General features: G+C 44.9%; 5 protein-coding genes and 3 long non-coding RNA genes across 18 annotated transcripts; 5 read left to right on the top strand and 3 right to left on the bottom strand.

Moving 5' to 3' along the window:
- Positions 1-28,941: 28,941 nt before the first annotated feature.
- On the bottom strand, positions 28,942-34,064 carry LOC129381032 (uncharacterized). Its single transcript, XM_055063485.1, has 2 exons — positions 32,949-34,064; positions 28,942-29,149 (listed from the first exon to the last, which is right to left on the bottom strand). Exons 1-2 carry the CDS (start codon positions 34,062-34,064, stop codon positions 29,018-29,020), a joined length of 1,248 nt encoding a protein of 415 aa, XP_054919460.1. The 3' UTR covers positions 28,942-29,017.
- A 21,083-nt stretch (positions 34,065-55,147) lies between these two features.
- LOC126547839 (uncharacterized) lies at positions 55,148-146,669 on the bottom strand. Of its 3 annotated transcripts, none has more exons than XM_050195852.2 (12): positions 146,472-146,662; positions 136,940-138,402; positions 133,744-133,808; positions 132,117-132,181; positions 131,947-132,017; positions 131,809-131,872; positions 116,329-116,452; positions 97,848-97,941; positions 80,425-80,491; positions 80,210-80,341; positions 60,841-60,945; positions 55,148-58,147 (listed from the first exon to the last, which is right to left on the bottom strand). In XM_050195852.2, exons 2-12 carry the CDS (start codon positions 138,391-138,393, stop codon positions 57,923-57,925), a joined length of 2,466 nt encoding a protein of 821 aa, XP_050051809.1. In that variant the 5' UTR covers positions 138,394-138,402; positions 146,472-146,662; the 3' UTR covers positions 55,148-57,922. The 3 variants fall into 3 exon arrangements, with proteins under 3 accessions (XP_050051809.1, XP_050051810.1, XP_054919657.1); XM_050195853.2 differs by having other exon boundaries at positions 136,958-138,402; XM_055063682.2 differs by lacking the exons at positions 55,148-58,147; positions 60,841-60,945; positions 80,210-80,341; positions 80,425-80,491; positions 97,848-97,941 and adding an exon at positions 112,523-112,846 and having other exon boundaries at positions 146,472-146,669.
- Positions 143,949-144,356, top strand: LOC126548286 (protein GVQW3-like). The gene has a single exon (XM_050196435.1). The coding sequence runs from the start codon at positions 143,949-143,951 to the stop codon at positions 144,354-144,356; it is 408 nt and encodes a 135-aa protein (XP_050052392.1).
- A 172-nt stretch (positions 146,670-146,841) lies between the features above and the next one.
- On the top strand, positions 146,842-184,075 carry LOC126547851 (vesicle-associated membrane protein-associated protein B-like). 2 transcript variants are annotated; one of them, XM_050195878.3, is made up of 7 exons: positions 146,842-147,080; positions 156,268-156,420; positions 157,803-157,906; positions 164,812-164,892; positions 165,959-166,039; positions 180,434-180,532; positions 182,449-184,075. In XM_050195878.3, exons 1-7 carry the CDS (start codon positions 147,029-147,031, stop codon positions 182,656-182,658), a joined length of 780 nt encoding a protein of 259 aa, XP_050051835.1. In that variant the 5' UTR covers positions 146,842-147,028; the 3' UTR covers positions 182,659-184,075. The 2 variants fall into 2 exon arrangements, with proteins under 2 accessions (XP_050051835.1, XP_050051836.1); XM_050195879.2 differs by lacking the exon at positions 165,959-166,039.
- On the top strand, positions 172,629-175,897 carry LOC140213200 (uncharacterized). The gene is made up of 2 exons (XR_011890144.1): positions 172,629-173,957; positions 174,044-175,897. It is a non-coding gene; the product is annotated as an uncharacterized lncRNA (long non-coding RNA).
- A 6,718-nt stretch (positions 184,076-190,793) lies between the features above and the next one.
- LOC140213194 (uncharacterized) lies at positions 190,794-214,496 on the top strand. 2 transcript variants are annotated; one of them, XR_011890140.1, is made up of 3 exons: positions 190,794-190,986; positions 193,487-193,559; positions 214,422-214,496. It is a non-coding gene; the product is annotated as an uncharacterized lncRNA (long non-coding RNA). The 2 variants fall into 2 exon arrangements; XR_011890142.1 differs by lacking the exon at positions 214,422-214,496 and adding an exon at positions 196,563-197,230.
- Positions 193,373-232,129, bottom strand: LOC126547844 (uncharacterized). 7 transcript variants are annotated; one of them, XM_055063659.2, is made up of 19 exons: positions 232,035-232,129; positions 231,486-231,578; positions 231,273-231,416; positions 230,655-230,753; positions 226,573-226,620; positions 226,426-226,512; positions 226,261-226,344; positions 215,903-215,998; positions 211,195-211,311; positions 211,005-211,124; positions 210,824-210,928; positions 210,650-210,718; positions 210,471-210,569; positions 210,320-210,382; positions 197,549-197,672; positions 195,978-196,087; positions 195,803-195,904; positions 195,651-195,731; positions 193,373-193,617 (listed from the first exon to the last, which is right to left on the bottom strand). In XM_055063659.2, exons 1-19 carry the CDS (start codon positions 232,035-232,037, stop codon positions 193,402-193,404), a joined length of 1,860 nt encoding a protein of 619 aa, XP_054919634.1. In that variant the 5' UTR covers positions 232,038-232,129; the 3' UTR covers positions 193,373-193,401. The 7 variants fall into 7 exon arrangements, with proteins under 7 accessions (XP_054919634.1, XP_054919632.1, XP_050051821.1 ...); XM_055063657.2 differs by lacking the exon at positions 232,035-232,129 and adding an exon at positions 231,710-231,935 and having other exon boundaries at positions 197,549-197,666; XM_050195864.3 differs by lacking the exon at positions 232,035-232,129 and adding an exon at positions 231,710-231,934.
- A 351-nt stretch (positions 232,130-232,480) lies between these two features.
- LOC129381118 (uncharacterized) lies at positions 232,481-235,542 on the top strand. The gene is made up of 2 exons (XR_008609350.1): positions 232,481-233,716; positions 235,376-235,542. It is a non-coding gene; the product is annotated as an uncharacterized lncRNA (long non-coding RNA).
- Positions 235,543-242,333: the final 6,791 nt, after the last annotated feature.

The following is a 242,333-nucleotide window of genomic DNA, read 5'->3' as shown; positions in this document are numbered from 1 at the left end:
CTGCATAAGGTGGCAGTGTGGGAGAATACTCGCTCACACTCGCTCACCGTAATTTTTCCAGGCCCCGCGCTCGCTCACATTCACACTCACCTCCACTCAGACCCTCAAGCGCCCACTCACGCTCGCACTCACTCTCACTGGCACTCACTGGCACTCAATCGCACTCACTCACTCGCACTCAATTGCACTCACACTTTTTAAATGAGTGTAAGTGAATGTGAGCGAGTGCACTCATGAGTGAGTGTGCTGCCCTCTGCCGCTCACAATTTGTGTATATTCGACTGAAGCTTCCAGTTTAGCACCTATTACATCTGGAATGCGAGAAGGCTGTGTTTTGAGCCCAGTTTTATTTTTAATATACATGAACAATTTGTCTTCCGATTACATGGTAACATCCGTCTATTCGCTGACGATTGTTTTTCATACCACGAAATTAATTGCAATGATGATCATCATGTACAAAATTCTACCTCTTCTTGGTGTCAGGAGTGGCAGATGACTTTAAATGCCCAAAGGTAAGTAATGCTAATAGGAAGTAGAAAGAAACAGATATCTGATTTTACTTACATTATTAATGACACACCTCTCACTTGTGTATTTCAGGGTAAATATTTAAGTGCCCTTTTAACACGCACTCTCTGACAGGAAACCCATGTTAACAACATAACCTCAAGTGGAAATCAATGTATGTGCTGAGCACCGAAGCGACTCATCTTTCTTAGAAAACGTCTTCGACTTGTGCCAGCAGATACAAATCTGCTAGCCTACAAAATGCTTGTCTAGACCAGTGCTGGAGTGCGCATGTATTGTTTGATTTACGTAAACAAAAGAACTCATAAGAGGGGGTGCAGAGGAAGGCAATAAGGGTTATTTATAATAAATGCAAGTTAATGGATTCATCGACTGAATTATTAAAAAGAGCCGGTTTATTAACACTTACAAAGTAGGGCAAAACTAGCACGACTAAAGTTGTTTCAATTTATTCATGGTGACAAAACCATTGACACATTCGTACGAAGTTTTTTTTAGTCGTTCTAGGTCAACACTCCACAAGCACTCTAGAACACCTAATAATAATAATAATAATAATAATAATAATAATAATGCCTTTATTTGTGTCACATGTAGGGTACATGACACTGGAGACCAGCAGTAAAAGCTGTCGTAAATAACAGCTTGACAAAGCCGCAGGCCCCCATGCACTTGACAGCAGTATAGCGGCATTGCTTACATCAGAAAACAAAAACAAAAAACAGACACAGTACAGGACACAATACACCCTGATAAATGAATTCCATTTTCCGGAAATAGAAACAGAAATGATCGTGATACTATAAGGTAAAAAGTAATGACAGAGCAAATACCTTGAAGCAATTAAAATAAGAAAAATATTCATACAAAGGTATAGCCTACTAAGGTAAGAAAAAACAATTCACTACAATTCGAATTACAATTCAAAATACAATTAAAAAATACGTCATAAATACAATTCACTCATCAGGTGGAAATAACATCCACATGCATACAATAAAAGTGGGTAATGAAAACATGGTCACTTAGAATAAGGAGAAAGGACTTAATTAAAACATAAGTAGGTTGAGAACAAGGATAATGGACTAAGGATGAAAAGAGAGCAGCGTAATTACAGATTGTCAGTGACAGTCAAAGACATGATCATTCGGACATATAATATTTCCGGAGTTCTTTAAATATACATATTTCCGGCTGTATATTTTCTCTATTCAGTTTCATAATCTCGGCAACTTATTTTCCAGTGTTTGAAGGCCATATGCCGTGCGGTATGTTTTTACATTCCAGTATTAGTTGTAATGGGTGACATGGCTAGGGGCGTCGCTATGTAGGTTCGCTAACTGTTTTAAGAATGTGCCGCCATTTTTTATTTCCTGTTTATAAAGCTTGCTTAGTCGGTAATCGTATATCATCGTAGTAGGCATAACGTTGTATTTTGAAAATATTTCGTGTGTGTGAAAATGACTGTGCACATTTTCTGCTGTATGAAGAAACCTTTTTGAAGTATGTGGAGCTTTCGTATATTTCCCTTCATTTTAGACACCCACACTAATTGACAGTAGTTTAACCATGAGGAAAACAGGGTGTTATAGATGACTGGCATAATCTTCCGTGACAGAATACTACGGTTGCGGTATGTGAGGTATAACTTGAGATAGTTTTGTTGCTAGATGGTTAATATGATGATCCTATGATAAAGTTTGATGAAAAATTACTCCTAATGTTTTAAATGTAGACACAATTTCGATCGGAATAGAGTGCAAGGTTATATTTCTATTTACAGTTATATTTCTTCCTTTTGACCTGAATAATATGCATTTCGTCTTGGACACATTGATCGTCAGGCGGTTTCTTTCAGTCCATTCTTCTAAAGCAAGCAGTGTGGATTCTGCGGAGTTAAATAATTCTTCACTATCTTTTCCTGTTGGGAAAATACTCATGTCGTCGGCGTATATAATAAATTGTGCTATAGGAGAAATGTTTGTAATATTATTTATATACATATTGAACAGAAATGCGCCTAAAATACTGCCCTGAGGTGCGCTGCTAAAAAACCGTAGTGGTTCGGAGATAGTCAGCTATTTTAATCATTTGTTTTCGATGTTCCAAGTAAGACTGGATTAAACTTAAGGCTTTGCCACGATAATCATACCGCTCAAATTTTCGAAATAATATTTTATGACTAATGAGGTCAAACGCTTTGGAAAAGTCCAGAAATAATCTAAGTACAAAATTGCCTTGCTCGAAATGCGTTAAAATATGTTCCTTTAGTGTTAGAAGGGCAAATTCTGTACTTAGCTTTCACCGAAATCCATACTGAGAGTTAGTTATTATCTTGTGTGTCGCTTCAAATTTGTTAAATCGGCTTTATGTAACTTTCTCGAATTCTTTAGATAGAATAGGTAGAATAGAGATAGGTCTGTAACTGTTCTTGTCATTCTTGTTTCCCTTTTTATAAACAACAGTTATACCCGTGCAAGCTGCATGTTATGCGGAAAGACACCTTGACTGAGACAAAGATTAAAAATATGTTTTATAACTGGTGCAAGGAGATCAGCGATATACTTAAGAGGTTTAGTTTTAAAACCATTGACATCTTTGCTATCACTGTTATTTAGGCTAGCTATTGTTGTAAATACTTCAGCCTCGCTTGTCGGGTTGAGAAACATTTTTTCTCCATTCCATCGAAGGTTTTCCCGATTGTTTTCAACGGTATCTTGTACCTTAAGATTAACAAAATATTTATTAAACACATCTGCAAGTGGTTTTCCCGTTAGTTCGGTACCATTTATAATCTGTTTCTGTATCACATTTGGTGAGGCCTTATAATACAGTAATAAAGCTAATCTCTTCCATGTGACATCTGTGGATCCTGTTTTAAAATCTAGATTTGCAAAATATTCATGTCGCGCTTTTGCTAAGTCCTTGTTCAAACAATTTCGGTAAACTTTAAAATCTTTATATTTATTCTGATCTTTAGCTTTGTTAAGTAGATTGTAAAGGTCATTTTTATTATTTATTTATGATTTATGAATTTATGATTGATAAATTGTGCTATAGGAGAAATGTTTGTAATATTATTTATATACATATTGAACAGAAATGCGTCTAAAATACTGCCCTGAAGTGCGCTGCTAAAAACCCGTAGTGGTTCGGAGATAGTCAGCTATTTTAATCATTTGTTTTTGATGTTCCAAGTAAGACTGTATTAAACTTTAAGGCTTTACCACGTCAGTTCAGCTGTAACCCAAGGTTTCCTTGTCTTTCTCTTTTGTTTAACAGATATTTCAGGAAAGCTGGTTGCATATATAGGCTGCAGTATTTAAAGAAACATATCATAAGCTACATTGGCATCGTCAGTTTCTAAGACGTTCTTCCAGGATACTTCCTCTATTTTTTTTATTATGTTTTTGAATATCAGAAGGTTCTGTTCTGTAATATGTTGGACTGTCAACGTCTGTCTTGACAACTTACTGCATACGTATCCTTTAGTGCAAAGAAATATCGGTAAGTGGTCACTCACGTCGAAAGAAAATACCCCCGACCTAAATTTATCCTGGCTTATATTTGTAAGAAACATGTCAATAAGCGATTGTGAATTCACAGTTACTCTTGTCGAGAGATTAATTACATTTCTAAGCCCATTGGTATTTAACAGGATCTCAAAATTGGTTTTTGTGCTATCATTTTTCATCATATCAATATTCATGTCCCCACCGCAGATGAGGCTCAAGTTATTATTAGTGATACAGGTAAATAGTTTGTCTAAGTAGTTAAAAAAATGCAATGGTGAACCGTTTGGTGGGCGGTAGCACACAACAAGTGCTGTGTTTTGTAGTTTAACTGTCGGAATTTCATAATCGCTTGTTATTACTGAACATTCTGAAATAATTTCGCAGTCATAGTCCTTTCTAACCAAAATATATATCCCGCCACTGCGACCAGAGGGACGATTTTCGTGTGCCGGAAGTCTGTAGACATTGTTTCATCAGTGCTCCATGTGTCGGTTAACATAACACCAAAAGGTTGTCCTACTTGGTCAAAAAACAAGCTTAAATCCGATTCCTTTCTGTTAATTGATTGCACATTAAGGTGAAAGCATTTAAAGGACTTGAGGAATTGTTTTTCAATGTAGTTCTCGAAGGATTCTGGGAGTAGGTAGGTGTCAGTATCGGAACTTGCCATACTGTATAACTTTAATCGAGTTTCTCAAGATCAAAAGGACTTGAGATGACAATTGCCATTTCCCCTACATCCTTCCTGACTAGGATTCGACCATTTGAGTGCCAAGCGTACTTAAAGTTGTTCAGTTTGGCCCAGCTCTTTGGAAAAGTAGGTCGCGGGCCTGTTTTGTCATTTTTCTGCACGTAGACCTTATCGTCGTTTTTCCTCAGTTCCTTTCTGCTCTGCCACCACTTGTCTCGGTCAGCTTGTTTCGTAAACTGGCAAATTGCACCCGGTGTTTTGCCTTTCTTAGCTGGCAGGCGATGAACAGTAACTACATTCTGTTCCGATAACTGTGGCAGCTCAGTCTGCGCAGCCAGCTTACTTATTTTAGTCAGTAGATTATCGTTCTGCATTACTGGAATTCCGTGGAACTCAAGGTTCAACTTTCGGCTTCGCCATTCAAGAGCATCAACATCGGCTTTTAGCTTGGTTATCTCAGCATCCTGTTTTTCCACTTTCTCTAGCCTCTGTTTGACATCTTTTATGTTTTTTTCTTGTTGTTCTGTACGCAATAAGAGGGTGTCATATTTTTCACTCATGAACTGCAACGCCTCAATGCTGTGGACAGATTCCGTCAAGGGCAGCAACTTGTCAAGTTTGGCACTGATTTCCTGCATCCACAAGTGTACATTTTCACGAGTCAGATTCTGTGCTCAGTTGTTCGGTTGCTTCTACATTAGTTTTTCTACGTCGGCAAGCTGTGCAGCGCCACACTTTGCGATAGACTTCACCCTTTGCTTTCAGCGTGGCTTCTGAGACGCCCGCACATTTTTCTGTGTAATATTTACCAGCACACTCGCTGCAGTCAACGACAGCCTCTTCTTCACAAATCTGCTCATCACATCCTAGGCACTTCATAACTGAAGTTAAGTACACCTTGGCAGCAGCAGCAGCACCAGGAAGTGCGAGAAAAAAAAGATTTTTTTTTTTCAGTGGAAAGAAATAAGCACTAACCTGCAATTAACTACAAGTACGGTGTCTTTCGGTGCCAATGTGTTGGTCGCCTCCTTCCGTGCTTCTTTTATAGGGTTGATCCGTTGACGGCAGCGCCCCCTCGTTGCAACGACGATGTGACGTGTCTTCAGGCAGGCTTCTTGCGCCTGTCTTCAAATCGGCGATATCACCCCGGCTCGGCAGGATCACATCGGCTTTTTTGCTTCCTGCAATGATACAGGGCAGATTCTTAAGTACAGTGTCTTTCGTTGCCACTGCCGCTGCCAATGTCACCTTTAACTCAAATTGCTTTAAATGTTCATATTTCCTTAAAACAATTGGGGAACGGAATGAACTTAGTCCTTCCATTACTAACGCTTTATATTTAAATAACTTCATGACTTCGAGCAGCCGCCAACTTCAACAGCATTCGCTCGAAGCTTGCCCCTCATTGATCATCGAGGAGGGAACGGCGGCACGTAGACGAGGCGACGTAAAACAATCTGGTTTAATACATCGCTACGGGCGAGCGAACATTCAGCAACAGGTTCTTGAGTAGTGTATGCCAGCAACTACAAAAGTTAGAAGCAATTATCTACAAAGCAGCGTACTCTTAATTTCTTCATATCCCTCATGGGGTTCTGTCTTCACAGCACTGGAGTCTGGTAGAAACAATTCCAATGCGTCTTTATGCTTTGAAGGATGCATTGGCACTATTTCGGTACTCGCGCGTGATGTGCCGTTCATTCGGTGTGTGTTTGAACGAAAAAAAGCTATTGCGCAGCATAGCGCGCATGCATAAGGAACGCGCCCTGGGCACAGGCAAAAGTAACAACAAAAAAAAAACTGCACATGCGACATCGGGGGGGGGGGGGGGGGGGGAGCGGGTAGCGACCCGGACAAGTCACTATAATAATTTTTAAAAAGCTGCTTTCGAGAGAAGGTGCCGCGCGGCTGTTGTTCCTGTTGCCATGACGATGTAAACAACCATGTGCGCCGCCACTTTCCTGAAGTATTGCCCGCCCGAAAGGGCCGTAATTGAAGGGCGCCTTGGCGCTAGCGTCGAAAAGAGCGGCTGCATTAAAGGGCCCCTCACCAGGCCCCATAGCAAATTTTGGTTATACGCCGTAAGTTGTTACGTATCCTCTAGAAAGCGTTCTGCCACAAAAAAATTTTCGTATCGGCTCATCAATAGCCAAGATAGAAATATTTCAGTGCCGAGAACCCATGATTTCAGGAGGCGAGGTCCACTGCATAGCAAGACCCTCTTCACTCACCCTGTCTAGCCTCCGCAAGCGAAATTCCTTTCCTTCGTTGTCCCATACCGGACCTCAAGGATCGCGTGACTATAGTGCCTAGAACTATATCGTGACGCATATGTCACGGGTCCCGCCTTCATTTTTTTCTCCGGCTTTTTTTTTTTCTTTTTGTGTCGGTGCTGCGCACGAGCTGTTCTGACTGTCTGGTTTCGCGCTGCGCAGGATTTTGCGCGCTGTGCACAAGGACACATATGACACGGTATAATTCGTGCTACACGAATACTGAGGCAGAACAAGCAGATCGCAGAGCATGATCACGTGCTGCATGGAACATGGTAAGAAAATGGCAGTTTCGGTACCTGCGCACTTGACTGCACGACCGTGCGAACAAGTAGACGAAGCGGAAGTACATCTCGCTTGCTTCGGTGTGTGTGTGTGAAAACATTTATTGGAATGAGGCCCGGAGGCTCGACTTCTTAAATCGAGGCGGGCCGCTCCCACGTTGGCACTGTCGGGCCAAGCCTTTCAGCGACATCATGGGCCCTCTGGATGGCCCTTAGTTGGTCCTGAAACAATGGGCTTTGAATCCTTTTCTCCCACTGTGTCCATTCTTCAACGATGTTGGGGAGAATCGCGGGGCACCCCGCCAGCATATGTCTGATTCCAATGATGCCATTACAATCGTTGCAGTCCATCTTAATCTCCCTCTCTGGATATACTTTATTAATGGTGTACGGTGTGGGATATGTACCTGTTTGCAATAAGCGCAGTGAGACTGCCTGAGCCCTGTTCAGTTTTTAATGTGGCAATGGGAATTGCCTGCGTCCTAAATAGTAGTAGTGTTTGGTAATGTCAGTGTATGTTATTAAATGATCTCTAGATTCCCTGGCTTGATGGTGAACGGCTCGGTTGTGACTGTCACGGTTAGCAAGTCCTCGTGCCAAGTCGTGAGCAACCTCATTGAGGTTTATCAGAGTCTCGTCCACTTTTCCCATATGCACAGGAAACCACCGAATTTCAGTTCTCATAATCCCAATGTTTTCAAAAAGTTTAGCTGCAACACCACCTACGTAGCCTTTATCAAAACACTTTATAGCGGATTTCGAATCACTGTAAATGCAGGCCCACTTATTACTCCTGATGGCTAGAGCAATTGCCACTTGTTCCGCCACCATGGGGTCCTTGGTAAAAATAGTGATAGCATATTCGGTGCCAAGTAAAACAAAAAACACGCAGACATTCAGCTTGTGGTTTATTATTTCTCTAAACTTCAATTAGTCAATTCAAGCTACAGATCACACAAATAACAGTTGGTGCCTTGAATAATTCTCGAAGTCACGTTCCCCACGAGCGACGTCACACTGCGGGTCTGAGTACGTAGGCGCAGGGACGCGAGTACGTCACCGTCCGGCTTGGAGCGCAGCGGCCGCGAGGGGAAGGGAAAACGGCGTTCGAATTGAAGTTTCATACCTTTCCGTGGCGCGTAGCGATGTAATTACTTGCAAACACGATCGTTGGCGCGCATTGTATGCTCTGCGCTTGTCGGCTCAAGATGGCCAGACCTGGTGAAGCGCCCTTTAACTCGACCAATGGGAGCCATACGGAGATCGATTCACACGGCGGTCTGGAACACGAGCACGGTTTCCTAGAATACTGGGAGAATGTCCAAAGCGCCAGCTCCCGCGTCAGGCTTTTGCGAGGAATTGCCGCGCCCCAAACCCGTTATATAGGACCCGTGGGCTTTGTGCGCTCGGGAAGCAAGTGGAAAGCCAGGAAAGTCTGCTACGCGCTGTGGTTTTCTTGCGTTCAGTTTCTACGGAAGACACTTAGAAGCTATTTAATTTCAATGGTGCGGTACTGTATGGAACTTGGCCATCTTTAAGCGTTGTCTTAGTGCTGGAGCAGCAAGATAATAGAAAAGTCATGTGTCGAACGGCATCAGCGCGGCCTAGTTGCGGTGCTTGAGTTCGGAAACGTAATGCGGGAGCTGTACGTGCGTAGGAACGCGCAAAATGAAGTCGCACGCACAAGGAGGGAACGAAAACAAAGTTATTCGCATGGGTAAATGGGCAAAAAGGTGACGCATGCAATAATTAAGAGTAACGAAAAAAAAAAAAACTAAATTGCCCGCTCAGTCAACTGCAATACATAGGTGTAGTTACAGCATCGCGCTCACCACTATGAGCTTTCCAGTCACGGTTGCCAGTGGTTTACAGCCATATCCAAATTCTTCGTTCTACAATTTATTAGCTTCGACTAGTACTTTATTATCCAAAGAGCACCGAAAGAGAGCTTAAGGGAAACGAAATAAAGAGTAGAGACTGCCGTAGCTAGCGCTGTAATCATGTTAGCTAATTTCGCTTCAGAGATATAGCGTGCAGCAACGAGCTTCGCCGTGCTTAGACTAAGCTTGTATTAAATGCACGCATTGAAAACAAAAGCAATGCCAGGTAAACTTTTTTCTATAAGGTTTTACAAGTTGTTTTTTCGTCCACTTTAATTTCCGTTAATTTATCGTTTCCTTATTTTCATTTATTAAGCACAAGTAATTTCCCCTATGTTGTCCTTGGTGATACCTATTCTGAAGCCATTCTGGAGTTCTCCCAAAATTCCATTATTATCTGCCCAAGCTTGAAGCTTTAATTTGATTGCCTGCATTGCTAACCTGTATATTACCGATGTAATGGTCAACTGTCTATACGAGTGAATTCTGTCTTTCTCCCCCTTGCCTTTATAAATTAAATTAATTCTACTTTGTCGCCAACTGTCTGGTATTCGTCTAGCTTTTAAAGTTTTTTCCACTGCTTTCACCAGAGTTTCCTTACTTTTTGGTCGTAGTTCATTAATCAGCCTAACGGGAACCTCGTCTAGCCCTGTGCCTGTGCGCTTAGGAATTTTCTCTTCCGCTTTCTTCCAGTTGAAATTTGTCGCACGAGCTCCTTTTCCACTTGGGTCTCTTTCATGCTATTTTTTTCTTCGAATACAACCTCGTCATTGCCTTGAAAAGATTCGGCTGTTATTTTTCGGATGTAATTTATTGCCGCTTCTCCTTCCAGTCTGTTTTCATTTTCGTCTAGGATATGTTGTTGTATTGTTGTTGACTTCCTGCCTAATAATTTTATGTGGTTCCAAAATATTCTAGGTGCGGCCTTCTTTTTCTCACGTATTTCTGACAACCAACGTTCACTTTCACCTTTTAATTTTGCTTGCACCAGTATTTGAACCATATACTTTTTCTCCCGGTATATTTCCCATTTACTGGTTACTTCATCCTGTGGCAACTGCGCCTTCTTTGCCTGCCTGTGCTCTCGAGATGCTTTCTGTCGTTCGGCGATGGCTTCTCGTATCTCCTTGTTCCACCAGCTTTTCGGTTTCTTTTTTCCTTTCCAATGAACATGTTGTTTCTCTTTCCGTATTTCTGTCGTTACTACACTTAGAAGCTCACCATATTCCCACCCCTTACTTGGCGACTTGCCAATTTCTTCCTCCACTCTAGTGACTATATTTGCTATTTGTTTAGCGTTCAAATTTGGACTGGCCATTTTGCTTTCGTTGCTCTCTTTCCCAACTACATATCCCATTTTCAAAATGATGCGTTTATGGTCACTCCCTATGCTGCTAAACCCTTCCTCATCGATGACCATTTCTCTCAACTTATCATGAATTCCTTCTGTCATCAGACAGTAATCAATGGTCGATTGCCGGTTTCCCACTTCCCATGTGATCTGTCCTTCACACTTAGGCCCCGTATTCACGATAACAAGGTTATGTTGCTCACAAAGGTCTAGCATTGACTTCCCGTTGTTGTCAGTATAGCCTTCTAAATCCTGTATGTGGGCGTTCGTGTCACCTAATGGGACAATTTCAGCACCATTCCCGAAACCCTTAATATCAGCGCTTATGCATTCCACTAACTCTTTATTCTTCTCTGTGCAATTATTTCCGGTCCACAAATACGTAATGCCCAGCCAAGTTTTTTTCCCACTCATTGTACCTGATAACCAAAGATGCTCTTGACATTTTGAATGTACTCTTTTCCATTTGGCTCCCTGATGGATGGGCATTCCGACTCCCCCTCCCTTTCTTTCCGACTTATTTCTGTTGCACCCTTCCCAAACATAATTCTCAATAACTGGCGGCTCTTCTGAGGCTCTAAGGTTCGTTTCTGTAACCGCATACACCCCTATTTGTTCTCTATTTAACTGCTCCTCAATCTCTGCCCACTTTTCCTTTCTCGTGCCGCCCTGCATGTTTATATGTAGCCGATTGCAACGTTACTAGACTTGCTTTATAGTCTAGCAACGTTGGCCTATTGCATGGCGAGCTCTCTTTCTTGCTTTCCTCCTTTTCTTGCTATCGACGGCGATGCTCTTCTGAGGTTCCTCTAGGGGACTATCATTACTATCTACTCTGGCCTCCTGAGTGCCCACGGGCCCCCTAAAGAAGCAACAGCGCGACAACCGATTCGCCAGCCCACTTCTTGTGCCAGCCTGTAGTGGATCCCCTCTCGTTTAAAACCACCACACCTTCTCACTTCCCTGTTTACTTCGACCACCTCGAAGCTTTTCTCTCGGATCATTTTCCACATTGCCTCATTAGCAGCCATTACGGCTCTTTGTACGTGACTGTCACATACAGGCACCTCCGGCACCGTGCACACCACGATCTGCACCTGAGGGGATAGCTCGCGCAAGTCGTCCACCCCCTTCGCCAAGCGCTGGGCTAGTCCTGGCCCTTTCCTGTTTAGGACGTCATTTAGCCCACCTGCTACTATGACGAGGTTGCGCACGTGGGCATTTTCCGCGAGCTTTTCTTTTGCTCGCTCCATGATAGAACCAAGTGTGCGCCCTGGAAATGTCCCTACCGCCACTCTTCTGCCGCCTTTCACCCTCTCCACAATTGCTTTTGAGCACCCAGCCAGGTTTGAATCGCCAGCGATAATGACCATTTCACTTTCTCCTACCTCTCCCTGCTTCCCTTTGTCCTTTTCCGCGTGGTTCGAACTCGACAAGGGGCATTGTCCCCTGGGCTCCTGCTTTTTCCGTGCGGCGGCCTCGAGGTAGCTGCCGCTCTTTCCAGCTAACCCGACATCACGCTGCACGAATTCCACGTACCCTGGTGACACTCCCCGGCCTGTCGCATCAGAGGTCGGCATTCCATTGTCACGCACATTCTCGTTCACAATGGCGGCCATGTTCAGCTTTTCCTCGGCTGCTTCAAGTCTCTTTTCAACTACCTTCCGTGCATCACGCTCCCTGTTTAGCTCATTTTTGAGTTCTTGCACCTGTTTGACAAGCTCTTCCTGGAAAGCCTCCATTTTCTGCAGCCTAGTATAGACATCACATTGTGTGCCGGTTGGTTCGATGCCCTCTCCATTCTCATCCGTATCCTCATCTGCCTTGAGGGACCCCCGCGCACTGCCTACTTTCCCGGCTTTCTCGCCATGTATTGTACGGCTTTTTGCAAATGATATAATACTATAATAATGCTACTACTGATGCAAATACTACAATGCTGTACCACTATATCAATTCAAAGCACGTGCCTTCTAGCAAGAACCAATACGCACAAGATCCAAATCCTCAAAATGTCGCAAAGCAACTCTCAGCACTGTTTCAAAAGCAATCAATGCCGCGGAGACCGAAGGTATGACACGCTCTCGCACGCGCTCAACCACGCGGCCACGCTCTCACTTTCCTACGAAAAACATGCACAGTAAAACCACCTAATAGCTATTAATCTTGCCACCTCCAAGCTACCACTTAATGACTAATAACACTCAACGTCCCAACCGGCTGCACGTGTTGAAGCACGTGGCGCGAAAGGACGCTCTAACAATCCTGCAAAACCAAATGTGCACAAAACACACCAGCGCACCCGAAATACGAGAGACAAAAAAAAAGAAAGAAAAAGAAAAACCACCCAATTACTATTTAAAGGCAAAGAATCAGCAAATCAAAAACAGAAGCAAGCTCAAAGCATGCACAAAAACTTATGATTTCGTCGCCGCCAAGGAGCCCCGAAAAGCACGTCCATTCACCACAATATCCTATCCTAAAAAGCGTCCTCTGTCCTGAACTGGGTGGTACCAAGCTCAGTCGTCTGCTTCGGAAGGCACGTTTACAATATGGACCCGCCACTTTCGGTTTTGTTGTACGACGGCTTGCAGCTAATATCGGGCGCCGAAGATTTTTTTCAGGGGTGGCACGCTGCGTAAAGGCAATAAATTATGCAACGCCGAATACGTGTACGCTGTTCAAGAAATAAGCGGCGAAGTTTTAGCGCGGTGTCAATCGCAAGTGAAGCGAGTCGCATACGAAGTTGAACTTCAGGTAAGGTTTGCACGCTGCTAGATTCAGGCGCACAAACGCGAGGAAATGCTTGCTATAAATGAATTCACAGCAGCGATAAGCAGACATCATGTGTACGGAACTGCTCGAGCGCACGACGGTACGCGCCGCTACGGCAGCGGTCTTTCAGCATGCCGCGATGTACGAACTGCTCGAGCGCACGATCGTACGCGCCGCAACGGCAGCGGTCTTTCGACAAGCCGCGAAATGACGGGCTTCCTGCAATCTTTGTTGACTGCATGCCGCTAGACAAGCCTGCACTGTAGTAACGGCCATCTGTCCCTTTAGCAACTGATAAATAACTGATGCAATCCATATGAGCTCGCAGTAACGTAGTACGTGCGAATCGCGCTGCTCGCTTGATGTAGCTTTTAATGACAGCGCTCGAACATCGACGTGCTGCAATCAATACTACCTTGCTGTGCTGCTCGAAGTGGGGTAGTGAATTGACACCGAATCAGCCCGACCATTTGTGGTCATTTGCACACACCTGGTCACTTCACCACTTCGCACCGGTCGAATCGTTAATTGCCGCTGTGGCCGGGTCTCGAACCGTGAATCACCAGCTATGCCTGCTGCTATGTCGGTCTGCGGTCGGGACTGTAGGTGCAAAAGGCCGAATTTTAGAACGCAGATAATCAAGCAAGCTTCACGACATGCGAAACAGTCAGCATGGCGCGAAGTTTCGCTTACCCAGCGCGACGAACTGCAGCTATCCAGCGCGCCCCACGCTCGATCCGCTTCGTGAGGTCTTGAAGGAAAACGGTAGAATCTGATGTTGGGATTCAGGCCTTCATGGCAGCCCACGACGCAGAAGTAACGACGGTGACGCTTTTTCGAGGCTGAGCTAGGTCTCTCCGGATCAGCGTCGCCGATTCCTTCTGCTTCCAGCATTACGTCTCACACTATATCACATCACATGGGAATGCGAGAGAAACAAGACATTCCACAAACATACAACCCCAAGTGCGGCGCAATGGGAGAGCCGGCTCACCAGCTGCGAGCTAGGGGTCCAAAGGGCCCTCATAGCACACGCAAGCGAGGTGGCCCGACTCAGTGGGGCCCTGGACTATACCGGCCCACCCAAGGCTGAAGAGGACCCAAAGTTTTCAAGAATGAAGGCTTAGTCCTCAACCCGCTAATATCTTAAAGAACCAATAAAGTTTTCCATTCCATTCCATTTACTGGAATGGAAAGGAAACGGCACAAAGCGCATTAAAAAAAAGGCATGGTACATGTTGATGCTTGCGTAGCACCAGACAAACTGGATTAAGAAAAAGAAGCAGAGGGTAATTGCTCGCTTAGAAGACCTATAAGCATCCAGTGTGATGCTAATTGAGAAATAATGATATTGAAGCTTCGAAGACTTTAGAAGAAAAGAAAAAGAAAACACTGAATCATCGCGACGGCACAGCACAAGTCGCCGTATAGACGTCGGAAGTCCCTAGCTATAACGAAATTATTTTTGAATAGCTCTGATAGTGTACATGCAACAATGGTTGCTTGCGTACGGTCAAATGCTCGTATACTGTGGCACAAAGCTCACGGCACGGTGCGAAAACGCTCTCGCAGCGAAAGCGAAACATTGTGCGCGGACATGCATGTAGACGCGCCGTCGGTCACAGCGAACCCGTGCGATCGCTGCATTGAAGCTTCATTCTGTGATGCTCCATTTGGTTATACACAGGCGGCCCACTATAAGAACATATTTCACATAGTTTTCTCTCAGCGATTGCTACCTTTAACGCAAGAAACCGGTTCGGGGGAGTCGATCGCGGCGGCCGCGCGCAGTGTCCCAGCTATATACCGTACGTAGTAGGTAAATAGATAGCGTCTGTAAACCATTCTGTGCCTTCTGTTTGTCCAAGATTATTATTTTAAAGGTAAGGTGCTTCTGTCATTTCGAGAGTACTTGCAAAAATGTCCAGGAGAGCTCCCGCGTAGTATGTTTATTTAGCGCCGATAGCCAAACCTATGCGGAGCGCGCCGCGTTATCCCTCAGACTACGCAAGTGAGGCGCTTCCGACAGATGGCGCTCCGTAAGTCCTTGCCCAAGCACAGAGCGCTATGGGGATACAATAGGTACGAGGTCCTACGAGGTATGTGGAAAGGGGTAATGGTTCCAGGACTTACTTTTGGAAATGCGGTTGTTTGCTTTAAATCAGGGGTACAATCAGGGCTCTACGGGAACCAAAGGTCTGTGGGTCGCCTCGCATTGGGTGCTCACGGGAAGACTACAAATGAAGCTGTGCAGGGGGATATGGGCTGGACTAGTTTTGAAGTGAGGGAAGCTCGCAGTAAAATTGAGTATGAAGAACGGCTGAGGAATATGGAAGAAAGTGAATGGGCTGGGAGAGTGTTCAGGTATCTGTACAGGCAAAACATTGATTCACAGTGGAGGAAAAGAACTAGGAAGCTTACCAGCAAGTATGCGACCTGTGGGGTGGGCAACACAGCAACAAAGAAGGTCAAGCGGAAAGTTAGAGAGGCTGAATTAATCTCATGGGTGGCGGCAATGGAAAAGAAACCTGCCATGAGTAACTACTTAAGAGGAAAAAACGAAATCAGGAAAGAAACCATTTATAATAACTCAAAGGGAAGCTCATTACTTTTCGAAGCGAGATCGGGATGCCTTAGAACACGCACCTATAAAGCGAGATATAAGAAGGAAGAAGAAGCATGTGCTTGCTGCGGTAAAGCTAGGGAAACGACGGAGCATATTTTATTAGAATGTGAAGACGTCTACCCAGCGGTCGATTTAGGCACCACTGGCCTCCTTGAAGCCCTTGGGTTCAGCGGGAGCAGTGATAAAGCAAACAGGTCCGCAATAGACATTAGTAAGAGGCGATTGGAGGATTGGTGAAAGAAAAGTATGGAAACGACAAAAGACGGAGACGTACAAAAACACAATTCGCAATAGGGGATCAGAAAATTTGGACGTGTTAGTTAGTGTTTTTTTCTTTTCTTTTTTCTTTGGTTAACCTAGGTAGGATATCAGGCAGCATAGTAGCAAGAGCTTGGTGGCGCAACCCACCGCCCCGTTCCAAAGGGGACGCTCATAACATCCATCCATCCATCCCCAGAGTTACTGTATATGCTACCAAATACCTTTGGTAGCATATACAGTAACTCTGGTAGCACCTTTGGTAGCATATACATCTCAGTAAGGTGCCTGGTGGTGGTCTCGTGCCGACGATGCCCTCTCGGTGAGCGCATATTTCCCCCCTCATCTTTTAAGAGGTTCAGTACATACAAGCATTTGTCTCGCAAACCATATTTATTTCAAGGAAATTTTCCACGTCTCAATAATTTCTCTCGTCGTATTCGAGTGCTGATTGCCGTGTTATAGTTTGTTAACGAAGCTTTCCCTCAAGTCTAAATATTTTAAGGCAGTTTGTCGTGTGCGTATCATGGCCACGCACGCTTATATCGCCTTCCGTTTCTCTACCACGGTTGCGCTTTAAAACCACGGCGCTGCAAGTTTGCTTCAGAGACTTTCGCCCTTAAACTGGCTCTCTTAACTACTACACGCAGAGACAAAGCAACAGCGCGCGCATTAGATACTATAGATGAGATGAATATTTACAGTTATTATTAGGGTTATAATCATATTCGAGTGCTGATTGCCGTGTTATAGTTTGTTAACGAAGCTTTCCCTCAAGTCTAAATATTTTAAGGCAGTTTGTCGTGTGCGTATCATGGCCACGCATGCTTATATCGCCTTCCGTTTCCCTACCACGGTTGCGCTTTAAAACCACGGCGCTGCAATATTGCTTTCCTTTCCTTCCTTCTTCTCCGCCCTTAAACTGGCTCTCTTAACTACTACACGCAGAGACAAAGCAACAGCGCGCGCATGCGATCCCATAGATGAGATGAATACATATATATAGAAAAGTATCAGTCATAGCTCTCGTAGTATAGCCTTCTGGGCCGTTTCCTTTTTTTTTTCTTTGAAAGTAGTCCTATTAGGGTTATTATAATTACACGAAGGTATTTCGCCCTCGTCAGCAGCAGTCCTTGAGATAGCTATTATGGCGGCTAGCTTCCCACGCTATGCGTGCCGCCCTCGCACCTGCTTAAGCTTTTCCTAGACGCTAGAGTTAGTATACTTTGTCCGCGCAACCTTGAGCGATCGGAAAGCGCGTTTTCCCCTCTTGGCCGGCGGAGAGGGGAGGCTTCGATCCGGCCGCGAAGCTCTCCACATCTCAGTAAGGTGCCTGGTGGTGGTCTCGTGCCGACGATGCCCTCTCGGTGAGCGCATATTTCCCCCCTCATCTTTTAAGAGGTTCAATACATACAAGCATTTGTCTCGCAAACCATATTTATTTCAAGGGAATTTTCCACGTCTCAATAATTTCTCTCGTCGTATTCGAGTGCTGATTGCCGTGTTATAGTTTGTTAACGAAGCTTTCCCTCAAGTCTAAATATTTTAAGGCAGTTTGTCGTGTGCGTATCATGGCCACGCACGCTTATATCGCCTTCCGTTTCTCTACCACGGTTGCGCTTTAAAACCACGGCGCTGCAAGTTTGCTTCAGAGACTTTCCTTTCCTTCCTTCTTCTCCGCCCTTAAACTGGCTCTCTTAACTACTACACGCAGAGACAAAGCAACAGCGCGCGCATTAGATCCTATAGATGAGATGAATATTTACAATTATTATTAGGGTTATAATCATACTCGAGTGCTGATTGCCGTGTTATAGTTTGTTAACGAAGCTTTCCCTCAAGTCTAAATATTTTAAGGCAGTTTGTCGTGTGCGTATCATGGCCACGCATGCTTATATCGCCTTCCGTTTCCCTACCACGGTTGCGCTTTAAAACCACGGCGCTGCAATATTGCTTTCCTTTCCTTCCTTCTCCGCCCTTAAACTGGCTCTCTTAACTACTACACGCAGAGACAAAGCAACAGCGCGCGCATTAGATCCTATAGATGAGATGAATATTTACAATTATTATTAGGGTTATAATCATATTCGAGTGCTGATTGCCGTGTTATAGTTTGTTAACGAAGCTTTCCCTCAAGTCTAAATATTTTAAGGCAGTTTTCCTAGTCTCTAAAGCCGCTCGAGTTCACTCTTCTCCTCTGCCGGCCATTTTTCCAAGAAATTATGCCTTCCAACCACTCGGAACCAGCAAAAATCGACTTTCGCGGACAACATCAGTCCCTTTCCACGTAAGTATAAGGCTCGGAGCAGGAGCTTTGGCGCTTGAAAGTAACCTGTGGCTTTACGAACCAACCAACTGAGCTATCTTTCCGGGCAACATTCAAGGGTCACGAGTTCAAATCACATGTTATGTTCCTTTTTTTAATGTCTTTTCCTTCATTTTATCACTGTACGGAAACCCTCTTAAAAAAAAATTATATATATCCTCAATTATGTATGGCCACACATGTGCAGGTCATAAATACCAGGTTCTCTAGCCGAGTGCCATCCGTGCGGTATAACCGAGCTCAGAGTGTTCCACCTTGACTGATCAAATAGGGCACCACTGCAGGTTAAATGTGGCGTACAACTCCTGCGGGACCCGCCGTGGTTGCTCAGTGGCTATGGTGTTAGGCTGCTGAGCACAAGGTCGCGAGATCGAATCCCGGCCACGGCGGCCGCATTTCGATGGGGGCGAAATGCGAAAACACCCGTGTACTTAGAATTAGGTGCACGTTAAAGAACCCCAGGTGGTCGAAATTTTCGGAGTCCTCCACTACGGCGTGCCTCATAATCAGAAAGTGGTTTTGTCACGTAAAACCCCATAATTTAATTTTTAATTTAACTCCTGCGGGGACGTTAGAGTATCCGTCTCCCGTGCAAGAGGACCGTGATTCAAATCCCGGTGCCGCGCAATTCTCCACCGGAAAATACAAAAAAAAACCGTGTGTTGAGAAAATTGCACAAACAGGCCTGGAGTGCGGCCTGATCCCGGTGACCAGAACCGGTAACGCACTCTCTCACCAGAGCAGGATTGGCCACCCTGGTGCAGTACTTGGCCACAACCTCCTATATGAATACAACAATCAAACCCCGGCCCTCAGTCCCCAGCAGCCGCGAAGCAACTGACCACGGCGGCGGTCAGATCTGTGACGCTGCAGAGGGTGCTAAGAATACCTGGCTCCGGACAGGCCGCCATTGGAATCTGAACCTGGCAACGTTTAACGTTAGAACGCTATCTAGTGAGGCGAGTCTAGCAGTGTTATTGGAGGAATTAGAGGGTAGTAAATGGGATATAATAGGGCTCAGTGAAGTTAGGAGGACGAAAGAAGCATATACAGTGCTAAAAAGCGGGCATGTACTGTGTTACCGGGGCTTAGCGGAGAGACGAGAACTAGGAGTCGGATTCCTGATTAATAAAGAAATAGCTGGTAACATACAGGAATTCTATAGCATTAACGAGAGGGTGGCAGGTCTTGTTGTGAAACTTAATAAGAGGTACAAATTGAAGGTGGTACAAGTCTATGCCCCTACATGCAGTCATGATGACCAGGAAGTCGAAAGCTTTTATGAAGACGTGGAATCGGCGATGGGTAAAGTCAAAACAAAATACACTATACTGATGGGCGACTTCAATGCCAGGGTAGGCAAGAAGCAGGCTGGAGACAAGTCAGTGGGGGAATATGGCATAGGCTCTAGGAATAGCAGAGGAGAGTTATTAGTAGAGTTTGCAGAACAGAATAATATGCGGATAATGAATACTTTCTTCCGCAAGCGGGATAGCCGAAAGTGGACGTGGAGGAGCCCGAATGGTGAGACTAGAAATGAAATCGACTTCATACTCTGCGCGAACCCTGGCATCATACAAGATGTAGACGTGCTCGGCAAGGTACGCTGCAGTGACCATAGGATGGTAACAACTCGAATTAGCCTAGACTTGAGGAGGGAACGGAAGAAACTGGTACACAAGAAGCCAATCAATGAGTTAGCGGTAAGAGGGAAACTAGAGGAATTCCGGATCAAGCTACAGAACAGGTATTCGGCTTTAACTCAGGAAGAAGACCTTAGTGTTGAAGCAATGAACGACAATCTCATGGGCATCATTAAGGAGTGCGCAATAGAAGTCGGTGGTAACGCCGTTAGACAGGAAACCAGTAAGCTATCGCAGGAGACGAAAGATCTGATCAAGAAACGCCAATGTATGAAAGCCTCTAACCCTACAGCTAGAATAGAACTGGCAGAACTTTCTAAGTTAATCAACAAGCGTAAGACAGCGGACATCAGGAACTATAATATGGATAGAATTGAACAGGCTCTCAGGAACGGAGGAAGCCCAAAAACAGTGAAGAAGAAACTAGGAATAGGCAAGAATCAGATGTGTGCGTTAAGAGACAAAGCCGGCAATATCGTTACTAATATGGATGAGATAGTTCAAGTGGCTGAGGAGTTCTATAGAGATTTATACAGTACCAGTGGCACCCACGACGATAGTGGAAGAGAGAATAGCCTAGAGGAATTCGAAATCCCAAAGGTAACGCCAGAAGAAGTAAAGAAAGCCTTAGGAGCTATGCAAAGGGGGAAGGCAGCTGGGGAGGATCAGGTAACAGCAGATTTGTTGAAGGATGGTGGACAGATTGTTCTAGAGAAACTGGCCACCCTGTATACGCAATGCCTCATAACCTCGAGCGTACCGGAATCTTGGAAGAACGCTAACATAATCCTAATCCATAAGAAAGGTGACGCCAAAGACTTGAAAAATTATAGACCGATCAGCTTACTGTCCGTTGCCTACAAAGTATTTACTAAGGTCATCGCAAATAGAATCAGGAACACCTTAGACTTCTGTCAACCAAAGGACCAGGCAGGATTCCGTAAAGGCTACTCAACAATAGACCATATTCACACTATAAATCAAGCGATAGAGAAATGTGCAGAATATAACCAACCCTTATATATAGCTTTCATTGATTACGAGAAAGCGTTTGATTCAGTCGAAACCTCAGCAGTCATGGAGGCATTACGGAATCAGGGTGTAGATGAGCCATATGTAAAAATACTGGAAGATATCTATAGCGGCTCCACAGCCACCGTAGTCCTCCACAAAGAAAGCAACAAAATCCCTATAAAGAAAGGTGTCAGACAGGGAGATACGATCTCTCCAATGCTATTCACAGCATGTTTACAGGAAGTATTCAGAGGCCTGGAGTGGGAAGAATTGGGGATAAAAGTTGATGGAGAATACCTTAGCAACTTGCGATTCGCTGATGATATTGCCTTGCTTAGTAACTCAGGAGACCAACTGCAATGCATGCTCACTGACCTGAAGAGGCAAAGCAGAAGGGTGGGTCTGAATATTAATCTGCAGAAAACTAAAGTAATGTTTAACAGTCTCGGAAGAGAACAGCAGTTTACGATAGGTAGCGAAGCACTGGAAGTGGTAAGGGAATACATCTACTTAGGGCAGGTAGTGACCACGGATCCGGATCATGAGACTGAAATAACCAGAAGAATAAGAATCGGCTGGGGTGCGTTTGGCAGGCATTCTCAAATCATGAACAGCAGGTTGCCACTATCCCTAAAAAGGAAAGTGTATAACAGCTGTGTGTTACCAGTACTCACATATGGGGCAGAAACCTGGAGGCTTACGAAAAGGGTTCTGCTGAAATTGAGGACGACGCAACGAGCTATGGAAAGAAGAATGATGGGTGTAACGTTAAGGGATAAGAAAAGAGCAGATTGGGTGAGGCAACAAACGCAGGTAAACGACATCTTAGTTGAAATCAAGAAAAAGAAATGGGTATGGGCCGGACATGTAATGAGGAGGGAAGATAACCGATGGTCACTAAGGGTTACGGACTGGATTCCAAGGGAAGGGAAGCGTAGCAGGGGGCGGCAGAAAATTAGGTGGGCGGATGACATTAAGACGTTTGCAGGGACAACATGGCCACAATTAGTACATGACCGGGGTAGTTGGAGAAGTATGGGAGAGGCCTTTGCCCTGCAGTGGGCGTAACTAGGCTGATGATGATGATGACAGTAACTCTACCTTGCCACCAATACCGACATCGTTATAGTGACGTCCCCGTCGCTACAGTGTCGTTGTTAAAGTGACGGGCCCCGTCATTGTAGTGCTGATGTTAAAGTACCGGGCCCCGTCACTGTAGTCACTACCTTTCGTTAAACTATATAGGGTGCGGCGCGCTCGCAGCGCGGTCGGCGTGTTCTGTGAGAATTAAGTGACGAGCTTTTTGGCACTCGTGACACGGCAGAAAAAAGCGCGAATCGACGCAAAACTCGGGCTTAGAAACGTGCTTCGCTACGGCCAGGGCTCAATACTACCCAAGCTGGTACTACCCAGATAACGTTTCGCGCGCCGCCACCAGGCGCCGCTACTATACCTCAAACTCCAGCGCAAGACGCCCATTGCCTTCAATAGCAGTAAAACGTGTCAAGTTTACGTCCTTATAAGTTGTCTCTTTTCATTATGTAATCACAACTACATATTAATTGATCAGCAAGTATAATTGCTACGCACGAACCGGCGAGCATACAGAATAAATTGCTAAATTTGCTTTCATGTTAAGAAGGAAAGAGCAGAGCGCGGGAGGCGGTCTTGTAGAGCAAATCCAACGCATGAAATAAAAGAAAGTAGAGTTTTAGAATAGGGGATAGGGGCTCCAAACGTTTTGGGGCCCCAAAGAAATAGCGTCGAAATCACTGCGCATGCGCGAGACGCAAACTGCGTTTGGGTTTTGCGTTGGGAACGCCATTTCACCGATTTAGCAGGAGCCCAAATAGCGGCCCCAAAAGCTTACGAGACGTTCATTTGAGGGATCGCCTGACGTTTGTGCGCTGGCGCGAGTAAGAAAATGTAGGGACTTTTGCTCTAGAATAAAGACTAACTGATATGACTCTGCCTAGCCACTACACAGAGAGGGTTTCTAGTGCGTGTTGTAGGCGTTTCGGAAGGGAACAGTCTCGGAAGGGAACAGCAGTTTACAATAGGTAGTGAGGCACTGGAAGTGGTAAGGGAATACATCTACTTAGGACAGGTAGTGACTGCGGATCCGGATCATGAGACTGAAATAATGAGAAGAATAAGAATGGGCTGGGGTGCGTTTGGCAGGCATTCTCAGATCATGAACAGCAGGTTGCCATTATCTCTCAAGAGAAAAGTTTATAATAGCTGTGTCTTACCAGTACTCACGTACGGGGCAGAAACCTGGAGGCTTACGAAAAGGGTTCTACTTAAATTGAGGACGACGCAACGAGCTATGGAAAGAAGAATGATAGGTGTAACGTTAAGGGATAAGAAAAGAGCAGATTGGGTGAGGGAACAAACGCGAGTTAATGATATCTTAGTTGAAATCAAGAAAAAGAAATGGGCATGGGCAGGACACGTAATGAGGAGGGAAGATAACCGATGGTCATTAAGAGTTACGGAATGGATTCCAAGGGAAGGAAAGCGTAGTAGAGGGCGGCAGAAAATTAGGTGGGCGGATGAGATTAAGAAGTTTGCAGGGACAACATGGCCACAATTAGTACATGACCGGGGTAGTTGGAGAAGTATGGGAGAGGCCTTTGCCCTGCAGTGGGCATAACCAGTCTGATGATGATGATGATGTAGGCGTTTGTCCCTAGGCGAGCCGGCGGAGTGGGGTCGAGTTTTCGCTCGGACGCTGGCTGCCGGCGCGGTAAATTAGGTGAAGCGGCAGGCACGGACCGCTGTGTCGGTCAGACTGTCTCGCACCTGCGGTGCACGTGCTAAGTCAGTCGCGGCGGATCATAGCTTGCGACCGTAGTAGAGCCCGGGCCGCATATATTGAAAATATAGAAGGCAGCAACCTAGGCAGCGTCTTAGCAACCGCGGTTGAACGTAAGTGGGTGAAAGGCCGCCGGTGACGATGACTGACTCAGCACCAGCGCCGCAGGCACGAGAAAGTCTGTCCGAAGTAGGCAAAGTTCTGACTGGTGTTACAGAAGTCGCGGGGCGCGGTAGTGCTGAATTAACTTATCGTCACAACGGCTGGACGTAATTATATTTATTCAAACGTCTTTTTTACTAATTGTAACAACGCGTCATTATTTCGCATTATTGGCATCGCCTCCAGGACACCAAAGCTAGAACCCGGACCGGTCTATGGATTGGGGCTCGCCGAGATTAGCTGTCTGCCGGACAGCCAATTTTTTATGCGAACACCCCTGGCACGCTTCGGCCACCGCGACCCTGCCCACGGGCCGCCCTGCTTCCAGCTTTGATCCCCCCGCTAGCCCTTGGGTGCCCCAGAGATCTTGCGCCGCCTGCTTTATTATAACCTCAGGTGCTCTCGTAAGGCCTCCGTTTGGCGGTTACATATGTGCATTCCTGAAGCAGCTTGCAAAAAAGCCAATCTATCGTCACGACGAAAAAAGCGACCCGCGACTTATACAACACCAGTCAGAACCTTGCCCCTTCAGACACAGCGACAGGTCGCCAATGGAAACTGACCCTATTAAGAACGGCCAGCTGCAGTGCAAGATTGCCACCCACTTACGACTATGGCGGCAACATCCCGGCGCTGTTAAGAACGGCGAGCTGCAGTGCAAGATTGCCACCCACTTACGAGTATGACGTACGGCAACATTCCGGGAGCGTCGCCGCCAACTTCTAGCCACAGCGTGACTAAATCGACTTTGTGACGCAATGAGTTCGGCGGGCTAACTATTGTTCCCAAACTCCCCAACGCGCTACCCGGAACGGCTTCGAGTTCTACGGGGCCCCTCTGACGTCGGTTCTGGACCTTCGAACGTGTGTGCTTTTGAGCGTGTAGACCGTCCTGCCGAGAGGCGGCTAGTTTGCGATCACCAAACGAACGTTCGCGTCGCCTTGTATCGCGGGAGGACCGAGTGTTTAAAAACTGCTGTTGTGCGGATGCTCGACACACTTTTCTTAAGCAGTCATGTTGGACCTGCAGACACTTCTCTCAAGCAGTCATGTTAGACTGATGTACTTTCTCAAACATGTCACGTTAGACTGATATAAATACTGTAAATAAACCCATATTCCTCGTTCTCGATGAGAAGCAGTCCTCAGCGTGGATAAGTTGGACGACGGCATGGGCCAGCTACCTTCTAATTCATGCCCGACTCCAATCTTGACAACGGATCACGAGCGATGGGATTGAGCCCCCAATCCTGACAACCCATGCACCGTTTAACACCCGAACCCTCTCGAGTGAGGCTAGCTTAGCAGGACTCTACGAAGAACTATCAGACATTGCTTGGGATATTATCGGCCTTAGTGAGATATTATCGGCCTTAGTGAGTGAGTGAGATGCTACAACTGCCAGAGATTTGGACACCTATCGAAGAACTGCCGCAGTCAGCGTCGCTGCAAGATATGCTCAGAAGACCACAACCATTCACAGTGCAAGTCTGTGTGTCAGCCAAAGTGTGCCAAGTGTGGCGGAAACCATACAGCTTCCTACTCCGGGTGTCCTCAGAGCAGAGCTGCCTCAAGGTACGCAGACATGAGTTAAAATACGGAAGGCTGCCTCCTCGTAATGCGCCCCCACCCAACCTTGATGCTGTAAGATGCACGCCTCCAACTCCTAACAAAGAAAAAGAGCAAGGGGTCCATGTGAGCTATTCTGCAGCTCTAAAGCACTCAGGTCAACAACGTTCTGACAGCGAGCGGCATGATCCACCTTCAGAGAATGCTACTCATCTTGCCCAGGCTTCGAATAAAATTCGCCGACCTTCTCAGCAACTCCCTCAGCCATTGACACAGCAACCTCATCTAACAACAACAACATTCGCCTCAACCAAACCAGTCATCCCAGCGACCATCTCAGTCAACTCTTCAGCGACCTGCTTCGAGCACGCATGGAGCTTCAGCGTCGTTTGGTGATTACGCGTCTTTACCCGTAGCACAGATGATCCTGCCCATGCTATTCACAGCTCTACGTGCAATTCTAAGTGCCATTCCACAAACAAACAACCTACCAGAGGTAAAAGCACTGCTTTCTATGGAATCGCTGGTGCTTCCACAACCACCAACAGCTCCACGGCAGGCTTACAATGAATATAATCGTTACAACAATGTTTTCGTATTTCAGTGGAATGCTAATAGCCTTTGAAATAAGTCAGCTGATTTTCGCAAACTACTAGCTCAACATAACTTTCCTGTTTTGTGTATACAGATGGCAGGCGTAAGAGATGACTTTCGTCTTTCATAAATCATCGCGCATTGCTGGAAGTAGCAGAGCGATGTTATGCGTGAGAAAAGACCTGCCGTCCTATTTAATACAGTCGAGCGATTTAAATATACCGGAGTTTGTAGCATGCAAGATATCTTTTAGAAACAAGCGTCGCAGTGATCAGTCTTTATCTACAATGTGCTAGCAAAATATCAGTAGACAGCTTGGTAAATGTGTTTGGTATCGCAAACTCACATGTGCTGGTTTGTGGGGACTTCAACGCACATAACGTCATCTGGGGCAGTGAATATAACGATTCCCGTGGAAGCATCATAGAGTGTGCTGCAGAAAAAATTAATCTGATCGTGATAAATGACAGCTCTCCAACGTTCTTGTGGGGGTTTCGTTACTTAAGCTGTATAGATGTTACGCTCTGCTCACAAGACCTTCTAGATGGTGTTGAATGGTCAACAGACATAGAAACGCACGGTAGTGATCATTTTCCGATCCTGGTAAAACAAGGCCTCATACGGAGTGAGGGGACCCGGCGCTACTCAAAATATACTAATTGGCAAAGTTTTCGTCACCATTTAAGTAATCCATTGGGCGAAAATCCGAGCTTTCAAAGTTTTGCAAATATATTGTGTGAGTATTACGAGATTTGCACAAAGCAAGTCATTGTTCCAAATGAATACGCTGCAGTCGACGGGGAATATGAATGTCCAAGAGCAATTAGAAGACGCGCAGAACAGGCTTGCCGCCACAGTGGAAAGCTGGATGACTACAATATGGCACAGAAAGTTCAGTCAACTTCGAGCAGACGCTTACAAAAATTAGGTACGCGAAGGTGGCGAGAATACTGCGCGTCGTTGTCTCCGTTTACTCCAGTTCTCAGAATATGGTCAGTTGTCCGATCTTTTAGTGGTCCAGTTACCCAGAGCCATCCCTTTCGAGCCCTTGCCGTAGCTCGAAGCACTCCGGGAACATCTGTCTGACGAATTCTGTCAACTTATATCCAGACCAGGAATTCTGTTTACTTGCCTACAATTTACAAGTTCGACAACACTAGCAGAACATAAAGTTCGCGCGTGCTTTATGTCACATCCTCAACTTGACTGTGAGTTTAGTCTAAATGAATTGAAATGTGCTTTCGTCATGCCGTACAAAGACAACCGCAGGCCCAGATGGTGTCACGTATATGATGTTAAAGAACCTAGGTCCAGTAGGAAAGATGGCTCTTTTGGAGATATTTAATATCTGGATAAGAGAGACTCTTCCATATTCATGGAAATTAGCCCGGGTAATTCCAGTACTAAAACCAGGAAAGACTCCCCTTTGTCTTGACTCCTACTGACCCGTCAGTCTCACAAGCCGTTTTTCCAGACTAATGGATAAGATGATAGACCACCGAATGCAGTGGTGGTGTGAACATACAAATGTGTTTTCCAATTACATGACCGGTTTTCGACAAAATAGGTGTACAATGGATTCAGTATTAGACATTGCCACATGCGTCGAACATGAACGTAGTTGCGGAAATGTGACAGTAGTAGTATCTTTAGACATGCATTCGACACTGTAAGTCACATACACATCCTTGCTGGCATGTTAGAGCTTGGCCTACACGGTCGAGCACTGCGATGGGTATCAAATATCTTGAAAGACAGAAAAGTATTTATGGAAACTATCGAAGAGGAGAGTAATTATCACAGCATCACGCAGGGCGTTCCGCAGGGCAGTGTTCTCAGTACGTTTTTATTCAACTGAGCCATGGCAGCCTTGCCACTAAAACTCCCGTCTGGTCTTCAGTATTCGCTGTACGCAGATGACATATCTGCATATGGGCCTCTGGATCACATATACAAGACATTCAAAGAACGCTGCAAGAGGGTCTTGATAGTATCGACACATTTTTAAAAGACAGAGGCATGAGTCTTTCATACGCAAAGACAGCCGTACTTCCTTTCACTAGACGACGGCTGAATAATTTCCAATTTACGCTTAATGGGTGTGGGGACCCCTTTTGGGACCCCTGTCTCCTGTGCACGCGCGACTTGGGCCATTCGGCCGCGCGATCGCTGGGGACACGCAGTTCCAAGCCTCATTTTGGATAGCGTACATTCCCCGCGGCCGCGGGCGCCGGCGCGACGCGGAGCCTGCTGCTTGCGCGCGCGGCTCACGTTACGCCGTGCGCCGCGCGTAAGAACAGTGCCTGAGGAGCGGGCCCCTCTCGCCCTCTCTTCGGTTTCTCTCTCCTTCAGCATCGGAGGTGCGCGGGCGCTTTCGCCCGGACAGATTGACTTTCGGTGCTCATGGCTGTCGGACGTGCGGACCCCCTTGGTCCCGCGCCCCTCTGATACAAGGCGGCCCCCTTTTGTGTGGCGAACCTGCTCGGAAGAGCCAGCGTGGCGGAGCAGACTTCCCGGGAGCTTTCACCCGTAGTCTGCGACTGCCACCCCAGTGCCGTATTCCTGTATTGTACTCGCATTTTGTACATAGCAGGAAATAAACCCCCATTCGTTGGTGCCACGGCTGGACACAGACAGACAGAAAAACTTTATTCATAGCAAGTGAGTTTGGACTCCTCTGGGTCCCTGGACCACCGCACGGTCCCGCACTACGTCGAAACGTTCATGCTCCTTTTGTTCATGACGTCGGCAGCCCGAGCCACCGCAGTAACCTGCGATGTCGGGTCCGTCGACGAGAGCAGGACCTCCCAGTCCTCCCAGCTTGAGATGGCGGGCTGTCCCTGCGGGGGAGGATCGGCAGGGCAGCCAAAAAGGATGTGGGAGAGTGTGGCGTGAGGGTCTCCGCATAGGGAGCATGTAGGGGAGATGCCACAGTAGTGGGATAGCAGCTGAGGGGATGGGAGAGAGCGGGTCTGGAGGCGTCTCCAGAGGATCTGTTGGGAGTGCGTCAGGGAGGGGTGGGGAGGAGGGTAAGTCCGACGGTCCAAACGGGGTATTTGCGTGAGCTCCGCAAAGCTGTGTAGCCGCTCCCTCGAGAAACCCGGATCGAGGCTGTCCTGAGCCCGGCAAATTAAACCTCGGGCCAATTTATCGGCAGCCTCGTTTCCGGGGTTCCCAGAGTGAGCCGGCACCCACCGGAGCTCAACCCTGCGTGGTAAATTCTGGGTGGGGATGTTCAACAAATTCCAGGCAGGGCTGTGAATTCTGCCTCTGGCAAAGTTGGACAAAGCAGTCTTTGAATCGCTAAAGATGTATTCAGCATCCAAAAGGGCAAGGGCTAAGGCGATGGCGGTCTCCTCTGCTTCCTCAGGTGTAGAGCCCGAGGGAAGATGGTGAGTTAGGGGTCGGGGTAAGGTTGGGTTGTAAGCAACTGCTACAGCTTCATGCGTTGTACATGCGGCCTCCACCCAGATGGCTTTCTCGACTTGTCCGTAATACTTGTGGAGGGCATTTGCGCGAGCTACGCGGCGAGAGATGTGATATTGGGGATGGACGTTTCGAGGAAGGGGTTTCACTACAAGGGGTGTATGAATGTGTCGAGGAATGGCTATAAGGGTTGACTGATTAGCGGGTATGTTGATGCGAAGGGAGGCGAGGATATGGCGGCCAGTGGCGCTCGCGGCAAGTCTTAAATACTGCGTCTGAAGGTGCGCCTCAACTAGTTCAGGAAGCGTGTTATGCATGCCTAGTGCAAGGAGTTTGGCTGTGCTAGTGCTGCGAGGCAGGTTGAGGGCTGCCTTAGTTGCAAGGCGGATCATGGCGTTCACGCGCTCGGTTTCGGTGCAGTTCAGCTTGAGATATGGAGTGGCGTACAGAATGCGGCTAAGCGTAAAAGCATGTACAACTTTCATGTTGTCTGCTTCGTCTAAACCCTTGTGCAGGGAAGATACGCGGCGTAGAAGCTGCAACACTGATTGCGTGGAGGCCTTCAGTGTTTTAAGGGTATGGTCATTGCGTCCTGAATCCTGCAGATAGAGGCCAAGGATGCGCAGGGTGGGAGTGATGGGGATAGGGGATCCTTGTAAAGTGATTTGGATGGGTGAGTTAGCGGCAGATTTTGGTCTAATTAGGAGGAGCGCGGACTTAGAGGGGGAACATTCGAGTCCGATAGATGATACGTGAGCGGAGATCGTGTCGACTGCTAATTGTAGAGTTTCCTCAATTTCCCCGTCTGAGCCATGAGTGGTCCATGCGGTAATATCATCAGCGTACAGAGTATGTTTTAGGTGTGGGATGAGATTGAGCTTCTGGGCTAAGGGGATGAGAGCAATGTTAAATAAAAGGGGGGAGAGGACCGCGCCTTGCGGGGTTCCAAATTCACCGAGTGTATAAGAGGGTGTGCTGAGCTGATCAATGTGCAAGGAGGCAGTGCGGCCAGAGAGGAAGGCGCGAACGTAGTTGTAGGTCTTAGGGCCTACCTGTAGTTCCTGCAGTTCCCGTAAGATGGCAGCGTGTCGAATTCTGTCAAATGCCTTAATGAGGTCAACCGCCAGGATGGCTTTTGTAAGATGGGGGATGGTATCATCAAGCACATCGTGCGTAATTTGAAGTAGGGCATCCTGCGCAGATAGATGCGCACGAAAGCCGACCATACTGTGGGGGAAAAGGTGATTTTCTTCCATGTACGTTGTCAGTCGGGCAAGGATTATGTGCTCAAAGGTCTTGCCGAGGCAAGATGTAAGAGAAATGGGGCGGATGTTCTCGAGGGTGATGGGCCTGTGAGGTTTTGGGATAAATATAATTTTTCCATGCTTCCAGGAGGCAGGGAAGGTACCTGCCTCCCAGCACTCGTTAAAGTAGGTAACGAGGTGAGATATGGAGACATCATCAAGATTTCGGATGGCAGCATTCGTAATTTGATCTTCCCCAGGTGTGGTATTGCGCAATTTCAATAGGGCTGCGCGAAATTCAGATTCTGTAATAGGAGCGTCAAGCTGTGGTTGGGGTGAGCCCGTGTACTCGGGATGTTTGCAAGGAGGACCTGGGGTGGTATAGGTGCATTTCACCTGCGCGAGGAAGGCGTCGGTGTCCTGCCGATGATTATGAGTGAGGCGGCGAATGCTAAGACGCGTCTGAGTTTTAGATTGCGTGGGATCGAGCATATGGCGTAACAGGTGCCAAGCACGGGTTGTGGAGAGATTGCCTCGGAGGCCGTCACAAACCTGAGCCCAGTTAGCTTTGCAAAGAGTGGCACTATGTTGTTCTATTTGGGATTGAAGCTGGGTGAGTTTGAGTTTTAGTTTCCTGTTATGCTTTTGAGTTCTCCACCTTCGCGTTATGTTCTCTTGAGCTTCAAGAAGGTGGGCGAGCTTACTGTCGATAACGGGGGTGTCTGGGGTAGTATCGAGCGTTTGGGTATGTTGGCGAATGTCTTTCTGTAACTGAGTAGTCCAGGTGTCTAGGTCGAAGGGTCAAGCGCAGCCAGCACAGCCAGCCTGTGCTGGCTGCGCTTGCCTAAATTTACGGAGCTGATCCCAATTAGTGTGCCTAGCGGTAAATTTGCGCTGAGGTCGGCGATAGTTCACCGCTATGCGAATCAGGTGGTGGTCGCTGCCTAGTGTGGCTTGCGTTCTTTCCCACTGTAGGTGAGCCAAGTTTCTACCAAGCGTGAGGTCTGGGCTAGTATCGGCAGTAACACTGTTACCAACCCGCGTAGGTAGGCTAAAATCATTAAAGATGGTCAGGTGAAGTAATAGCGTATTATTGTATAAAACTGTGCCTCTGTGGTTGGTGCGTCGATAGCCCCAGTCCACGTGAGCGCAGTTAAAGTCACCGGCAACCAGTAGGGGGTTTGATCCGGCCATTTGGGTTACGGATTTGAGGAGTGGAGTAAGTAGGTGGATCGGCTGTCGTGGGAGAAGATAGCAGTTAAGCATGAACAGGGGAGATTGTGCAGGGGTGTGGGGTAAAATTTCGATGAAGGTGTGAGCAATAGGAGAGGTAACATCGTGCTCCGCGTAATGCAAGGTGTTACAGACGTATGTAACCTCCCGAGGATGATCAGTGGAGTCAGAGGGGATAACAGCGTATCCTGGCAGTTGCCTGCAAACATTGGCATCCTGGATAGCGATAATGTCTGGTGGGGACAAAGAATTGGCGATAATCTGCTGCAGAGGGTCGCGCTTTCGCCGAAAGCCCCTGCAATTCCATTGAATAATTTGTAAGGAATTATGGTGCCTCGGAGGACCCATTTGAAGGGTGGCGGGGCGAAGGAGGAGTGCAGCAGGCGGGACTGCGGGAGGAGAGGCCGCTGAGAGCCCAGATATAAGGTTAGCTAAACGCTCCTCAACCTTGGCCATGATGCTAGATATGACCCTATCTATTATACCGGCAATGGCAGCTTCAATCATAGTCTGGCACTGTGCAGTGACCTGCGCAGTAATGCGCTCTGTGAACTTGGATTCTAGGTTTTGGGCGAGGTCCTGAAATTTGGCTTCCAGGTCTATAGGTTGGACTGGGCTCTCATCAGGCCTCCTCTTTTTCTGAGGAGGTTGGTCGGACGGGTTGGATGAGGAAGATGGGGATGGTGGAGTGGGGGGTAGAGCAGGGGTGGAGGTAGAGAGGGCTGCCTTGAGCTACCTCATCCCGCAGAGCCTTCACGTCCGAGTCCTGGGAAGTCATGATGTTCGTCTTGGCAACCTTGGAAGCCCATGTAGAGGTAGACGGGAGGGTCGTGCTAAGCGGGGGAAAGTCCTTCTTGGTAGGGAACTTTGACTTCTGGGGCGGTGGGCTAAGTCGTTTGGTGGCGGTATTTCTTGCCTTGCACGAGCCGGTGCCCGTGAGGTGCTGCCCCCCACAGAGAATGCAGATCGGGATGCAGGAGGGAACATCTTGCAGCTCATGCTTGTCCCCGCACCGCGGGCAGAGACCACTCTTGGGGTGGGGGCACACGTCGTGTCTGTGGCCCGGTCGACGACAGTTTGTGCACGCGTCTGGACTTCCCTTGTACGCCGTGCATCTATGCACTACACTCATGTAGCGTATGGTGTGAGGGACTGGGCCATGCGCAAATGTAATCAATATGGAAAGGGTCCTACCCATTCTGCGGGCTGCGATGATATCAGCTTCCGGGTTGCGAGTCTGGAGGTCTTGTAGCATCTCTTCCGGTGTTTCCGCCCAGTAAGCTTGCGAGATGACTCCGCGCGCAGCAGCGGGCGGCGGTGCGATGTAGGCGGCGACGGGGTAACTGGTTTCTTGAAGGATCACTTCCTTGATTTGGACGAGGTGAAGGGCCGTTGACTCGTGAAGTGTAGCGACCGTGAAGGTGTTATTCGCCGGGTGAATCCGGAGGTGAAACTCTCCTAGGTCTCGGTCAGCGGCGGTGACTCGCAGAGCTTTCATGAGTGGCTGCGCCATGGCTCCGTTCAAAGCGAGGCCTCCTCTTGGTCGGAAGACTACCCTTATAGTGCCGGGAGGGAGTGAAGCAAGTTGCTTACTTCGCAATGCGATTGCGTGCGTCACGCGCAGCTGTTGTTGTTGAGCACGGTATGTCGGCTTGAAGGTCGCAGGGGCAATGTCGGCTGGAGCACCGACGGCGGGCGCGGCAGGCTTATCTCGAACAGGGGCTGCATGAGGAGGCACAACCAGCGTTTCCGGGCTTGGTTTGCCTCCCTTGTACGCGCGGAGTATCGTGGTCCACTCACTGGGTCTGAACGTTGTCGGGTCGAGGTCTTCGCCCTGCGATTGCACCTCCATGGCTGTTGGGGGTGGGTGCGCTACCAGTGATTGGCCTAGCCTCTAGCGAGGCAAGACCCAGTGTGGCGGCTGGCCAGGAGCAGACTTTCCGACATCGATACGGTCCAAAAAAGTGCGGATGTAGGTTTAGCGGTCGGCAGCGGCGCAAACGGAACGGATTCGTGCGTATTCCGTGGTGACTGGCACACACAGCGCACGGCACCTCGGGAGGCCCGGGCGGGGGGCGACGGGCAAAGCTCGCGCCTCGGGAGGCCCGGGCAGGGGGCGACGGCCAAAGCTCACGTCGGATCGGTTCGGAGTGCGCGCCGACGGCACGTACGTTCTCTTCGGGCAGATTTCGGGGTCCGGAGAGCGCCGACGGCACGTCCGCTCACTTCGGGTGGCTGTGGTCGAGTCCCACGGCTGGAGTCGTCTCTACGCCTTGCCGGTGAGTCAGCGAACCCGCCGCGGCGCCCCTTGGCGTGCGCTGCGGAGTGGGGACGAGCTACGTGTCTCCTTAGACCTTAGCTAGCCGGGTCCGGGCACGTTAGCCCGAAGCCCCACATATCTGGGTTTTTTTTTTGGCACCAACGTGGTGGCCGACGCCTTGTCGCGCGCCCCCGTTTCAGACCCGGACACCTTTGACCGGCACCCCTCCACGACAACGCTTCTGAACGAAGCCGGAGCCCTTGTCTCCAATGGCACGGAAGGAGCGAGTTCAGGCGGCTGTGCGGCCTATAAGCCGCCGTCGCCGGGCGAAAGTGCGTACCTGCTGGACCCTGTAACGTCCATGGGTATCACATTCAGCAGACGGGAGCTGCTGGAAGCTCAGCAGAAAGAACCATTTTGTCAGCAAATCGCTGACGAGCTCGAAAAAGAGCACAGCTCCGAAAGGGAGCGAGGCGGCAACGCCGATGGGGCAAATTGACAGCTGGTATTGCTGTTGGCGCCGGGTGCGACGCAACTGGTATTGCTGCAGGCACGTTGGATTCGTATCTGCTGGATGCTGATGGAGTGCTCCTGCGCTATATCCCATCCGAAGAGGCTCCTAACGAGTCCTTTAAGGTGGTGATCCCCCGCAGTCTACGGAGGGCCACGTTGAGCTATTTCCATGACTCGCGGTTGGCCGGACACGCGAGTGGCCGTAAGACTTATCTTAAGTTGAGCCGCTCCGCAACCTGGCCAGGCATGAAGCGTGATGTACTTCATTATTCTCGCTCGTGCCGCGTGTTTCAGACTGTGAAGCCCCGTGGTGGCAAACCCCCCCGGCCTCATGCAGCCGATCGACAGCCAACTACCTTGGCAAATCGCGGCCTGTGACGTTATGGGACCTTTCCCAAGAAGCCGGCAAGGTCACACATTCCTGCTGGCCGTCACAGATCATTTCACGAAGTGGGTGGAACTATTTCCCCTTCGGAAGCTAACGGCACGCGTCATATGGGACAAGTTGCTCGAGGTATTCACCCGCTTTGGCTTTCCGGCGGAGTTGATCACTGACAACGCGTCCTATTTCACGGCCAAGGTGTTCGTCGATGTCTGTGCAGCCTTTGGCATAAAGCACCGCAAAACAACGACTTATCACCTTCAGGCCAATCCCACCGAGCGGATGAACCGAAATGTGAAGCCCTTGCTCGCGGCCTTTGCCCGGCAACACAGGGACTGGGACGCCTGTCTCCGCGAGATAGGTTTCTCTTTGCGCACATCGGTGAACCGTTCGACTGGGTACACGCCCGCTTTCCTCAATTTCGGGAGAGAGCTGCCAAACCCTATGGATCGCGTTCTGCGAACCGGCAGCGGGGCGAGCACCGTTGCGTCGGGTCTCTCCGACTACGCGGTGCAAGTGGGCGCTAGAATGAGCGAGGCCCTAGCTTTCTCATGCCCGCACCAACCTGGCGAAAGCACGCGCTGGACAAAAAGCACAGTACGACCGGTCGCATAGAGAGGTACATTATCAAGTAGGTGACCTAGTCCTCAGGCGCAATCATGTGCTGAGTGACGCAACAAAGGGCATCTCAGCCTCTCTGTCGGCCAAGTGGTCGGGCCCATACCGAGTGGAGACCAAAATGTCGCCTCTTGTGTATAAGCTGGTGGACTCAAACGGTAGACCATCCGGCGGTCCAGTGAACGTTTCTGACCTCAAGCCTTTCGTTGCCAGAAGCAGCAACTGGGAAGAGGAAGAGACACAGGAAGCGCAACCGAGCAAGACGGCGGATCTCAATCCGCGCACTCGCCGGTATAACTTGCGAAAACGCTCTTAGTCGCCGCTTCTCGCTGGTAGGCAGAGGGACCTTATTCCCCGCCGAGCTGGCAAGCGGAGAGGTGTGACTATAGCGTGAATGCACGCGTTAAAGCTGAAAAAAGGCACTCATTAGCCGAATAAGACGCTTTTTCGTAGTGCGCAGCTTCTGCTGAGGGCCGTGGTGAACCAAAGTGATCCGTGAGCCCACCGGCGTGAGCTGTGAAAGCCGACCTAGCCGTTTCCTTACTGCTCGCGCCCGGTGAACTTTATACTCCAGTGGCGCTCGAGTGCCATGAAAGGCACGGTTAGTGTTTCAGCGCTGGCCGGAGGGATGCATGAGGCTACCATAAGCCCCATATGCCCCTTTCCGTGAGCCTCCTCCTTCCTTCTGGCAGCCGCCTGCAAAGGTGAATGCGCCAGAACGATGCGTGATTGGCAAGCTGACGGATGCAGTGTGAGCTTCGTGTTCTGCGTGTTCTGTGTGTGAACATTGTCAGCGGAAGGTGAGATTTGCTTGTAGTGTTGTTATTATAATCGGGGTGCGATTAGTGGTGTGAAGTGTTGATTGTCAGTGTGGTGCCAGACGGACGCCAACAATGAAGCCGTCGCAACACGCCTCGAGGACGACGACCGACTCGCCCAGGTCTCACGGGAGCCGTCGCCGCCGCCGCGGGCACCTCCAGTCGCAAGCCGTTCGAGAGGCCACTGCGGTCGCACTCGCTCCTGAGACCACAGCACGACCCGTGGTGCAAGCTGGCGCTGTTACCACCTCCGCATCCTTCCAGCTGCGGTCGTTGCCGGTGTCTCCACAGCCAGCTGCCCGTTTGCCTCCACGCCGCCATGTCGCTACCTGGGCCTTCCAATCCGGTTCCGAAGCACCACTTTGCTTCGTGTCGACGAAACGGTGGAAGGAGCAAAGAAAGGTGGAGAACCACATGAGCGGGCGAGAGATACCACGCATTTTCCGCGGCCGCACGCTATCAGCCATGGTCGAGGCCTCGGGTGGAGCCGTCATGGCCTCGGACCCTTCGGCAGTGTACTGCGGCGTGTGCGGTGTGCTGCGGCTGTGTGCTGCTCATGACTCCAGCGCGGTGCACAAGCTTCACGTGAAGGGGACGGAGCCAGCTGCCGAGGAGCCCGGGACGGATCCAGCCCCACAGGTGCGGCAGAACACGGACCCGGACGTCAACCCGGCCCTGCTGCGTTCCGTTGTCGGCGCTCTCGCTTCGGACCCTGTGTTCGCGGCGACCATCGCGGCAGCTGTGCAGCAGGCGACGGCGCTGGCGCCCCTCCACAACTCCGTCCTTTCTCCGGAAGCCGGAGGCACCGACCCCGCGAGCGAGAGTCTCGACTTCGACATTCTCGCTTGAGAAAATAAAACAGGTCAGACGTCAGCTTTGCCTTTGATTCCGGTCGGCTCCCTCATGGGCCGGCCCGAGTCTTCAGGAGGGGGGGGGGGGGGGGGGATGTGGGGACCCCTTTTGGGACCCGTCTCCTGTGCACGCGCGACTTGGGCCATTCGGCCGCGCGATCGCTGGGGACACGCAGTTCCAAGCCTCATTTTGGATAGCGTACATTCCCCGCGGCCGCGGGCGCCGGCGCGACGCGGAGCCTGCTGCTTGCGCGCGCGGCTCACGTTACGCCGTGCGCCGCGCGTAAGAACAGTGCCTGAGGAGCGGGCCCCTCTCGCCCTCTCTTCGGTTTCTCTCTCCTTCAGCATCGGAGGTGCGCGGGCGCTTTCGCCCGGACAGATTGACTTTCGGTGCTCATGGCTGTCGGACGTGCGGACCCCCTTGGTCCCGCGCCCCTCTGATACAAGGCGGCCCCCTTTTGTGTGGCGAACCTGCTCGGAAGAGCCAGCGTGGCGGAGCAGACTTCCCGGGGGCTTTCACCCGTAGTCTGCGACTGCCACCCTAGTGCCGTATTCCTGTATTGTACTCGCATTTTGTACATAGCAGGAAATAAACCCCCATTCGTTGGTGCCACGGCTGGAGTCGTCTCTACGCCTTGCCGGTGAGTCAGCGAACCCGCCGCGGCGCCCCTTGGCGTGCGCTGCGGAGTGGAGACGAGCTACGTGTCTCCTTAGACCTTAGCTAGCCGGGTCCGGGCACGTTAGCCCGAAGCCCCACATGGGCAAACCTTGATGTTTGTGAAAGAGCATAAATTTCTTGGAGTTATTCTTGACTGCCAGCTAACATGGGCTTCACACATCCGTGCAATTGAAAAGCAGACCAATGCAGTAATAAACGTACTTCGGCGACTAGCTGGCACAACGTGGGGGGGGTCAGTCTCTTCACTACTACAGGTTCATAACGCACTCACAAAACAAAGAATTGCTTACTCGGCACCTATTCTCCATGGTTTATCGCAAACTTCTGAGGAACGTCTTCAACATTTACTGGCAAGAGGGCTGCGAGTGTGTCTTGGGGTTTCGCAGGCTACCTCGAGTTCTTTAGTAATCGTAGAAGCTCGTCACCCACCATTTCTAGTCATACGAACGGTTGAAACATGCCGACATATTTATCGCATCTTAACCCAACACGAGAAGCATCCATTAAACCTTGCGCTTACCGAAAGGAACAAAAGCAAAATTCACGATGTTGTTCGAGAACATAAAGCATTATTACCAAGATTTGAATTATGCAAAGTGGATGTTTGTTACCCTCCCTGGATGTTAACATGTCCTAAAATAGAAATATCGGTTGACGGGATTATATCTAAGAGAGACATGTTCATAGTAGCCACACAACAACTGGCACTCTTCCAAATTTACTCCTTATATCCCCAGTAAATCCACGTTTATACAGATGGTTCGTGTCATAAAAATTCCTTGACTTCAGCATTCGTCATTCCACATTTAACACTAGAGCAAACATTCAAATTATCCCGAGAGACATCTTCCACCGTGGCAGAACTGTTTGCAATCCTGTGTGCTTTGCGTTTCATAACATCAGAAAAACATTCGCAAAAATGGGTTATCTTTAACGATTCGCAAGCCGCTCTCACATTACTACAGAGCAATAAGAAAAATTCTTTGAACACTTTGCTATTGTATGAGATACTCAAAGAACTTACAAAAGCAAGCGCAATGAACCACGTAATTGCATTCCACTGGATACCTGGGCACTGCAATATTCCTGGTAATACTGCAGCAGACACAGCTGTGAATCGGGCGCACAATAACGTGGAGACAACCAATCTTCCTCTATTGCGTAGTCAAGTCCGTCTGCTCCTGAGACAGCTTCCTTGTCGCCTCAGCAAAACTACCTGGTTTGATCAGCAAACTAAAAACTCGGAGTTATACTTTATAGACCCATGTATAAACTTATCAATGCCGGAAAATCTAAGAGACAACAGAAAATTTTAAACATTGGTACACCGCCTGCGTCTTGGTACTGCATTTACGAAACACTTCTTGTACAGGATAAAACGTGTCTCTAGTCCGCAGTGTTCTTGTGGCCATCCAGACGAAGATGTGCATCCAGACGAAGATGTGCATCCAGACGAAGATGTGCATCTTCTTCTCGAGTGCACGAAATACGATACACAAAGAACGGTACTGCAAGCTAATTTGTTGATATTAGACAGAAGACCATTCACTCTAAATAAGATACTTGGCCCATGGCCAACTGCAGGCCTTTAAAAAAAGAGCATTTCTTGCTCTGAAAAATTTTTTAGAGGACACCAACATTTTGGGAAAATATTAGGTATCAGATGATCCGAATACGCTAAATGAGTAACACACGTTGTTCGCGGTTCATAATTGGTTTATGTGGTGATCGCAACTTTTACGCAATATGTATAATTCTGTTCTGTACTTGCAGTGCATTACATGTGTTGTGTGTTTTGCCTGTTCGAAACATCTGACTTTATATAAGCGTATGTGGACTGAACTAATGCACAGAACTTTGCGACTCATGTACTGTTGGACTGTATATTTTTTATTCATCCAGTGTTCTACCGAGTGCCATATTTCGTGTCGCTATTCTCCCTTTTTACGCAAGTTTGGTTCCTTTGCCAAGTGACAAGGAGTAGCCGGTGCCACCATAAAGGCGCCAACCTCTCCTAATATTCATTTCAATAATAAAAAAAGAGGTATAGATTAAAGGTAGTACAAGCCTACGCTCCAACATCCAGTCACGATGATGAGGGAGTAGATCACTTTTATGAAGAGGTTGAATTAGCGATGAGAGTGAGTGAGTAAGTGAGTGAAGTAACTTTATTTCGGTCCAGAGAAGACGCAGGGGAGACCCCGCGCCACCCGGCTAGTCCCACGTAGCGACCGCCAAGCTCGGCTTGGCGGCCCGATCGCGGGCACTCTGGACGGCCAGGGTTTGGTCGTTGAGTTCGGGGCTGCCCAAGAGCGCAGCCCACCTATCCTCGATGAAGGAGGAGCCGATGGCTTCACACTCCCACAACACATGGTCCAATGTTGCCCTTAGTCCACAGGCAGGGCAGTCCGCGCTGGGATATCTTTCAGGGTATATGGCATGTAGGACCGCGAGGTTAGGGTACGCACGGGATTGTAAAAGTCGAAGGGTAACCGCCCGCGCCCTGCATAAGGCGGGGTGCGGGAGGGGGAATACCAGTCTTGACAGATAGTAGTGTGTGGTGATTTCATTAAACGTGAGCAAGGGTTCCCCGCGGGGCAGGGGGACTGCTGAGGCGGCGCGGTTAGAGGCGCGGCCTCGTTAGGGTTAGAACCCTCAATCGACCCCAGGTGAGCGGGAAACCAAATGAGAGAATGCGGAGAGATACTTTTGGCGTTTTGGAGAATGCGGAAGGCCTGGGGGGAGACCATACCGGTTTGGTAGGCCTTAATGGCTGCCTTGGAATCACTATATATTGCCTCTCTATGACCATCGAGCACAGCCAGCGTGATTTCAACCTGTTCGGCTACCACGGGCCTCGAAGTGCGTACCGTAACGCAGCAAGTGAGCGTTGAATTGGAGTCGACGATGGAGACGGCTAATGCCTCTTGTTGGACATATGCCGCGGCATCCACGAAGCTTGCCACAATGTGGTTATTGCGGACATGCTTGAGTAGAGTTGTACCCCTGGCCCGATGTCTGCCGACATTGTTTGCGGGGTGCATATTGCGGGGAAGGGGCGCGATGTGCAGTTGAGACCTGATGTCGCTGGGAATCTGCAAGGCGTCGGGGCACTGGTCGACAGGATTGAGGCCCATCTCGTCGAGTATCTTGCGGCCCGTCGGGGTGCCGGATAGCCTGAGCAGCTGTGAATGCTCTTGTGCCTCGATAATTTCTTCGAGCGTGTTGTGGACTCCGAGCTTCAACAGGTTTTCGGTGTGGGTGCTTGCAAGTAAGCCGAAAGCAAGCTTGAGAAAAGTGCAAACTCAATATACAGTAGTAATGGGTGACTTCAATGCAAAAGTGGGGAAAAAGGAGGCTGGTGAACAAGCAATTGGCAACTACGGCGTCGATTCTAGGAACGCTAGAGGAAAGATGCTGGTAGAATTCGCAGAAAGGAATAAGCTTTGAATAATGAACACCTTTTTCAGAAAGCATAGCAACAGGAAGTGGACCTGGAAAAGCCCTAATGGTGAAACAAGAAAGGAAATTGATTTGATATTTTCTGCTGATCCCAGCATAATGCAGGATGTAGAAGTGATAGGCAGGGTAAAGTGCAGTGATCATAGGTTAGTGAGGGCTAGGATTCACTTCAATTTGAAGAGAGAAAGAGCTAAACTGGTCAAGAAGAAACAGGTCAACCTAGAAGCAGTAAGGGTAAAAGCAGCGGAAGAATTCTATACTGGCCTGTACAGTACCCAGAGGAGTCAGGATACCTCAATTAGAAACAGTAATGAACAGGATACAGAAACTCCTATAACTAGCGATGAGGTCAGAAGGGCCTTGCAAGACATGAAACGAGGGAGAGCGGCTGGAGAAGATGGAATAACAGTGGATTTAATCAAATATGGAGGAGACATAATGCTTGGAAAACTGGCGGCTCTGTATACGAAATGTCTATCGACTGCAAGGGTTCCAGAAAACTGGAAGAATGCAAACATTACAGTAATCCACAAATAGGGAGATGCCAAAGAATTGAAAAATTATAGGCCATTAGCTTACTCCCAGTATTATATAAAATATTCATAAAAAGTTTGCAATAAAATAAGGGCAACACTGAACTTTAGTCAACCAAGGGAAGGGACTGGCTTCAGGAAGGGATACTCTATACATTGTATCACATCCATGTCATCGAGAAATCCGCAGAGTACAATAAGCCTCTCTACATGGCTATCATAGATTACGAAAAGGCATTTGACTCAGTAGAGACACCAGCAGTCATAGAGGCATTACGTAATCAAGGAGTACACAACGCTTACATAAATACCTTGGAAAATATCTACAGAGTATCTACAGCTATCTTAATTCTATACAAGAAAAGTAGGAAGATACCTATGAAGAAAGGGGTCAGACAGCGAGACAATCTCTGCAGTGCTAAATCACTGCATGCTTAGAAGTATTCAAGCTATTAAACTGGGAAGGCTTAGGAGTAAAGGTCGACGGCGAATATCTCAACAACCTTCGGTTTGCCGACAACATTGTTCTATTCAGCAACAATGCAGACAAGTTACAACAAATGATTGAGGACCTTAACAGAGAGAGTGTAAGAATGGGGTTGAAGATTAATTTGCAGAAGACAAAGATGATGATCAATAACCGGGCAAGGGAACAAGAGTTCCGGATCGTCATTCGGCCTCTAGAGTATGTAAAGGAGTACGTTTACCTAGGTCAATTAATCACAGGGAACCCTGATCATGAGACGGAAATTCACAGAATAAAAATGGGTTGGATCGCATACGGCAGACATTGCCAGCTCCTGACTCTTAAGATTACCGTTATCATTGAAAAGGAAGGTATACAATCGGTGAATTTTACCAGTGCTGACATATGGGGCAGAGACTTAGAGACTGACAAAGAAGCTTGAGAACAAGTTAATGTAATCTCATTCAATGTAATCTCATTGAATGTACCGAGCGAGTCCTTGTGGAGACCTGCGTCCGCATCCACGCCGGCATGCGGCGTTACCCCGGCGCGGTGGGTGAGTTCGCGCGCACGGGCGTGGGCCAGCTTGGCGTTGGGAACGACGGAGGTGACCCGAGGCCCTATGTGGGCCGGGAACCAAGTGATGAGGTTGGGGCGACGCGCCTGCCGCAAAGCAGGGTGGCCGCCTCCCTTGAGACTAAACCCGTGGCCAAGGCCCTGACCGCCGACCGAAAATCCGTGTAGACCTGCAGTCTGCTCCCGTCCCAGGAGGAGTCCACTCGGAGCTACCATCGTGTACGGACGTGAAGTTTGGAGCTCCTGCGTCAGCAGCAGACGCTACAGCACCTCACGCGCTCTTCCTCGCCCTATTCCGAGCACGACAACAGACGCTTCCTGCGACCTTCCACGGTGACGTCAAGATCAACACCGATGCAGCAGGGACGCTCGCGGCGTCTCTGAGCCGTAGTGCTTGAGCTAAGCCTCGGCGTGTTCAGGATCGGCGTCCAGGGACTGCCGACCTTGTCCAACACCACAAAAACCCGTTGACCACGATCATGGATGTGGAAGCTACCAACGCCGACGATCCAGCAACAGAAGGATATCCAGAAGACCCGGCGGATGGATCATGGCTCACTGCTCGCGGCCGGCGGGGACGCCACGCCGACGCTAATTCTGACTCAGCAGCCCGCCGCCAAGAGACGCAGCATTCGAACCAAACTGTACTACGACGACCCCAGAGGCCCCCCACCTCTGCCCATTGACGATTTTAAAGTCGTCCTGCGCCCGAGAAACGGTCTCACATTCGGTGAGTGGCCTCGCCACTCTCTGACTCGCGCCGTCGGCATCGAGGCGCGTCTCAAGGAACAAGAGGTCGACGAACTTCAACTACGTGTTCAACGTGCCCAAAACATTGCCCTCATCAGCACGCCAAGCGAAAGAATTAATAGCGACCAGCCTTAACAAGATGACATCGCTTGTACTTGGCCCGCATCGCTACCCCATCTCAACATACATCGCCTCCCCCGATAATTCCTGAAAAGGAGTCATCGCAGGTCCCGACACAGGGACTACATCAACCGAACTTTTAGACCACCTGTTGGCACCTGGGGTGGAAATCCTCCTTGCTCGCATGATGGGACGAACAACCACGGCCATCATAACATTTGCTGGCCTCAAGGTACCGCGCTACGTTAGGTATTATGGGGCCGAGTACCGATGCTACATACACACCCCGAGGGCCCAGGTGTGCAGCATATGCCTCACAGTGGGTTACCGTGCAGACGTCTGCCCCACGCCAAGCATCAAGCGTTGCACCACACGTGGGACTGAAAACCCATCCACCACCGAACCTCACCAGTGCCAGCCCCGGTGCCTGACGTGCAAAGGGGGTCATCCGACAACCGATCCCAGCTGTCCGGGCCAGGCACGAAAGCCACCCAACAAGCAACAAGTGCGCCAGGAACTCGAGAAACAAAAACGGCAACAGCATCGTCCTCTGGCCGAATCTAGAGAGCGACGAAGCCGATCGCGGTCCCGTTCCCGATCCCGGTCACGATCTCGGAGCCGAGGCCCCGGCAAGTGCTCTAAGAACCGCAAGCGGGTACCATCATCATCATCACCACCGTCGTCACCACCACCAGCCAAGAAGAAGCCGCCACCACTACCGCAACAGCTACCATTAGCAGCGCCCGAAGGGCCAGCCGGACCTAAAGGGGTAAGTTGGGCGGAGGGCCTGCCACCTTCACTGCGCAAATCTCCCTCACACTCATCCGAACCTCAGTCCCTACCACAAATCCAATCCCAATCCCAGGCGCCTCGCGCGAAGATCCCTCCCCAGTCCACAACTGCATTGTGCCGCGACCTCCAGCAGGAGCTTCGACGAGAATTGCACCGAGCTATACAGGAGATGCGAGAAAGCATTCTCACGGAGGTCAAGGAAATGATTCGAGCCGCCTTTGTAGACTTCCAAACCACCGTGCTGAAACCAATGCTACATGAAATTACTAACGAACTCAAGCAGAGCGTGAGAGAGCTCACGGCACAACCCCTTCCCCCTAAATCATCATCCTCCTCGTCCTCACTAGTCGCACGCGCTACACCAACCTCAGCGCCGTCACTAGCAACAAGCGAGCGCGCTCACCTGTACGTCCGCCCAGCCCAGCTACAGAATGATGGCTCCTGCAATGCAAATGCAAAATAGAATGGCGGGACTGACGATGTGGCAGTGGAACTGCAGGGGGTACCGATCTAAACGGGGCTCGCTGCAACAGTACGCTGCCGCATCGTCAGAACCGCCGGACATCATACTTCTCCAAGAGCCGGGCGGCACCGTTGTAACTACCGGTGGCTACGAGGCCATTAGGGGCTCGGACAAGGCGAAAGTGTGCGCACTTGTGTCCAGGAAACTCACCTATACCCATACTACTCTCACGTCAGATATCCCTCATCAAATCATTGAGGTTGTCCCCGCGGACACGAGACAAAATAGCCTGTACATCTTAAATGTATACAGTGCACCTCGCGCTCGGTGGGACAATTTTCAGTATCTACTCTTGGAACTCATCAAGTTGGGCCCGGTGTCCGTAGTGTGCGGTAACTTCAATGCCGCGCACGTGACCTTGGGCTATCGCAGTAACACACCAAAGGGCACCTGGCTTCGGGACCTCACACATAATCACCGATTCACCCTCATAACAGATCATGCCCAGCCTAGTCGCCAGGGAAATAGTGTCGAGACAGACACTTGCCCGGATCTCACTTTCACGAGGGGGGTCCAGGGCGAGTGGCTGAACACTGGCGAGACGCTGGGTAGCGATCACCACATTCTCATCATCCGCATCAATCACACAAGTTACAAACGCCCTGAAAAGAAAAGTTGCATTACAAATTGTACCAAACTTCGCGAAATCCGTAAGGATCGAGCCACAGGAGATGAAAGCCCCCAAAACTATGCCAGTTGGCTCAGTGATTTACGCAATGATCTAAACAAAACGACTAGCCGTCTAACCACGACGACAGAGACCCCCCAGGTTGACCCGCATCTCCTACATCTGTGGGACGCACGCTGAGGTCTCACGAAGCGATGGAAGCGGCAAAAGTTCAATCGAAAATTGCGCTACAGAATATCCCAAATTACGAGAGCAGCCCAGGAATATGCAGACTAGCTAACCAGTGCTAACTGGCAAACGTTTTGTGGTAAGCTAAGTGGTACGCTGGGCACCGCGAGAACATGGGCAATCCTTCGGTCGCTAATAAATCCGAGAAACATGAAATCCCATAAAAACCGGCAGCTTCAAATTTTCCTCCACCAGTATGGAGGAGACGGAGACCAGCTCCTGAAGGAACTTGAACAAAGGTATCTCTCCCGTGGCTCTAAGCCAAGCTATCCGGACTACCCGTATAGAGAAGAAAGTGACCCGCTAGGCACGGACATAACTGTCCAAGAAATCAAAGCCGCACTCGCAGACATTCATAGGAACACCGCACCCGGAGAGGACGGGATACGTTATACTCTACTGCGAAATCTCCCGGATGAGGACCTGGAAACGCTCTGTGCTACGTACAATCAGCACTGGCACGCCGGCACTCTCCCTCTAGAATGGCGACGTGCTGAGATCACTTTCATGCTTAAGCCCGGAAAACCTCAGACGAGAGCTCTTTTGGCACTTGATGCCAAAGGAGCTTTCGATAACGTTTCCCATGGTCTCATCCTTGAGAACCTGGCCCACTCCCACTGGGGCTCCCGTATGTACAATTACGTGCGAACCTTTCTCAAGGACCGTGTAGCCACAGTGGGAATGGGCCCATATCGGTCAACAGACATTAAAGTTATCGGAGCGGGGACACCTCAGGGGTCGGTGCTCTCGCAGACGCTTTTCAACATAGCTATGGCGAGACTACCCCAGTTACTGGAGAAGGTTGAGGGGCTATACCACGCAATATATGCTGACAATTTGACTCTCTGGACGTGCACCGGCTCGGATGGAGACATTCAGACAGCCTACAGACAGTGGTGGATATAGTGCAGGTGTACCTCGCGACTGGAGACCTTGAATGTGCGCCAAATAAATCAGAACTATTACTAATCTGACCTCGAAGCAGCTATGAAACGCCAATTCCAGTGATTGAAGTGAAAATACAAGGCATACCAATTCCCACTGCACAAAGGGTCCGAATCCTTGGTTATCACCTACAATCCAATGCCAAAGCTCACTTCACGGTTGATCTCCTTGGTCGACAGTGCGAGCAAATCATCGGTATGATGAGGCGTGTTAGTAACCGCCGCTCAGGACTCAAGGAAGCCGATATGCTGCGGTTGGTCAAGGCATGCATTATCAGCCGGCTAACCTATCACCTCCCATACCACAACCTGATGCTCTCTCAGACCAACCGTATAAACACAATTATTAGAAGAGCCGTTAAACAAGCACTCAGAATTCCTGTATATGCTTCCACGGAACAACTACTTGCTCTCGGGGTACACAATACCATCGAGGAACACATCGAAGCACACAAAATGGCACAACTCGAGCGATTGAGACTGACCCCTACAGGCAGGCATTTCCTCTCACGGCTGGGCTACCCACAGCATTCACCCTCTACGCGAGTGCATGTCCCAGTCCCATCAAACATCCGAACCTTACTCACCATAGCGTCCATACCGCGCAATATGCATCCAGAGCATCATAATGGTCGCCGGGATGCACGTGTTAGATACCTTCGGAAACTCCTCAACGCCCAGCCGGAGGGCACCGTTTATTATACCGACACTGCCCACTATGCTCTTGCGATCAGAAACAAAGAAAGACAAGTGTCGGTGGTGGCGGACGATCAGGGTAATATCGTCACCTCGTGTAGCGTCCAAACCAAGGCTACGCTCACAGGGGAGACATTGGCCATAGCACTCGCCTTCAACCACATCGTCGGTCACATGAAAAGATCACCAAAACACGACCATATCATCATTACAGACTCACAAGACGCATGTCGAGCCTACCTCAGGGGTCATATACCTCAGGAAGCCAATCGCGCTCTCACCAGCACACGTAAGCTCCCCACCATGCCAGATCCCTCAATACCATGCATCAGGCTGATTTGGACACCTGCTCATGCCTCACTGTCGGGCAATGACCACGCTCATGCGGCTCCCCGAGAGCTAACCTGCCGGGCACCTGGCAGTGAGGCGAGCAACCCATATCAAGCCTCACAGAATTTGCCCAACACATACCGGGACACTCTAGACTTTTACAGGCTAGGGCGCTTGCAATATCAGCCTCCTCCCAAGTCCTTCTCCCGGAATGAAGCCGTATCCCTGAGACGGCTTCAAACCAACTCATATCCTAACCTCCTTCTCAACAAGCTCTCCCCAACCTTATATCCCACCACCTGCCCAGGCTGCGGTGCACCACCGACGACGTTCCACGTCACAATTGAGTGCCAAAAACTACCTAAGGATATCCCTCTTCTACAATCCCCCACCCAACATATGCGCAGTGGGAGGCGATCCTCCGTCGCTCCGAGCCTCAGGTCTGGCTGGCCCTGATACGACGAGCACGAGCCGTAGCGACAGCGATTGGGGCCCTGGACTGAGGGCCCCAACCACATAAATCCTTTCACTTTATAATAAAGTTTCTCTCTCTCTCTCCCGTCCCAGAGGGCCACTCCGACCTGTTCCGCCAGTGCCGGGGATGAGCCCCGCACCGATGCGGCGTTAAGGAGGTTGCCCCTGTGATCTACCATGGCAGCACGAACCGGTCGGATGAACCGTATTGGGCAGATTCGACGAACTCGACCGACCGTGGACCACCAGCGACAGATCTGAAGTGCGGCCGCCCTGGCCTGGCGTCTGCCTACGTTGTGTGGCGGGTGCACATTGCGCGGAAATGGCGAGACCGTGACGCCCTCCTGCGTCGCGCACCGCCTTTCCCTGACAGCAGTGAGGTTACAATTCAGCACCTCCAGGATCCGCCTCCCCGCAAGCGAGGAAGAGAGCCTGACAACCTGGGCCTTCTGCTGTGTCTCGACAACCTCGTCGAGGGTGTTGTGGACTCCCAGCTGCATGAGCTTATCCGTGCTGGCGCCCATGGAGATGCCGAGCACCTTTTTGATGCTCTTGTGCATGAGCGCTTCAAGCTTTGCACTTTCGTATCCGTGCCAGCGATGCGCGGCGGCCACGTACGTGATGCAACTCATTAGGAAGGCATGGTACAACCTATAAGGAGGTTGTCCTCCCCCAGCCCTCCGCAACTCTTGTAGTGATAAGCCTGACCATGCTGTCCGTTTTGGTGGTGATATGAGCGATCATTTGTCCATTACTACCGTTTGCCTTTATCAGCATACCGAGTATGCGGTGGAGCTCTACCCTGGGAATGACTTGCCCGATGGCCGTGCGAATGGAGATGACTTTCCCGAGAGGGACGTGCCCTTTGCAGATGCGCCCTCTCCTTTCCTTGTCGGTCGATACAAAAGTTCGGACTTGGACGGGGAGAGCCGGAGCCCCGTGCCCACCAAGAATTCCTCCGTGCAGCTCAGGGCCGCCTGTTGCGATGCCTCGACTCTGCCTTCACTGCCACCGTCGCACCACACCGTGATGTCGTTGGCGTAAAGAGCGTGATTAACGCCGTCCACCTCGGAGAGACGCGCATGGCGACGTTGAAGAGAAGCGGCGAGATGACCGACCCCCAAGGGGTGCTCCTCACCCCTAGCTTGTAGGGATCAGACTATACCTTGCCCACCATGGGAATGGCGCACCTGCCCCGAAGGAACGAACTGACGAACCCGTGCAACTTAAACCCAAGGCCCATGTCCAAAACTGAATGGAGGCCATGCCAATGCAAAATGTTACCGAAGGACTTTTCGAGATACAGCGCTAGGGTACCCCTGACGTCTTGGGTGTCCCTGTCAATGATGTGGTGTTCAAGTTTCGTGACATCCGAAAGCAAATGAAAATAAAACAGGTGTGTGACACACAACCAGTACGAGTTGAATTGAACTGGCTGCCATAACAGCATACGTGCGAATTAGCGCGAGAACGAAGGGAAAACAGACTCGAGGCAGGAATATTTTTTGAACAGCGCTACCTTGCGGCCCAGATATTGAAGAATAAGCATGCCAAATAAATTATTTCGGCTGCGTGAGTTTGTGTGATCGCATTCGTGATCACAATCAATGCGCATGGCAGGCCAGTAGAAGGCCAAGCAACGCAGTTCTATGTCACCAAATGAGCGACACTGACTGAAAGTCCTAAAGTTTTGGCATGAGCACAGCACCCGCTGTGATAAGCCTGTCAGGAGTAATTTCCTATATGTTCCTATATACACAGGGACACTAATTGCCCTGAATTCATGTTATGGACCATGGATTGGCAACTCGGAATTAAAGTTTGTCTGTGTAGCATATCTCGCACGCATGTCAGGATGACAGAGAACATGAAAATGAAATAGTTGCTCACAATGCGGAAAAAGCATTCATTTATCTGTGCGATTACATACGTCTCAACGTTTAATTTGACACTGTCGCAAGCTCACAGTCGCAAGCCCTTTCAAGCGAGTCACGCAAATGTGACATGCCCATGGAAAGGACCTTTCGGTGTAACAATTGTCAGAAATAAGGCACTTTCATGCGGTAATCGCTTTTTTTGTGTAGGCGAAACGTAGGCATCCACGAGGCTGGATCCGCTTTCGAGTCAAAGAAGCACCGCCGCGAACTCCAAGCGTCAACAAAGGTCGCTGGTTAATGCATTAAAACCACAAAACGGAGAGCATGCTCTCCGAGTGTCTTAAATTAAAAACAAAGGCACCAACCGATTTCTCCGAGCAACCGGCGTCGCTTCCAGTTATGAAAGACGTGAAAGGGCGAAAGATTGGAAGTGCAAATCGGGAGAGAAAACTTATTAAACAATCACATGATAGTTCAAGGTGTCAAGATGCAGCCAGTGGCGTCGGGCATGGAGCACGGTAGAAAATTCCAACCTCATCATCCTTGCACGTCAGCCAGTCGCAGTGTTCGTTCATAGCACGCAGAAAGTAAAACTCCAGAAAAGTGCTAGCATAACGCAGCCGGCCTGAAATGCACATTTGCTACATTAGCACGGGAGCTCCCGGATAGGTAAATGTGAAAATGGCGAATTCGAGTTTCTCGCAATCGCTGCACCGATTTCGATTTATTAAGTTCGTTGCATTAAATAAAATGTAAAATCTAGTAAGTGCTGGAAGTAGATGTTCATTTTATGCCGTCAGTATCTTTAGAAAAGGTATCAAAAATTTTGAAGTATCAAGTTTACAACTCTGCGACATAGCAATAAGGAACAATATAACAATCTTGTAAACTGCACTTAATAACACATCTAAAGCGGACAAAATAGATTCAGTATATGTTCCTCTGAAAGATACCGCTAATTAGCGAATGTGATTTTTATAAAACCCTTGCAAACGTGACAAGTTCAAGTGGACTGCAAACTTATTCCTATAGCAAATTTGTCCGCTTTAAGTGCTCCAATATAGGTAGACACTTGTAGAATACCCCCCCCCCCCCCCCCCCTTCCATCGGCTGTGTACAACGGTGCTGAGCTGCTGACCAACCGAGTTCAGTTCTGGTAACTGCAAGATTGGTTTTAGTGCAGAGTTATGAACTTCTTGCTTCTATTTATTGTGAAAAGTATTCCAAGTAAATACACAAAGAAAGTTCAATCAAAACAAATTTCAAATACATTGCAAATAAACTTTGCAGCGTTAAAATTCCTTGAAATGCTTACTATATATGTGGCACACTTCTAAAATTGCCTGCTGTTGTTGCAAATAATAGGGAAGAAACGCGTCTAGATGAAATGTATGATATGCTACTCTATCCCCAAAGCGCACATGAATATGTATAGCACCCATGTTAGCTATAGCGTTTGAATGTATATATATATATAGGCATTTATTTTAAAGAGCAATAGAATGAATGATTCAGTTTTATAACATTGGAGTGCACAACGGTGAAAAGGGTAAGGAATTAACTTGCGATACTTGTTTTTTACTAGTTGACTGAGCACCTGACAGCGCAATTGTAATGCAGCTAAATGTGCAGATTTAGTTAGAAGCGAGAAACTTTCAAAAAAGGCACTGGTGTAGAGGTTGAACCGGCACCATGACAAAAAGCCGATTGTGACAACTTGAGAAAAACTGGCCAGGCGGAAACCTGAGTCACTGCGCACAATCTTCTGCAACTAAAATATATAATTCGACTCGCCTATCCATCTACCTGAAACTAGCGCTCAAACTAATATTGTGCAGATGCTCAGCGTAGGTGCACGTTTTCTGTTACCCGCCGTGGTAGCTTAAGTGTAGTGGCTATATATTGTCATGTGGTAGTGACACTGAAGAACACAGTAGCAAAACTGTGAATGGTGAAACTATTTATGGGCCGAACCTCTGCCCAGAGAAACAAGCTACACCCAAAGCATAATGATAGCGGCGATGGTCGAAAATCTGGTCTGCGGGTCAAGCATTGGCTTTCATTTCATACACAAGTCATCGAATGTTCCAGAGTAATTGCTGGTGCCCGGCGTATCTTCCAGAAAGTACAACACAATTCGTGTCATGCACAGAATCAGATTACACAAGCTTCGATGATGACAGCGGATAGAATCATTGATAACATTCAAGAAACTTCTAACACATGCTGGCATGTCCTGCGCTGAGTGATAACATTTGTTAAACGGTGAAAAGGGGTAAGCTGAGAAAGATAAACAAAAGCACATGTCAATATCATTACGCTGCGGAGCTCAAGGTCGCGGGTACGACAGAAGCGAAATGCAACAACGCTCGTGTACTTAGATTGAGGCGGACGTTACGAATTCCAGGTGGTCAAAATTATTCCGGAGTCTCCACCTACAGTCTGAATCATAATTAGATTGTGCTTTTGGCACGTAAAACAATTTATTTTGTAAAGTTTTTTTTTCTGCATTCACAATTAACGTGGTGAAATGCCTTGGGTCTTGTATGTATGCTCGCTTCAGTCAAGCGCTATTTCTTGTTTGTTTCATGTTCTTTTTTTGTGAAATATGTATATATGCTACGATTTGAAATATAGTGCAACGACACATGTGCGGCTAACGGAAATGTGTACCTTTCAGGATGGTAAAATGACAGCCAGAAAGAAAGGCAGTGCATGTACATGTTATTTAAGTGTAAGCTGTATGGCCACTTTGGGCACTATATAGCTAACCGTATAAAGCAGAGGAATGCACCGAAATGTCTATTTTACATCTATATCTAGATAAAGATCACCACAGATACCTTCTAGACATTTTTATGAAATGTTTTTACCCTCTTAGCAAGAGGTAAACTAAAAACAGGCTAACAAGACGTCTTCTAGATTTCTTTCACATGATGTCCTCTGGACGTACATGAAAATACATTTTGTAGCCATCTTGAATAGTTGTAGACGTTTCAGTTCATTTTGGCCGATCCAAGACGGCTACAAAACGTCTTGTCCTCAGTGAGTTTATGGCTTATGTACCGCAAAAATAATCATCATATATTTTGCACGCCTTTTGTTTCTTTACCGCTGCGTGATCGGTACTTCCCGGCCATGAATGGCATACATGTCATCAGCAAACTAGATTTAGCATGCGGATGCTGCGCATGTCTAAACATGAGGTACAGGTGTGCGATTTGGCATAATAGAGGGTGAAAAAATCAAACACAAACTCACTCAAAACCTATAAAAGACAAAAAGAAAGCACTTCCAGTTAAGGGTGAGCAAAAACAAATATCAACACATATGAGATCAAATTGCAGATGGCAAAAGTAAACAAAACGAAAAAAGATATCGCTTGCAAAGCATGCGCCGATGTGGTGCAAGGAAATGACGCGACATGTGAAGTTGATATTGTGCGTGGTCAAGGCGAGCACCCGAATATGTTTCGACATTAAATAAAATTGTGGAAGTACGTTCCACTCTGTGATAATCCCGCGCAAGTAATCAAGCACATTCAAAACATATTATAAAGAATGAAGAACCTTCAGAAAACAGTGTAAACAAATTACAGCACACATCTGATGAAATGGGAAGAGGTTCGTGAATATGAAAAATTAAAGGAAAAAAAGACAAATACAAGGCCACTAAGCGTGCATCCCTGATGTGATGCAATTGGCGAAATTGCATTTTCTCATTTTAAGATGTTCTACTTTTTCTTTCTCTGCTAGTCCTTTTATTATTGAGAGACTTCGTGAAAAACCGGAGACGTAGAAGAGGTGGTAAACCCACCCGCGCCAAGCAGACGACAGCAAAGAGCACAGAAGTAGGATAGTCATTAGGACTGCTCGCAGCTCCCGCTGTGCTTTTACTCAGGAAGTGCCCGGCCTGCTGCTCCATACAGCGCAGTGCGCGGGCGGCAGACTAGACAATATTCTAGGGACCATAGTATGAGTTTTCACTATTGTCGGTGTCTGTACAAAGCAAGAAGAGATTTTTCTGATAGCAAAATTACGTTTTAAGAATTTCCAGACGTTTCCTGAATGAACTGCTGCCAAGAAAATGGGAGTGCTTAAATACGTCCCTGGCAAGTCTTGAGGCAAAGAACTCCAGGCTTTATTTAAGCTAGTCACACGGGAAGTGCCATCTAGTTTTGAGTAAGCAAACAAGTCCGTGAAAAGTGGCTGTAAGCTTTTCTGGCCCCATCCCTAGCCACAGGACAGTTCAGGTGTCCGTGCAAATGTGAGACAGTTATGATGCTCACAGCCTTCCCGCCCACTAAACAGCAAATAAATGACCACTTCAAAAAATTTGAGGCTTCACGAATCCAGAACATCAGTGTTGCTTCGTGCAAACCAATATGACTGATGCATATGTAAAAAAAGATCATGTTGATGGAAGAGCAAATTTTTAATCAAGCACCACTCGAATACCTTTTACAAGAAGCAACAGAATACCTAATTCATTTCTCAGACAGCACAGTGTTTATGTTGAGACAAAAAAAAAAAACCTACATGAACTGCAGTAGAGCTGGCCATTTGCTGCTGTTTACTGCACATTTCAGGTTTTGGGTGAAAAAAAAAAACAGTAGCTGATAGCAGAACTTTGCTTAGAATGAAAACGTGCTAGTCCAAGTGAAATGAACATAATTTTTTGCATTTATGTTTGATTTTATTTGTTGTTCCAATAAGAAAATTAAGAAGATATATACCAGTAATATGCTAAGCTGCCAGAGATAGTCCAAATCTAGCACTATGGACAAAAATATATTAATGAGATGAAAATAATGGTGTCTAGTGCATTCATTTGAACCGCCTGTACAAACCAATTCAGGTAATCAAATGGCACAACAACAAAGCACCAGCCATACTTTACATGATGTAACCATTACATGTATTGATGAAATATGCAATTTAAAAGGTACATAAGCAATCAAGCATTGCCTAGCTGGCCACACTAGCCTTACACAATGTAAATTTCAGAGGAATCAATGTAATGATGAGATAAATGAATAAACATGCTTAACTCTGCATTCATCTGTAGAAACATAAGCCAATGCAGGCAGGCCCAGCAACTGGGACACCCACTAACATTAGCCACATACACTTGTGATGTGTTGATGTTCTCGGCCCATTTGCACGAAGCAATTTACCCGTGGATATAATTATACCCACAGTAAAAAAACTTTGCAAAAGTGGCAGTTGCAGCACAGCAAGTTGTTGAATTAAAAATATCAGAAGTTTCATGCCAGTATCACTGGTTGGTCATTTGACAACTTATTGTGCAGAAACTTGCAGCCACTTGCTTGAAGCTTTACAACTGCCATGGCAAATTTACCCAAAGGTAAAGTGCTTGAAGCAACTGGCCCCAGATCAAAATATGAAACAGTCTGTTAGGGAGCCATTAACATTTCTGACATCAACTAAGACAAGCATTACTGCTTACCACTAGCCCACATGCCAGCGAACTGAAAACTATATTATGAACAAAAGCTGGAAATCAGGAAAAATTCATCGAGCAGACATAAAGGACTTGAGGAACGGCAGCAAGAAATACATTTCTGGTAAAGACAATTCACGCAACCCCACACCACACAGAGATAAAGAAGAATGCACAAGGATGGAACCAGTACTACCAGAAATAACATTGGTGAGTCATGCTTACAAAATTGTTTCCCCTTAGCTGGTTACTGAAATTGCAATGGCTCTTCTATATGAAATGATGTAATTGCGCCAGAAGAAAGAAACAGTTCATTTAACCCTACACTAACTACTGGCAGAAATAAATATTTAGGACTTTGCCAAATGCACAAATTAACCTAAAGACATCTTGTACCTACTCGCCATGAATTATAAAAACCAACTGTTGAGAAAAATGTGCACAAATGACCGAGGAAAATCACATGTAAATTCTCAGAAGTAACAAGTGAGGACAAAATAATTTTAGGTGATGAATAGGCTTGCACAAATTGTTCAGCAAGTAGACATGCGAATACACAGAAAGGTTTCAAGGTAAAGAAAACACTACACATACCAGGAAAAGCACAAAGAATGAAAATCCACTCACTCGAATCATGCATAAACAATAATTAATGTTTAGAAAATTTATGAACTGCAGAAATGAACATTCAAATAAAACAAACATCTTATACTAGAAATTTCAAAATTAAGAATAAAAGTAAAAAATACTGTGCCGACTTAGCCCAATAAACAAATACTTCAGAACAAAGTGGTAAGATTGAATGATATTTTCACACAATATGCGCATTAGAATTATGGTGGTAGGAAACAAAAGAATGCACACAAATGTTTCTGCAACCACACACAATTAGTGGTCCTGGAAAGCAGTCTCACAAGTGTGGATATACACAAAGAATAAAAATTTAATATTAAAGGAATACTGACACAACATTCCTTTTCTGCTTATTTAGTTAACTAGAAACTAATTCTGTAACGGCAGTACAAAGCTTTAATTCCTCAAACATGCAACAAACTATATTTATACAATCTTTTGATGCAATGAATTCAAAACATAGCCCAAATAGAACGATGCTGTGTGTTTTGACCAGAACATCCAACAGGTCATGGAAATTGGGGGTTGTGGTTGCACGGTATCACCCAAGTGCGGGTCGACCCAGTGCAATGGTCAAAGATGCACTGTGATCATGTTGCCGAAAGGTCAGCACAATAAGTGAGAAAAATTCTGCTTGTTCTAAGAGAAGCCACAGCAGAGAAGCAGTGTAGAATGCCAAGTGCAGAATAAAAGAGGCATGAATGGCCGAAGTGGCAAGCCAAGCGTTAAGTGACAAGGCAATTGTGTGGCTTGTGGCCACTGCACCTGGCCCACCAGGCTGCCTGATCTGAGTACCAGTCATTTGTAATATGACCTGAACACTACCTCTAATTTTCGTGATGTATAAAAGGTGCTTGCTAACACACCTTATGCCATGAAGCCACATTGCTTTTGGCGTGTTTTAAACGAACGCATTAAGATATAATAATTGATTTGTTCAATGTTCATAGAATTCACGCACTACACTGCCACTATGGTGTCGGTAGCTATCTCACTAAGCAAAAAAGCAAAATGCAAATTTTTTGTGTCAGTACCCCTTTAAGCAAACGCAATCTGTGCAAAGGAACTGCTGTCAAAAATGGTTGTGCAGCCTTTTAGAGGAGCGCAGCAATAATGTCATCAGCAATGCCACTGTCCCGAATTTCAGTATGCATGCGCTCAGAACGTTCCCGCTCTGCTTCAGGATCTAAAGGAGTGGAGGAAAACTCTTGTCGGTGTGCCTCAAACTCGGCCCTGGTATGAATCACCGCTCGCAGCAGGACTTCTTCTGCTTTGTCCATGTTAATGCCACGTGTTATGCTCAGAGCCTTCATCACTGCCTGTGTCGCAAATGTAAGAAAAACATCAGCACTTAACACACACATCAATAATAAAGCATTCAGCAAATACAATGTGCACCGTTAAGAAGGAAGCCTAAACTACTGGCTTCATTTGACTCGCATTTTTTCACACACGTCTATTTCACACAGCAACAACATATGGTGGTGGAATGTCTCCAGAAAATACCAGTGTGAACATTATGCATTGAAGGTAAAAACTGCCTCTTGAAAGGTGGTAGGTGGCACATCCTTTCAAAAAAGGCCAAGCACTTGGAGAACATTATTCTGTATGAACCAGGTCATGCTAGCGCCATCACCAAAAGTGGCATTAAATAGATCGTAGTGTCCCTTGATCCCCATGAGGGCCACGAGTTGTGCAAAGCTGGACTATCTTGAGCCCCTAGATTATGCTGGATAGCCACTCCCTGTGCACCCAGCAGCCACACTCATGTTAACTACTGTCAGCAGCATACTAGGTTTATAAATGTTCTTTTTTCTTTCTTGACTTTGAGCAGCACTCAATCTCTCACTTCCGAATATATATCCCCAATTTGTATGCTTGCATCTAATTGGAATTGCTCAAAATGCGGTGCGAGCTGAGCACACGTTAGTGCATGGTGACAGCATCTGTGAGCCTTTCATATTTACATGCGAAGGGCTGATCATAATGCCAAGCTCTCATAACATAGCTACAATTTTCATTATGCGTGCAGATTATGATGTTTCAATATGAAAGCTCAACCTCATCTGGATGAATTCCTTGAGAAATACTACATGAAGCTGGTACCAATGATTCAAAGAAAGTTACTGTGTGTGCTTAAGAGGAAGCTTTAGCTCGGGCCCAACTCAGACACGGCCTATTCAAATAAATGTAAAACGCAAGAACGTTTTTCTGAGATAACCCCTCGACCGATTTTAATGAAATTTGTTGCATTTGAGAGAGAAAGTTAAATTATAGTGACTGTTGGAAGCGGAATTTCGATTTAGGGCTTGAATTTTGTTAAAAATACTTTCAAGTATTCGACCGTTAGAAAAAAAAATAGAAGCATGACGTTTACAAATTCATAGCTCTGCATCAAGAACAGATATCGCGGTTCTGAAAACGGCATCCATTAGATCATTCAAAGCGGACAAATTTGATACGTCATTTTACATCTTACATGAATTTGTTATGTTGGTTACAAGGGTTCTGCAAAAGCTGTATTTCCATATTACTAAATTTTTTTTATATTCATGTGTAACGTATCAATTTTGTCCGCTTTAGATGTACTATGAGATGCAATTCACAGAATTGTATTATCATCTTTCGTTGTTGAGTTACAGAGTTGTAAACTATATAGTTTCGTTTTTTGAAAATTTTTTGATTTTTGACAATTTTTAATAAAAAATTGACGACCTAACTCAAAAATTCGAAACGAACAGTCACTAAATTTTAAGTTTTTGTTTTAAATGCAACAAACCTCGTCAAATTTGGTGCAGTGGTTGCCAAGAAAAACGAATTCTCCATTTACATGTATGTATTTAGATAGGAGCACCCGAGCTAAAGCTTTCTCTTAATAAACAAAACTGCCTCAAGAATTTACGTTACGAGAGTATGCACTAAAGAACAAAGTACTCATGCAGACTGAAGCTGCCTGCCTTATTCATTCACTTCACAAAAAAAATAAGTTCTGGTGGGCACAGTCTTATGCAACTGCCCTGCTTAGATTAAAAGACAGAAATACTTTTTTGCAGCCAGTGCAGCTGAGGATGCATGATAAAGTTCCTGCGCAGCACTGTAAAAAAATGAACCTCTTTCCCAGCGGTTATGATAATTCAGAATGCTACACTAGTCCCAGAGTAGTGAGTGCACCATACAACAGTAAGGAAGCACTTGCAACCACTGGCACTGAGGCAGAAGCTGAAGATGTCAATTGGGCATGACTGGCTGCATTATGTGGAGTGTTGGTGGTGCTTCCAATGAGCCTACTTCTCTGCAGCGCAGTACAGCCCATTTTGACTGTGCGATGGAACTCGGCAAATGGCAGGGCAAGTGGCACATGGAACACAGTTGCACAACTCTGGCTCCCTACAGGAGCCATGTACAACACTAATAGCATCTTTGATAACCCGCACTGGTGTGCAGTGGGTGTGCCTCCTCATCCTTGACAAACAGCACCAGTGCACGCCAGCAGTCCTTGATTCAAGAGCTGCACTCTCATGGGACAACTTTTGCGTGCCCCTTCACACACCAAGATAATCGACGGTGCACCAGCACGCAACCTCACAAGGTATTGCAGTTTAATTGTGAAAGTGCATGAACTGTGAATAGCAGGCAGCCAAGACCTGTGGAGATGGTGATGGCCAAAAGGTGTGCGCTGCTTGCCGTAACCGTAGATGAATTTCTTGTGTGTGAAATTGTAGTGGTGCTAGGTGTCGACACTTACATGGAGCGATTTCTCCTTGGCGTTGCCCCCACTTTGTGCGGGTTTCGGGGCACTTCCAAGGCACTTTGATCAAGGACACTATAACAAATCTTACCACTGAATGCCACATGGTGAAAAAATTTGGTCTCCAGGAGGCCAATCATTCAGGCTAGAAAAGTATGGCAACTTGCAGACAATACTGGCTGCACATTTTAAAATTTAAAAGGCTCATATACTTGGAAAAAGCTAGGAAGCATTGCAAGAAATATCAAAGTTCCATACACCTACCTCAGGGCACCACACCTCGATGACATAAGATGCAATGTCAAAAGTAGGGCCTAAGTCTGAATTTGCCTTCAGGAGCTCAAAGCAGAACTCGTAAATCTCTTCTTGCTGAAAATAAAAAGCGTGACATACCGCACATCAGCCTCTCATACTGTGCATTTTAAGCAACTTGAACGAAACGCAAAACTGGTAATTCACATATGCTTAAGACCAGTGGCATATGTTCACTGTTGTCTTGAGCAAAAGTAGTTTTTGCAGTGCACTTAGTGAATTACTATAAAACGTGCAAATAATGAAGCATTGACCTGATGGCACAATTGTTATCTGAGAGTGAAAGTGAAAGTTTATTCCTTTTCGACAAAAGGAAGGCACCAAGCAAAAGGCAAGAAGCCTGACAAGGTCCTAGTCACCCATAGCATAGCTGGCATTGTGCACAAGCACTTTACAACAATTTCACCAGGAAGATTACAAGCACTGTAAAATGCATGACGCAGTAAGTCAACATGCATTAAATTTGTACCAGATAAGAATAACTAAACAAGCATACAAAACTAATTGCATGAATGATACAAAGATACATAGCAATTTTTGACAAATATATTAAAAATGTCAGTCATAGAACACAGAACAATATTACAAAGCTGGCAGCATGAGCGTAAGAGAAAATCATATTAAAGGTAGTGAAATAAAATATAGTATAGTGACCAAATATCTCATTCAAGCTGTTACAATAGGCATTTTTTTATTATACATTTAAAACATTTTTGTGGAATGTAATATTCAGTTTAAAAAGGAAATTGATTTATTACTGTGGCAACTTGGTAGCTTAGTGTTTGCTTGCCACAATTGGTGCACATGGTTAGAAAAAGTTTACATTTCGTGCGCAAAGCATATTGGCTGCTAGAATTATCTAGGCATGTACAAATGATGATGGAATTTAAGTAGACAGAAATTATATACTTGTTTTGTAATGGATGCCACGTTTCTGAAATAGCGGTAATTACTGGACATAGTAGTTCCCCAATACAAGAATACAGTATGATAACCTTGAGTACAGGAGTCCTTAATACAAGGATATCTTTAACTAGGGGGGCAACAAATGAGATTTTATACAACCAACTGTTTTACTTAGATCAGACAATAATTTTGCGGTATGAAAATTCCAAGAAAGATTCTCATTGAACCAAACACAAAGTTACATTATACCATCAAAAATAATTGTTGCCATTAAGATAGAGTAAAAGCTCATTAATTTGACACCTGTTAATTCGGAAATTCGGATAATTCGGACGGCTCTGTTGGTCCCTGCCAAAGTGCATGTTAGTCTATGAGACCAAACCTTCGTTAATTCATGATAATTCGGCCCTGCACTGCTTAATTCGGACAAATGCTAACGGCTGCCGTTACACGAAAGTGTGGTAAAGCAGTGCTGGCACCACTGGAGTGAAACCGAAACCTGAGAGGCATCGCCATTGTCATCAATTAGTGGGGGCGATCGCAGCGTCAGCGAACGTCGGTGTCTTCTTTCTTCGCTTCACTGCGCTTTCGACACCATATTCCCGTGTTGTCGAGTCGGCATGATATCTTCTTGCGAAGTTTTCTCTTTTCATTGTGACCATGTTTTGCATGCCACCACCATCGTGCGCTACAGTGATGGCAACGCCGGCACAACGGCAGGAGTACGAAGCCAAGAACTTGGCGACCAAAGTGGAAGTTTTGCAGGCTCTTCAAGCCTTCGAAAGTGAGAAGTTTCATGCATCAAGAAAGCGGTTGCGAACCGCAGCTCATCCCCAGCTCGAAGAAGCTTTGCTCCAGTAGGTTACTGACTGTCGCAACGCGCACCTGCCTTTGAGCGGACCTCTCATCATGGCACAAGGTGACAAGTACGCTGCAATGATGAGCACTGAATCGTTCAGAGCTTCAGAAGGGTGGTTCTCAAGGTTTCGGGAGAGATACAAACTCGTCTCCAGAAGCGTGTGTGAGGTTAAAAGGCCAGCGTTGACGAAAGCGTGACCACCCAGTGGAAAAATGTGCAGCTGCTTGAGCACATCGCCGCATATGAACCAAGTGACATGTTCAATGCATACGAAACTACTCCATTTTTCAGAGCTCTCGCCCACAAGACGTTGACTTTCAAATGGGACCCGTGCATTGGTGGCAAGAAGTGCAAGCAAAGGATAACTGTGCTTCTTGCTGCCAACATGACTGGCACGGAGCACTTGCCGCTTATTGTGATCGGGAAGGTGCATCAGCCACGTTGTTTTAAAAACATCAATAGCCTTCCTGTCAAGTACAGGGTGAACAGGAAAGCTTGGAAGACCTCGGACATCGGAAGTACCAAAAGCACCTGCTACAGCGAATGATCTTACGCTCAGAAGTTGGAAAGCTGTATGAAGTGGACTTACTCGGCGCAGTGCACATCATCGTCCACGTGTAGAAAAATACACCTCCGCAAGTCATCGCCAACTGTTTTCGGCACAGTGGTATTTGAGAGGCCCGAGCATGCGGCAGTAGCCGATGAGGTGTTAGCCGAGTCCACCGATGATGACTGCTCGACCTTCGATGCTGTCCTTCCCACAGATGTGACCCTTCAGGACTACATCGCAATTGATGATTGTGTTGCCACGACTGATCTCCTGACCAATGAAGAAACTATTAATGATGTCATGGGCGCTCGAAAAGACCATGATTAAGACGAAGAGTCCTGCGAGGAGGTGCAACCGCAACTTCATCGTGCCTCACGAGAAGTCACGGAGGTGCTTTTGATAATGGAGGACGTTTGCCTGAGCACTTCCAACAGTTTGCGGGCTGTTAGCTACTTGGAAGAGTTTAGAAAAATTGTGATGTCAGCTGGAATATGCACGAAAAAGCAGACGACTATTGCAAAATACTTCAGTAAATAAAGGTATGCTTCTCCAACTTGATTTTAATGCTGTTTTTCCTGTTCATTCGTTAACTTGGCATTCAGACAGTTCAAACATTTTTCCTGGTCCCGTGAGATACGAATTAACAAGCTTTTACTATACAGTACATACATACGTACATACATACATACATACATACATACATACATACATACATACAGTCAAACCTTGATATAATGAAATTGTACTTGCAGCTAAAAACTTCGTCATATCACAAATTTCATCAATTCAAGGTTTTAAAGTTTCATCAGTAAAAACAACTTTAAATTCCCAGAGCATTCCAGGTGGATAGTACCTTGTCAGTAAACACTTCTAAACAAATCGGAAGGTCAGGCCACAATATCATGTTTATGAGCGCCAGTGCGTGCAGTGTAGATCGCACTGAGAGCAATGCACTGACGTGACGGTGTCTGAAATTTGCGTATGTTGTGTCACGTGGCGCTGTAAATCCTGGGCATCATGGCTACTGTAGTCATGGCTGTCTGTGCCTAGTGCCCACAGCTGTGGTCAGATGATGCTCCCAAATTCAAAATAAGTGTAAAAGGAAACAAATAAAATATTCGTCCTGAGCAGCAACAAAAACAGTCACGGTTTTGCTAGAAAGGCTGAGCCTTGATGGTTATAGCAAAGAGACAACTACACGAAGTAAAGCTAGCAGTCTTATCGGTGTCACGCGCTCAGCAAGAGATCTTGCTTGATGATCACGAACTTGCTGTCACAATGTGAGTGAAGGCTTCACACTGTCTCTCAGAAACTTGATATTACGTGACCGTCAACAGTAGACACACGGGAAAACAATGCGCATCAAAGCACCAACCAGCTCAGCTCAAGCTTTAAAGCTCCAAAATACGGCACGTGGCCAGTGTGAGAGGAGGAGACCCGCGGGCTGGTGGGAGAAGGAGATAGGCATGCCTTCCTCCCCCCCCCCCCCCCTCCCCGTGCTTGATCACATTACCACACGTTCACTCCCTCCTCATCACCTTTGCGCAGAAGGAATGGTCGGCCCTTGTATTCCTCCAAGTGCTGGGAGCTGCTGCACGTCCAACACCCTGTGGCCCCCGCAAGTTATTTCCCAACATGACGAATGGCGCACGCTCTTTGAAGGCTTTTTTGCCACTCAAACTTTTCGTGCGAAAGGAGGCTTGGAATAAATTTTGCCTTGGCTGATATTCTTTTAGTTCTTTGCTAGATTTACTAGCCATTGAGGCTCAAAGTACATGCTTGAAATGGGTGAAAATTTCGTTAAATCCAAACTGTCACGAAATTAGTTAAATTGCAAAAAAGAGTACACGGTTTTCAGTGGAACTAAGATCGGAAAATTAAAATAGTTTGCTGACTGTATTACTTTAGAGGCTACTGGGGTGCTTGATGTCTGTTTTTTCCGACTTCATCACGTTGGCTTACTAGCTAATGTGATCTAGTCCAACACTACTAAAATGTAGGTGGACAAGGTGGCTCAACGTGAAACTCTTGACGCATGTCTCTTTCCTTGAGCCAAGTCTCTCCTCAATCTCCCGAGGAAGCTGGCTTTGGAGATCGTGTGTTGTTCGTGTGTGTTAAAGATGCCTACCCAAAAACTAGTTCATTCTAATATACAAATGCAAGCTCCTGCGCGCTTTTTCTCCCGGGCATGTTATACGGTGTTCTATTTGCTTCCAGACAGATTAATAATGTATGCATGGATGGATCACCATTGCTGCTTGCCCTAAATTTTCGTGCAAGTATGTTGCACATGATATTAAAGGGGCCCTGAACCAGTTTTTATCAAAGTGAAAAAAGGCATTTGAAGTGAAAATAGGCCATTTCAGACATACTTTGCTGCAAAAAGTACACAAACAAACAATCAATAGCAGAGCAGTGGGAGGTACAGCTCGCCAGCTTGGACCTGGGGGGTGCAAAGGCACTCCTCCATTAAGTCCAGCGGGTGGCCAAGGCCAGTGGAGCCCTGGACTAAGGGAGCCACCCATCGCTCTTTGATCCCTTTTCACCCACTCCCTTTCTTAATAAAGTTTTTAGTGCTACTACTACTTCAATGCGTTCAGCAGAAGCGGAGTTATTGGCAATCAAATACGGCCTCCATAATGCTCCCGTGGTTCAGGGCGCCTTTAAAAAAATGCGCCTAGGACAGATATGCTGTTGCACCTTTTGAGGCGGATTTCTGGAAGAGGTGGAAATTGCTTTCATCGGAAATTGCAGTGTCTCAGATAGCCTGTATAAAGATTAACTTTTTCATTATTGATGCAAAAGCATCAAATGGCTCATTGGGTGAGCAGGGTGCCCATTTAGTGAACAGGGTGTGTGGAACAGGAAAACTGGGAATTCTACAGGATTCTGAATAGTCTGGAAATACTCAATGAATTCGTGCTTCTATCAGGGAAAACTCGCTGGAATTTTATTGAATGGGAATGAAAGTCGTGCTAATGCTGGCTCGAGTAACAGAGAGGAAGTGTAACGAATAATTTTTCACTCCATGTGGTCAGCTAGAGGAGTTGTCAGTGTACAGCCAACAACCGATTTTCCGGACGCCGGATTTTCGGGACATGCCCAATAATTTGGACAGCTTCATGGCACCACCACATGCCCCAGAGAGTCAATGGATGGATGGATGGATGCAAAACTTTAATAAAGGTCCTGAGGTACGCGACTCAGCGCGCTGCGGGCCGCTCCCACATTGGGACAGTCAGGCCATGCCCGACCGCCGCATCGTGGGCCCTCTGGACAGCCCATAGTTGCACCCCGGCATCGGGGCTCTTGATAGCGGAGAGCCACTTGTCCTCATTGATTTGTTCTGTGCCTCGTAACGAGGGGCAACACCAGAGCATATGGTCTAGGCTAGCGATGTCAGAGAGTCAATGCATCAGAACATATAAAATTTCGGATGCAAGAACCCACCGTTGTCTGATTTTCCAGACTTTGCGCCAGGACCCCAGGTCCAAAACGGCATTCATCAAAGCCACCACCACTGCCATTTTGATTATCTCGCCGCCTCGAACTGGCGCTCTTGCACCAGTTCGAAGCGGCGTCGATTACGTCGATTCGCCACCACCGCCACAACGCTAGGCCGAGCTGCTTTGACGTTCGCTATTAAGTTTCTTGTCGTTCAGTGCCGTGTTTTTCATTGAAAAAATTCGCTGCTGTCAGCAATGGCACCGACTCCCCCTTTGCAATCCTCGCGGTTGACTTCAAAACTAGGGAACGCATGGGGCGTTGCATAATGCCGGTTCCCGAAAGTCCGCTTCTCCTAAATACAGCAATGGTACGTGGTGAAGCATATGCGGAGTATTGCGGTGATGCTTAGCAAACGCGGGAAGGGGGCAACTCGTACGGGACATGTATGTATTCCTTAATTATACACAAATGCACCCATAGTGTCCTGTCGCAGTACGAGCACTGATATGCCTAGTAAGTGTACTGGCAAGCCTTCAGAGCTTTTTAGAATGTGCCTGTCGCGATTTGAGCCCTTAAGGGCAGTAAAAGACATGCATTGATTTTTTCGGAAATCTTTGCGGCCCCTAGGGAGTCCGAAAAATCGGTCGACTGTACAACTGACCAAGGATGCTTCAAATGGCCTATGGGGCAAACGCGTGGTGGAAGGAGGATGAGAACATAAAGAATAGACGCATTGAGGAATGAGCGGGAAAGGAAGTGTACTGCCGCTTCTTTGAAGGAGCTTGAGCTCAAAAAGGAAAGTGTTGGCTGACGCCGTGATGCAGGTGACCCTCATCCAAACCAAATTAAAGTCTCTAAAGCATTGAAACACAACACTGAGGCGTTGTGCATGGGCTCAGAGTATGTCAGGACAGTTGAGGTTGACTTTCCAGCGGCTGAGTGAGAATCTAATTTGTGACAAAGTACGAGCCTCCAACCGATGAGCTTGCTATCAGTTGATAGAAATAACTCATATTCAAAAATATTTGCTTCACTATGCATCTATTTTTATTCGTATTTGAAAATGTTTGACTCAATTTGCAACGGGTTTTACCATTCTTTTTATTTTTCGAAGATATTTTAGTCACTGTGCATTTTACTAATGCTTCCCTTCTGTTTTCTTTTTTAATAAAATAAACACTACTCATTATTCAAACTGGATGGAGTGTTTTTTTTTTTTTAAATGCTTACTAGAAAGTGACAGCATCGGCCGACATGGTGTCAGTCCATCTTGACATATAACAGAGTTCTGTGTCACTTAGGGAAAACCGGGAAAACTCAAGGAATTTGGAAGTGTCAGCTTGGTAGACACCCTAGCGAAAAATCCGGCATGTGGCACCAAAATGGCACCTAAATTATCATGAGCTGGGACGCTATGTCACATGCGTGCCGCGACAGAGCAGAGCGGGCGAAAGGGGAAACCTGCTGCTGCGCTGGCACACCAGGTGTTGCTTGAGGGCATCGCTGTGACACCATGTCACCCTTGCTCTCTCTCGGAAGCCTGTGTTATCTGCTCGTTCCTTGTCCGCGCAAGCTCCCGCCTGCATTCTAATTTCGCCTCTGTAATCACTATAAAGAAATTAATGTACAGAGAAACAGTATATTCGAAAGGGAAAACGTTGACAGTAGTGAGTTTCGTATGACGCCATGTTTAGAAGCTAACCCCCGAATGCAGAGATCTAACTTGGCTCGAACTTGACTTCTGGCAGTCTCAAGACAGCTTCGCCGCGCGTCGTAAATCGTGCTTGATCTTGCCGACGACTTGCGAACGACTTGGCTGCGTCGAAGTCCGCTCAAGTTTGAAGTCTGCTCCCGGGCTAGCTTGAAACTGACTTCGTGTGTTATTCCAACATGGCAGCCTCCTGAACGGACGTCGCGCGGAGGTTAGCTGCTTTCGAGTTTGCTTGCTACGCCATGGATACAGCATTTTCAGAGACGCAGCCCTTGCCGAAAATTCCGCGACCCACCCTACGTGACCGAGGGAATCCGATGGAGCTGTACGATGACGAACAATTCCTTGGTCGCTACAGATTCAAGAAGAACGCCGTGCGACTTCTCGCTATGTTGCCTATCCAGGTAAGCGGGGACAACAGAGGACCGACTGTGTGCCTCCCATGCTGCAGTTGCTGATGGCTGTGATGTTTTACGGCGCTGGCACGTTTCAAACAGTCACCGGAGGTCCGGTCCGCATTCCTCAGTCAACAGTGTGCCGCGCAGTTGGAAAGGTGACTCTGCTCATCGCGAAGCACCCGCGCCCGATGCTGGTGCGCTTCCCGCAGTCGCGGAAAGATTGATTGCGAGCGTATTTTCTCATCTCCTGTGACTACACATAATAAAAGGTAGCCCAAATAAGTCAGTCATGCAGAACATGTGCGCTTACTAGTTTTATGGCGCTTCCCCTTTTCTTCCGCAGCTTCCTCTTTCCGCTTTCGCTTCAGGTTGGTCCAGCATTTTTTCATTTGAAGGTGATCGCGCCGCGTAATCCCGTGGTTGGCATTCTAATGTTTTGCTATTTCTTTCCATGTCTGATTCTTCTTGGTCAACGACGCGACATCAGTTTTCTTGCATTCCACAATATGCTTGTAGTCGTTCACGAGTGTCGTCAGCAGGCTCTTTTCGTCTTCTGTAAAACGGGGTGCCGTCTTGCGTTGCGGTGCATTCTCTTGGGAGCAGACCGTACGTGAGTGCAACATTTCAGCGTCAAAGCCTGTTGACAGAACAGCAATTTCGTACCAAATGCGGCGCGCGGCCGTCGCGCGAGCCCCAAAACTTGTTTTCCTAACAGACGACACTTCCTAGCAGACGACACGCACTGCCAATTTGCAATGTTTGCGACTGTGCCACACTCTCCCTCTCGTTGTTCTCGACAAACCCTCCATGCGAAGTAGACAAATCGTTTGCACGTGTCATTTTATTTATTTATTTTGTTTTTTTATCGGGTTTTGTCACCCATATGGGTCCGGGTAGGGGGACTCTACGGCGCTCGGTACTCTTCATTCGCAGCACATGTTGCAGTTTTTCTCTTGCTTGTGCCTCCGGCCTAGTGCATTCTAATAGGTTGGTCTTTTCTTCAAAGGGTCACGTAGCCCGAGCAGAACAAGGGCCGTCGCCTTCCTTCTGGAATGCCTATAGGCGAGAAGGGACGCGCGAGCTCCCTCAGAAACCGACCGTGTGCCTCGTCTCGGCCTCTTGTATCCGGTTGCCGGCCCAGACGGCGCATGAACGTCTTGCAGCAATCGAGAACAAAAGCTGTTTAAAGACCACCATACGAACCAACCATTTCGTTCGCTTCTCTACGGCCAGTTATACAAACACGCAACAATACCTCAGAGTTAAAGATAAGCTAAAACCAAAATAAGTGTGACGATAAAATTGATTTGCACTCAAATACACTGTCGCCTAAAGTGTAGCGGCGACTTGAAAAAATGGTGAAACCTGCAACTCAAAAAGCGCGCCAAAACACCGAAATTTGAAGACCACCTAAACCCGCCGGGAACGCGCGCTTTCCGCAAGCAACACTGCCCATCGCAGCGGCGGACGTAGCCAGATGGAATAAGTTTACGCAAACTATACTTCAGCACTTATGCCCTGGTGGAAATTTGGAAAGATACATACTTTTTTGCTGTAAAACATGCCTTACGCTAATAAATGTATTGTTAACCTCGAACACAGACGAGCAACCTGCTTTTGCGTTGAAGCACAGTCTTGACTTGACGAAGCAAGTCAGCTTGAGCGTCTATGAAACGCGAAAGCCGACTTGGGCGTTTTGAAGTCCGCCTCTTGCTTCGGGCCGACTTCATCAAGTCAAGTCCAAGCCCGATCCAAGTTAGATCTCTGCATTCGGGGGTAAGTGTCTTACCCACTGGGCTAAACCAGTGCTTTCTAGATAGCAGACCTGTGCACTCTGCTTAATGACATCATGCTACTGGACCGAAATTTCCATCGCCAAGCTCGGCGTGACAAAAGCAGCTTACTTGGGAGCGTCCCCATTAGAATACATGGCAATTGGGCAAGGTAGCATGACGTCAAAGACAAAGTGCACCAGCTTTGTGCTATCTAGGCAGCACTGGCCAAGCGTGAACATGCTCGCTTGCCCGTAAGGAGTACATAACTGGAAGGACCACTCAGCGGCGTGCTTAGGTGCCGTCAGATTTTTTCGTTTAAGGAACATGTTTCAATTGTGAAATTGAACTTGACCAGTAGCAAGGTCATGTCTGCTTAGCATACATTCTAAGGCTACCAACACTTTCTCACAAGCAAGTGAAAAACAGAAAGAAGACAAAAAGAGGGAGAACCAATGTGAGGATTACTGTGCACTGTGAATGTCACCACCTTTTGATTTATGATTGCTTCGGAAGAATTCTACCTCCTTATCAATCAGTGTCACACATGCCTGGCCGACATACTTTTCTTTCGTTTTTACTATGTGGGGGGGGCACTTTCTTATATTCTTAATGTTGATGTGCGTATGTGTGGTAAAAATGGGTAAGCAGTCTGCAGCAATGTTTGTGCAGCATGTGTAGCTTGAGCCCTGGAAGTTTTTGACATTGTGAACATTGCGGACATTGTGAATGCGTGTTTCATACTAAATGGTAATATTTGCTCTCTCTGCAGAAAACTGTAGGGCTTAATGTGTGTCCTTCCAAGCATGCACTTGATACTTTAAAGGTTTGCTCAAAAAAGGAACCTCTCTGCAGGCAAATTTATTGCAGTTATGAAATTTATGCACTGAACCTAAATAGTATTGAGTAGGTTGTGCAGCTATACAGTCGAACCTTGATATAAAAAACAGAGATGAATATAACAATGCGATTCTGCATTTTTCCACTGAAATCAAGCATGCAATGAGAATATGCTTATTATGAATATTGGATATAATGAAGATACATTTGTGTCAGATGCAACGTTGTAAGACTGAGATTCAACTATATCAAAAATTTCAGGTTTAATTCTTAGTGGCCCCTGTTACTGAAGCTATGTTCAGTGCAAGATTGGATATTCCAAGTGTTTTTTATCATTCATTAAGGTCAAATGATGGTGGATAACTATAGTTAAATACTATGATTAGGGCAAAACAACTATGAGGGGTGGGTGCATAGTGGACACTTGTACTGACTGTGAAGCTGACTCAGCCAGAAATACCTAGCCATTCCTGCAACGTTTGTTTCAAATGATTGCATGCATGCTCCTGTGCCAGTGGTGCTGATTACTGAGCAAGGCATGTAGAACACTTAATTGTTTACATGATAACTTGCACTGATGTATGTAATGGTGCCTTGTTTTTCCACTGCCTCTGCATTTAGGTATTTAGTCTGTTTATGTAAAATGAGATTTGGTTATTTGGTGTTTCCCCACGCTGGCATCACGTAAGTGCATCGTTGAACAACCAGAAAAAATCAGTTTCGAAGCCTTGCCACTCTTGTACTGGGGTAGGCAGAGCTATAAGGTTCCTCTTATTGGATTTCTTTAACCATACAGAAATCATTGATGCCCTATTCAGTGAAAGCTGAGGAACTGATATTTATTGCAAATTGTTCTTCGAATATAATTAGAAACTCATAAAATTAGAGTATGATGAAAAACAAATAGTCCTCATATTCAAATAAGTACATCAAGTTACATGTATCGTCGGTCCTGAATATATTAAACCCAGATAAATATATATTAATATTGGCTATATCAAACAGTCATCCCCTTCAAAATCCTATACAAAAGTATAGTGCTGTACAGTCAACGACTAAATTTTCAGACTCCCTAGGGGGTGCAAACATCCAAGAAATTGGGTGGAAATCTGGAAAATATTAATGCGTGCCTTTTACTGCCCTTAAGGGCTCAAATCACCACAGGCCCATTCAAAATAGCTCTAAAGGCCTGCCAGTGCTATTATCAGGTGGATTGGAGCTCGTACTGTGACAAGAGACAGAAGGTGCACGTGTGTGTAACTAAGGGATACATACTGTGTCCCGTGACAGTGGGCCCTTTCTACTCATGGTATGCTTCACCTTAGTACACTGCCGATGCTTGTCGCCCAAAACTGCTGCACTGCAGCAAAGCTCACTTTTGGGAACAGGCATTATTCAACGCTTGACCTTTGCCGTGCTTTCCCCGCTTCTAAGTCATTGGCAAGGAGGACAAAGGTGCAGCCAGCGCCATTACTGACAGCAGCAAATGCTTTCAATGAAAAACACGGCACTGAACAGTAGAAAAGTTGGCAGTGAATGTTGAAGCAGCTAGGCCTAGCATTGCCGTGGTGCCCATGGCTGCCAGCGCCTCAGCATGCAAGTGCACTGGTTCGAGGTTTTGAGATTATCAAAATGGCCATGGTAGCGGCTTAGATTAAACTTGTTTCAGACCTGTGGTCATGGCAAAATGTCTGGAAAATTGCACGGCGAAGGCTTTCAACGTCCAAAATTTCGGACGTCCTTATACATTGGCTCAGTAGGGTACGTGGCAGCACCATAAAGGCATCCAAATTATTGGACATGTACGAAAAATGTCACTCACTGTGGTATGCATGAACTACCGTTCACTTCCGCATTTAACATATTGAACGCTGTGCTGCACTGCTCTTCTCCTAATGGGGATGCAATCACTTCTTGCACCATCTGAAATATTCACTGCCAACAAACCTCTTTTGGCAGCTGCTGTCAAACAAAGCATTGAATCTGAAGGCTAGCACATGCCATAGTAGAAAAATGAGCAATTTGTGTTTCCCAGCTTTGCTTGCTTAAAATATGAATGGCTCGTACAAGCTGCAGCCATTGGTTATAGGCAAGAGAAGATCCCCACGCTGCTTCAAGAACACGAAGGGCCTCTCGGTGCAATACACATTCCACTAGAAAGCTGGGTTGACATTCAATCTTCTCACTAAACTACTCTGGCCATGGGATGCCAAACTGAAGATGCCTGAGCACCAGCCTGATTGACTCACTGTCGGGTAATGACGATTAGCTGTTTAGGTGACGTATCATAATGGAAATGCGGCCAGGCTCATTCACAGTGAATTCACAATACAAGTGTGCTGATGGCATGGCACATATCCATGCAGGCTCATTTGCTTCTGCGCTGCATCTATGTGTACCTTATCTTGAAAAATAAAAAATAGTAACAAGCACTTCGAGGCGTACCATGGTCTTGCACCATAGGGACGCTGGCTTTTAGGGTTAGCATTGCAATCACTATATCAGACCATTCTGCAGAAAGAGTGACTTTCAACATTGTTCTGCAACAAATTATTAAACTTTGTGCATTTGACACCGCCTTGGAGAAACAAATCGGTAAATTCCCCCTATTCAGTCTCAGGAAACTGTCTGAAATAGATATTATTATTTTATATTATCAATATATTGAACCATCCTCGATTCGCTTTGAATTCAATAAATCCGGGATTGACTGTATCTACAGGTTTCCGGCGCCATAAAATGGCAGAACAATGAAAAAAATTTTGGGTGTCAGACCCAACTTCTCTGTAGTTGTATTGGAAATTTAATTAAATCAAGGTTTGAATGTACTGGGCACCATCACATGTCCCAGGATGTCTACCAACTGTGAAAGCGGGAATTCTCAGGGATCTTGAACAGGCTGGAAAAACGCAGGGAAACTCGGGGAACTTGTGCTTCTATCAGGGAAACTGACCATAATTTTGTTGAAAGGAAACGAAAGTCACGGTAATGCTGGCTCGAGTAACAGAGAGGAATCGTAAAGAATCCTTTTTGACAGCGTGTGATCTGCTGGAGGAGTTGCCAGTGTACTGTCAATGACTGATTCTCCAGATGACTGATAATTCGGACGGCTTCGCGGCACCACTACGTGTATAAGAACGTCTGAAATTTCGGATGCGAGAACCCTTCGCCGTCCGAGTTTTCGGACTTTTTGCCGTGACCGCCGCTCCGAAACAGCATTAATCAAAGCCACCACCATCGCGGCCATTTTGATTACCTTGCCGCCTCGAACCGGCGCTCTTGCACGCAGCTCTGCTGGCACCCGTAGCCACCACAGTGGCAACGCCAGGCCTAGCTCCTTCGACGTTTGCTATTAGGCTGCTTGCCATTCTATGCCGTGTTTGTCATTGAAAGAATTTGCCGCTGTCAGCAATGGCACCCACTCCGCCTTTGAGGTCCTCGCTATTTGTTTCGAAGCTCGGAAAGCACAGCTTGTTGCATAATGCCGGTTCCCGAAAGTCAGCTTCGCCTCAGTACAGCAATGTTAAGTGGTGAAGCCTAACAACCCATAGTCCTGAATGCACACAACCAAGGCAGTATAATGTGTGGCGCCAAAATATGGTTTCTGCTGATGTCTATGGCAATGAGGACTCGGACACCTTATTGCTTCATGTAGTCCAAATTAACCAGTGCATTGCTAAATACCCCCAACTTAACAAAAGCTTTATGCCAAAAAAGCGTAGGATTCCCGGAACCACAAGGCGAGCCCAAATTATCTTTCTTAATTCATCATTATCATCATCAGCCCTTTTTATGTCCACTGCAAGACGAGGGCCGTTCCCTGCGATCTCCAAATGCCCCTATCCTGCACCCACAGATTCCAACTAGCACCCTGACGTCCTCCACTGCACTTCCCTTCTCAGGGCACCCATTTTGTAACCCTAATAGACCACCGGTTATCTAACCTGTGCATTACATGATCTATACAGCTCAATTTTTATTCTCTTTATGTCAATTAGAATATCAGCTATCCCTGTTTCCTCTCTGATCCACACCGCTCTCTTCCTGTCTCATAAAAATTACACCTAGCGTTCTCCGTTCCATCACTCTTTGCACGGTCCTCAACTTGTTTACGAACATCTTTGTCAGTCTCCAAGTTTCTGCCCCATATGTCAGCACCGGTAGAATGCATTGATTGTACACCTTTCTTTTTAATGATAATGGTAAGCTTCCAGTCAGGATCTGACAATGTCTGCTGTATGCGCTCCAATGCATTTTTGTTCTTCTGTAAATTTCCTTCTCATAATCGGGGTTCCCTGTGAGTAATTGACCAAGGTAAACATACTCCTTCACAGACTCTAGAGGTTGGCTGGCGATCCTGAACTCTTGTCCCCTTGCCCAGTTATTGATCATTATCATTGTCTTCTGCAAATTAATCTTCAACCCCACTCTTACGCTCTCTCTGTTAAGGTCCTCAATCATTTGTTGTAACTTGTCTGCATTGTTGCTGAATAGAACAATGTCGTCGGCAAACCAAAGGTTGCCGAGATATTCGCCGTCGATCTTTACTCCTAAGCCTTCCCAGTTTAATAGCTTGAATACTTCTTCTAAACAAGCAGTGAATAGCACTGTAGAGATTCTGTCTCCCTGTCTGACCCCTTTCTTCATAGGTATCTTCCTACTTTCCTTGTATAGAATTAAGGTAGCTGTAGAACCTATGTAGATATTTTCCAAGGTATTTATGAACTCATTCTGTACTCCTTGACTATGTAATGCCTCTATGACTGCTGGTGTCTCCACTAAATCAAATGCCTTTTCGTAATCTATGAAAGCCATATAGAGAGGCTTATCGTACTCTGCAGATTTCTCGATAACCTGATTGATGACATGGATGTGATTCATTGTAGAGTATCCCTTCCTGAAGCCAGCCTCTTCCCTTGGTTGACTAAAGTCCAGTGTTGCCCTTATATTATTGCACATTTTCTTGGTGAATATTTTATATAATACTAGAAGTAAGCTAACGTGCCATTCTTTAATGGTTCCCTTTTTGTGGGTTAGTATTATGTTGACATTCTTCCAGTTCTCTGGGACCTTTATAGTCGCTTTGAAGACACATTTGTATAAAGGGCCGCCAGTTTTTCAAGTATTATGTCTCCTCCATCTTTGATTATATCAACTGTTATTCCATCTTCTGCTGCCATTTTTCCCCGTTTCATGTCTTGCAAGGCCCTTTTAACTTCATCGCTAGTTACAGAAGGAGCCTCTGTAACCTGTCAATTACTACATCGAATGGAGGTACCGTGGCTGCTCTAGGTACTGTACAGGTGAGTACAGAATTCTTCAGCTGCTTTTACTATATCTTCAATATTGCTGATGATATTACCTTGCTTATCTTTAAGTGCATACATCTTGGTTTGTCCTATGCAAAGTTTCCTTCTCACTGATTTCATGCTGCATCCATTTTTTGTGGCTTCCTCAGACTTTCTCACGTTTTCAAATTTCGAACATCCCTTATTTTCTCCTTGTTGATCAGTTTTGATAGTTGCATGAATTCTACCTCTTGAGTTGGACACCTTTATTCATTGTCGTTTCTTTATTAAGTCCTTCATCACATGGGAGAGCTTACCTACTGGTTGCCTTCGTGCCTTACCTACCACTTCCATTGCTGTTCCTGAAGCCAGCCTAGTTACGGTTTCATTCATTACCTCTATGTCCTAAGGCTGCATATTTGTTTGGAAGTACCAGCCTGAATTGGTCTGCTTCTACCCTAACTGCGTCTATGTTGGCCTCTTTCTTCTTGACCAATTTTACTCTTTCTCTCTTCAAATTGAGGTGAATCCTAGACCTCACTAACCTATGATCACTGAGTTCAGTAGAGTTGAGTTGAGTGGTTGTAGGCTACTGCTGGGATTAGCCTTGCAGTAGCTGCCGGCAATTGCTCCACCGTAGCGACACTTAAAGTACATAAATCATATTGCTACGTGTGGAAAGACACAGACGAGAGATGCTATTTACACGCTATTTACACTGGAGCCAGCCAGCCAGGCTGACACTCGCTCGTGCCGAGGGCACCGACCAACTTCTTCGTCGTTCTCGCGGCTGCTCATCTCTCGCGGAATCATATTGTAATATTACCCCCCGGCGGCAAAAGCACCGTCACGGTGCTGTTAAATATCCAAGGGGCATGGAGAGTTGTAGGGCTTGAGTCGGGCAACGTGGACAACGTCACTGGTTGTCACAGCGGAGGACGTCGTGGGCGTGGCTAGAACGATTTCATAGGTGACATCGGTCACTTTGCGTATCACGCGATATGGGCCTGTGTAACAGAAAAGCAGTTTTTCAAAAAGGCCAACTTTACGCGATGGTGACCAAAGCAACACGAGGGCTCCAGGCACAAAATGGACATCACGGTGACGGAGGTCGTAGCGTTGTTTCTGCTTGTCTTGAGACACTTGTAGACGAGCGCGCGCAAGTTGGCGAGCATGGTCAGCATGGGCGATTGCATCACGGGCATAATCGCTAGTTGAAGCTGTGGCGGACGGAAGCACAGTGTCCAGTGGTAGCGTCGGTTCGCGGCCATACAAGAGGTAAAACGGGGAAAAGCCAGCAGTTTCGAGACGGGAAGAGTTATATGCAAAGGTAATGTAAGGTAGAGCCAGGTCCCAGTCACGGTGGTCGTCTGAAACATATTTGGATAGCATGTCTGTAAGGGTGCGGTTCAAACGCTCAGTGAGGCCGTTCGTTTGGGGGTGGTAGGAGGTGGTAAACTTATGCTGTATTGAGCAGGCACGCATGATGTCGTCATTGACTTTGGCCAAAAAGGTGCGGCCGCGATCTGTAAGCAATTGACGCGGAGCACCATGCATCAATATAATATCATGTAGCAGGAAGTCCGCAACATCAGTTGCACAACTGGTCGGAAGAGCACAGGTTACGGCGTAGCGGGTCGCGTAGTCCACCACGACTGCAACCCACTTGTTTCCTGATGTAGATTCCGGAAATGGGCCTAGAAGGTCCAAGCCGACACGATGGAAGGGCTCGGCAGGGATGTCGAGCGGCTGCAGGTAACCAGCGGGGAGCTGGGAAGGCTTCTTGCGTCGTTGGCAAAGTTCACAAGCGGCGACGTAACGTCGTACGGAACGGGCAAGGACCGGCCAGAAAAAACGGCGACGTACACGGTCATAGGTTCGAGATACGCCGAGGTGTCCTGCCGTTGGTGCGTCGCCGTTCCCACAACCTTAGCATTTCGCGTTTTTTCATCCACTTTAATTTCCATTAATTTATCGTTTCTTTATTTCATTTATTAAGCACAAGTAATTTCCCCTACGTTGTCCTTGGTGTCAGTGTTTGTTGGCTTCTTATAATATATGACTAATAAAAATCTAGCCCCTTGGTTAAACCCCCTTCCTTCTCGTTTATTACATGACGAGGGTCTGAAATCCGGCAACATTGATGCCTTCAGGTAGCATATGTGGGTTTATTGACCAGTTGCCTTCACCCAAAAAGATCACGTTCTCATGATGCCTGCGGCAAAAAGGACGTTCCACGTCCGCCGCCAAGGTCTGCGAGCGGTGGCGCTGGCTAACACTCCCAGGGCTCTACTAGGGCACATAAATACCGGAGATAGTGGGTGGGAAAATGGCGCCGCGGTAGCTCAATCATTGCATTGCACGCGAAATGCGAAGGTTGTGGGTTCGGTTCCCGCCTGCGGCAGGTTGTTTTTTCGTCCACTTTAATTTCCATTTTTTATCGTTTCTTTATTTCATTTATTAAGCACAAGTAATTTCCCTTATGTTGTCCTTGGTGTCAGTGTGTTGGTTTCTTATAATATGATAAATCATATAAATCAGACACAGACCTCACAACTACACATAGCCACTCCTAAGGTCACCATGTGGAGGCCAAATCCGTGTCCTGCAGGTAACTTAAAAGAAGGCGAGAAACCTCCTTCCTATCTAACTGGTTCCCGCGCGGGAAAACAATGTCCTGAAGAGAACTGTGGGGAATTCCTGTCTTCTTGAGGGACCTGAATAACACACTCCTTTCTGCGTTATACAGAGTACAGCACATAAGGTTATGTTCTATGTCACCGCACACACCACACGTTGAACATAATGGAGACAACGCCAGGCTTGTCTTATACATCCAGGCAGGGGTACGAGCAGAGCCCGTGCGAATGCGGAGCAATAAAGTGGCTTGGTTTCTTTTAAGACCCTTGGTCACACATGGCTTGTGAGGTGAGCTCCACAAAGAGCTGAAGTGGCACAACACTAGTGCAGTGGCACATCTAGTGCAGCTGCTTTTCACATTTCCTCTTTGAAGTATGATTGGTCGGTTCGCTTCACTGCAGCCGTGTCCTCCACAACGGCCGAAAGCGTTGCCATTGAGGCAGCTCTAAAGAAGCTACGGTTTTGTACGCTTCAACCTGTTGTCATTCTTACAGATTCGAAATCCACCCTTCAAAGGTTAGAGCACGGGCTCCCTAGTGATGCCTTATGTCTAAGCTCCCTATTCTCGGTGCACAATCTCCATATCAAAGGTTTCTCTATATGATTCCAATGGGTGCCCTCGCACATAGGTATCATAGGCAACGAGATGGTGGACAGCCTCGCCCATAGAGCGCTGTCCGGGAATCCTTTGAGAAAAGTGCCTCAAGAGGACAAGAGACTCTTCAGAGAAAGGGTGTATGATCACTGCACTTTACCCTATCTAACACTTCTACATTCTGCACTATGCTGGGATCGGCAGAATGTTTGAAATCTATTTCATTTATTGTTACCAAGATTCAAATTAATGAGATTTTACTGAAGTTGTAAAACGTAAGCAGCAAAGACCATTTCACAAACAAGATTACCTCACCTGTGAGACATCCTCAATAGGCCCAAACCATGACCAATCCTTGAGTTGTAGGTTTTCATTTCGACTGGTGCTATAAAATAACTTGTTGCGTTCACTTGGCACCGTGCCATTCAGCACACCCAGTAAATGATCCTGCAAGTTCATTGGCAATTTTTGACAATATTTCTGAACTTGAAAATTCAAGCAAAAGATTAGTAGGTGGTAGTTATGCTTACATTTACTTTTCCTTCTTTAATGCACTGGACAAGCTTCTCATTGCGTTGCTTTCGCTTTTCCTTGATGCTGTTGAGAAAAAACATTACGTCAGTCTAATGTACACATAAAGATAGCATAAGTACCAACATTGACAAATTTTTCAAGGTTAATTTGCAATCATTCACAGCAATTCTACTAAACAGCTATGTGCCATGCTGAAAGTGTGTAGTCGTCACTGTGATGAATTCACTGCATAGACAAAATCCGTGATTTGATCCCCCATGTGAATCTACCTTAGCTGCTACAAAGACGTGCTGGTGTAAAGCTTCACGGCTTGTCACCACTTGCTTGTACGCTACCGACTACAGCTCCTTGTGTCATAACAGCAGTGTGCATGTTTAGACACATTTGCAGTGTTAAAGGAGAGAGTAAAGACAAATTTATATTTTGTTAATTTGCTTCTAAACATGAGTTAAGACTCTTTACACAGCATTTGATGGGTTTTATGAAACATATTTAAGTGCACGTTTCTGTAAAAATGCAAGTTAAGAAAAGCCTGTTTGTACTTTCTGGGTTCCTGATGGCACAATGGTACAAGCCACCTGTCAATGAGGTGCTGGTTATCTAAAGAGTAGACATAACTTGAACTCCACAATGGTTTTAGCTTGGCTTGGCATCATAATTTGGCTTATGATAGCTAATGATATACGAAGTGGAGGTGGATGGGGAGATGTTCGCATGCAAATCACTCAATACACGGCTCTGGTTCGAGCAAACTCTCTCCAGAATGCACACGGGAGGTTGGCAATTGAATTGTTCTGCATGCCAAGGAAGTCTCCAGCTAGGAGACTACTTTGTTCTTGTGAATATGAACGTGGGGCTGCGATTTTGTAGCGATGCCTTTTCTCGATGCTAATGCCTTTCGGCGCTTTTTGCATTCATGAGTGGCCGCGTTTGACGCTCCACCCAGGGCAGAGCATCTCTTGACCACTCACACACGTGAGAAGTGTGAAAGGCTTTAGCATCGGGAAAAGCCATCACTACAAAATCATAGGCCAGATTTCCCCACCTGTCGTTTTGTGTTGAGGGTTATCACGATTACAAATTCAGTTCTATGTGCAGAGTCTAGCCACTATCTAGTGTCCAGATTGTACACCACAGACAACCATACTGAAAGCAGCCCAAGTCAAGTTTGGCATGATGCCTTTGGGAGCAGGCCATTTGAGAGCACTGGTACCATAGCTTGTTTATTTTTGGTATTCTTTTAAAGCTTTACAGAGAAACATGTCACAAGTATGCTTTGCTAAAAAATCAAATAAAGATTGTCGAATTTTAGCGCAGTTACTATAAATGAAATTACCGCTTGACCAAATGCATGCTATTGAATCATGACTCACAGCAGTCCAGGCCACAGCCATGTGATCTTTCTGTACTTTAAAAAATTTGAGCTCTGAATGCTGGCCGAAGAGTGTGTTGGCAACGTGTATATGATGTGGTCAACAACATCCACTCAAATTTGAAATTCACACTAATGTACCATTAAGGGGGGAGATGGCCCATGAAAGTGAACTGTTGAATCGCTGGGTCAATTCAAACAAAAAATAGGAAGCATGCTTAGATATATATCCTAGGTATGAATGCAAAATTTTACTATAGAATACTAAGGCGAAAGCCTTTCTAGGCTCATGGTGAAGTTTGTGTCAGCAGACCAGACCGCCGGAGTGTCCGTGAAAGCATCATCACGCCATATGCAGCCAGATTAAAGACAGATTAAAGAGTGAAAAATGGTTGATAGTGAGAGTTAGTGAATGATAATGTTATAATAGAGATTGATAGAAGTTAATAATGACTAGTAATGACTACGAATGACTTGTAATGACTATCAATGACTCTGAAATGACCAATATGTCTAACGACGGCTTGTAATGACCCCAATTGATTAGAAATGACTAAAAACACTTACTAGTGAGCAGTAACGACTAACGACTGAAATGACTTGTAATGACTATGAAATGACCAATATGTCTAACGACAACTTGTAACAACTACAATTGATTAGAAATGACTAAAAATGCTCAGTAATGACCAGTAATGACCAATAATGACTGAAATGACTTGTGATGACTACTAACAACTATGATGGCTTGTAATGACCACAATTGATTACAAATGACTAAAAATGCTTAGTAGTGAGCAGTAATGACTAATGACTGAAATTATTTGTAAAGACTATTAGACAACGAAATGACCAATATGCCCAACGTCAACTTGTAACGACTACAATTCATTAGAAATGACTAAAGAGGCTTAGTAATGGCCAGCAGTGACTAATAATGACTGAAATTACTTGTAACAACTAATAATGACTATGATATGACCAACATGTCTAACGATGACTTGTAATGACCACAATTGATTACAAATGACTAAAAATGCTTAGCAGTGAGCAATAATTACTAAAGGAAAGAAGAGAAAGAGAAGAGGCAAAGAGAAAGAGGCGAATGTAGGAGGAAGAGTAGGCTTTCGCCGTTCACTTCTTAAGAGAGATCTTAAGAGACCCTGCAATTTTTGTTCAAAAAGACATGGTTCTTCAAAAGTTCAAGTGACTATGTTTAGCCGCAAAAACTACCGCTCTAAAATGACAAGAAAGTTAATATTTTGTGGCTTTCATAAAATAAGGTTCAAACTATTGCTAGCGTGGAGCCCTTTTTTTTTACATTTCAGTAATTTTTGTAAAAAAGAATAAAGTCATAATTTGCATTATACAATTGCACTTGCACCTTGCATTAGAAATTTTCTTAGAAGGAAGCAAAACTTGAATGAGTACAGATGCTTTCTGTACAAAATTTTACTCCAGAAAATGCCTTATAAACAAGCCTGCCTTGTCTACATAGAAACAATATTTTTCAATAACGCACACTCGGAAAAATGGCTTCTAAGGTTGACATGTGTGCCGTTTTATTCTGATTGCATGTATGGTCACTAGAATTCCCCTGGAGCATACATGGGGCCTTCTAGAATACTGCATTCTTCTGTGAAAATGGGCTTCAACTTCCACTTCTTTCTGGTCACTTTTGAACAATGCTGCATTTACTCTCACTGTGGATGGGCACTCTTTGAAGTTCTTTTCCAAATGGATGGCTGTGTGCATGCTATAAACAGTGGTGAACTCCTCAGTCGCTGAATCCTGTTCGGGTCAATATTCTAAGACTGCCAAGGATGCAGCTATTCGAAACACCAGAGCCTGCCAAACAAATGCATCCAGCATCAGGGAAGAAGATGCTACAACAATCTCATGGTGGCCTGGAAAGCCACCTCAGGCTGTGTTTCTCAGCTTTGTGAAATTATGACACTTGCCAAAGCTTCAGCAGGTGCCAAACTTTGGGGCCATTTAACAGGTGTAAGTTTGTGTACTAGATATGGCAAAGGGACCTTAGGCCACAAAATTCACTAAAAGTGGCAGTCGAAAATGGTCTGAGGACGTGAAGCCACATGTCCCATGAAAATGTTGCGATGGCGCAAGCCTCATGTGGTGGCATGTCGCAGTCAAGTGACACCATCTGCTACAAAACTGCCTTGAGTTATGCATTCTTTGCAGCCACTGCCAAAATTTGTAGCTTCTGACTTCATTCATCAGCCTTTGCACACATCATCAGCATCATCATCATTTATTTACCCTTATGGGCCCCTGATGGGGCATTACATAAGGGAGGGGGGTAACGAATGGTAACCACGGGTCACAAAGATAAAACACATTAATACAGATTGCAAGAACTGGTAAACACAGTAAACATTTGAAAATGAAAAAGCCGATAAAAGGGCTTACTACTGGGGCTATGGACAGCAATGGTATAATAACATTTTAAATTCTACAAAATTTGTTTCATTGACGATACTGTCCGGAAGTACATTCCAATCCGATATGGCAGTCAGCAGAAATGATTTATTGAATGTGTTAGTTGAACCATGAATGCGTTGAACACTGTGACAATTAAACAGACGTCATGATGATCTCATGGGCGGCAGAATTAGGCTCTCACGTAAATGAGAAAAATGATAATATAGCTTACGAAAAAGGCAGAGACTTGCTATTTTACGACGGGATGCCAGGTTTTTTTTTTTTTTTTTTTCACAATAGTGCAGGCCAACGTGGCCCAAGCAGCAGTGGAAGCAGGAGTTGATCGGTTAGACGAATCGAAGCTGATGTTAGTAACGCTCAATTGAGTATCATTTTGGATGTTATAAAACGAGCAGCTCGATTTTGTATTGCCTCTAACGCTTGGATTAGGTACTCTTGATGGGGGTTCCAGATAGGGGATGCATATTCAAGTTTGGTACGGATGAAGGTTTTGTATGCGATTAGTCTAACCGTGGGCGAAGCAAACGTGAGTGATCATCTGATGAAACCTAGTGATTTGGAAACGCTTGCGGAAAGCGACGTGATGTGCTTTGACCAGCTTAAATTACTTGTTATTTCTATGCCTAGATACCTATAAGATTCCACTTGTGATAGCGCGGTATTGCTTAGCATGTACAAAAAGTGTAGGCTAGATCTTTCACGAGACACGTGCACAAGTTACGTTTCGATACATTTAACTGCATGAGCCAGGTCGAACATCAATTTTGGATTAAGGTTAAATCATCCTGCAGCAATGACTGATCATTAATAGTAGAGATACGTCGGTAGAGAATGCAATCATCCACAAACAGACGAATGGATGATGAAATTTCAGCAGGAAGGTCATTGATAAAGATTAGAAACAGAAGCTGGCCAAGAACAGAGCCCTGAGGGACTCCGGAGATAATGTTAGTAGGGGCAGAAGGATGACTTTTGATGACAGTGTACTGTGAACGATTAGTTAAAAAGCAGTGAATCCATGTAAGTATCAGCGGGTCGAATGAAAGGCAAGAAAGTTTAGTCATGAGATGCTGGTAAGGAACACGGTCAGAAGCCTTAGAAAAATCAAGGTAAATGACGTCAGTTTGAAAGGATGAGTCTAGGTTGAAGTGCAGGTCAGTTATAACTTCAAAAAGTTGAGATTCGCACGAAAAGCCAGACCGAAATCCGTGTTGGTTTGAGAAGAAAAAGGAATTATCCAGGTGCTTTGCCACGTGGGGGTAAATTATATGGTTAATAAGTTTGCATGCAATGCATGTTAACGAGATAGGATGATAATTTGATGGATCGGAATGGCTTCCTGTCTTAAAAACTGGTACTACTCTGCTTACCTTCCACTCGGTCGGAATTTCGCCACTGGAAATAGACTGCGTGAAAATGATTTGTAGCACGCGACTGGATATTACTTTTGTGCCTTTAAGGATTTTAGGAGATATATTGTTAGGCCCAGGGGCACTGGATATCTTTAATTAATCAACTATTTTACAGATTCCTTCTGCCGAAATACTAACTGGTGGCACTTGAGCGAAATTTGAGCTGAATGATATATGAATATTAGCAGCTGGTTCCTGGGTGAAAACGGACGTGAAGTACGCATTCAAAACGTCAGGACGAAGCTCCTTCGGAAGAGCAGAACCATCCAGATATAATAAAGAGATATTATGCGAGCCTCTACGGTTGGGAGTTCATCATCATCATCATCAGCCTGGTTACACCCACTGCAGGGCAAAGGCCTCTCTCATACTTCTCCAACTACCTCAGTCACGTACTAATTGTGGCCATGTTGTACCTGCCAACTTCTTAATCTAATCCGTCCACATAACTTTCTGCCACCCCCTGCTACGCTTCCCTTCCCTTGGAATCCATTCCGTAACCCTTAATGACCATCGGTTATCTTCCCTCCTCATTACATGTCCTGCCCACACGCATTTCTTTTTCTTGATTTCAACTAAGAAGTCATTAACTCGTGTTTGTTCCCAAACCCAATCTGCTCTTATCCCTTAACGTTGCACCCATCATTCTTCTTTCCATAGCTCGTTGCGTCGTCCTCAAGTTAAGTAGAACCCTTTTCGTAAGCCTCCAGGTTTCTGCCCCGTACTTGAGTAATGGTAAGACACAGCTGTTATACACTTTTCTTTTGAGGGATAATGGTAACCTGCTGTTCATGATCTGAGAATGCCTGCCAAGCGCACCCCAGCCCATTCTTATTCTTCTTAATATTTCACTCTCATGATCCGGATCTGCAGCCACTACCTGTCCTAAGTAGATGTATTCCCTTACCACTTCCAGTGCCTCGCTACCTATTGTAAACTGCTGTTCTCTTCCGAGACTGTTAAACATTGCTTTAGTTTTCTGCAGATTAATTTTAGACCCACCCTTCTGCTTTGCCTCTCCAGGTCAGTGAGCATGCATTGCAGTTGGTCCCCTCAGTTACTAAGCAAGGCAATATCATCAGCGAATCGCAAGTTACTAAGGTATTCTCCATTAACTCTTATCCCCAATTCTTCCCAATCCAGGTCTCTGAATACCTCCTGTAAACACGCTGTGAATAGCATTGGAGAGATCGTATCTCCCTCTCTGATGCCTTTCTTTATTGGGATTTTGTTGCTTTCTTTCTGGAGGACTACAGTGGCTATGGAGCCGCTATAGATATCTTTCAGTATTTTTACATACGGCTCGTCTACACCCTGATTTCGTAAGGCCTCCATGACTGCTGAGGTTTTGACTGAATCAAACGCTTTCTCGTGATCAATGAAAGCTATATATAAAGGTTGGTTATATTCTGCACATTTCTCTATCACTTGATTGATAGTGTGAATATGGTCTATCGTTGAGTAGCCTTTACGGAATCCTGCCTGATCCTTTGGTTGACGGAAGTCTAAGGTGTTCCTGATTCTTAAGGTGCTTATTAGGCGTTTATTTGTAAACCACGTTTTCCCGGCATCACCGCAACTGCAAAGGAGGGGTACATAGGATTATATTAGAGAGATAATTTTTCTTTAAAGGAAGACCAGTTTTCATCATTTTCATCAATGGACCTATTAGAAGCTGATTGTTCAATGTGTTGGACAAATTTGACCATTTCCTCATTGATTTTGTAAAAATCTGCTTTGCTGTAGTCGCGAATGTACTTTACTGAATGTTGGCAGAAAGGAATTGAAATAGCGAGGTTGAAAAACACTAACTTATGATCGCTAAGACCGTCGGTGGACGACAATGACTGAATTATAGCTCAGGATTTGACACAAGGACAAGATCGAGGGCATTACTACCATACCACGAGTTGGTATTCCAACAGCTTGAGTGAGGTTGAAAAAATAAGATCCAAAAATCTCTGGAATGACTTGAAGATGCAGTTAGGTTGTCCCAATCAATGCCTGGAAAGTTAAAATCACCGCAAATCATGAGGTTAGTGCTGGGAAACTGGTTTTTGATATCAAGTAGAATGGTACTTAGGTCGTCAATGAAGGAGTGATCAGAATCAGGTGGCCAGTAGAAGGCAATGATAACAGTGGCGCGATTAGCCAATGAAATGTTCACACAAAGGATTTCGCTTTTACTACCGATTTCAACAGGAGAAGAAACCAGGGTGCCCTTAACAAGAACCATCACGCCGCCTCCCCGGCGACCACATCTGTCACACCGGAAAAAAGCGAAAGGCTGCTGATTGTGCAAAAATTCACAATTCTGTATATCAGGTGTGAGCCAAGTTTCAGTAAAGATGGCGATATTGGTGCTGTTGTCATCCAATATAGCTTCGACAGTGTCTTTCTTTGGGAAATAACTTTGAATATCGGTTATCAAAACTGATACATTTATTTCTTGGGGCATGGTTTGCGCGCTTGGTAGTTCCCAAAGGGTGGTGCACCAAAGACTTAGGTGCATGCGGTGAGCGCTATGAACTTAGCTCGACCACAGAATCAGTTCCAGCGTTGTACACAAACTGTTTGTCGTTCATAATAAGTTTATCGAAACGAATTTTGAAAGAAACAGTACTTTGCTGAATATACAAAAAAAAGTTTCTTCCTTGCCAAGCGCACATGCGCAGAATAATCTTCACGGACTGAAAATGACGAGTTCTTTAGCTTTGAAATGGCCGACTGAATTTGCCCTTTGTCTTTGAATCTCACGAAACTGACAATTATCGGGCGGTTCTTTCCTGGCTGGAAGCGGCCAAGTCTGGGCACGTTCAATATCACGACTATTAATGGTGATATCGAGCTCCTGGGAGCAGAATGAAATGGTACGCGATTCAGACTGTGACCACGTTTCATCTTGCTTATCGGTGATCACAAAAAACAGTAAGTTCGAGCGTTCGAGACGATTCTTGTCGTCGTCGCATTTGTTCGAAAGTAATTTAATATCAGAGGAAAATTTGGCCATATCAGCATCAGCTACAGAGCTTGCGGAACCTATCCTGTCGTACCCTTGTTGCCACTGCTTGAGCTTATAAAATAGAGAGAAAAATGAGCTCAACCATGATGATAGCCATTTCATATTACTAAGCCTTTTCCCTGCGCTGCTAATGCACTTCCAAAACAGTAGTCACGGGCATATTTCTTTTATCTGAGGCACCACCAGCACATCAAACAATACAAATTTTCAATTTATTACAGCACAGACATGGTCAAAATTTTGCAGTCTCATTCCCGAAAAGTTCAAGAACCCAAAACTGTAGGAAACTCTAAACACATTCCTTTTTTGCCAGCTATTGCTATTTTTTGCAATGCATTCCCTTTAACCCTTTGAGGCTCGATTTTTCTGCCCATATAAGACCGCCCACGGTCAATTTTTTATATTGCAGATTCCAATTAATCTCAGTTTGAAAAAAAATTACCGTAATTTTCCTAGGGTGACCGTAACGTGAGAAAAAAATATTTTGTGTCGGTATTTATGTACTCTTCATTCATAAAAACAACAATAAAAAAGGGAAATAAACTTATAAGAATTACAAATTTGATGCATTGCTATATACACAGAGTTCAAGGCTTTCAAAATGCGCACACAAGAATATTTCGCAAGACTCAAATGTTCCTGCTCTTACACTAATATGTACATCCTTAGCATAATCGAACTGCGTAGGTATGCACACTCAAGAAAACTGTGTGGTTGTATGCTCGTCAAGAAAGCAAAACGTGTGACAAACTTCCGCTAATCTTCACCTTATAGCCAAATCAGTTTTCGCGAGTGTCCCCCAAAAAATGCAATGGAAACGCATGCATGGCGGCATTCTTCCTATGCGCACTGTTAGGAATGGCCGGACTGCGAATAACTGGCAGCCACGTGGCGCGGGGTCAGCTCAGGAATGTGCTACCCGCCAGCGCCACCCTTGACGGAGCAGAGTTCTACGATGCCCCCCCGGACGTCAGCTCCGGACCTTTACACCTATGTGTGTGTGCAACACGAGTATGTGAGCCCGCCTCCTCCAAAAGGGCGGGTCATCTTCGGTGACGTCGAACGATGACTGGACGAACGTTTCCGTTCGCTTGGAATTAAGGGGGAGACGAAAGCTTATAAGCAGCGATTGTCGGCTGCTAGAGGGTGCTCGTTGTGTGCTCGTCATAGTGAGCTGTGTGCTCATTGTCGTGCGAGAAATGTACTCGTGAGCTGTGTGCTCGTAAGCTGTTTGCTGTATGCGTCGTCTTGCGTGCTCCATATGGGAGTCACGCTAGACTGTCGATGTATGTCTTGTTTTAAATGTATATCCTGCAAATAAACCCTGCTCGCCTAGCCCTGTCGTCCCAAGGTCCTCCCTACAACTATGACCGCTCCAAATCTTACAACTGAATGGCAGCGGTGAGATCGGCCTACAGCTTCTAGATCGGCCTACGACTCAGACAGCAACGGCAGCTGACGGACGTTGGCACATGGTGACCGACCGGTATCCTGATCAAGTTGTAGGTGACTTGAGATTGACCACCTCTTGCAACTGACTGGATACGGCAGGGAAGGACTGGTGATATGGTGCTGCTTCAGTGGGTGAGCGTTTGGTTTTGGCTGTAAGACTTACCAGGCTTCAATTTCTCTGTGTTTTTGATTTGATTCGCTGGGGATCTTTTACTTGTATTTTGATTTGCGTGGGTATCGCAGCAAGTATTGTGTGACAGCAGAGCCAAAGCTTAAAGTAGCGACCATGGTCCTAATGTGTTTGACGGGAGCTGACCTGTTGTGGTTGTGTGAGGAGCTCGAGGTAGACGTAGAGAATGACTTGAAGGAATCAGAGATTCGTAAAACCATTCTGGAAAGTGACAATGATTTAAAATTCATAGAACAAATTGGCAAACGAATTCTAAGCAAAAGACAGGAACAGGAATCAATTAGACAAGAACGCTAAGAGCGCGAGCGAAAACGCCAAGAGCGTGAGCAAAAATGGCAACTGGTTGAAAAAGAAATGGCAGCAGTGAACAAAGAGATAACGGATTTGCAGCAGCTAAACGCAGGAAGTCAACAGCGGTTTGAGAAATCTGTAGGCTGGACGCAGCGAAAGTGTGAGGAAGTAGATTGCAGATTTTCGTCGAAAACCGAGAAAAGTAGTAGTACCTGTGAGAGTAGCAGCACGTTCACAGGTGAACTCGAAGTGCTAGCAGCTAATGATGCCTTAGTGGCAACAGAGGCCGTTAAAGGCTAGAGTGAGAGCGACGAGGTGCTGTGCCAACAGAGGACTGTAGAGACAGCTAGGCCAGCTGCGAACAAATTGGCACAGTTACCGCGTGTGTGCGTCGCATCTCATGGTAGCGAGGTCGTTAGCGAGGTACAGAATACTGCGGACTTGACAGACGCGAGCACCCATGTCGAGTCAGATCTCCGTGCCGAAGAGAAGTGCCAGCTGGACGATGCAGTTGAGAGTAGTTCTCGGGATGGCGAGCTCCGTAGCTCAAGAGAGAACAACTGCATTGTTCAGGGATCGGTGCGGCTCTCCGCCAGTCTAGTTAGCAAAGAGAGGGGTGATTTAGTTATTAATCACTCAGACTGTGCGGGTAAGAGACCTATCCGGGCCGACGAAATGTGTAACGGCCAGCACGAGGCGCGAGAAGATGGCATGAAAGGAAATGCAAAGAGAAAGCGCTGTAAAAAGCGTGGTAAAGACCGAAAGACGGTGACTAATGTAGCGCCGCCAAAGACGGCGAGAGACCCAAAAGGGCAGGGCGCGAGAAAAAGAAAAGTGCGGTCGTCGGTGACAACGTGGGCGCATCAAAAACGTTCGGGCCACCGGTCAAAAAGTGACCGAGAAGCATGTTCTGCACGGACACGGACACAGGGCACGGGGCAGCTACGTTCCTTGTCGGTCCGTTGTTCTTTCCGAAGTTCAGCGTGTAGTACAAAGAAGCGCAAGGTGGCAGGACGAGACGAAGGGATAGGGAGTAGCGACGCGGTTAATCGAGTTCGTGTTGAAAGCAGGGCGCCAGGACGCAAATTGGCAGGAGACTAACGTCTTGGGGGAGCTGATAGTGAGTCAGACTTTTGTTTTTCCTCGGTAGCCAGAATAGCTTTCGAACCGCGACCACCGCGGGTACGGCTCAAAGTATGAGTCAGTCGTAAACATTTGGAACCGGAGGCCAAGAGAGCTTCCGTGGAAGTAAAACATGTTGTTTTGTTTTATTTGTGAACATTGGCAAATTTTCGCGATTTGAGACTAGGATTTCTTTCAATAAGTAAAAGTATGAGCTTTGTTTGTGTTTTGTTTGGGAAGCTCAGAGATTTGAAAGACGCGTTTTAAGTAAACATGTATCGCGAGGTGTTCATTAATAAGTATATAGGCTACTTTTTTTGTGTGTGTGTGTGAGTAACCTGAGTGTCAAGGTTATCGGGGAGAGGCCTATCAAAACGCGCGTGTTATTTAACCTTCCTTTTTTTAAAGTGTTTTTTTTATTTTCTAAGGTTAAGCGCGTAGATCAGTAAGTGCGTGATTTGCACTGAGTTCGTAGTTCCATTAGCGCATGTCCTGTGTGGACGGAGGGAAGCAGAAGATTTATGACTGGGTTGCTCGTGTGTGTTAAGGGCAGCCGTATTCTGACTTCTTTAGTAAGCGTGCATAGAACGAGTTATTGGCAGAAGCATTTTTTTAAGGGTTCTGGGGTGTGCGTGAGTTACGCAAGGTAGTTGTTCGTTTAAGGAACGTGTCCTGTGTGGATTAAAGGAACAAATGTGAGTAAGCGTGGCAAGTACGCGTTTGGAATAGAGACCACAAAGCTAGCGCGATTGTATTTACGTACCTGTGGAGTTAGCCAGACAGTTCAGTGGCAGCAGTACATGAGATAAGTACACCACTGTGATAGGATAAGAAAAGGCTGTTCGCGAAGTTAGGCTGCTTAAGTTATGTTTGGGTATTGGTGTTTGAGAGCCTTCGGTTTAATTCTGCGTAAACCTTTACTCTTGTGCAGCGCGATGGTCGGGTTTGGTCGAACTCAAGTGAAACGAGAATGCTCGCTTTGGCGGCGAAAAATTTTGGGGCAAAATTTGGGGTTTCCCAGTTGAGTGACTTGCATTGAAATTTTGATAGGAGGCCTGGTGGATTACCAGCTCATTCCAGGCGTTTGCAAGCTGAGTGGTATTGTGTTGCCGGGATCGACTCTTCTGTGCCAGTTGTTGTGAGATGGTTGAAGGCATTCCAAGTACGCAGGGGTTGCAGAGAGCAAAGCCATCGTCTTGCTCGCCAGCCATTCTCTTCCTGCAAAGCGGTTGCCAGCACTGGCCAGGCGAGATTTTCCGGGTCATGGAGGAGCTGTTAGGAATGGCCGGACGGGGTGGCAACGTGCCAGCTATTTCAGCCCGCTGCACGTGTTCCAAACCAACCGGACGGGGCGCACTTCAGAGAACTGCGAATAACCGGCAGCCACGTGGCGCGGGGTCAGCTCAGGAATGTGCTACCCGCCAGCGCCACCCTTGACGGAGCAGAGTTCTACGAAGCCCCCCTGATGTCAGCTCCGGACCTTTACACCTGTGTGTGTGTGCAGCACGAGTATGTGAGCCCGCCTCCTCCAAAAGGGCGGGTCATCTTCGGTGACGTCGAACAATGACTGGACGAACGTTTCCGTTCGCTTGGAATTAAGGGGGGGACGAGAGCTTATAAGCAGCGATTGTCGGCTGCTAGAGGGTGCTCGTTGTGTGCTCGTCATAGTGAGCTGTGTGCTCATTGTCGTGCAAGAAATGTACTCGTGAGCTGTGTGCTCGTAAGCTGTTTGCTGTATGCGTCGTCTTGCGTGCTCCATATGGGAGTCACGCTAGACTGTCGATGTATGTCTTGTTTTAAATGTTATTATGTAAATAAATCCTGTTCACCGAGTTCCTCTCTACGACATTCATCTCCTTCAAATAGTGGCGGCGGCGAGATCGTCCGACGGCTCCTACACCTGGTTGACAAAGGTGGGATCGTCCGATGAATCTAACAGCACCCTCTTGAGCACTAAATGAGCGAGAAACATGCTGTCACTCTTTGAGCGATTAGTAACGAGAAAGCCATCAGTTGTGCAAGCGAAAGAAGCCGAAACTGCCCGCAGAACAAAACCCAAACCGCTGCCCGCGTGCGCGCATGCCAATGCGCGAGCGGTAGTATATAGACGTGCAGGAGCGAACGAGCTCTAAAACGAACAATGCAACAAAAACCGAGAGGGGGCGGTGCGCGAAAAAAATTCCCTGTATTCCTACATAGTGGCAGCACATGATAGAAAAGAAAAAGTTAAAAAATTGGTGCGCTTTTTAAACATACAGACTGTGCCGTAAATATACAGCATCGACCATTTTTAGACTTGTTCGCGGCGCCGTATAATTTACGTTATTGACCCTCAAAGGGTTAAGCCCCAATCCCAAGCTGTAGTCATCATGGGAGGTTGTACCAATATCGCCAATGACGAGCCACACTCGTTCAACCTGACGTTGTGCTGCTCCCACTGCCAAAAACGAGTTATGGTTGGCAGTGAGTGAAAGCTGCCCTCAAGAGCAAATTCTTTTTCTTAATTTTGTGTTAATTATAACCAGAAACCAATCAGGTAACACATTTCCGAATCAGAATGAAATAGAAAAATTTATTGCTACATTAAAAAATTTCGGAAATTTACTATGTGTTTCTGGAATTAATTTGGGAGTTTAAAGGGTTAAGCTACACAAACAGTGCTTTTGGCTATGGTCAGTATTTGGAACTTGCCCTAACAGTGTCGACAGCAGTCTGGAGTTTGTCAAGTGTGACGACTTTCCTAATCAGTGGAATTCAGGTACATTCAAACCTTGATATAACGAACTTCAATATAACGAAATTCTCTATATAATGAAGTACTTTACTTTTCATAACCTCTTGTCCATAGAACACCATATATTTAGAACCTCAATATAACGAAGTGTGTTTGTATGCAATTTCCAATATAAAAAAATTTCACTGCCGCAACAAAGGAATGTAGAGAGAATCAATTAAAACTTCCGCAGACGGTCAAATGATTGATTTACAAGCCGCTGCTTACAAACACACCTCTCAAATCACACGCTGTGTATAAGAGCTGCGTGACAAGAGCAACGGACCACCGAGGTGGAGCCGCATCACGTTCCGTATTAAGTCCAAGTGTGGTAAGATCCTACCATGCCCTGCGCATTGTGTGCTCGCTTTAGGTGTGAGTGAAAGTGTGCGAGGGTGAAACAAGAAAGATGGTGGTTTCCCAAGTACTGCCTTCTCGTGTGAGCAAAGGGAAAGAAGGGAAGAGGGGAGGGGAGTGAGCTTGCAGTAACACCAAGCGCACATGAGGGGGCGATGGTGGTGGTGGGGGAGGAAGGAGGGGGTAAGTTTGCACACGTCTCAATTTCTGGTGCGCCTATCGGCTGTGGCTAGGCTACGCATGGCTGTAAGCGCATTTCTGTAAGCGCGGCTGAGCACATTTGCATCCATGCACTCTGCTTTAGAGGTAATCTGCCGCATGTGCAAAGAGTGAGCGGGCCGAGATGGCATGGCATCATGTAAGCCGTCTTCTCGTGCGTTTAGTATTCGAGATTGGGTAATCTTGAGTTTCAGTGACCTGTTGGAGCGAAAGGCAGAGGAGGCATTCACTCCCCGCTGCTGGCACTTTTCATGATGGCGTTGTCCCAGTGTGGAGGATGCTATAAGCCGCGGGGGAAGAGTGCACGAAAAAGCGTGGCTGGCTTCGCTTAATTTGTACCGCCGAGGTGAAGATATCGTCGACGCGACATGAAATTGTACCATTCGTCGCCGACTCCCAAATTTATCCTCATTTGTTTCCTCATTCAAGTTTTCTTTTTTTCAATGGCCCGATAATTAAGAAAATTCTGCAGTCTCTTCCCTTGTAAGGAAAATCGCTCGGCGACTGTACTTATTTGCATAAAAGGTTGAATTGCAATAAAACAGAATTTCGATATAACGAAGCAAATTGCCGACTTTACCTACTTCATTACATTCAGGTTTAAATGTATTTTCCAGTTCACACAAGCTATATAAAGGACCTGCATATTTCCATCCTCTTGCTAAATGCAGACAAATGGAAACTACGGAGGAGATCATTCTATACATTATGAGCAGGGCCAATAGTAACAAAACTAAAAGCTGATCATTCAAATGCTGTCTACAAACCTTCTTAAGGCCTTGCACAGACAGACCTTATGGAGGCCATATTGCTAATGAACAGTAATTTCCAAGCACTCCGTACATGCCCTAATTAATTTTGAGTAGGGCTGGGTGATTAACTGATTAATCAACAGACTTGATTCATGAGTTTCACTGAGCCACCGCTGCCGCTAAGCATACCAGTAGTAGTACAGGCCTTGGTAGGCTGAAGGGCAGCAATGGCAAGAGACATCTGTTTGTATTGTGTCAAACCCATTAGCCCTAAAAAGGCAGGGAGATGAGAATACAAAAGTTTTTACAATAGGAGTTGAGCTGAAACACACCCTGCAACTTCCCCCTAAAATCCAAAAGAAAAATGCGCAATGGCACCCTCCTCTGCATTGCCCTCAATGTTACCTTGCACCCAAGAGAAGCAACAAACCAGCAAGTACTACTGTCCTCATGGCACTGGCAGGCCCACTGAGCGTGCACTCTGAATTGATGAAATATATTTAGTGTAGCTTTAATCATGATTAATCAGCTGAAGTGACATGGCCAAAAACAGGCAAGAGTTGGCACTGATGCAGCCGCTTTGCTTACTCAACAGCAAGAAAGGGCCCAAGCTACAATTTTACGACTAATGCAGTGCCTGTCTGCATGTCTCAGTAGTTGGAGCAAATAACTTCGAACCAGAGAGACAAGTGCTCAAGTGAATACCCTCACTGCAGCTAGATTTAGTCTGTGCAAGTTTGATATGCTTAATATACTACTTTCACTGAACGAGAAGAAGGGGGGTTAACCGAAGGGCCTGATCTTTATTAATCATATCATAAGAAGCCAACAAACAAAGACACTATGAACAACACAGGGGAAATTACTTGTACTTACTAAATGAAATAAAGAAATTATAAATTAATGGAACTGAAAGTGGATGAAAAAACAACTTGCCACAGGTGGAAAACGATCCCACGTTTTCGCATTACGCATGCGATGCTCTACCAATTGAGCTACCGCGGCGGCGCCGTCTTCCCATCCACTTTCTGGGGTATTTATGTGTTATTTCTGGAACTAACCCTGGGAGTGTTAGCCCCACCTGTGGTAGGTTGTTTTTTCATCCACTTTCAGTTCCATTAAATTATAATTTCTTTATTTCAATTAGTAAGTACAAGTAATTTACCCTGTGTTGTTCATGGTGTCTTTGTTTGTTGGCTTCTTATGATACTTCACTGAAGTTGCCATAATAAAGGCAAGTTAAATGTCAAATTAAATAGCATGGCTAGAATTTTTCTTTGCCGTCTATGTGCAAAAATAATAAATTTTTAGCCTACGTATGTAAATACATGAACTATATTGTTATGTGAAGCTGAAGCCGAATACTATTTACAATTTATTTACAGGGAAGCTCACGGAGGCCAAAATGGTGACGCTATATCAAGCCGGCACACACGCACGTCATCTTCATCCTCCTCAGTGCAGCCACACTGTGGTGGCTGTTCTGTAGCAATATTGATGAATTATTGGATTAAATGTTTCCACTTGATTAGGGGTACAATGTTTTTAGGGACACTCATCCCTAATTTAGAGTAATGAAATAAAAAGAGCCTATAAACACATCAGCCAGAAGAACAAACATCTAGTCAAATAGAGCAAAACATGCACACCACGAAAGGTTTGACACAAATGTACCATAGTTTTTTCTGCTCATGAATGTACAAGAATACACGTAAATTAGCTATCACTCATTATCCATTTTGTTATGCCAGTAATGCTGCACATCAACAAATACATGGTTCTGCGTTTGGCATCAGAGTTCACAAGTAACACCAATAAGGCTCAGACAGATTACAGTCCATCTTGGAATTATAGTTCATTGTTTATTTGAACTGCTAACGGTCAAAACTCAACCAACATATTTGTGTTAAAATTATGGCGCAAACTAAATGGTGCATGTATACATATTTAAGAACATAGAGTCCATATGCACATAAAACATTATATTTCTTTACCGTGCAGCAGCTGTATCCAACCCATCATCTTCGCCTTCTGGGCAAAAAGGGTCCAAGTCAAAATCATCGCTGTCTGTACTACATGTGTCTCCTTCTGTAAAAGGTATTAAGTGAGACAAAGGTATGTCAAAATCCTGTATCTTCATCAAACAAACTATTCAGTGACTCAAGTGGGTCACTCTATGCCGACTGTCTATGCAACTGTCAGGACACTTGATCACCAAATATTTCTTTTTTTTTCAAAAGTTAGGCACTTCACTTTTACAAAAATGTTTCATGAAACATCCCTTGCAAAAAACAGTATCACTTTTTCACCACCTCAACAATTACTTGAAATTCCTCATAAATATGCGTAAAATCTCCTTTCTTTATTGCTGTGTACCGCTTTTCATACACCTCCTATTTTGTAGCATAATACAAAGCCTACCAATCGAAGTGTCTAAATGTACAGTAATTTCTTTGCAAAAGAGAACATTTCTAAAAATGAATTTTTCAATAATGTTGCTGTGTTGTCTATTCTTAAAACTGTATGGATGCCTGCAACACTGATTACTGAATGTGATGGCAATACAATGCCAATGGAAGTGAAAAACTGGAATCACATAGAATTTCTGGTAAGTTGTCCGCATGAATGGTTAGTAGTTAGTATTTAACACTGAAATTATGACTTCATATATGTAGCACACAAAAATACATGGAAAAAAAAAAGAGAGTTACATGTAGTGCTGAATCACAAACGATTGTTTACTGACAAGGAATATTGCACACATATCTCTAATTTTCATCCCCGTCTTTTTGTGTGTGCATCCGTATACACGGTCAAGATGTACCAACTTGCCCAAATTGCCACACTTTTGAAATTATGATCTAAATAGCCATCCTCGGCATGTAAACAGTTACATAAGTCATTAGTTGTTTTTCTTAGGCATCTACAATCTGATGTCTTTCCTATAGATGCAGTCTTTGTAACAAACCGCGTCTTTCAGTTGGCACTGCTTCCAAAATCCGAGCCTTTTCTGTGACGGTCTAGCAGGTACATTGTGGTAAGGCATTCCTAAACTGGTGTTGGGACGCTGCCGGCATGCCTTAAAAGCACAAGAAATTTTCGACATCCTGAAAAGGACAACAACCATCGCACCACTCCTCGAATGCTACTCGCACTGCTGTGCGTCACCATATCAAAAGGGCACATTTGAGGACCCATGATGCATCACTCCCTTTGTCTACATCAAGGCAGTGCCACATTTCAACATGTGCTAACTGAAAATAAGAAAGAAATTGCTACTCTCTGATGCAACCAAAAGTTATCAGAAGTCTATAAAGTACAGTTTTAAACAATGCATCAACGTATCTAAGGAAAATACCTCTTCCTGCACATGTTTTATGTCATGCGAGTCTACAGTGTTTGAATTAATCTGTTTCACCGTCAAGCAATGCTACATCATTTATGCACAACTTTCACAGTCAAAATAAAAATATAATTTCTTGTTAATGTAAAGCATGCTTGCCTTAGTCTACATGATACACAATTTTCTCATTCGCACTGCCATTAAGATTTGTTCCAAGTGGTAGACAGTCCCTTTAAAAAAGCAAGACTTATTTTTCTAAGGAGTATGAAGAGGTGCCTTACACCTAAAATTGCAATATTTGATTATTAGCCATTCCTCCATATTTTTATGACCTTAGAAATGGGCAACAGTCTATATTTGGGAAAGAAAAAAAAAAGTTTTACAAAGTCTCAAACTTCAATTTTATACCAGCTGAATTCTCAGGAGCTGCACTTTGCATTAAAAACGTTTTCAGACGGATACATTGAGCAGCACTGTGTACAGGCAATGATAAATATGCAAGGAACTCATTTTTGGTGTATGTTTAGCCACCAAATGAGCACTGAGCTGGTCTCCATAAAAATATGCCAAGAAGCACATCTGGTGCGACATTGCAAAGTTTCTAAAATTAGAAAGCTTTCTCAAAATATTTTTTTTTTTTTCAAGCATGAAAAAAGTTTTTGAGGTTGTTTCCCACCAGTCTTGAAATTTGCATCATGTCTCATCTCCACCGCCAAGCTTTGGCAGCACCAAATATAAGATGCATCAATGCAAGCATTCTTGCAATGATTAAGGGGATCTATTGGGAACCCACACTGCTTTTAAGTTGTTTTCTTCAGCACTGGGGTAGCTATGAGCAGCCTCTGTCAAGCAAGTCAAACCACATGTTGCCGTCTGTTGCCGACCTGCTTGGCATCTTCACGCGTCACCAGGAAGCACTTGACACCGATGGGCTTCCTATATGACTGTCACCTGCGCTTACATAGTAAGTTCAACGTTCTAAAAGGTGCAATAATTAAAAATATTCATAACATTAAGATAACTAATTTTATGTATAAACACAATCTTGTTTGAAAATACTGAATGAGTGACGTTACGCTTTCTCAGAATGAATTTCGGAAGTACCTAATGCAAAATCACACTAACTTATAATACACAGACTGACATGAGAAAATGTTTCTTTGCAACACTTGGCAAAGTGTTGCTCATATTGAAAAATAGTTTATTATTTTACTATTATAGCTAGGGTTCAGTGCTTTCAGTCTAAGCCGAAAACAAAAAGAAACATAATATGCCAACTTTTTATAAATTTTTAAGCGTGCAATAAATCATGCAAAAAAAAAACAGTGACATTTTACCTCAAAATATATGTTTTCTGAATTAAAAACCAATTTCTGGGTGGAAACGAATACCAAAACAAACAGCAAATATTCAGAAAGTAGAAAGCAAGGACACTAAAACCTATCACAGCACTACAACCGAACACAAGAGCTGCCCACACATAAAGAAAAAGTATTTGCTCTTGTGTCCAATAAAGTACAATGGCTTCATATTCTAGCCCAAAACTTCATATGTGATACTTCCCAAAAACACAGCGGCACTCGTGCCCTCTCACCGTAGCCTCAATGTTGCAGCTCATCCTCAAAATAAATCAAATGCAGCAATAGCACTTAATTTTGTCCGATTCCTTCTCAAGCACAATGACAGAACAATAAATCATCTTTCCCTTCCTTACTTTTTCTTTTTGGATAGCAGCTCCATGTTAAGCATACCTAAGCCTGACAGACACAACACCATGGAAGTGCAATTATTGTCACTCAGCAGAGACGTTAGAACAAGAATGTGTTGACTCATAAAATTAGTTATCTTAATGTGATGAACATAATTCTTAGTTAATGCACTTTTCAGAACATTAACTTTTTAGCACAGTTCCAGTTAGTCCCATAGTAAATCCACAGGTGTCAAGTGCTTCACAATACCACGTGCTTCCCGATACCACATGAAGACGCCAAGCGGGTTGACAACAGACATAGTGCATGTTATACAGAGTGTCCCAGGTAACTTTGGCCAGAGTTAAAAAATATGCAAATGCCACGTAGCCGCACAGAGCCAAGGTAATGTTGTTTGCAGTCACTTGGAGATACTCAAACTATATTTCTTTCAACCTGATTAGATAATTAGTCTTAATTAATCAACTTCTCAAATATAGTTAGATGAAACGCGTCAATAAGAAAATTGTAGAGCGACATGAAAAACCCCTGATAAAGCTTTCTGTTGCTCAATACACGCTACATAAAAGTGTGCTTCCGAGCGTGAAAGAAGCCCACAAATGCACGCAAAACTGTCGCGTGACTGGCAGCTCAAGGCACTTTGCATGTATTCACGGGCTTCTTTCATGCTCGGAAAAACACTTTTATGTGGCATGTAATGAGCAATAGAAAGCTGTATGGTTAGTTTTAATGCGATAGCGTTAAGGAGCCCGTGTCACAGAAAATCTGGCATCGGCATTGGCGTCCGTGGCCCGCGTCCGGAGTCATTTCAGCAAAAAGGTTTTCGAGCCACGCATAACGAGGCCTTCCATGTGACGCAAAGAATTGACTGAATTGAATTTCTCAAGCTAAAATACGTACAAAAATCAAACTACGTCTTACACACAACCTACAGACATGATAGCTCTCGGATTGTAATTTGAATATACGAGAAAACATAATTCTGTTATGTGAAAACTCAAACAAACCCCTTTTCCAGTGTTTCTGCAATGCATAGTACAGAGACGGCTTTTGCCATTTGTGCACACCGGCACGTAAATATCTTGGGAGTCCACAAAGCAGCACACCCGCTTCCCTGAAACACTTCCAGATGGCGCTTGCCTCCGCCGCATCACGACCCATGCAAGAGGCCACATTTCTACCAGAAATGCCCGCCTTCCGTGCATAGCGTTCGCCGCAAGAGCTTCCCAGAAAACATTACGGTCACATATGCTGCAGCTGCCGTGAAGCGCGAGAAGCAGTCGGGGATCTTTGAATGCTATCACATTCCACTCTTAAAGGCAAAGCTTAAGCGTCCTCCAAATTTTTCGTGTCACTCTACAATTTTCTCATTTGACACTTTTTATCTAATTATAATATTTGAGAAGCTGATTAATTAATTAAGACTAATGACCTAATTCAGCAGAATTTAAAAAATAGTTTGAGTGTCTCCAAGCAGCAGCAAACAACATTACCTTTGTTCTGTCCAGCTACATGGCATTTTCATATATTTAAACTCTGGCTGAAGTTAGCTGAGACACCCTGTTTAAGCATCTAGACGCAAGTAGCCATTATTCGGTTTACCGGCTATTAGCCACATTTGTTGCTGTCCTCGCCACTGAGCTATATCATAGCTTAGAGGACACAGGTTTGCCAAATAAACTGTTTACAGTTCTACCTGCCAGTGTGCCATACAGCAAGTGCAGCCAAATTGAAGAGACCTTGATTCGATGACCAATGAATGGCTGTGATTTGAGTATTGCTTGTTGTTGTGGGAACAAGTTTCACCTTCAGTACATGCAATGCGACACCATCAATGTTCAAGTCATCCGTAAACAATGCCAAACACAAAGTGGCAGAGGTGATAACAGTGGTGGGCCAGCAGCAGCGCCAGTTGGACTTTCCACTCACAACAGACAGCGAGGCCAGCACCAAGATGGCCTTTTTATGCTGCCACGATGGTATGGTTGCCTGTGTGCTTATAGCCATCGCACAGCCACAAGGACTAAGCCCAGCCAAGCGGTGCTTGGCTGGGCTTTGTCCATAAAAGCAACAAGCAGGCTAGCATTGAGATACATGGGGCCCACACTGAACGTTATGCGATGACGTGACGAAAGAACAGATAAGAAGCAAATGTAAAGGAGCAAGCAACACTGTCACAACTTTTTTAGCTGTGCGCAATACCATCCAGTGGCCTTAAAAACAAGAGAGAGAAAAAAAAGAAACAAACAAACATATTAAACTGTTTTACCTTTCACAACACAGATCACACAGGTATATGTTGCTACACTAAAAAAAAAAAATTCACCCCCTTTAGGGTGCATGTTGTCCCCAAACAAGAATCGTCACCTGTTTTGTTTGCATTTCCTTTCTTGAAAACTCTGTGCTTGCCACTTTCTACTAATTACGCTGATAACATGCATGCCACTGGTTACTTGGAAGTACCAGGCGCGCAGTGTTAAAGAAAGGAAAGTCGCACAGGATACACCACAGTTATTGTTTGAGGGCAAGATAAGCCCCAAAGGTGCAAACTTTTGTTGGAGTGTAGAGTAGAAGAAAGTTTTTGAGCAGCTATGTGTTGTCCCCAAGCAAACTAAAAATCGATGACGCAATTCTCCAGGGCTGCACCCCCTGGTCTAATGGCCTGTGGCTTCCCTCGCGTTCTCCCTATATCTGCAAGCCAACTCGGTGACATAGGAGGCAAAGCGAACACTCAGAAAGTGAGCTGCTAGCACAATTGTGCCCCTGGTCTCTTATTCGGATTTTGAAAAATAGCTAACAGTTTTTATTTCCTGAACTGTAAAGTATATAAATACTGTGTTAGTACTGGTTTCATACACATATTTTAGCAGTTTGGGGAAAATAGAAGCAAGGGAACATGCATGTGACCAGTAACCACTTGTGGAAATAGCTTGCGATTAAAGTTTTCTGAAATCGGAGCATAAAATTTTCATATCTTACATGTAAACTGCCTTCCAGGAAAACCCTTGCACTCAAGTAAGAGCAGCACTACATTTCAGATCTTGCAGCATCAAAAGAGTGCACCTGTTCTATACTTGCACTTGTGCCTAGGTGCCCTAATGCCTGTGTGCAATTATAGAGCAATGTTGAAGGAACCATTTAGTGAAAGTTGAACTGAACAAAAGTCAAATTCAGTGTTTAAAAACTGCATGTTCAGTATTAAGCAGGCTGAAAAATTTACTTCGTTTGGTTGCAGGCACAACTTGAAAATGTTGTTGAACCTGTCACATCAGGTTTAATTCACAGCAGTGGTTTGTTTGTAAAATGAAGCAGTAATATTCTTGACAAGGCTACACATTTCCGATTATGAAATACCTTTGAGATTTTGAGTTCGGCAACTACGTCGGCAGCTGTGCAGCAGCGATAACTTCACTGATTTGATAGACTACCTGTATGGGGGCCATGTACATGTGACATAGGCCACAGGTATCAGTCACCATTGGCGCAGCCAGGGCACAGGTCGACGCCCCCCCCCCCCCCCTCCTGGACTTTCCTGATGAACCCCCCGCCCTCTCCCTCAAAACAGCAAGTTTCCGGAGGTGGGTTTAGACAGAGCGACATGGATGAAGGGAAAGCTTGAATGTGAAAGCAAGGCAAGATCTAGTGCTGATCCGAAGGGAAAAGGCGGGGGGGGGGGTCCTGCTACCGAACCTAGAATTAAAGTTTATCTAGTTTCCCCACAACTGCTGTCGTGTCTATAGTAGTAGCATTTCCTTGCCTTCTCACGTCACCTTTTCCCTATCCCCCCCCTCCCCTTGTATGGGAACTCTGAGTGAAGAGTGGCAAGACTTTTCATTATTCACTTGTTTCGTGACTGGGTCGATTCTACCCATCCTCTGCCTCCTCCTTCCCCCCTCCATTCTCTCTACCATTTTATCTCGCTTCCCTCTGGACTTGGGTATAGTATAAAAGTAAGCACTGCAATTTCTGCTTTGCCTTTGCAGGGGGGTCAAGGATAATTACAGCTGTGAAGAGGCTAATCAGGCCATAGACGGAAAGTTTATAAATTTTTCTGGGGGAGGGGGGCGACGAGCTTTCCATACCCCTTAAATATATCACACACACACACACACACACACACACACACACACACACACACACACACACGGCTTTCATTCTGCCGAAGGCTGCCTGTGCCACAGCCAAAGCGTTAAGCCATTAAACATGCAATTTTCGTAACTGCGCCCCTTCATTTCTTCAACTACCTATACACCAGACCTACAGAACTTCTTATTGAGATATATATATATATATATATATATATATATATAAAACCTTTATTAACAGTTGCATTTGAAGAAACATTGTGTGACGTCAAACAAATGGTTCAATGAAGTGACAGCCTTATATGAGTATACTGACATGTGGACTTGTTTATCTTTTTCGGGTGAGCACTTTTCACCATCTAACAAATGTTATCGCTTAGCGGAGAACGCGCCTGCATGTATCGGAAGTTTCTGGAATGTTATCGATGGTTCTATCCACTGTCGTCACCGAACCTTCTGTAAGCTGATTGCATGTATGTGCGACGCGAATGGTGTAGAACTTTCTGGAAGACACGCAGGCACCAGCGATTACTCTGGAAAGTTCGATGGCTCGAGTATAAACGCTGACGCACTTGACCGGCAGATCAGATTTCGACGATCACTAAGCATGTTTGCCGCTATCACTGTACTTTGAGTGCAACTTGCTTTTGTGGCCACAAGTTCGCCCAACAAAAGGTAGTTTCGTCATTCACAGATTTGCCACTGTATTACTCACCGTCACTACTGCGTGACAGTATACAAGACTTCATAGTAGGAGACAGTTCCATTTCACAGCCTATCTTCTCGCAGCACCAAGAATCTGGTGTCTCGCGGTGGTGTAATCTTCCTTCGTGAAATTGTTTTATACTTCACTATCACTAATACTGCTTCGCCTTTCCAGAGAAACTGCAGCATCTCTCTTTTTTTCTTTGAGTCCGAGTATAAGCGCTGCTACGCATGACTGCCGTTGATTCTGATTTCGAGTGAATCTGGCTTGGCTTCATTTCGGTTACTGAGTGAATTATACGGAGTGTCCCAACTATCACGCACCAAGACTTAAACAAAGAGCAATTGTGTTACTTCAAGAAAACCTAGTGTATATTGTTTCCTGTGCAGTGGAGCAGGCGCCAGTAATTTTTTAGTTACAGAGATATAATTAGGTAATTAAAATTCATTAGCTAACTCGAGCAGTCATAATTAAGTGTCTATGACATGATTAGAGAGACATACTAATTGCATACCATTTTTTCCGACTGCTAAAGAAACCCCACGATAAATGAAAAATACCACGTGACTGCGCTCCCACCCTCATCATAAAGCAAGCGCCCTCAAATAAGCTGATTCAAAGCAACTGCTTTGCCTGTCGCAAACCCACAGAGACAGCGCATTACCTTGATAATGGTACAGAAGAAGTGCCAACAGCAGGCTTCACGGCTTTGTAGCTATTCCTTCCTCTAATTTCTACATCACATTTATTATAAGTCTCTCGAGGCCGACTGATCTCACTGACAATGAACGCCCCTTGATAGCATGGCTGAAGCTCCGCTCTGGTCGTGCACTAAACACGAAAAGCAATGGAATAGGCATAGAATGTTTCAAGATCCCGGCTCTGCTCGCACCGCATCGAAAGAGCGCATGCATGCAGCTATATTTCGCGCCAGAAACTTGCTTCAGACAAAAGCCAAACTGAAGTGCTGTTTTATTTTTCATTAGAGTGTATACGTACTGCAAGAACAGGTTCGTGGCAAAAAATAAAAGCGAAATAAACAGACCAGGAAGTGACTCATGTGTACAGAAAACGAAAAACCGACGCGTTCAAGAAAGTAAATGTACCACTTCTAAATGAGCCGAAATGTCTGCAAATAAAAAGAAAACACGCTTGAACGCAGAATCTTTGACCACGAACTGGGTTTTGGGTGGCTCCGTATATACGCGCCAATGGGATTTATCTGAATGATGTGAAAGCATTTCGTATTACTGGCGTGGTGTTTTGTATAATTCCTAGAGTGACCACGACAGAACCACGAAATCGAGAAGCGCGGTTACAACACCGAACTGTTAAGCAAGGCCTGCACAAGAAGACGGAGAAGAGGCAAGTAGAAGCAATGCTCACTGGTGTTATCGATAGCCCGCAGCGGATGTGGACGTGGGATGAAATGGCAAGGGAGATCCAGCAAATGGAGTAAATATGTGCAGCATTGATTAGGTACAGTGAACCATTATGAACAGTGATCAACCGTGCTCCCGCAATGGCTACGTCTGGCGTGGTGGCGCGGCCCGTATCTTGAAAGCTATTTGCAATAGCGGCAGAATGCGGCATGTGCTGAGAGCTCAATGAGTGCTGTGTTCTTGCCACTTCGTTCGTTTGTTTAAGCAAGAGGCAGCGCATAGATGAATTCGCTCAGTGCTGCGAGCGCTCTGCTGAAAACGATCGTCTTATGGGACGGATGGAGGGTTGGTTTTTCTGCTGCATAAGGATAGAAATGCTTACGCATATAAAACCATCAGATTTCATTGTGCCCTTATTATCTACGAAATTGTAAGTGCCGTTGAACACCATCTGCTGCCTAGACGATGTGTTCAAATAGGTTTCCTCCTGCAGCTATGATGCAGCACAGTGGAACCCACTTATAACAATACCGCTTTTAACAATATATTGGTTATAACAATGAAAAGCTGTTGCATGATCAACATTTGTATGTTTTCTATGGTGGAATAATGCACTTACTACAATGTACCCATGCCGCATTATCAGTTATAACGATGAAGTTTGGCTGCTGGGTGTCCGAGCCGAACGGTAGTGACATGCGAAATCCTTGGGAAAAAAACAACAACAAGAAATTTGAGTTACTGCACGATCGGCCGCTGCTCCAACAGCCACCGCGCACTCATTTTCTAGCCTTCTCCGCGCGCCTCTGTCCCGTCGCCCTTCCCCCCTCCGAACACGAACTATGCGCACAGATCGGCTGCGTGCACAGCTCTATGCCGCCCCACCCCCCGAAACACGAATGGACAGCGCCAACTGCGCTGCTTGCAGGTTGCTTGCATGTTGCTCGCTTGCTCCTCATTAAGCGCAGTTCTGCAAACAGCTTAATCACTCGCGTTGGTCATCATTGTTTGCATCAAAATAGTTCCTGGCCACGCGGTTTCTCCTGCCGAAACGGAAGATGGCCAATCCGCCCACTGATCATCGGCAATGCAGTTGCCGGTGAAAAGAAAGCGCACGGCTGTAGATTTTGAAACTAAGTGCTTCTATCTGATGAGGCGATCATCGCGACCATGCTTGCATCAGATAGCGACGGCAGCAATTACGCAGTAGGGCAGGCTGTCCGATGAGGCAACCGTCGCGAACGTGCTTGCATCAGATAGCGACGAAGACAACGGCAGCAATGATGCGGTAGGGCAGGCTGCCTCAACGTTGTCCTCACAGGAAGCCAGGCAGATGATTCAGTCGCTCCGGGGCTTCGTTCTTGCGAGACCTTCCGCTGCACTATGTGGAGCACCTGGATGATTTGGAGAAGGATGTCAGCAAGCTTCGCGTAAAGCATGTAAGGCTGAGGGACGTAGGGATTTCTCGTGCAAGCCAGTAAGAAGTACGTGTCGACATGATTGCAGCGATCCCACCTCAGCATTTCTTCCGGATTTCTCAAGCCGACAGGTTGGAACGGCAGCGTTCTCGCAATTTTTAAAAGACCCCTTTTGGGGCCACAGAAGTGATGCCTCGGTGGTACTCGCATATCGCTTGCCACACGTGACACCTCTTTGCAGTTGTTATAGCAGCGTCATTTTTAACGCCGAGAGCCTCGGCTTGTTACACACGATCGAAGTGCCCAGGAAGCAGTTAAATGAGTGAACACTATCAGCAGCCGGATGGAGGAAGGTGGTGGGGAGGGGCACTGGCTTCCCTGCCATTATAGTTTTCCCACAACAGCTCTTCCATCCCCCTATTTTGATTTTTTCATGCAACCCGGATATAACAATTATCGGTTATAACAATGGAATTTTCGTGGCACCTGAATATTGTTATAAGTGGGTTCGACTGTACCAAGTCCGCTTGATCACATCTTCTGTGGCTTTCTCGATGACCGATGATGGAATTCTATGGCAGACATCCGGTATCCTTGCCTTTAGCTCATCTGATGTCCCTCTTCACTATGTAAACATTTACAGGCCCATCCGTGCCTTCCAGTCAATTGTGCATGAAAAGTTGCTTCCAGCCAGTTTCATGCTTGGCTCCTGCTGTCTGCGAGCGCCCCATCTTGCTGATACCACAGAAGTGACAGCGGGACTTTGCTGAGGAACTCAGCCACCGCTCCTTCAAGGATTTCGTTCACGTAACACTGTCCAGTCAGTGTTTGATCGAAGAAGATGGGACTGATTATAGCACCGGCGTAAATTCTGAACCACACATTGAACGACCACTGGTACTGGTGCCAAGTGCGCCCTACCCAGTATGAATTGGAGCCACTCGAATAGTGTGCACTACGCAAACTAACCTGGCCGTTTCTGCAAAAATTGGCTTCATCTGTGCACATGATGTTGCTCAAAAAGTCCGGTGACTCATCGGCTTTTGTGAGGACCCAATTCGAGAAATCTAGATGATTCTGCAGGTCCATATTTTTCAAGCATTGGTGCAGGTTAAGGTGGTACGGGTGAAAGGCTGAGTTCTTTGGAAATTGGTACTTGGAAATTGGTAGCTGGGCGGCCACATACTACACGATAGCATGATGGTTTGAAGTTATAAATGCTAGAACATATGTGCGTAGGCTAGGACTCAAAGATGGAGTCCTCCACCGCTGTTTCTGAAAGCTGCTCGTTTGTCTCAGGTTTTCATAATTTCTGACGATAGTCTGTGTTTAGTCTACCACCACACTTCCGTGACATATATATTTGTGGCCTTCCTCTTGTTGCCATTTGCAGCTCCCAAAGCAAGAATCATGTTTTCCTTCTGCTCATCAGAGAAAGACATGGCAACTGGGACGAAACAAAACGCACCTCTAAACCTTCGCACTGACGTTGCCAATTCACTTTCGTGGTGATTGGTTTTGTGGCAAAAAAAAAGAAAAAAGAAAAGCCATTCGTGCACTTTATCTACGCTAAGACAACAGCTATCAGAGCTTGTTTCCGACTAACACCAAACACGACGTGTTACTTGAGCCGGGGCGCGGGAGATAAGGAACTAGCTTGATCATTATTTTTTTCATTATTTCCTTTATTTCATTCTGGCTAACTCGGAGGGAACTTGTTTGAGGGCACTGCTTTATGATGCGGGTTAGAGTTAATGTATATGCTACCAAAGGTAACATTGTATTTTTCATATTTCGCGGGGTTTATTTATCAATTGACAAAAATTTGTACCCAGTTAGTACATCGCTGAAAATACTGCAATTAGATGTCCCTTGGCTGTGACCACAAATGCCTCATTGACACTTTGATAATTAGGATAGTACATCTGAAGTTAGATACTGTATCTACTCACATAATGAGCGCACTTTTTTGTAAAAAAAAATTGACGCAAATCTAGGGGTGCGATCATTACGTGGGTTAAATTTTCCACGAAAAGAAAAATGTTTTTTTTTCAGCCTGCATTTGCTGCGGGATGACAACAGGTCAACAAACATGCGGCTGCCGCTGTAACAGTGCGGGACCTCAAAAAATTAATGGCAGCCGGCGGAGCACGCCGAACGCAATTTTTTTTCTTTTCGCGAGTACATTATGCGCATTGAAACAGTTTCTTCCATATCAGTAAACAATATTGTTAATATAAGCAAGTCTGCGGCAATAACGCAGCCATGTCCACTTTGAGGGGACAGAAACAGAGATGGGCATGCTTAGCTGCCAGTTACATAGAAACACATGGCGGGTAGGCTGCGGAAACTGCGGCATTTGTCTTCACTACTATCCTAATATGGCACATTTCCGCTAAGGGTGGGCAAATATCTTAGCTGTGTTACAAGCGTCGGCATATGAATAGGGTACACTTCTAACATATGAGTGTAAATGTGGCTACTATCGTTGCCGCTCGCAATTTGCTGCATGCCCACGAGAGCAGACGAAAGGCGTCGTTTTTGTTGTTGTTGTTGACCACAACCATTATAAAGCCTACAAATAATAAAGCCAATGCAAGTTTGGTTGTAGCTTTTTTTTTCCCTGTAAGTGTGGAAAGTGATGAAAGGAATAAAATTGGGCATCTGCTTAAGAATGTTTGGTGCATGGAGACCGCTAGGTATGTCTTGAAGAGTCATTCACGTAGCATTTGACAGCATTCGACAAATGGTAAGTGCGATCATTATTAGCTAGACTTGGTACACAACATATCGCTGTGGCAAGTTCGGGGTGCGATCATTACACGGGAAAGAAAAAAAAATCGAATTTTGACGACAAAATTCAGGGATGCAACCATTACGCGAGTGCGATCATTATGCAAGTAAATACGATAATTACAATGACCTAATTAAATGAGAGTCATGAAAAAATTACTGGCAGCTGCTCCACTCTACCGAAAACAATATGTACTAGGTATTCTTCGAGTAACACAATTGCTCATATTTTTTTTTTTTTCAAATATGGGTGTATGATAGTTCATTATTAACCCTGTATATATTTATGACCTCTGCGGGTAAGTTACGATGTTTTCATCCCTAATAAATGTTGTAAATTAGTAGAAGAGCTTTTTTTTTTTCAAGAGTCGTTAGCATTGCTTACTGGAAAGAGAAGCAATACTGAGACATATATCATTCACATGCATTTCACACGCCGTTAATAAAATACCCTGCCGATGGGGTCACTGAAGTCAGCAGTTTTTTTTTTCATGGTCAGAAAAGCACGCAAAGCAATTTGAAGCAAAGTGAACATACAGCACCATTCATTCTCTAGGCACAGGCTATCCCTACCTTTAGAAAAAAATTTTAATTCGCTACCTCCTTCTCTTTCAAACATTTAATAAACTTTGTCCTGTGTGTATATCTACATATACTGTGTATGTGCATGGCGTTTACAGTGGAAATATAAAACAATGTTGAAGTGAGAAAATACAGATGAGGCAGCCGCCGATAGTGCTTCTAATGTGCTTGTCCACCTATTGTCAGGATTACAAGAAATAATGTAAAAGTATGAATTAAAAGCTGTGCACGTCCAAAACAGCAATGATACAGTAAGCTATTAGCCACATTAAAATTTCAAGTGAAAAGGTCGAGCAAGTCGAAAGAAACTGCAAATGATGTGGATGACAAAACTCTGGTAATGACATTTTAAGTGTGTCTGTGTGTGGGGAGGGGACAGGAGGGTAGGCTGCGGCATCAGCAAGGGGGGGAGGGGAGGGCTCTGCGCCCTCTGGAAAACTTTAGAGGGGGCTCAGGCCCTGGTAGTAAGTGCCTATGAATGTGGCGATTGATGCCCAGCGAGCTGCAGAGGTGCAAAGGTCCAAACAAGTTTCTCGCATCTCCTTTCCTCTCTGCCACGCTCCTTCCATGTATATACAGTCGCGGACCGTTTATTCGGACCTCACGGGGACTGCGGAAATGTCCAAATAAACAGGTGTCCGAAAAAGCAGATTAAGAAAAAAAAAGAAAGAAACCCTTTATTTCCACGCACTCATTCGGGCTCGGCAGTAGGCTTGAAAAAATCAGGAATGCGTCATTGCATGCTGTTCTGTTTATGTGCAATCAGATAAGCCTGACTCTCGGAAAGGGTCGTACGTTCACTATAGGCGGCTGAAAGCACAGTTACTGCTTGTACACACTCCGCGTGTGACGGCAGTGTAGCACATGGTGCGTCATCTTCCGACTCGGAGTCATCGTCCAGTGGTGCAGCAGAAACCTGACGAATGATCTCGCCGTCGTCGAGTTCTGCGCATGTCAGTACAGCAGTGTCAGCACCTGTGAAAGTGTCAAATGAGACGGTGTCCGGAATAGCAATGCAACTGCTGCGCAGGTCTCTGCAGAACATTTTCGGCATCAGTAGGGAGCACATCGCAAGGCAACAAATCCTAGGCCTACCGGTACCCGCTTGCCGGCATGCCCCAGCGCAGTCTGTGCGGGCACTGTTGGCGCCATTAGACACTTGACGCGATGTTTTCGTATGCCGCGTTCAATCACCGCAACCTCGACACAGCACACAAAGCAAACACCACCATGCCGTCACACCAACACCAGTCGCACAAACGAAAAACGTGGCCTACTCGCAGCGTCGTGCACAAAGAAACAAACAAATAAGCTGCTGGATTGTCTTGACATTACTTACTAAGCTGAGACCAGAACTGCTGTAGCAACTCTATCAAACCAGGCAGAAACGATGATGATGAGCGGGGATTTCCAGTACCACCACTTCGTGGGGCAGCAAGGAGGCTCCGTCCAAAACAAAAATGTCGTTCAGCAAGTCGAACCATGCACCGGTCAGAGTCGGTGCATGGTGCTCTCGATCGAGTTGGCTCGAGGAGCGTCCGAAAAATCAGACGAGAGGTTGCAAGGTGTCCGAACTTTCAGCAGTTGTTATACATTATGGTCTATGGGGAGAATGGCGGTTCCATGAAGCAGACCGAATAATCAAGCATGTCGGAATTTTTGGAGTCCGAAAAATCAATCGGCGACTGCACACGCTCTAAAATACTTCTGTGGCGTGCAAGACAGCCACAGCAGTCTTGCAGCAGGATCAGCAGTGGGAAAGTCGAATTAAGAGGCAAAGAAAACTTCACTTTAAAAAGCTTCGCTTTAAAACAGGACAAGAAAGACTTACAGAACAATGATTTGCGCACGGCAAAATATATCAAGGACGGGGATGCTGGGCTAGGGAAGCTAAGAAGCTGCCACAAGAAACAGGTGGGAGGGCAGGTAGGAGAATGGCCTCAAGTCCACGTAGAAACAGAAATAAAGGAATTCCACAGCCACTGCACCGTTCAACAAACCGGTGATTGTTGAGTGTGAAAGTGGCTAATGGAAAAGAATGTTAGGAAGGGGGAGTGGAGTGATGGATACGAGGAGGGGGGACGCGCATAAAAGGCATCAAGAACGAAGTTGGCGGATAATTATGGACATAGGGAGAGCATCTCATCACTGCCCGATCGCTCAACACCAGACAGCCCAATAGACAGCCAAATAGACAGGTGTCAGGAGAGACGGCGCTTTTAAATCTCTCGGAGCTACTGGCCCTTATTTTACTGCGAATAACAGATGTAATTTTCATAAAGGCGTCTAAACAGGAAGCAGCCCTGCTTCGGACTGTTTGCCTCATCAGTTCGAGAGTGGGATCAAATAACAATATGCGTCGCGTGATGACTACAACACCATGATCACAAGTTACTTCCAAATATCTCTTCAAACAAGTCGGAGAGCAAGTCACCAAAAGTGAGTAAAGCTTGCATCATATGATACTATCGAAGTTATAGCGCAAAGCTTCATTCCTTTATTTTTAAATCTAGAATAAAAATTATGCAGATCCCACGCACTGTGGGAATCGATGTAAGCGAAGCTTTCCGTGCTGGATGCTTTGATTGACGATAATTAGCATTGATGATGACGGCTAAAGCTTAATTTCTTTAACGTTCAGGCTACCACGAGAGTGGTGAGTTGATGTTAAACATTACTTAGTGTGCACCATTGCTGTTTTGTCTGTGTAGTACACAGACACACAGGGAGAGGCGTTTGCTTGAGGTGTTGTGCGCCATATTTTATAACCTCTGAGAGTGTTGAGCATTGTCGTTGCCTCGTATGGCACATCGCATTGTGGCAGAAATATTAAAATTGAATTGAATTATGGGGATGTATGTGCCAAAACCACTCAGATTATGAGGCACACCATAGTGGCGGACTCGGGATTAATTTTGACACCGTGATGTTCTTTAACGTGTCCCAAAATCTAAGTGCACGTGTGTTTTCTCTTTCGCCCCCGTCGAAATGTGCCTGCCGCGATTAGGAGTAAATCCACGACCTCTAGCAACGCCATAGCCACACAGCTAATGCGGTGAGCACAGAAGTGTTGATTTGATGGTCGACCGCTTCTGTAGTGTCTCGAGGACCCTGCGGTGCGCTTTAATTAATGCGGCTCTGCTTCTGCATGCCCTGCGTAAGTTGCCTGCTTGACAAATTTGCATAGCGTTTATTCTTCAGAAATAGCAGCAGCGTACTGTACCGTACATTGAACTTAAGCTTATCCTGTGTCCCCCCAACCACTGTCGTATAGCAGTGGGGTTTCCTTGCCTTCTCATGTCACCTCCCCCTCTCTTCTGTGGGAACTGCTTCTTCTCTTCTTCTACTCCTCTCTACAGTTCTAGTAGAAAGGGAAGTGCTGCAGTTTCTGCAATGCTTCTGAGGGGAGTCACGGATAATTACAGCTGTCAAGATAGTGCACAGTCTTGTTTTTGCCTGGCCCCGTTTAATAAACGCTGTTCGGTTTTCCAAGTCATGTACCAGGTAGGTCATCAACATACATTATATATATATATGTATCAATTCGTAAATGAAATTGTAGTTTTTTTCTTTAATACCATCATTTTTAAAAATAGCGTAACGATGATAGCATAATTTGATGCGAGTGGCTGCAAAATGTGCATCCTCGTTGTTTAAGCATTCTTGTCCTGGGAGTGCTTGGAGTTTGTCTTTGCATGGTGTGCAACCCACCCACCCACCCACCCACCCACACACACACACACACCCACCTACCCACACCCACCCACACACACACACACACAGAGAGAGAGAGAGAGGGGGGGGGTCAAGGAGGGGAGGAGGGGTAGTTGTCCGCGGAGAACTGCTCCCCCAAAATAAATAAACGCCACTGTCTGCCACAACTATTGAAGTATGCTGAATGTTCAAATTATTTTTACTGTCTTTGCTGCCCCAGCCATGGCCACATTGCTCTCTTACTGTACATCTATATCCACAAGTCTACTGTGATGGGAACATAAACATATGTGCAAATGTGTCCATCAAGTACTGTTACTGTCTGCTGCAGTGGCAGACAGCAACTTTCTTGGTTCTGATCTAGAGCTAGATCTCCGGAAGAATGAACAGAAATAAGTTTGCTCATTTGTGTAATTAATCACTAGAATAAGCTTAAATATTAAATCTTTACCTAAACTTAAAGGTCACATGAAAAAAGGCCTAATTTGTTTTTAAGGAGTGCATTATTGGTAATACATGTACGTTACAACAAAACAAGTCTACATTTGTATTACTTTCAATTGACATGGGCAAAAATGCTTCAGAGATAAACAAGTACATATCCTGAGCAAAATGGTATTCTATTCAAAATAAAACTTATTGTTGGGCGAGTTGGTTCATGATGCTTCAGAAAAGATGCTGTGCCAAATACAGACAAGGACAAGAGGTTACTGACACAGTCAGTATGCCCAGGGTTATCTTACCTTCATTCCAGAAAAATCTCTTGGCATCAATACTGCTACCAAGGCATCGTTTACGAAGAAATTCTTCAGCCTTTTGTGCTGCTTTCACCAAGGCACCGCTGTTGTGCCCTACACGGCCTTCATTCTGGAATGCAAAACAAGGTAATATCACCATTCTGCATCAAACCCGAAAATATGAACTGTCCTCAGAAGTGTAACAGGAAGGTTAAAGAAAGTGGGCATGACAATGCATTGATTGATTTGTAGCGTTTATTGGCGCAAGGGCCAGATGTGGCCTAAGAGCGCCAAGCCGATGATTTGTGCTTCTCAATGATATATGAGTTTTAGTTGCGGGGAGTACATTAAACACGGCTGTATAGAGGCGTAAAAATATTCGCTAGAAAGTGCGAAATATACATGTGGTGCAATGTGGCTGTAAAAGGGCCTCAAGTTTATTCGCTCTAAAGTACGTAAAATACAAGTATATACATATTAAAAAATGACCGTGATTGATCGTGTCTGCGATGACAATAGATGTTTCACGAGATATGGATGATCAGTAAAATATTGTGACACGCTGATGAAGAAGATGTCAGCTTGGTCGGAAGAAAACGACGCTCTGGACTTCGCGCGCTGTCTACCATCTTGTCAGCCGCTACGATTATTGTAAATATCCTGTAAATATACGTCTGACTGTTTTTAAACCCGTAACAATATGTAATGGCTATAGCACTAGTGCCTCAGCAAGGCCTTGAAAGCACGGGCTGGGAGGCACGTGCTCTAGAAAATGGTTTCATTGCAGCTACGACCTCCAGGTGGAAGCCATGCTACAAGTAGCCTGGCCAAATTACATTTAAGGTGTCAGTTGCAGTTAAAAAGTTTAACATTGTTTGAAAAGTAAAAAGGGGTTCATTGCTCAGAAAGAATGCTGGGTGTAACGGTATGTGTTGGAGATAAGCGGAGGGGAAGTACTTTTTCCTTTCTGCCTCTATTTCAGTGCATTGGATAAGAACATGAATAACTGTAAGCCTGTTGCCACATTTGGTACATGTCGGAGGTTCGCTTCCCGTCAAAAGGTAGGAGTGGGTGGCGTACGTATGTCCTATTAATCTACAAAGAAGCACTTCGTTATGTCTTGGTGTTCCTTCAGATACCCAGTTCCCTAATTTTGGTTTGATAATGTGTAGCTTATTCACTACTGCATTATCCCATTGGTCCTGCCTGTACTTCCTCAGTTTTATCGTAAGAAGGGCTTAAATTCTGTTGCTGGTATGGGTTTATTCATATCCGTTTCATTAAAGGCGACTGACGTTGCAGTTTCGTCAGCAGCTACATTACCTTTTATGCCCCTATGGCCAGGTACCCAACATAGGATGATGTTTTGGTTGTACATTAGGCTAAGCATAGTTGTGTGTATAGTTCATTAAAAACAGGGTTCTTATGTTTTCGAAAACTCACTAAGGCCCTTACTACGCTTAATGAATCTGTGAAGATGATGGCCTCATTGAGATTTGTTTGTCTGATGTGCTTTACAGCTGAGAGTATCGCGTACGCTTCAGCCATAAAAATATTTGTGTCGGGATTTAGAATACCGGAGGTGGAAAAATATGGCCCAAGAGCTGCATACGCAACACCAGCAGATGATTTGGAAGCATCTGTATAAAACTCGGCACAGCAGTACTTCGCTTGGAGTTCGACAAAGTGTGACCGTATGTGTGCCTCAGGTGCACGTTTTGTTATTTTGACAAAAGAGATATTGCATTCCATGGTTTGCCATTCCCAAGGCGGTGGAAGGCAATTGGGAGGCATTAGAATATTTTCTGGGAGATGGATGTCTGTTTCTTCTGCCATTGCTTCCAAGCGTAGGCTCAAAGGAGTTCTAATATGTGAGCAGTTACTGTAAAGTCTGGCAACGGACAGGTCGCTAACGATGTAATGACATGGATGTTCGGTGTCTGATTTTACCTTAGTGTAGTATGAAAAACTTAAGAATGTTCTGCGTAAGTGCAAGGACCATTCGTTGGACTCCACGTACAGACTTTCAACAGGGCTCGTTCTAAAGGTGCCTGTTCAGTCATATACCGAGGTTGTGGACTGGGTCGAGAATCTTTAGCGCACTCTCAGTTGCGGAGTGGTACACCACGGCTCCGTAGTCGAGGCGTGATGGTACGAGACTCTTATACAAGCTAAGCAGACACTTCCTGTCACTGCCCCAGGTTGTTCGAGAGAGCAGCTTGAGGAGGTTCATGGTCTTCAGGCACTTTTCTTTAGGATATTTTAAGTGGGGAATGAAGTTAAGTTTTGTGTCCAAGATAACACCTAAGAATTTGTGTTCAAGGCTGGCAGTTAGTCTTTCTCCATTAAGGTCAATATCTGGTTGTGGTAGTACACCTGTCTTGTTTGAGAACAGGACACATGTGCTTTTTTGAGGGTTCGATCTAAAACCATTCTCCTCCGCCCACTTTGAGAATCTATTCAAGCCAAGCTGTAGCTGCCTCCCGCAAATGCTAAGGTTACACGATCTGAACCCTATCTATACATTGTCCACATAGACGGAGTAGAAGAGTGTGCGAGGTAATATGGTGTGTAGGTAAAACTCTTGCTTTGGCTAGTTGGTTCATGCTTGAATTAATAAAGGCAAGGCGCAGAAGACCAGGACTCAAGAAGAACACAAACGACAGGACCAGCGCCTTCACAACTAACTGCGTTCTTCACACAACTGTGTTCTTCTTCTTGTGGACTGCCTTTATTAATTCAATGGTGTGTAGGGAGTTCATTTTAACAATAAATAGCATACAGCTCAGTACTCCACCCTGCGGTACACCTGTCTCCTGTATGAATGGTCAAGATTGCACATTGCCAACTCTAACACGAAATGTCCTGTCACAGCGATAACTTTCAGTTATTCTCAGCAAGTTGCCGCGAATGCCCATTGCAGAAAGATCCCGAAGGATCCTGAAGCGCCACGTAGTATCATACGCCCTCTCCATGTCAAGAAACACTGATAATACAAGCTGTTTGTGGACAAATGCACCTCTGATGTACATTTCCATTCGTACAAGCTGATCTGTCGTTGATCTGCCTTCTCTGAAACCACATTGATATGGGTCTAATTTCTTGTTTATTTCTAGATAGTGGACCAGGCGACTGTTTACCATCTTCTCAAAAACTTTGCATAAGCAGCTCGTCAATGCTACAGGCCTAGAACTATTTGCCAAAGAAGGGTTCTAACCCTGTTTCAAAATGGGAATTATGATGGCCTCTTTCAAGCAGAGGGAATGTGGCCGGACGACCATATAGAATTGTAGAGACAAACAAGGTTTTTTTTTTTTGTGTTTCAGACGGCAAGTGTTTTAGCATTTCATATAGGATGTGGTCAGAACCGGGGGCAGATTTGTTGCAGCTGTTTAGGGCTGCCTGAAGCTCTGCCATGCAAAAAGGTCTATTGTATGCCTCGCATTTTGTGCTTTTCCGTTCTAATGGTTGCCCTTTTATTTGCCTTTTGTACCTTTGGAATGTTTCAGAGTAGTGCAATGAGCTGGATATCTGCTCGAAATGTGCGCCAAGAAAGTTCGCCTGATCTTCCATGCTGTCGCCTTGAGTATTCACCAAAGGCAGCGAGTAAGGCTGTCGACCCTTTATTCTATTCACTCTATTCCAAACTTTTGTTTCATCAGTGTAAGAGTTAATGTCCAATACATACTTTCTCCAACTCTCTCTTCTAGCTTGTCGCCACGTTCTCCGTCCCTGGGATTTAACCTGCTTTTCGGAGAATCCCGAAGTAAACCCCATGCCTTGTTCTGCTTCTTACGCGCTATTCGACACTTATCGTTCCACCATGGAAGACAGCATTCTGTGGACAATCCACTTGTTACAGGGATACATTTGGAGGAGGTGTCAAGGAGAAAAACCGTAAAATATTTAACCGCAGCATCTATGCTTAAAGGACACATGTCGTCCCAGGATAAAGAAGAAAGATTTTTGAACTTTTCCTAGTCAGCTGAGTCAGTTTTTCAGCGAGGTAATTGTGGAGGACATTCATTAGACATTGGTGTGCATAGAACTACAGGGAAACAGTCACTCCCGCAAGGGTTTTTAATAACTTGGTTTGAACTTGGTTAACTTGGTTTGAACTTGGAATGAACTTGGTTTAGCTTACAGTGCCTATTTGGAATCCTGTAATTGGAGTTTTGTCTTTCCTGGAGTGGTCGACAAAATCGCGCCGCTCCTTAGGCGTCAACTGCGCCTTCTGACTGGGTGTTGTGTCCATGGCCTCTTGCGAGGAACTGGACACGTGCTCTTGCTAGCGGTATGTTTTCCGTGAAGGCCTTGTCTCGGAAGACAAGGCCTTGGAGCCCACCGTCCTGGTGGTTGATGGGCTTGTCTTGACCTCTGAGCTGCGCTGACTGGTGCCAGCACTAGCAGAGGCCTCCGTTGTGGTCAAGTTCAGGAGAGGTAGGGCAGCCTTCGCTGCTCCCACCATGGGGGCGGGTGGCATTGCCGCGCGCTCGCTACGCGTGGCACTAGCGTCCGCCAAGTGCCATTGTGGTACTGCCCCCCAACATACCACTTCAGCAAAAGATGCGCTCTATGCGAATGTTGGTGAGATGCGTTGCCTTGCTTCTCTGAAAGTTATGTTTTCCTTTACCTTTATCGCAATTATTTCTTTTTCTTTCTTCCAGACTGCGCATGATCGAGAATATGCAGGGTGGCCACCATTACAATTGCTACAACGGGGCTCAGCCTTAGTCATCTGCAGAGTGATCATTGATGCCACATTTTGCACATGTTAGCCGCCCTCGGCAGCTCTGGAAAGTGTGACCAAACCTCTGGCATTTAAAACAACGTCGTGGGTTTGGGATGTACGGTCGTACTCTGATTTTGGTATATCCAGTTTCTAATGTCTCTGGTAACGTGCTAGAGCCAAAGGTAACTATCAGGTGCTTAGTTGGCAGCTCCTTGTTGTCACGTCTGATCTTTATTCTTTGTACACTTATTACGTTTTCACCCTTCCATCCTTCCAGGAGTTCTTCGGTCAAGTCCATCAAGTCAATGTCAGAAATTACACCGTTGGCCGTATTCATGGTTCGGTGTGCTGTTGCACTGACAGGAATGTCTCCAAGTTGTACAAGGTTTGTTAGCTTGTCATGTTGTGCTTTGTCTTTCAGTTCGAGTAATAGGTCCCCAATGGCCAGCTTGGTGATTTTATAGCAGCCTCCAATGGTCTCTGTGAGATACTTCGCCACAACGAATGGTGAAACCGTTCTTGCTTTCTTGTCAGGTTTATCACTGTGGACAACGTGAAATTTCGGGAAAGTCTGAGCGTCTTTTAGAAAAAACTGAAATGTAGCATCGGTGCGCCCCCTTTTAGAGGGACGATCGGTTGAGAAGGAGTTGGAAGTTCCCATGAAATATGTTGAGCATACAGCGACGATGTCAGTCACCCACCACCGAGCCCAACAAGGGGACAAGGCAGGGCATGTGGTGAAACAAGGCCTACCATGCCAACTGTACGTCGTCGCTATAACCACATATGTTATAACCAAGGTAGGTCATAGCACACCAGGTTAACCCTCGGCGCCAGGAATGTTGGAAGTTATCACAAGAAAAAGAAGAAAGGAAAGACTAAAAGAGAGAGGGAAAGACGAAGGTGTGCGAAGAGAGAGACGGGAAAAGGCGACTGCCGATTTCCTCTGGGTGGGTCAATCCAGAGGTGCCGTCTACGTGAAGCAGAGGCTAAAGAGGTGTGTTGCTTCCGCCGAGGGGCCTTAAAGGTCCAAACACTCGGCATCTGCTCAACCCCCAGGACCCTCTTTTCCCCGGACACGGCTAAGCCGTGCACAGCTACACGCGGGAGGGTCCAACCCTCATGTGCTCGGGTACGTGGTGTCGCAACACACCAAACGCCTGCTGACGCAGACGTCCCTGCAAGGCGGCATCACAATGCAATAGATGCATTTTGGCGTGCCACAATTCCGCAGGTAATCCCATTTTTCTAGAACCAAAAGTTGATATGGCTTGTACGGAGAGCTTGCTTCAATTTTAGTTACGATAAGCCCGCTGAAAGAAGAAGTTTAAATGTTCTTAGCTTTTTTTTTAAAGGAACACTAAAGGCAAATACTAAGTCGACGTGGACTGTTTAAATACCATTCCAGAAACCTTGCAACGCTTGTTTCACGCCAAGAAAAGACTTAGTTTACGAGAAAAGTGCACCTGAAGGATCTCAATGCCTTTCAAGTCTCCAGCCACCTAACCGGGTAAGTGGTGACGTTGCATACGGCATCACCACCCTTTGCTGCCGTCTGTGAGTAAAACGGCGCCCGACAGACATCGGTACCTTCTTTTTGCCCAAAACGCAAACGCAGAGCCTTGAAGGAACCGAGCCAAGACAGAGCGATGGAGTGCGGCTGCAGCTGCTTTTTGGTCCAGTGGCATAGACCGTTCGGGCATCCCACGACATCACATGGAAGTTAAATTGTCTGCTACATGCAGTTTGTATGAGTTTCGCGAGCCAGCAAAATCAGCGCAGCACTACGCGATAATGAAACTAGTGAAACACGAAAGCGTCGGTGTGACAAGCATGTGACGCCCTCTCAGGCATAATCTTCGTTGGCCCGTCAGGCAACATTGGTCACCGCACCAAATAAACACCGACACGCACGGCTGCTCGGCGGTCAGTCAATGTTCACCATCACCAACACGCTACAGAGAGTCACTATAACAGTGGGTGCCTCGAGCCACCCCTCGTTCACAAAGCCGGGCGGATTGTTACAGTGGCGATCAATGCCCACTTATCAACCCACGCCACCATGAGCGGCGAAGCACCGCCCCCCCATTCCAGCAGCCATGCCGCTGCACGGGAGGCTGGAGCCGTTCGAGGGAGATAGGTCCACCTGGGTAGTCTACGAGGAGCAAGTCCGTGTGTTCCTCCAGGCAAACGACACACCCGAAGCCAAACAGCGGGACATTTTCCTGGGCAGCTGCAGGACCCGCGTCTTCAGTCTCCTGCTCTTCAGTCTCCTGCTCAATTTCCTCAAGCCAGCCACACTGCATGTTAAGAAGTTGATTGAGTTGTTCATCATACTGAATTTGCATTTCAGCCCGGGACCGCCCATGCTAATGGAGCGTTTCCACTTCAACAACCGGAGTCGCCAGGAAGGAGAGACTTCGTTGCTGTGCTATGCGGGTTAGCGAGTGCTTGCGCCTTTGGGGACCAGCTGGACTCGTTGCTCCGGAACCGTTTCGTCTGTGGCATAAACAACCCCGCCATGCAGACGCGACTCCTGAAGCTACCCGACCCCTCGCTGGACAACGCCGTGAAGGCAGCGCTGGCGATTTAAGCTACAACCAAGGTTACCGGCGAGATTGCACGTGCGACGGGCTCACCGTCTGCGGTTAACATCATCATCATCATCATCATCATCATCAGCCTGGTTACGCCCACTGCAGGGCAAAGGCCTCTCCCATACTTCTCCAACAACCCCGGTCATGTACTAATTGCGGCCATGCCGTCCCTGCAAACTTCTTAATCTCATCCGCCCACCTAACCTTCTGCCGCCCCCTGCTACGCTTCCCTTCCCTTGGGATCCAGTCCGTAACCCTTAATGACCATCGGTTATCTTCCCTCCTCATTACATGTCCTGCCCATGCCCATTTCTTTTTCTTGATTTCAACTAAGATGTCATTAACTCGCGTTTGTTCCCTCACCCAATCTGCTCTTTTCTTATCCCTTAACGTTACACCTATCATTCTTCTTTCCATAGCTCGTTGCGTCGTCCTCAATTTGAGTAGAACCCTTTTCGTAAGCCTCCAGGTTTCTGCCCCGTACGTGAGTACTGGTAAGACACAGCTATTATACACTTTTCTCTTGAGGGATAATGGCAACCTGCTGTTCATGATCTGCGAATGCCTGCCAAACGCACCCCAGCCCATTCTTATTCTTCTGATTATTTCACTCTCATGATCTGGATCAGCAGTCACTACCTGTCCTAAGTAGATGTATTCTCTTACCACTTCCAGTGCCTCGCTACCTATCGTAAACTGCTGTTCCCTTCCGAGACTGTTAAACATTACTTTAGTTTTCTGCAGATTAATTTTTAGACCCACTCTTCTGCTTTGCCTCTCCAGGTCAGTGAGCATGCATTGCAATTGGTCCCCTGAGTTACTAAGCAAGGCAATATCATCAGCGAATCGCAAGTTACTAAGGTATTCTCCATTAATTTTTATCCCCAATTCTTCCCAATCCAGGTCTCTGAATACCTCCTGTAAACACGCTGTGAATAGCATTGGAGAGATCGTATCTCCCTGCCTGACGCCTTTCTTTATTGGGATTTTGTTGCTTTCTTTATGGAGGACTACGGTGGCTGTGGAGCCGCTATAGATATTTTTCAGTATTTTTACATACGGCTCGTCTACACCCTGATTCCTTAATGCCTCCATGACTGCTGAGGTTTCGACAGAATCAAACGCTTTCTCATAATCAATGAAAGCTATATATAAGGGTTCGTTATATTCCGCACATTTCTCTATCACCTGATTGATAGTGTGAATATGATCTATTGTTGAGTAGCCTTTACGGAATCCTGCCTGGTCCTTTGCTTGACAGAAGTCTAAGGTGTTCCTGATTCTATTTGCGATTACCTTAGTAAATATTTTGTAGGCAACGGACAGTAAGCTGATCGGTCTATAATTTTTCAAGTCTTTCGCGTCCCCTTTCTTATGGATTAGGATTATGTTAGCGTTCTTCCAAGATTCCGGTACGCTCGACGTCATGAGGCATTGCGTATACAGGGTGGCCAGTTTCTCTAGAACAATCTGCCCACCATCCTTCAACAAATCTGCTGTTACCTGATCCTCCCCAGCTGCCTTCCCCCTTTGCATTTCTCCCAAGGCTTTCTTTACTTCTTCCGGCGTTACCTTTGGGACTTCGAATTCCTCTACACTATTTTCTCTTCCATTATCGTCGTGGGTGCCACTGGTACTGTATAAATCTCTATAGAACTCCTCAGCCACTTGAACTATCTCATCCATATTAGTAATGATATTGCCGGCTTTGTCTCTTAACGCATACATCTGATTCTTGCCAATTCCTAGTTTCTTCTTCACTGTTTTTAGGCTTCCGCCATTCCTGAGAGCATGTTCAATTCTATCCATATTATACTTCCTTATGTCAGCTGTCTTACGCTTGTTGATTAACTTCGAAAGTTCTGCCAGTTCTATTCTAGCTGTAGGGTTAGAGGCTTTCATACATTGGCGTTTCTTGATCAGATCTTTCGTCGCCTGCGATAGTTTACTGGTATCCTGCCTAATCGAGTTACCACCGACTTCCATTGCACACTTCTTAATGATGCCCACAAGATTGTCATTCATTGCTTCAACACTAAGGTCCTCTTCCTGAGTTAAAGCCGAATACCTGTTCTGTAGCTTGATCTGGAATTCCTCTATTTTCCCTCTTACCGCTAACTCATTGATCGGCTTCTTATGTACCAGTTTCTTCCGTTCCCTCCTCAGGTCTAGGCTAATTCGAGTTCTTACCATCCTGTGGTCACTGCAGCGCACCTTGCCGAGCACGTCCACATCTTGTATGATGCCAGGGTTAGCGCAGAGTATGAAGTCTATTTCATTTCTAGTCTCGCCGTTCGGGCTCCTCCACGTCCACTTTCGGCTATCCCGCTTGCGGAAGAAAGTATTCATTATCCTCATATTATTCTGTTCCGCAAACTCGACTAATAACTCCCCCCTGCTATTCCTAGTGCCTATGCCATATTCCCCTACTGCCTTGTCTCCAGCCTGCTTCTTGCCTACCTTGGCATTAAAGTCGCCCATTAGTATAGTGTATTTGGTTTTCACTCTACCCATCGCCGATTCCACGTCTTCATAGAAGCATTCGACTTCCTGGTCATCATGACTGGATGTAGGGGCGTAGACCTGTACAATCTTCATTTTGTACCTCTTATTAAGTTTAACAACAAGACCTGCCACCCTCTCGTTAATGCTATAGAATTCCTGTATGTTACCAGCTATATTCTTATTAATCAGGAATCCGACTCCTAGTTGTCTTCTTTCCTCTAGGCCGCGGTAGCACAGGACGTGCCCGCTTTTTAGCACTGTATATGCTTCTTTTGGCCTCCTAACTTCACTGAGCCCTATTATATCCCATTTACTGCCCTCTAATTCCTCCAATAGCACTGCTAGACTCGCCTCACTAGATAACGTTCTAGCGTTAAACGTTGCCAGGTTCATATTCCAATGGCGGCCTGTCCGGACAGGCTGCGGTTAACAAGTTGGCGACAAAGGGCAGCGCCTGCAGTCGCTGTGGTGGTGCCCACTCCACCTCACAGTGCCAGTGCTCTCAAGCACAATGCTTCACATGTGGAAAAACTGGGCACCTGGCATGGGTATGCCAAAGGGGGAGGAAAAACGGCAGACTGCAGCAGCAGCCTGGATCCCGCCCAGGTTCAACATAAGCTCGCGGCCAGGGTAGCCATCGCAAGGGCACGTGGCGGGGATATGCGGTAGGAGGCTCAAGTTCTTCCGCGGCCAGGCTCCAAGTCGTGGCGAAGGAGCCACCAATCTTCAACATGTGACCCACAGGCCTTGTTCTGTCGTCTGTGCCCCCGTACATGCTGACTGTCGAAGTCTGCAGGCACCCCATTTCCATGGAGTTGGACACAGGGGCCAGCGTGTGAGTCATGGCCGGGAAACTGTTCAAGCATATCTTCCCTGGCGTGTCCATCGATGCTTCGGGCATGATGCTGTGCAGCCCCAGCCATTTTTCAGAGGGAGATGGACAACCTTTTCAGGGGCATGAGGTGGTGTACTTGGTCAACAACCTGGTTACCGGTACCGACGACTGGGACCACCAGCAGAACCTTCACAACGTCCTGGCCCGATTGCAGGATGCCAATCTCAAGCTGGAAAAGTGTGTTTTCCTAGACCCCAGTGTTCAGTACCTGGGACATTTCATTTCCCAGGCTGGCCTGGCTCCAGCCCCCCGGAAAGGTTGATGCTGTGCTCAAGGTGCCTAAACCCCAGAAGGAGCTTCAATGCCACCTCGGCCTCAGCAACTTCTATAGGAGTTTCCTGCCGAACCAGTCGGCGCATCTACAGCCACTCCACCTTTGGCTTCGCAATGGTCAGCAGTGAGTCTGGGAGGAGGAGCAGGATGTGGCCTTCCAGAGCAGCAAGGAGCTAATGACAAAGGTTCCAGTGCTGGTACACTTCAATGCGGCCAAGCCTGTCGTCGTGACCATGGGTGCGTCGCCGTACGGCGTGGGAGCTGTCCTGGCGCACTAGGACAAGGATGGCCAGGAATATCCAGAGTTGTTTGCTTCTCGTCAGCTTCATGCTGCAAAGCAACGTTACGGCCAGCTGGACAAGGAAGGCCTGGCCCTTATGTTCGGGGTCGAGCACTTTCACAAGTACCTGTGGGGCTGGAAGTTCAGGGCAGTCATGGTCCACAAGCCGCTGTTGCGGCTGCTAGGGCCTGACAAGGCAGTTACCGTGCAGGCATCATTTCGAGTGGTACACTGGGCCTTGAGGCTGGCGGCCTACAGCAACCAGCTGGTCTACTGTCTGGAGAAGGACCTGGGACCTGCTGATGCCCTAAGCCGCCTGTCCCTGCCAGAGGTGCCTGCTGCTGTTCCAGAGCTTGCTGAAGTGTTCATGCTAGAGCATGCATACCCGGATGTACTGTCCAGATCCGCAGTGTCACAGGCGACCAGCCAGGACCCAGTCCTGTCTCGGGGGGTCAAGAAGGTGTCCTGAGGGGAGGAGTTGGTTCAACGGGCCTATAGCCACAAGGCCGCTGAGCTGAGCCCGCAGCAGGGCTGCCTACAGTGGGGTTCCAGGATGGTGATCCCACAAAGTCGCTGGTCCAGGGTCCTGCAGTTGCTGCATGCGGGTCATCCTGGCGTGGAAAAGACCAAGATGGTGGCCTGGCCTGGACATCGCTCACATGGTGCAGGCTGGAGATTTCCGGACACAGGTTGCCCGGGTACTGTTCCAGTACCGAACCACGCCCCACGATGTCAATGACCGTGCCCCCTGTGAGCTCCTGCTGGATCGAATGGTCAATACACCCTTGGACGTCTTGCATCCGAACCTCTGATCCACAGTGCTCCTGAACCAGCTGAAGCAGAAGCTGGCTGCTGCCCGAGGGTGCCGTCCCGGGCCGTTGCCGGAGTCGGGAATTCCAGTCTTTGCCAGGAACTTCCGTCCTGGCCCACCCTGGTCTGCCGGACAGGTTGCATCTCCTGATAGCTGCTCGTCTGCATGCCAAACGGGACCATGTGGCACAGGCACGCTGATCATGTTAGGCCTCTCCTCAGGACCTGGCTTGCACCCTCGGCTGCCGCTTCAGAAGACCTGCGGCAACACCAGTCACTTCCAGCAAAGCACCGCCCACCTCGGAGGCGGCAAGTGTTGCCAGTGGTGAAGCGCCTGTTGGCCGGTGTCAAGACCGGCAGCACTCTCAAGGCTAGCCACTGTGCACCCTTTGGACAGAGTGTGGCTGGCTCAGGCAGCCCCCAGTGTTGCCACACATGGCCCGTCAACACCGGTGCCCAGACAAAGCACTCGAATGCGGAGGCCGCCGGACCGTTCCTCGCCTGGATAAGGCCGATCCACACGACGGACCAAATTGCTATTTTGGACCGTGGTCCGCGCATCACATGATAGGACGTCACCAGTTCGTGCGTACCGCCGTTGGCCCGCACAAGACCGCGACCCTCACGGTCCAACAAATCGCCGAGGCTTTTCCTGCTTCAGTTTTGGAGGCAGACCGCACGCAAACCGCAGCGATTTTGGCGTAGCCAACGAATGTTGTCCGGCAACAGAGTGTCTTCAGCGAAATCCAAGCTAGTTTTCGGCTCAGCGAAAGCCAGTCATTTCATGTCCGCCGTTCTGCTTACATGTGCGTGCAGCAGATATATTTTTTAAACACCGTATCCTCTTGGAGTGACGAGCAGGCTTTTTATTTTGTATCTCTCGTTGAGCAGTTCCCTGCTTTGTGGGAGTCGAGCAGGAATGATTACAAGATAACGCGGAAAAGCGTTAGTGTAGCTGGTTGGTCTGCTCTGTCGTCTGCTATGTGGCAGTCCGCTGTGTGGTTGTGCTCTGCGCCGGACCGCGGCAGGCCTTGACGTCACATCACGTGACCGATCGGCCTGCAGACGTGGTCCGTCATGTGGATCGACCTATAACAGGCGCTGTTGACCTGGCTGGGACATGTTATTTTTTACATTGAGCCTGGACATGAGCCTGGATATATTTTGTTTGTATTGAACAAACTAACTGGGGGTAAGGGGTGTGACAAGCATGTGACACCCCCTCAGGCATAATCATCGTTGGCCCGCCAAGCTCGGTGGGCAACATTGGTCACCGCACCAAAAAAACACCAACGAGCACAGCTGCTTGGCGGTCAGTCACCTTTCACCACCACCATGCTGCAGAGCGTCACTGTAATGGTGGGTGCCTTGAGCCCTCCCTCGTTCACAAACCCGGGCGGATCGTGACAGCGGGCGGAGTGAAGTTGAGCGAAAATGAAACCTTGCGACCGCCCATGTTCTTGTCAAGGGTAATTTCAATTTGTTCCTTTTCTAAAAAAAATGAAATAGAATTGGACAAGTAGCATTTTATTTTGTCTTACAATACAAGGATGTTTTTTGCAACGAATGGTTGAGTACTAAAGACAGAATTTAAGTGGGGAGTGCTTTCGTCATTGGCCAAGTACTTGAATGTCCCAAGGTAGTCTCTAACCATGTCCTGTATTTACCTCGATTTCTCAATTACAGTCACCGACTGATTTTTCAGACTTGAAAAATTCCGACATGCTTGATTATTCGATCTGCTTCACGGCACCGCCATTCTCCCCATAGACCATAATGTATAACAACTGCCGAAAGTTCGGACACCTTGCAACCTCTCGTCGGATTTTTCGGACGCTCCTCGAGCCAACTCGATCGAGAGCACCATGCACAGACTCTGACCGGTGCATGGTTCGACTTGCTGAACGCCATTTTTGTTTTGAACGGAGCCTCCTTGCTGCCCCACGAAGTGGCGGTACTGAAAATCCCCGCTCATCATCATCGTTTCTGCCTGGTTTGATAGAGTTGCTACAGCAGTTCTGGTCTCAGCTTAGTAAGTAATGTCAAGACAATCCAGCAGCTTATTTGTTTGTTTCTTTGTGCACGACGCTGCGAGTAGGCCACGTTTTTCGTTTGTGCGACTGGTGTTGGCGTGACGGCGTGGTGGTGTTTGCTTTGTGTGCTGTGTCGAGGTTGCGGTGATCCAATGCGGCATACGGAAACATCACATAAGTGTCTAGTGGCGCCGACTGTGCCCGCACAGACTGCGCTAGGGAATGCCGGCAAGTGGGTGCCGGGAGGCCTAGGATTTGTCGCCTTCCGATGTGCTCCCTACTGACGCTGAAGATGTTCTGCCGAGACCTACGCAGTGGTTGCATTGCGATTCCGGAAACAGCCTCATTTGACAGTTTCACAGGTGCTGACACTGCTGTACTGACATGCGCAGAACTCGACGACGACAAGATAATTCGTCAGGTTTCTGCTGCACCGCCTTACGATGACTCCGAGTTGAAAGATGATGCACCATGTGCTATGCTGCCGTCACATGCAGAGCGTGTACAAGCAGTGACTGTGCTTTCAGCTGCCTATAGTGACCGTACGACCCTCTCCGAGATTCAGGCTTATCTGATTGCGCGTAAACAGAACAGCGTGCAACGGTGCATTCACGATTTCTTCAAGCCTACTGCCGATCCCGAATAAGTGCATGGAAATAAAGGATTTCTTTTTTTTTTTTTTTTCTTAATCTGCTTTTTCGGACACCTGTTTATTTAGACATTTCCGCAGTCCCCATGAGGTTTGAATAAACAGTCAGCTACTGTATTAAGGCTCTGTTCAGAATAATGTTGACACCTTAGAGATTCTCGAGCACTATCGCTTTAGCTGGACTTAATATTTGCTTTTAGTGTCCCTTTAATTAGCAACTAATTACCATGCATCACCTGTCCCCTCGTGGTCATCACCACTGACGGCATGTCTCTGAAAGAACCATCCTTTTATTTCGTAACGGCTGTTTTTAAATATTTCTTAAGGTCTCCGTAGAAACACCCTCTGTGCGTTAAAAATAAAAATAAAATTATGGGGTTTTACGTGCCAAAACCACTTTCTGATTATGAGGCACGCCGTAGTGGGGGACTCCGGAAATTTCGACCACCTGGGGTTCTTTAACGTGCACCTAAATCTAAGTACACGGGTGTTTTCGCATTTCGCCCCCATCGAAATGCGGCCGCCGTGGCCAGGATTCGATCCCGCGACCTCGTGCTCAGCAGCCTAACACCATAGCCACTGAGCAACCACGGCGGGTCACCCTCTGTGCGTGTGTGTTCTAAAAACTATCATGACTTCTTGCCACCACCCCCCTGCCCCCCCTAGATAGAAATAATCCTGGTGTGGTTAGTCATTAGCACACCCAACTCACCAAAAATTGTTTGTTCCTCTCGGCGTTGTTGAAGTTGAACATCTTTTTAATGTTGACTAAGGCACTGAAAAAGCATGAGAGGAATACTTCAGTGGTCAGTCACAACATTCCATGCATATTACAAAAAATCCCACATACGTCTCTTTTGCCGTGATTGAATGAATTAGAAACACTTTGGCTTTCCTAGTCTTCGGATAAACTTTCAGAACCTGAAAAACGAGAATTTAAAACATTTTGTTGCACTTAAGCATGGATTTTTTGAAGTGTCACGTAGTTAAAAATAGCAGAACCAACACAACTCTACTAACCAAGGCAGGCCAGTGCAACCGCTTCCACTCCACCCAAACAACGTCATCTTCAGCAAACTCAATTTCTGTGCAAACAGGACAAATATGAGACAAAAAACAATATTACAATATCAAATAGCAGTAGCTTGTGGGAACAGCCTTTAACACAAGCAAAGTTGAAACTACACAAGATCTGTCGCACCAACTTGAGCAAAAACATAAGTGCTAATTACTGCCAAAATGGAGGACAATTAGGAAGATATCCTTTGATATATAAGCTATTTCAAAGAAGATGAAACCACAAAGCTCTAGGATGAAGTTTACTGACAGAGCCAAGGAATAACTTAAAAACGAATTATCTGCATAAATATATGTGGTACGTATACTATGTAAGCTACTTTCTGTGTGATCTTAAATAGGTTAGTCCACTTACACAGGAAACAGCTACTACTACATGAAAGCTTGTTCTCCTTACAGTAAGAGTGGTTTCGGTTCTATCTCTTGATTTCACGGCAAAGCCCTTACAATTGAGTTTTTTTTTTTTTTTTCCTGCAATGGCTGCATTTAAATTTGGTACGGTCTGTCAAAAGCATACAGCTGTATGGAGGCATATCAGCACATCCTTATGTAGGCAGGAAAGCAACTTCTTAACACGTAGGAGGCTGGATTTATCCCTGAAGACATGATAAATATTAAAGTGAAGCTTTCTCTGCGAACCCTACCGGACTTGCCTCACCGCGAATACTAGGTACTGCTACTGTTTTGCCGAATTGCTCACACATAAGAAAAAATAAAATTAATCACATGCTCAATGATGGGATCAAACCGCCCTCTTCCAGAACAGCAGCCTGATGCGCTAACCATTTGGCTACAATTGCACATACACTCCTATCGTGCCAACACCAACTAGCTCTTTGATATGATTGCCGCATTTGTCACATTGCATAGCATGGGTGCATGAGAACACATGCGCCAGTTTCCTTTACACCAAAGCCACAGGAACGAAATGGGCAAATTTATAGCATTTGATTAACTATTTCACAATAGCTCTCTTTCTCATTCACTCTCTCTCTCTCGCATACACAGATGTATGTTGGATGTGCATAATTTTGTAATTAAATTATCAACTCATCATTCACAGCACAACAGCACATCTGTGAATCAGTTAGCAGCAAGCACAGAATGGGTTCCCAGCACCTGGCGCAACTGCTTGACGTGTTCGTGTGTACGCGCGTCCCCTCTTTTTTTTTTTTTTTTTTGCCGGCCCCTCCTCTTCCTAACACACAATTTGTACAGAGAATGTGCATTCATCTAAAGGCCTTAAGGGCAACTATTATTTCTGCCTGAAATTCGGCATTTAGAATTTAAAAAAAAGACAACATGGTTAGCAGTTTGACAGGTCATATTTTGTAAGCATCCTAGAAATGTTTACTGCATTCGGCTACAAGCAGCGGATGAAACAATGGCTTGAGTGGAGACCGCAGCACAGCCGCTACTCAGTAAGTTGCACCCAGGTCGGTCCATCCCCCCCTAGTGATGTCACTGTGTGCACATGTCTATGCCTTTCTCATTTTTTGTTTCCCTGCAATGCAAACAAAATGACCCCATTACTTTTCTACCGGAAAAACGGCACATATGCAGTGCATACTTTCCTGTGGTGTGGCATCAGACACAGATGCATCATTGTCATCTTCAGAGCTCTCCCCATGCATCCTAAGATGTGAAACAAGGTTAATCAATAAGAAGAATGGTGCATGAAACATAATAGAACCATAAAACTGAGTCTGTACAGAACATTAGACTAAAATTCATGGACATTTCAAGTATTTCAATAATGCTTAAGGACAAAATGCAAAGAGGGGAAAACAAACCTTATTCGTAGACATACACTGAAATATAGTGAAATCTCCTGCTTCTTATCTACAATTCCTTGCAGTTATGTAGCTGCTGAGTTGGACCCATGCTTCAAGCTATTCAGGTCACTTTTCTAAGTTGGTTTTCCTCTTTTAGTGGTCGATCACCTTCTGGCATGATGGTTAGTATATTGTCTGAAGCTTTCCACCAGGCATTTCTAGAGCCTAGCGCTCGAAACTTAAGCCATGATGGCTGTGGTGGGCAATAGCAAAGCAACAATATTGTGGCATGGCCTGGTCACTTAATCTCACTTTCTCTAGCTCCACGATGGCAATGGGATTTAAACTAGCTTGTCTTACGTTGCTGCGAACAAGCCACATTGCAATCATTTAGCAACACTATAAAAAATATGTCAAAGATTTTTTCCCGATAGACAGTGTCCATGACATAGCCTCTAGTGGGTTCTGTAACTTCTGAGGGTTCAAAACTTGTCCCCAAGTCCAGTTTTCAAGGAATTTAAGGGGCACATTTATTTTCAAGGAGTTTTACAGGCCAGGGATGTGAATCTTTCTTCCAAATTCAAGGGTTTTCAAGGATTTCAAGGTGGCATACAAACACTGAATTAAAAGGATCCTGAACCCGCCCTCGACCTTGGTAAAAAATCATAGTCCGCGGAGAGCATACGCTACTGTGAGCACTTCAACCAAGTTTTGCAGTCGTGAGCGGCACATGGAGCTTGCAAGCAGAGCGCAAAATCAGCTTTCTCTCAAACGCTCTTTTTTCAACAGAATCCTGCTCCTCACTCTTTTCTGGATGCTTTATTTTGGAATATAGCAGATTCCCATACGCAGCTGCTATTGGCTAATAGCTGACATCAATCAAGAATGCTGCTATCAGTGCGCTTCTTCCTACTGTTACTGTGTATACTTGAGAACGTTCTGACAGCTCGTGTGTGAGACCATCAGCGGAAGTGCGCCGTGCAGCAAAAAAGCAAGAGAGAAGAAGAAAGGTGGGGCCCATGACGTATGCATCATGCAATCCTCAACCTCAGGTATCTGAAAATGCAGGGAAGAAATTTCGCTTGCAGAAGCTAGATGGGGACAAGTGGAGAGGGTCCAGATTAATTTTGACCACCCATTGCCCGGGTACACAGGTGTTCTTGCATTTCGGTCCCATAGAACGGCAGCTGCTACAGCCGGGATTTGATCCCGTGCCCTGTCCCTTAACATCACAATGCCATAGTCACTACACCACCATGGTAAGTATTAAATGCAATCAAGTGGCAACCTGTGATCATACGTAAGTACAATGGACACAAAGAAAATTAGTGCTAAACTGCTGAATTAAACCTGTAAGTGGTGCCTTCATACTCAATTATACAATAACAGTTGCTCTGGATGAACATCCACATTCTCTACCTCAAAGAAAGTATGGTTGTATAAACAGCAAGCTTTAACCATGCTGTATTACCATAAAAAAGTGCATGACCTTATAAATCTTTCTGCACAGTAAAACAAAGCTGCAACAAAGCAGAGAATTACCACAATACAGCATTACTGATACCAAACATGGTATGGCTAACTTTGTAATGTAAATAGGCTGCATGTTTATCTAACCAGTTGTTAGGTGCACAGCGTATCGTAGAAAGAAGACCCAACAGTGGACACTAAAAATTATGCAACTTTAGGCATAAAGTGAACTGCCTGCATAAAAATTAAATCTAGGCATGAAAACTGAAACTATTCTAAACATTATTTCGCAGTCGACTGCTGCATAATGCTTAAACTTTCACATATTTTTTATTGACAACAGCCCGAAGTTCCAGATTCTTTTTTTTTTGATCAGGTGTTTCTTGCAACACAATGTACAGGTGACCATGGCATGCTATAGAAATACAGTCAAGCCCAACTCTCTACTGAGAGGAAACTCTCACTTAATGCAAAGCATTTTTCATCATTCAAGAAACTTTGCAAGCAGCCAGTGCAGGTACACGCACTTACAATAGCCTGGTTTTCACACCAGTTCATTTAGAACAAGTAGAACAAACTGTGGCACAGCAGCTCAGATTTACCCAATGCAGAACTCAAGAGACACAAAGAACACCCCGATGGCTTTCACAGTGTAAACTTTATGGAGTGTGATGTTTGATGCCCAACATGGTACTAAATGTGATCTTACAGGCCATTTTAATTATCTAACATAACACTCCTTGTACACTGAGCAATGCCAGAAATGGGTGCATGCAAGTGGACTGAGCGGCCACCTGTGCTGGAATATTGAAGAGAGTTTTGAGCAGTAAGTTAAGCAAAAAATAAAACAAAGTTTTACAGCTAAGTTCAAGCGGGAAAATCTGAACATGCTATAACACTACATAACTGCAGCAATCCGTTACACATAGTAGCCTGTGGACAGCCTGGCAAACCCTGAAAGTGCAATCCAGCAGATTCTGGTCAAGCAGACCTCATTAAAACAGTCTGCACAAAAAAAAAAGAAAAAAAATCACATGCATTTTCGTGTTCCAAACAGATGCATAATGCCAACATCCTCATGGCTGCTTTGATGGCAACTACAAATGTAGCAAGTTTCTATTATAGTGAACACTTTTTACACCACTAAGCAGATGCTTCACTCAAGGCTCAAGGGCACCGTAAAACGAAAACAATAGAGGAAATCTGGCCATTAGAGCTACTGAAAAATATGCAAATGTGTTTACATCACCAGATACAATAACACTGCACACAATGAGACTTGCTCAGCTATCAGCAACATGCTTAGCAATTGCATTTTGCCACTGCACTTTTCTTCAGAATTTAGACATTCAGTACCTCTTGCTAAACCTTATGGTCAGCAACTATGAAAATGCATACCATTCATACACCAACAAATCAAGATATTAATAAATATCAGAGCCTTTAGTAGCAGATGCACAAGTTTTTTGTAAGAGTTACAACATGCAAGAAAAAAAAATCAGGAAGTGCAAAAACGCTCACTCAATTATGTGGATGTACCTTGGGGACGCTGTTGCTGGTTTCTTCTTTTCTGGGGCTTTGGGGCTTCTTTCAAATTTTCGCATATGCCTTTTGCGCCTAGCAGATGAAGAGTTGCTTGCTTCCTCGGTGCCATCATTCACACAAACTACAGCTGGTGACAAAGACCTCTTCTTGGGCATTTGAGTAGCTTCCGTAAAAGTGTTCGCATCCCAGCTGAAAAAGTCCTTCACATATGCACAATCTTGCTTGTTGTGTCGCACAAGATTGTCCATGCGGCTAGTACGAAAACTGCACTTTTGGCAAGCATACTGGCTAAGACGACTGTCAGAAGTGTTCCCTGGTGCAGCACTTTGCTGCCGATAATGAGTAACACAAGTCTTTTCCTCGGTTGAAATTTTTTTCTTTGCTTTTGAAAGAAGTGGGCTGCTGTTGCCAAACTTCATGCGCTCCATCTTGGATGGGAGGGACTTTGTTGGCGTAGGAGGTTCAGTATTTGTAGGAACCACAGCTTGCAAGTTATCTGGTATTTTGTGAGAGGCTGATTTTCGTTTCGAAACTGCAGGTTCTGATGAGCGTTCCACAGTCTCACCACCAGGGGATCTCATACGCACTGAGGGTTTGCGTGGACGAGATGACCGCCTCAGTTCTGGCTCGGAGGTAGCTGCTGACCCATTTTGTGTAGCTGCATCAACTGGCTCAGCTATTTTGCTTTGTTGCGCTGCTTCAGAAAATGTAGCTGACTGCTCAACATCTTGTGGAACTGCTTCAGTAAATGGAGCTGATTGTTCAACTTCTGGAACTGCTTCACTAATTGGGGCAGCTCGTTCAACGACATCCTGTGACACCGCTTCAGCAACTGAAGCAGCTTGTTCAGAAAAATCTCGTGGAACTGCTCCAGCAACATGAGCTGGCTGCTCAGCAACATCAAATGGAACTGTTTCACAAGTTGGAGCAGGTTCCTCAGCAACGTCTGGCTGAACTGTTTCACCAGGTGGACCTGGTTGTAGGGGAACATCTTGCGGAACTGCTTTGCCAAGTGGAGTTGGCACTTCAGTGAAGTCCTGACTGGCGCCAGGCCCAGACTCATTCTCTGGCTTTTTGGAACATTGTGAAGATGGTTTCACTAAATTCTCAAGTTCCTTGTCCAATAGATTCAATGTTCTTTTTTCTTTTAACAATGCTTCTCGGGTGTTGGATTCAGGTACTGTCACACTGCCCAAAACTGGCTCCAGCTTTTCAATGCCAGGGTGCATTGAAGAAAGTGCGCTTTCTGCAAAGCTTTCCTGAGCAGGTGTTTCTGATGCTGCAAGCTGCTCAGCTTGACCTGGATCAAGTGCCTCATTTCTGTATACTGACTCCAGTGCAGCATCAATCAAAATGTCATGAACAGAGCTTTCGCTTACATGTTTTTCTGCTGCAGGTGGTACGGACTGGCTGAGCTCAGGCTGCTCCATTCAGCGCAACTACAGAAGAGAAAAGTTATTCTTATTAAAGTGGGAGGCTCTTGAGTTCAAAAAGAAAAGAGAGGGAGAGAACACAAATTTTACAAGGCACATACAAAAAATATTATCAACTTTGGGAATATAAAGCAACACTTAAAAAACATTTGCTGGTTCAATGGATCATCAAATGCTTGTCCCACTTTGGTGAATAATATTTGCTATATTGCAATAGGCAAAGCACAATAGAGTCAACATGCATTAACTCCTAGGGACCACTGACTTTTCTTAATTTATGAGATGGTTGAATTATTTGTGGCTAATTGAGGTATGGTTCAAGACAGAATTTTTGTTAACTAGAAGATACACCTATCGTAGATGGAGATTGTTTTATGACATTTCAGTAAAGTGCATACTCCCATCTCCTGAACTCTGAGCAGTAGAGGCTGGGGCTTGTATCAGCCAATCAGTAATGAGAGCCAGCTGCATGCTCCAGAAAAAAAAGAGGAAGGCATACCCACTGTGCTTCACTAATCTTCTTGTGAAGATTTCATTCAGTCAGCGTCACATGGAGACGCTGACTGAAAGGCGGTGGTCCCGGGTTGAAGTCCCGGACCAGGATGAATTTTTCTTCAACTGTGAAGCTTTTCTTTCAAGGAACCCGTATCGGTTTCCTTCGTAGCACTTAGCTACGTTTGGGTATTTTTCCCTATATTAATTATTTCTCTCCACCTTGCGGGTTTCCGCAGAACTATTACATCAATCTCTTGTCTTTGCTTCCGAGTTCTTGATAAATTCGACTTCACCTGCTATCTGCTAGCCGCCTGGTAAGCTCAGATGGTAGAGTGGCTGCCCTGGAAAGGCAGTGGTCCCAGGTTCGAGTCCTGGACCAGGACGAATTTTTCTTCCACTGCAAAGCTTTTCTTTCAAGGAACCCGTATGGGTTTCCTTTGTAGCACTTGGCTACGTTTGGATGGATGTGTCATTTTACCTTTATTACTTCTCTCCACCATGCGGGTTTCCGCAGAACTATTACGTCAAATTTAGGAATACTCGATAGCCTCTCAATCGGAAAAAACCATAGACTAAGAACCATTTTTATGTAGCATGAAATGTCCGCTGAGCGAACAAGAGAAAAAGAAAAAACACTGCCATGAGTGGGTATCAGAAGGGCAGCTGTGGCCATGACCAGCATGGCATGTCTGCCCATCTGGATTGCGAAAGACAACTGAATTCATTAACTGTTCACCAATACTAAAATGAGAGAAAATGGAAACGAAAACCCAGCTTCTATGTAGTATGATATGTCCACTGAACCAAAAAGCGAAAGAAATCTGGCAGAGGCTGTGTAGAAGTCTTAAAGAAAGGATTAAGGAAGTAGCAGACATGACATGACCCACAAAAGTATTCGATGTAGTTCAACTACCACACGGTCAGAGGAGGTACAGGACTGCATCCGTGTCCTAGCAGCACTACACTTAACGCTTCCTTGATGATGTACCGACAAACCCAAATCACAACCCTTGAATGACGTGAATCCTTCACACAGGCATAAGTTAGCATAGTCACATTCATTTCACCAATTCGAGTATGGCCATGAGTGGGGCATGAACAGCATGAGTGAACATGAGCATGAATGTGAGTGAGCATCGGCGAGTATGAGTGGATGTGAGTATGAACAGGAGTGAGTGACTGAGTGAGTGGGCAAGAGTATGAGCCTGAGCAAGAGCTGGTGAGTGTGAGTTGATATGAATATGAATGCAAGTACCAGTAAGTGTGACTAGACACAAGTATGCATCTAAGTGATAACCAGTGAGCGTGAGAGGATGTGTGAATGTGAGTGCTCGTGACTGTAAGCCGATGTGTGTGTACGAGCAAGAGTTTCAGTGAAAGTGAGTGATGTTGAGTGAGTGTACGTGAGTGCAAGTCAGTGGAAATGTATGACTGGGCGTAAATCTAATGAGAATGAGCATCTGTGCTCACTGGCCGCGAGCTCATGAGTTGACTGAACCTTGTCGCTGAACAAACTTATACAGCAGTAAATGAACGAATGATGGCTCAGCCTTTCCTGTGCAGCTTTAGACCTGTTTTCGCTTAAGAACTACTCCTCTTAGCTTTTTAAATGGATATAAAAGAGGAATATTAAGTTAGGCTGTATTATTTATTCGTGCTTCTACAATAGCTAAAACCACTACTGTTATCCTGAGAGGTGCCTTGGCAATTCTTGTTAAAAACAATAAGCTCCGATGCTAGCTCACTGTGTCATCATACATTTTGACGGCGTCTACTTCGGTCTGGTTAATTGTTTATTGGAAAGGAGGAGTACTGTGCAGTCTGAAAGAACAAAAAACTAGATTTAGAAAGTCGGGGACTTTTTCACGACAAAACTGCCCACATAAAGGATGCTCTAAAATCCATAATATCACGTTGACGTATACCTTAGCCGTGACTCTTGCTGTTCTTAACTTCTTTATGCTAGCCGAGTTCCACAACCAAAGTTTTATTTAAAGGGAAGCTGAAAGGTTTTCCAGAAAAAATGAGTGAACATCTGTACATAATGGTTTCAACCCTCCGAATTCGAATATCGTATCGAAATTGAGCGAAAGAAAGGGCAAATATATTTTATTTCGACGAAAAGTGCAGCAGCGGACACGCCCAGCTCGCGCTTCTCGTTTCCGCCTGTGATTGGTTGGGCGCCTCGTGACATCAACTCTAGTAACCGACCGCTCCCGCTACACATGAAGCGCGGTGCCAGGTAGTTTGGTGCTGTTTTTCTGAGACGGTAATGGAAAATTTAGAGAGACTGCGTTTTTCTGAGGAGTTTGGCGTTACTCCCTACATGTACGAGCCGATTGCGAAGAGCCGGCCTCTCGAAGAAGCAAACAATGCTGGTGCGAGCAGTGCTTTCGACGCGAACGAAAGCGAAGTCTTGGGATCTCCTCGTGTTGGAAATGCTCTTTGGCGAGTATGTTTTTTGCAAAGCGATCTAGTGATCTCGCCGATCTTTCGCCGATCTAGTGAGCTCGTTTCCGGTCAAACAACTGTAGTGTTGTGTTCCTGCATGCCTCCTCGTGGAACGTAAGCGGGGATGTGATCGTCGGCATTTGTGCGCTGTCCAAAGCTGTCGGCAATTTACAAAGACTGTTTAAACGCATGAAAAGCTTCCCGGTTCATGCAGTACGTATAGTGACCTTCATCTGTTGACTACCACTCACGTTGATTACCACTCACGTTGACTACCACGCAGGTTGACTACCACTCTACATACACGCAGACGCACCAACAAAGGAATGCAGGGTCGATCGAAGCAGATTACGATGGCACGCACGCAGAAACAAGCGCGGTCAGGCACGGTCGCGGGCGCTGCGAAGGAACGAAACACTAGAGTTGACGTCACAACACCGTGGTTTCCGGTCTCCGCTCGCATCGTCAGCGTCAGCAGCAGCGCGCGGCATTCGATGGGGGGCGGAGCTACAGCGCAATTTCAACCGACGATTACGTCGCTTTGATTGAAAAAAAAAAAACCCAAATTTCACCTACATGGTTTATAAGGTTCCCGCATCCGTATGTGAGCGTCTTATTGAATTCGACAGACGCTTCAGCTTCCCTTTAAGAGGCTTGCTGCTGGTGGTCATATTCAATTGCTCCTGGTGTTTGATCTTACGATTCTGTTACAATTCTGCCCTTAATAAGCCAAGTGACCTAAGCACTAGCCTCAAAGAAAAGAAAGCGCAATTGCAGTAACTAGAAAACGCATAAAACATGCATGTCAGCAGACCTGAAGAGCAGCATAAAGTGCACTCGGGGAGGGAAAAAGGGAAGCCGTGGAAAAAGTCACCTGTTCAGTGCATGATATCCGCAACAGTAAACAACTTTCTTCAGGTCGCAGTTGGACGTATGATTGGTGTCTTCAAGAAGAGAAACCCTTGATGTAGGCATAGATTGGCATACTCAGTAGTGAGTATGTCTCATTCATACCCCCACTCATTTCACAGTCTTGAGTGTGGCAGCATAAGTGAGTGATGAAAGGTGTGGGTGGATGCGAGTATGAACGGGAGTACATGAGAGTGTGAGTAGACGTGTGAACGAAAACGAGTGCCAGTGAGTGCGAGTGGATGCAAGTATGAATGTGAGTAGGTGCTGACGAGTGTGAGTGGAAGTGAGCATGAACGCCAGTAAGTGCATATCATGAACAAAAAAAATATTGGTGAGTGAGTGTTTACTTATTCTGCCGATCTATGCACACAGGTAGGCCTCCTGAATTTACAGACGCCTAGCGATTACTCTGCACATATGGTCATGTAGCAATGCCAAAAGTTAAAGACCAAGTGCAGCAAAATTATGGGCTGCATTAAAAGCCTAGCTTTAGATACAGATATAAAACAGCCTCCATGCTAATTTTTACAGTTGAAATATCACTGAATGCATCACCAAAAGCTTGTAAATATGAATGAATGTATGACACCTTTATTGGAAAGGTCTACGTTGGGGGGTAGGGGAATTCGCATATGGGAATAGACATTTTTGGCTCCGAAATTGAAAAACACCACCATTATTGCTCATCAGAAATACACAAAACCAAGACGGTTGAGAACCAGCGCAGTGTCTCAACACAACCTCAGAGATTAAGCGACAGCTGTGCGACTCTGAAAATCTAAGGTCACGGTATGGGATTTGCATCATATCTGCAAAGCAAGAGATGCACACATTGTTTTCCTAGAATATACAACTCGTTAATAACTGAATTAACACGGCAAGCTGGGCGAGTTGGTGATTGAACATGTTCCTAAGGGTGGGCAGTGCAATCGGACGAAAGACGAGAGGAAGTACGCGCTCGTATTGCGCTCGTATTGTGTACTTCCTCTCGTCTTTTGTCCGGGTTGCGCTACCCACCCTTAGGAACACATTCGTTAATAACCAATCATGCCAAAGTAAAATTTTGCTGCAGTTGGCTTTTAACTCTGAGAATGTTCAGACAAAGATCAACCCCAAATGGTACAAAATGATTAAAAAAGGTAGGTAATTAACAAAATAAGCTCTGTAAGCACATGGCAAAGAAAAAAGCAAGATAATGACATAAGCAGCACAAAAAATGAATGGTGAGAACTGGCAGCATGATGCGCATACGAAAGAAAAACACTAGTACACTAAATTCCCTTGACAAACAGGCTGACATATGTGGAGCATATTTCACTCTTCTGTTCACTGGCGTACTCTACACAATTTTTTTTTATTTATGTAATTTTGAGAAATGGCACAAGCACTTAGGAAATGCAAGGCCAGCTTCAACTGACATACAGGGTCTGTTCTGAAAGTAGTAGGACTGGTTTTTTCCTTGGCGAACAGGTGGACAAAAGGCGGTCTGTGCGTGCAGGATCGGTGAAGTGGGATATTGGGAACGCTGGGAAAAATCTGCAGTCGGTTCTCAGCCGTTGAAGAGAGCAGGTCGCTTGTACTGTGAGCCCCCGTCGAACCGCCTCGTCACGGAGAATCAGGAGCGTTTATTGGATGAGCAATACGCGATCAAACTTTGTGTAAGGCATGGTAAAACGGGCAAAGAGACTCACGATATGATTAAGGAGGCCTACGGTGATGCTGCCATGGGTAGACCAGGTGTTTTTGAGTGGCACAAGCTGTTCCGAGAAGGTAGCGAAGGAGTGGAACATGACGACTGCTCCAGACACCCTTGGACCAGCAAGACCAACGAAAATGTATTGCGAGTGAAAAATTTACTGAACAGTGATCGTAGGATGAGTATCAGAATGATTGCTGATGACTTGAGCATTCCTCATACCCAAGTTTTTGAGATCGTGACAGAAAACTTAGCCATGAGGAAAGTGTGCGAGAAGTTCATGCCGCGAATGTTGTCAGAGGAGCAAAAGGGCAACCGGAAAGCGAACTGCCAGGATCTTCATCATGTGAATGAGGACCCAGACTTTTTGGACAATGTAGTGACCGGTGACGAGACTTGGGTGTGATTACGACCCGGAGAGCAAGTGTCAGAGCTAAGAATAGCACACCCCTTTTTCCCCATGCCTCAAGAAAGCACGAATGAGCAAATCCAAGCAAAAGTCCATGCTCATTAACTTTTCTGATCTACACGGAGTCATCCACAAAGAGTTCGTACCACCCAGACAAACATTTAATGCAGTTTTTTACATGGAAGCCCTCAAAAGACTGCAAAAACGCATTGTTCATGTCCGCCCAGCCATCGTCAACAATTGGCGGCTGCACCATGACAACGCGCAGAGCCACACAGCTTTCCACGTAGTGGAGCATCTTGCCCAGCACAAGGTGGCAACGCTGCCTCAGCCCCCCTACAGCCCCGACTTGGCCCCGCCAGACCTTTTTCTATTCTCTAGAATAAAATTGACACTCAAGGGGAAGCATCACGGATCGGTAGAGGTGGTTAGAGAGCTAAAACACATTCCGGTCCAGGCGTTCCTGGAGGCGTACAAAAACTGGAAAACTCATTGGCAGCAGTGTGTAGATGCGGAAGGGTGCTACTTTGAAAAATTCTAATCGTTTGTGATATTCTCATGAATATATATATCTTTAAATGAGTCCTACTACTTTCAGAACAGACCCTGTACACCTATGGCAACAATATACCAGAGTAACCAACCGATGAAGAGCATCACATTTCTTCAAGATGAGAGAAAATAGAAGCTTGGCACGTTTATAGGATTTCCCAATAGAGGTACATACTGACTCTAGCTTTTTGTGCTACTCAGTTGGTGTCATGTTGTCTAACTTGCCAAGAGCATCGAAGTTTGACCTCTGAGGTTGTAAGCAGAGTGCAGGGCAAAATGTTCCAGAAGGCAGCCCAATAGTGAAGCTGGATCAATGCCATGTAACACATTACGGCAAGAAAATGTAGCGTGTAGCACATAGCATCGAATAAACGTTCTCGTCTTTTGAGGTTTGTGTTTTTATCTGCAAGCTGAGAAACAGGTATCCTACAGGATATGAATCTCACAGGCAGCTGCATGGGCTTCCAAATTTTCAACCACCTCCATGGTGGATGATTCCCTGCACTGTCGTAGGTAACCCTCTCAGAGGTCACAATTGATGCAGAGATGAAAGACACACACACCTTCTATAGGAGGCTGTTTAAATTGATGACTCCCCCCCCCCCCCCCCCTTCCACTTAATGTGTGTATTACATCTCGCAAAGAACAAATGTAGTGAGATTTTCAGGGGGTGCTTTAAGTGTCCGTTAAAGAAGTAAATGCAAATGATGTAATTCTTTTTTTTTTCACAATTAATAAAGCAGGAGGCATGACGCAAGTGGTGTTCTAGACCATTCAGATTCATGAAACACATGCACAAGGACAGTACACGAAAAGAACAGACAAGGTAATCAACAAACTTCACGCTTTCAGGTACCTATTTGTGGCGTTACCTTTTTAGCAATCAATTATTCTGTGTAGAACTTTAGCATTTACTTGCTGCTACAGAATTAAAGCATTAAGAATAAGGAAAAAAAAAAAAACGTAAGTACTTGCAAATGTCCGGTATGTGTTGCTTTTCCGGATTCAGACGTTCGTACGCTGAATTAACGAAGAAATTGGTTTTTCACCAGGGGCATGAACAGTTGGTTACGTAGGGATACGTCGTTTTATTTTTTTTTCTTGATACTGACACTGCTACTGGATACGATAATGTTTCAAGGGCTTTTGTAGAATGCTGTACATTTGAGTCGTGCCCTAAACCTCGCGATGGTTCAGTGTAAAATGTATAAAATATAGCAGCGAAAAAAAAATGTTTTCTAACGCTGTTCTGAGCAGTAGCGCACATGCTTACATTAAGAAGCGTCCAAAAAATCTTAAGAGGGGGGCGGGGGGTATATATGTTTACCGGAAATCACGTTTCTGTTACTTTTTTTTTCGCCGTGAACTGGCAGGCCGATAAGTTTCACTAAAACAGGTCACTTTGGCACAATGCATGTGCAATGCTACACGAGGCGAAACCAGCGAGGCGACATCGGCACAATCTGGACTAAGATAATGGGAAGGGAAAGCCCGCCCGCCCAAAGACGCCAGCGTTGCATGCAAGTTCCAACAATTGGGTTTCTTGCGGTGCGAGCTTACCTTAAGCTTGCAGCAGTTTTTCAGGCTTCTTACTTGTTACGGAACTTCTGTAACGCGTTTGCTCTATATTTAACCTAAACTTTTCGTTACCTACGAAAAAACAACACTTCCGCGCGGCTAACGCGTTTCATAACGTAGAAAAACGCAACGAAGATGGCGCAAAAGGCAAAAGCACGCATCGCTGGCGTCATATCTTTTGCAACTAAACAGAACAAAAAAAATGACAACTATGTCACGCTTATATCTTGGTTCTAAAAAATAGTCGCTAATAATGAAATGATAATTAATTCACAGCTACATATACTGTGATGCATTTGTGCGCCGTCTGCCACTGTCGCCACTAGCGCTACTAGCGCTACCAAACACCAGACGCTCAATCTTTTTCGTAACGTGTCCCGGATTGCGCTGAAATTTTCCTTCTCGACGCATGCGCCCATGTTCGTATATCGGACGCTGACGGTCGGATGATCTAGGCCTATTGGGCCGAAGAAACAAGGATAAATAGACATAGCGATACGTATTTCGTTGTCTAGGTCCTTCGCGAAGCACGGGAGATCATGAGCAAGCAAGTCCTACAGCTGGAGCCTGACTCCGAGCTCCACTTCAAAGGTACCACTCGGCTAAAGTACGGTTTTCGAACAAGTTTGGCGACATGCGGGGGCCATATTGACGGCCAGCGTCTGCTTTGCGGTTCTGCTATACGTCTTGCGCTTTGCAGGCGCGAAAATATGCTTGGCTGCATGTAAGGATGATTGGCCTGGGAATGGAAAGGGTTCTGCGACTGTTCCTTTTGGTTGCAGAGAGCAATGTTCCTCACGGCTCGCACGTCGCCGCCTTTCCGCCAGAAACTGCGAAACCCATCTATTGCATTCTTATTTCTTACAGCTTCGACAGAACTCTTGCTAGTTGTGAATGTTTATTCGCTGTGGCAATTTTATTTATCAAAGTGCGAGACTGCAGTGATTGCCTACATTCGTGGGAGGGGACCTCAAGTGGCCTGTCGGTCGGCGCTGCTCCTTCGTCCCGTTTTGTTTTTGTTCTTCCATCAGTTTGCTTAGCGCTGTGCTTGCTGTGTAAGGTTACGAGCGTGAGCTTTCATCAGTAATTAATCCACGAAAATAAATCTTAATTTCCTTGAATGCAAGATACTTCCTGCAACAAGGAAACGTTAACTTGTTTTGTGGAATATTCGTAAATCGCGTATTTGTACGCTTTCTCCTACAACTACATTTCCGTGCTCGATCTTAAAGTCTACCGAACGAGTCATTGTGCCCTAAAGTTGTTGTGCCTAATTATAGCGTGTGCGTAATTCGCTGTGAACAATGTAGCTGTGTACACCAGGCGCGCCGCTGACCGTTCGTTTCCGTAGCTGGAAGCCGCCGCCTCTTGGCGGGCCCGAGGAGGCCTCTGGCTTGGCAAAGAGGTGCTTTCATTGTAGGGCGAAGACACTGCCTGCTGCGGGTTGCAGTGACATTGCTGTCCGATCGCATCTCACCGGTGTTTAGTGTGGGCGTCATGTGGGCATTGACAGCGTCCGAAGCCGGCTGCTAGTTGCGACTACACCAGCCCCCTCCCTCCTCCTCTTCTTTTCTCGGTGACTTTCCGGAAAACGTTACGAGAACCAGCCTGAACTATGTTTGTGTCCCTAGACCTTGACATTGCCATTCGCACCCAACTGCCTAGCTAGGATGGAATAACCGGCGGCGCTCGTCTTCCTTATGAACCACTATAATACGACCTTGACACGTACCGCCTGCCTACATTGATGTGTGCGGTGCTTTCTGCTGCGCCGTCTGTCATGCACGAATCGAGCTGCTGTGCGAAGCACAGTTGACGCGTAGATCTTCGTAGAACTATCATTAGGCGCACCTCAGGTGACAGAAATACGGAATCCACTACCACAGTATCTCATTTCTATCTAGATTATGACTTTTGAATGTAAAACACACATATATGTATAGACGTGCAAATGGTACTTTTCACTCTATTCTGACTGTTGTGCTACATACACAGCTACTGATTGAGGTGCTGTTTGTCAGTTTTTTCTAGCACTTTAGTTCATAACCTGCCGTGGTTAAATCCCAGCCGCGACGGCCACGTTTCGATGTGAGTGAAATACAATAACGCCCATGTACTGTGCATTGGGTGCACACTAGAGAAACCAAAGTGGTCGGAATTAATCTGGAGGTCCCGACTACAGCATACCTCAAGATCGGATCATGATGTTGGCACGTAAATTTCCAGAATTTAATTTAAATAGTTTAGTTCATATTCTACAAGGGCAACAAATTTGCACAGCTTAGCTGTGTTCTGTGTTCTAACCAACTAAAGCTACATACACTAGTTATTTCAGTGGTGTGAAAATTTCAGTGCAACTGATATACATATTTCATGTTCATGATTGTGCTGCTAGCAGACCATGATCATGTTGCTCATTTTGTACTGTGCACCTAAATTTCAATGCTTGTGAAGACCCCCTTATCCGAATTTTATGGTATGCTTTCCACCAAAAAGTACTGAATATGTGAATGGAATTTAAGATGCTAAATGGAACAGGAACTCCAGTCCATGGCTGAAGGATACTTGTAACTGCTCCTATAATTCAAAAGTACTGTGGTAAATGTTCTACATCACTTGCACCATTGAAGAAATTCTACAATGAATTGTCTGGCCAGATGCTTGGAACATTTTCTTCAGTGGTGGAAGAACTCATCATTGCATGGAGGTTATTGCTACGTATATCCCAGTCTTTTTCCTTGAATTTCATGTGCTGCCTATGCCAATTTATGCATTACAACTCACCTAAACTACTTCACTTGTGGGGCATAACAAGATCACTTCCTAGGAGCCTGTCTGTGAGGCCCAGGCAAAGCTTGTTTTGGTTGCATGATATAATGCTTTGTGTCACCTATAAGCACCGAATACTTTGGGCAGTGGCATCTTCTAGTGGTACATCTAGTGGTACATCTAACTTGGTTTGCTCTTGCCCTCTTAGTAGCGTTCAAGCATTGCAGTTTCACCTATTTTATTGTACCGCATGCATAAATGACTTGCTCTACAATATCAAGGCTGACATGTTTCATCATGGGCTATGCTAACAATCTTACAAAGATGCACAGCCAATTCATTATTACAGATAAGCAATATCATATATGCACAATGTGTATTTTCTCTTGAACGCGGTAATAGCCAACTCTACTGATGTAGTTGCTTCTGCATTATGTATACCTTAAGGAGAGTTGCAGCTTAGAACGACAGAAAGCTGAGCTAGTTGATAAAGATTCATAATGCAAAAGAAGGGTAAGGTTTGCTTCTTGGCGTGTCTTCTTTCTTTTTTTCGCCTCAGTGCTTTCTTCAGTTCATAGTTGACATTCGTGTTGTACACTTCTCTTGTGTCCGCGTCTGCACGCTTTACCCCATTTGTGAGTCATAGCTTGTCATGCAACAAGTCACCAGTTCACCATTTCTATCATGATACCATAATTATCATTGCAAAGGTGGTGTAGTACTGCGATTGCTTGTTTTTCACCTTTCATGGCAAGTAGCACTGTAAACTGTGCTAATGCCTGACTAAATGTGTCCTATACATGTCTGTAGGTTTTGTTGAGGGTAGCATAGTGGTCAGTGAGAAGATAGGTTAACTTGCTTGCTCTGTAGGTGGTGTGCGGTAGTGCAGTCGCACAATATTTTGAAAATTTTAAATGTAGATATGCTAAACACATTAGTAACTCTATTTACCTAGTTATATAATTGGCCTCTAAATACCATGCAAGTTGCAGTACTGTCACTCATATTGCATATAACTAAAGGTTCTTCGTTGAATTTTTCTGTAGACAAACTAATATAGGAAAATATTTCCATATCAGCAGTGCTGCAATCGTAGTTCTTTTTCAATTATCTTCAACATAGTTTATCATCTAAACTGGAAGTCTGTTTCCTTAGGCATTATATAGCAGGAAATTGTCAAGCTTTTATTCTTTATACAGAAATCTGTACTGGCTGAGGTAAATGAAATGTTCGCTCGAACTTTTCAAAAAGTTTGCTACAATAAATTGTCGCAGATAATCAAGGCTAGCATGCTAGATTTGAAAGGGACGCATGCCTACGCGAACGGCCCTCAAGGTTGTTTTGGTGCTAGAACTTGCCCCCTTTTAGTGTTCTTGTTATGGGCAGCTGCTGAGTGTTTTGACATTAGGTATTTAGCATTGCATGGATGAACAAATGGCAAGCAATGCTGATTTGTTTCCATACGATGAAATGTAATGGCCAGCTCTGCTTGTTAAACATTTGAGAAAAAATTGCAATGCTGCATTGCTTTTAACTGACTAACTCTTTGAATGTGATTTTTCATTACACAAGAGTGCTCTTTTATCTAAGCTAGCCATTGTGTAGGTTACTTAAGCTGCTTGCAATTTGTGAAGGGCCAAAAGAGGCTGGTCAGCGCCAGAAACTCCTTGAGCAGCTGCATCACCTGTTGGCACGGCATTTCAGGTTGGGTTGCCTCATCACCGGCAGTGCTGTTTGTAAGGGCACCACCGATGACTTGCAATGGCCATCTGGTGCCTTTAATTGACTCAATTACCTACCAGCTTGATAGATCTTCACTGCACTTTAGGACTTGTTTAAACCACAGACTTGGTTTCAGAGTACTTAGGTGTACTATGCGGCATGCCTAGGTAGAAGTACATTTCCTTTGCGTAGCAGAGGCCAGTTGGGCAGGTTGAGAAATAATAGCATCTTGCGAAACTTGAACTTGTTGGTTCATCTTTGAACGGAAAAGCAGCACACACACAGACAGGCTGGAAAGTGTGCTTGGGAAAAGAGGTCGCTTGAAATATAGGCTGTACATGGTAGCAACATTAGAGAGTATCATGTAGAGGCCCTTGTTTTACTCTTTTCTGTGCTCAGCTCAGCTGGAATAATGCTTAATTCTACTCCATTTCTTTATTTTTATATTCCATCACTGACTTGACCATTGCCATGCCTACTTTATCAACACAGTATGCCAGTAAGGAGCTAAGGATAAGAAAAATAAAATAAATACTTGTTGCATTACACTGGCTTTTATGTTTTTAGCGAGGTTTAAGCTGCAATAAATGAAGCACTTTTTTTTTTTTTTAGGAAAAGAATTTATCAGTGCCTGAAGCAGATGGAATCTCAACAGCTTAAAACAAAACTGGCTGAACAATCTTTCTCGAATGAAAGAACAGCACACATACTAACATGACCCTGCACTTTCATGCACCGAGAGCAGTGTAGGTATAATCTAAAAATTTTCGTTCTATTCCTTTTGTCATGCACCGTTCATGACCAGGGAATCCCAGTGGTAACGGTGATAGAGCACAGCTTGTACCACTGACAAAACGCAAAAAGGAATAGCATTGGAATAGAATCCTTGTGATATACTGGCCCAGGTTTTCTTAGTGGAATAGTGGCACCACCTGTCATTAAGAGTGCATAATGTCCTCCTCACTTTTTATCACATTAGCAGCTGACATTTTGCAGCTATAACCCATTTAGTCACAAATTATAAGTGCAGCTTCTTAAGGTCCCCAAATTTATTTTTATAAACACATGGCACAAACATTGCCATCACAAACATTTTTGACCTATAGCATGAATATTTAATGCCATCGGGCCACTCTTCATAATTACAAAAAAGTTGATTACAGATATTGAAATTTTATTTGCTATGTGCTGGTTATTGTTGAGTTTGAGATCCTTCTGACTTATAAATTGGATGTTGATACAAAGCACGTTCAACCTATTGTCAAGCCTAGTAGTACACCACTTGCAATGCTACTAAACTGGATCGCGACAGTGTTTTTGGTTAGCAGAGGGTTAGGTTTACATTCAGTGCTATGTTTAAGGTTTGTTTTCTGGCTGCCACTAGTCGGTGCAAAGTTGCATCTCCGTCTGGAGATGGTTTTCGATCCAAAAGTGCTGCGGTTGTCTCAATTCAATCTGGACAAAATGGCAAGTGGCACACCCAAATGTGTTATTAAACAGTCTACCTGCCATCTCTGTGTTAAAAATTTGAGCGCTATTGAGCCAGCAGGGCTGGTATAAAGTGAGCATTTCTTTTAATTCTATTCTTTTATTAGCTACCACTCACAATCGGCTGATCCTGGTGATAATGTAGGTGGATTGTGGCTAGGACCACTGACAGTGTGGAAGAAAAAAGGAATATAATTGTTACATTTTCTCCGCCCAAATTGGCGAAAATAGCCATTTACACCAGTCTACCTGAGAGGTACAATATTTTCTCTTTTATTGGCATGAAGTTTTAGAGCAAAGCTGTTTATGCAGACCCTGTGCCGTCGTTGTTGGACTTCGCTAAACAAAGGGGCCATGTGGCAGAGGAAAAGAGCTCAACAGGGGGAAAGGGATTGGAGTGACCTGTTTACCTCTGTGAGAATGCTATTTTATATGCGAATCTTATACGGTTGTCACACAATGCATTTTCGGCGATCGAGCAAGATTGGCATCGAACTTCTTGGCAATTGATTCCACCCTGCCGTGACAGAAACTGTTATGCTGGCAGTTTGTGGCCCCTGAACAGTGCCCAGCGATTGAAACACGATACTAGGAGCGCATGGCCGCTGGCATTTCTTGCACCAGCAAGAAGTGCCGGCAGCCACGTCAATTGTCAAACCAATCCAACCGATCATCAAAATGATTGCCGCGCCTGCATCTCTAGTGGTGGGTCTTGCGCCCGATATACAGGGCTTTGGATTAGTGGTTCCGCGCATTCCATCCCAGCTACAATTATGGAAAAATCATGAGTAGTGCGTACTCCTGAGGAAGAAGCTGCCTACCGTGAGCACCAGCGAGAGTTGGCGGTGAAACGCACAAAATGAGGGAAAAGAATGGTGAAACAAAAGATCTATATGGACTGCTTGCAAAGTTTGACTTGCATGGTGTAACACTCGGTGTAACTCTGTAAACAGCTTTGCTGTTCAACCATCTTCACGGACTGGAAGGGGCAGTGATTTTTGGCTTCACTGGATGCATGTGATGCTTTTATGTTGTGACCAGTTTAAATGAAATAGTGATTGAAAAGATCTTTTCTGTGCTTGATATGTAGATAAAAATCAATAAACATAGCCACCAGTGGTTTGGCATGGCTAACCAATTGGGGCTATCTTTTTCATATCTCCTTAACCACTGATATTTGAGTTTCTTCATAGACCCCATAAATTGACATTTTGCTTGTCACTTAGACTTGTTTCTAATTTTTTACCCTTTTTTTTTTGCCACATCCCCAGTTACTTTCTTGTTCCTCTTCTACTGAAAGAATGTATTAAATTTCGCAGGATGCAGTTTCAACTGCTCAAATTTCAGAGCTGACATATTTGTATGATGGCAGATGACTCAACGGAAGCAGGCTGTAAATCTGACACTGTATCAGATCCCTTCTGTTGTGTGTGTACTGATGACTCGGTGCTGTTGTAAAGTTACAATTCGTAACAATGAATGCATCATGTTAGCAATCAACACACAGTTGTCAAAGGCCAAAAGGATTTGCTTAAATGTCTTCCATGGTGCAAATGCTTCTAGACGAGTCTCCCTAGGCTTGGGCGGGCTGTGATTTTAAAATGGACATTTCCTCATTCTCTCTGGGGTCAAGGTGAGACAAGGCGACAATCCGTGCAGTATTTTCATTAATGCACAAAATATTGCGTATGCAACGATGCATTTGGGGTGAAGTGGGCATGAAGGCTATAGTCATGTTCTCTATCAGTATCAGCATTTTGGCCGTGCTTGGCTTGCGAGAATAAGCCCTTGTGGTCTTTATAAAGTACTGGAATATATTTGAAGTTTCATGCATATCTGTGTTTACTTGTGGTGGCTTAGAGAGTGAAATAAGGGCCTTTTGTGTTGTGTTACTCCAGCCAGTTTGTATCCTTCCCCAAGCACAAAACAAGCCAATAAGCCATCTCTATCTGAATGAAGATTATTCATTATAACATATAAGGAAACAGTAGGCATTGATTGTTTAAGAATGTGGCCTGTGCTGCATACATTGTTTTCCTTTGGTACTGCCTCTGATACTGTGCACATGATGGCTATGGAGCTATGCAATTTACTTTGTGGTGGTGATACTAAGCTCTGATGTTGCATAATGCAACCTTATCGATTTAGCAGTGTGTTGAGAACTGCTGACATGAGTGAGTCTCGAAAATCTAATTTTGACATGAGGCTGGGTTCATATTTTGAAAATTCTTTGCATGTCATAACTGCACCCCCCTCCCCTCATTGTTTATTGTGCATTACTCGGACGACATGGGACGGCTCACACTGTCGTGGAACATTTCTCTCGTATAGTGCGACACATCAGTTACTCAAAGCTAACCATGCACCAAAAGCAAGAATTTCGAAGCATTTTATGTCCCTAAAACACAAATACAACTCCACAGAATTTTACACACTCGTCAAAAACTAAAAACGGGGATTTTTGCTGCTGCAGCAGGACCAGAGTTCTCTGATGCCAGTAGGTTAAATGTTCACTCAAGTATACTTACAGTTGAGGAATACACTATAAGCATGGCTGTGAAACAGATACAAGATATGCATACCCATATCAGTTGTGTTCAGTGACTCCATAATCATTGTGCAAGCGTAATGCACATGTAAAACGCACTGTAATCCTCTGCTAAACTCCTTTGTAAAATGTCTACAGCATACAATCGGAAACTTCACATAACTATCTGTTGGGTCCCTCGCCATCGTGGTATAGCTGTGAATGAGGAAGCTTATGCTATAGCTGGATCATCTCTATTACCTTATACACTATGTTATTACCTACAGTATACACCTTATGTTCCATACTGAGACTTTCAAACACTGGTTCACAACAATTTGCAAATGCGCTGGCAGAAGGAACGGAATCCCTTAGTCAATAATGAGCTCCACACTATGCAACCATAAATAAGCTCTGCATACACTTGTTTCTGCCAGAGACATGAAGTGATCTTCAGCTGCTTGAGAATAGAACACACTTATGGAACACACTCTTACGTCCCCCTCGCAGCTGATATGCCCATCTGCAGTCTGTGTGATCATCACTGTTCATTTCATAATTGAATTGAGTGTTAAACGGTGACGATTGAAATATTTCACTTGGCACTGTACCTCACGACCCTTGCCGTAAGTGCAAATAAATGCTCCTTTGTCACCATCATTGTAGGGATTTTAACCATCAGAAATATACATTTCATGTCCAGCAACGGTTTTATAAACATCTGTAATACTCCTTTCCTCTTTTTATTGTAGCACTATACACCAGCATGTTTATTTCCATATACACGGATCATTTGCTTACTACCATTACCTTGAGCTGACCAGTCATCACTGCTTTGGCGCTGTATGGCCATAGTAGCATTTGTGCCATTGAACTCCATAAGTCGTCATATTTATTGTGCCAATTGGTTAACCCAATGAAAACAGTGCTGCAATGGTTGTGAGCCACTGACAAAAGGCAGGAACAATGGATAAGCAAAAAATAATTATTACAAATCCTTGACCCAGGTCTGAATAATGGTGCAATTTTATAGCTGAAAAATTTTGCATGAGTCTTGTATTAAAAAATGAAACAAGTTCTTGCAGTTTAGTCTTGTCAAAACTGTACGCCTGTGTTTCCGAACGCATTATTATGTGTGTATCCGAACGCATTAACGAATAGCATTATTCTGCTTAGCTATCTGGTTGTTGGTTTACAAGTTGCTGCTCCACTCAGTAAAACATTGCCTAATGTGTCCTTTTCTTTTTCCCATGCTTGTTACATAATGCACAGGCCCTTTCAATGACGTGGTTACTTCTCACCTAAAGTTGTCCAACCCAACAGACAAGCGAATCTGCTTCAAAGTGAAAACAACGGCACCGAAGCGCTATTGTGTACGGCCCAACAGTGGAATCCTTGAACCCAAGCAAGCCGTCCAAGTGGCTGGTAGGTGTCCTGTATTAATTTTCTGGTTTGCCTTAAGAGCCTTTATTTGTAACAGTATGTCATGTTTAATTCCTCTGTTCCCACAAAATTCATTTTATTATTTCAATGTCATTGCAATGTTGAACCCATATTTTAAAGAGCATGCATTTAGTTGCTCAGATAGGAGCTGATGCATTAGGACAGTATTAAAAATTTTCCAATGAATCTTAGAGATCAGTCAATCTAAAAACTTTAACAAGTCTGCTCTTTTTCATGAATCGCTGTCATCATCAGCCTAAGTCATGTCCACTGCAGGACAAAGGCCTCTGCCTGCACTATCCTTATCACTATTTTGCATCAGCCAACATCAGCGTATACCTGTAGATTTCATATCGTTACCCCACCTAATCCTCTGCCATCCTAGTCTGCGCATCCCATCTCTTGGCACCCATTGCTTCTATTGTAGACCACTGGTTATCAACTCTACGCAATCATGACGTACCGAACTTTATTTCTTCCTTTTAATCTCAACTGGAATATCCCTCTAGTAATTTTGGTATGGAACTTTATGGGTTGATACGTGGGGCTTGACATCCCAAAGTAACACTGGGGATATGAGAGATGTAGTTAAGGGCTGCTGACTAATTTTGACCAGCTGGAATTCTTTAACTTGTGCCTAAACTTAGATACAGAAGCATTCTTGCATTTTACCCCACCGAAGTGTGGCTGCCTTGAATCAAATCTGTGATCTTGTCGTTTTACCACCATGAGAATGATGGGTAGTGCATGTATGTTTGTACAGTTTAGGTAACAATAATGAATTCCTTTGCCAGCTTATATAACATTACATACTTTCTGCGTAATCTTTAAATTGACCCTTAGCCATTGCTGGTTTTGGTTTTGAGTCATCTCCAGCATTGTTGAATAAGGGAATATCTGAAACCCGTATGTGCTTAAATGTTCCCATTTAATCCTGTCCTTTAGTGTGTGTTTTCTTTCTGCCAATCTGACATCTTGCGCACTTGTTGAGCACACAGTGAATTAAAGGTTGTCTACTTGCTTGATCCCCTTATTAACAAGGTGTCTTTTTGTGCCTTTACTGGAAGGAATTATGGTACAGTAGCTGTGGAGTCTATATAGACCTTTCTTTACATTCTCACATATGCTCCCTCATTTTGTTCAGTGATGGTGCAAGGTAGAATGAGTAGTTAGTCTCGCGTGTTATTTGATTAGGATCATGCATTTATGTGTATATTTAGCCATTGCTTGGTTGTTTATTGGTTGCAACGGCCTTTGCTCTAATGTAATAAGTATATACATGATGAATGTGACAATTGCAGGCTATTATTTGCCTTTGAAACTATTAGGTTGTCCTAATACTTGTTTGCCACCTGGACTTGCAGTCATGCTCCAGCCATTTGAGTATGACCCAACGGAAAAGAACAAGCACAAGTTTATGGTCCAGACCATGATTGCTCCGGATGGTGATGTTAATCAGGATACTGTGGTGCGTGAAACATGTTTCATTCTGATGTGCTTGTCTTTTTAAGATATTTTCTCCACACATTTTGTGTGTAACAGTTCATGTTATTTAAAAAATGCAGAGGTTATTGAATGCTTAGAGCTTTAGTACTGTTGAACCTTAATATAACAAACATGGATTAACGAATGTTTGGATTAATGAAGTAAATGTAAAATTTGGTTGGTCATACTTTATTTTAATGGAGTATTCTCGTGCATAACAAAATTGAATATGTGGAATCCGACACTTTATTCGTTATTGCGAAACAAATCTTTGTTTGCACATGCCTCAAAATATATACTCAAGTAGCAAAATAGCAAATACTGTCACCAACCGATTTTTCAGACGCCTTACTTTTTGGGCTGAAATGATTCCTGTGGCACTGCCACCTACCCCTAGCACTAATGTATGACAGCAATAACATTTTGGACGCTGCACAATGATTTGGGCACAAACCGTGTGTGCAATGCCTCAAACATGGTGGCTATGAACCAAGTTGTCACCATGTCAATTAGCATGAAACTGCAACTATGGTTGCCAACTCCCACTGAAGTGACGCCTAATGGCCTAAGTAGTCTGACGGCTGCCGGAGTGGCTAAGTAGTTTGAGGGGCTTTAGAAGTGTCTGGGGACAAGCCATCATGGGCAGCTGTTTGCATTCGATTGTAGACCTTATTGGTGATTGAGCATGAGATCAGACTCGTGAGCTAGACTTACGGCCGAAGTAGCGGAGTACAGAACCTGTGTGGCCCACTGAGTGTTCAACAAGTTTGTCGATGATGTGTGCTCTTTGGCCGGTTGCTTGGTTTGGTCGGACTACAGTCTGCAAGTTAATGTGCCTATCCTGCACAATAATACCGGTCATACGGGCGTGTATTCACAGCATTGCAGAGTGCGTGTATGTAATTTGTTTTTCCCGTGTCTCGTATCACCACGACACGAGGTCGACGGGTGATCAAAGTCTGCAAGAGGAGGAGCATTTAACCCTTTCAGGGCCGGTTTTTTTTTTTTCTAATGCGACCTCCCATGGTCGAATTTTTTTATTGCAGATTTATTTTTAGGCTGACCTATTTAGAAAAAAATATTACTGCAGTTTTTTTAGAGTGACCGTAAAGTAACAAAAAAAAAGTTTAATTAGGTAAGCATGCATTGCTTATTCATGAATACAGATAGGCTTCCATAAATACTTATAATAAGAATAAAAAAGTAGATACACTGAAATAGATATATTCTGGTTTGGCACTTGGGCAATAGTCCTCATTGCTGGGACCACCTCTGGACTCGCTTGCAGCAGAGCAACCAGTATGCACGGCCATATTGTAATTGAACCATGTATGTGAGCACATGCTAGAAAATTCCATGGTTGTGCACTTGTCAGAAAAACCTAAAGAGTCGAAAACTTGCAGTAATCTTTCGTTCCGTCGCCAACAAGGGGTCAATGAGTTTTTGCAAGCTGGATCTCGAGAAAAGAAATGCAGGCATGGCAGCATCATTTGTATATACCAGTGCCCGCCTGTAATCAAGCTGGCACTGTAACAGATGTACTCGCATGCCTATGAGCAACAGACGAGTGAGCATCTAGCGGTGACCCTTTGAGAGATTAGAAACCAAAGAAACAGAAATTTTTAGGCACGCAGCAAATAGAAACAGCCCGCGAGATAAAACCAAAAGTAATCGCTGCGTGCCGTCGCACATGCGAATGCACGAGTGCCGAGCACTCACTGAAATACCAACATAAAAAAGCCGTGGAATGAAAACCAAGAGACTACAGAGCAAAAACAAAACTCATTGTATCCACACAGGGTGGCAGCACTTGCTGGGCAACAAATAGTTGAAAAAGTACAGCCAGTTTCATGCAGTAAAAGCTGTCAAAACAGCGAAACTGGTGGTCGTTTTCTCAAGTTTGAACTCGTGTTTAGCACGATTTTTATGAAAGTCTTTTGTCTCGTTGTCGTTTTGCTAGATACAAGCTTCGGTTCCGTATTGCACACACTCTTCAGTTGCGTGAGGTTGTGATCAAACCACAGTCTGTCGCACACCTTGCAGCTGTGGCTGCGCTCACGGTCGAAAAATTCTTTTGTACCGTCCATTGGCACCCTCCATAAGAGGAATCTCTCTGCGTCGTCTCTGTTCAGCCTCCTACTCTCGAAGTTGGGGTTTAGCTTGCCTCTGCTAGTGCTTGACTTGCGTTGCCTTCTCTTGAAAGGGGGGTTGGCTTGTCTCCACTGACACTTGGCTTGCGCTTCCCCTTCTCGATCCTCAGCGATAGCAGCTTCACTCCGCTCCCGCTTCACACTCTCGAAGCTCAGGATTTGCTTGACGTGAGTGCTGCCATTCTCGTGCGAGCTGCAGTTCACACCGAGCGGAATCAATCCATGGGGCGAAAGGGCACGCGCCGGCGAAACACCTGCTCCTATAACTCTCTCCTTCCCCTCCCCTGGCGCATGCCCCGATTGGTACGCTCCCATTCCGACGGGATGGGAGCGGACTCATTCTTACCTTCGTCACGCCCTCTGGCGGTGAGTTCTGGAATTTGCCCCCTTGTGTGACACCGGATGCCAGACTGCGAAGGCTCAACTCAGAACAGCTCCACTGTTAAAATTGGCACGTTTTTCAAACATACAGATAGTGCCGTAAGTATACGGCATTGACCACTTGGGACTTATTCGGGGCACCGTACATTTGGGGCATTGACCGTCAGAGTTAAAGGTGTTTTGCTGCCACGGGCAAAAATTATATACGCCTCTCCCCGCTCGGCACCAAATTTATGTGTATCATGTTGACAAATTCAAGCCTCGCTTCCTGAGATATTACTAGTAAATCAAACGGCTCATCAAGCTTGAACAATCAAGCATAGAGATCGAAGTTGCTGAAAATAAAGAGATGTAATCTGATTTGTACTGAAGAGAAATCCTGAGTAGGTTTTAAAACCATGGAATAATAGTACACGTGGTTGGCAGTAAGAGTATCGGAAAACATGGGGAAGAAACGAAACTAGGCATAACATACTTATAAATGGAAGAAGTCAAAAATTGCAACGCTGTGTAGTATCACAATCAAATGATTGTAATAATACGGGCGTAAAAAAAAAAAAAAAACCTGTAGACACGTTGCAATCGCTCCTCAATCTTTACTGCAGCTTTGACCCATGAGAAGAAATGAAACAAACTTGATTATTATGGTCATCTGCTAGCTGCCATCAGTATACTGCGCTACACAGCCGCTCTTGGTGATGCCCATTGGCACTGTCAGCGCAGTCTACTCGTGTATCTGAGGACGAAGGTGTCCGGCATGCCGGGTTCCGTGTACTTTCGTTCTGTGTCAACAAAAATGCGGGCCAATCCTGGGGATTGTGCAGGAAGGGTCGAAGTGCAATGGCACATACCCTTGTGGACTCTGAGTAGTGAGCTCCGGGCCCTGTAACACGCCCTGTAATGCACCCTTGAACTACCCTTGTCGCACCTGGGACCTAAAGAGGTCTCGGGCACAACGGTATGAACAGACGCTACGATCAGATCTTAGCCCAAAAAGGCAACCTGCGTCGGCCATGTCTCCGTTCACACTGCCCTCTCTATATCGGTGTTTCAAGTGTGCTGCTGAAGTGTTGCGCGTGTCTACATTCCTCCTGCTCCTCGGGGTGGTGGTCCCGTTGTCCACACGAATGTATATGGAGAACCAGAAAGACAAGTTACCATTCTCCGTTCTGAATTTCACTTCGCTGTCATTGTAATGGGGAGGCCGCGTATAGCCCAGATTCTTGAGGAGCAACGCGCCTACGAAGAGTGACGTCTCACATGCGCTTGGCGTTTTGTGCACAATCTTCATCGGTGTTGTTTACCGCCCGCCAGCGCCGATTGCATTCTCGTCTCTGTTCCTGCCATTCCTCTTTGTAGGTGTGTTGCTCTCGGGAGTCTTGACTATACATGAATATGATGGAATTGATATAATAATAGAGGTGATATGAGAATGTGTGTGTGCATAGCAATAGTCGCGATCACCACCGATTAAGACAATAAATGTGTTCGTACCTTTGTTCAAAATTCTGTGTCACCTCTGTGTTGTATGCTAAACAGCTTCACTGGTCATCCACCTTCACATTAGCGGAATGGGTCATGATTTTTTATTTTCCAGGATTTTGTAATCTTTTTCCTCAGAGTGGAGACACCAGTAGCCAGATTTAATTGATGCAATTAAAGGTTTGCGAATACCAAATTTTCAATTTCCAAATTACGAGGTTGTGGGATCAAATCCTGGCTGCGGCAGCCCAATTATGATGGGGACAAAACGCAAAAATGCCCTTGTCCCGTTCATTGGGGGCAAATAAAGATCCCCTGGTGGTCAAAATTAATCTGGAGTCCCCCACTATGGTGTGCCTCATAATTAAATCGTGGTTTTGGCACATAAAACCCCAGAATTCAACTCAGTTCAATTAATTCGTAAGTTTTAATAATAAAAACGAAGTGCAAGATAAATCAAATATTTTTTTAATACTACTACTATTTAGTTAGTAAAAATTCAATTTCTTTCACCAACCAGAGGTACGAAAAAACAAAGCTTTTTTATTGCAATCCAAATAACGTGCAGAAAAATGATACTTCGTGGTCAAAAAAATTCTCAGGTGCAACGCTTTTGCTTGAAAGTGTCATAACTGCAGTTATTTAATGTTGTCCTGGAGGTAGACTAGCTACTAAACATGTCAGGGTAGCAGGGATACCCTCTTGCATGTCTCAAATCCTTAACACACCGAAAGAAAGGCTGCTCACTCGACACACTAGTGTCTGGTATCGGTAGGTATCTCTTTGCAAGCCAAGCCAACACTGGGCAACATGCTTACACGACCAATCGCATTGATCTTCTTCTTGGCCCCAAATCTCGCAACCTGTGCTTGTGGTAGTGTAAATTACTGCTGGTTGATGAGCTTATCAAGTCTTTCAACAGCACTGATGTGCAAGAAGCCTTTTCTGAAGCTTTTGTTTTAGTGTACATATCTGGGCTCCTTGGTGTTTAAATTTTACTTGCTTATTCTAAAGCCAGGCGGACAAAGCACATCCAGGGTACTTGAGCAGATAGTGTCGGGTAGCCGTAAGAACTAGCAGGGGCCCATGACAGCACCTTTTTACTTTTTATATGCTTCGCCGCATAACTTGGCTGTACTGCGGCAAAGCTGACATAAAGAATTGACGACAGCCACATTTGTGGGTATATTGAATCAAATATTCGAAGGTTCGAATATTCGCGCACCGCTAGTTGTAACCAATAATATGGCATGGGAACATTGTATAGTAAGTGATTATTTTACCATGGAATGCCCATACATGTTCACAGTGCTGCGGCCGCTCATTGTTGCATCTGAGTATTGTTAACACCGGTAAAGCTTTAAGTGGGTTCAACTGTACTCCTTTCTGTCTAAATGCCTTGGTGTCTTTCACCTCTTTGTTTTCTTCTTGCAGCCGTGTTGCAACAATTATTGGTTATAACATGTTTTTTTGGCACTTGAATATTGTTAGAAGTGGGTTCAACTATCTGAACAAATCAACACACCTCTGGAAGCTACCTGCTTTAGGAACTGTGCCACATGTCACAAGCACATTTAACTTTCAACTATATGGATTTCGTTATACATGTACTTTGATAGCACTAAGCCACTAATGGTCAATTCCAGTGGCATATCAGAGCAGCTGATCAATTCCACGAGCAAGTGCCTCTGTCAGGCGTTAAACAATGCCTCCTAATCTGCGATTGAAACAAAATTCCTGCTATCAGAGCCAAGTGTGATAGCGAAAGTGCTCTACTAGATCGTGATTTAACCTGCCCTGCATGTGGTCATCCACTTTGCTGCTGGTGCTGGTGACACATACTGTTGAATGCGTGCTTGTAATCAGCGGCTTCAACGTCGCTGTCTATGTCCAATTAGTTGCACATATCAGAACTTGAGAAATCCAAGTCTCAGCTGTCACTATCGAGCAGCAAAAGCAATGTTGCATGTCACGACAAGTTGTCCAGGTGTCCACCATTACCATGAAAGCCACAACTACCACATTGCCACCAAGCACGGCGAGTAGTAAAAGTACGAAAAAGCCTGCATGAAGGAAATGCGTCACGTAGAGTTGTAGTCCACTCTACCACTTTGACAGCTCCATGGTCATGGTTTGAAGTCTGCTTTCAATCTCTCATTGTAATATTCAACTTGCGCCCTCACTCTGTCATTCGAACACACTTGCTCCAAATGAGCAGAAAAAGTTGTGCTGACACTGCCATTGAAATTCACCATAAGTAGTAAATGTGGTACCTCATTGACAGTGGTTGTTTGCTGCTGAGCATAAGGTCGCAGATTCTATTTCCAGCTGTGGTGGCCACATGTTGATGTATGTTTTGTTTATTGCTGCTGCCACGGTGTCACTTCCTACTTTTTTCATTTCTGGTGCCCACAATAGCCTAGATCTTAATATTGCACGTTAGTTTGTTTCACATGCGCTTGTGCGAGTACTTTTTCTTCTCTTTGTTTCATCATCTATTTCACCAGGATTAGCTCGCCAAGCCTGTCGCTAGGCTTACCTGTATAGTTATCATGAAACTTTATTTGTTCCTCACATCTGTGTGCATCTTCTGATGAGTCAAACTTGTACAGTTTTCTTATTATTCATTCTTGATACATGCAAGTTTTCTTGACAGTGAGTAGGATATGCACTGCAAATAGTGCGGTGATGAGTGTTGAGGCTACTGTCTGGGATAATGCAGCTGCAGCTAAAATGCCAATTACATTCTTTTGTCTGTGTATGTATGTGTGCATGTATGTGTGTGTGTTTAATGAGCAAAGCACTAAAGAGCAAAGAGTATTTTAACTGCTCTAAACAGCTTATATTGCTCATTACATTAGTGGTTTCATTTCAGTGGAGAGATGCCAACCCTGAAAGCCTCATGGACTCAAAGTTGAGGTGTGTCTTCGAAATGCCAACTGAGGCTACTCCTCAGGTGAGTTTAAGCTGCACCTGCAAACTTTTACTTCCTTTTTGCTCATTTGTATTTCAGTAACTGGGTATTTTGTCTGTAAAGTGTGTTGCATAGGAAACTATTTGAAGCAAGGAGTGTATTCCTGCAGTTCATGGCTGTTCTGTACATTTGCAAAAACTGAAGACAGATGTGGACAATAAACTGATACATTTGTGTTGCTGGCCAAACAGTGCGCATTATTCTATATAGAGCTTATGTTTATTTCAATATGTCGTGTGTTCTCGTCATGCTTAAAATATCCGTAGTCACACAGTTGTGCCATCGTCGGCATATAATCGTGCAGGATGCCATATATGTTGAAAGCTAAATTTTGGTCCTTGCTTATATTTGTGCGTTGCCTTTGCAGTCTCGGAGACCTTTGTCTTCATGGAAACAAAGATTCTGTTCTATTGATACGCACCTGCTGCTGTGGTGTAGAGGCTATGGCATTCTGCTTTTGAATGTAAAGTTGCAGATTCCAGTCCCGGATGTGGTAGCTGCATTTCAATCAATGAGTCACTAGAATGCTTGCGCATTTAGATTTTGATGCACATTAAAAAAACCACAGGTTACCGAATTAATTTATTATTTATTTTCCCTGGCACATTAGATATCTTGAAGGCCATCTTCAATATAATACTTAGAGATGCAGTTTTGTTCATTAAATCTGAACACCGAAAAAAGTACATCTTATTTGCATTATAGTTTTCTTTGAAACTGACTGTCATTCCACTTGTTCTATTGCATCTTTTGTGGATTACTTTCTTTCAGGCATTGGCCCACTTGGCACTGTGAATTTGTGTGTGCTAGCTCATATGCGCTCGTTTCAAAATTGTTTTATATCTTGGTCAAAAAGTTTGTGGTAGGAAACTGGAACATGTTTGTGGTTCTGTTGTAGACCTACAACTAACTGGCGTCAGTGTGTGTGCATGGCTCTGTGTAGGTGTGTTTGTCTTCCCTCCTCCTGCCTCTAAAGCCTTGTGGGTCAGCCTATACTGGGTCACTGTGTGTGCCCCGCGGCCGAAATGTTTTCCCCCTTTTCCCATAGAATAACCTAGACGTGAGCACGTCCCATGGGGACGAGAAGGGAGCTGCCCCTAAGGGAGAGTGTGCCCCCAAATCCCCCAAGGTGAGTTTCATAGGTGCCCCTTCTCTGCCCTCCCTTGCCTTCTTTGACCATTGCAGTGTGTACACGTGCTCCTCACGCACTTCATTGGAGCCTCAGTCCAGGCTGCACATTTTGTGAGCATGTGGTCTGCGGCTAGTCTTGCTTGCTTCCATTTGTTTGTGCTCTTCGTGGAAAGCCTATTGGCGAATAGGTGTGCCTTTTTAATGCCACATTTAAATTCCATTTGATTTCTTTGATGTGTTGGAGTGTACAATTGCTTGTTCTCATCTAATCTTTTGTTTACTTGCATCACAACTAGAGTTCGGAGCTGTAGGTAGTCTTTGGGAGGAAAACATCCAGACCACATTAGTGAAGCTTTTTGTGTACTACTATAAGCATTATCAATCAATCTGGCCCTTGATAATTTCTTGTTGTGGAAAGAAGCTTTCACATACAGAATTTTTATGCACTTGATCACGGAGCTAATTTCTTTCTGGGCATCAAACTTCATCCTGTCTTATTTTCCTATTCCTGTTCAGCATCTGTCAATATGTTGCCTTCGAGTGCTGCAGTCGGATAGATGTGGCGTGTGTTAAAGTTCATATGTATTAAAATTGTTGGTTAATGTTCCACTTTTGCTGTTAATCTTTTAAAAAGTGAGTGCCATGCTAGGACACTAAAGGAAAGTTACTGTGCTACTGTACATGACAAGTATTGGAGAACACCAGACACAGCTACAATTCAGGAGTTTTCAACTAGGGTAGTTTTGGTTTGTAGGTCATCTAGAAGAGGGGCTCCGGCAACTCGGACAACAAAACATGCAATTTATGCAGCCAAATTTATGGGGCTTTGCACATCACAGCAAAAGTATGTTGAGAGAGACCTAAATTATGTTGCACGAGGACTGCTTTAAGGCCAACATTGCTAGTGTCGCTATAGGCTTCAACAATGCGGTAAGGAGGCGAGTTGACATAGTGAATGTATTGTTGCATAGTGACATCCTTGCATAGTGACATCCATGCAGAGAAATCATGTGGCCATTCAGGAGCTTGGTAAGCGATGCAGTGATCGAAGCAAAATTCTTGACAAAGTGTCTCTTGTAAGAACACAGGCCCATGAAGCTACGCTCCGGAGCTCTTTTACCATTCCTGCTTGGTAAAGTCTGCCACAGTGTAGACCTTGTTCAGATCAGGAAGGACACTGTCTTCTTACACCATGTAGCCAAGTATGCTTGAATCTTTCGTTCCAAACCTTTTAGTTCAGAACATTTTAAAAGTATCAGTTTGGGTTTGCAATCAGTTCTAACTGTTCCATCCGGAGTACAATTTTCAGTTTCGGCTCGGTTCAGCACCCCATCCAAAAGTCAATAAAGCAAATTACAAAAGCAAATTGCAGGTAGTAGTTAGCTGCAATAAAATATGTATATGCATTCATGTACTTGCAAAATAGTCTGATTTTTAGTTTTAGAAAGCTTTATGACCAATTATGGCTGTATGCAATATGCTCAATGAGCTTTTCACTTTTCAACTTCTGTACAGCATGTAATGGCATTACGGAGATTTCAACAATAAACTAGTTATGTGAATGGACCAGTTGCTAATTGTGGCAGTTGTTTTATTTTGAAGTTTGCATGCCCGAGTGCATGCTACTGTGAATGCTTTGTATGGGTGCTTTTTCTCTCTTCTGCATCTACTTCAATTAAGCTTTTATTTCATCCTGTCTTACCAACTTAGTGTCATAGTTTTGTGGCTCCCACAAGCCAATTGAAGCTGTTGCTTCAACTGCAACCCACTTATGGTTCTTGGTTAATGGCCAATGCAGCTCTTTTCTGAAGTGACATGGTTTAACACTAAATAGGTTACTCATAGCCTTGGTACGGGTTGTCTTATAATGTGTGTAGTTTCTTGCTAGGAGGGGTGGATTTGGAGCTTGATATTGTGGTTCTTATTTTGGAAATAAGTTTATCTATCTTCTTTAGCATGTATAACAACTTTTTTTTTTTTTGGCAGGGCTTTCTTGTTTTTTTCTTCAGTTGCTGAAAGCACCACTTCTTTTGTTGTGTTCTTTTAAGGATAGAAGCTATGGTTTTGAGGCACATAGTCCTTGGCGGCAGTGTATTTTTGCTTGGCACAAGGTATCGGGCTCGATTGCTGGCTATGGTAGCTGCATTGTAATGGGGACAGAGAGCAAAATCACCTATATATTGAAATTTTGGTCTACATTTTAGGACTCCATGTGGTCAGAATTATCCCAGCGCACTTAACTATGGCATCTCTCGTAGCCCAGTTCTATCATGACATTGAAATCTTATCTATTTGATGTGATAAGTAACCATGCTAGAAGTAACGCCATGCAGGGAACGTTTACACTTGAGATCTGCCTGCTCTTCTGTAACTTGGGAAGACACGTTGAGAGACAACGGCACCAATCAAGACAGGGTGATCAGCCACGCAAAAACGTGTGGTTTTCAAGGCAGGAAAAGAAGCTGGGAGTGAAAAAACAGTGTTTGCTGGGCGAGTTGTGCCTTCAGACATGCTATCAAGCTGTGCAGTGTGTGACCGGCAAGTCCAGAGCTGGAGGGGTACCACTGGCAGTGCACTGACCTGGCCTGTCCCTGCCAGAACCACAGCTGTGCATTGCGAGCACCAGTCAAAGATCCAAATGTTATTACCAGCCCTATCTCATGTACTGATAGCCACCACACTTGCTTCCTTTGGCTTATGTTTACACTTGCATGGCTCCATCCTGTGCCCATGATGTCATCTTGCTACTGTGATGTGAGTGGCTGCAGGGAGCATTCTGACAAGCAAAATTTTACATTTTGGTTTTGATGCATGATGTTCGTTTCTTTATGTGCTGCAAGTATCTGTTTTTAACATCTTCTCAATGTTGCTTGCCTTAAATGTTCCTTCGCTAATGTTGCCTGCATCCCTGACTCTCCCTTATTCACTGCAATTTGTAATTTCTTGTGCCTCCTGGAATTCTCCCTGCCTGTGACAGATTCTTGCGTGCTGAAGATGTGGTCTGGGACAAAATAATGACGAACAATTTTAGCTCAAGCTGAGTGTAGAACAGGGCTTGAAACCAATAGGAAGATGAGTGTCAACATGCCAATGAAGCATGAGTAGCAGGACATATAGCACTCTGCTGAGTTCATAAAGGAATTTAGCAAATCATACAGGCTAAGATGGAAAGAAGTGAATAAGGTTGGACTTGGAGCATGTCTGTTAGCATGGGAGAGCAGCATAGTACGGTAGAGAGGTGAGATGGAAAAAAATGTCCGAAGGATGTCGTAATGTATAAGGAGGTGTCAGAAGTTACGAGACTGGCTCTGTTTTGGAGAAAGTTATTTATGTGCATTCAAACACTCCTTTGAAATAGTCCCCTTGTACAGCAATACAGCACTACCAGCACTCCTGCAACTTTGCACATACATATGTCCTGGAAGTCTTCTGTTTGGAACGAGTCGAACACCTTTTGATTCGAGCTGGATTTGAGCAACCATGTCGAAATAAACTTTGAGCTGGGTTTTTTAATTCTGGGAAGAGAGCAAAAACTTCACTATATTCACTGTGCATTGACTAAGATAATGTTGCCAAGGAAAACTGTGCAAGTGACACGCTTGTAATAACAGTTCAAAGAATATGACCTTTAAGCTTTAGGTGGTGAGCAAGTTTGTACTAAAAGAAATCATCAAAAACGATTTTTTCAAAATAAGAACGAGGCCAGACCAGTTCTAACGCTTGAAATGTGATGAAGACGCTGTGTTGGTTGAGACAAAAAAGCCAAGATGCAAGTGGGTAAGATACGGAAGACAGCCATCTTATAAGAATTTATGGAGAGGGGGAGAGGGGCATAAAAAGTTGTGTAGATAGCAGAGTATGTCCAAAATTGGTAGTTTCTCTGACCTTAAAATCCTCAAGTAGAATTGGATTTACATGTATAAAGCTGTTTTGATAAGGATCTGCACTACATGCTTATAATTAGTACTTGATTCATCACACAGCAATACAGATGAAAAGTAGGTAAATGGGCACTGCTTTGTGTGATCTAGTTACGATTGAATAGTTTTGTGTGTGCACTGGTGATGGCATTTTGCACCTGGAACCTTAGTAGCAAGAAAGTGATAATCTACTGGCTCTCCCAACTTATTGTTGCTATGACTTAAAGGGCCCCTCGCCAGGTCTGGCCATTTTGAGCTGACAAGCACAGTGCATACAATGCATGCTAACGATCATGTCTGCTAAGTACAACACTACTCACCGCGGAATGAGCTGAGATTTCAAACCAAATGCCATTTGCCATTATCCTCGCGAGTGCCGCTCTCCCAGCCAGAGCAGTAACATATATGCATAAGTGTGTCTATGTACAGTCGCGGACAGATTAAAATGGACTCGGCGAAGGCGGCCGGAGCGGCTGTGGGGCCGGCGCTGCTATCGCACTTCGCACGCTCATGACGAGAGTGCCCCATGTGACGTCAAACTTCTCCTCCGCACCCTCGCTCTCACGCTGGTGCGTCATGCTTGATAAATTCATTACTGGCACATCCCACTGTGTGAACTGCAAAGGCAACACCTGGTATATTCCCGATCCTGCAAAACATGGAAAAAGGAGGAAGAAATAATTACCTTGAAAATCAAAGAATATATCTCATTTAAAGAACCCAGAAAAAGGTGCTCAGTTTTTCACAATATAGCTTATGCGGATGTGGTGCATCGGGGGGCAGCGCTGCATCGGTCTCCACCACTTCCCCGGCCCATGCACAGCGAGCCTTCGGGTGTGGTGCCTGCCCCCATGGTGGCAGTAGGTAAAAAGACTCCACCCACCCAGCAAAAGAGCTCGACGACTCTTGGGCCGTCGGGCCACAAGACCTCTACTCACCAGTCGAGGCTGGAAAGACGAACAAACCACCTGCAAGGGCAGGCATCCAGCACCTCCTGGGAATCAATGAATACCGGAGCTGCAGGTGCCGAAAGAGTGGCGCGGTTCTCTCGACTGCGCCAAAAAAGAAAAACAAAAGATCATGTGTCCAAGCAAGGACACATGAATATAAATGATTTTCTCCTTAACTTACAGAACACACTTTCTAGAATGTTACAATGGCCATGCAGATAATGCACTAGAATACCAGGGGACTAATCCGTAATCTGGACATAACTGAATTATTTCGATATCAGCTGAAGGTGTTCCGTGTCCAGGAGACACAAATTCCAGACAAGTGAATTTTCTCCAGCAATATGCAATTTTTCGCAAAGGCCGTGACGACACTGGTGCCTAGTTTGCTGGGGTAGCATTTGTCAACGCTTGTCAACATATGGCCCTTCAGACGCCTCTCAAGTCCGTGTCTGTGCGAGCAATTCTCTTCAACAAGTTAACCATTTGTTCTATTTGCATATCGCCCAAGCATCAGCTCAGCAAAGCAGACGTTACAGCCCCATTGACCAGCTCCCGGAACCATACATTATCACCGGAGAGTGTAGTGCTCATGACACTCTTTGGGGAGACTCCCGTCACAACACGAGAGTCTGGCTAATAGAAACTTTTCTTGTATCCTCTGCTGTATGCCTCTTTAATAAGAGCCCACATATCACAGTTTCTGATATAATTCATGCTCGTCAATAGAGTGAGCAATTGGCTTTACGGCCATCTTTCCGTATTTAGAATGGAGTGCAATAAAAGAATCCCTTTGGAAGTGACCACTTCCTTGCGACACTAAATCTGATACGGCAACACGAATGCCCTCCAAATGTTCCTCGGTGGAAATTATCATCTGTCGACTGGGATCATTTTAAAGAATCAAGCTATATATGAACAGGTTTTATCAGTGAATTCAGCATGGACGACGCAGTAGCATATTTTACCGGTTTTATGAGACTCGGCAGAAAAATGCATCCCAAAGACAAACGGGAACTCCTGCAAAGGACGAGTTCCCTTGTGGAACGAGGACTGTAGGCAGGTGCAAAAGAAACAAAGCATGGTGTATTCTTAGTCAATGTCCGAATGTGGAAAACCTTATTGCACTCAAACAGATTAAATATCGGTGAAGGAAGACGCAAAGGCAAGCTGGTAGGGGTTTCTTTCCACTATTCGTATGTGCAGAAGGGGAAAGTAGGGGACGGGCTGAGAAGACTGCAGTAGCAGCAAATCCATCCGTTGCCCTTGATAAGTGAAGTAGACGCTGTTCATAGAAAGCCCTCCATTATTTCCTGGCATTTGTGCAAGCGTTAGTTGGAACAGGCAGCTCTATGCACTATTCCTTACCTTTCCTGAAATACAAACAAATGGAGGAACGGAAGCCACCCAACCGTAAATGTAGCCAAAACTAACCTTTTTACCGGCCTTTCCACGTTGCTGAGCTGAAAGCTTCATTAAACGCATGTCAGAATTCTGCTCCGGATCCCGACATAGTTATGTACAAAATTATTAAACACCTTCACAAAGACGCACAAATCGCACTACTTGCCCTCCTTAATACTCTCTGGGTAGCTGGGCATCTTCCATCCTCATGGAAAGAAGCTGTTGTCATCCCTGTTAAAACAGGTAAAGATCCCACTATGCGAACAACGAAAAACTGCGCAAAAAGAACAAGACAGAGAAAGAACCACACGACACAGGCGCAGAGTGCCTGTGTCGTGTGGTTCTTTCTCTGTCTTGTTCTTTTTTGCGCAGTTTTTCGTTCGCATAATGTCATACCAACTAGCCCCTCACCGTACGCTTCTAAAGATCCCACCTCAGTAACGAGCTATCATTCGATAGTGCTAACAAGTTGCCTCTGCATGTTTTAAAAAATTATAAATCATCACCTTCTACATTACCTTCAATCAAACAAAATGTTTGATCCATACCAATGTGGATTTAGGGAAGGCCGGTCAACAACTGACCACCTTGCGTGTATGGAGGCCAATGTTCACGAGTCTTTGGTCCATAAACAGTTGTTCTTATCCCTTTTTCTTAACATGGAAAAGGCCTGCGACACCACATGGTGCTATGGAATCCTCCAAAACCAGTCGCGAATGGGTATCGAGGGTGAACATGCTGAATGCTGTTCAGTTAACTTTCGAAATGTAATTGAGTTACCTTTCGAAATGAGAAGGAAGGGCAGTCAGCCCTTCCTTCTCGGAATCTGGCTGTTTGCAGCTGGAAACAAGCATCTTTACAGCGGAGGCCTACGCACTATTGTCAGCTGTAAGACATATCAAGGAAATAAAACTACAGAAAGGAATAATATTTAGATTTATTAAGTGTTGTCAAAGTCTTAATTTCTCTTTGAAAGAATAAAAATCCTGTCTTTACTGAACTTTGTTCAATCATCCGTGCTTTGTAAGCATCTCATCAAACGTAGCCACCCTGCAGCGGTGGTGGTTACGTTAGTGTACGCAAATTTGAATCACCCGCCGGTGCAAGCGAAAGCCTCCGTGGGGAATTTGGGTGCCTTCTGCAGTTTCGTAAACGCATCGTACGTGAACACCTAGCGCCATCTCGCTTTGGATGGCGAAGCTCAAGCACAAACAATAATTCAAGATGGATGCCTCCGCGTTCTACGGGTCAGCACGTGAGTACCCCCTACAAATCTCTTAATTTTGCCATAAGTTTTTAATAGCAAATAATTTTTATTGTAAGTTGCTCATTTAGGCTTCTGACGTTTGCCGATATTTACTTTAGCTTAGCTGGAGCGAGTGTCGTGTTAAGAAGACAAATATATAAGCATGCACAATGCGCCTCAATGCCGCAATCCTTATAAAGATACGGAGGTTGCATGCGCAACTTATACGTGTTGTACTGATCGTTGCGCATGTTTTGCATCCTGTAGGTCTCTAAGATCACTCCTGCTCAAGAGTAGCGACGTCATGAGCTGAGCAATTTTTACTAAAAATTGCTGGTGGAAATGTGTCGGATGGCAGCTTCTCCGGCGATGAGCTGGATGAGACTAGAAATAACAGTAAGTGTCTGTTTCTCAAATTCTGCAGCAATACCATTCATTGTCTAATTCTGGTTTGTTTGTTTTTGTAATCCACCCTAACACAGCCTCAAGAGAGCTAACGACCGGCAACAGGTACTGCTGACAAGGACAGCGAGGACGAGCCCATGCCACCCCAGCCATCTCAACCTAAACGCAAAAAGAAAGCAGAAGTGAAATGTATTGACAAGAATTTTACACATTCAGTCACCAAGAAGCGACTGCTCCACTAGAGCCTCTTAAATACTTTCTGAAGTATTTTACAGAAGAAATGTTCAGCGCGCTAGCCAAGTTCACTAACATTTATGCTTTGCAACAAGAGGGAGATGAGCTGCAGACCACAGCTGATGAAATGAAGGTATTCTTCGGAGTAATGATGCGAATGGCAGTCCTGAAGTACCCAGGAATACGGATGTATTGACAAGAGGATACAAAGGTTCCCACAATTGCTGACCCGGTGTAATGCAATCGGTTTTTCAAACTCTGGGCCATGCTCCGTGTGACTGACATTAATAGTCCAAGGGACCCTACATCGACAAATTTTGGAAAGACCAATAATCAGTGCAATACAAACCCAATGTCTCAAGCTTGTCCCATTGCCAGTTCAAAGCATTGATGATCAAATGATTCCGTTTACGGGAAGGGTTGTTGTGAAGCAATTTGTGAAAGGGAAGCCTAACCCGGAAGGGATTAAAGTGTTCGTTCGCTGTAGTGCTGATGGCTTGGCCCACGACCTGGAAATTTACCAGGGGAAAGGCATGGGCATAAGTGAGAACCATTCTCACCTCGGCCTACGGGGTTCTGTTGTGATATGGCTTGTAGAACATGCTCCACATGGGCACAACATGAGGGTTTACATGGATAACTATTTTTCCTTTGTGCCCCTCTTGTGGGAACTGAGAGAGGTTGGAATCTTATGAAGTGGCACCATCCGATCGAACCGTTTCCTCGGATGCCCCTTGAAAAGCGACAAGGAACTAAAGCAGACAGGGTGCGGTAGCTACGATAGGAAGGTCAGCGAAGGAGATATTGTAATAGTTAGGTGGGGGGGCATGACAACGGTCCGGTGAACATGGTGTCAACAATCATTGGCATCGGAGAGTTGTCAAAGGTGAAAAGGTGGAGCGAGTCACAGAAACAGTTTGTCGAAATTGACTGCCCGGAAGTCATTTCACAATACAGCAGCTTCATGGGGAGGGGTGTGGACAAATTAGATTTTTTTGTCTTTGTACCCCCTGAAAGCCAAGACGAAGAAGTGGTCAGTCTGTGTAATCTCGTACTTCGTGACATTTGTAATGGCTGGATAGAGTACATTCGTGATGCAAATGAAGAAGGCATCTCCAAGAAGGACATAAAAGATGCGATGGCCTTCCAAACGGATGTAGCCTTCAGTCTCATCGCAATCACCAAAAGCAAGCGGCCCAAGAGGGGACGGCCGAGCAGTGCTGTGAGGTCAAGTGATTCTTGGAAGGCACATAACTACTCCAATGCCCACAAAGTCCACAAGATATGATGGCATCAACCACTGGCCAAGGCACGTCGCTACAAACTTTGCTCAACAATGCAAGAACCACGGATGCACGTCGAGGTCCCAAGTTTGCTGCCGCAAGTGTGAAGTCTTTCTTTGCTTGTCTGCTGCAAACGACTGCTTTTACGAATTTCATACCAAAATCTGAAATCCTGTTTTGTAGTGCTCAACTGTTTCCAAAAAAAAATGTTTTATTTGCACAAGCAAATTACCAGAAAGAAGCAGTTTCTAACCGTAAAGCCTTCCTCCTAGACAAAAGCTGGAAGGTTATGATTGAGGCGCGATGTGCACAATTGTGCATGCAACAAAAGTTTTTGTATAAACAAAAAAAAAACAATTGTAGGAAACTTTTTTTTCTTTTGTGGGTGTTTAATAAAGTTCCTTTTGAAAAGAATTATAATTTTCTTGGCTGTTTTTCTTAATTTGCGCCTGAAGGGGTTATGCTGGGTTTTTGGCCGCAGAGGCATTGAGGGTAATATACTTGGTGACCATTTAGCCACAACAGTAATTAGAGAACCAAGTTATTCTTCTGTAGGTGTACCTGTGATAGATTTAGAGCCCTTCCTGCGCAAGAAACTGAGGGGCCATTGGCAACATACGTAGGACACTGAAACACTTAACTGCATGTTATTAAGCTAAACTTAGGAAACTAGCCACCAATAACAAATGTACGACAGGCAGGTTATTTTCTGACGCCTTAGGATAGGTCATGCTTATGGCCACTCGCTCCTTCCTGTTAACAAATGATGATACTCCTGTCTTCGATAAATGTGGCGTGATGCTTACGGTCCTTCACATCTTGTTAGTCAAGAGTTCGACGAATGTTCGTCTGGTCAGGTAACATGATGATGAAGAAATTGCGGTTACTGACCAAGTCGAGGTGAAAAAACACACAGACGTTTCGGGATCAAGGAACCCGTACGGGTCCCGAAACGTCTGTTTTTTCACCTTGACTTGGTCAGTGGCCGCAATTTCTTCATCACATCTTGCTAGAGTGTCGAGAAATAGAAGCTCAACGAAAAAAGTACTTTTCCTCGGCATATAGACAACACATTGCCATCCACACCCCACATTGTCTTTCGGCTTTGAACCACTGTTTGACAACAAGTTAGATTTAATGTTTTTACGAGATGTTGGCATATTGCACGTTATCAGGTCAAGGTATATGTAGCACATCATCTCACCAGAGGCTGCTTCTGGGATACCATTTTTGTAAAGAACATGCCTCCCAGCCCTTGCATTCAAGAGCTCACTGTTGATGTACGAGTGCTACTGTTGAGTTATGTTCAGACTGCAGTCCTAACATTAGCAAAGTGCGCATCTGTTGTAAAGCCTGTATTGCGCGTTACTAGCATTAAGATCGTTAACAATGCATCTGTTGTAAAGCCTGTATTGCGCGTTACTAGCATTAAGATCGTTAACAATGCCGGTGGTGCACTTTGCAAGTTGGATACATTGAGCTTCTTAAGACTGTCCAATCGAAACATGAGCTGGCCAGTCGCGTTTCAGTGGATTTCAAGAGTGGCAAAACTACCAAAAAAACTCTAAGGCACCAAAGAAATACGGGTGCCATTGCAGCTCGAACAACGCACATAGCATGTGCAGTCATGGCTATCACTCTAACTGGGGATGCCAAAAGTTGTCACAGCAAACTTGAAACCGCAACTGTGGCGCTTGTGTGCCACGTCATAACTGTTGCCTGCAGGAAACGTAAAAGCGGACCTTCCAACAAATACGCTTACGTGTGTGACGACAGTTGCACTCCTGACGCTTCATACGATTGTAGTCTGAACAATTTAATGTCGCTTTTAGTGTTTGTGCTTGTATTTCTTGGGAAATATCTGCATATTACGTATGTAGTCTAAATGTACCTTTACTCACGCATTTAGTAAATCATCCCTTGGTAACAGAACTTTTATGTTCATAGCATACACCACTAGTCATTGCTATTATTTTAATACCTGTGCATATTACACTTTAAAGCGACCAACTTTTAGGCCTCTCTACTGCCAAGTTACATGTACCATTCACATTCTGATTCACAAGCCTGACATTTGTCTGCTACTATCAACACTTAATTTATTATCTTTTGCTTAGTGCTCTTCGGCCATATCGTGCCCTTGTGCCAATAAAATCCATGCATCATCGTAGCAGTCTTAAATGTAACCTCAAATGGTGGGCCTAGCTTATGCACTGGGAACAAACAGCTGTGCTGTTTCCCCGGTGCATGAGCAGCTTTTGGCACGCATCTTCAATTGCTGTCTAATGTAACGCACTGGCTTTCATATGATGCATAGTTTACTAGATGATCTTTATGTTCAAGACCAATGCAATCACTGATGAATGGACGTGTTGTCGTATGGTATTTCAAAAATATCGCAGGCTTTTTTAGTGGAAGAAAAAACATATAAAGTTCGTATCAGTCATTTATCAACACACTCCAACTTTTTCATTGACACTTTATTGATTAATGAAGTGTAACTGAAATTAGCTAATTGAACTATATTAAATCATTATTTGTGCACAGTGGAAAAAAAACACATATGACTAGCATGAACATTACCTAAGAACACCCAGTAGGCGCTGTTCATGTAAAGCCCTCCATTATTTATTTCTTGGCAGTTGTGCATTTGTTAGTTGGAATAGGCAGTATGTGGTCTAAATTGTAGAGCAAGGATAAAAAAAAGCAACATTGGGTTGAATGATAGCTTGACCATGTCTACAGCATAATCAATGTTTTGAGATAATAGGGAATTATAGAAGTAGCATCCCCAAATGGCTTAGCGTACCCAAAAACCCAAACTCATTCGTATGCATTTTTCATTCTTTTCTAAACCTGGCCAATAGTGTCCCTTATGTTTGGCTCCCCTATTCATGCATACCAGCCTGTAAACATTACACAATTCGTAAAATACCGTGGGGAGGGAGTGGGGGTGAGAGAAAGAGGAAAGATAGCATACAATTTCCCCCCCCCCCCTTTTTTTTTCTTTTTAAATCTTGCTTTAAGCACATATATTTTCAGGGATCCATAGTAGACACTCACATGAGTAACGAGATTTAGCTTTAGACACTGCACATTGAGCAGCAGCAAACTTTGAACAGCAACTACTGACAAGCAACAAACTTGTTATAGATTGCAGTGACTTTTTGAGCGACTTTAGCTGTTGCCAAAGTTGCCTGCTTCAAGAACTTGTTTCTATAAAGTTGCTCGAAGCAAGTATTCCTCTTCCATCCTTTCACCATCAAAAGAATTGCAACAGAAGGTACGAGTGTGTGGAGATCGACGTGTGGTACATTTTTGCTAGTCAAAATGTTTCGTAAAACTTGACGCAACATTCGTAAAATTGTGAAACAGGCCCAAATTGGTAAACTTATGAAAAATTCAGGATAGTTTGCGGGTATGGCTATTTCTGAAAATTCTAATGACATGGTACTTTGGTTAAGTTGTAGTAGTTTGAACTTGCGAAAGCAATTTGGTGAGAATGGCTGTGGTTTAGGTGCTGTGATTTGGCAAATTGGCATTCTTTATTATAATTTTTTTTTCTCCTTTTTATGTTAACAGAATTTCTTTATATTGCCTGTGGCATATAGCACAAATCTACTCGCTACTCATTGAGCCAAATTATTCGAAGAGGCAGATATGACTTTGACTGCAAATCAAAATGCCCAATTGAATAATTAACAATTTCACTTATAAACTTTTTAACTGATTACATTAGTGCACATGTTGAAATGTATGAATCGAAGCCAATGATTTCACAAGGCACATCCACGTGGAACAAGTTTCAAAACTAGCACCAGTTTTCAAAAAGTGCTGCAACTTGTAATATTGCGCTGTTGTTTCACTTTCCCATAGAAAAAAACTCCCTTTTTATGCATTGAAGCTAAAACATTACTCGCACACCCACTTGGCGCTTATGAGAACACTGATGGTTTTTGTCACAAATTTTAGGAAGCCATATCTCAAAACTGTTCTCAGAATTGGTTCCAAGGCGACATTACTTTGAAATCACCGGCTACAATTAGTAAATTGCAATATCTGCCATAAGTAATTGTGTAGAAGATAATTGGAAAAGCTTTGTTAATTATTCATTTTGATTTCTCATCTAACTAATGTCTCCCTTCAAGAGTAATCCAGCTCAAGAAGTAGAATTGTGCTATCTTCTACAGGTGATTTTTAAAAATTCTGTTAACGGTTAAAAGAACTGCCCAATATATAATGTTCTATTACTTCTGAACATGTCTAATGCAGCTTATGCATCATAGAGACATTTTATTCATAAGAAATGCGAGATGATAGTGTTTGAAATTTGTCAGTGCAGAGTTTCAGCGGCATATATTAGGTGGAGTGAAGGAATAATTCTTCATTGATTTAAACATTAGGGACTATAGTAATTACAGTTTTGGCTTGCTTGAACATAGCTATGTTAATTTTGTACTGCCTGCCATAGTGACTCAGTGGCATATTGCTGCTGAGCTTGAGATAGCGCATTCAGTTTGTAGCCATATCAGCCGTATTTGATGAAAGCAGAATACAGGAGCACTTGTGTATTATCAATGGCTGCATGTTAAGAAACTCCAGAAGATCAAAATTAATCTGTAGCTCTCCACTACAGCATTTCGCATAGCTCTTGGCTTGCTTTGGGATGTTATACCCCATCAATTCTTTTTATTTACTCGTCTGAACAGTCTGTCTAGACTTTGTTAGCCATTAGTACATGCAGGGCAAGTATTTGTTGTGGACATCATATATGCAATGACACATTGTAGCGGTGAGCAGTTCTGTTGGTAAAAAATAGTCAAGTTATTTTCTTGTTTTTTATGTGCACTATGGACAGAAATTAACTGTCTTCTGTGTTCTTGTCTACAAATTGCAGTAAATGTGCTTATCAACACAAGTAGCAATGTCTGACGAGTAACACTCTTCCAGGCTAGCAATTTGGAAGCAGACCTGAAAAAAGCAACTGAGGAGTGTCGGCGACTGCGTGAGGAAGTAGCCAATCTACGCCAGGAAAATGCTGCTCTAAAGGTAGATGTCTGTGACGTACATGCTCGTGTGTTTATTTTGGCAAGCTTTGCAGAACTGTTGATATATAACAGATGCAAGCTTCAGTACTGCACATCATATTGACCGCAAATAAAGATGGGGACAGCGGAAGAGAACACAAAAACAACATGGGTGGTAACTTTCAACTGGTTTATTCACGGCAACCCGTGGGCATATATAGGCAAATAGAACATGCACAGAACGCAGCACACAAGAACACTCATCAACCTAGTGGGGCAACCTATTGTAAAAAGAAATCTATCTCCAATTGAAACAACCTAATGGAAGTGTCACTAACACCGTCTTGGTCTGTTTTTTATGTGATATGCCTCCAGCAGTTCTGTGTGCAGTCTGGTCCTGGCTTCTCCCCAGAACCTTTATCTCCTTAAAAAGTGGTGCACAGGTGCAGGCATTGCAGTGCGCAGGTAAGTGCGCCAATTCGTCTTTCGTTAACTGGAATCTGCATCGGCTCGTGCATTGCGCCGCTTTTGGGTAACATTTTTTTAGCTACCATAGGCAAAGCGCTTGATCAGGCATGGGGGGGGGGTTAAACATTTTAAATGTTTTTAGATAATATGGATTTTTTCATTGTTTTTAACGGGCAAGGAAGTTTAACTTCTTATGACAGCATTTTAGCCATTTTTAAACAACTCTGTAAAGTGCTTTCTTTTACTTGCGAACTTCCACTCGACAATTCCCTGCGTTTTTTAGACCTATGCATTTCCTTCGCTAAAGGCCACGCATGCTGGCAGTACTTCCCTCGGGCACAGAAGGCTTTGGTACCATATGACTCCTCCCAGTCAAAGATTGTTAAACGAGGAGTAGCGATGCTCTGCTTAGAATCGGCTCTCCGTAAGTCGTGTGTGCACAAGATGCAGCTTGTCTTTGACACTCAGATTTCCAGTCTTAAAATGGCAGGGTTCCCTGACTCTATGGTAACGCCAGTGGTGGAAACCCTCCTGCAGAAGGTAAAAGGATCTAGGAGCAAAGCAAGGATGAGGACGACTACTATGGCCGTAAGACCTGAAGTGGCACCGTATATTCACAGGGTCACTCACAACCTAAGGAAGGTGGCAGGCAGGTTTGGAGTCCCCTTTGTCTTTTCAGCCCCTTTTAAGCTGGCACGGCTCTGCCCTCACACCTCCCGTGATCCTAAAGGAAGGCAAGGCTGTGGCAAGAACCATACCAAGCCGTATGCAAAATGCAATGTAGGAGTTGTGTACGAAATCCCCCTGGCGTGTGGCAAGTCCTACATAGGGCAGACAAGATGGTGCCCGAATGATCGAGCCAGGGAACATGAACAAAAGTTAACAAAAGATGAATTGGCACACTTGCCTGGGAAGGGTGGGGGGGCACTGCAATGCCTGCCCCGGTGCACCACTTTTTAAGGTGATAAAGATTCTGGGGAGAAGCCAAGAGCAGACTGCACGCGAACTGATGGAGGCATATCGCATAAAAAAAACAGCCAGGACTGTGATGTGACACTTCCATTAGGTTGTTTCAATTGGAAATAGATTTTTTTAATAATTCGTTGCCCCGCTAGGCTGATGAGTGTTCTTGTTTGCTGTTTTCTGCGCATCTTCTATTTGCCTGTATATGCCTACGAGTTGCTGTGAATAGACCAGTTGAAAGTTACTGCCTGTGTTGTTTTTGTTTTCGTCCGCTGTCCCTGTCTTTTTTTACAGTCAATATGATATGCAGTAAACACCAACTAGGCCAAACTGAAGTTCTTCTGAAGCTTGAGTACATTTGCTTTTTGCAGCTACTAGTACTATTGCATTGCCATGGGATGAAGGTCTTGAAATTTGTGGCAGTAATCTCTCTTCTGCTGCTTATAGCGTTTATGGAAGATTTTCTTGAGGCCTAGAGATCAACAGGATGAATGGTTGATGTTGTAGGAGGATGGCCTGAGGCAGCGGATGCTCCAAACTGCTGCCACATCGGAGACTGTGACCTCCCATGCAGCTCCGGAGACCACGTCGCAGATGACGCACCGTACCAAGGAGATGTCAATGGCTCATTCTTCGGGCATTTCTCCACTGATGTTGACGCTCTTTGCCTCTTTCATGGTGGTCATTGGAGTGCTGGTTGGGAAGTGGTTCTTTTGATCGCCCCCTTCTGCCACAAGATGAGGCCTATCCCTGTGTGGCACTCTCCCTGCCCTCACTCTCTACAACTATCCTTTCCTCTGCCCATCTCTTCTGCTGGCGGCATTTCTTAACACAGATGTTCAGTTGAATGTGCAGACTGGCGCCTGCCAACAGTTGTGTTCCTTGTGGGCACCCCTCCATGCAGCTTGTCGTCCAGTTTTTTCTTTTTCTTTTTAAATCTGTGAATGTTGTTTGTGCACAGGCTAAAAGGTTTTCTCAGTTTGCCCAAGCTCTTGTGTAAGGCCTTAAAAGTTGGATTGCTTCTTCAGGGCCAGAACAGTGGTATCACACATTAAATTCTAATATTAATGGTCTGTTTTGCACATTTAACTTGTGATGTTAACTTTATGGTAGTCTCCAAATAGCTCTGCCTTGTATTTTATGAGCGCTTGTGTGTATGTGTGCCTGTGTGTTTGTGTGCATGTGAGTATGTCTGTGCAGCACTCTGGGCACGATCTTCATTCCCAGAGGCTGGAGGGTGCCCAGAAGGTTATCACTGCTCCATTTTGAGACTGAGTGATCTGACAACACTGTTTGCACCATGGAAAAGAGCAACCAGTACCCTTTTTTGCCTGAGCAGATGTAGATGGGAGGAGTGGAGGTGTGGGGTTTTTTCTCCTTCTTCTTTATTTTGTCTCTCTTCTCCCACGCTTTTCCTGGATTCTGAGAAAGGACAGTAGAGAAGGGAGAACATTGTCAAAGGGTGGCCACACCGCGTGTGTCTAGGGGCTAACTTCTGCAAACCCTCCCTCTTCGCGACGCTGTTTCTTTATTGCACTAGAAGCAGACAGTTTTCAAGAAAAAATGTGAAATAAATTTTGGCCACTAATGCACTTTTGAGGCTACTTTTTTGTTGCTTAGGTTTTGTTTGTATTGTTTCACTAGTTCATCATCTGCAACAAGCACAACCTATTCAAGGACAAAATGTGTAGTGCAAGCCTTACCAAAGTTGTAGTCCTGGGTGACTGTGCTTTGGTGCTATGTAACATGGCCTGCTTTGTTCCTGCATTGTTGGGGGAACATTAGTGAGGCTGCACACTGGCTTTTTTCAGAGTGCATGATGGCTCGTTGGTCATGGAAGCCTAGTTCCATGATAAAATCTTGATATGGGATAAGTCGTTTGCCTTCAAATTGCATAGCACTGCATTAGACAGTGATGTTTGGCCTTAGCGGGTCCTTTTTTTGCACATTTAGAAAGTCATTAATGCTGAGGCACATTGAAGAGAGCATAGTTTCTGAAGTTTGGGGCTTTGCTGGGCAGCATTTTACCCTACTTAGACTTGTTTGTGTCCTTCTATTGCAAGCCACATTGCCCAACCTTAGGGAAAGACGTGTGAATTTAAGCAAAGCTGAATAAAAGTGGTTGAACTTGAAATTTTGCTTCGTCTTTCTCCACAATGTAACAGCATTGACATGTGGGTCAGAGAGGTAATTTGTGCCTGCTGTGGAATGTTAAAACACTGAAATAGTTTGAAGAGCTGTTTGTAATTTCACTTTTTCTTAGTGTTTGATTTGCATTTCAGCATTTTGTGGATCTCCAGCGAGACGGTTGAATCCCCACAGCCACTCTGAACACAGGTGGCTTAAAACAGCAACTGCGCTTAATATAACAAAACTAAGCCACTTGAAATGTGTATAATGGGGCACAATTATCACTCTTAGAGCATGCTGATCCTTTGAATATAGCTACAGTGCTCTTTCACATGAATTTTTCCCACTCCCACTGCACTCTGAAAAATGCAATCAAAGATGCCATTTATTGTAAAGTACTTTCAAAGTGATGTGGCAGAGGTATAAAATTTGTCCTTCACCACACATTTAATTCTCAGGCAACGGGCATAACATGTGGACAGCTTTGCCCGTTTTGGACGTGCTCACATTTACACGGACGCCACCTTCCGCACCATGCTCGTTGGCACGTGAATTGCAGTTTGGCTTTGTTTCCTTGAACGGATCAATACGAGCCCAGAAATACAATCTTTGTCTTCGAGGACCTCCACCGTCCCGACTGCTGAACCACTAGCCGTCTGTGACACCAACTTGGGCCCCTGAGAAGCCCCTGAACCTTACAACACAGATTGTCTACATACACAGCCAGACGGTAGTGCGCGTACTACGTGCTCCTCTCAACGACCCCATTGGCACAATGATTGCGGAAACCAGCTGCACATGAGATACACATGTGTCACGAGTTTCCCGCCACTGTGGTGTATCGGGCAACGAAATGGCACACACTGCTGCAAGCAAGATTTTAGCCTCCAGCAGCAACTGCAGCGACGTAGCATCCTTAGTGTCCCATGATGGTAATGCAGTGAATAGCTGCTTTGAACAGCGGAGGAGATGCTCATAGTTCATGCTACTCACCGAAAGACAACCCACAACCTGCAGGCTTGCCTCAGTTTCGTATCACTAGAGGGGACTGTGGCACCAGTGTCTATGGAAGCTGCCAGCAGGGCAGTTCAGCCAGCATGGAAATAAAAGCTTCGTGGCTTTGTAAGCTTGTCATTTTCAAAAAAAGTAGTGTTATAAATAATTAAACAGTATTAAGATTGTCTTACGGCAGGATTCAAACACTGCAGCTCAAGCACAAAAGCCCGATATTGGAACCATTAAGCCGTGGACGCATGGAACCACTGCAATTGGCAATGATTGTGGGTTCAGTCTTATTGCCTTCTATATTAAAAAAAAAATATTTTGCTTTAAAGTTTAGGTCAATAAAAGCGGATAAAGCATAATAAACAAATCGCAAGAATGTCAAAGCCACGAGCACAAAGATGGGAGAAGTCCATGTACTAACATCTACGACTCTATGGCTTGCATAGATCATGTGAGGTGTTAGTGCACAAGTCCCTCACTGGTGTGGCACTAGTGCCGGACATACTGGTAGGCACATAAAGAGATGAAAAAGCTCTGAAGACATTGTACCACAGTTGTCCCCTATATAGACAGGGACCTACCGTGGTTGCTTGGTGGCTATGGTGTTGGGCTGCTAAGCACAAGGTCACGGGATCAAATCCCGGCCACGGCATCCGCATTTCGATGGGGGCGAAATGCATTTCGCCACCATCGAAATGCGAAAACACCCGTGTACTTAGGCACACATTAAAAAACCCCAGGTGGCCTAATTTCCGGAGTCCCCTACTGCGGCGTGCCTCATAATCAGATTGTGGTTTTGGCACGTAAAACCCCATAATTTTTTTTTTATATTTACTTGGGTTACCTTACATGCAGCATAAGGGCTGCACCAATAGTTGTACACCTGTTTAGAGATTGCCCGAAATTTGAGGCCCTCCAATGTAAGTGCTAGGGCTACGCGGCCAGCTAACAAGTGGCTCTATCGGTGAAGGCTGGCACTGTATTGCGAACTTACCTTTGGAGTCGGGCATCCTCGACACCACGGGGAGCACCACTATAGTTTGCCCACTTCATTCCAACCCCCTGTCCCTTTAACCGTTAAGCCAAAGTGTCATACTTAGTGAATTAAGGCTAGGTCATCATTATGGATAATAATAACGCAAGGATAATGCCACACAGCCAAGCAAAAGAAATTATGCTGTTAGGTGTGAAGAGAGATTTGTGCAGTGCAGCATAATAGGAGATAAAAAACTGCAGAAGGCCCAATTTGAAATTGGCAAACTAGAAGCAGAATTGGTCTCCTCCCGAGGCATGTGCAGTAAATACAAGTGCTTTGTTGCACAGGGCCTAGAAATGTGTATGGAGCCATTAAAGATGCTTCAATACATGCTTGTTCAGTATCTCTCGAAACTCCTGGCTCTTTAAAAAATGGACAAACCTCAAAACTGATTTTAACAAATCTTTCTGGGAACCCATGCATTTTTGGAATCTTTTAGCACAGTATATAAATGTCCTTTAAATAGATTTTTAAAACTGTTTCAGTAAAGATTTAGCATTTCATGCCATGTAGGGCAAAATCTGCTCGACGTTGCTAGTAGCTCGCCTGATCCGGCAGTTCAAAACTACCACAAACTGTCGGCCACTTTGCAATGTGCAAAGTGGTTACGCGGCTAAGTTGGCAGCCACTCCTTCCTGTGTTGTACCACTATTGCCTCGTCACCACACATTACCATTGGGACCAGCATCTTCGCACATGACATGCTGTGCCTTGGTTGAGCATATTATCACACTGGATTTCAAAGTGAAACGCAAAGAGCCAAGTGTGCGGTTGGCAATACAGCCAACTTCTCTGTCTAAAGCATGTTTCACATGCTGCAATTCTGTTATGCGAAACAATCCGATGAGCGGTGTTGCACCACTATTGTAGAAGGTTCGTTTTACATATTGGAACGTAATTCCAACACGTCACACCCTGCTGCCGTGCTTCCATTGGTCAAATACAGTGTCGCTGCAAAATTTCCATTAGGTCTGAACTCTACCGCAGCTGCTGTGCAGGACTGGTTTCTATGGCTGCTGCAGCTGTAATTATAATTCATAGCATATGAAATGGGCTGAACCCTTGAACGAGGATGGCAGAACAAAAGAATTTCCAAAGGTGAAAGCAGTCAAAGAAATGTGCCCCTCCCCCCCCTCTGGATCTGCCAAGTGACGGAGTGACGCACCCAATTGTGATCTATGATGACCTCTTCAAGCACTTGACGGAAGAGCTTAAGCATGTAGTGTGTGGACTGCAAGCATAAATGTGCAAGTTCTTATCATTAATGACTTTAGTGGGTAATAAGCTCTTTTCATAACCTACAAAGGCACAGATAGGACTGCAACTGCACATTATCCCAGCATGCATGTTTAGAATCAGTTTAGACAACACTGTGGTATTCGTGAGGCAGGATCCCAGACACCACTGTAGAGCATACCAGCAAAGGGTGCAGTACAAAAGTCACTAGGAAAGTTGTGCAAAACGATGCAGCCAATGGCCACGTCATTGCAACTGCACACGTGTCGAGACATGTTATTGCTTTTCAGTGCCAGCACAAGTCCTGTGATTTAGTTTCTGCTGAGCTGTGGACAAAGTGCCCACAATACCTCACAGTTGAAAGTGAAATGATAAGTGATTTAGGAATAGGAAAGGTGCATAGTTCTACAATCCTTTAGAGAGCACGGTGCAGCAGAATATCCAGCAATCTTGCACTACAACTTTGCACATGGTTTTAATGTGGATGAGTGTCTGGAAATAATGACTCCTGTGCTGGGTGGTAATTGTCCTCACTGCACGACAATATTGAGATTGTATTAAGAGTTCCAGAGGAGAAATTTCAATGTGGAAGATTCTGAGGTCAGGGTGCCCAGTTTTGCATGTCGTAGAGGAGAATATCGCTCCTGTGCGTAAGATGCTGGAGGCAGACAGCTGTGTGACCTTACGCCAAATAAAGGAGACTTTGAATAGTCCTGCACCAGCAATTCATTGTATTTGTGCACTGCACGAACACCTTCACGTTCAAATAGTATGTTCCCTTTGTGTGCCTCATGCACTGACTGACGAGAAGATGGTGCAGCTTGTTTCATGGTTATGAAACCTGGCTGTACTATGACAAGCCCAGAGCAAAGTCTTGCGTTTTTGAAGACGAAACTACACCTGTGCCTGTATGAAAACCAAGACCTGTAAAGAGAATGGTGACTGTTTTTATTGTGATAGCACTTGTATGGACACTCAAGGCACGTTTGTGTCATTGCCTTTGGTCATGCTGTCATGGTATCGATGTACAGTGCTCACGGATTGAAATAGGACACGGAGCATTTAGTACAACCCTACATATGTGCAGAGTACGCGAGAGCACAATGTCATGTCGCTAGGAATTTGGTCACCAAAGGTGACGAGGGCTCCGATGTAAGTGTACGCGCCAGAATTACGTCGATGTGACACGAACTGCAGCCGGTTGAAGCGAAAGTATGCGCATTACTTAGCCCTAAATTGACGCGTTTCATTCCGTGAGCACTGTACATGCATGGCCCATGTGAAGAGGGTTAGGAGGTCTCCAAGATGTGCAGTGCATTTGACTCCAAAAGCGATGAAGCTCTGCCGCAGACTTGTATGTAACAAATTACTTGTGGTCGATTACGCTTTTGGTAATTTTCTTATTTAACAATTACTTTGTTTACACGATAATGCTCACTGTAATTCAGTTCCTTTATTCTGTAACCTATTACAAGTAACCAGTTATATTTTTACCGAAACAAGCTATAGCAGGGGACGCAGCTTTTAGCACTTGATTTTGGCGGGAACTAGTGTCCAAATGTATTGGAACACGTACAGTCTTGGTCAAAAAACTTGAACCCGCTGTGAACGGCCGGGAAGCAGCTGCGCTCCGCTATTGCGGCGCTGCCACCGTCTGCGCACGCCGCTGTTCGCTTGCGCCGAGGATAAAGAGGGCGACTGAAGCATGTCTCTCACTCTCAAGCGTCGTTTGATAACAGCGTTCGTGAAAAACTAGTACGACGAGCGCGGCGCAAACGCGACGGTGGCGAAGCGGAAGCCACGCGACCGGCTAGCATGCTGCTTGCAGCGTATGCTGGATGAGCGGGTGGGGGTCTCTGGCGACCGCTGTCAAACGTGATAGGCTCAAATTTCACAATTCCAAGTATCGTAATCATTAGTTATTGTTTTCAGGGACCAAATTAAAGGAACAGCGCTGTGAATAGCCCTGCGCATGCTCGAACAAGGGCACCTTGCGAGGATCGTAGCTGAGATCTGACTTCAGCAGCTTAATGATATTTTAAATAACGTGCCACAATGGCATCTCGAATTTGTAATCATGAATGTCACAAGTAGCAAATTAATCAAGAAAACATAAGCTTCAGGGTGGCACCAGCGTCTCTCGACGAAATCGCAGGGGGCAGCATGCCTTCAAGGCATTGTGTGTGGCTTGGTCTGTGGTTGCCCCGAACAATTGCAGCTTACCCATGTGCTTGACTGTAAACTAGCCAAGGTCTCTGGTTGAAAGGACGCTACGTATAGCCCTTTCTTTTAAACTGCCTGTGAAGCCCTCTCCAGTAGAGAAGAACAATACCTCAGTAAACTATATCTAAAATACTCCTTCCAGTGAACCTGTGACAGCGACAGCACCGCCGGTGTGACGCCTTCACTATGAGAGAATCCTGTAATCTTGTGGCCCTGGTCTACTTTAGGCGATTCAAACGCGTGATGCCTAATGCAAAGGGGATGAAGCTACACTGGCCTCATGTGTGCATGAAAGTGGGCCCTAACGACAATGAGGCAGTATGCACGAAGATATGAAAAAAGGCGAGGTAGTGGGCACTTTCCAAAATGCCCAGGGAATGGGTCTAACTCAATCGGCTACCGATGCAGGGCAAACTTCTGGTCCCGAAAAGTTTTCAACCCGCCGTGGTTGCTCAGTGGCTATGGTGTTAGGCTGCTGAGCACGAGGTCGCGGGATCGAATCCCGGCCACGGCGGCCGCATTTAGAGGGGGGCGAAATGCGAAAACACCCGTGTACTTAGATTTAGGTGCACGTCAAAGAACCCCAGGTGGTCGAAATTTCCGGAGTCCTCCACTACGGCGTGCCTCATAATCAGAAAGTGGTTTTGGCACGTAAAACCCCATAATTAAAAAAAAAAAATCATAACTTCCCTGTGGGTTTAATTAAATAACTTGAACGCCAAACGCACTCGTTTGGTCGTTCCTTAATGGAGAAGTGCAGTCAACGTATTACAACGGTGGTTACAGGCCCTTCCCCAAGAGAGCAATTTGTAGTCGAAATTGCTGTTTCTGGTCTTTTCTAAACGATCGATGATTGTATTATAATAAAACCTGGAACAACGCTAGACAGCACTGAGAGATGTTGGTCTATATTTATCTTTTGTTTTTATCGCACTTAGAAACACATTCAAAATGTTTATCTAAAAGCATAATGCGAGGGCTCTCACCTTTGAATGTGTAGGATAAGATTGTAATAAATTTCGATAATTAGGAAGATTTTGTACTATAATGCGCTGCATAGAAGCCGGGCAGTTTTGCCCAGACGAGCGCATTTGCTCGCACGAAGCGCCGTACCACGGCGGCCGCAAGACGACCTCGCAGCTGGCAAAGTGAACGCTGCACTAGTTTTTCACGAGCCCTGTTATCAAAGCATGCTTGAGAGTAAGAGGCATGCTTCCCTCGCTCTCTTTATCCTCGGCGCAAGCGAGCAGCGGCGCGCGCCGGCGGCGGCAGCGCCGCGATAGTGGAGCGCAGCCGCTCCCCGACCGTTCACAGCGGGTTCAAGTTTTTTGACCAAGACTGTACATAGATTATCTCTTTCCCACAATCGGCATCTTGCAGCTACACCTCCATGACCTGAAATGGCAGGCTTGCAGGTTTGTGTACTTCTCTTGGAAGTCCAACGTCAGAGCTTTTCTCATATAATAATACTTTCTCTCTCGCCCTTGGTAGCTCTTTTAAGCAGCATTCACAGGTGCTAAGAGCTGCTGCTATATTCTTCTTCACTTAGTGCAGTCTGTGACTTTTCTGCTACAGACAAGCTTTTGGTCAAATGCATGTGTTTCTGTTTGACATGTGTGACTTGTATGCACCTATTTTTGTGATTGTAACACAAACAGTATTCTTGGGGCTGAATAATATGCAGCTTTATATTAAATTACATTACACATTTGGCCACCTTTTCATGGAACGTGAAGATCTGCTTGCATACGTTAAAATTAGGTTTTTAAGTCTAAAATGGCAAACGAGTGAAGGGCACCGGGTGGAGGCCCACCAGATGTTGCGTGACAAATTGAAGTGGCTCTTCTATGACATTGGACATTGTTGTCACGAAAAACCTATGGATGACCTTTCAGTTTTTCACTGGCCCAGGCGAGAGTGCCTCCCCCTATAGCCCAGCAACAATGAAGCCCTGCGCTTCATAAAAGACCCAGACATGAGCATTTAGGCATTGAGTAACCATAATTTTGTGATCAAGGTGTTTGTATGTTACAATACAGCCCTTCTCTCAAGCTCGCATATCGAGCAAGCTTTCAGTGTCACTGCAGATGGCTTCACAAGAAAACAACAGAAAATTACTGAAGAAAATTTGTAAAAATTCACCAATGATTAAGATACTCCCTAATGTGGAATATGAGTGAAGCTCTATATGCATTTTCATTTTGTGGTAGGCTGGTGCAGACAATCTGTCTCATGTGGCACATTGCAAACGCAGCGAAGTATGGCGTGACTGCCTTGCTAATCTGTAGATACGAGAGGCAACCCATGGATGATGCATGGGTGTGATTCACAGCAGCAGCCGTAGACAGACCTTCCAGACGACATGCGCTACTCTGGCGCTATCTTGTAGTCATTGTAGCCGCACCATGCTTTTCTTCTCACACTTTTGCCATACCCTCCTCCTTCACTTTTTGCCTAATTGTTTCGCTACGCCCTCCTCCTCCGCTTTCCTCCTCACGTCTTTCATCCCCCGCTGCGTTTCGCGTTCCCTCTTGCATCCTTCACTGTGCTCGTTTGCTTGGTTATGCCAGTGCTGACGCTCGCCACACAAACAGGCACCCAAGAGCTGCGCTCTAAAAGTAAACAACACATGAAGGGCTGCACAGGACATATTGAAAGAGCCAGGCCAGCTCGTTCGATTGACTGTATTTGTGCAATGTTAATAAAAGTATGGAGGAAAGTAATGTTAAAGTAATTGATGACTTTTTAGTTATTGCTCAATTACTTTCGTGAGGCAGTAATTATTAACTGTAACAGTAATCGGTTAGTTTTCTTCTTTAACATGCACAAGTCTGCTCTGCCGGTGCCAGGGCAGCATTTCGGCTTTTGCTGCTGGCATGAGCATTGTGCATACACACATTAGCATTGCTGCTGAGCAGCAGCTGTGTGCACACCACACCATGGAGCATACACTGGTCTTAGCGGAATGTACGGTACGTCCAGGTAAACCTATCTAATCCTTTCTTTGGACACCAACGCCACTCTCATGCACCAGCAAGATTCGAGGCCTGCAACATCGTTGGTCGTGCTCGTCATCATGCGAGCTTTCCGAGACGCCTTGAGCACAACACTAAACTTTGCTATCACATTCAATGCTTCACCTTTGGGCGAAACTGCCATTTTTGTTATTATCAAAAGTGTGATGGAGCATATGATGCTAGACACTGAAGATGGTCACAGTGAAGTGGTACATGAAAGGATGTCTGCCCAGAGTTAATGCACCAAAAAACGTCCATCCAGGTTCACGAGTAGACACATTAATTCTGTACTTTGACAATGTACCTTTACACTGTTATAAAGCTTGTATGAATTATTTAGCAACTACTAAGCTGAAGCTGGTGGAGGTTCCTACGTACAGCCCAGACTTTGTTCCGTGTGACTTCGCATTGTTCCTTTATGTAAAGAACGCGCTGAAAGGAAAAAGGTTTTCCAACAAGGAGAAACTTCTTGGGACTTGGGATGATGCTAAGTCCAGTTCCCTTAAGAAATATGGGAAGAAACATGAGAGGGCTGGTTTGATCCAGTGGAGGCATCAATTTATTGACTCGTGTAAAGTATTTTGAGCCAATGTAAAAAAAAAAAAAAAAAAAAGATCATTGCAATACTTTCTTAGTGACCTTTGTATAGAGACCTGTGTGGAAAAAAAATTCATATTGCATTGTAACTGTGTTCATTTCCAAAATAATGAAGATGGTCCATAAAATGTAGGAGGAGCACAAGCACAAAACCAAGTTTCATTTCAGCACAAATTTGACACTTGCCTTTGGTTGAATAAAGAAAATTTAATTATGTTACAAGATGGTGCACCAGCTAGTGCCACGGTGGTCAATTTGGCCTTGCATTGCATTTTTGTTTGGCACATGACCAACTTGGCAGGAACACCCAGTTGCATGGATCTGCTTCGGTGGTACAGGGGGCAATTTGCATTCGACCCCTTGACAGCACTGTGGCAAGTATTTTTTATGATGTTTTTTGGAATTCCATATCCTTGACTCTTCAAGAGGTACCTAAAAAAATGAAATATTGTAGTATAGATGTGATCCTTTGCAACAGAATCTAAGAAATGGAAATCTGAAAGCAGAATAGTGCCACGTCTGTGTGCATAGATGTTTCAACACTTAGGGTGCCAGGACTCTAAATATCAGCACTCATTAGAGTTTCATATTCATCTCGTATTCTGGAAACTGATTAATTGGGCATGGGAACAAGCCTCTAGCCCAAATTTTAACGAGTTTCCAAATTTTAAAAGCTTGAAGATTCTTTGTAAAAACTACTGGCAATATAGAAATAGGCCATAATTAGACATTAATTTCCTGCAAAGAAATATATGGGCAATGGGTAATCATCGTCAGCCTGGTTACGCCCCCTGCAGGGCAAAGGCCTCTCTCATACTTCTCCAACTACCCCGGTCATGTACTAATTGTGGCTATGTTGTCCCTGCAAACTTCTTATTCTCATTCGCCCACCTAACTTTCTGCCGCCCCCTGCTATACTTCCCTGCCCCTGGAATCCAGTCCGTAACCCTTAATGACCATTGGTTATCTTCCCTCCTCATTACATGGAGAATGGGTAATATATATGGGTAAATATATACTTTGTAATGTGCACAAACCAAACTGTCCTCTATACTTGGATTAAAAAAAGGCTGAGGAGGGGGGTATGTATTTGTTAACCGTCCACTTAATGGACATGTCCATTTCGGCTGCGGGGCTGCTGCTGAAGTGCCGATAGGTTGGCCTGGGGTACAAGCGAGAAAGAGAAAGATGCCCCCAGTTAGTCTCTTCTTCACTGGTACAGTGGGCGCTCCAGTAGGTGGACACTTATATACCCCCCTGTAGTCAACATTATTTGTACTATACTTTATGAAAACTGTCAGGAATGTGAAAAATAACCATCATCAATCAATCAATCATCACCAATCAAGCTATTATGTGAAAACAGCTAAACATGTATTAAATAATAGTAAAATTTTTTTAATGTAGTGGATTTATTTTATGCCATCTTTTGCAAGTCCTGCATAAGACTTGTGAAACATTCCTGGCACACTGACTAGCTCAATGCAAAGTGCAAAGAGGATAACAGTCAGAATACCTAATCAAGAGAGAGTGCTCACTGAACTTGTACAAAAAATTATGTATGCAACTCAAAAGCTTCATTTTATTTATGAACAGCAGCCACTGAAGCCCCACTACTGCACAGTAATGGCTCTAGTTGTGATACACTGGCCTTTGCATTTTTACTTAAGTGCACACTTCTGATATTGAATACAGTCCAACCTCGTTATCGTGAAGTTGCATCCGACACTAAAATACCTTTGTTATATCCAATATTCATTTGAAGTGCATATTTCTTGCATGCTGATATAAATGAGAAATATTTTGGAATTGCTTCATTGTAGCCGATAATTTGTTATAGCGTGCTTGTTATATCGAGGTTCGACTGTGATGACTAACTACTCTTCCACATTTGTGGTTGTCAGAGGGGGTAATGACAGAATCTAGAAGCCCACAGAGGCCATCTTGGAAGGTTGTGACATTGCATAGTAGCCCAGTGGCTGTGGCATTGCACTGCTGAGCTCAAGTGAAGAGTTGCATAATAGCTGTGGTGGCCACATTTCGATGGGGGCGAAATGCAAAAATGCTTGGGTATTTAGATTTAGGTGTTAAAGAACCCCAAGTGGTCAAAATTAATAGAGTCTCCCACTACGGTGCGCCTCATAACTAGAGTTCTGGCATGCAAAACCATAAAAATTTTTTTAACGATCATGCTAGCATATGACCTTTTTAGCATGAATAGGTGACAACTCTGACAAATAATTATACTGGTTATAAGTGTTTAGTTAGTAGTTATAAACAAAAGATGTTCACGGGATTCCCCAGAACTAAAAATATCAGCAATAAAAAAAAGTTTAAGGTGTTCCAATGCCATAACACCTCCCCTAGTTATGGCCTAGGTTATGTCCCTTTCCAACATATCTGGCAAAGCAGCTGTGCTCATAGAAAAAACATGTTTACCAAAGCATGAAAGAGGTGTGTTTTACCTTACTGCGTATATGCTTCAGTAGTGCCTCCATCGCAGGTGACCCACAACGCATCTTGAAGTCTAATGGTTCCATTCCTTTCTGGAGAAGGAAAAAGGCACTCCCAATAAATAAAAATTGTACAAAAAAAGTGTGCTGTCAGAGCAGCTTACCCTGTCAAGCGTGTGCTCAGAGCAGCCAGCATTCATGAGGAGCTTAATTAAATGATCGCCATCAGGCATGGCATAGGCATAGTGGAGGGCAGTACGGTGATGCTGTAAAAAATACCGGCAGCTGCAGGGCTGATAAGAGAAGCAGCGAACATGTCAATTTGAGCAGTGAACCTACCTGATCTAAAAGGGTGTCCACAGACTGACCAGCAGGAACGTTGTGTAAAATTGTTTTTACAATATGGGGACGGTTGAACAGCACAGCTCTATGAAGAAGTGGCTGGCCATCTCCCTGGAAGCCACAAAATTTCTTAAAACAGCTTTGATGATACCAAAACATCAAGAGAACCTACAATATGCTTTACGCTGACAGCTCAGGTCCAAGCTGGACAGCTGTATTGTTCATACAAAACTGTAACTATCGGAAAATTTTTCAAAGGGGCCAAGAGTCACCTTTTGTGCAACAGTAAAACAAGATTCCATTAATTCTGCTTTTGTAAAAGAAAGTATTAGTTATGATTTAAATGGGTTTCTATGATTAAAATCCTATAGAGGTCTGCAGTCAACAAGCCTACTACACTAAAACATTTTTTAAGCATGATAAGACAACATTCACGATCTCTAGACAATGCTGCTGAGATCATGCAAGCCAAATATTATTCTGTAGCATGCAGTTGGGAACCTACATTTAGCACAACAGATCACTTGCACTTTTATGTGATTTTCCAAATACCCATTGCTTCTTTTTTTTTCTCCCCCTTAGGCAACATCAGTGATGACATTACAAGAAGCATAACAGCTGTTAGATTCCAGCCATTGGGTGCATGCATGCACACCCTTTCAAATCATTTAGGATATGGGGGACATGCCCATCCTGTCACCATTCCCTTTCGAGTATCAAACACCAGCTTTTAAGGGCTACCATAAGAACTGTGGAAAGAAGAAAGGTGTGATGGATAGAACACTGCTATCAGCATCAACCCATCTGACAGGAACTGAGCATTGAGGGGGATCTGGGAAAGCAAATATTACACTCTTTATACCTCTCTTCATATTGGGCCCTTTTCAAACATTCCTTGAAAGGCATTGCACTTATTCCAATATGACATTGTTCAGTTTCAAGAAGGGTTTCAGGCCCCCTTTAGGAACAGTGGCCCAACAACAAGTGCACCAAAAAAAACATGGGTCTATGAAGGCACAATTGGGCTAAAACTGCTCCAGGGATCCAATACTAGCATACCACGAGTTTGACAAGCAGTTTTCAGTGGAATCATTCTAGCTGTTATGGCTAGCTACTCTTACCAGTACATATACATCCCACATTCAGCAATGACTACTGCAGGATAGTAATCCAAGCAGATAATACTGGCTAGCATGAGTAATAACTTCATGTAATCTGTGATCTAATAAACAGAAGTTTTTCTTTTTCCAGTTTTCAAGCAGTTCTATTTACTGACATAATATTTGAAGTGTGGTCTCGACTTTCTCTGCTTGTAGTAAAACATCCTATATAACTGATGTTTAGCTGGGTCCTGAATGCTTTATTTTAAACTTGTGTCGCCACTTGCACCAATTTAGAAACAAAACGGAGTTGCTATGAAAATTCAAGATGATATGTGCAGGAAGGCACAACAGTGTTTTCTTTGATGCATTGTAAAAACTTGCTTATCCCCATATGAGGGGCAATTTGGTATTGGTATAATTGAATGCAGCTGAGACAAAATAGCTCACATATTAATGATAAGCTACTTGCCTTTTGACATGCTTCCCAGGATATATTTGTTCTGAACACTGCAGAACTGTATGTTCTTAATTCTTCAAATCTTTCATAGTTTCCATCCTCAACAGCTCGTGAGAGTTCTGCAATCTGTTCCTGAAAGCAATGACATAGGCTTAGCACCACCAAAGCAGCACAATTTTCCACTTTTGTACTTTGGTTGATTAAATGTTTTAGTTTTGGGCTCAACTAAATCTGTTGAGCTCAACTAAAGCCCCAGAGGAAAATGCATCGTCGCACTGGAGGAGCGTGGAAGAGGAAGAAGAGGCGTGAGGTTTTTGGGTGATCGGCCATACTTGTTGGCTCTGGTGGTAGTCCAGCCACATATCTGCTTCTTCGAAGATATTGTAGGACTGGGTTGTCCAGGGTGTCCAGTACACAGCACCTCCACCACTTGTTACGGATGTAGAATGAGTTTATTTACAGAGAAAAGGGTAGAGAAGACATGGGACAGTTCGAAACAGCCGATCACCCAAAAACCTTGCACCGCTTCTTCCTCTTCCATGCTCCTCCGGTGCGGCATTACAATATTGTGCATCATAATTCTTGCATTAATTTTTATATCTATAAATCACTGGAAACAATTCCAAACATTGAATTTCAGCTTGGATGGTCATAATGTCTTTAGATTGACTGCTTTGTGGAAACTGATAATAATGTTGTTGGCATGGCATAGCATTGCCACTGGCTAGGGAAACAGTTCCTACCAAAGTGATCATTAGACACATCTACTGGGCTTTTTGAAGCACTTGTGGTTGGCCAAATGCACCATATTTTCCTGTCTTGGCTTTTATCACAAGAAGTCATCGTAATCAAGAGCTCTACATCAGTGCATTTTTAGTAAAATTGTGTGGGAATGGCTGAGGCAGTGGTTAGAAAATAAAGTGCATTTTGTCTGTTTATCAAGACAGTTCATGTAAAAGAATAGCTTATTAGAGGAGGATTCGAAATTAGGAAAAGCATCTGAAGTGATCAATCCATGGTCACTGCACATCCACTTTGGTTTTTCGGACATTTGTGGGATGTCTTTAAATTTTTGCTATATGTCCCATGGATATCAATGAGAAATTCTGAAGTAAGAGCTTTGTATATCTATCAGACATCCAGAGTGGTTATTTAGTTTCAATAAAAACCAACTGTCAACCTGCTTCCCACCCATACTCCAGACAACAAACATTTCATATACAGCCACCCATATAAAAGTAGCTCTGTTTAAAGCAAACATTCACTTAGTACAAACAGTTTCTCATCATTTACCAGATCTTGCAAGAAACCCATGAAGGGTTTTTCACCAACAACAACTCCATGGCTGTAAAAATTGTGCTAGAACAACACACACATTCATACACATCCACCTAACCTCACCCCTGCCTCTCCCCCCCCCCCCCCCATGAGAAGCCTTACACCCCCTCCCCAAGATATTTCTAAATTTCCCTCTTCCTCCTAGCCCATTCTAACTCAGCCAACCCTCACGAGTTTGTAGCAGCCCCCCTTCCCCCCCAAAGAAAAAGAATGCTTGGCAGCACCACAAGTGGTGATTGCCAGTGGCGACACATAAAGCCAGATTGAAACCCATCTCCTAGTGTACACCTTCTTCGGAACACTCTGGCATTGTTTCACATTTCAGAACGACATACCCTGAACATTGGATGTTTCATCCCCAAGTGGCCACAGAGGGATGGTGCTGATTCCTACATACAGTTCTCTTTTTCTTTAAATTTTTTGCCGCTGGATTTTCAACAGCCTTAGACCATTTCTTTTTGCCTTTTCATCTCAGTATTTGAAGCCAGTATAGGTTTGTGTGATTGACAGTACTGGAACCACATTCATCATCTCAGAGGTATATTGTTGACATTGAAGGAGTACTGCATGAAAACCTCGTGTCTCACATTTTTTGCTTTTTAGGTAGCTGTTGGCTCTATAATTACGTTTTAAAGTCTCAATTTCTTGAGAACAAAAGAAATACATGGTGTGGCACAAGTTCCCACATTCAAATAAACACCCATAAATAGCTCGCGATGCATTGTAACAAAAAGCACCTTTATGCGCATATAGCATGTTATACAACGTACATAAAAAAATCTACTTTTCGAAAGTCCGCCTCTCGCGCAAATGCAACCTTTGAGCCACTTCACAAATGAATCGATATCTACGTGGATATGCAGTAGTCTGTTTCATTCCAAGCTTTCTCTAGCGTCTGACGAAGAGAGGTCAAATTCCTATGCAGAATAGACCAAGCTGTGCTTTTTAGCACAGGAAAGACTGAATAGTCGAGAAGGTTTAGATCCAGACTCTTTGGAGGCCATTCTGAAGGAGAGTTGAAGTCGGGGAAGTTCTCTGCCTACCATTGTTACACCACCTTTGCCTTGTGAGCTGGAGCCAAATCTTCTGATACTTTCACTGACAATTTGTGAAGTTTTATTCATCCCGAAGCAGAACCTCCTTCTTATGGACATCTTTCAGATGGTGCTGTTAAGTTTCACTCTCTGCTTCAAGAAAATCAACAGTATCTTTTCATCAGAAATGACTGCCCGAAAAACCATCACAGATTGAGGGTGAAAAACACTCGAGGTAATCCTTCCACTGAGGTTGGCTTCTTTGAGGCTTCCTGTCAATATTACGAGCAGTAAAACAGCGCTAAACAACAGGACGAGGAGAGGGACACAGACAACAGCGCTCGTAATCATGAACAAACCAGCCCAAATGCATACTCTCCTGTCAATGCTTTATTGTTTGGTGGTTTACAAAGTGTTGAATGTTGAACACAGCCTTGTCTGTGAAGAGATTGCAGTGGTAGCGTGCCATGCTGCCAAAGTGTTTGAGCAGGACCTTGAATCTTCTGACCCTGGTCTCTTTCATGTGCTCAGTCAGTCCATGGGTTTTCTGAACCTTCTATAGGAAATTCTGCAGGATCTCTTTCACAATTATGAAAGAAAGTTCAGAAAATCCTTTAGTTTGGACCATTTCATGCACAAATCTATGGGTGTCCTGTAGAATTTTTCCCCTCTATTTTCGTGATTATTTGGGGTGCTGTTGATGACTTTAGGTCTTCCAGAACGCTTCCTATCATCGACAGATCCGGTCAATTTTAGCCTTTCCATACCATCATAGACCGTTCTTATTGAAATTCCAAGCTTTCACTAAATTTCTGCAGCATTGAGTTCCTTGTTGTAAAGCTTTTCCATTCCGGCTTGCAAATATCTGGTTATGGTCATCCTAAGAGCAAAAATGTACATTTGCATATCAGCGGTGGAAAAGAGAAGGCACATATAAAAACAGTAGTTTAGAAACAGGATGAAATAAACAGAGACTTTTGTATAACTGATTTTCGGAGAGTGCAGAACTTTTATGACACCCTGTAATTATGTCATCTTCTAAAGCAAAGTCCGAGTGAAGAATGTTGCTTTAAGGGACCCTGAAACGATTTTGACGATTTTCTACAAACGTACTGAGTCGTTAGAGTAGGTCCTTCTGATCATTAATTGACACATCTAAGTGCTCTGCGTAAAGCGTGTAATTTATTATAAGGTTTTAAAAATGCACATCGCTGCCGATCACAGCACACTGCACGGCGGAATTTTAAGCCGCCCCTACCCATATGATGCAAATCACCCATATGACGTCAGTGAGGCGAGCTGTCCGATTGGCTGACCAGGGCGCATGATCGATAATTTTTTCAACTTTATGGTAAACAAATGATGATCGTAATAGTTGAAATGTTAGTTAATTTGTTTTTATAAAAAGAAAGTAACATAAAAGGAATGCACAAGAACAATTTTTCAGTACACTTGAGCACTTCCGGCACACAACAAGTGTCGTCTGCTTGTGTTACAACGTGCTCCGTCTTTGACGAGGGCTCTGTCGTCACTGTCGGTCTGTCTTTTCGCGAGCGCTATGATTTGATTTTGTTGCGTTGTGGACTGCAAACGGAGCGACTGGCAATATGTCAAGCTGCAACATCGTGTCCCTCTGCAAACCAGTAGACGAGCGAACTGGCTGCAGCGCATCGGACTGCCGCTATCCGATCAGCGCCAGGATCTGCGCGATTGCGGCCGTCACTTTACACCGGAAGATTACTAACGCAATAGCGTTTCGCGAGTCCGGTATTAGGATAAACGCAAACGCAAGGGGACAGGGCCTGGCCGTCTCCCCTTGCGTGCCTTTTCAAGGGATGAACAGAATCACCAATGTGAATGGTCTGCACGGTGCAGCCACCTGGTGGCATAGAGCTCAACCACACACAATAGCAGTAACAAAACGTATTCTTCTTTGCTGCTGGTGTAAATTTTTCGCAGCAGTGTAATCGTTAACACGTTGTTTTTGTAAATGTTTAAAATGTTTTACACTTGGTTAGAGCAATATTAGCTCTTTCTTTGGGTGGTTAAGCTCTGCGCCAACGGGTGGCTGGACCGTGAAGACTGATCAGGCAGCTCATGTACATCTACGCTAAAGTTCCTTCATCAGCTTGAGTTTATGCCTCCACCGTTCTGCCAAAACGTTCAGCTAGTGTGTGATTACCGGAATACCAGACACGTTCGGCGCTACGACAGAATGATCGCAATGCACACTGCTTTGATAGCTCTCGCTTGGGGTCGACGGCCAAGCGGCTAGCGGAGAGGTCTCACGCAGGCGGGGGCGGGCTCCAAAACAACCAGAAGTGGACGATGTGACGTCACATCGTGACGCAAAACCAGTGAAGGCGGAGCTTAGCCCCGATCGCTTGGCAAACGAGTTGAGGGGGAAAAGCATGGCTAGAGAGGAGGGTAACTTGTAATCGCTTGTAGCTCCAGTAACACTTCACTTAAATTGTGGTGTGAATGTTCTACTTAAGCTGTACCCTACACGCCTACAAAATTTGTCCGAACCATTTCAGGGGCCCTTTAAGATAGTATTTCAAGGATAATTATACATTTTGCAAAAGAGTAGCAACTTGTTCATACATTTTGGAAAAAAACAAGATAAAAAATGTACTAACTGGGAAACATACTAACTGTCTCTAGCACCTCGGCGGAGGCCTTGATGGATACATCACCAAGTGTACCGGTGTCTCAGATGCCAAAGGATCGGTGCAGCTCTCAGGAGCACCCAAAAAAGGAAACCCCGCATCACGGGGCCCGGAAAGGGCCCTGTGGGCTAACATAGTTTTTTTCCTCTCTTAAACACACATCACAAAACACTTTCACTGTGGATACACAAATACTATATAGGAATGTCAGGAATCTTGTCCACAATCTTGATGACGGTAAAGAACTCCTACATAAACATAATCCAAAGTTGCTGTGTGTTAAAGAGACACATCTGAAACACATACACAAACATTCTTTGTCAGTGCACCATTTTCTGAAAAGACCGCGACGAGGCTCACGCCTTGTGCGGCATGCAGCGCAGCAATCATTGTAGACAAGTATGTACAGCTTGTGTAGCCTTACAGACACCCCTTGAGGCAATGTCAGTTTGGCGAGTTCTTTTTAATAGGTTAGTTACGGTTTGTTCCATGTACAGTAGAACTTCGTCAATGGGCTTCGGAAAAAAACTGCGAGAAAAAACGTACTAACCGGGAAAATATACGATCTGAATTAGCTAAAATATTTGAGACAACTATTGTTGACATCTACGTAATGAGAAGCGCCACGCGGATCCTTGCGGCACAAGATGCCGATGCGCGTCGAGCTACTGGTGCTCCAGCGGCTCGAGATGCATTTTGTTGTTTTCCTATTGCGTGGTGTTTTAAGAGGGCAACGGGAAACCGAAACCAAATCGTGCTGGGGGGCACGCCAGATGCCACAGAAGTGAAACAAGACACCCACAACGCGCCGTCTGCAGCAGGGAACGGCGGCGCATTTGGAATATCGCCGCCTACTTAAAGCGTGCATTACGGTATTGGCGGCGAGGAGTTACGGAGTCGCCATCTGTCGGAAACGCCTCCCTTGCGTAGTATGAGGGATCACAGGGTGCGCACCTCATAGGTTTTGCTTACAGTGCTCAATAAAAACACCATGCGGCAGCCCTCCTGGAAACTTATGTAGGTACTCTCAAAACGAGGGAAGTTTTTGACTGTCGATATAGTAACCTTGGGCAAACTGAACGCACAGAATCATTTACAGATGCTATCTCTTTACCGAATACGTAGAGCGAACGCCACTGCCCGCGGTCGCCGTGATGGAGTCTCCCGAACCGGCTTCTTGCGTGAAAGGTAGGCACACGCTGAGAGTAAACTATGTGAAATATGTTCTTATAGTGGGCTGTCTGTATAACCAAATGGAGCATAACAGAATGAAGCGTCAATGCAGCGATCGCACGGGTTCAGCGACCGACTGCGCGTCTGCATGCATATGTCCATGCACAATGTTTTGCTTTCGCTGTTAGCGCATTTTCGCACCGTGTCGTGAGCTTCAGGCCGCAGCATATGAGCATTTAACAGCACACTAGCAACCGTTGTTGCGTGGACGCTGTCAGAACTGTTAAAATAATTTCGTTGTAAAGACTTCGACGCCTACGGCGACTGTGATGTGCTGTCGTGACGATTCAATCTTTTCTTGTCTTCTAAATTCTTGGACATTTCAATATTATTTCTCAAGTTGCGTCGCACTGTATATTTATCGGTCTTCTCAGCATGCGATTTCCCTCTGCATCTTTTTCGTAATCCAGTGCATTAATTCATAACACAAACATGACCATATATGCCATGCCTTTTCTTTAATGCGCTTCTTACCGCTCCCTTTCCATTCTAGTGAACTTGCCAGAATCTAGTACCAACAAGTACATAGACCTAATAAAGCGTCATGACATTAGCCCGGCAGCGGGCACGAGCGAGCGTCTCAGTGCACATTTTCTGCTACTCACCGAACATCACACAGTCCCGGCGCCGTAGCAGAAATTTTTCTCGCACGTCTGTGCTTGCTGCATACCTGAGTTGTAGCCGATGGCTTTCTAACGGTTCTAAGTTTCGCAAGCCAAGCTTCATGCAGCTCCTTGTCCTGCGGCTACGTGTGAATAAGGCTGACGCAGGGCTCCATTGCGTACGTCCAGCACTGCGGCACCGAGTCTACCATGCTGCACACCTCTAAAGGCAGCCACTACCTATTATAGTACTTTCAAATGTTGTCAAGCAGACACCCAAGGCGGTAAAGCCTCAGCACTTAATCAGAACCGCAGCGCAGATGGGACTTTAAACTTTTGTTTTCAGCTCGCTTCGGCACTTCCGAAGCAGCCGACGCAGCCGCTGTGTCCACGTGATCCCTCATGCCACGTCACGCCGACGATGGCGCCAGCTTTTCCAGTGGTGGAGCTCGCCCCCAATAGCGGACGCATTTCGCGCCCCTATAGGCGTCTTGTGCTGAAGTTTGAGGTATAGTAGCGGCGCCTGGTGGTGGCGAGAAATGTTATCTGGGTAGTACCAGTTTGGGTAGTATTGAGCCCTGGCTGTGGCGAAGCACGTTTCTAGCCCGAGTTTTGCATTTATTCGCACTTTTTTCTGCCCTGTTGCGAGTGCGAAAAGGCTCGTCAGTTCTCACAGACCACGCCGCAAGCTGGCCGCAGCCTATAGCTTAACGAAAACGGACTCTCCGTGTGCCGTGGGACGTAATGCTGGAAGCAGAAGGAATCGGCGACGCCGATCCGGAGAGACCTTGCTCAGCCTCGAAAAAGCGTCACCGTCGTTACTGCTGCGTCATGGGCTGCCATGAACAAGGAGGCCTGAATCCCAACATCAGATTCTACCGTTTTCCTTCAAGGCCTCAAGAAGCGGAGCGTCAGGCGTGCTGGATAACTGCAGTTCGTCACACTGGGTAAGCGAAACTTCGCAACAGGCTGACTGCTTCGCTTGTCTTGCAGCTTGCTTGATTATCTGCGTTGCTAAAAATCGGTCTTTTGCACCTACAGTCTCGACGGCAGACCAACATAGCAGCAGGCATGGCTGCTATATCGAGCAGCACAGGTTAGAGAGCTAAATGTGCTCATCCTTGACCTCAAGCCAGCACGTTGAGGCAGCGCAGCAAGGTAGTATTGATTGCAGCACATCGATGTTAGAGCGCTGTCATTAAAAGCTACATCAAGCAAGCAGCGCACGAGTTCGCGCTGCAGCACGATTCGCACGTACGTTACTGCGAGCTCATATGCTTTGCATCAGTTATTTAACCGTTGCTAAAGGGACAGATGGTCGCTACTACAGCGCAGGCATAAGTACTTGTTTAGCGGCATGCAGTCAACAAAGATTGCAGGAGGCCCGCCGTTTCGCGGCATGTCAAAAGACCGCTGCCGTCGCGGCGCGTGCAATCATGCGCTCGAGCAGTTCGTACATCGCGGCATGCTGAAAGATCGCTGCCGTCGCGGTGCGTACCGTCGTGCGCTCAAGCAGTTCCGTACACATGATGTCTGCTTATCGCTGCTGTGAATTCATTTATAACAAGCATTTCTTCGCCTTTGTGCACCTGAATCCAGCAGCGTACAAGTTAACCTTACCTGAAGTTCAACTTCGTATGCGACTCGCTTCACTTGCGATTGATACCGCGCTAAAACTTCGCTGCTTATTTCTTTAACGGCATACACGTATTCGGCATTGCATAATTTCGTGCCTTTACGCAGCGTGCCACCCCTGAAAAAATCTTCGGAGCCCGATATTCGCTGCAAGCCATGGTACAACACAACTGAAAGTGGCGGGCCCATATTTTAAACGTGCTTTCCGAAGCAGACGACCGAGCTTGGTACTACCCAGTTCAGGGCAGAGGGCGCTTTTTAGCACCATTTTCGCAGCGCCCCCTGGGCAAAGCAGGAGCCCCATAGCCTGGTTGGCCTGGTGACCGGGACGTAGCAAGCACACGTGATGGATGACGAAACGAACGCTACAACGTCCAACAACGACGTCCCGGATCCTCAGCCCCATTCAACAGTGACAGCTGACATCCCTGCTCCCAGCGTTGCCATGGACACCATTTCCAATGCCCAGGTTGCCCAGGTTACAGTGTACTAGAATACTTCTAGTTCACTGTACCCAGGTGCGGCTGCCCCCGTTTTGGCCGAAGAGTCCCGCCGTGTGGTTCACGCAAGTAGAAGCCCTCTTCGATCTGCGGCGCATCACATCGCAACGTGGGATGTATCTGCACATCGTCTCAGCACTTTCCTCCGATCAAGGCAGCTGATGAGTTCGACGACATCATGAGAGGCCCACATCCGGCCGCACCCTACGACCTTGCTCACACGAGATGCAACATAGTCTTGCTGCACAGGTTGATCGCCTTTCTTGGACTGGCTACCCTTTGGCCTTAATTTCAGCCATAGCGGAACAGCTTCTGAGGCGCACAAAACGTGATGCTCAGTCAAGGAACCAGCTGGTTGAAAGATGCAGGTTTGGAGTGCTGCTGTATGTGCATGATGTCTCCCATAGGCTAAAAAAGATTGGGCAGCGTGCAGGAATCACAGTCGTTTTCTCAGCCCTGGAAGAGCTGGCAAGGCTCTGTAAACATGTCAACGCGCCTAAATCACGTCAGAGTGGTTTCTCGGTCGGGCACAGAAAACGTTTTGTGACATGCGCAACGAATGTGGTTTACCAGATTCCCCTGTTTTGCAGCAGTAAATATGTTGGACAGACAGGCAGGTGCTTAAACGATCATTTAAGAGAGCACTGTAACAACGTCCATAACACTGTTCACGGCCGCTTGGGCATCCATTGCCGGGACTGCGGTGCGTGCCTCTCTTTGAAGATATGGACGCTTTAGCAAGACACAGCTCGCAGCTCACGCAAAAAATTAAAGAAGCTGATTTCATCAGAAAACTGGGTAGTGTGTGCGTTATTTGCGCCTCTATTGTGCTGACCCCTAGTGAAGTCATGTATCTCAACAGATAGAAGTAGTAATGGTAGTCTTTTTCAAGTGACCATGTTCTTAGTAATATGACTTGCTGTCAGAACACCCCTTGTGACTGCCTTTCATTTTCTGCGCATGCCCCCTCTTGTATATATACACATGATGTGGCAATGCAATAAAATATTGTTGGAAGTCAGCGCAGTGTATGTCGTCTCTCGCAGTCCTTGTCCTTCGTGCTGTACATCATTTTTTATCATGAATTACCAACTAGCCGAAGAAACCACCCTAGATGTTCCAAGCATTTGAGAACACAGCAGGAGATTATCATCTGTCATAATTTAGCACAGAAGCATACCAGTGACATTTTACACTTTGTTTCAGTTGCAAGCAACTAGTACAGAAAGAGAATTGGCAGAAATTATATTTGTACTTTCAATATCCATCATAAATCCTATATGGATGTCCAATAAGCTTGATTAATGCGTAAGCATACTAAGCATACTTGAAGGTATTCATAAATTATTATTGTTGCTGTTATTATTATTATTATTATTATTATTATTATTATTATTATATCCTTGGACATAAAGCACAGCTAGATATGTTTGTAATCGGCTGTTTGACTCTTTCTCAGTCAATGGATGAGTAATGCCGTGAAACAACAAAATAGTTGATAATAATAGCATAATTATGATGTGTCTTCAAATAAAAAATATTTGTATTTTGGTGTGATCAATAGCAGAAAAGTATTCAGCTTCTTTTTGTGAAGTTAACAATCTGTCTCGAAACTTTACCAATTTCTCTTTAACCATATGGCACCGCTTGGTCAACCAAACTTTTCTTACATATATAGCACTTGTCATGTATCTCACAGTGAAGTGGTGAATGCTTGGTATGTCACTGCAGAGAATTTCCACAATGTGTTCATATATGACTAAGCTTCTCGAAATGAATTTCAAGTCTATCAATGTCATATCAAAGTTAAGACCCATACAAGCTTGGTTTTTTTCTTCTTTTTGTTGTTTTTTAAATGGGTCCCAACGAATCCAATTGAGAGACCAATTGGGTCCGATTGTGTTCAAAAGACCAATTGGAAGTCCCAATGGCTATTTTCAACTGGGATTAACTATACGCGGGTAAAACTATTGCGGATGAGGCATATGCGCATGTGCCAAAACTTCCGGCTCCCTTATAAGCTTTGACATGCCGTGTAAGGCCTGTAATGGCATTACACAAGTGCCACTGCACTGCCCATAAAGAGTGGCACCAATGAGGTTACATCACTTTCAGATTGTGAGCATTAATATTGTTAGACACTTTTTAATAGTCTGAGATGATTAAAAAAGAAAAGGCATGCACTGTCAAAGAAATGTTTCACGACTTTTTGTCACACTGGAATTCTAAATATTCTGAAGAATAATTCAGTCATGAACTTAAGACCTGGTCTGAGCAACTTTGGCGGTTAAGCAGTACAGCATCTATCTCACATACATAGCATAGATAAACATATATCATACATATACATAAATATATACGGAACATTAAGGCAATGCTAATGGCAAAAATTCACCTGGAGTATCCGTATAATTGCTACCACAATAAGAACTAAAAAATAAGGGACAATTTACTGTCCTCCAAGCTTTTAGAGTTGATGGCCCTGGACACTCTTGAAAGTGGCTATATTTGTTGCAATACTGAAGCTCTCCAATGACTTCACAGAGCTTTTCATTATGTAGTTTTTAATGCTTTCATCCTGTGGAGAGTGGGAAACTAGTAAAGGCATTTCAGTTTGAAGGATAAACCAGTGATTGGCTACATGAGCAAAATAACAGACTATGCCAGCCGAAACTCACCCAAGTGGCAACCACACATGCCTCACCCAAGGATGTATATACTACGACGTTATTGTTTACTTCCCTATTCCACAAGTAGGGTGATGCAAGGCACCTCGGTGTGATCGAATATCCAAGGTTACACGTAGAAGATGCTCAATTTAACAGACCACAGAAAGAGGGGCGTGCAGTTGGTTTTAAAACTGTGTTGCTCCACAGAACGCTTACCCATAATGTGAACTGAATATAATTCTGGGGTTTTATGTGCAAAAACCATGATTTTGATTATGAGGCATGCCATAGTGGGGGACTACGGATTAATCTGGCCGCTAGGAGATCTTTAACGTGCTCCCACTGCACAGGACACAGGTGTTTTTTGCATTTCCCAAAATGCGATCAGACCTAGTTGTAAATTTTTGTTATCCAAAGGTGATGCCAAGCCTTTCTTGAGTAACATCACAAGAGAGAAGTGATCTTTTCTTTAAAGAGGAATGTTAAGCTGTATCAGCAAATCATGCATTTATAATAGCAAAGCATCATTGCAAGGTAAAACAGCTACTGTAACATGGTAGCAAAGCATAATACTAACGCAAAGTAACCTTGCTTTTGACAGTGTTTACTCGAGCCTAGTAATTATTAGTAAAGAAGGACAATATTCCATTCAAGATGGCTCAACCTGTAAGGTTTTCATAACCTTTCCTGCAACAAGATGGCCAAACTACATGAAAGTACTTTGAAATTCATGATGTCACGCTAACATACCAGTGCCCAGGTCTAACCAAAAATTCAAAAACAGGAAAAAAAGGGGGGGGGGGTTGATTTCCGACTTTTTTTCTTCAAATGAATGTAAATAAGAGCATCTGCACATTTTCTTGGTCCTGAACCTTTCCTTTTCTTTCTCCCTGAATTTTGATGCGCTACTCCAAATTCCTAACTAGCCCAGTATTCTACCTTAGTAAATAACAGTATTGAAAGACTACTTTACCAGTACATATAAACTAATTTAATGTTGCTCTTTAGTGCTGCTTTAACACATTTTTTTCTAGGGAGATTCAAACATGTCACTCTGCACTCAGTCTTGCGCTTGTAACTACTAGAACATATACCACACCTGGTAATCCGTAACACCTTCCAGGTATTTGACAGTATCAGGTGCCAACTGCATCAGTGAGTCCTGTTTAGCAGAAATTAAAAAAAGGAAGAACACATAAGTGGCCAGTAGTTATCTGATTAACTAATGCTATAATTTTCAAGATTCTTACTCTTGGAAAAAGCTCTGTAATGTGGTCATACCCACATAAGGCTAGTAGCTGCCGCTGATCAGGATAACTTGCGGTATTTTTCACCCACTCCCTAACAACCTGAATTTTTCAAAACAGCCACACAAAAAAATCAAGTTGACATTTTAATGATGACATGTGACAATAATATAGGAACTTACCTTATCAACAGCTTCAACATATTCATATTGTTCAGCATGCTGAGCAATGTCTCTCACTGTCTTGTTATCCTAGATTAAAACAAAAAACAGTACCCTATATACTTAGTCCTTAGACAGTTAGTTACTCCTGTCCAGGAACTACGAAATTACCAAAAGATGTGATTGTATTGTTACCGGGTTTCTTCCAGCCAGCAGCTCAGCACCTCCACGGTATATAAGTATTTCTAATGTCACTGGAGGTATTCTTTTCTCAAGGGCAACTTCCAGAATAGTCCTGCTCTGTAAATTTACAAGTGATGAATGTATTTTAGCGGATCAACACTGAAAATGTCACATGTATTTACGGGGTCCTCACCTTGTACAAAAGTCTTCTGATGACTTCCCGCTGACTTGGCAAGTCCTTTGGCATCAGTGCATTGGCCAATTTGGGGCTCATATCCGCGGTAAGAGCAGAGAAAAGAACGGGAATCTCTTGCTGCTCATGGAGGAACACACGTGAAAGTTAAGCTTGTCAAGTTGCAGTATCAAGATACACTATAACTTACATTGTCCGCATCACGCATAAGTGTAAAGATGTGACAGCCTGCTGACACAAGAAGCCTCACAATGTCCGTATCCTTGTTAGCAATGGCATAGTATAGAATTGGGGCACCGTGGTCACTCTGCAAGTGCAACATGCATTGTGTATCCTGGATTCCAGAAAAAAAAAATGTGCTGCTGCTGCTATATTTAACCTGAATATGTGAGCATACCCTTGCAAAAATCTCAATACAGATTTGTATTAACCTAATAGTTGCATTTAATGTACAACCTAATTAGTCTGATAAGAAGGTATTTGTCTATACAATTTTTTATTAGATTAATGTGAGTCCATTAGGTATTTGCATTTGCTACTTATTAGTCTATAAGTAATTTCTATTTGCATGGCGCTCTTTGGCCACACCTGGCCCTTGCGCCATTAAACACCACATATCATCATCATCAATTTCTATTTGTGCATACACAATTTAATAGTGGATGCGTAATTATGTGAAATGACAAAATAGGTAATAATAATAAGAATAGTACAGTCAAATCTCGATAACTTGAACTTGAAGGGGCCCAAAAGATTGCTCGAAAAAAAAAGTTTGAATTGCAGGAAATGCGTTAAACGGAGGGCTTACATGCAACACTGCGTTAGGCAGGGTATGTGCATTGAGTCAACGAGAGTGACAAGTTCCGGAAGTATCATAAGAAGCCAACACAGACACCAAGGGGAACAGTGGGGAAATTACTTGTACTGACTAATTGAAATAAATAAATGATAAGTTATTGGAATTGAAAGTGGATGAAAAATCAACTTGCCGCAGGTGGGGAACGATTACACATCTTCGGATTATGCGTGCAATGCTCTACCAATTGAGCCACCGCGGTGCCGTCTTCCAATCCACTTTCTGGGGTATTTATGTGTTACCACTAGAGCTAACCCTGGGAGTGTTAGCCAGTGCCACCCCTCACAAATCTTGGCAGCGGATGTGGAACATCCTTTCTGCCACATGTGTCACGAGTACGTGATCTTTTTGGGTGAAATAAACTGGTCAATAAGCACACACGTGCTACCTGAAGGCATCAATGTTGCCGAGGGGCCCAATTTTTTTCGGACCTTCAATTCCATTAATTTATAATGTTTTTATTTCATTTAGTCAGTACAAGTAATTTCCCCTATGTTCTCCTTGGTGTCTTTGTTTGTTGGCTTCTTAAGATATGATTAATAAAAATCGGGCCCCTTGGTTAACCCCCTTTCTTCTCGCTCATTACATAGCGAGGGTCTTAAATCCGGCAACATTGATGCCTTCAGGTAGCATGTGTGGGTTTATTGACCAGTTGCCTTCACCCAAAAAGATTATGTACTCGTGACGCCTGTGGCAGAAAGGATGTTCCACATCCGCCGCCAAGGTATGTGAGTGGTGGTGCTGGCTAACACTCCCAGGGTTAGCTCTAGTAGTAACACATAAATACCCCAGAAAGTGGATGGGAAGACAGCACCGCGGTAGCTCAATTGGTAGAGCATCGCACGCGTAATGCAGACAGGGGATCGTTCCCCACCTGCGGCAAGTTGTTTTTTCATCCACTTTCAATTCCATTAATTTAACTTTTTTATTTCAATTAGTCAGTACAAGTAATTTCCCCTGTGTTCTCCTTGGTGTCTTTGTTTGTTCGCTTCTTATGATATGATTAATAAAAATTGGGCGCCTCGGTTAACCCCCTTTCTTCAAGTTCTGGAAGTGTGACTACGTGTGCTGCCGTGAAGTGAAAATTTTCAGTTGTTTAATAGTCAGACACAATGAAAAATAGTCCACAAAGAATTTATTTGGGAGTGAGACCAACTATTGCTAAAGCTTTCAAGTAACATTTGTTTTGTCATAAGGGTATATGAATATATTGCAAACTTTCACTAAAATTGGCTGCTCTCACCCAATTATGCAACGATCAAGACTCAACGGCTGACCATTGAGAACAATAGTTGCATGATCTGCTTGTTAGAACTTTCATGAGAGCAACGAATAGCTCAAATTTTATAGCAATGACTACAAGTGGATAAAATTAATACAATGATGGGAATTAACATGTCACTAAAATTGACGATGCATCAGTTATAAATTTCAAAATGTTCAAGAGTTGACCATGCTGACTATAAAAAGAAAAAAAAAACAATTCTGAAGACTCAAGAAAATTTTGATGGGATATATTGCTGGTGTTGCTGTTGTAAGCAGGGATAAACGATTCTAGAGACATTCACTAACCTAACTAGTTGTACTATATCCGTGCCCACAGTAACCAGTGCCTCTCACTGGAAAAGTGTGCAATGGCCCCCTCTAATATAGCACTGTCTCCTATTAGGCTTGTATGATATTACAATTATAATAAAGCAATAGCAACCTTTGGTAGCTTAACGGTAGTGTGCATGCATTTGTTGCAACATATATAGCCACAACAGTACATAGCTACCAAGCACTTTTCACTGCCACTCACTTTAGTGGTTAAATTATGGGGTTTTACATACCAAAAACCATGATCCGTAGTAAGTAACTCCGAATTAATTTTGACCACCTGGGTATCTTTAACGTGCATTTAAATCTAAGTACACGGGTATTTGTGCATTTCACCCCCACTGAAATGTGGCCACCATGGCCTGGCTTTGATCCCATGGCCTCATGCTTAGCAGCACAACACCAAAGCCACTAAACAACCACAGCGGGTGTCGCTGGTGATCATCACGTCTGGCACAAAATGGCAGTGCAGGAAGCCGACAGCATGATACATCCTGGACATTTGCCATGAAGGCACAGGTCCCCAGCTGCTGTCCAACAAAGAATGAAAAACAAATCCCGTATACATTAACCCCCTTTACCTCCTGTAGATGAGCTCAGCACGTCCACACATTTTGCACGCCCTCTATGTGGACAAGCTGGGATCGTCCTTGACAGAAAGTCCCAATTTCTCTTACCAAAGATTATCTGAGCAAGTCCATGTGCCCAGTTTTCTCTTTTATGCACAGATGATGCTGCAATACATTAAAAAAAAATATAGATGTTTTTAACATTGCCGACGAGGAAAATGGTGTCATCATTGTGCTGAGAAGCCAACTGTATCCTCTACTTAAACATTTTCTTTGGTCTGTGTTGTAGCATTTCTAATTAAAAGGACACACTATATTTAGCTTTATTGTGGAACTGATGTCCATCATGTCTACATTTATTCCAACTTCATTCTCCTTTTTTCCCCTCCCCAGGTTCCTGCACTTCATCTTCTATACAAAGGCTCATACCGCTTCATGTGTTCTTCAGTAAAATATATTTTGAATGCACTTCTTGTGTTTATTCAATATGCCAATTCCATTAAAGCACTAAAGAAATTGGTCATTTGAGAATGTTTCTTCAAAAATAATTTGGGAGGTAAAGGGCAAAGTAAAAAGCAAAATGGCACTAATTTCTAAACCGTGTTAGTGCAATAAGTGAAATGCATTACAAATGTGTGCAACGATTAAATATCTTATTCTATCCCAGCCCAGGAAGAGTGTACACATTGACGCCTCTGTATCTGCACACTGAATGGCAGGCTACACCAGGTGCAGATCCAGGTTTTTTTTTTCAAAGGCGACTTTGTGGGTGGTCTGGCTTTGAGATTGTGATTGATGATGATGATGATGATGACTGTATGGAAGCAATTATGATCAATTATTATTATTATTATTATTATTATTATTATTATTATTATTATTATTATTATTACTTTTCGCATCCCAGTGAGTATTTAAAGACAGATTTCTTTTTTAAACAAGCGTTTGCATTCAAGCATACTTCTATGCTGGCACCAATGCAACTGATTGCCTGAGGTAAACAGAGACAACAATCATTCAGCTCTATGTTAGTTTTGGCACGATATAAAAGGAACAAAAATATTTTAAAGTTGAAGTATGTAAGTCAGCTGTGCGCACTCCAGTAGTGAAGAGCCAGTACTTAACATAGTCAACGTCAAACAGGATTTAAAACAAATCAAGCACATGCCGGCTAACTTGTGACACCAAGTGCACTTTCTTTTAATGAAAATACAACTTACTTGTGACATAAATATTAAAAGAACCTTAATTGCATTAAGCCTGACAGTGATGCCAGTCCTCCCACCGAGTTTGCGGGTGCCTGTTCACCAGAGACAAATGCAGACAAGCAGATAACCGTGGCACTGATTTATTACAGGGATAAGGGCATTGAGGATCAACTAAAATGTCAAAAATACAAATCAAGGAAGGTGGCCACTCCACTCACCCAAAGTGGACATCCTCACTGAAAATGCACTGGTACATTTGGTAGTTCTACCAAGTGTACACTCACATGCATTCTACAGGAACCAAAGAGGGATGCCAGAAGGGCAGCTACTAGCATTCCAGTAGTCATACAGCAATTAAAGGATACTGAGTAGTGAGGTGTGCTGTCCCCCCCCCCCCCCCCTTTCTTTTTGCCTTGTAGGTTGGAGGGCAGAGCCAAGTTCGATAGCCATGTCAGCTTTCATTACAGCACGTTTTTTTGCCAGTGGATTCTCTTCAATAATCATTAAACCTTTCTTACCTCTCCAAAGCATAAGAACAGTAACATTTGGGAATAAGGATTTCATGAGTTTGTCATGTGCTGCACACATAAATTAGAGGAGGGGGGGGGGGGGGGGGGTCAGGATATTCGAACATCGCCCCTGGATCTGCGTATATGCTACACTTACCATGTTTCGAAGATCCAGGTTCAGATTCCCCCGTTCCGTCCCAAGGAGCTTTCTTACTTTCTCAACTTTTCTTGCAAGCACATGGTGGACTAGACGCTGCAAAATATACTTGCATCATTTCTATCCATTGAAAACTAAAAACCTGCTAAAAGTTATACTGGCAGTATATACAGAGATTATGGTTGGAACCAAAGTACATGAAATTTCGAAATGTATGTGTTCTTGAGCATAAGTGCAGATGCATGGGAATGATATTTACCTCATATGAAAGCCTTTGATAAATGGAACTTCAAAATGTAAGTATGGCAGTAATTAACTATAGTATAATCTCATAACACAAATCTTTCAGGGTGAGAAGAATAAGGTGGTCCAAGGGAGCTTGGCTTTCTTTGTTACTCACAACCATATGAAATAAGAGAAAATGATTATGTTAGGAGAATGCCAGCAAGCTAGAAAAAGGGAAAATATCGAGAGGCAGATGTACATAGGCATGCAAAGCGACAGGAAGGTGACTGGTTTGCTGGCATTCTCCTAGCATAACCATGTACCAACTAGCCCAACAAGCCACCCTCATGATCTCAAGAGACAATGAAGTCAGAGAGCATAGGGAGGCAAATTGTTGTATTTAATTGAATTGTAGAAATAACAAGGGAAATGAAAGTGGAGAAAGAGAGAACCTGCCACAGGTGGGAGCCGAATCAACATCAGTCTGAATGGTGCACTATCAATAATCTGAACTTTGCATCATCCAGGATGACACTTTTGCAAAATCATTCATTCCATACACATACGACAACTGAAACCACCTTTCTGGAGATAATGTATTAATAACAGATTCCACTTTTTCATCAGTGTTTATTCACCTATATTTATTGTGACAATTCTGGATGACTGTTTGACACCCTTTCCTTCCTTTTTGATCTTATGTTCTTACCAACTCAGGCCAGGTGTTTTGTTCATTTTTTTTTTCTGCAACACTGAAGACATCTCTAGCACTGTATATGTGCTAAATGTTGCTGTTGTAATGAAGCAGACGCGCCCCTGTGTATGTGCCGTCTGAAGAGGAAGACGAAGGGCCGTGCCGTGATCTCGAACGACCCCCGTGCTTCGGACAGCCCTTGCAGTGCCTTGATTTACCTAGCGTTCCACAACGTTGTGAACGAGAATAAACCTCATTGCATTTGGTGGAGGTTGCTGAGATCCTTTGCCTCGTCCTGGAGCTCCGCACTCGAACCCTGCCAACAAGATCGCCTTGCACTACGCCTGATCCCGCCACCTCGTTGCCTGCACCACCGGCTGCCACTGTCATCTGCGCCGGCGTCCCTCGTCAATGCGACCCACCCATTTTCAGTGGGACCGCCGAACACGAGGTGGAAGACTGGCTCTCATCGTACGAACGTGTAAGTACCTATAACAAATGGGATGACCAGTCTAAGCTGACCCACATGCCGTTCTACCTCGCCGACGTAGCCAAACTTTGGTTCTTCAACCACGAATCAGACTTTACAAGCTGGTCTGCGTTTAAAACTCTGTTTGCTGAAGTGTTTGATCGCCCAGCTGTGCGTAAGCTACGCGCTGAACAGCGTCTACGCCAGCGCGCACAGCAGCCTGGAGAGACATTCCCCAGCTACATCGAGGATGTTCTCGATTTGTGCAAGCGGGTAAATCCCAGCATGTCAGAGGATCACAAGATCAAACACATCCTCAAGGGCATTGAGAACAGCGCATTCCAGATGTTGCTGGCCAAAAGCCCAACTAGCATATCCGTCCTCATTAACCTCTGCCAGAGGTTTGATGAGCTGCACCACCAACGTTCCATCGCCCGCCAGAACATTCAGCACGCCGATTTCGTCTCAAGCATCGCGGTTTCTACCGAAATAACCAACTCGACCCTCTCGCAGCATATCAAAGATTTTATCCGTGAAGAGGTGGCCAGGCAGCTCTCGCTGCTGCCTCACAGTGACGCACCTACGGCAGCTTTGCCTCCAACGCTGCAGGAAGCCACCCGAAATCAGATATCTGAAGCGCTTCCTGCAGCGCTTCCTCCTCACTTTGCCGACAAACTCACTGTTGGTGCCGACACAACCATACCTCCTGAGTCGTCGATGGCTGTTGTCTTGTCGTCTGATGCCGCATCTGACGCTGCCGTAGTGTTCACGCTGTCCGATGTGTTTGCTCAACGCAAGGGCATTGTTCTTCCGTTTGCCGTGCTTACTGTAACATCTGGGTCAACTGTGATGCTGGTCACCAACTACTACCAGTACCCGATCAGCCTACTGTGTGGAGAGACAGTAGGATACTTCCAAGCGGTCGACTACGTCGACGACCTCGATGTTCCTACCGACTCCCTCCGTCACGTTGACGCCATCGCTTCGGTCTCCGGCTCATCACCGTCAGTGGGTTTTCACAAGGCCATCGACCCTGCACTTTCCCCATCTCATCGCCTCCAACTTCTCGCTCTCCTTCACAAGTTTGTCTCCTCTTTCGACTGTCATCAGACGTCACTGGGCCGTGCCACCGGTGTTTCTCACGTCATCAACACCGGTTCCCACTACCCCTTGCGACAGCGCCCGTATCATGTCTCTGCCGAAGAGCGCCGAATCATCACGGAGCAAGTGGACGACATGCTCAAACGTAAAGTCATCCGTCCCTCTCAAAGTCCTTGGTCTTCACCTGTCATATTGGTGAGGAAAAAAGATGGCTGCATTCTTCACTTCACTTCACTTTATTTCCTTAAAGACCCCACAAGGGGGTGTTACATAAGGGGTGGGTTGTACAGAGATGCTACTAATACCACAGGTATATGGATACACTTTGAATAAAACGTGATGGACAGGTGATTGAAACAATGTCGTGGGGAAGGCCATTCCATTCTGAAGCTGGCGGCAGAAAAATGATGCAGAAAAAGTAGTCGTGCCAGAACGGGGTCGGGTGACTTGAAGTGGATGGCCCGTGCAGGGGAATGTGCGTGCCGCGGGAGCGATGTAAGGTGGATGGCTGAAAGAACTGTGATAAAACTTGTGGTAAAGGGATAGTGCGGCGATCCTGCGGCGAGACGAAAGAGTGGGCAGACCAGAGTCATTCTTAAGGGATGACACATTGATATCATATGAATAAGAAGAATGAATGAAGCGAGCAGCATGATTTTGCACTGCTCCGGTAGCGTTAATCAAACAAACTTGGTGAGGGCTCCAGATTGGTGATGTGTACTCAAGTTTGGGCCGAATTAGAAATTGGTAAGCCAAAAGTCTTACGTGGTAGGGTGAATGATGCAGATGACGTTTTAGAAATCCTAATGATCGGTTAGCCGATGAAATGATATTCGTGACATGGGTGCGCCAGGAAAGATCAGAGGTTAGTGTTACACCAAGGTATTTATAGGATTCACTTGTTTCAACTGGTATGTTAGCGATTTCATAGGGAAATTGGAGCGGGTTATTGCGGCGGTGGAACGAAACTAATTTACATTTGTTAGGATTAAGGGTCATTAGCCAGCGGTTACACCAGTCGAACACTTTATTAAGATCATTCTGTAGGGCTGTTTGGTCAGATATGTTAGTTATTTTGCGGTAGATAACACAGTCGTCAGCGAACATGCGGATGTTACATGATAAATTATCGGGCAAGTCGTTGATATATATTAGAAATAAAAGTGGGCCAAGGACAGATCCCTGCGGCACGCCGGACGTTACAGGGAGCGAGTCAGACTTGACATTGTTAAGGGAAACAAACTGAGAGCGGTTAGTCAGAAATTGGGCGATCCAGTTTAGAACGTCTTGTGGCAGATTTAGTTGAGAGAGCTTCATTAGTAGACGCTTGTGTGGTACTTTATCAAAAGCCTTGGTGAAGTCAAGAAAAATAGCATCTGTTTGTAGGTTAGTGTTGAGGTTAGCATTCAGGTCGTGCAGAAAAAGGGCTAGTTGGGATTCGCATGAGAGGCTTTTTCGAAATCCGTGTTGAGAGGGATTAAAAAAGCTGTTAGAATCAAGGAACTGCATGATCTGAGAGTACATGATATGTTCCATGAGTTAGCAGCACACACTGGTTAGAGATATGGGGCGGTAATTTAACGGACAGTCTCTGTTGCCTGCTTTGTGAACTGGAATGACCTTCCCACACTTCCAGTCGTAAGGGAGAATTCCTGAGGAGAGTGACTGGGAAAACAGTAACAGTAAAAATTCAGCAGATATGTGCTTAATGTTTTTTAAGAGCTTGGAATTTATTTCGTCCATACCAGTAGAAGATGACAAGTTCATTTTTTCAATTAAGGACAGGATACCAGAGAAACTGGGCTTATGGGTGGTATTTCTGGGCTTATGGGTGGCATTTCTGGGCTTATGGGTGGCATTTCAGGTAAACTAATGGAAAACAGTTCTGTTTCAGTAGGGTTAGGTTCATTCGTAAAGACAGACGAAAAGGCTATATTAAATATATTGGCACTTTCTGAACAACTTGCTTCTTGACCAGATTGATTAGTAAGGATAACAGGAGGGGTGTCATGTGGGTTTAGAATTCGCCAGAAACGTTTGGGTGAATCAGCAAGGATTTTTGGTAGCTCAGTGTGAAAGAATGAGTACTTAGCGTTGCGCACTTCTGTTAAGTATGCTTTTTCTGCAATGTTGTATTTGTCCCATGCGCAAACACTGTTTGTAGTCTTGGCGACACGAAAAAGACGTTTCTTCTTGTTTTCAAGCGATTTTAATGACTTAGTAAACCAAGGTTTTTGGCGGGTGGGACGGAAAGTTACCTTAGGGATGAAGTCATCAGCTAACCGGTTCATTTTGCTTTTGAAGAGTGACCAGTTTTCATTAATAGGTCGTTCCCAAAAACCGTCTTGAAACGATGGAAAAAAGGCATCAAGTTCACTAATGATGGCCCCATAGTTCCCCTTGTCATATAGTCGAATTGTTTTCCTGCAAGCTTGACGTATTTCGGGAACAAAGGCAAAATTAGCATGAATTACTTTGTGGTCACTTATTTCTTTTAGAAATGTTATAGAAGACAGGCTCTCTGGATCTGTGTTAAGATTATGTCAAGAATATTGGCGGTATCGGAAGTGACTCGTGTAGGTTGTGATATCAGCTGAGTAAGATTAAAGTTTAGGCAAACGTCAAGAAATTTGTTAGCTTCTTTCGCATTGGGTGCTGACGAGGTTAGGGTCATCCAATCGATATTCGGAAAGTTAAAGTCTCCAAAGAGAACGACGCGAGCATTAGGGTATTTAGTCGAAAGTTTGGTTAAAATATTATTAAGTTCGCGTGAAAAATCTGGAGTGTATCTAGGAGGCCTATAGCAAACACCTAAGAGCACAGACTGTGGTGCGGAACGACAGATTAACCATAATATTTCAAGGTCGGAGGATATTTTGATAACAGAGCACGAAAGTTGTTTGTTTGCAGCAATGAGGACGCCCCCGCAGCGTGTGTCGAGACGATCCTTTCTAAAGAGATTAAAGTTGGGCAAGTCGGATAAAACTTCGCCATCGGTGACGTCAGAGGTCAACCACGTTTCAGTTAGAATAAGTAAATTGCTACTGGATGAAGATACAAGGCTTGACACGTGGTGGCATTTAGAAAGAAAGCTGCGAATGTTTGTGAAAATAATCGAAAAAGAGAGATTAGCTTTGTGACCAGGAACGGAACCATTTAATGATTTGGGGTGGGGAGGGGGTAGCTATGATTTTTCTTCGACAGTTTCGGTTGTATCGTCGAATACGTAGCGTTTGAAATAATGTTTTATATCGTAAAAGAAAAGGACCAGATTTTTCTTTAGCAAAAGCGAGAAGGTGCTTCCGTGCGTTCCGAACGTGAGGCGAGAAATCTTCTCCAATGCTAAAATGTATATTTTTGAGTTGAGACCCATTAGTGAGAACAGTTTCCTTGGTTTTAAAAGAGGTAAATTTTACTATTATGGGGCGGCACCGGTCTCGCAAGTGGCGACCAAGACGGTGGGCACGCTCTATTTCCTTAGATTCAATGGCTACATTGAAATGGTCCCTGCAAAACGCAGTGATTAGCTCCTCAGACTGAGCGTTGGTCTCGGATGGCGTGTCGTCCGCTATGCCGTAAAACAACAAGTTGTTTCGTCGGGAGCGGTTTTCCATGTCGTCCAGCCGAGTCTCCAATACCGAGACCTGTCGAGTAGTCTGGGAGGTGGTGGTTGCAACGGTGTCTAATTCCATTCGGAGCGTTTGAAGCTGGTGGTAGTGCGATTCTAAACTGTCGATTCTTTTGCCTAGTTCGGAAATGGTTTTATCAGTGCTTGAGAGCTGGCTCTTTAGGTTCTGCATGTCTCCAATGAGCTGGGCTTGACCGGAAGAGAAGCCTTTTAGTTCATTTAGTATTTCATTTAGGGTGGGGGGTCCTGGGTTAGTTTCAATGTCTCCGGATAACATAAGTAGCAAAGAACAAACACTGTTAATACAATCAGACATGATACAAACACAGCACTGAGGGCTCAGTAGCTGAATAAGGCATCTATTGCTCGATTTTTTAGCGAAAAGGCGACACTGGTTACTGACCTGCATGGTGAAGAGAAGTGAGTTAAGCCGTGTCGTGGCACAGCCACCGAGCCCACCCGGCTGGCAGGGATGATTTATACGCAGTGTGCCTGATGAAGTCAATGACGGTGTGACCTTGAATTCCTCTTCGAGCGTCCAGTTTCCAGGTTCCAGCGCCGCAGAAACTACAGTGGCCAACGCTGGAAGTAGGCGCCAGTTGTCCACGGTGACGAGGCTAGCTGGGAAAGGGTAGTTCACGTGGATGGCTGATACAGGGCCCAGAAGAATGGGGAACAGCACGAAGGAGATAGCACAAACGAAATCCTGCATGGTGAACAGAAGTGGGTTAAGCCGTGTCGTGGCACAGCCACCGAGCCCACAGAGCGCGCCCGGCTGGCGGGGATGATTTATACGCAGTGGGCCTGATGAAGTTGATGACGGTGTGACCTTGAATTCCTCTTCGAGCGTCCAGTTTCCAGGTTCCAGCGCCGCAGAAACTACAGTGGCCAACGCTGGAAGTAGGCGCCAGTTGTCCACGGTGACGAGGCTAGCTGGGAAAGGGTAGTTCACGTGGATGGCTGATACAGGGCCCAGAAGAACGGGGAACAGCACGCAGGAGATAGCGCAAACGAAATCCTGCATGGTGAACAGAAGTGGGTTAGGTAGAAGTGGTTAAATCCTGCATGGTGAACAGAAGTGGTCGTGGCACAGCCACCAAGCCCACCCATTCGCTTTTGTGTCGACTACAGACGCCTAAACAAGATAACGAGGAAAGACGTTTATCCTCTGCCTCGAATCGATGACGCTCTCGACTGTTTACAAGGCGCAGAATACTTCAGTTCCTTGGATCTGCGCTCCGGGTACTGGCAAGTTCCAATGGCCGAGCCTGACCGTCCGAAAACCGCATTCGTTACACCCGATGGCCTCTACGAGTTTAACGTCATGCCCTTCGGGTTGTGCAACGCGCCTGCTACTTTTGAGCATATAATCAACACCATTCTTCGTGGCCACAAATGGAAGACCTGTTTAGGTTACCTCGACGACATCGTCGTCTTTTCAACAGATTTTCCGACGCACCTCGCTCGCCTGCATGACATTCTGACCTGTCTCGCCTCTGCCGGTCTACAGCTTAACCTCAAAAAGTGCCACTTTGCTGCAAGCAAGCTAACCATATTGGGTCACGTTATCTCAAAAGACGGCGTCCTCCCGGATGCAGACAAGCTCCGATCTGTTGCAGAGTTCCCAAGGCCCACGTCTATCAAAACCCTCAGATGATTTATTGGCTTATGTTCTTATTTTCGTCGCTTCGTACGCAATTTCGCATCCATCATGGCGCCTTTGACAAGTTTACTTTCCGCCAGTAACGGCATAGCAGCATGGTCACCTGAATGTGATGCAGCATTTCAGCAGTTGCGCCACTTGTTGACCTCACCACCGATTCTTCGCCACTACGACCCTGATGCTCCCACGGAAGTCCATACTGACGCCAGCGGAGTTGGCCTTGGCGCGGTCTTAGCGCAACGGAAAGCTGGCTATGATGAATACGTCGTCGCTTATGCGAGCCATACTCTAAAGAAAGCAGAATTAAATTACTCCGTCACAGAAAAGGAGTGTCCAGTGATCATCTGGGCACTAAGCAAGTTTCGCCCATACCTTTACGGCTGTTCTTTCGCCGTTGTTACTGATCATCATGCCCTTTGTTGGCTTTCTTCCTTGAAAGACCCGTCTGGATGCTTGAAACGTTGGGCGCTTCACTTGCAAGAGTACGACATCCACGTCATGTACCGCTCCGGTCGCAAGCACTCCGACGCTGATGCGCTCTCTCGCTCCACCCTGTCACCATTCACCATCACTGACATGCTCACAGAGCAGCGCAAGGACCCACCCTTGCAATGTTACTTGACTACCTTGCTGCTCCGTCTGATGTCCCTTCAACACGAGCACTGCGTCGCCAAACAACCCACTTTTCAGTGCGGGACAACATTCTATATCGCCGAAACTACATGCCCGACGGACGCAAATGGCTCCTCGCTATAACTCGTCATATGCGCTCTGACGTCTGCGCGTCTTTTCACGCTGAGCCCCTAAGCGCTCATGCCGGCGTCCTCAAAACTTACACAAGGTTGCGTCAGCGCTATTATTGGAGAGGCATGTACAACTTTGTGCAAAAGTACATTCAGTCTTGCACTACATGCCAACAAGGCAAGACACCTACACAGCGTTTCACAGGACCGTTGCAGCCGCTACCATGCCCGTCTCGTCCGTTCAACCGCGTCGGCATCGACCTCTACCGCCCGTTTCCATGCAGCGGGCGTCGAAATCGGTGGATTATTGTCGGCGTAGATCACCTCACTCGCTACGCTGAGACTGCAGCACTGCCAGCAGCGACAGCCCGTGACGTTGGTTTTTTCATCCTTCACAATTTGTTCTTCGCCACGGTGCTCCCCGAGAATTACTGAGTGATAGGGGCCGTGTCTTCCTGTCGGAGGGCATCCAAGCCCTCCTCGCTGAGTGCAGGATAATTCATCGCAAATCGACCGCGTACCATCCCCAAACCAACGGTCTGACCGAGCGCTTCCATCGCACACTTGGCCCTTTGTTACGTTCGCGTACAACACCGCGACGCAAGCAACCACCGGCTTTTCCCCCTTTTTCCTTGTGTATGGCCGTGAGCCTTCATGCCCTTTGGACACCATGCTGCCGTACCAACCTGACGCTACAGAGTATACTCCACTTTCCGAAGTCGCCAAAATGCTGAAGATTGCCGTCAGCTGGCACGTGCCCTGACTAGTGAGACTCAAGAACGTCAAAAGACAAGAGATGACCGTGCTCATCAACCACCGCACAACTTTGCTCCTGGTTCGCTTGTGTGGCTTTGGATACCAGCCCACATTCCTGGCCTTTCTTCCAAACTCCTGGCACGTTATCACGGTCCATATCGTATAATCGAGGCCACTTCACCGGTCAACTACATCGTCGAGCCGCTCACAGTGTCACCAGACCTGCGTCGTCGTGGGCGAGAGACAGTACATGTCAACCGCCTGAAACCGTACTACGACCCGCTCATCTTCTCCGCGTCCTGAGTCGCCAGGATGGCTACGCTTCACTCCCGGGGCATTGTAATGAAGCAGACGCACCCCTGTGTATGTGCCATCTGAAGAGGAAGACGAAGGGCCATGCCGTGACCTCGAGCGACCCCCGTGCTTCGGACAGCCCTTGCAGTGCCTTGATTTACCTAGCATTCCACAACATTGTGAACGAGAATAAACCTCATCGCACTGTATTCTTTTCATATTTTGATGTGTAACCCTTTACAATGCTTTATGTGCTTGAAGGTATAATAAATAAGTAAATGTGCAGAAAGCAGAAGCTCATTCACATCCATTTAATTCAGGCTGAACAGGTACTGCATAATCGGTGACCAATTTTTTGGACACATTGAGGACCAAAAAATTACCAAAATGAGGCAGCCTGAAGAAAATTTTCGCAATATTTTGCGTGACTAGCACCGGATGCATCAATGAGTGGCAGCATTTTTGCACTCAGATAAGATAGCGTGCTTGGCACTGTGCCAAGAATGGCGTCACCTGTAGGTACCAATGCGTCTTGTGCTATTAAATTGAAATTGATGGTATCCGAGAAAGTGACGGTCTGAGAATATGGCACACCTTTCTTGGCCACTTGCGGAATGAAGTCACTTATTTTCGGGCGAGTCTGGTATTTCGAAGTCCAGATTTTTCTGACTTTTTGACGGTCCCCATAGAGTCCGAATTATCGGTTAGCGACTGTACAGCTAAACTTAACCCTCTTTGGTGCTTCTTTAAGTGACCAACACTCAGAAGTTGTGCTGCATGCTTACCATTGATGGCTCGACTCCAAGTATCAAGCTTATGATTTCTTCGTGGCCGGACTCCAGAGCAAGTTCCTTAAGATTGCAGCCATTCTGGAAGAAAAGTGTAGGAAGATATCTGAACATTTACAAAGCTAGTGTACGGAAAATCCTGCTTTTTTCAGTTGCACTCACCGTGAGGGCATCAGTGCGGCACCACATGTTAACTATTCTACGTACGTCTGTTATACAATGCTGTTGAATAGCAGCGCATAGTCCAGGCTACAAGAAATATACAAATAAGAATAGACTGTACACTTCTGTTCATCTATATTTTCTTACCTTAAACTTGTTAAGCACCTCTTGCAATAATGTGGGCACGGCGGCAGCCTAGAAACAATTATAACATAGGTCATTGCTTTTTTGGTCAGAACATTGTACCTACTTCTTGTTTTAATTGCATATGTGCCAGTGTTGCCAACCACTTTTTAAAAACGACCTTTAACCTTTAGCCTTTAACCTTGACCATATGCACTAATTTTTTGTAATACTTAACAAAACTTGAATCAGGAACGTTAATGATAAATAACAGGCTGTTGAAATAAATATCTTCAATTGTTGAAGGGGCCATGACATTGAAAGGGGCCATGACGTGAAATTTTCGAGCTTAAATTATGCATGTATGTCAAACCTTATGCATCCCACAGCAAGCTGGCAAAATTTGAGTGCATTCGTTGCAGTAAATAATTTGTATTTGAATTGTTTTAATGACACAGTTGAACCGTAAAGCAGTCTGGTGTCATTAAGTAGTGACAAATAAGCACCCACAGAAACAGCTTCCTCGGGTACTAGAAATCGGTCTCAAAGGCCATGCTTTTGTGTACTGCACGCACCGGAAGTGATTGCAGGAGCTGAAAATACACCATGGCCGCCATGCATTGCTTCATTTTTGCATGTGCGTTTTGGCGCATCTCTGTGGTTTACTACCGATTTTTATCGCGCAAGTGAAGGAATTGCGTGCACAATTCAGCAGTGATGCAATTTTTTTGCTACCACCCAGTGGCTAGAGCGTGTGGAGAATGACATCTGACATGGTCTCGAACTGTTTCAAAGCGGACAACATAGAGGTGGCCGCTGTAGTTCCTGATGTCACACACAGCCTTGCCAAAATGGCGGTTGGTGTCGGTGGCAGGAGTTGAGAGGCAGCGATTTCAAATTGAAATTTCGAGTTAAAATATGTGCTGAGAGCCTAGTTTTTTGTGTGTATAACCATATTGAACCCTCTACTCTCAGTTATAAATATAAACAGAGAACTGTTGGATGACCGTGTCATGGCCCCTTAATTAATTAAAGAAGCCCCATTTTCTAATAATGGAGTTTCCGTCAATTTTACATGTACATTTATCACTCAATGTCTTATGGCTAAAATTCATGAATTTCAGAACCTGCATTATGTTTTGCTTTCGCCTGCAAGGAAGCTATCTGAAAAGCTCCCATACCTTCCGAGGCAACATTTTGCAAATTGCAGTGGTAGAAATATGCAATATTACTTTTCGACGATGGTAAAAAAAGCAAAAGGGTTATTACCGCAAGCAAAATGCAAAAAGTCACTATTAGCAGGTTTCCTTTCTTTCTTTTTTTTTTTTTTTTTTTGAATGAAGTATATTGTCTCACATGGTCGTAACAGACAGTCAACGAAAACAGAAATACCTCATTCCTAATACTCAGGCTAATGTCCCTGCTCAGTGTATTTCCTCAGTATTTATTTATTTATTTATTTACACCCTCGGGGCCCGAAGGCATCACAGGGGGCTGTGGGTTGAGCAGGATAAACAGACAGAATACAATGAGTAAAATGTAATTTTCTAATTATACAAGTTTAGCTGCTGGTAAATAGCAAAAATAACAAGTAGGAGTCTGTAGCATGTAAGCAGCCTTCTAGTTATACAGTATTATGCAGTATTAGATAATATTGCAAAGACTGAAAAGGAATGTGGCGTGTAATTAACAAATTTTGGTTATGCAAACACACAAATATGAAGAGAGTTAAGGACATAAATCTAGGAACTTTTATGGGTAATACAGACTGGAGAAAAAGTCTATCAGTGAGAATCTGCAATCGACAGCCCATCACACACTGAACAGAGAAGATGATGGGAAAGTGGTAATATATTGATACTGCCTGGCACTAAATACTTCCAAACAAAATGGAGTGCATTGCTTGTTTTGGGGAAATGTTTAAAGGAGTTGTACAGCCATGGAGGTGTTTGTGCTGATAATGCAGAGAGCCCGGTGTATGAGTGAATGAGCAAGTAAGCCTAGATTATGGCTGGGGCACACCTATCACTATGCCACAACTGCAGTACTCCCGAGGACTTGAGGAGTGTGTTCAAAGTGGAATTCGTATATGATCGTAAAAACAGCAACGATGGTTATTTATCATTAAGTTGATGGTCCACATGCCCTTTCAGGATGTCAAGGACATCTGGAACTTGAAGCTGTGGCAGTTAATGGAAAATTATGTGCTGATTTTCTATCATCACTGTAAAAAGCTTATGGTGAAGACAATGTACAGAAAAGCTGAATTTCCATGAAGCCTTGCCACAAAGCCTGGAATTGGAAGTTGTAGCCTGCACTAGTATGTGCAAACAATACAGTGGCTTGTAAACTTAAGTTGAGCAGTAATCCATCTGTAAACTTTTAACACCATCAGTAAACAGTTTCGTTTGCATACATTGGCATGCCCTCGTTTTTAAATGTTTTCTTTCATGTAACAGTCCTTTAAAGCTGCTCTGTGGATGTACATGCACAAGTTTTCTGACAAAGGCACAACCAGCAGCTATTTGCATTCCATCTTCTAAGCTACACTGGTGAGTGCTAGGTAGCATGATCAAGCATGCCATGGGACTCCTTCCTGCTCCTTTGAAGCCAGATGGGAAATGGGAAAGCAGGGCACATACAGCTCTGCTTCCCGCACGTCTTTCATATTTATGGCAAGTGACATTACAGTAGCTAGTGATGCACCGACCCTTCGCCTCTGGCTTGGGTTTGTCCAAAGAACGGTCTATGGGAGTGATAAATTTTGTTAGAAATAACCGTTGCACGGTTTTGGGAATTCGAATTCACAGGAGTGTTCGTCTGTTTAGATACATAGGAACTGGCTGGGACCAACAGAGCAGTTAAAATTATTGATCAATTCAAATTAAGAGAATTCGAATTATCAGGATTTCACTGTCATATGGAGACTATGCGAATGCACACTGTCGAGCTGCGGACATGCCTAGCCCACGATTTTGTAGCAATGCCTTCTGCTCAATTGCCACTCTTGTCACCTACTCTTCACAGCCAGCTGATCTCATCGATATAATGAGTGCTGAAAAGGACTGTGAGCATCTATTTTATCAAGCTGCAAACACGCCTAGGTTGCAATTTTGTAGCGATGCCTCCTGCATGATTTTATGCCACTCTTATCATTCACCGTCCACAGTCAGCTGATCTCGCTGATAACGCAAGTGGAGTGGCATTCCGACCACTGATGAAGCTCGAAAAGGAATAGTATTGAAAAAAGCAGCACTACAAATAACGGCCTTAGCCTTTTTTCAATCGTGGAGACATTAGGCTTTTCCATTGTGACGTCTGCTGCTTTGTCTCGGGGTTGCACCCTTGCACCTAAGTTTCGTCTCTGTAGTGGTGACCCTCAACATGAAAGACTGCGTCAGTTTTCGCTCCCACTGATTTCACTCTCTATACAAACTTATAAACCCAGCTTGAATGTTGTCGTTTTGACATGATTGCTCAACTTAAATTTGAATTGCAGAAGGGTGCTCGACTCATTTGAGAAAAGAAGACTTCCAGGACATATTCGCTAACTGGCAGGAACGCTGGGAGTGGTGTATTGCTGTGCAAGGGGACTATTTTGAAGGTGATAGTGTTTGAATGAACATTAATAAATTGCTCTCTTTAAAACAGAGCCAGTCGCAAAACTTTTTTATGCTATCTTGTATATCGCAATCATCTCAAATGTCAACTATCATACCATTGCCATACTTCTTAGTAAACTTGTTTTTCGTTCATTCATTGCTGGCTCAATAGAAATGCACAGCTTAACTTTAGTGAAAGCATTAGTGATAATACAGGAGGTAATGCTTGAGAAAGCACACACTGACCATTGCCATTTCATGTATGTACTTACATACTTGTGAGTGTATTCGATCAGTTTTGGAAGATAAGTAACCCTACTGAACTGTCCAGCTGCCAGTGTCACATGCTCAAAATAATACGTACATATTTATATTTTGTTATACATGTTTGCAGTGCGTTCACTCGATGTCTGCCTTGCCATCCTAATCGCTGCCACAAGTTTTTATCAAAAAGTGTGTGTGTGCATGCATGCACGTCTACGTGCAGAGTAATTAAGTACTCACACATATGTCATCAGGTGGATTTGGAGAACACTGAAGTAATATCTTGAAAAGGTGTGGGTCTGAATTCTGGATGGCATAGTGCATAGGAGTTCTGCCCATCTGAAGCACAATAACACATATAATAATAAATGTACATTGGCAAGTTTTCCTCTGCTAGGTATCAAGTTATATATTATATATTAAAAAATGGGGAGGGGGATGCAAGTCTACATACAGAACTATGAAACGTTTCGACATTATATGGAAGTGGATTAAGCAGGAAGCTGGACAATATTATATATCTGCGGCTAACAATTAAATTAATGTACGTTAATCTCACACGAAGCACAGAAATGTGGAAATATATACATGATGATTCATTTTAAGGGATAGAATATTGTTTAATTTCGTCATATCCCAAACACCTTTAATTTACCTTATTATGAGGTGACATTCTAACGCAATTAGCTTACACGAAATGCAGTTAACTTCGTAGATTTGTCTGCGACATAACGCGGCGTCACCGCATTAGGTATCTGCTTGAGATGCTACCATGAGGATCATGTAAACTTGTACACACAAAACTCAGCGTACATACATAGCTCCTGCCAGGAGAAACTGGATAACTTTCAAGCTTACCGAATCGCGGAGGTCGGGGCGAAGCCCTTCGTCGGAAAGCATATAAATGATGTTGCGCCGACGTTTCTGCCTTAAAGCACTGTCTTGTGGTGACAATGTACTGAAATTTTGCTTAGCCAGCAGATGAAGGAAGTTTTCGCCATCCTTAAAAGAAGTGGGTAGCATGAATTAAGGTGCTTGATCAGCGATTGAGCGTTTTCACGTACTACTCACATTGTTGGTGATGGTAAATGGAGCATTGTCATCTAGGAGTCGGCGAACAGATAATTCATCGCCTGTTGTAACCGCATCAAAGAGGGCCGATTCCTTGAGTGCCAAGAGAGGGAGAAATACTTCAGTGCTTTTTGCAAACCAAAAGCTCTACAAATGTTGAATTCGTCTTTTCCGCACAACAGCTTGTATGTGCAGAAAAGCCTATCTTCTGTTTCGATAGTTACCGTAATATCGAACGGCATCGGATACATAAACATCACCTGCATATCTTAGACACCGTGTTCTCCCTGGGCATGTGGATAAACTTTAGTCGGCGCATGCATTCGAGCGTCATTAATGCTGCACAAACGAAGTTCTAGCACAAACGCGCCGCCCGCGCGCAGCTGATCACTGTGAACAGTGCCTCCTTCGCTCGTTTTCCCAAAGTTTTCCCATTGGAGCGAAGGTCATGGCCTCCGAGATTGGTGCGCACCGGCTAGCATAGAGTTTCTCATAGAGTTTCCTACAAAATTACTAGAGGGAACTCTGGCGCTGCAATCGTTGTCCTACCATGGGAATGATGGGACGAGACTTTTCTTCCACCAATCCTCCAATCGCCTCTTACTGATGTCTATTGCGGACCTGTTTGCTTAGGCCGTGTCTGCTGTGCCCAGGGCACAGCAGACGAAAGGTGCCCGAAATCAGTGCCCGAAATGTCTACGTTCACCTATGACGTCACGTCCGCTATAACCCATGATGTCACATCCGCTCATTTTCATGGCGGCCGTCTTACGGAGCCGGCTGCGCTGCGAAACTGTCCGTATTCCCTGCCCACTTAGAGCGTGAGTAATTCATCTTTCCACGCTATATGCGTGTAATAACGGATTGGGGCTGTGAGCAGTTTGATGCGTTACCATTAGGTACCTTGTGCGCATATTTTGCCTCCTGGCCGCGTCAAATTGCAGCCGGCATGTGGAATGGGCCGTGGCATATTATATGGAGCTGCTCATGTGAGTGGTATTGCCTCCGTCAGGATCGTCAGTGCGTGCACAGAACCATTCAGTAGTCTGGTTCAGGGAGGATGCGCGAAAGAACGAGGACGTAAGAAAACACTGGCATGACGAGCTGTTCCGTCAGATCGCGTTACATCGCGCTTTTTTTCTAAGACCATCTCGCTCGAGCGAGAGGATCTTAGAACAGCATTACTACTGCTTTTTTACAGCTTTGCTGCTGCTCATTTAATCGTCACCTACATTCTTTTAATAATACAAATGACATCGCTGCGCGGAAGAGCGTCTCTTGAAGTTTCCAAACAATAGCCAATGCCGCCGTGCCTGCTGCATACACGCTTGCTTTTCCTAACGCAGTTAAGACGCGGCACTAGCTCTGCTACTGCGTGATACAGGGTCACTGTGATAAGAAAATTAAAAAGAACAAACGAAATTAAGGCAGAAAATGTCAAACGTCGCCAAGCGTGATAGACGGACCTGCCTCGCTAGATGAGTTGAAGAAATCGGGGTCCTGAAGTCAGCTTCGCCGCAGTAGACTAGTGTTACGCACTGAAGCATGTCAGAACTGAAGAGTGACCGCTTTCACCGACATAAATAATATGTGTTCCGTAATGATGTACGCGTGCACCTGCCGTCTCCTGTTACATTACGCGCGCCGAGGCGCCTAAGTGTACTGGCCGGCCTTCAGCGCTATTTCGGACGTGGCTGTGATGCTTTGAACCGTTGGTTTGTCGACCTCGTAAGCCAGTTAATGTTTACACGGCCATTTTTTTCTGAGCTGTTGATTTCTTCCATAACAGCTACGTAATTTCGTAGTTTCCCGTTCAACTGCTTTGGTCATATGCGAGTCAAGGTTGTTCTCTTTAGCCGAGCGCAGTTTTCGAAAGCGAAACGACGCTTTTGCATCAGCATATAGTGCCGTCGCCCATTTACAACACAGTCAATCAATGTAATTTTGTATGTCACTGGGAAACCGCCGAACGCAGGGAACTCACTCGCATGCGGGGAACTGCATAACTAGCCACGGGATTACCGTGCCTCTTGGGAAGCTGCTTTGCATCAAAGGCCAGGTACCCTTGCTATGATTCACCGCAAAATATTTTGTATGTCTAACCGCTTAACATATTTGTATTGCGGTGAAGCTAACCTTACGGAACCGAATTTCGCAACGCTTTTTAGACTCCTGCATCTCTACCAGCCACTACCAAACGCTTGTCGGTACGTCTCTTGGCAAAGGTCCAGGTAAATCTCGCCCTGTTTGGAGTTGGGGGGACTCACGTATATGAAAACTGCCAAGGAAAGCAGTTGCCCTGATGAATTCACGCTCCCCTGTCGAAACATTTGCACCAGCCTGTTCGACCACCGTTATCACCGCAACATATTTGTGTGTTGCGGTGAAGCATGCCGATATTGGGAAAGAGTTACGTGAATCTGGAATGTATGGTTTCTGTCAGCGACGAACCTAATGTTCTACTCTCATCCCTAATGTTCTACTCTCATCAAAGCAGATTTTCGTGGCAGGATGCATGATGTCTTGAGAACTTTTGTTGGCTAAAGCCATACATACCAGGTTAGCTCTTGTCACAATAATACGCTTTACCACAATACACAAGAGGCCTCGCTGCAGGACACGCCCGCCGTAGTTAGCCAAAACCTTATGTGATGGTTCACTGCAAAACACCTCCTGTATTGCGGTGAATCGTAATAAAGCACATTTGTCAGTTTAGAATTTAAAGACCCTTGCCCTTCGCTTTTGTAATAATATGACTCAGTTTAATGAGAACATGTATTCACTGCTAAAAACATCCACATTGAAATGGAGATATGAACACTGATGGCAGCCTGTGTGATGTTTTATCCCTTTACTTTTTTGTGTACTGTCACGCTGCCATTATTAAATTTTCCTGTACTTTGTTAGGTGCTCATGTACATAACATTAGATCACAAAGAGCCACTGTGTAATTAGTGTTCAAGGACCAGTGTGATGGCTTTACTCAAGAAAGGTTTGGGTTATGTTGTTGTGAAGGTTTTTTTTTAGAGGTAGCTTTCTGAGAAGAAATCATATGTCAGGAAATAGATCTCAATGGCACAGTAATCTTGGCTGCCTTTTGCTCAAACATGCCCTAGACATAATTGAGTGATTTGCACTTGCAACTGGACAGCAGCCGTAGCTTGCTTGGGAGACCAGTGATATGGCATATTTTATCAAACTAGGTGACACATAGCATTACCAGTCCGAATAGAGACCTGTTGAAATTTTTGTCACCTTTAACACCTACATTTTCGACCATGAATTCAGAAAAATCTGTAGCACATTTATAACCTAGATTTTAAATGCTGTATAAGTTGGCTTCTTGTTCACTGCAGCTGTGCTCGGGTTCTGTCCAAACGGGAGAGCACTTCTGCACAGCTTATTAGGGAATATTCTTATTTACATACCTTCTTTTTATTTATCTCGCCTACAATCCCAATCAAATGTTTATGGCACATGAATGTGCTGTGCATGAATCTAACTTACAGTGCCATGTTCAACAGCACAGTGCATGTAGCTTGTGTTGGTTCATTCAAGCTAAGCATTGCTACAGCCTTTAACTGTAGGTATCATGGTATGAGAGCAGAGAAATGGATATGCAAAGACAGTTGGGCACATTGAGACAACATCTTTGTTGTGTGTGAAAAGGTGACAGATACACAATATGGGGAGAACGCATGCACTTTCATATTTTCTCGCGCACAAAAAAAGCCGGAGGAATAAGGTTTCTTCACTGTGCCATAGAAACTATATGTTTGCTCTCAAAGGTAATTCTGATTCATTGGATATGTTCCTGTGCTGTGTTTATTTTCTTGAGTGTGCTTTAGTTTTTGCACGTTAATGTTTCAAACTCGTTTTTATTTTCACAGACTGAACATCCCACGTCTTGGTTTGACTTCCTGGTACAGGATACTTGCACTTAGCATGGAGTGATGAAGCAGAGCAGTGTACTTTTATTAAATGTGCAGATTTTAGCAGTATAACAGCAGTTCATTAAAAAAACATGTGTGCTGAAAATAAAGTGTTCTTACCCACATTCCTCGTTGTCTATTTATTTATTTATTAATACTGTCAACCCTCATAGAGGGTCATAACAGAGAGGACAATACAATTACATAAATCAAATATGGACAATGTCAATGCACGTAAAGTTGCTTAACACTTGTCAATTCACAGTTAATAAGATGTTCACTTGAATGCTGTTCAGCACACTTCTGACATTTATCAAAATACGTACAATGAATATCAAGTCGCACATATCACTTGGCACTTCAAAACTAAATCGAAAACTCCCATAAATATGCCTCAGCAGCATTTTCAAAGTCGGTGACATCCTTTAGGCTAACAATAGCGTTTGGCAATTGGTTGCACATTTCTATTGCATCCAGGAAAAATGAGTATCGATGTGTATCACTGTTGGTATGGTCCGGCTTTATGACGTAGTCGTGGTTAGTTCGCGGGTATCTTTTGCCTGGAGCATGTAGATATTTGAGCTTATCAATCTTAAGTTGATCCTGCATTATTTGATAAAGCACCTTCAGCCTATATTTTTTCCTACGTACCTTAAGAAGATCGAAGTTGCAACGCTGTAACATAAGCGTGACCGATTCCTTCCTTCGGTATGTCGAACAAATAAAACGCGCCGCCAGACTCTTTCCAACTTCCTCTTAAGCGTCACTTGATGGGGACTCCAAACAACGCTGAATATTCTAGTATCATCCTAATGAAGGCGGTGTATGCAATAAGTTTTACATTACGCGATGCACGTTCCAGTTTTTTTTTCTAAGAAAATATAACTTTTGATAGGCAGTTATGCAGACGTTATCTATATGTTGGTTCCATGTCAATTTTGCTCATATTCCTGTATTCTCTTCAGCAAAACCACTTATATGGGGAACTGATCATGATAAGTGCTCATGAGCATTTTAAAGAACAGCCTTGAATCCTACTCATGCACTGGTAAAATGTATAGATGCAGTGAAATTGAAACAGAAGGCAAAATAGCAAACATGATGCAGTATTTGTCAGACAATTATGTCGGCAATTTTTGCATAAAACGATTTACTTAGAGCATACTAGCACTACAAAGCACCCATCTTTTTTGTTAGGCACACATTACTACAAGGTCTTTAAAGGTGGCCACAAGAGAGATGCTGGCTTTAATGAGGAACTATAGAGGTTAAAGGCAGCCATGGAAATGTATTAAGAAATTATGCAATGCATAGCATTTACTCAGTTCATAGAGCTTCCAAAGTTGCCATAAGGCCTTGATAGCTGTGGATGAGGGAACAGTTGTAGCCCTATTTGGAGCATGAGAAATGAACATTAAGATCGAAACATAAGTAACAACTCGTAATGCAATTAAAAAATCTTGCTATACTTTTAAAAAGACAGTGAAATTAAATTAGTAACACAATTTCCTTGTCTTTTTACTTCATTTAGGTTCAATATACTTATTTTAGTAACACAAAAAAGCAGAGTGGTGAAGCACATAAAAAAATGCTAGTCTGTTTTTATATTCTGTTTTCTCTAAATTCAAAGTTCAGTAAAGTTAACTTAGAAAGCTACGGTGAAGCCATTGCTTCAGCCTGTATGGTGCATAACAGCAGCAATCGCCAGCCTAACTGCTTGGGTTTACAGTGCCTTATTTGAATTGTATACCTTTTAAGTGCTGAGCTACTGGAAGATTGATTAAGGTGACCAACATGCTGAACCAGTAGTTTACTGAGTAAAATACATGGAGAAGGGTGGAAAGATAGGACAGAGAACAGGGGATGTATTCTGTGTCCACCTAGTGGAAATGTCCATTTCATCCGCTCCTGAAGTTCTGATTGGCTGGGCTGGCGTATGCATGAGAAGGAGACATGCTCCCCCAGCTACTTTGCACTTCAGCAGAAGAGGATATGGACATGTCCACTAGGTGAATACTTACAAAGCTATTTAATAAAGTACTTCTGTAACCAACATGCCTGCTATGCCATCCTTGCTTTCAATGTCTGTCTTAGTAAAAGTGTGAAAGAGCCAGGTTTGTGCATGAAAAGTTTTCCTGAGGGTGTGTGCCTTGAAGCCCGTAGTGGTAATCACAGGAAACGGGGGTGGATCCAGAGTAGCACCAAAGGGCAAGCCTTCATCGAAACAAATATGGAGGGAAGTGACTGCATGCTCAAACTTGTCAGCTCACAAGTTTGCCAAGACCAAGTGATATCAGAAGTTGATGAAGCCTACATAGTTAATGTATAACCGCTTAGGCCAAAATTATTTAGATACTTTTTATGAGGACTACATATTTACTGGAAATCTCAAAATAATTATGTTAGTGCGGAATACCTTCCACTAGTTGTGACGTCCTTGAAAGAATGAAAATGTTTGAGTTGTACTTGTGTGGTGCATGAAGTTACTTTAAAAAAAAAAACTCAGCAATGGAAACAAAATGCAAAGAGTAGTATTCGAAATAAATTGCCACCTCTTTAGGGCTAGATGAATTCAAATAATAATAATAAGCAAATGAAGATCGGGCATACAAGATAGATGTTTCGGCTCGCACTTGAAAGCCTTGTTCACAAAGATTGTGAACAAAGCTCCAGTTGAACCAGTTCATATTTTTCATTTTTATGGTTGGCATCTAATTTTAAACTACTTACCGTGCCTCTTTTGACAAAACCAGACAGGCTGCCGTCAAACTCTTCACTACTTCAATGCAAATAATTGGAGGTTGGCAAATACATTTTTCTAATAGGAATAGTAGGTAACGAATAGTCAAACACTGATGCATACAGTTACAGCAGGCATATTTATCTTGGAATTCAGCACCATGCTTATATTGTCTAGTAAAAAAAGGACAGCTATCAAGGAAGATTAGAATTATTTTTAAGCAAAAGTAATTATACCTCATATACTTGAAGCAGATGTAGTGCTTCTGAAGAATCACGTCCAAACTGCACACACTAAAACATTAAGCTGGGATATTCAAAAAGACAAGTACATGTTTTGCTCGCCAAGTGACCTTTAGTGTGCTCAATTATGTAAAGTGTGCTATTATATGATTAATGTAATTTGCTAATGTAAAGAAAGAACAAGCCAGGATCTCTTGCTTCATATATATGCGCTGAATCAAGAAGGTAATTAAGGAAGAAGAACACCAGAAATAAACACGAATATTTGTGTGCTTTCTGGCATAAAATAATTCTCATGTAAGCCACATAACATGCTTTCCAAAGCATCCCCTACCTTAACTTATAGCTGCATCACATGAAGGCACTTTCTAAGAACACACATGCTTCATGATCATTCACTGTGTTAGTGACTCCCACTGAAGTAGACTGAGAACATATCTGGGCATTGCATTCAATGACTGATGTAAAGTGAAAAGACTGCTGCTTGTAGGTATGAATGAACCAAGTGAATAAGAAATATAGGTTCTCAAACTTCTAGTAGTAAGTGTGGCAGCACTTAAGAAAAACATATTGCAACTAAAAATTCCAACACATGATGAAATAACTGAAATAGCTAGGGAGAGTTTAATAGACCAATAAACAGGAAACTGCAAACTCCCAACATTTCTGAATGCTTTTCTTCACATGTACTCACCTCATAAGTATGACTTCCCTTAATGCTCGAACCTCTGCCTTAATTTCATAATTCCCCATTCTCACTGCTTCACTCATGCTGATTGACATCTAGCACAAAGGTTGGCGAAAGTAGCTGAGCATGTGCATGTGTTGTGAGGCAAGCTGCCCACATCTGGTAGCCGCATGCCAATTTCTCAGAGTAGATGAAAGGGAAGCCTTGAGGGTAAGCCATAGAGAAGACCTTGGTTCAATGATAACTGAAAACACCAACATGGAAAATTTGGACTGCCCACAGAATCAGCAGAATTGACATAGCTTGGAAAAACTGAAAAGATGCATTATAATATTTATGTTACACAGGTTCCAGTCAAGTTGAAGATTTTCACTGTCTAATAAACTTATAAGACAATACATGACCAGCAATACTGTATGGAACCTAAACAATTTTAATAAAGTCACCTAGAAGTCAGGATGGAGAAGTGACTGAATTGAGGATGCTAAAATGGATGAGGTGGAGGCAGATTGTGAAGACAGGTCTTAAAAAATTAACATTCAACACACACTTAAGTTGGCAAAGATTGGACTCAATGTTCAAGAAGAAATTGACTAAGATAATTTATTGGTATACATACATGAGAGAGCAGCAACAATACAGCAGAGATAACTGTCATTCAAGAGGAAAGGACGTCAGTCTAAAAATTAACATTTGATCAGAAGAATGGTTATGCATGGGCTTAGGCTCATGTACAATTATGTATGGTACGCATGATGTCAGAGCTGCATAGCATAAGGAACTGTGGCCTTACATGCCTCGATTATGAAATGATGTGGGCCAAGAGTGGAACAAGGATAGCATCAAGAGGGGGCCTCCTCCAAAATGAGAACGGTAGGGAAACGGGACGAGAGAGATTTTCTGCGCAACAGATACAGAGTCACATGAGTCATAGTCATATGAGTCATAGTCATAGAAACCATGACCCAAGGAGCTGCACAACAAGGTATATAAAATCAAATCTCTATACAGTTAAACCTCAGTATAACGAAATTCTCGATATAACGAAGTATTTAACTTTTCATAACCTCTTCTCCATAGAACACCATGCATTTAGAGCATCAATATAAAGAAGTGTGTTTGTGTGCAATTTCAATATAAAGAAATATCGCTTCTGCCGCAGAGGAGTACCAATTGAGACAATCAATGGTAACTTCCGCGGACGCAGATAGTCAAATGACTGAATTACAAGCGGCTGCTTGCAAACGCACCTCTCAAACTGCGTGCAGCGCGACAAGAACAACAGCTTGGAGCCGCATCATGTTCCGTATAAATTAAGTCCAAGTGCGATCAGATCCTATCGCGCCCCGCGCACTTGTGCTTTAGGTGCGAGTGAAAGTGTGCGAGGGTGAGACAAGAAAGATGGTGGCTTCATAAGTGCGGCTTCCCCACGCGAGCAATGGCAAAGTGGGGAAGGAAAGCGAGCTCGCGGTAACGCGATCAAGCGCGCGCGAGGGGGCGGAGTGGGGGGGGGGGGGGGTAAGTTGGCGCGCGTCTCGGCCATGACTGCGCGTGGCTGTAAGCGCGGCTGAGCGCATACGCAGCCGCGCACCCTGCTCTAGAGGTAATCTGCTGCGTGTGGAAAGAGCGGGCATGCCAAGACGGGGTGGCATCATGTAAGCTGTTTTCCGGCACGTTTAGTATTGAAGGTTGCGCAATCCCGAGTTTTGATGACCCGTTGGAACGAGAAGCAGACGAAGCATTCGCTCCCAGCTGCCGGCGCTTTTCATGATAGCGTCGTCGCAGTGCGACCGGGCGACGCTTTGGGGGCGGAGTGCACGCGAAAGCATGGCGTCACTTAGTTCGTACCGCTGATGTGAAGATATCGCACGACCGGCTTTATTACTAAAGCCGGTCGTGAGATATCAACGTGGCATGAAACCGTATCATTCATCGCTGACTCCTAAATTCGTCAAAATAAAATGTTTTCTCATTCAAACTTGCTTTTTTTTATTGCCCAATAATTCGGGAAATTGCATGGCCCCTTTCCGTGCAACAAAAATCGATCGACGACTGTACTCATTTGCATAACAGATCGAATTTCAATACAAGGAAATTTCTATATAACGAAGCGAATTGCCGATTTTACCTACTTTGTTATATCAAGGTTTGTATAACGAAATTTCCTGTTCTCTACACGGGGGTGGCAATGTGGGCTTGTTCGTTGATCATCATGGAACGGCATGTAGTGTAGCGCAGCAAAAACACGAACACAAGAAGAAATGAAACACAGACACAAGCGCCTAATTATGTCTGTGTTTTGCTTTTTCTTGTGTCCTTGTTTTCGTTGCATTACACTACATGACATTCAATACTTTCACTGTCACATTCATGAGCACTGAAAACCTAGAATCAACTAATATCTTGTCTGATTTGCCATAATTAAAAAGAAAAATGTGGGTATAGTAGGTCTAATTGAGTTCTGGTGATTTTAGCATCACTGACATATAGCTTTTAAGAATGTTTAATCGTTTCTTCCGTTAAGGCAGAGTACATGCTCAACTGCTACAATAAGTGTGAACGTAGGCAAAAACGACATTTTTGGCTCTTGCATCAATTTTATGGCATGTTGCGTGATCTAATCAAGTGGTTTCAATTTGACGAAATTCTCGATTTAACAAAATAAAACCTCACACCCAATAAAATTTATTAACTAGACTTACTGTACTTTATAACCAAAGTACTGTATAACTATAAGCAGCTACAGCTGCCATGAGTGGCGAGCAGAATTTAAAAGAAATTGCTTTAGTCAAAACACGCCGAGCGCTGCTGCTAAAGTACGCGCCACATGCATTGGGCAACTGTGGGAACCACGGTACCACACGCAGTTATTCAAAGCAGCACATAAAAGTGCCGCGGACTCAAATTGGTTAGTAAATGCATTCGGAACCAGTCTTTCGATTACTCAATATATCAGCCACACACTCGCATAGCACGGCCACGTGGCAAACGCGGCCATGCGGACGCTTCACTATGCGCGGATCAGCTGGTTGCAATATTGGGGCACTCTATGGGTGCATGTTTAAAGCACAGCGTTTTTTGCCTATCGCGTGATCGTTGCGGGTGCTCCATGGCTGAGTGTATTGCATGGTACAGAATTGGCCCCAGTACCAAAAGTACACAGGTAGGGCGGTCCGTGCAGATGAAGCGTGAACGCGAGCTCAACATAACCACGTCGTCATTATTCTGTAGTGATTATTTATGCGA

This window comes from Dermacentor andersoni, chromosome 1 (genome assembly GCF_023375885.2).
Source record: "Dermacentor andersoni chromosome 1, qqDerAnde1_hic_scaffold, whole genome shotgun sequence".
Taxonomy (NCBI): Eukaryota; Metazoa; Arthropoda; class Arachnida; order Ixodida; family Ixodidae; genus Dermacentor; species Dermacentor andersoni.
Note: the sequence above shows the minus strand (reverse complement) of the source record. Positions and strands in the feature narration are given on the sequence as shown.

What these genes read in the sequence shown, in the direction of transcription:
- LOC126547844 (XM_050195864.3), bottom strand. Translation starts at nt 231,751, where the DNA reads ATGCAGGTGATGTTTATGTATCCGATGCCGTTCGATATTACG. An exon ending in TGGACACCCTTTTAGATCAG is followed by an intron (nt 195,905 to 195,977) that starts GTAGGTTCACTG and finishes TATTTTTTACAG; the next exon opens with CATCACCGTACTGCCCTCCA. An exon ending in TGAAGCATATACGCAGTAAG is followed by an intron (nt 193,618 to 195,650) that starts GTAAAACACACC and finishes TCATTTTTTTAG; the next exon opens with GTACCTCTTGAAGAGTCAAG.
- LOC126547851 (XM_050195878.3), top strand. Translation starts at nt 147,029, where the DNA reads ATGAGCAAGCAAGTCCTACAGCTGGAGCCTGACTCCGAGCTCCACTTC. An exon ending in CAACTGAGGCTACTCCTCAG is followed by an intron (nt 164,893 to 165,958) that starts GTGAGTTTAAGC and finishes CTTTTCCCATAG; the next exon opens with AATAACCTAGACGTGAGCAC. An exon ending in AGGAAAATGCTGCTCTAAAG is followed by an intron (nt 180,533 to 182,448) that starts GTAGATGTCTGT and finishes TTGATGTTGTAG; the next exon opens with GAGGATGGCCTGAGGCAGCG.
- LOC129381032 (XM_055063485.1), bottom strand. Translation starts at nt 34,064, where the DNA reads ATGGAGGTGCAATCGCAGGGCGAAGACCTCGACCCGACAACGTTCAGA. An exon ending in TGAAGGCTCTGCGGGATGAG is followed by an intron (nt 29,150 to 32,948) that starts GTAGCTCAAGGC and finishes CCTCCCCCGCAG; the next exon opens with GGACAGCCCGCCATCTCAAG.
- LOC126547839 (XM_050195852.2), bottom strand. Translation starts at nt 138,393, where the DNA reads ATGGAGCAGCCTGAGCTCAGCCAGTCCGTACCACCTGCAGCAGAAAAA. An exon ending in AGGTACATCCACATAATTGA is followed by an intron (nt 133,809 to 136,939) that starts GTGAGCGTTTTT and finishes TTCACATCTTAG; the next exon opens with GATGCATGGGGAGAGCTCTG. An exon ending in TCAATCACGGCAAAAGAGAC is followed by an intron (nt 131,873 to 131,946) that starts GTATGTGGGATT and finishes ATGCTTTTTCAG; the next exon opens with TGCCTTAGTCAACATTAAAA.
- LOC126548286 (XM_050196435.1), top strand. Translation starts at nt 143,949, where the DNA reads ATGATTAAGGAGGCCTACGGTGATGCTGCCATGGGTAGACCAGGTGTT.